The sequence below is a fragment of the Crinia signifera genome, chromosome 1 (genome assembly GCF_055691185.1).
Source record: "Crinia signifera chromosome 1, ASM5569118v1, whole genome shotgun sequence".
Taxonomy (NCBI): Eukaryota; Metazoa; Chordata; class Amphibia; order Anura; family Myobatrachidae; genus Crinia; species Crinia signifera.
Genome location: NC_139217.1, coordinates 391,198,099 through 391,486,456, shown reverse-complemented (window position 1 = coordinate 391,486,456; position 288,358 = coordinate 391,198,099). Strand labels below are relative to the sequence as shown.

Genomic DNA, 288,358 nt, shown 5'->3' with positions numbered 1-288,358 from the left:
ACAACAAGAATGTTTAGTTGGGCGCAACCTTCTTAAATGATGTTCAAGGCAATATTAAAAATTATATGTATTTATTTAAAGCATTCAAAAGCATATACATAGAACAAATTTAATTTGGACCACATGTCCTATCCTGAGTACATACAATAAGAACTGCTTCAATGGAATGTCTCACTATATTGGTGCTGCGGTGGGCTATACTTCATTGCAAGTCTGCGGCACCACCGCAGATGACCAAGGATAAAGTGCACATGCGTCCAATAAAGTGTCCAGATGCCTTTCGGAAAACCAATAGTCTTCTTTCTCAAGCTGGTTACAAAAGCTTCTGGCTCGGGGACTCCTTTTTAAACCCGCTTCCTGGGTCTAGATCCCTTACTGGGCCTATCAAAACTCAGCAATTTTCGCGGTCCGGAGGTGTCGCGTATTCCACGCAGCACTTCCGGTTGCGTTCCACCTCCCGATACCTCACTACTGCTTCCATTTTTTTACATATCGGCGGTTATCACTTTTATTTCTCCTATTTCATTTAGGTTTAGGCATTCTTTCATATATTCAATCTACTGCAAACTTTATAATTCAATTTGTTTCCATCCTTCATCTTTGCTTCCTGACTCACCGAATCCACATCAACCATCTTGGTTTTGGGCAAAGAGAGTGTTTATGTGAGATGGCTCCTCCTCTGAATGCCCTTCTGTGCCGTACTTCGTATTCCGGCATAGTCCATCCCTATTTACTGGGAGAGTCTCCCCCAATAACACTAATAACATGATTTTTAGTTAGTAGTGTCCCATAAACATATGTGCAGAGAATAAAGAAATAAGATAAATGAGAATTATTAAAAAATCTTAAAACAGAATTAAACTTCTAAAAACCACTGTAACTCGAAATCAGCATTATGACCATTAGAAAAAAGTGTGGCCAACATAAAAATCCATTTCATCTCATTTTTAGCCAATCTGTTTTCCAGATCTCTATTTTCCAGTTCGTATTTATCTGCTGGATACCCAGAAATCTTTTTATGGCTCCCTCACATTTTTGAAGAGGTTTAACAAAATTATCTGAAAGAGGGTGTGTCATGAGTCCCTTGCGGATGTTGTACACATGCTCTGCCAGTCTCAATTTAAGATTCCTAGTGGTCTTACCTATATCTAACATGTTAAATTCACATTCTAACAAATAAATCAGGTTGTTAGGACTCTCAGGGGATTCAAAACAAGAGTTTACTAGGAAGGACAGGCCACGACTCCAACCCTAACTCTGTTAATCCCTGCAGAAGTTATAGGAACCTGCAGCTATAATGGCCACGTTTGAAGGGGTAAATTAGTTTCACCCCAACCCCGGTGCCACCAGGACTTTGCAAGGAAACAAGGTGCCCAACACCTCCAGAGCGGACAAGAGGGAAACTAACAAAAACCCATAGAAATGGGAAACAAAGCAAAATGAAAGGGATCCAGCAGACCAACGTATCATTCACCACAAGTGACCCCTACGTAGATCAATCTGCGTAGATCAATTACCAAAAGGTAGTGAGGTGGAAAATAGGGGCACAATCTTCCACCAAAATACTGTGAATGCAACAATGCAAGAAGATGTTATACATAGAAATAATACTTCCCAGCTAAACTTATGAGTGCAGAAATGCAGGAAGGTGTTAAACATTATATGTCCTGGCTGACCTCATACATGCATGAAGGTGTTAATAATATACCAAACAACCCATGTGGAGCTGGATGACACAAACAGTAAAGTAAGAGACCATATAACTCGACACAGATATATGCTATTAGTGGACAGCAATGAGCATTTATCTCTGTCCTTGCAGGATCTGGGAAAAAAGCAGAGAACTCAAAGGCCACCGGACACAGGCTGGATCTGGGAGGCTTAATACAAGGCAGATAACAGGCAAACAGACTAAGACAGGCTGCAATAAGAATCACCGGCACCTTGGTGAAAGGCAGCATGGGAGATAAAGGAAACACTCCCAATCAGAATAGCCAAGGCTGACAAACTTCCTGAATGAGGAGACTTACTACAGGTGAACAGCCTGAAACACAAGAGCTAATGTTTTAATTAAACAACAGCTGCACTGCACCTGGAGGACACAGGAGTCAGGCTGCATCTCCACAGTGCAAAAACCATACACCAGAAAACATGGTATGCAAACAGACAGAATTACATAACATGAATGAGCCACTGCTGGCTCATGACATACGATGTTATAAATTGGTTCATTTTATGTTTTACTCATGTCACCTTGAATGAAGTAGCCTTTCTTTCATAGTGTTTTATATTGGTTGCTTTACACATGAGTGAAAGCCCTTATTGCGTTCCCTGCCTCCTGATTTCTCGGTTAAAGCACTTTATACTAAAAGATTTTTTAGGGACGGCGCTCTCCTATATATGAATCTAGGCAGGGGCGTAACTAGAACTTTGTGAGCCCCATAGCAACATTTTTAAGGGGCCCCCTAAATAAGGCTTCCACTTCAGTGGATATGAAGCAGTGACAATACCCTCCACAGTGCTGCCCTGGCGGTGGGGGGGGAAAGGGAATATCAAAATGCAGTAAAAACTCGGATAATGGGGTTTTTACCACATTTTCACATTAGTGCATCCTGCCAAGAGAGAGGCGGTGGGGAACTAGAGCTAGAGAGAGGCATGGGGGACATAGTGGCAGGCAGGAGAGACATGGAGACAGAGGCAAAAAGGGCATAAAGACAAAGAGACAGATATCAGGGGCAAATAGACAAAGGCAGAGGGGACACAGAGGCAGAGGAGGCATGGAGTCAAAGAGGGCATGGGGACAAGGGAAGAGGGGGCTTGAAGTCAGAGGCAGAAGGGGCATAGAGACAGAGGGGGCATAAAGGCAGAGGGTGGCATGGAGATGGAGTTTTGTCTCCCTGTATTGTTCTATTGTATGCCCTTTGTACGGTGCTGCGAAACGCGTGTAGAATCTTATGAATAAAATGTAATAATAATAATCCAGACCATTTTTGTCAAGCATCTGTAGCCTTTGTGCCACCAAAATAAACTGAGGTACTGTCTTGCTACTATACTCACTATAACTTTAAACATACAGTAATCATGCAATTGGAGCTTCTGAAAAAGTGAATTCGGTCCAGTAACAGTTTCCTCATGCAATCTTACCAAACATGAATGAGGTACACCACCTCCTATAGCCAAATCATGTACTCCAAGAATGTTTAGTTGGGGCGCAACCTTCTTAAATGATGTTCAAGGCTATAACAAAAATTACATGAATTAATTTAAAGCATTCAAAAGCATATACATAGAACAACTTTCATTTGGACCACATGTCCTATCCTGGGTACATACAATAACAACTGCTTCTATGGAATATCTCAGAATATATTGGTGCTGCGGTGAGCTATGCTTCAATGCAAGTCTGCGGCACCACCACAGATGGCTTTATATGGCGAAGTCCCAGGATAAAGCGTAAGTGCATCCAATAAAGTGTCCAGATGCCTTAAGGTTCTCAATTTACAAAGTGCATGGGCTGGAAAGAGGGTACCAATAGTCTCCTTTCTCAAGATGGATACAAAAGCTTCAGGCCTGGGGACTCCTTTTTAAACCCAGCTCCTGGGTCTAGATCCCTTACTGGGCCAATCAAAACTCCACGATTTTCGCAGTCCGGAAGTGCCATGGAGGTGGGGATGCCAATATATCTTATAGCTCTTTTGATATTCTTAATGGACCCAAAATTCAGATTGGGTGTATAACCTAGCAGAGCCCAAGGTGCACACTAGGAAGAAGAATAGTGCTTCTGGGGCTCCATGTAAATAACGAAAATTATTTTGTATCCTCCCCCTTAGGATACAAGCTCTCATGAGCAGAGACCTCTTGTTCTTTCCTAGCACAATCAGTGCCCTGAATGCTCTGCACCATTGTCAGTTTATTCCCCTATTTGTCACAGCCTAGCCATATCCTAAAACTGTCGACGTTTCACATGGCAACATTTCAGATGTGAACATTTGAAGAATTTAAAGATGTTGACTACTGGGCCTGTTGACAGTTGTAATTAGGTCGATGTTCTGATGTTGACATTGTGGTCTCGACTGTCATGATTCAGGGATGGATTGGAGGATACTGACCCATACTTCAGGATTGTCTAGGACTCAGAACAGAGGAGCAGGGTCTAACATGCAAGGGTTTTCACCATGGACCACAACAAGAAAATTTGGGCTTCACTATGCTCAACATGCAGGTCGTGGCCCTCTGGGTTACTAAGTACTGGTACTGGTACCTACTGTATTGAAGCAAGAACTTGGTATTAGCCATTAGGCGTGCACTGATATAGTAAAATACAGTACGTGTCAGACTGGGATGGGACTGAATTAGAAATGATTACAGGAACAAGTTCTTGATTGATAGGAAACAGGCAAGGAATGGAACACAGAACTAGGAATCAAGAACCCAGCACACCGGCGGCCAATTAAAATGCTGCACCCACCTTTGAGCCAATCAGAGCTTGCGTACCGGCAGCCAATCAGAGCGGATGCCGGTATGCAAGCTCTGATAGGCTCACCAGCTGGTGCTGCATTTGAATTGGCCGCCGGTATCCTGAGTTGCAAAAACCTGCAATCCGGGACCTCCGGGTTGCAGCTCAGTGGAAGAGGAGATGGGGGAGCAGGAGCCGGATTACGGTAAATCAAGTGAGATGGGGGGGGGGGCGGACTGGAAATGAGTCAATGAGTCCTGGGCCCCAAAATTCCTGATAGCAGCCCTGTCTGAGACACATGAAGATTGTTAGTTAGACTACTAACAATATAATTGCTTGTTCTAAGTCTTACTGGGGCACCCATCAATATTACTTTCCTTTAGATTAAGCTAAATTGATCATATGCCAACATAACTAGACAAGCTATTAGTACAAATTTAAAAAAGACAATTTGGTTTTCACATTGATTTATCATTTTAAAATTGAATTACAATTAACAAAGGAAACATTGCTCACTTGTATCACACCTGAAATTAAATTATGTTTTACTTGAGCCAATGCTAGTGATTTTTTTAAATAAAGGAGGAAAGATATGTATTTGATGAGAGTTAAAGTTGCTTTTAGGGCTGTATCTAAAAGTACCAGGGACGGGAAGGTACAGCAGTTCAAGCATTTCTTTTACAGAAACAAGGACCACTAAAGTCACGCTGTATGAAAACTTGATACTTATACACATAAGTAAGGTTAAGGGAGAGAAAACAAAGGGATTGGAAGAAATATATTTAATTAGCTGAATGTCATCCAAGGTAATCAGTGTCTCACAAAGGCAACAAAGGTATTTAACCTAAGAGAACAATTCCTTCCAGCGCCAACATTTTATTAAACCCAACCTTCACAGGCATTAACAACTGGCACCTAGGATTTCCACCACACTTATATCAGGTATATCACTGATTTCTACAGTACAGGTCTTTTGCTGATGCCAGATTAGTAGCTGTTATGTAGAAGAGATAGAATGCCAGATGAAAGGGGAACGGTGCAATATTTGAATTTCTGTGTTGTGCTCTATATAGCATACTTGCCTACTTTCTTGCTGCCCTCTTTGGGAGAGGGTAGCCAGCTCAGCAAGGAGGTAAAAAGGCAGGGTGTGGGTGGAGCCACAGGGAGCTTCTTGCTTGGGTGTGGTCCAAGCGACCGCGATGCTTTAGCTACACCCTCCACCATACAATGCTGTTATTTCAGGCATTGCATTGGGGTGGGTGGGGCTAAAATGACTCGATTTGTGTCATTTGACCCACGGACCCTCCCCCCCTCTCAGGAGCTGGACAGCTCTCCAGGAAGGTTGCCCCCCTTTCCAGGAGGGGAACCCGATTTCTGGGACCCTCCCAGCCATTCCAGGAGAGTAGGCAACCCTGCTACATAGCGATGCCGGTGCACGACACTTGAATTTCCCCCATTGAGGCAATCAGTGGCATTAATATTTTATATACTATATGATAACGCTGGACAATAGCTGCTTAGTTGTACAAGTGCCAGCATGTTCTGGTAGCCATAAGTAAACAGGCAATTATAATTTAATACTACAAGCCGGTGAGCGCTTCTAAGAAAAGTCTGACCCCCTCCCAGGCTGCATGTAAGAACATGTTATTCCCATTGGTCTATTGGATTAAATTGTTACTCCTAAATTGTATGCATATACTATGGGAAAAGGTGGACGCCCATTGCCAGTCACTGTCAGATTTAGACATTTTCTCTTTCAACCACCTGAAGGAATGTTCGTTGCAATTTTCTATGGTCCATTACAGGGGCTGGCTGGCTACTTTTAGCCAGGGGGGGGGGGGGCAAGTCCAGAACACTGGCCCATAAGTAGCAGTCACAGACTGTGACGTCAGCTCCGGCCCCGTTCCTGTTTCTATCGCAGCACCAGAGTAAGTCCTGGGCTACGCACAGACTGCACACACTAGGAAAATTTGATGATAAATGATTGCAAATGGATTTGCAGATAATCGCAGGCCTGTGAAATTTTCACAGGTTTATTGCCCATTTTACTCTGGCAGTACACCGTAATGCCTATTACACATTATGCTACAAACCGTGATGCCCATTACATCCTACGACACACCGTGATGCACGTTACACACTATGCCACACACTGTGATGCCCAGTACATGCTACGCCACACACCGTGATGCCCATTACATGCTACGCCACATCAGTGATGCCCATTACAGGTTAAGCCAGACACTGTGATACTCATTACACGTTATGCCAGGGTTGTACAAATTTTTTAATTAATGTAGGAGCCAGGAAAAAAGTTTAGGAGCTAGGCAAACCAAAAATAGGGAGAGTGCGAAAATTTACACCATAATGCCTATTGCACATCGCAATACATATTACACCACGTGCCATAATGCCCATTATTCATCATACCAAACCACATAATGCCGATTACATTATACCAAACACCGAAATGCCCATTACACATTATGCCACACTGTAATGCCCATAGCATATAATACCACACGCCATGATGCCTATTACATTTTATGCCACATAAGTGCCGCTTACCTACATGCTTGTTGCTACAGGTTTCTTGTTGGATGCCAGGGGTTGCATGCTAGAACACCTGCTCCTGGGGCCGCCTGGGTGCAAATGAGGGCACAGAATGACTTTGACTGTCCCTTTTCAATGCCTCCTGGAGTCTGGGAACCTGGGCACCACTGGACAGGGCACAAAGTGGGGGGTGTGGGACTGTCGGCTGCTCTGTATCCTGAAGTTCTGGGGAGACTGGCCATGGCCTGGGCCAGTCACTGGGGCCTGGGCACATGGTGGGGGGGGTGAGCCGGTGAGGGACTTAACTGCACCTGCTGCCACCTGTGAGACCACTAGTCACGAGTGCCCGCAATTCATGTTACAGCACCGTGGGGCAGGAATCAGGCAGCTTTTGAGAATTAAAAATGTACTGAGAAACCCTCCCTATGGACCAGCCAGATCTTACAGACAATACAATATGAAAAAGAATCCACTAACAACCATTTAAGCCCATACACATGGGGCAATTTAAATTTCTAAGAGATATGACTAGATTGCTTCCAAATTAAGCATAGAATGCTCCGTGTGTATGCTCCCGAACCATGGTGATGCGTGCTCCCACGCCTCAACATTGTCTGACTAGATCTTGACTGTAAAATGTAGTCAGATCGACAGTGTTCTTACCAGAGAACACTAACCAGCACACATTGCTCAGCACACATCGCTGGTGCATAGCATGTGTGTCAGCAATATGCGATGAGTGATCTGTGCTAAACTAAGTCAATCAGCATAGGTCTGAAGTTGCCTCGTGTGTATGGGCCTTTACCCTTATACAGACAAATGACACAGAACAACAACTGAAGCAAAACAACACAATGACCAATAAATATTTAAAAAACAAAAGAAGAACAAGACCAAACACAGGCATAAGATTAATCTCTGTTTACAATAAACCATTAATCTCTCCTCTCATTCTACGCAATACATTTTGGTACCCCTAATAACTAAAAGAATGCCAAAGGAAGCCTGATATAGTGCAGGTGAGGTATAAGTTGTGCATGTTTCAGTCATTAGATAACCAGAAAAAGTTACTTTTTAGTCATGGCAGATAGCGGGAACATTTAATATGTAATTACAATACAATCTTGTTACAGCACTATTACAGAAAACCAGGGGCGGAACTGTAATGGGAGGTGGGTTATGTGCTCTAATAGCATGGGGTTGCTGTAATTGGTGAGGGGTGCTGTTCTGAGCTGTGATGGAAAGGGGTATTGTGCTGTGAGGGGAGAATGGGGGCTGCTATGCTGAGAGGATCAGAGAGGGATGACAGTAGACCTTTCAAACAAAAGAAGGAAGAACTGGCCACACACTGGCACAGAGCACTTAAGCTGGACAAAGACTGGACCAAGACTGCAGCAGGACAGGACTTCCACAGGAGCAGGACACGGCAGGACCAGAACAACTGAGTGCAGCTGACACTCTGTTTGGAACAATGACCTGACAGGTGACCAACAGGAAGTCGAAAGACTGCAGCTCCCTGCAACAGGAACAGGAAACTGCAAACAGGAAACTAGAAGCTATCACTGGCAGGGCAGAGCTAGAGAGAATCCCCTATGAACGGCTCAAGTGATTAATCAGCTGAGAGAGACCCAGAAAGCTCACAAGCTGTAATAACGAGCTCATTACCTCGCAGACTTGTGAATGAATTAAGCTCACAGAATATAGAGCTGTAATGGCACAGACCTACCACTGGAGGCTGCCAGAGAGTCAAATGCCAAACACAAACTGAACAGAACACAAAACAGAACTGAACCATTAATCATGGTTCCTAACAGCAAGTAAACAATAACATGAGGCTTTAATAAAATACATATACAACAATAAAACAAGGGCAGCCTCGTACCATAGATAAGGGATCACAGTAGGTATAGATGGAACCCGGGTACTCCTACTAGTTGATTTCGCCCAATCACTGGTGCGGGGACAGCCTCCTTTCAAAAAGCCCACTCCTCCAACATGTTTCGACGCACTAGGCGTCTTTTTTCAAGGTGGAGTGCCAAAAGTATTTGTGTGCATATTTATACCTCCTTCTGGCCGGAAATTAACTTGACCGGAAGTGACGCAAAAATGAGTGAATTTAATATAATATAAAAAATCTTCAACATTTACAAACGATAAATAGAAGATCATCCATGTGCCATGTGCCTCTTTAAGCTATATATGCGGTGCGGACGCCCCCCGTGGAACCGGGGTCGCGCTGCACCATTCGTCCCGACACATGGTCACGTGTCCTTTTCAGTATGTCATTTACCTCCCCCTTGTGCTTGCGTCTTGTAATCATGTGATGTAAACAAAACATCACGTGTTTAGCATCTGTAAACTGCGCATGCGCTTCCTGTGGACCCAGGATTGTGCTGCGCTGTCGTCTGGCATTCAAATAACATGACTTTATTGACAAAACTACTCTCCCTGATTGACGGTCATGTGACGTGGATAAACTCCCCACACTTACCGGAATAAGGATGACTATTCTATATCTAATAATGTAATTATAATATAATCTATTGACAGCGTTATTTTATTTCAAAATACCTACAAAAATATATCAAAAATATATAAACAGGGGGAGAACCTATAGTATCTTCCTAAAAAGGTTAAAAAATAAACCTCTTATATAAAAAAATAAGACTTTTTGATATAATGTACCCGGTTTCCATTAACAATATACACATATAATACACAAAAATGAAGCTATATAAACAACGATATATAAACAACTTATGGAGACCATAATACATTCTCATCACTGTCATATTATCACAAAAACCACTTGACCTCAAACTCTGAGTTGAGGCCAAATGGTTTATGCGAATTCAAGTCATAAATACATTGCATTTCTCTACAGGCCAATCTGGTATCCCTATTATTATTCCTCCAATCATCCTTTACTAGGGAAATCCCACAGAAATTCTTTATCCCATTAATGGACTGTTTGCGTTTTTCTTTAAAATGGGCTGAAAAGGGGTATTTTTCTAATCCATTCGTAATGTTTCTCACATGTTCAGCCCACCTCATTTTTAGTTGTCTCTTTGTTTTCCTTACATACAGTATAGGAGATTACAGGTGCATTCAATAACGTAGATTGCATATCGTGTATTGCACGTAATGAAATCTTTAATTTTATATGTGCCATTTTGATGTTCAAACTCTGTAATTTAGTATTTTGGACTATAACAACTTTTGCACATTATACAGTCCACACATATATAAAAGCCCTTATATCTAGGCAGCAATCTATTACCATCCATGGGTAGTGCACTAGTTACCAACCTATCCTTTATTGTATTGGCCCTTCTATAAATGAACTTAGGTTTGGTTGGTGACATTTTTTTAAGAGTTTAATCTCTCAATAAAATGTCCCAATTTTTGTAAAAAATTGATTCAATCCCTTTATTCTGTCTACTATATTGAGTGCAAAAAGCCATATTGAAATTCTCTAGATTCGATTTAATTGAACTCTTATTTCCCTCTAAGAGGCTAGGTCTTCTAAAAGGCCTACCTCATTGGCCATTTTTTCTAAGGAATTTTTATCATACCCTTTATAAGTAAATTTGTGTATCATCTTTTTTGCTTGTATTTCATAAGTCTCTTTTTTTTTCTTTCTGAGGCGCAATAATGGGCCCTTAGGGACATTGTCTAACCATTTAGATAAATGATTGCTCTCTTTCTCTATATAAGTATTTGAGCCAGTAGGTTAAGTGTAATTATACGTGATGATACTATTTTCTTTTGCTTCCATAGTAAGGTCCAAAAAATTAACTTGGCTTGTACTTATGTTGAAAGTAAACTTAATATTTAAATTGTTATTATTCAAATAATTACAAAAATCATCTAGGGATGTCCTGTCACCTTTACAGATGAACAGTATGTCGTCAATATAACGCCACCACTGCACCAGATTCGCGCTCCAGGTATGCTCACTGAAAACCTGAATTTCCTCCCACCTAGCCATAAACAGGTTTGCATACCCGAGCGCAAATCTGGTGCCCATAGCGGTTCCAACCCGCTGTATGTAAAACTGATCATTGAAGTTAAAATAATTATTATTAAATGTAAACTCTATACCTTCTAAGAGCAGTGCTCATACATTTTTTATCATAATTGTTTTTCTCCAAATTATCTCTAACTGCCTTCAAACCATCTTTATGTGAGATTATAGTAGAAAGTGATGTAACATCACCTGTAATTATTAACATATCTTCCCATTGTATGGGTTTGATTTTTATTAACACATCTCTTGTATCTTTGAGATAGGATTTTTCACTACATACCAAAGGTTGTAAATGGTGGTCAATATAGGCCGATATATTTGCAGTAATGGCATTGGTACCTGCCACTATTGGTCATCCTGGGGGATTGGAACTGTCCTTGTGGACCTTAGGTAATAAGTATAATAAGGGTATTGTATATTCATCATTTATTAAAAATGCAGCAGTTTCTTTAGTAAGGGTCCCTAAATTAACATATCTCTGAACTAAGGATTTTAATGTGGATATTATTTTATGAGAAGGGCCCCCACGTAACTTTTCCCATATTTTAATTGTCTGAGGCCTTCACTTATGTAGTTCATTTTGTCCATAAGAACAATTCCTCCCCCCCCCCCTTGTCTGTTTGTTTTATAATAAGATCCTTATTGGCCTGCAATTGTTGAAGTGCCTGGTTCTCCAAAAAGTCAAATCATTTTTATATTTATGCTTTGAATCTCTATTTTTCATTTTTTTCTATATCCTGCAATACACTTTTATGAACATCCTTTTGAAAAGGTAGGGTTGAATTTAGATCTTTTCTTAAATTTATTCACATTCAACTGACCAGAATCTTCATTGTTTACATTCTCTTTATCTCCCAAAATTTTTTATAAAGATCATTTTCTAATACATTTTTGCATATCAATGAAGAGATCGAAATGATTGATATCACTAGATGGAGAGAATTTTAATCTTTTCCTTAAAACAGAGATTTCAATATGTCTAAAGGAGCCCATACACGCTCCGATTCCCGGCGGTGCGATGTGTGCTTTGAGGTGCGCACTCCCGTGGCACCTCATCGCACAGTACAAAAAGTATATGCTGCACATACTTTTTGTACTTGCTTTTCATCACATCGCATTGCATGCACAAGGCATGCAATGCGATGTGATGGATGCTATTGTAGCCCAGAAAGCATGCCGGGATCGGAGTGTGGATGGGCTCCTTTAGTGTATGTGAACTCAAATGAAAGATTTTTATAAATCCCTCATCTTTAATTGTCTCCATTGAGTTTGTTTCTGTGGAATTAATAATATTATCGTCTGCAGGAAGATTGATAACTTCATAAGGCACATCTACAATCTCAGTGAATCTATTTTTGGGTAAATGGGTATGTAACCCTGCTCTTTTTTCACGTCTTACTCCTAAAAAATCATTCCCATCATTTAGTTTTTCAAAATGGTTGAAAGTTGGTAACCTCCAATCATCATTTGTATATGAATCCCTTTGTCTCCCCCTATCCTTATACTCATCCCTTCTCCAAGGTCTACTTAATTTCCATTGTTCTTCCCTCGAATCTGCTCCTCGGTTTTTAATTATTTGATCTCTATATCTCACATATAAAGACATTTTTGGGACTGATCCACAGGTTATTTAAGATTAATGGGCAGTTTTCGCTATAATTTCTTACACATTTCTGGACGGGACTGTTGGGAGGTATGCATAGGGGGGGGGGGGGTATTTTGTGCCTAGGGGCGGCCTGAACCCTAAATTCGCCCCTGCTCCCCTCCCCCATGTCCCTGGTGATAGCTATCACAGGGACCCCCCGGACAAGACACCCCCCCGAACCGGACCCTACAAGCTCCCGCCTGCAGATTTTGATGTCCTGTCCGGCGGTCCGGAGTGTAATCCGGGTCCGGTTTTTACATAGTCCCGTTCCTGGACTTCTCTGGTAATGTAGGATTGCCATCAACTGTGGTGAAACACCTTTGTTATCAATTACCTAGCTCACCGCGGATGATAGCAATCATACATTACCAGGGAAGTCCAGGAACAGAGCATTTTCTCCCTGAAGAAGAAGGTCAGGTAGGCAACCCTGGAGTTTATTCCCAGTACTATAGGCACACTGTGGAGGCATTATCGGGATGATTAAAAAGTAGAGAGCAAAATGATAAAGGACAGCTCGGCACCTGCCGCGACTACTACTACTACTTCTTCAACTGGCACTGCAGTTATATCGGAATTTCTTCTGATCCTGGCTCCTTTACCACATCAAACATGGCCGATTCCGCCGTGCGGCGTCCGATCTTATTGGTATGCCTGACTTCCTGGTGAAGGCGAGCGCGCACACAGGGAAGTCACGGGACTGCACGTGACGGCGCAGGCGCATACGAGCGCAGGAAGGGAGGAGGCGGAGCGCAGGCCCCAGGCTGCTGTCACAGAGTAGTAAGCAAGATGGCAACGGAACGGGAGCCGCCTCCTCTGGGAGAGGGGAAACAGACCGACTTTGAAGAATTAGAAGAGGGCGAAGACCTCTTTACCAGCACAGTGTCCACCATGGAGGTAAGGGCGCTGCCATTTCTAGTCTCTAGGGAATGCATGTGAGGGGGAGGCGGCCTGGGGTGGGCTGCAGTGTCACCCCTCGCTGTGTCATGTCACAGGGCATTAGCCTCTGTACGCCCCACTCTGAGGCCAGCTCCGTCCCCCAGTGCCTGACGTCCCCACCTGCCCATCACATGCCATAGTCTTTCCTGTCTGCACCAAACAGAGACTAACCCAGCCTGCCCATCACATGCCATAGTCCTCACTGTCTGTACCCAGCAGAGACTAACCCAGCCTGCCCATCACATGCCATCGTCCTCACTGTCCCAATAAGGGACTAACCCAGCCTACCCATCACATGCCACAGTCCTCCTTGTCTGCACCCAGCAGAAACTAACCCAGCCTGCCCATCACATGCCATAGTCCTGTCTGTACCCAGCAGAGACTAACCCAGCCTGCCCATCATATGCCATCATCCTCACTATCTGTACCAAGAAGGGACTAACCCAGCCTGCCCATCACATGCCACAGTCCTCCTTGTCTGCACCCAGCAGAAACTAACCCAGCCTGCCCATCACATGCCATAGTCCTGTCTGTACCCAGCAGAGACTAACCCAGCCTGCCCATCATATGCCATCATCCTCACTATCTGTACCAAGAAGGGACTAACCCAGCCTGCCCATCACATGCCATCATTCTCACTGTCTGCACCAAGCAGGGACTAACCCAGCCTACCCATCACATGCCATAGTCCTGTCTGTACCCAGCAGAGACTAACCCAGCCTGCCCATCACATGCCATAGTCCTCACTGTCTGTACCCAGCAGAGACTAACTCAGCCTGCCCATCACATGCCATTGTCCTCACTGTACCAAGAAGGGACTAACCCAGCCTACCCATCACATGCCATAGTAGTCACTGTCTGCACCCAGCAGAGACTAACCCAGCCTGTGCATCACATGCCATTATCCTCACTATCTGTACCAAGAAGGGTCTAACCCATGCCATAGTCCTCACTGTGTGCCCCCAGCAGAGACTAACCCAGCCTGCCCATCACATGCCATAGTCCTCACTGTAAGCATAGACTAGCTCAGCCTACCCATCATATGCCATAGTCCCCACTGTCTGTACCAACAAGGGACTAACCCAGCCTACCCATCACATGCCATAGTCCTTAATGTCTCTAACTAGAAGGGACTATCCCAGCATATCACATGCCATATTCCTCACTGTCTGCACCCAGCAGAGACTAACCCAGCCTGTCCATCACATGCCATAGTCCAGTCTGTACCCAGCAGAGACTTACCCAGCCTGCCAATCACATGCCATCATCCTCACTATCTGTACCAAGAAGGGACTAACCCAGCCTGCCCATCACATGCCATAAGGCCCATACACACTAGAAGATAAAGTGAAAGATATCCTTCAGAAAGACCTTTCTGGAAGATATCTTACAATTTAACTTCTAGAATATACACTGAATGTTTTTAATGATGCACTTTCGCGCATCATCAACGACCCCCTCCCAGCATGTCCTGGTGAGGGAGGTCCTTGTTAACTACAGCAATGCTGCAGTGGCCATAGGACTTGCTATCTACTGTCATGGACTGACCCAGCCCATCACATGCCATTCATCAGAGAGTCACTGAATTTGCTTGCTCACCACATGACACAGTCCTTACTAGTCCGAACACTCAACCTCCCATTACATGTTATATGCCTTCACTGTCTGCACCCAGGGATTGACCCTGAACCCAGCCTGCCCATCACATGCCACAGGCTTCTCGGTCTCCCCACACACGTGACTGACATCCCAGCCTGTACGTAACATGTCTTAAGCCCCGTACACACGGGGGAGATATATTGCTCAGCCATATATTGCTAGCAATATATTACTGAGCAGAGTAATGGTCGCTGATGAAAAGGAACCTCAACCGGTGGTGCCGTAGAGGTAATCAGCTGGTCGCAGGAGCAAGCTCCAGCAAATAGAATGGGGCAGAAAACGGGAGGGCGCACCCGGCGATTTAATGCTGGGGCACACTCCCATCACTGGCAATATGGTCGCCTGCGACCATATTTCCAGTGATTTCAGCCCCTATCGCCCCCATGTGTACACAGCTTTAGTCCTCACTATCTCATATCCCCAGCCTATGACACTCATTCAGCCTGCCCATCACATGTGCTAGTTCTCCCAGTCTCCATCCAGGGGCTGATTCAGCCTGCCTATGCCTTAAGGTGCGTACACATGGATAGATTTGGGAAAAGATCTGGGCGTTCCCGACCGATTTGAAACGACCAATCGCTCAAATCCTTATGCGGCGTACACACCAGGACGACCCTCTCACAATGCACATTGTGAGCGAGTCATCAGTGTCTCGTCTGACCCGCTCACGATGTGCACCGTGAGCAGGTAGGATCTGAATAACGACCGTCCGACACGCGGGACCGCGCATCCGACCGGAACAGGACAGAAAAGGGCCCATCACCACACAATCTACATCCAATCGGTCGGAATTGGATCTAGATTGATGGGATCGGACCCTTGTCGTCCTGGTGTGTACCCAGCATTAGTCCTCATTGCCTACACCCTGCAGATACTAGCAAAGCTTGCCCATCACATGCCATGGTTCTCAATGTCTGCACCCAGAGACTGAGCATAACCCAGCCATCCTATCACATTTCCTAGTCCTAAATGTGTGCAGCCAAGCACTGGCACTAACTGAAAATATATTGCATTCCTGTTAAAGACCAGTACATAACATATCACTTTGCAATATTTACCCTTTTTTTTTAGGTCATGTCAGTAGATAACCTAATCATCCCTCTATGTCTCTTCTCTGCTACAACTAATATGCTGATGAAGAACTTAGTATTGACCATCTATTATTATTATTATTATTATTATTATTATTATTATGCTTTATTTATATGGCGCCACAAGGAATCTGCAGCGCCCAATAACAGAGTACATAAACAAATAGGCAAAACAGTGACTTACAGTTAAATACAATAGAGGACAATTACAGGGATATAAACATATTTGCATAAGCAGACTACACTGAAATAAGTATTAGCTGGCAGAAAACTGCCGGATTTGCGCTATCAAAGATGGGCCCTGCTGATGAGAGCTTACATTCTTAAGCAGACAGACAGGGGTGACCGAGATTGGGTAGACAGTGGGCATGGAACACAGGGTTATGGTGCCAATTTTATGTTTTGTGGAAAGAGGTAGAGAATTCCAGAGAAAGGGAGCAACACGTAAGAAGTCTTGGAGTTAGGAATGGGAGGAAGTCAGGAGAGGCGGCCTGCATTAGTGGACATGCAGAAATCTAAAGTGAGATGAAGTCACAGATGTAAATGGGGGAGGATTGGGTGAGGGCTTTGTAAATATAATTTCATCATAATACATGTTAATATTCTTTTTACATCCTTAAAATCTATCATTATTTTTACTGTTTACTTCTATAATGTTTGTATATATATATATATAAAAAAAGGTTTTATGTGCACTTAATTCTGTGGTTCTAAAGACCCATACCCATGGGGCGAATCTGCTTAGCAATGTTTGCTAAGCAATGTAGTTCAGGCGATTTCCCGGTTAGCCAGATTGCCTATACACACATAGCGATCTGTGTTAACCACTGTGTTCTTAATGCACATACAGGCATCTGTCTAGATCTTGACTGCATGTTCTAAAGATCTGAACAGGTGATTGCAATGCACCAGAGCGCACATCGCCATCGCTATGGAGCATACACATGGGGCTATGTGTGCTTAATTTCTAACTGATCTAGACAGATCACTTAGACTAGTGTTCCCACTAGGCTGTTTTAGCGGGATGCTTCGCCCTGCCCGATTTTTAAAGGGCAAAATGCGCCCTGCCCCTCTGGCAGTGCCCCACTAAACAGCCTACCTCCGACCCCTCTGGTGTGACCGGGGAAGCCAGGTGCTGCTGCAGATAGCGATGCCCGGTCCTTTCCTGGCAGTGTAGAGCCCTCGGGGTGGCTGCCCCCCCCTTCAGCGACGCCCTTTTCTTGACGGCCCAGGCACGCCCCTTTTATGACGTTGAAAAAACAAATAGAAAAGTAAAGCAGCGCTGTATTTACAATGAAAAATTTATTGTACACAATATTAAAAACATAAATTATATATTAAGAAATGAACCAATGGCATGTGCAGATATATATGAATATATTGGTGGACCCAATAATTATAATCACCGGTGTAGATATGGTGTTTAGACCTGCTCTGATCCTGGAGGAGAGTGGAAAGTCCTTATTTGCCACTTGGTGGTTTCCTGAAGCTGTTATCATAGACTACAACTGATGGCATCGATGGAATTAGCCTATCAGGAGTCACACTACTGCGAGTGGTCAGGAGTCCAATGAATTTTGATGTGGCTTGAGACTTCCAAGGTGGTAAACATCCGATCAGGTGATTGGGCAGGATGGGAACAGTCCTTTAGCAAGGGGTTAAAGTCCTTAGGTGATTGGGGTCCAAATGGAGTGGTCACCAACGCGTTTCGCAGTGCCTACTGACTGCTTTGTCAAGGTGTGCACTCTGGTCTGTGGATGCCATTTTTATACCTGGCTTCCCTTGGGTTCATTTGCATACCAAATTGGTTCAGTGTTACACAGAATATAAGAAACATAAAAAAACTTAGAATAAACCTACTCGGAGACAGTAGAATTAATCCTTTATCTAAATCATATAATTATAACAAAACTCGATTGTTACAAAGTTTAAAAAAACGAGAATAAAATATATTGACAGTATTAACACTTCCGGGTCAGTGCCCTGCTTTCGACAGATCTAATCACTTCCGGGTCGAGAATTTATAATATCAACAGTTGTATATTCCCAGTGTGCTGAAGTCTCGTTTAGGCGCTCGTTTCAGAGGATAGGTAAGGGCAATGATACCGCTGGTTATCATTAATCCCGATCGCACATATAATATATGTTGCGGGGATGTTGTTTACCTTTGTCCGGAAGTGACACTGCGTCAGGCATCCTTGTTGCCATGGATGCGGAGGCCTGAAGTCGGAAGTGACGTCGCGCTCAGAGACCAGTAGCGCGCACGTCACATCCGGCTCATGTTAAGTCCTGACACTTATTAAGTCCGGACAAAGAAAAACTCCGGCAGAGGATACCGGAAGTAACTCTTCATTGTTAGGGGGTTGTGTCTCCGTCATATCCTGCGTGTGACACGCAAACGGGATAACAACTTCCTGATATTTGGAGCGCAAATAGGATTACATATCGACCTATTATTTAGGGTAGAGTTTTTTAGACATTATGGTACAGATCAATATTCAATTTTATTAGACATATTATTCATAAAAAAAAAGGTATTCGATCAGATTATTCTTTTTGTTTCACAATTGATAAAGACAATAATATATACACATTATAGGCAGAAAAAAGAGAGAATGATAAGTTATATTGTTTGTTCCCATTTCATTTGAATATTTAGGAAAGGGTAAAAGAAAACATAATACACTACAAATTCGTGTGAATTATATAGTTCGTATATTCTTTGTTGTTTATTGACTTCCTTATATTTCTAACATTTTTAATCATATTTAATTGCATGATGTTATTTTTACATAAAATAAAAATAAAAATATATATATATAATAAGGGAAGGGGAGGGGGAGGGGAAAAAGGGTGGGTGCAATGGAAGGAGGGGGAGCCATAAAGAAGGAAGCAAAGGACCAATATATTTTTAGAGGGGTAATATTTTTCATAAAACGACATTTAGCTCCAATGAGTCATTCAATCCTTTCGGATAAAGGGAATTGAATTTAAATATCCAATATATCTCTTGGTTGCATAGTATCTTAAATCTATTTCCGCCCCGTTTTGAAATATCAACCTGTTCTATACCTACAATACTCAAATCTTTAGGATCACTCCTATGACATTCGGCAAAATGGCGGGACACACTGTGTAATAAATTCTTATTTATGATATTTCTACGATGTTCGAGAAATCTTACCCTCATGGGTCTTGTGGTTCTACCCACATAGTGTAACCCGCATGTGCAGGTCAATAAATAAATGACGTAGTCACTATTACAGTTAATAAAGTTTTTAATGGTATAAGGATTTTTTTCTTTTTTTTTTCTCCTTCTATTGAAATCAGTTTTATTTTATTTTGAATATATCCACATGTAATACACGAATTCCTCCCACATTTGTAGCAACCTTGGATTTTGTTTGGCAACCACATATCTGGGACCGTTGGTATTGTTATTAGTTCTTTATTGTTATATTTAAGTTCTTTTAACTCACTGGGGGCCAGCATAGTTTTTAATGTTCTGTTTCTTTTGAAAATAAATGATGGTTTTGAGGGTAAGATTTCTCGTAATGTCTGATCTTGTTTTAAAATATCATAGTTTTTTTGGACAATATTTTTTATCTCCTTGTATTGTGTGTTAAAGATCGAGATAAAGGAGATCCCTTTATCTATTGGGGTTATGGTGGTTTTCTTTTTTGGTACTAGTAGACTGTCTCTATCGTATTTTTTAACCTCTTCAATTGCGTTCTTAACTACATATTCAGGATAACCTCTTGCTTTAAATGAGTTGGCTAGTTCAGTGGCCTGTTGTTCAAATATTTTTACATCTGAGCAATTCCGTCTAAGGCGGAGCATCTGCCCCTTGGGAATGTTCTTTTTCCAGGAAGGGTGATGAGCACTCTGATAGTGCAAATAAGAGTTTGTATTTACTGTTTTTTTGTAATTTGAAGTATAGATCTTACCTTCTTTAATTTCCAAGCTGATGTCCAAGAAATCCATTTTATTAGGGTGAAAAGAATACGTGAATTTAAGATTAAATAAATTAGAATTAAGGTGTGTGACAAAAGTGAGTGCAGAAGATAGATCCCCATCCCAAATAATAAAAAGATCATCTATGTAGCGGCCATAGAGGACCAGGTTCGCCTCCCAGCCGCCTCCCCATACGAGGAGGTCCTCCACCTCCCCCATATAGAGGTTGGCATAGCTGGGCGCGAACCTGGTCCCCATGGCCGTCCCCATAGTCTGAAGGTAGTGGGTATTGAGAAAAGTAAAATAATTGTGGTTAAGAATGAACGTAATAGAATCAAGAAGGAACTGAATATGTTCCACACTGAGGTCCCCATCTTGGTAGAGTCTTTTTTTCTACCGCTTTGACTCCCAGTTGGTGGGGAATGTTGGAATAAAGACTCTGTACATCAAGAGTCATAAAAGCATACGAGTCTTTCCATTTGACCTGATTAATCAAGTTCAGGAAGTGGGTCGTATCCTTGATGTGAGACCTCAGTGTGGACACCCGTGGTTGTAAATACGTGTCTACATAATGTGAAAGATTAGAAGTAAGGGACCCTACACCTGAAATAATAGGACGACCAGGAGGTGCAGTGAGGGATTTGTGTATCTTGGGGAGGTGATAATAAACTGGAGTTATTGGATGATCAGTTAAGAGAAAGCGAAACTCATCTTTTGTGATGACATTCGCTTCGAATGCTGATTCCAGCAAAAATTTAAGAGATTTGATAAATTTTGGGGTTGGGTCTGAGGGTAGTTTTTCATATGTCCCCTCATCCTCCAGCTGTCTCAAAGCTTCACAAATATAATCTTCTCGATTTTGAATTATTATCCCCCCCCCCCTTGTCCGCCTGTTTTATTGTGATAGAGGTGTCTTTTATCAATTTATTAAGAGTGTTTTTCTCATGTCTTGTGAGGTTATCCTTTAGTGTCTTACTTTTGGAGTTCTGTGTCAAACACAAATTCTTGAAATCTTCAAGGGTCAGTCTATAGAAACTTTCTATAAAGGTCCCCTTAGATTTTATCGGGAAAAAATCCGATTTTTTGTGGATTGAGCTTTTATCTATATTAAATAATTTTTTCTCAATAGAAGTATCTTGGGAATTATTTTCATCTAAGAGCATCATTAAAGAGTGTAGTGCTTCATCATCTTCGCTATCAAGTAAGATGGGTATTGAGGGTTCATTGATTTTATCCAATTTTTTATTTGCAAAATATTTCTGCCTACACAATGTTCGTACGAATCTGTTCAATTCGACGAACAGGTTAAATATATTTGCCGGGGTGGAGGGTGAGAATTTCAAACCCTTATTAAGTAGTCTAGTCTCTTCTGTGGATAAGGGTTTAGAGGATAAGTTGAAGACAACGTTTGGTTCGTCTTCAATCATTTTAGATTTTAGTCGTTTTAATTGGATTTTCTTGCCCCCCCTTCTCCCTCTATGCTTGAGAACCTTCTCCTTTTCGGGGTTCCTTCCCTTGACTCCTTCTCTAATCTGTAATTTCTTTTCTGGCGTACCTCTAAAAAATCTTGGTCCCTTCTGATTTCACTGTGATTTCCTCTTGTATTAGGGTCTTTTGGTCTGGCTCCCTGTGTCCTATATGAATTTTTCCTATACGGACGATCTCTATTGTAGGGACGATCTCTACTGGGGTAATCTTTCGTGGGATCTGGCCTTGGACTTGAGTCGTAAACTCTTATATTTTTTACTTTTTCTGATTGTTTTTGGTACAGAAAATCTCCATTGGAGGTTCTCTGTCTGTGTTTGTCTCTAAAGGCTCTAATATTCCCTGAATTATAATCGTCTAAGTCCCGTTGGAATTTTTTACATTTATTGTCGATAATGTTTTGTTCAAATTTGGTTATCTTTTCTGTTGTTAATATATCCCTCTCTTTATATTCCTTTGTATTGCTAAAAGTTTCTAGCTTATTTTTTAGGGTCTCTATTTGTGCTTCGAATGATTTGGTCTTTTGTATTCTAAATTCAATTACCAATTCTAGTAACATAAACGAACACTTATCAAGTACAGCATCCCATTTTTCTTGGTAATTACTGTCATCATTAAAAATTGATGGCTTAAACAGCCTTAGACCTCTAGGGATCATTTTTTTGTCTAAATACTTCTGGAGGTTTGTGGCATCCAACCAATTTTTTGTTTCGGATTTTAACAAATCCTCCAGAAGGTTAAAATCATCTTTAAGATTATCAACATTCCTTGTAATACATTCTGTGGGTTTATCCCACTTAGAAAAGTAAGTTTGTCTCCGAGTAAGTCTATCATTGTAATTGAGAAAACAACTCATGGTGGCTGCTCCGTTAGACTATAGAAAAATCTGAACAAAGGGACCAAACTGGGTTGGTATGGAGCGCCTGCCAAGAGTGGTTTAATCAAACCAGCAGCTGCTTTGGGGAGTAGTCAGCTCCCGAATGCACAAGAAAAAACAAATAGAAAAGTAAAGCAGCGCTGTATTTACAATGAAAAATTTATTGTACACAATATTAAAAACATAAATTATATATTAAGAAATGAACCAATGGCATGTGCAGATATATATGAATATATTGGTGGACCCAATAATTATAATCACCGGTGTAGATATGGTGTTTAAACCTGCTCTGATCCTGGAGGAGAGTGGAAAGTCCTTATTTGCCACTTGGTGGTTTCCTGAAGCTGTTATCATAGACTACAACTGATGGCATCGATGGAATTAGCCTATCAGGAGTCACACTACTGCGAGTGGTCAGGAGTCCAATGAATGAATTCCCCCTTTTATGACGTTGGCTGCCCAGGACTGCTCAAAACAGTGACATCAGCGGGACCGGTCAACCTTCCTTACGCTGCACCGGCGCCCTGCCCACCCTAGTTCCTAGAAGGAACACTATAGACAATAAGGAAAAATCACCCCGTTTGTATCTAACCTGTTTATTGTTACTTTTCGGGAAGCCTGGTGCTGGGTACACACCAGCACGATGCAGCCGACGACCCACTCAGAAAATGCACCTGATGTGATTGCGATCCGATCGCGACCCGCACCCACTTCAATGGTCGTTTCTCAGATCCTACCTGCTGCAGGTAGGATCTCAGAAAAGACCTAATGACCCGCGGGGCCGCGCATCGGATCGGGATCGCATCAGAACGGCAGTCGAGCTTGTGTCTAAATTGGCTCGTTTTTGGCCAAATCGTCCTGGTGTGTACCCCACATAAGGGAAGAATTCATATAATAAAACAATTGTCTTCTGAAAATAAGAAGTGTACTGGTATGAGGTGTGTTTGTGTGTTTTACCTTACCAGCAGTTTCCACTTCTGCTTATATTTCACCTGGTTTAGTTTTGTGTACTTCTAGTATTATTATCTCACTGCTCTGGTAGTTACATGTTGCAATAGAATAACTGCCCATTGTTGTTATTAGAATGCAATCTATAAAATGTAAGAGTAGATATGAATGTTCTCTCCTCTTGAAAAGTATCAGTATTTCATTTGTTACACTTATACTTTTTTTTTTTTGAGGCTATGCCGCATCTATTTCAATGTTAAGTGTATAAACTAGATCTGTGCGGGTTCGTATTTACCCGGTTCTTATTGCAAAATTATACTCCTTTCACACCAGCCAAACAACCCCAGACTGGTGCTGGTGTTAAAGGGTCCAGGGCCAATATCCAGGGACCAATGCCCTTCTATGTCAACTCTGCTAGCTACCAGTGTTGGTCCAGGGACCTTCCAGGATTACTAGCTGGTATACGAGAGGTGCAAAGGTGTCTCTTCTTCCTGTGTTGCCTCTGCTGATGCTGATTGGCTATGCAGGGCAACTTCCTGTTGTGGTGGATTTCCAGAGACTCTTATGCAGCCCACACACGCACCGATTCCAGCGTGCGTTGTGGTCTTAACTAGCACACACAGCATCGCATCGTATGCCTTGTGCATACGATGTGCATGCGATGCGATGCTGTGCTAGAAAAAGCTAGTACAAAAAGTATGTGCAGCACATACTTTTTGTACTGTACGATGAGGTGCCGCGGGAGCGCGCACCCCATCGTACAGCATCGCACCGCCGGCATCGGCGCGTGTGTGGGCTGCATTAGAGGCATCACACAGCGTGCAGAAAGACACTGTGCAACACAACACACCGGGCACAACAGACCCCAGCAGTTATATTTAACCCCTGAAAGCCTGCAATGTCTGCAAAGACCCGTCCTCCCTCTTTCCCTCCCTCTCTCGAATGACCTCATCTATGAGGGCCTAAAAAAGTCACTTTCTAATGACATTCTCATAGAAATTCAGGGTTATCTCAGGTTCATTAAGAAATGTGCCAACGTGGGATGTCTCGAAAAGCAATGTGTAAACGGGGCCCAAAACGGGAATGCATACCTCCCAACATGACCCTCTCCAGGAGGGACACAATGCTCTGCTTCTGGACTTTTCTCTTATGCCCCTTTCAGACCGCACTTTAAAAACGGTATATTGCCGTTTTTTTACCGTTTTAAAACAGTAATGTGTGCGGTCTGAAAGGTGCAGGACCACTTAACCGGTTAGAAAAAAACGTTTTTTCTAACCGGTTAAAATGCAGGGTCCTACCCGTTTCAGAACCGGTATTTTAGGTTCAAAATCGGTTCTGAAACGGTATTTAGGACCCAGCCAATGAGCTGGGTCCTAAATTCAGCACAGTGAATACTTAATGAGCGCTCATTAAGTATTCACAGCACTGGAGCCCCCCGCGCGCGTGTCGACACCCCCCGCGCACGTGTCGACGCCCCCCGCGTGTCGGCGCCCCGTGTCGACTTACCCCGTGCCGGTATCTCCGTTGTGGTTCCCGGCACTGCAGCTCAGTATGCTCGGAAAGCACTTATGAAAAAAGTGTCTTTCAGAAAATGGCTGCCCCCATACGAAAGACAGTTTTTTTAAACTGGGTTTCCTATGGGGCAGCCATTTTCTGGAAGACACTTTTTTCATAAGTGCTTTCCGAGCATACTGAGCTGCAGTGCCGGGATCCACAACGGAGATACCGGCACGGGGTAAGTCGACACGGGGGGGTCGACATGCGCGGGGGGCGTCGACATGCGCAGGGGGCGTCGACACGCTCTCGGCCGACACGCGCGAGGGGGGGGGGAGCTGCACGGAGGGGAGGGCTGAAGGCTGCACTGGCTTTGACCCTGTATTTGGAAAGTTTCCAAAAACGGGTCTGCCAGTGTCAAAAAATCGGCACTTAAACGGTAATATACCGTTTAAGTGCTGCGGTGTGAAAGGGGTTTTATCTGGCAGACCCGTTTTTGGAAACGTTTCCAAATACAGGGTCAAAGCCAGAGATGCGGTCTGAAAGCAGCATTAATGTATGATTACCATCACCTGTGGTGAAGCACCTTTCTTCTTAGTTAACCTGTTCAAAAACACTGTAATCATACATTAAGAGGAAAGTCCAGAAGCAGAGCATTTTGTCCCTCCTGGCATGGGTCATGTTGGGAGGTATGGCCTGTGCAATTTAATTCTTGGGTTGGTCTCTGCATTTCTGGTGTGAAAGGGGTATTAGTGCAAGTTTGCATTTAACCAAACTTTTTTTTATTGGCCACCCAAAAACATTTTTTACTTTTTTTTTTTTTTGGTACAGTAGATTCAAAATTAGTGTTATCTATGACATGAAGTTTATTTCTTGTCTGGTAGTTGGGGAGGCGTTCCAATAACCAGCAACGAGAACCTGGTGGTAGAACCCAAACTTCTGTATAGGCTTCATAAAATAGGTGACGGCAGTCTTGCTTAGAGCCAAATAAACAATGATTTCAAAACAAATACTTACAATTTTCACAATGATACTTTCTCATCTGCTGGAGCTTGATAGATAGGTAGGTGTTTGTCAAGTACATAGGGGGAGGGGCCTGTTTGTCAAAGCCTGCACTACAATAAGTAAATCATAGCATCCTAAATTCTTATAATCTAGGTTTGGTTACCTTGTATTATTAGAAGGATGGGCGAACATGGGGTTTATGTAATAACCTGCGTGTTGCAGTCTGTGCGGGATTCCAGCGAATACTGTATGCCCATATTTTAAAACTGCAGTAAATACGGGCAACCAGGTTTGCCTTGTAATTGATTGCCACTTTAAAAATACTGGCATACTTGCCAGACTCCCGCACAGCGTGCATTTTGCTGGCTATTATATTACATGGGTGCGGATTATTAGATAGACAGTGTTTATACAGTCAATAGGTCTACTCCAAAAGGTAGACATGACTTTTTCTGATGTGAATATACAACATATGACAACACATGACATGGACCCCAATTAGTGTAGCACTTGGCTCGGTGCGCTCACCATGCCTCGGTGCCTCGCTACACTTGGCACACTATTAAATTCTCCCTCTATGCTGACTTTGGATGGTAAGAACAAGGTGGATAAAAAAAAAATCATGGAAAACTCATGTTGACCTTGTGTCATGTGTCTGCCTTTTAAATGGCGATCTTTTGGGGTAGACCTATTCACTATCTACAGTATCTTGACACTGTAGATCTATCAGCCGGAACCTATATTACAAAGCCCCCCTAGTCTTTCTTGAAGTGCCATCAACTGCTATTTCAGGTATCCGGATGGCGCACAGACCATGTCAAGTTTGACGCATGGAAATGTTAACATGAGTTTTTCACAATTTAAAAAATATATAAATGTTTGGCTTTGTCATGCTTTACCATCCACATACTGTAGACTCAGATTGGGAATGGTAAAGTGTGCCGAGCTGTAGCAGAAGGGGGCAACTGGCCTGGAGCATGGTGAGCCATTTGATTGTACGCGCTGCACTAATTGGGGGTCCACATGCTCAAGTGTCGATACTGAACCTGAATAAACCTGAAGAACTCATGTTGACATTTGTCACTGTTGACCTAGTGTACTGTATGTCGACCTTGTGTAAATGTGAGCCTAGTGCTTGTTGACGTTTTGACTGTATACCTAGACGTGATCTGTGAGCTAATCCAAACTCGCTATTTCACTGGTCTGGGGGATAATATACACAATTGCAGATTTTTACCCACTGTTGCTATGTGATATTTCCATTCTACATCCATTCCCTCTCTCTGTATTCCCTACCAGGTATATTTACATTTTTACCCTGGTCTTTGTCGGAGAGGTAATTCCCTCTGGGCGTGGTCCATAAAATATCTGGCATAATACTTTTGAAAGAAGTGACCGCTTTCACTTAAAGTTAGGCTATGCTTCTTGATCGATCATGTTAAGACCTTGTTGCCTTTAAACATATCAGATGTGTGTTAGAAGGGGGGGGGGGGGTGGTATTACCATGATGTGAGACTTTTAGTTCCACACAGAAAAGAAAGATCGAAAATACAGGTACATACGCCAAAAACGAACTAAACTCTGCAATTTAACATGGAGAAAAATTGAGGTTCTTGGCGTAATTTGTGGCAAAAAAATATAGGCCCACCTAAAAAGGCCACGTAAGGGTCCCTAGCTTTCTTAAGGTTAAGAAAACAGGAACATTTGTAGCGTTTGGTTTATTTGATAGTTAAATGGATGTTTAAAAACTATGAGACTTGGGGCCATAGGATAATAGCTGCTGATTTGACAAAAGTGGCAACTTTTTGGAGAGTTTGCTGCTGGATGTGCATTTTTTTCTTTGTTAATTTACTGCTTTAAACAGTATGAAATATTGTTGCTTTCACCAAATCCAACGATATTACATTTTGCCCTTCTAACAGCTGTAGATTGCGCAATTAATGCAGACCACCTGTTGGACAAGGGGAGTAGTGTGGCTAGGTGCGATGAAATATCAGGAACGAAAAATGGCAGTTTTTCCCATTGTTTCACAGATAAAAAATTTTTTACGGGCATCCAATTAGATCTTTCATTTAAAAAAAAAAAAAAAACTTTTTTTTTATTTTTGCGTAAACACACAGGTTCAAGGAAACCTGTGCGTTTTTGCCACGACAGCTCCGTAAAGAACTTCAGCCAATCAAATCATGGATTTTGATTGGCCTACCTGAGGCAGGTGAAACAAAATTCCCTAATAAGCTATGGCTCGTGTAGGATAGCCCATGGCAATAACATTATCCGTGATCACAGATAATTGGATAACCACTAAAGCTCCCTACATGCTATACCACCTGCACCGCGGCTGATATTAATGATATTGGCCACGCGAGGACGATATTGTGCATACATAGTGTTCATTCTAGCACCTGCCATCTTTGAAAACCCATGCAGTTCCTCTTCCCTGCCTGGGATGTCGCTGTCTGCTGCAGTGCTTCTAGTACAGTGATCTGTATATCAGCACTGATATGCAAACCAGACCTGTGCTAGAAACACCACAGCAGACAACGACACCCCAGGCAGGGAACAGGAACTGCATGGGTTTTCAAAGATAGCGGGTGCTAGAATGAACACTACATACACATCCGCGGCTGCTGGGCAGGCAAGGAAGGGGTGGTCATTAATGATGCGTAGGAGCACGCCTCATTAACTATATGGAGTGTATATACTAGGGCCCTTCTGAACAATATATTTTAAGAAACAGTGTAGTGTGTATAGCAGCTTTAAAGAGGGCTTCCTACTTTTTTTTTTTTTTTTTTTTATTAAGTACATTTTGGGACCTGTCACCAGCTGTTCCCAAATATATGTGTTTGAAATAGAAACATTTTTCAGGAGGAAGAAGCAGCTGGAGACAGGTCCTGTATGCCGGGGTTTGTACAGAATAAATGGTTTTCATTGAATACATTTCTAAAAGGAAAATAAATAAATGAACTCTACTATTAGCAATTGAATTCCTGAAATGCCAGCAATATGCTGTTCCAGAATAGTACATAAAGAGATGCGAGGGCAAACTTGCGATGTCCCTGCCATGGCAATTGGCTGGTATACCTTGCTTAAATATATGAAATAGTCATCATTCCGATCCTGGAAGTAATGAATGCTCTGATTTACTACTGTTAAATAGCCAGACTGTTTGGTGAATGTATGTGTCCTAAACATGGTTGCCTGTACGTACTTCTGCTGAGCACTATGTTTGTCTGTAGTTTACAATGGGATATGGCCCAACACTGGAAGGGTGTTCGATTTCTGAATAATGTATTGCACAGTCCTAACTTGATTACTCACTTTCATGGGAATGGTTGGAGGAAAATGTATGCGTGTTGAGAAACACATGATGCAAATAACTCATATTTTACATTTTCTCGTTTCCCACACATGGGCGTAATATTGCCCATAGTTTGCTGTGTAATGTGTTTTGACCCTAGTTGTGGTCAGTTTATGGGATTCCAGTTAAAAGTGTTATAGAAACAATGAATTAATTGGCTGTGCAGATGGAGTGTTGGTTTGAGAACACATCTTTCTGAATTAAGGCTAGGGTACTTGTGTATTATAGTTGCGCCCCCGATGTACATCGTACGATGAACGCATCGCATGCCATGTACCCGATGGCATGCGACGCGATTTTGACCCCCTATACGATGAAAAATCGTATAAGCACCATAAAGGGTGCTTTTGAGCACCCTAATGGGTGCTTACAATGTTAAATGCACCCCCACGCCACCCCCCCACTATAAACGTGAACCCGAAGCGTAGCGAGCCCACGAGGGGCGGCGGTACGCGTCCTACGACCTTTTCATACCCCCACTATCCACGTCGGGGTGGAGTTGAGAATAGAATAGTGTGGCGAGCCACCGAGCCCGAAGCGTGGCGAGCGGATGCGGATACCTTCACAGGTAAATGCGTCCCTTCGCGTGCTTCACAGGTATACGCGTCCCCTCGCGGGGCTCTCTGCGCTCGTCACGCTTCGGGCTCGCTGCGCTCGCCACACTATTCTATTCTCAACTCCACGCCAACGTGGATAGTGGGGGTATGAAAATGTCGTAGGACGCGTACCGCCACCCCTCGCGGGCTCGCTGCGCTCGCCACGCTTCGGGTTCACGTTTATAGTGGGGGGGTGGCGTGGGGGTGCATTTAACATTGTAAGCACCCATTAGGGTGCTTAACATTGTATAAGCACCCATTAGGGTGCTTATACAATGTTTAATCGCATCGCATCACATCGTATGGCATTGTATGCCATGTACAATGGCATACAATTTGAAAATTGTATGCCATCGTACACTATCGAAAGAGATCGCGTCGCATCGCATACCATTGTATGCGTTATGGTACGCGATGCGATGGGCGCCGCCAAAATACACAAGTACCAAGGCTAGTTAAGGGTTGGTAATGTACAGTAAATTACGATCTCCATTTTTATGATGGGTATTATAGAAACTGCCACAGCATTTAGTGTTCTTTATAGCACCCTGCACCTTTCATAACCCGTGCAGTTCCTCTTCCTTGCCTTGGGTGTCTTGCTCTCTGCTGTGGTGTTTCTAGCACAGTCTAATGTACTGTAGATCTAAATACAGACCAGACTGTACTAGAAGCGCCAAAGCAGACAGGGACACCCCAGGCAGGAAAGGGGAACAGCATGGGTTTTGAAGGGTGCAGGGAGCTAGAATGAACACTATTTGTACAAGACATTGCAGTTTTGTTATGCTGTAGGTTGTCAATGACCTCCTTTACTACCATGAAATGATCGGATGGACCCAGTGGTCTGAGATGTAATACTTCTATTTTTCCATGTTACAGTGATTTGTTACTTTGTAAGCTCCCATGCACTAAATGATCTCCCTTCATAATAATGGTATATTGGTGGGGGTCTGTCTCCTGTGTGCAGTGGCAACCACATGCTTGTCTAGATTATGCCCATCATCCTAATGTTGCAGAACTGTACAAAGAGGTGTGCTGGTATTGGTAACATAAAACTGAATGCAGATCCTCTGGAGATCTGTACCCAGAACCCAGTTTATATAGTAACACTGTTCTTCGGTGGTCATTTCTAAAGGCATTGTCGTGGTGACAAAGGAGGGAAAAAGCAGTCTAGTTGTACGAAATTACTTATTGTGAAAATCCTAATACCTGTGTTTTGAAGATTGTAACAAGTAGCCAAGTTGAAGTGGGACCATCATTTTTATTGTTACTTTGCTTAAAAAAACATTAGGGGCCCCGCACACAGGTCCGATTTGACTTGGTTTCATGTGATCTGACAGATCAGATGGAAACTGGCCACATTGGATGTGTTTTGACATCCGATCCAATGCACGGCCCTGTGCTCAGTGGATCCAGAGATCATATGTGCTACACATATAATCTTCGGATTCAGCCCCCTCCCAGCGTTGGGCAGCCGGGTCGCATGTGAAGGTCCCAAGCAGCTCATAGGGTCACATGTTGCTGCAGGAAGTCTCAGCAGTGTATGGCCACCTTAAAAGTATATTTAACCTACAGTATTGGTTCCTTTTTCTGGCTAACCATAGTCTTCTAAAATCTTGATGTTTCTCTGTAAGTTACACAACTATTTGGTGTCAATCCTGTTCCTGCTACAGGGGAGCAAGTCAATGCACCCTATGGAAATTGCAGGGCTTTGTGATGCATGAAATCCAAATGAATTCTGACAGACCAGTTTTCCACTTATATGCGGCCGTGAATCCAACACGCGTGACCTGATAAGTTGCTGATGGAATGTTTCCTTGTTTATTGTTATGCTGTCATGATTAGGAAATGGAAAGTGCTGACACGTTATGCTGTTTCCTTTTTTGTTTTCACTGTCAGAAATGGCAACTTTTACTGCAGAATTGTGTATGCTGATGTCTGTTTTCTTGTTTTTAGTCCAGCCCGTCTTCTCCTGAGCCTGCCAGTCTTCCCACAGAAGATATCAGTACAAATTCTAATGGCCCTAAACCCACTGAAGTGGATCTCAGTGATGACAGAGAAGATCTTTTTGCTGGTAATGATTATTGCAGGGTTTGGCATTTGTTTCACCTAAAATGTTTTCTTCTTCTAAACTCTAATAATAAAGAGAATCTGAGGTAATAATTGGAATGTAACCAGAGTCCTTTGTGTACCTTTAATAGTTTTAGCCAACATGAGTGATTCCATGTAGGGGAAATAAAGTGAACCTCTTGAATAATGAAGTCATATGCAGGGGATAGTTTCAGTAAGATGATTGATATTTAATCTGGTGAATGTATGGCTCCCTTTCAGCCTGAACATAATGGGGGGGATTTCAGTATATGCAGGGGATAGTTTCAGTAAGATGATTGATATTTAATCTGGTGAATGTATGGCTCCCTTTCAGCCTGAACATAATGGGGGGGATTTCAGTATGAAGGAATGGATGCAATTTGTCATTCCGGGACAGCACATTATGGGACAGATGTATTAAGCCTGGAGAACAGAGAAACCGGAGATAAAGCACCAGCCAATGAACTGTTGCCGGGTGAGCGCAGGAGCCGGACGGAGTCTGGATGGGGTGGGAGGGTGCGGACAGTTCCGTATAAGCTGCTGCTGCTGCTCACCTGGCGCCGTCCTCCCTGCCTCAATCCAGCATCTTTTCAAATCTGATTGAGATTGCCGGAAACATGGCCAAAACCTTTCGGATTTAGCTGTGTTTCCTTCATAAGCAGGTGGATTACTGTCAATCCACCTGGTTTTCGGCAGGTCGGAAAAAAAAAAAAAACCTGCTAGCATTGAATAGATCGGAACACCTTCCAATCTATTCATGCCGTCTTTTCGGCAAGATGGCAGTTTGACATGCATTGAATATACACCTTTATCTCCCGTTTCTCTTTTCTCCAGGCTTACTACATCTGCCCCCTTGTCTGCTGGCATCTCAAGTTTTTCCCAATCTTGTGGCAAACCATTTAGAAATCAAGTTCTGGAGGATGTGTAACACTCCATATTGGATTGTCAGTGCTTTCTGAGGTCTCAAAGAACTCGGGGTTTCTATCATTTTCAGATATCTTTTGCATGATCTAATGCAGTGGTACTCAAAGTTGTCCCTTAGGACCCCAGGCAGTTCATGTTTTCCAAGTCCTCTCTAAGCTATTAAAACCTGACAGTTGGTACCTTACCTGTACACCTGGCAATGACTTTATAAAGAAGCTAATATATAAATATTGTCTAATTCTGTTGTTCCAAACCTACATTGAATTTTGGTTTAATATAAACTAAGCTGTTTATATAAAACAGTACAAAAACGCCATTAAATTGAAGTTGCTGTATAGAATTGGCCCACAGATACTATAAAGCCATTGTAAGGCAAGACCATGGAGTAAAACCATTTGGATGTACAATTTACTGCGTAAAGAAAAAAACTAACTTTTGGGTATAATGACTTATTTGAAGGTAAGTTCATTTGAGGGGTGTTTTACACTTAAATATAAAAAATAGGCAAATTTGTTTGACAATGCAAAATTACTTGCAATAAGGAACACTAATGAAGAGAAACAATCCGGGAGTTGTTGGGGGGTTGTTTGTCCTTATATAAAAGTTTCCTCTTTATTGGATTTGTATCTTCGATCCAACGGTCTTTGTTCTTCATGCAATATCCACCAACATTTCCCTGGTGTCTTAGCTGCAACTTCCCTTTAACAAAAGCAGAGCAAGCTGTGGATGCTCTCTATCCCTGGGTTACATAGTAATCCTCAGCGATTATTGGAAAGAGGTGTTTAAATTTTCACTTACATGCCAAAGTGCATTCTGTGAAGTTTGGACCCCAGCCATGTCCCATCATGTGTAGCTGAGCATTGTGTGTGAGAGATTATGTAGTTGTGTAGTGTTTATTTTATTTTTTTTGTCATTATGACCTTTTTTTGTGCATCGTAAATTGCCATTTCTGGATGTGGGAGTGAATAAGCGGCTGTTAGATCTAATTCTGCTGTCTTTATGCAGTACTGAATATACTACGTATTACATGTCCCAAATCTCAATTTGTTATTAGTATTATATAGTGGTTCTGTTTGTTTGTTGTTGAGTACAGTTTTTGTTGATTACTATCCTTATTATATTTACTCAATACAGAAATATTGTAACTATGGCTGTAAACCGCACTTTTTAAGGGGCATACACCCGATTTGAATGTATTTATTTAGGTGTATTAACCCCTTCACGACATTTGACGTATATATACGTCATGGTCGGGAAGTACTTCCCGACCGTTGACGTATATATACGTCATGACTTCTAACTGTCACTGCGTCTAGAGACGCAGTGACAGTTAGGTGATGTCTGCTGTCCCTGACAGCAGACATCCCCCCTCGTCGCCCAGGGGGGGCAGGGGTGCCCCCCCCGGTCGGCGATCGCTGTGATTGGCTGTTCAAATCTGAACAGTCAATCACAGCGTTTCCTGTGTTACCGGCGGCTAAGCCGCTCGGTAACACAGAAAACGGTGGTGATCGGTGCAGCACCGATCACCACCGAGCGGCAGCACCCCCCTCCCACCCGCCGGGCACTCACCCGGCAGCAGCAGCAGCTCCAGCGGCTCCACCGCTACGTCCGGAGCGCACGCTGCGCTCCCCTCCTCCCCCCTCCCCCCCGCAGCAGCAGCAGCAGCAGCTGGAAAAGTTAAAAATAAATTAAAATTAAAAAATGTGCAAATGTGTGTGTATATATATATATATATATATATATATATATATATATATATATATATATATATATATATATATATATATATATATATATATATATATATATATATATATATATATATATATATATATATATATATATATATATATACACACATATATATATATATATATATATATATATGTGTGTGTATATATATGTGTGTATATATATATATATATATATATATATACACACACATATATATATATATATATATATATATGTGTGTGTGTGTGCGTATACCGCACCGATCACCAACGATCGCCAGCCCCCCCCCCCCTCCCACCCGGCAGCCCCCCTCCCTCCCACCCACCCGGCTGCCGCAGCGCCAGCACCCCTCCCACCCCCCCGCCAGCCGCAGCGCCAGCCCCCCTCCCAAAGCTGGTGACCAAAATGGGGTCACTTGTGGGGGGGTTCCACTGTATTGGTGCTTCGGGGGTCTTGCTAATGCGACATAGCACCCGCCATTCATTCCACCACCAAAAATCACTCCTTCCCTTCTGAGTCCTGCCATGCACCCAACTGGTATTTTTTGGTCACATGTGAGGCATTGCCGTACCCGGGAGAAATTGGGGCACAGATTTTGGGGTGCTTTGTCTCCTTCATTCCTTGTGAAAATTAAAAATTTTGAGCCAGAACTGCATTTTTGTGTAAAAAATTACATTTTTTTACACAAAAATGCAGATCTGGCTCAAAATTTTTCATTTTCACAAGGAATGAAGGAGACAAAGCACCCCAAAATCTGTGCCCCAATTTCTCCCGGGTACGGCAATGCCTCACATGTGACCAAAAAATACCAGTTGGGTGCATGGCAGGACTCAGAAGGGAAGGAGTGATTTTTGGATTTTGCAGCACAGATTCTGGTTGAATGACCCCCGAAACACCCATACAGTGGAACCCCCCCACAAGTGACCCCATTTTGCAAACTACACCCCTCAGGGAATTCATCTAGGGGTATAGAGTACATTTCAAACCCCCCGGGGTTTCACCAATTTTGATACAACTGAGCTGTGAAAATGAAAAATTATTTTTTTTCATTTTCACTGCCCAGTTGTACCACAATTGGTGAAACCCCTGGGGGTTTGAAATGTACACTATACCCCTAGATGAATTCCCTGAAGGGTGTAGTTTGCAAAATGGGGTCACTTGTGGGGGGGTACCTAACTTTTAGCATCTTATGGTGCCTAGAAACCTACATGGTGCCTAAAAAATAATCTCATAAAAAGGAGGCTCCAAAATCAAGTAGGTGCTCCTTCTATTATGAAGCCTGTGGTTTGGTCACCGTGCACACTAGGGCCACATATAGGATATTTATGAAAACCAAAGAATTGGGGGAATCAATTTTTAGTCACATTTCTCTAGTAAAATCTACTGTGTTCCTTAGAAAAATGTATTAAAATTGCAAATCTGCAAAAAAAATGAAATTTGGAAATTTCACCTACACTTTCTTTTAATTCCTGTGAAACACCTAAAGGGTTAACAAACTTCCAAAATGCTGTTTTGAATACTGTGAGGGGTGCAGTTTTTGAAATGGCATCATTTATGGGGGTGTCTCACATACAAGTCACTCAAAGTCACATCATAACTGACCTGGTCCCTAAAAAAATCAGAGTTTGAAATTTTCTTGAAAATTTGAGAATTTGCTATTCATATTTTAAGCCTCCTAGTGTCCAAAAAAATGAAAATGAGGTTGAAATAATGATGGCAACATAAAGTAGACATATGGTCTATGTTAGTTATTCACTATTTTGAGTGGTAAGATTATTTGTCTCACAAGCAGAAAATTTAACATTTTGCAAATCGCAAAATTTTCCATTTTTTTACGACATTTTGGTATTTTTCACAAAAAAACACAGACTGTATCGACGAAAATTTACCACTAACTTGAAGTACAATGTGTCACGAGAAAACAATCTCAAAATCACTGGGATAAGTAAAAGCAAAAAAAAGTTATCCCCACTTAAGTGATACATGCCAGATTTGAAAAAAAGGGCTCTGTCAGGAAGGCAAAAACTGGCTCTGTCATGAAGGGGTTAAGACACATTTACATGCTCTGTTTCTGTCTGTCATTCTGATGGTCGGAGAGAGTTAGATTTGGGTGAGTTATTTTGTTTATGTGCAGGCTAAATAGTGTCCATTTTATTTTTACACTGCAATTCAGATTTCAGATTGAAAACACCCCACCCATACACACTGGGCGATTTTAAACTGAAAGGCGCTCAAAACACCAAGTTTGAATGGCTTTCAGCTCAGAGCTGCCCAGTATGTATGGCCCAGCGATGAGCGGTGATGTGCGCTCTCCTCCCCCAGCAGTGACAGCGGTCATTGCTGTGCATACACGCTGGGAATAATTGGCCAGTGTGTATGGGCCTTATCACTCTCTGCATATGTGACATTTGCGCCACTTGTAGTGCACATGGTTTTGTCCATTTGCAAACAATATTTGCCCTGCGATCAGGTCTGAATTAGGCCCATGTGCTGGCAGGAGCATATGCATTTGCTTTATGTGAACTGTAGGAAGTCTGCACGTTAAGAAAGATGCATTCTGGTAGGCTCTGAATGGTCACATGACCTCTTACTGCAGCTAATTAGCATTTTGGTATAAGATAAATTCAAGGCTATATAAAACAGTACAGTTTTGCTAAAAATGTGTTAACTTATTTGTATATATATTTACAGCATAGTGTAGTGTGTGTGTGTATATATACATTGTGATAAGATATGTATGAGTGATCTGGTCACTAAATACTGTAAATAACTGGAGAAGTCACTTTTTTATACTATCTAATTGGTTTTGTGTTGTAGAAGCTACAGATGAAGTCTCCCTGGATAGTCCTGAGAGGGAGCTTATACTGTCCTCAGAACCCAGCCCTGCTATCACTCCTGTAACACCCACATCACTCATTACTCCACGTATGGAAGCTATTAATATTTCTGCACCTGTTATTTATGATCGCTCAAGAGATGAGGTATGTTCAGTGCTCACAGTAAATCTTGGTTATACATTTTGGTGGTCTTGTGGTGAAAGTCTAATGTATGTTAAACCATTCTATGTAATGTCAAAATCCCATCATTGGTGAGTTAAAACTAATGTCCAACTTGTCATTTTAATAGCAAAGCATCTAGTATGACATATGTATGCTATAACTCTAGAGTCTAGACTGTAGAATGGGTTCAAATAATTCAATAACCAATCATAAGTTAAATATCAAAATGCTGTTACTCATTAAACTGGTATGCTTAGTCTAATCATCGTATAATGTCAAAGTATTTTGTCCTATTCCCAGGCACCAGGATTTATGGTCATATTGGCCTCGCACGTGGGTGGGGACAGTGCAGGGGGTTCGTGGTTGAGAAATGACTGTGCAATAGCTGATAGCAAGCATTTACATTAGTCTTCTAAGGGTATATGCCCATGAAGCCGATAATCAGATTATTATTGCGGTGTGCAGTAAGCTGCAGGCCACATATGCTGCGATGGCAGCTAATCAGTTTGTGGCTGAAATACGGTTTTGTGGTCCGTAATAACTTTGAAGTGCTTCTTACTGTAACCAAATTTGTTTACACAGATTGAAGAGGAAGCAAATGGAGATTTCTTTGATGTTGAAATTGGTGTTTCAGACCCAGAAAAAGTTGGTAAGTACTTAGTGAAATGAAAGCATTTGAATATGCTGCCATTAGCACATGTTTCTCCGGAAAACAGATGTGACCTGCCTTGTATATTCAACTGAAATGATGGATCTGTCCATTTTCTTTTACATGGTTAAGACTTCTGTAGTATTGCCGTGATTGCTCTCCCATTTAGATATATTTTTAGGTTTATTAGGCTTCTTGTGATAGAATAGAATTGATCTAGCAACCTACATATTGAACAGTAGAAGTGGGTGCTTTCTCTATAAATGTGTTCCATTTTTTATTTTAGGGGATGGAATGAATGCTTACATGGCATACAGAGTAACCACCAAGGTTCGTCCCAATGTTATTTTCCATCTTTAACTGTAGATATCCTAAATGATTACTGTATGGATTACCTTGTATAAGATTCTAAAACTTGGCACCATAATATGCAATCATTCTTTATCCATTTGTAAACGAAGACTGCCACACTAATGCTATAAACTGTTAAACCTTGTTTTACTGGCTTACCCATATGGGTTACACCGCATTCTGTAGGGGCAGGGAGACCTGGTCACACTCCTCTGCAGTTCCAGTGCATGCACTGAGAGGTATAAGTACAAAATAAGGGTGTGCCACTTTCCCCAGCATCCAATGCTAGGCAGTCCTGTTTGCTTGATGGTAACTGCTAATATCGCAAAACTTTTTTTTTATATATTGATAATTTTTTAGCTTTGTAGGAAACTACCATGTATCAAATCACACTTCCCCATGTACATCTTATTACACAGTATTAGAACAAAGGGTTGTCATACGCATTTAGGGATGTTACATTTTCAATACATGAGAGAATCTTGCTGTCTAGTTTGTCTGACCAGCACGGTGATCCCAACCCAATTTTGTATTCGCAACTCTAATCAGCGAGCCTGTGGAATTTTGTTAATTAGTCATTTTGGCTGCTCATTGATATAATGGTGATAATCTAGGTGCACAGATGATTAACATGTAATGGTGAATTATTAATGTTTATATAACCATTATCTTGGAGGCACTGCTTTTATTATATGGAGGGTTTGATGACAATTTATATGTGTATGTATTTTTTTCTCCTGTAGACCTCTCTGTCTATGTTCAGCAACAATGAATTCTCTGTGAAGAGAAGGTTTAGTGACTTCCTTGGCCTTCATAGTAAACTAGCAGCAAAATACATGCACATTGGATATATTGTTCCTCCAGCTCCAGAGAAAAGTATTGTAGGTAAGATTTGACCTTTGTGGAATCCCAGAACATTCCTCCAAGTTTCTTGTGAACAGTAACCCTGCAGAAATTCACTTTTTACATTCATAGTTCATGGGTAGAATTTTTTTTTTTTTTTTCAAAAATACTGTGTTTTTCTTCAGGCAGGAAACTGTTGGATTGTCATGGGAAGTAGATAAGCCACTCAAACAATGTAGAGGATAAAAAAGGAGCTAACAGACCTGTATTACACAATAAAGTCACTTGAAAGGAAAAGGAAGACGCTGCAGGAAATTGAGATTGCTGTATTTACAGAATAATACTAGTACACAGAAGTGACTCCAACACACTGATGTGGGGGACGGGATTTTGCTTGCAGTATATTAGAGCCCAGTGGAAGGCTGCCAGTTTAAGATTTTAAAAAAGTTGCATTTTTGAAACTATTACTAAAAGGTATTGGGGGAAATTTGCTAAGATGGGATTTCTATTTCACATGGGATGTTGCAATGGGCAACCAATCAGGTACTACCGGTATCTATTATCTTCTAAAAGGTACTAAATAAAGAAGTGGATTCTAATTGGTTGCCTAAAGCAACATCCCATGTAAAACAGAATTCCCATCTTAGTAAATTTCCCCCATTGTGTTCCATTCTGCACATCTGATTTATTATTAATATAAAATAATATATTACACAGAACATTTCATGACTCTTGTCTTATGCCTATAATAAAAATGTATTTTAAGGACATAGGTTTGTCCCTTGAGGCTAATAAATTGTCCCATTGAAAAAACATTTTTTCAGTTAATATACCGCAAAGTGTTGAATTTCAACATAGTTAAAAAAGAGACACTTTTGTAGAGATTCATTACCAAATCTAAATATTTGCACTGAATTTTCAGTTATTCAAGCTATAAGTATTGCCTAAAATGATTATTTGTAATATTTTAATTAAAGGTATGACTAAAGTCAAGGTAGGAAAAGAAGACTCTTCGTCTAATGAATTTGTACCAAATCTAGATATTTGCACTGAATTTTCAGTTATTCAAGCTATAAGTATTGCCTAAAATGATTATTTGTAATATTTTTATTAAAGGTATGACTAAAGTCAAGGTAGGAAAAGAAGACTCTTCGTCTAATGAATTTGTTGAAAAGAGAAGAGCTGCATTAGAAAGGTAAAGGTTTTCCTTCATTGTCTTCTCAGAAATGTAAATGTGTTTGTCCTTGCAATACAGATGTTGTGCAGATAAAATTGCCTTTGTGATTTGCTGCCATTATGTATCTAATGCAGTTATGATTATTTAGGCATACCATCATTTCTGCAAACCCCGTTTCCATTTTTGCTGCTTGGGTGTTTTTTTCTTTCTTTTTTTCTTCAATTTGAAGGTAATCGCTCTCCTCTTTCACTCTCCCCTATCCCCTCTGTCACCCTCCCTCCTCAGCCGCCTCATCTTTCTCTCTGCACAGACTTTGTGCTGTGCTATGGGATACCCACAGGAGCGCGCATCTCATCGCACTGACCTGTGGCACCGTGTATGGGCACCTTTGCTCTTGCTTAAAAGGGTGTGGTATAGCGCGGCAACTTCTCATTAGTCCAACGTCGAAATCCCATCTCCTGGGACTCAGACAGAGGTGTGAGCACAACAAAGCCCCTTGCTCGCCACCTATTCTACTCTCCCTCTATGGGGGTCGGGCCACTGTCAGTCGGGATCTCGACTGTCTGAGTTTTAACTGTTGGGATTTCGACATAGGTGAAATGACTGTCAGAATCCCGACTGTCAGGAGACCATCCAGCGCCTGCTTGTAACCCAATCCCTTTACTTTGCTCTTCCCTCTTTCTCTGACACCCTACCTCTTGCATCTCCTTCTCTCAATCCCTCTTTTTCCAAGAAGCCCTTGCTCCTCTTTTTCTCTGACTGTTTCCCCAACACCTCTTTGACTCTCACTCCAGTCACTCTTTCTTCTGGACGACCGTACCCCCCCAGGAGGCATTGTAGTTGGACATGGGGGTAGCTCATAAGCATAATATGCGATGGGACCCAGAAACAGTGGAGTAGGACCTCAAGTTAATAAAGTGAGGGGTCCCTGGGACCCACACATTTTTTTTCACTGAGCGCTATCACTGGAAGACTATAGCTTGTTAAATGCTAATTATGCACCCTTTTATGGGCTATCGACTATCACTCTAAAATCTAACATTTGGAAACCCCAATGCAGAAATCCTGCATTTACCACCATGCACCACTCTACTAACTTTTTACTTAACCGCTTAAGGGGGTTATCCAACTAGCCCCAATGGTTTTTCTACTGAAAAAAACAAAAAACGGTTCATGATTATTATCAGGCTATACAATTAGAGCCCATTTTTCCAGACAAAAAAGGTTGATTTTAATTAGTGACAATTTCAGTAAGTGAATGGTAGTGATCTACGTTGCACACAGTGGCCAAAGACGGTACTGCAGTAGCTGTGTTGTCAAAGAGGGGATATCATTTGTTTATTACCCACTGATTTCCCATCTAAAATGACAGGAGATTGCAGGGGGATATTCATTTGTTGCCTTTTATTGTGCTTATTCTGGTTTGGTAAAGCTGGCCAAAGTACTAGGTGCAAAGCGAAAAGTTCCATTTGAACGCTCCAGCAGGTGACTCTTCCCTCATTTCAGTTTGCCACCCATGGGGTGCGAGCTAAAGTGTAGGCTCTGGTAGCTAGCTGATCAATGGAATAACTCCACTGTTCCCCACCTGCTGGCGATAAATTTAATTGCCCCCATCCTAATAGAAGGCTTCAGGAAAGCATTGCAGCTGATTCTTCACATATGTCCTTGTCCCCATCTCATCCTTAATGTTCCTCTTCACCTGCTTCCATTAATCATTGGTATTCTGGGCAAGTTTTTCCCCCATGAGTGCCTCTGCTCCTTGCTTCGCCATGTTAATCGATCATCTCCCCTCCTCAAATGTACCTCTGCCTCCTTCCTCCCTATGTGCACCTTCATCTCCCCTCCCCATATGCACCTCTGCCGCTTGCCTCACCATGCATCCCTGACTCCTCTCCCCATTAGTGCCACTGCCTTATACCTCCCCATGTTCACAGATCATCTCCACTCCCCATATGTGCCCCAGATCTCTGCCTCCCTATGTGTACCTCTGGCCTCTTCCTCCCTGTGTGCACCTTCATCTCCCCTCCCCATATGCACCGCTGCCGCTTGCCTCACCATGCATCCCTGACTCCTCTCCCCATTAGTGCCACTGCCTTATACCTCCCCATGTTCACAGATCATCTCCACTCCCCATATGTGCCCCAGATCTCTGCCTCCCTATGTGTACCTCTGGCCTCTTCCTCCCTGTGTGTTCCTGTAACCCACTTTCCCCATGTGGTTCTTTGACCCCCTCCCCATCTGTAACTTTGCCTCGACCATCATCCCTTCTGTGCCTTTTGCTCTCTCTCCAATGCTGGTAGCTGCTGTAGCATGGAGATTAATCTGTCAATAGGGAGCCTGAGCAGTGCTGATTTTAGTGAAGCATGTAATAAAAAAATAAAAAAAACACAATCTAAGAGCTGGGAAGATCAAAGGCGCATGCTTTGTCAGCCGGTATGAGAGTAAAACTACAGATAGAGCCATCCTCATCTAGCCCTTAAATAGGATTAAGTGAGCCAGAGCTGTCAGACTTAATGCTATGCTAATCCCCTATTGTATTGTATCGCAGCTGAGAACAGTAGGCCTTGGTGAGCCATGGCTATTCAGAGATGGCTAGCTGAAGAAGACTCTATCAGTAGGCTTGCCTATAGTAAATGCATCTGTTGTGGAGTCTACACGTCTGTGTTTTTTTTTTTTTTTTTTGAGGCGCTGTTTAATTAAAATGTAAATATTGTATTACCGTTCTGCCTAGATGGAAAGCGAATATGGGATGTACCATAAGGGATGCATCCCATGTCGCTCTATTGCACCATGCATCAGCAAGTGTGTATGCTTTCGCCAATGCAGGGTCCCCTCGCCCTTGGATTGGCCGAGTACATACTTTGTCTAGTCTGTGCCTAGCATCATCTTAGCGATGTCCGTTTGAAAGAGATGCAATACAGGGATCCCCCATTATTTTATATATAGCGAGCGAGATATGGTTCCTGTGTTGCCATGAAAGGGACATCTAGGCACAGCATTTGGGTAAATGCTGATGTGATCTGTTTTGGGGCTGGTGTAAACTTTTTTTTTTTTTTTCTAGTTTCAAAATGAATCTAGTCAATACTGGGCGGATACAGGAATAAATGACAGGGGGGGCACCATGACAGGAAAAAAGGAGGGGGTGGGGGGTTGCACGCAGAAGGCAAGCATGACATTAGGAAATTGGGCTTGGTCTTGCAACAAAGGTGTGGCTTCTCAACAAGGGGCATGACCCCAAAGAGAATGTAGTATCTGTATTAAGGAAAGAGGATGATGCCTTGGAGAGGCAGAGGGTGACAGTACAGAGGATCAAGGGAGGATAGTGACACAGGGGAAAGGCAGAGGGTGAGGCAATGGGTGATAGGGAGATGCAATGGATGAAACCTGGGAATAGGCGACAGTGCGAGAAAGTGGGTGATGCCAGGGGAAGAAATGTGTGATGTAGGGGATGATGGGAAGAAGCAGAGGGAGTCAGGTAGATATAGTGGGAAATGGAGAGGAAAAGGGTGATGGTAGAGGATGACAGGCAGATAGTGAGTGACTAGGGAGGCAGCCAGTGATGTGGTTGGTAGAGAGGCCGAGGTGACAGAAAGGAGAAGAGATTGTCTGAGAGATAGTGGGTGACATGGAAGTAGTGGGTGACAGAGAGAAGCAATGGGTAACTGGCATATAGTGGGTGACTGGGGAGGCAGCAGGTGACGTGGGTCGAAGAGAGGAAGGGATGACACTGAAGGGAATAGGGTGACTGAGGTAGTTGATAACATGGAGGCAGTGGGTGCCATGGAGATAGTAGGTGACAGGGAGAGCGTGGGTGACACAGAAAGGGAAAGGGTGATAAGAAAGATAGGTGACAGGGAGGGGGAAGGCTAACACGGAGATAGGGAGATAGTGGATGAAATGGAAAGGGTGACCGTGAGATAGTGGGTGACATGGAGAGAAGGGTGACAGGAAAATATTGGAAGACAGTGAGTGACATGAAAAGGGTGACGGGGAAATGAAAGCAGTGGGTGGCACGGAGAGGGAAAGGGTGACGAAGACAGGGAGGAAGATAAAGGGACAGATAGAGATAGCAGCAGTCTTCTAACTCACCTTCTGGTCCTTCTGTATTGAATAATTCTCGTATCATGCCTCTGTTCCTAACTGCACCACCTCCCCTCACAGCGACAACGCCACTATATCCCCTCCCCCACCCACTCCAGACTCCACTTCACCCCCCCTCCCCTCAGCAGCAACGTCTATCTCTGCCCTCACCCGCTCCAGTAATCAATAAAATAAAAATCTTAATGACATATCCGCCACTGGTCAATAAAATAGTAACTTGTAAAGAGTTAGGGTGCAGAGGTTGGGTTGAAAAAAAAAAAAAAAGCGCTGGACATACACTAGTGCGATTTGGGCACTCTTCACCTCATTCCGACAGATCGGGCCGAGATATCGGGTGAACAGTGTCTAACCTCAGATTCTGATATGATGCGCGGCCCCTTGCGCATCAGATCGGATCCGGAGACTGCAAGTGCTGCATGAAAGATGTACTTGCCCGGGGTTGCATACGATACATCATATGGTAAAGGTCCGCACATAATGTATCGTGTAGGGCCCAGCCACCGCAGAGCACAGTGGCATTTGCTGAGGTATAGTATGCGAGGCTGTGTGCGATACCTTGGATAAATGTGTGACCAGCTCTTGAGTAAAAGAGTAACATGGAGTCAAATGGCAGAATGGACTATGAAGCACAGCTATGGACTATGAAGCACAGCTTTTATTTGCTTCTTCTGAGGTTGGGGGGGGGGGGGGGGGGGGGGGGGGGAGGTGGTTGTTCATATTTAATTTATTTTAGTACCTCTGTACTAGCCTATGAACCTTAATAGCATTGGACCACATTTTATTATGTATTGTGGTGTTATATTAAATGTATCTACTTATCTTTAGATATCTACAACGAACAGTCAAACATCCCACTCTGTTGCAAGATCCTGATGTCAGGCAGTTCTTGGAAAGCTCTGAGGTACTTTTTTAAATGTAATTTGTGCATACCATAAATGTGTTTTACCTGTGTATTTTTAATTAGAACTCCGCTGGTCTGTGTTAGGGTTCTTCAACCAGTTTTAGAATGTACTGCTTGCGGTTGGTTAAACTTTTTTTTACCAGCTACTTTTTTCTTTATAAATATTAATCTGTACATCCTATGTTTAGCAGTCACCTGAGCCTGTGTGATGTATATGTGTACAATCAAACAAACCTACCTGGTCAGTCTAGCATTTATAACAATCTCGCAGGATACATTCACTAGGTCGACATGACTGAAGGTCAACATGGGGTTTTTCACTTTCTTTTTGCCGACATGTGCCAACAGGCTGTATTTCTTCCCCACCATCCACTAGCTCATGGTAGGAGAATAAAATAATGTGCCGAGTGTAGCAAGGAACCGTGCCCGATCCTAGCAAGCGCAGCGAGGCAACTGGGACTGAAATGTCAATTGTTTCTTGTTCTACTCGTGCCATGCACTGTGCCTGAAGCATGGGGAGCGCAGTGACATTTTGATTAAAAAAAAGGACCTTTTTGACTGGCAACCTTCCTCATGTCGACCTAATGTTTGTGTTGACCGAATGACCCTGTCTACCTTCAGTCACTATTACTTAAAAATGTCTGCTACCACCAAGATTTGTTTCAAGAGCAGAGACTTTTATCCAACGATCCATTGGTTTCTCTCAGCCTTATCTTAACTAAGCTCTCACAACTACAGTGGGGATCGAAACTTTGGGCACCCCAGGCAAAAATTCATTTTAATGTGCAAAAATAAGCCAAGGAAAGATGGAAAAATCTCCAAAAGGCATCAAATTACAGATTAGACATTCTTATAACATGTCAAAAAAAGTTTGATTTTATTTCCATCATTTACACTTTCAAAATAACAGAAAACAAAAAATGGCGTCTGCAAAAGTTTGGGCACCCTGCAGAGTTCATACCTTGTACTGCCCCCTTTGGCAAGTATCACAGCTTGTAAACACTTTTTGTAGCCAGCCAAGAGTTTCAATTCTTGTTTGAGGCCCATTCTTCCTTACAAAAGTTCCTTGAGATTCCTGGGCTGTCTGTGGCGCACTGTTTTTTTAAGGTCTATCCATAGATTTTCAATTATGTTTACGTCAGGAGATTGTGAAGGCCATGTCAAAACCTTCAGTCTACGCCTCTTGATGTAATCCACGTGGATTTTGAGGTGTGTTTAGGATCATTATCCATTTGTAGAAGCCAGCCTCTCTTTAACTTCAGCTTTTTCACAGATGGCATCAAGTAAGTGTCCAAAATTTGCTGGAATCTTATTGAATCCATTTTTCCTTCTACTCATGAAATGTTCACTGCACCACTGGCTGCAATACAACCCCAAAGCATGATTGATCCACTCCCATGCTTAACAGTTGGACAGAGGTTCTTTTCATTAAATTTGGTGCCCTTCCTTCTCCAAACGTACCTTTGCTCATTCCGGCCAAAAAGTCCTATTTTAACCTCATCGGTCCACAGAACTTGATTCCAAAATGTATCAGGCTAGTCTATATGTTCATTTGCAAACTTCAAACGCTGATTTTTGTGGTGAGGATTTAGAAGAGGTTTTCTTCTGATGACTCTTCCATGAAGACCATATTTGTACAAGTATCTCTTTACAGTGGAATAGTGTATCATATCTCCAGTGTCTGCCAGATCTTCCTGGAGGGATTATGCAGTCAAACGTGGATTTTGACTTGCTTTTCTCACAATCCTGCGAGCTGTTCTGTCTGATATTTTTCTTGGTCTTCCAGATCTTGCTTTAACTTCCACTGTTCCTGATGACTGCCATTTCTTAATTACATTCCAAACAGAGGATATGGGCATCTGATAACGCTTTGCTATCTTCTTATAGCCTTCTCCTGCTTTGTGAGCGTTAACTTTTCTCAGTTTCAGTGTTCTACACAACTGCTTAGAGGAACCCATGGTGCTGATAGTGGGGCAAGGTCAGATGAGTCTGGGCTTTTAAAACCTATGAGATTGACATCACCTGGTCTTTCCAGAGGATGATTGAGAACAATCCATGACGCTGCCAGGTCTCAGCTGTCCAAAAGGGGCGGTGTATGCTATAAACTCTGCAGGGTGCCCAAAATTTTGCAGACGCCATTTTTGTTTTCTGTTATTTTTGAAAGTGTAAATGATGGAAATAAAATCAAACTTTTTTTTGACATGTTATAAGAATGTCTAATCTGTCATTTGATGCCTTTTGGAGATTTTTCCATCTTTTCTTGGCTTCTTTTTGCACATTAAATTTTTTTGCCTGGGGTGCCCAAACTTTCGCTCCCCACTGTATTTGATGGAATTATCATAGGCCAAAATGTGTATCCTTTCTAACACCAAGCTGCTTCTTTCACATGAAGTCGTCCTAGAACAGACAAACTTATATGATGTTTGATATGTGGGAAGGAAGCTTTAGTATATATTATACAATAACAATGAATGAAATGGCATGCAAATATAGTGTGCCGTAGCTCCTTATCAAGTACATTAATAACGGAACATTATGGGCTACTAACGTTTGACCAGATGACGTCACTCAGCCTGGTGATATCAGATTTTTTACACTGATAGAAAAAAGGCTGGTTACTCATCCCTGAGTAACCGCACTGTTTATTCTCCTCTCACTGGTTTACATACCCCAAAAATATTTTTAAATGCAATTTATTTTAGATAGTATTTTTACACAGGGATGTATTATAACCGTAGTTCCAGCACTAGGACTTTTAACTATTTCAGTATTGGGGATACTGGGAACTACCCGGCACACTTCAGCGCATACACTGCCATAGTGCTCAGTGACTGTTCCCCATCCTGAACTCTGAGACTCTGCAGTGATTCAGCAAGCTAACTGCATACTGCAGTCACAGGACTCTCTCCAGGCTTCAGTGCTCCTCATTGCACATCGGAGCCGGTTTTTATGGTCCCCCAGTCTTAGGCAATTTACAGCTCTGCAGCCTAGTTAGTGCTGTGGTGTTGGGGTCTAGGCTTCCATTCCCCAGCATGCTGCAGTCCAGAACAGTGTTCTAGCTGCAAGACTCTTAATTTACACTGCACCAGGGATGACTGCATACAGCTAGACTAGGTCCGAGCTGTGGTATACCTAGTCTCAGCAATGTTAGTTTGTGTGCCAGGACTTTGCTGTCTGTACTTGCTGAGTGTGACAGTTGGCATACTTTGGACAGAGTTGAGGTAAGCAGGTAAGACTATTTTAAGTATTTTTAAACACATGGACCTGGCGCCAGTAATTAGCGCTGATTGGTCTTTTTGAAAATGGCACTGCCGCTACTTGAACCGCAGGAATGAGGCTCACCGCAACAAGCATGCATTCTGTTCTACTCCTTTAAGGCCAGCTTGAAAAGTGATAACATTGAGAGTGATAAACCATCCATTACGCTTCTAACTGCCATGTCACAGGCTGTGTTTGAAAAATGACATAACTGTGTTAATACTTAGTGCTACACCTATTGATTGTACAGTTTATGACGATGTGATGAGTGAATCTCAATTGAATAATAAAGACAGAAATCTGTTGTAAGGTACAAGTATGTGTGTGTTTTTATTGAGCTTAGAATGTATGGAGTCCTGGTTAGCTACACAGGAATAGGCCAGCGGGGTAACACTCTAGTATGGCCCCGAACCGGGGATTTAGGGTGTCTTTTTGGGGACCCCTATGTAAGCATAGGTCCCTCACCTGGGACTTATGTCCACAGTAGGTGACCGCAGCGGTCTCTGGTGGGGCAGGGGTGGGGGATAGGGAATAGGAACGCTAAGTAGCGTTATGATGTAGTAATAAAATTGGGGGGTTTTCAATATAGGGGGAAAAAAGGAAAGAAAAAATGTAAGTGTATTAAAAGAAATGTCACTAATTACATTAATTTGGAAGTGTCTATGGTACAATCACAATGTCTCCCTAGACCAATATTCAATTAATTTGAGCGCTGTTGTCCACATCTATCACGTATGAAAAATGACAGGAAGGAGCTGATTGGTGGGTGGTTTATCATTCTCCATTTTATCACTTTTCAAGCTTAGTACATCTCGCCCTGTGTATGAAGATTGACTTCCAAGACATGAACATTGGCCCTTATTCAGATCTGATTGCAGTACAAATTTGTTTGGAAAATGGGCAAAACCATGTGCACATGGAGAATGATAAACCACCCACCAATCAGCTCCTTCCTGTCATTTTTCATACGTGATAGATGTGGACAACAGCGCTCAAATTAATTGAATATTGGTCTAGGGAGACATTGTGATTGTACCATAGACATTTCCAAATTGATGAACTCTTTATTTTTTAGGAGACATCAGTGACATTTCTTTTGATACTTGCATTTTTTTCTTTCCTTTTTTTCCCCCTACATTGAAAACCCCCCAATTTTATTACTACATCATAACGCTACTTATCTGAATAAGGGCCATTGTGCGTTAGCCATACATGACATTTTAAGGTGACGCGGATACCTGTGAAGCCCGCGAAGGGACGCGTTTACCTGTGAAGGTATCCGCGTCCCCTCGCGGGGCTCGCCACGCTTCGGGCTCGGTGGCTCGCTGCGCTCGCCACACTATTCTGTTCTCAACTCCACGCCGACGTGGATAGTGGGGTATGAAAAGGTCGTAGGACGCGTACCGCCGCCCCTCGCGGGCTCTCTGTGCTCGCCACGCTTCGGGTTGACGTTGATCGTGGGGTGGCGTTAACAATTGTGGGGGCCATTTCACACTTCAGGGTGGCTATTTGGCCTCTGTGGGCCATTTAACATTGTTTCCTATGGAAAAATCGGGTCAATTGAGGCATTGAACATGAAAATCGGGTCAATTGAGACATTTAACATTGTTCCCTATGCGATGCCCACGATCAAAATCGTGGGCGCCGTGCTAGGTAAAGAGTACCAAATCAAGTACTAGTGCTCAGAGGAGAAATCTGCTTCCCCTCTTTGCACCAAATTGTAATTTGCTGTAAAACGCCATTGCTGTGAAAATAGCGTTCTAGAGAGTATGCAACACAATGCGACTAGGATGCACTTTCATATCTGTTTGCGCCTGCATTTCTAGCAGATGCAGCTTTTTTATCCCAGTGAAAAAGAGAACCCCTATAATACTGAATTGTACATTACAACTTAAATCAGTGTCACTTGTGAAACCTGTGTCATTTTATTTGTGGGTAACTGAATATGTCTATAATGCTCCTGATATTTCCATACTCCCATTTCACAGCACTAAACCACAGATTTTGCTCATGTCGCCATTGGCGATACCCACCTCAGTGTGGCAGCCAGGCTGACCATGCTCCTCTGCGGCATTTTGAATTTGGCACCTAGCCAATAACCACTCACGATCTGGCAGCCAATCAGAATCTGCAAGCAGTGACTGGCTCATGTCAGGCACCAAATAAAAAATGCAGGCAGCTGCCCCTGATTGGCTGCAGGTCTGTGATCCTTGGTTAACTCATGACCAGCACCTAATTTAAATCTATGCCTCAGCTGCTTTTTACCAGTGTTGAGAGCATTTAAGATGTGTACACAAGGTGAGATTTTGTGTTACTATAAATATATAGTCAAAATCGAATGGACATTGAACGGTTTTCAGCCTTATTCAATGCCTATTCGATCCTGATGCACGCTCCAGTTTAGTGTAAATTGAAAAGTAAAATAGACTCTATAAGCACAACTGTCTAAATCGAATGCGTTTTGCTTGCCGGCTCATGTGTACACGCTTTTACACAACACAATGCTGCAATGCAATGTAATGATACATTGTATCCACCGTACTCTCTCCTGGGACCATAGTCTTCCACATTGTTAAGATGATGCAATTGTGTGCTATAGTGTGTCTCCCTGGTGACTTAAGTTCTTCTTTGTTTCAGCCATGTGTTATCTATTATATGAATTCTGAAAATAGCATTTTATAATTTATTTATTAGGTTTCTTATATAGTGCACACCTATTCCGCAGCGCTTTACAGATAATATTTGAACATTCACATCAGTCCCTGCCCCAGTGGAGCTTACAATCTATGATGCAATTAGTACTGTTAGTCAGCCTCCAGAACAACAGATATATTCTGAAGAAATCCGATGGGTGCGGGTTAATCGTTGTCTACATTACCTATGTTCTCCTGCATTACCTATGTTCTACATTACCTATGTTCTCCTGCATATATATATCTATATATCCCCAATTCATAAATGGAAATCATTCACTGTAGAAATGTAGTTTCCCCATTATCAGAGTTCTAGATTTTTAATGGTGGTCTTATTGCAAGAAGATAATTCTCCCAACAGTTGTATGCCATTTTTTTCTGCTGGAATAGAGCCCAGGCAGTTGTTTCCTTGATTCAGAGACATTGTGGTGGTAGTTATTGCCTTGTGGTGGTAGCTACTTCCTGTAAGGCCATGGTGATACCATCAAGTGATGCAAACAGGATTGAGTTGGGTGAATAGCCTTTTATATCGATAGGGCATACCTTCAAGCATGTCCAACTAGTAATGCACCAAATCCAAAACATTCTGTGATGTGACATTATCACTGTGCTCCTTTCAACTTCAGCAGCTGATCCCTTTTAGATGCAAAAATCTGATCACACTGCGCTCCTCAATGTTTGACCCATGTTTCTACCAACCCTGCCATCATACAACTGATGTTGGGACAGTATAAATGATATGAGAAGCAGTCTAATGGCTGTGAGGGAAAGCTGTGGTCTGCCTACTCTGGCCTGGCGGTAAAATCGAGAACATTACACATGGGAGAAGTCCTTACATATTGAACTACTCTCGTACATATGGTCTAGTAATGTAGACTGTAGTTAAAAGAAGGGAAAGATTTTTTACTAAAGCTATATTCCTAGGCCTTTTTTTTTTTTTTAAGAGTTACTGTAAGTGTAAAAATGGGAGTAGTTTGCTTGATATTGTCGGTGGATGAGTTCATTAGACCATTTACTTTACGCAATAATTACTCGAAAGAGTTAGATTTCATATCATGTGGGTGTTTTATGTTGGGCAGTTTAGATTGATCGTAGTTAGGCATTTGTAAAAGCAGCGTTTTGGAGGCCAAGCAAACTTTCTGCTAAGGTGTGGGAAAGACATAAGAATTCTGCCTGGGTCAATCACATTATGGTATGTTATGGTATGTTAAATTATGGTATGTTAAATTTAGAGTCGAAACTGCCGACGGCAGTTTCCGACTGATTTAGGTCGTAAGGGGTTCCGACCTATTCAATATTGGCTGTTCCAGGTGGATTGCGGAATAGCCGTGGATCCAACTACTTTTGATGGAAATGTGGGCAAACCCAACAGGTTTTGACCCCCGTTTCTGGCAATCTCAATCAGACATAAAATAATACGGATTGAGGCAGGGAGGATGAAGTTGGGTGAGCAGCAGCTCACCCGGCGCCTTCCTCACACCCGCCTCCTGCTCCCTCCTCACCGTTCCACCTCTAACCATCGCTCACTCATCGCCCGCTGTCTGATTTGGCTCCGTTTCCGACCTGTCGGTAAAAAAAGCAGCCAGAAATGAATAGGTCGGAACCCTTTCTTTTTGTCAAGACAGCAGTTCCGACTGTAATTGAATACACCCACATATGTTTAGAAGGTAAAGGGGAAAGTCAGGGTTACCACAAACAGGTATATAGAGGATTGACGTACTTGTGAAAGTCCTTTATTTGGCTATTGCTCTGCAGGCATAAATACACATATTTTTTATATAAATCAACAGTATTTGTTATGGTCATAGAAACACTTGATTTGGAGAGAAAATGTCCATTATTTGTTTTATAATGTATCCCCAATAATATTACTATTTTCTAGAGATCCAATGATTGCATGGCTACAGTGGCTACTTTATTTACTTTCCTTAAGCTCTGGGACTCTCTCTATTGACCTTTGGCAAACACCACGTTTGTTCATCTATATGTAAAAGCAGCAAATGAAAATTCTATTTTTTTATGTTTTCCTCTGGGATAACTGTGAAGGCAGTAAATCAGAAAAAATGGGTTTACTCTGTATTGAAATGTAATATAGTGGAGAAAACGGGACATCCTTTTTTATTTGCACTTAGGTACCCTGTTAAGACTCCAACCTTTTAACTGGTTTGTTTGCCCTTATTTGTCATTCAATTGCAGCTGCCGAGAGCAGTTAGCACCCAGGCATTGAGTGGAGCAGGATTATTGAGGATGGTAAACAAGGCTGCGGATGCTGTCAACAAAATGACAATCAAGATGAATGAATCGGATGCAGTAAGAGCTGATTTTTTTTGAACTGTATAATGATGGCCTTACGAGGTTAAACAATTTCATTTTAAGCTTGTAGAAGTAGAAAATAAGATAATTTACCTATTGACTCTATTCTCTTTGGTCCATTGACCTACACAGTTGAATGTAAGCTTGTCAAACACTAGTAAATCTAATATAACATAGTTTTTGTTCCTTGATAAATTGGCCTTTTTCATTTTTTTTTCCCCATACTGTCAGTGGTTTGAAGAAAAGCAGCAGCAATTTGAAAATCTAGATCAACAACTTAGGAAACTGCATGCAAATGTTGAAGCCTTGGTGTGCCACCGCAAAGGTTTGTGCATTCTCTTTCAAGTGTGCGTCTGCACAATAGTTATAACACTAATAAAATGTTTTGATACATTTTTTCAAAAAAGGTCTAATATATTAATGTACCATAAGGAATTAATTAGGTCCCTAATATAAAATGTATTCGGTACTTATGTATTATCTGGGCTGCCGATTTTTTTATTGTATGCCTTAAGTTAAGGCATACATTCAGATGCGATGCGATGCGATATCGCATCGCATACGACCATATCGCATATATTGCACCCGATTTTTCCATAGGATTCAATGTTAAAATGGACTGAGTCCATTTTAACATGGAATTCAATGGGAAAAAGGGGTCCTTTTCATACCCCTACTATCCAAGTGGGCATGGAGTTGGATATAAACCTGTGGCGAGCGTAGCGAGCCACCGAGCCCGAAGCGTGGCGAGCGAAGTGACGGTATTCTGTGTCCCCTCGCGGGGCTCGCCACGCTTCAGGCTCTGTGGCTCGCTACGCTCGCCACAGGTTTATATCCAACTCCATGCCCACTCAGTCCATTTTAACATTGAATCCTATGGAAAAATCGGGTGCATCGCATGCGATATGGTCGGATGCGATGCGATAGACCCGATTTCAAAATCGGCAGCCCAGTTCGTACATAAGTACCATGTATTCTTTATAAGGATAACACTTATAAACACATCTTGGCATTTGGAGCAAAGTGTACGAGGTGCGTGTGTTTGTGTATTTTATGTATAAAACACACACTCACCCTAAGGGTTAAAAGTGCCCATACATGGTACAATTTCGGGGTGCGATGATATGCACACTCCCGCACACATTCCATCGCACAGCTCAAAAAGTGTTGCACATACTTTTTTGGACTAGATTGCATCTCATTGCATTGCAAAACGTATGCAAATTGCATACAATTATTTTACTGTTTATGGGCACCTTAAGTAAATTGCTGCAATTTTGTAGACTGTGCTGCTATAAGTGGTTCTAAAGGTGCCCATACATGGTGCATTTGCACTGTGCGATGTGATGTGCACTCCTGCGGGCATCTCATCGGACAGTACAAAAAGTCTGTGCTGCACATACTTTTTGTACTGCCTTCTGAACGCATCGCACGCAAATCGCATGCAAAAGTCATACGTTGAGATGCGATCCAGCCCATAACAGGTGCGATCATCACACCATGTATGGGCACCTTGACGCTATTGAAATCCATGTGGTATATTTACTTTTTTTTTTTAAATGTATTTAGAAAATAATGACAACATGCAATCTCTTAAGCCCTGTATACACATTATCGCTGGCTAAATGGTCGCTTAGTGACTATATCACCAGTGTGTTTTTTTGTGTCGTGAGAGATAAATCTCTAGAAGCGTGCCGCCGCAGCCAGCCCTTAATGGCGCTGATCGCGGGAGCATGCTCCTGTAATTATGGCTAAAAATTGCTGTTTGCTGGTGCATTATGCAATTTGCACCAGCAATTAGACAGAATAGCTTGCAATTTTCAGCCAAATTCGCTGGTCGCTGATGGTACACGGTGCAATATGGTGATATTAAGCCAAAATTGCTCAATGTCTACACACCTTTATTTTTCACAGTATTTTTGTTTTCATTTATTAAAAATGTTACTGTGTGTGTGTGTGTGTTTATATATTTCCTATAAAACACCCTTCCAGAAAACAACATTCTGGTAGGATGTTCTATGTGGTCCCCACAAAGGACTAATACATTGCTAGGGCCGGGCAGCGGCTGACATAGTGCTCAATGGCATTGCCCGGCCCGAGGACACAGAGTGGTGTTTTTTTTTAGGTAGCGCTCCCCCTAAAAAAGGCCACAACTGAAGGGGTTGAAATTGCTCCCGTGCGAAGTCAGCTTGCTAGTATTTGTTATAATTTAGATGTAATTAATTAGGGATTGGGGGAGGGGGGGGAGAGAGTAACCCTGTGTGTGCACTTGTGTATATTAGTGTCCGATGTATTATGTCAGTATGATGTAGATATATTCAGACAATTTTTTCCTTACTAGTTTGAAAGAAAATCCCATCACTATTGTGTAATGTTAATGTTTAAGATAATCCTGGTCTAGCTATTTCCTTTGTTACTGCTTGTGTACCTACTGGTAATGCCAGTAATGCAGAGCCTGCAGGCTATTGCTGCCAGCCCAGACCCTCTGCAGTTTGTCTCTCTGGAAAATGAGGACCATAGGTTCATAAACCATAGTGGAACACTCCTAAATTGAGAGCTGTAATTGATTTATATGGGCCACAGCACCTCCATTATTTGCTCTACAGTTTTATCAATGTCTTGGTATATTTTACCTGTAATAATTAATGCGTGTCAATTTTGATGTTGCATGCTGTATTGACTGTACTCTAATAACAATAAATGGTTTGCATCTTACTTGCTCTCCTTTATAGAGCTGTCCCTTAATACGGCTGCATTTGCAAAGAGTGCTGCCATGCTGGGAAACTCTGAGGATCACACCGCTTTGTCCCGAGCATTGTCCCAGCTTGCTGAGGTAGAAGAGAAGATTGACCAGCTACACCAAGAGCAGGCATTTGCTGACTTTTACGTGTTTTCAGAACTTTTATGTGACTATATTCGACTTATTGCTGCTGTTAAGGTAAGTTTACTGTAATAGGTGCAGTGTACCTGTTTCTTCACGTTGTCCGACACCCAGCATGATAAAGCTTCTATGAGGGTTAACAAGGGGTGCCATGGGGATAACATGCTCATTGCTGTGGGGAATTATCCCTCCTCCTCCCTGCCGTAACCATCCGTGGTAACGGTAACAGCCAGGCAGATAAGTTCACCGGGCTGTATGAGAGCAGGTCCACTGCGCAGTGGCGTATCTATAAATTTTGCTCCCCCGCACATGGCAACAGTGAAATTTAAATGAATTATATGTATCCCTTTCCCCTGACACATCTCTCCCGCTGAGGCCATAACCCTGAGGCAACTCTCCTCCTGGCACCATACTCCTGGTGCAGCTCTCCCCATGATGCCATACTAGCATAGCTCTGCTCCTGTGCCATATCCCTGACCCAGCTCTCCCGCTGATGCCATTCTCCCCCTGGCGCCATTCCCAATGCCCCTGATGCAGCTCTCCCCCCCCCTGACGCCATACTGGACGCAGCTCTGACCCTCATCTCCCCCAGGCCCTCACAGCTCAAACACTTCTTAACTCAATTAATGCAGCTCTCTCCTCACACACTTGACTCAGGAGTGGGCAGCTCTGTTGCTCGGCAGTGGGGCGGCTCTCGTGCTCAGCGGTGCAGTGGCTCGATTCACGGCAGTGGGGCGGCTCGGTTCGCGGCAGAGCTGCCAGGGCAGGCAGAGCAGCTACAGCATTAGTTACCCCACTGGCTATTTCGAAACTCGCGCTAGATCTGAGCTAACGGCGGTCTGACAGACAATCAGGAGCCACCGCTGCCACTCCTGATTGGCTGCCAAACCGCAAGCTGTGATTGGCACCAAATGCTGTGGTGGACCTGCTCTTTAGGAATGGACATCGGTGCTCTCATACTGCAGTGCCGGGTAGATTAATGGCCTCATTGCCTGGCTGTTACGTGCACCCGACCATGACCAGATTCTGCTTCCTCTCAAGAAATTCTGGTCGCCAGGAAGCAGAATCTGGCCCCCGGGGTTTGTCGAGCCCTGATGTATGCTGTTTCAGTCTCAGGGTGGTGTTCTGACAACGGAAATAGCGCCCGCCACCTACCGCATTGAAGGTGGATTTCAACAAAACAGATCGAATTTTGATACCAGTATGATCTGTTTTGTTGGAAACTCCCCACTTTTTCGGCAATAAGCAGGCGGAACATTGAATTCTGCCTGTCGAGTTGCAGGCGAGCGGACCGGAAACCGCCCGGGATTCAGACTGTCGGGACGTTCCGACAGTCAGAATCCCACATTGAATAACCCCCGTAAGATGTCACATCAAGTTAATCAGTACAATCCTAGTTAATTTGTTTAGTTGCTTTCAGTTTTATTTGTATGAATAAGATGCACATTTTGAGTAGAAAAAAACATTTGGGTCAAATTCATCCAGGCTGGCACACTGCGGCTGAAGCCCAAGTGTATTAGAACCCATCTTATATCTTTCTTGAATTTGTGTGTGTGTGTGTGTGTGTGTGTGTACATGTGGTAGGGAATATAGATTGTAAGCTCCACTGGGGCAGGGACTGATGTGAATGTTCAAATATTCTCTGTAAACCACTGCAGAATATGTATGCACTATGTAAGAAGTAAAGCTGTCTATAAATAGGCTTTTCGCTCAAGTTTAGCAGACCTTTGTTTTTAATACTACACAGTATATATTTACTCACATCTATTATTCCCAATCTAATAAGTGAGTCTTTTTACTCTTGCAGGGTGTTTTTGACCAACGAATGAAGTGCTGGCAAAAATGGCAAGATGCCCAAATGAATCTACAGAAGAAGCGTGAGGCAGAAGCCAAGCTTCAGATTGCCAACAAGCCTGACAAACTCCAGCAGGCAAAAGATGAAATCAAAGAGGTATATTTTATGTTTCAGAACATTGTTGAGACTGTACGTTTGTATTTGTGTGTGTGTGTGTGTGTGTGTATGCGCTCAGGCTGTCCTTACTCTGAGAGACTTAGTGTGGAGCCTATTATGTGCAAGAGTAGCCAGCAGCACCTAACCAAGGGCACTAAAGCTGCTGCCAGCGTAACACTATTTGATCTTACATGTAATGGCAACAACAGAAATTGATAAAATGCACTTAGGTTTTTATTTTTTTTAATACTGTTTATATTAATTGCTAAAGTGGTCTGGATATTTAATCTCCAATGAAATCTGCATCTACAGTGACCTGTGTGGCCCCTAGTTAATGTTTAGAACTTGAACTAGTGGGTGTTCTGCTGCAGGATGATCTTCAGGCAAGCCTTTTGATTTGTGGATGTGACATGTCATGTGCTTGTCAGTGACCCGTGTCTTTGTGAAGCAAAATGTTTGAAACAATGAATTTTTGATCATTTCTTTCCTATGCTTCATTAAGGAGATTGAAGAGGTAGGATACACTTCATCATAATAATCATTAACTTTGCTCACTAGAGAACTGTGTTTGGAGTTGGTGTTTTTGGTACTTGCATCTATAGGAATACATACAGTTCACGGGCAGACAGGATGCCGGTGATCAAAACCCTAACCCACCCCCTCCCCGAAGCCTAACCCTAACATTTCCACCCCTTGAGATCAGGATGCCGGCAGATGGGATTCCGGCATTGGCATCCTCATGGATGTTGAGATGCCGGCACCTTGGGTTGGGTTGCCCACGTCTGTATTCTGACTGCCACTTTGCCGGGATGTTGACCACCTCCCCATCACTGCTATCTATCTTTACCACGATATCTTGAGTGTAAATCATTTGTGACCTTCTGTGTGTCCTACTTGTTACATTTTAGGGTGGTTATTAGGCTGCTGCTTTTTTATTACTGTGAGTATTTTAATAAAGCATTTTATAATAGATTTTTTTTCCTATACTGGGTTTTTTGGCATGGGATATGTTAAACTATTTTTTTTACATTTAGCTTTTTGAAACACCGTTCCTGTCAGAAGTCGGTCTCAACAGTGTACAAAATACACAGGAAATGATAGTTTTAAGGTTTTTTTTTTTTTTTACTACATGAAAATAGATGGACATGTGTTAAAAAAAAGAGGTGCTGCTGGTTCCTCTTTAAGCTATGGGTGAAAGACCTAGGTATACACCTATTTACAAAATAAAATACACACCTGAGCTTGTTCAACTGGTTCCCCAAATTGCCATGTATACAATCTTTAGGAGCGTTTCTTATGTGCTGTATACGCTGTTTATACACTTTTCATTGATTAACTAATTTAAGAAAGTTATTTAGAATGGTTTATCATAGACTCCTTTTCACCACTACGATAAAATCCTAACATGAATTGTTTTCACATTATTTCAAGTACAAAATATTATGTTAGAGGGTACATTGTTCCTAGGCTGTGAGTGTGTGTAGCGTGACAGTCATTTACTACAACATAATGAAAGCAGTATGTTTGGGCCTGAACATTTAGACTTGTGACATCTGTCTCCTGGTAGTCTAGCAGTCGACCATATCATGTAATCCTAAATTCCCGGCGGTGACCTATCTACTTATATTGGGTACACACTGGAGCGACGGGCATTCATTCCAACATCAGAACTAATGCCCTGGAGTCCATCGTCTGTGTACACTTCAGAACAATTTTTATGAAGGAGGGAACAATCATGTTCTGTCCTTTATAAGGACGCTAGTGATATTGCTAGGTTTGACGTGCACCAACAATCACTTGTACACACTGAGCGATGTAACCGTTTTGTTATAAAAGGACAGATCAGCCTGACATCGCTCCAGTGTGTACCCAGCTTTTGAAGTGTGTACCCAGTTAGTTCTATATAATATATACTACTTATAGGTGGACCCAAATAATTCACATTTTTTTGTTAAATGAAGAGCAATAACAAAGAAATACAGGCTAGGTTGACTTTCACATTTCATCTTATCTCATACTATGGGGAGGGGGGTGAGAGATTTCCCAAACCTCGGAGCAAGATAGAGTCAGTAGTTGAATATAGCAAACAGCTTCTGACATTTTTCTAGCACAATCTGTAAAATTACAGTTACAGGCTGATAGCTTGGTACTTTATCTCTCTCCATCACTTTATAAATCTTCCCCTCAGAGAAGTCGGCGGTGATTTGCTCTCCACCCCCCTTCAGCCGCTCGGGACCCGATCCCAGAAAAGCCTACTCTCCCCAGAAGCAATCAAAGAGATTGCTTGTGCATCATAGGCTCCGGTGATGTGCACTGGACCGTGCATCTTATCAGATCAGCTGTCATTCACCTGCAATTTGGGCTCTTCCTGCTATTGATCACTGCAACTGTTGGAAAACAGCCCAAATTGCATAGTGTATGGGGGCCTTCAGATTGGAGAACTGGCAGTCTGTTAGATTTCAGGTGTTTTGCCCCTCTGTTCTCCTCCAGAAGGCTGCCCAATACAGGCAGCCAGTAGTAGCAATGACCATTAAATTGTTAATATGCCAACAGTAATTATACTACCTAATAAGCCACCAACCATGGTAATACACACTAAAATAGTAGCATTTGTTGTATTGCACTATAACTACATTTCCGTGTGTTTTCCAAAGTTATTAGCCACATATGAGAGAAGCCCACATTACAGGTATACACTTGAATTGCCATTATAATATTGGCAGTGGTAGGTAGTATCCAGCAGTAAGGATCATGTTCTATCAGTGGTAGTGTCTAACAACATAGTAATAGTGCTTAGTGCAGTAGAAGTACTTCTGAACAGGCCAGCTGAAAGCGCCAAACCCATGAATAAGCTGTAGTATACTGAAGTAATATGCAAACTGTAATCTGGTTTCCCACAATTGTCACCAGAATCAGTAATGCCAGATAATGTGGCTGTCATTGTACTACTGAACTGCTGCTTTCTTCTTTAAATACCCTGATGCCTTTCCAGTACTAGCTTTACTCCAGCAAATGTTGCGTACATGAATACATTCAGTAGAAGCTACTGGTGCTACTATTTGCTTGAAAAAAAAAATGTCATTTCTTTCCCCCTCATATGAACTATGCGTCCCCAGTGCCTAAATTTAACCCCCCCTCCTTACACACACTCACACACTCTTCCCCATGTTCTGCAAGTGCTCCCTGCATACTTACCTTTTGGCACCTCGGCAGATTCTGATGCAGCCTTCCTAATTGACCCTAGGATTTCAGCGCCAATACCCTGGCGGTAGTTGGGAATCCGGCATCCGGTTAGTGGCCCACACACATCACGGAGGATACTACAAAGACAAAAGATTTGGACTAATATATCATGCGCTTAAATAGCAGCCCCAAAACCACAACCAAAAAATTGGAGAACCACTCCAGAGGTTAGTTACATACAATACCGTGTGGAATTTGGTAGGTTATCAAGGCGCTTTGCAAACATTCAAGGTGAAACCCAAAAAACAAAAGAAAAAAAACACAATAGTGTAATATGGTTTTAACAGTACATAACAGTTCAATTAAAACTGGAGTCGACTCGTACCGAATTAAATGGTCTACATATGAGGTAGACAATAAGGCGTAGGGAGGGACATATGCTTGTCACAATGGAACCAAGAACTCCTCTCACTTTCTTTAGATGCTGATGAATCTCAAACGGATAAGAGAAACTTCATGGTGCAGTATAACATACTTTTATTCACACACAATTAAAACATCACACAATGTAAGGGATCTCAGGACTCTCACCATTCAATTATGTCCACAAGTGATTGTAGACACAAAAGCATAAGATGTAAAACCACCACAGGCGTCCCTGGATACTGGCTGTAAGGTGAAGTCCGTCCGGTCCCCTTCCAGAGTGTTTTCAAACGACCAGGCAGCCAGTATCCAGGGACGCCTGTGGTGGTTTTACATCTTATGCTTTTGTGTCTACAATCACTTGTGGACATAATTGAATGGTGAGAGTCCTGAGATCCCTTACATTGTGTGATGTTTTAATTGTGTGTGAATAAAAGTATGTTATACTGCACCATGAAGTTTCTCTTATCCGTTTGAGATTCATCAGCATCTAAAGAAAGTGAGAGGAGTTCTTGGTTCCATTGTGACAAGCATATGTCCCTCCCTACGCCTTATTGTCTACCTCATATGTAGACCATTTAATTCGGTACGAGTCGACTCCAGTTTTAATTGAACTGTTATGTACTGTTAAAACCATATTACACTATTGTGGTTTTTTTCTTTTGTTTTTTGGGTTTCACCTTGAATGTTTGCAAAGCGCCTTGATTACCTACCAAATTCCACACGGTATTGTACATCACGGAGGATGTCATCTCAAACAAAAGGTGCTATAATCAATAGCAACTCATGAGATGTGCAGGCACAAAATGGCAGAATTCCTTCTACTTTAGGTACACCACTTCCATTAATGTCACAGGTTTCATTTAATATTGAGGCTGTTAATGAATGCAGTAATTTAGAGTCTGTATGAAGGTTTTTGCAACTCGGGCCAAAGTGTGCGAAGAAACGCACTTTCCCACAGAAAATCAAGAAGCGTGCCACTTGAAGTATAGGGAAGAGGCTTATGGACAGAATTGTACATAATGTACACAGAGTAAGGAGTGTCCTTGATTCACCCATCTCCTCTCATTGGCCAAAGAAAACATTATGCCCCAGAAAAAACATTGTTCTGCAGAAGTAAGCATGTCGTTACAAAAGAGCTTTGTGATATTTCAATGTAACATGGTGAGTTCATTTATTTCTTTTTCGATGTTGCTAGGAAGAGAACGAATGAGGTTGAATGTTTAAAGTACTTAGTATACAACATAGAGACTAATGGAAAACTGAAATATAGGTTTGTACATACACCAGTGTATTACACTAAACTGCTTTTATGTTCTCAGTGGGAAGCAAAAGTTCAACAAGGAGAACGAGATTTTGAACAGATCTCTAAAACAATTCGCAAGGAAGTAGGAAGATTTGAGGTACACCTTTTATTTTACATGCTACAATTTATTTTAACACTCACCGTCTGTTTTGTATCAATATCTACTAGCGAATCTTATTTGGTAAAGAAATTCTAAAATTAAAACCACTGTTCAATTTCTATTTTGTTTTTCTTCCATTTTCTAGAAAGATCGTGTGAAAGACTTTAAAACCGTTATCATCAAGTACTTAGAATCATTAGTACAAACACAACAACAGGTAAATTTAAATGTTATTTTATTAATTTTCATGTTTTAAAAAAAATGCAGTGACTACTATATAAAAGCGAAAATATGGGGAATTTGCTTATGGGACGTCAGCTGCCCGTCTGCCATAGAGGTGTCTCAGTCCTGAGAGTGCTGAAGAAATCATTCGATGGTCACCGACCATCGAGTGATTTCCTCCCCCGCATCCAAGGCTGCGAATGGATGATTATGCAAATCAACCATTGGCTTGCCTGCGGAAGTTGGGAGGGGGCTTCCGGCCGTGCAGATGGTGTCTGGGGGACTCGCAAGGCTGCAAAATTCGCAGTCTTGCCATTCAACCAGAATGAGGACCTATCAGGACATGCATGATATGTCATTGATGACGGCTGCATGTGACAGGGACCGTGACATGAAGTGAGGAGGGGAATGGAGTTAGCATGAACCCACACACTGAGCGTTATATAGTGGCAGTAGCAGGGTCCCCCAGAAGCACAGAGTATATCAGGAGATGCATAATGTGCTGGGCTTTAACGTAAATTAAAGAAACAACTAATGTTATTTATACTGTGTGTTTAATATTTAAATGTATTTATTGTAAACAAGCATTCTTAAAATCCCAGCCAACGCTGGGTGCTCCAGCTAGTTAATAAACATAAAATGTAGTTGTAATTTTATTAATTTAGATCAGTGGTCCCCAAATTTTTTTTAACCCCCGTGGTTCCATAAAATCATTCCCACTGTCCAATCTGGGAAGCAATTAGAAAACAGCAACTAGAGTACCACTGCTTAAGATGCATGTGATTTGAATGGATTTTAGAAGATTATTCTGTTATTATTGAAATAATAATGAGCTATGTTCAAAAGTTATGAGTTGATATTTTGAGTAGAGAGCCAAAAGAGTTTTGGTTTGTGAAATGAGAGTGGCGACATCATTTTTAGCGGATATTTTGAGCATTTCTCACAGATGTTGGCACACAAATGGTTAAGCACAAAAAATAGGCTTCATTATTTGTTGGCATAATTGTACTGGATTTTTTTTTTTGCAGTTTGAATCAAATGCTAAAGTGTAATGATATGTATAGTAATTGCATACTATAATTGGAGGAGTGGGGACTGAACAAAAAATATTTTCCAATTGATTTTCTCATAGTTTATTTAATGCAACTGAAGCAGCTTCAACATACTCCAAATTGAATTGATCTCTTGATGAGTTCTCCTTTTGTGGGTACAAACTGCACATTACACAAGTTCTAGCCTTCAGACACACTTCTTTAACATTTAAATTCCGAGCATTTGTCTCCTTTTTTTCTATTATTATTTTAATACTTCTCTAGTTCCAGGTTTGTGTGATCTGATAGTGCTGATGTGCAGGGAAAGACTGCATGTTGTGGGATGTGGTTTGATTAATGAACTTACAGGTACATTTTAAGGGTATTTGTGCAGCAGATCCTAGCACTAGATCAGTGGTCGCCAACCCGTCGCTCGCGAGCTACCGGTAGCTCGCCTGAGCGAAACGGGTGGCTCGACCACTGCTGCCTGCCCTGCCCGGTCCGCCCGCCCGCCCGTTGTTGAAGCTGGCTTGCGGCGCTATAGCCGCCGCCTTGCCCCGCTGTAGTACGCGGGGACCAGAGGAGACAGCACACAGGCGCTAGAAGTCATATTTGACCTCTAGCGTCTGACAGGGAGCACCGCGCTAAGCGCTCCCGGCACTTCCGGATAACGCTGCAGCAGCGCAGCTCTGTGTTCCCGATCATAGGCTAGAAGTCAAATATGACTTCTAGCATGGTGTGGGGCTGTGGGGGGAGGAACGGCAATTGCCAGCAGGGTGATGATGGAGCTGAGCTCCGAACGCACCAGCAGCCAGCAGCAATGACTAATTTATTATGCCCATGTGAAGACGGGCATAGTGGAGGGGGCAAGCAGTGACCCCCTTGTCAATGAGCATTAACCCCTGGCAACAAAAATGAACCCCTGACAGCAAGCAGGTAATTTTACATTTTTTTATTAGAAGCCTTACTGTGGGACATTGTGTGCAATATGTGTAATGGGCATCATTTGTGTGGCACATGTTTAATGAGCATCAAGGTGTGGGGCATATGTATAAAGGAGCTTCACGTTGTGGGTCATAGGCATAATCGGCATCACGGTGTGTGGCATATGTATAATGGTGCATCACGGTGTGTGTCATATGTATAATGGTGCATCACGGTGTGTGGCATATATATAATGGTGCATCACGGTGTGTGGCATATGTATAATGGTGCATCACGGTGTGTGGCATATGTATAATGGAGTATCGGTGTGTGGCATATGTATAATGGAGTATCGCGGTGTGGCATATGTATAATGGAGTATCACGGTGTGTGGCATATGTATAATGGAGCATCACGGTGTGTGGCATATGTATAATGGTGCATCACGGTGTGTGTCATATGTATAATGGTGCATCACGGTGTGTGGCATATGTATAATGGTGCATCACGGTGTGTGGCATATGTATAATGGTGCATCACGGTGTGTGGCATATGTATAATGGAGTATCGGTGTGTGGCATATGTATAATGGAGTATCGCGGTGTGGCATATGTATAATGGAGTATCACGGTGTGTGGCATATGTATAATGGAGCATCACGGTGTGTGGCATATGTATAATGGAGTATCGGTGTGTGGCATATGTATAATGGAGTATCGCGGTGTGGCATATGTATAATGGAGTATCACGGTGTGTGGCATATGTATAATGGGCATCACGGTGTGTGGCATATGTATAATGGAGCGTCACGGTGTGTGGCATATGTATAATGGAGTATCACGGTGTGGGACATATGTATAATGGAGTATCACGGTGTGGGACATATGTATAATGGAGTATCACTGTGGGATATGTATAATGGTGCATCACGGTGTGGGGCATTTGTATAACGGAGTATCACGTTGTTGGGCATATGTATAATGGGCATCGTGTGTGTGTGTGGAAAAAATGGGGGATGTAGCCTCGCAGGAGTTCCACGGTAGTAGCTGAACCTTCTAATTTTTGGCGCGTGCCCTCGGCACGCGCAGATGACTCTTCTCCTCTGCCTCCAGTGTTGGGAGGTATGTTTTGGGGCATTGCAGTGTGTGGCATAATGTGTCAGGGGCATTACAGTTTGTGGCATTATGTGTAAAGGGCATTTTTTGGGATATTATGCAGATTTTTTTTTTTCTTTTTACTTTAGTAGCTCTTCGGGCGGTTTATTTTGTCGCGAGTAGCTCCCGACCCAAAAAAGGTTGGAGACCACTGCACTAGATGCATCATGTCCTTAAATGATCTGAGCAGAGTGGAAACCAGGGAAACTACACTGACTGACTTGTATCCAAGACAAATAAAGATATATAGAATGCCAGGGAAAGTTTATTTCATACCAAATTCCAATATAAAAACATAATTGAGCCACAGTCTTTAAGGAAAACATGTACCTGCTTACATTTGGTTGATAGTGAAACGATACAGCCTAAATACAGGATCACTGCACTGATTTTCAAGAACAGTCTCCTTTGTATCTGTGTGGTCTGACGTTTCTCTTTCTCCTATTGTAGGGGCTTGGTTTTAGTTTCATGATTTGATAATAATTATGATGGTTTATGGTCGTTTCTACTTATGGAGGTGTATGGCAACAGCCAAATCTCAGACTTGCTACCGATCAGATTTAAGGACCTGTATACAGCGTTGGGCACTATATTTGTTTTTAACCAATGGCCAAGAATGTTTCAACTCCTTGAATGCAATAGACAGTTTACACGTTTAATGTTCATCTGTTCTTTTTTTTCTTCTTTCCCCTTAGCTCATAAAGTATTGGGAAGCATTTCTACCTGAAGCCAAAGCCATAGCCTAGAATGAAGAATATTCCACGCTCCACTCATCAATCGATATTCACCGCATTCCACAATAAAATTGTGTTTAAAATCAAAGAAAATATCCAAATAAACCACTCTATATTTTATTAACATGTGGCTTCTTTTTATATACTACTGCATTTTAATATGAGTGCTGCATGTCCTGACCCATTCCAATGGACTGTGGCATGATATTCTGCAATGTTCTGCTGAATTGAACACTAATGTGTCTTACTATTTTGCATTTAAAAAGTGCAGATTAAGGCAAGAAAGTTTTACTTTGAAGTATTTTCTTTGAAAAATCAGTTCTGTCAAATGATATTTACCTTATCTTTATGAAGCAAATTGTTGCATTTATAAATGTTCACTTACACATTCCTGTACAGATATTATGATTTTGTGATTATTATAATAAAGGTATATTCCTTGTGATGTGTTGCGTGCAATCTAGTAAATGGACATGGGGAGAATGACGTTTAATGCATAAAGATATTCAGACATTACGGTCATGTTGTGGTGACGTCTGCGATTCCCCAGCACCGCACTCTATACCCTGCAAAATCCTGTAGCCAGCGCTGTATGCTTGTTCAGCTGGCTGAGGATTTAGGTGGAATTAGATTATTATTATTATTATTATTGTTGTTGTTGTTGTTGCTTAGATAACGTATCAATTTTGTTAGCTTTTTTTTTTTTTTTTCAAGCGATTTACAGTTACCACAATGCAAGACGCAGAGAAGATGCAGTTTTATGATATAAGGAATTATACATATTTGGAAGAAGATACCTGTCTGTTTTGGGTCTTATTAATATATTTAAAGTGTCCGTTCAGCCCAAGTATCTGTACATAGTAATTTTGGTTTAATTCCTAGAGCAGTGATATTCAAACTCTGTCGTCAGGAAACAAATAGTTCATCTTTTCCATGTCTCTTCACAGAATCACAACTGAGATAAATACCTCTACTGGCAGGTATTTTAAAATGTGCCATACCCATTTCACATGGAGCAGAAAACCTGGGCAACCCGGGTCATGGCTCATTGCAAAAATATTGGTGCATCATGGTTTGAGACCAGGGTCAATCCAAGGCCCAAATCGTGCAGCCTGCAGTGTGAAAGGCTCACCTGGGTTATATTTAAAATGAGCTTATTGACAGGCTCAGAACTGCTTGATGATGTCATCTTCAAGTGTCCAGTTTTAAACGGTGATGACCCAGACCATCCGTTGGTGTGAAAAGATGTAAGTGCATTTGAAAACCAGCTTCAAACCATGTTCAGTATCCTGGGTCGGACATGAATTTGAAGGTAAGTTTCAGGGTGTCGGTGAGTAATGAACACATCTGTTCACCTGCTAGTTGACCTGGAAAATGTGAACTGTTGAGGACCGAGTCTGAAAACCACTGCACTAGCGTATGGGCAAAACCAAGTTCTGTTTGTTTTTTGAAAAGGCCATCAGGAAAATGATTTTCCAGATATATCAATTTTGGTTTTGGGCTGTGGGAAATGCACTTCATCATCATTATTACCAGTTATTTATAAAGCGCACACTTATTCCGCAGCGCTTTACAGACAATATTTGAACATTCACATCAGTCCCTGCCCCAAAGGAGCTTACAATCTATATTCCCTACCCCACACACACATTTTCTTGCTAGGGTTTCATTCATGTAGAGCCAGTGCTCTGGTAAATGATGTATAGTGGTTTGTTACAGTTCATCCTGCAGGGCTTCTCACTTGAGGACATGCACTTTTCAACTGACCGGTTCCTTTACACTTAGGGAAAATAACAAAATTATGAATTATTTTAAACCTGGTGTATGCCTGAAGAGTTACAACAAGCATAAAGTCCAAATAACAAATTAGATGGGGCTTTGGCATGCTAATGGAGGAAAAAAAGAAAACTGCGTTATGACAGATTATAAATATGCTTTGTATAAACAGTTCTGGGAGATTGTGTACTATTTTAGGCTATTAAAGAGAAAGTCACTATGGAAAGGAATTTGGCTGACTAAACAATAATGAGAAACGTTAAGTTTTTTTTTTCCGTTTACTTCTGCTGAAATAAACAGATAAAAAAACAACTCAGGAGACATTGAGCCTCCTCCTTTTCTAACTGATTACAGGTATTGTGAGATATTAGCTGCTTCTGCTCAGCTAGTGTGCAAGGGGCTCTGTGGAGGGGTTTTCTTTCCCCTCCACTTTTTTTTTTTCCAAGTGTGTGTGTGTGTATAATGAAACTGCAATAGAAGCAGTTAGGCAGCAGCAGCAACTGTTAACCCATTCAGTTGTATGCCTGGAAATGTTCTGGGCCAGCTGCACTACCAACACTGGCCTTACAGGAAGATTTCCCTGCTTAACTACTAAAACCAAGTGTGCGCCGGTGGTGCATTGTCCACAGCGCATCTGCACAGTGGGCATACCATCTGGCAGCACCACTAGCACAGCTCCTTCCTGCCGATCGCTTGCCTTTCCCTGCCACTCCCATTGCTGGCCAAATGCCTGATGCTCAAATTTTCAAATATGGGGTTGGCTTGTGATTGCAATAGGCTGCCAGACCACAAGCTCCAATTGGCTCATGACCCAGGCGTCGTATTTGAAATGGGCACTGGATTAAGCTTGTTAGCATTACTGCCTTACAGCATTGAGGTCATGGGTTCAATTGCTGCCATGTCCCTAACAGTGTGGGATTTCTATATTCCCCCTGTGCTTGCGTGGATTTCCTCCGGTTTCTGCCTACAATCCAAAATACTGGTAGGTTAATTGGCTCCCAACAAAAGAATCAATGTGTGTGTGTGTGTGTGTGTGTGTGTGTGTGTGTACATGTACATGTGGTAGGGAATATAGTTTTTGAACAAACAGAAAGGAAAAGTACTCTTTTCTGGGGGCACTGCTTGAACATGTTTTTATTTAAGACTTAATTTTTTATATTAATTAGTAGCAAGAATAAAATGGACATACTGTAACACTCAACACAAAAATGATGTGTAGCACTAAAAAAGTGCCCTACACACTCAATCAAATTTAGAGTTGAATAATGCACAATTATTGATGTAATGTTCTGAAAATCAGAGGGTGCACAACAAAAAAAAGGGGGCACTGATCTATGTTACTTTTAGCAACAATGTATTTTATATTTTAATGGGTGTTCATAATTATTCTTTCAATATTTATCTGTTAACCACAATTAATCAGAAAGCAAGCAATAAATATAATTTTTGATACAAATAATCAGGGTGATCATTCAGTATAACCACTTTGCTTCTGGTCAAACAACAGTTTACAGATCATGAGCCTATGATTAGAACAGTAAAACAATAAACTGCAACTGTGTATCTTATTCTGCTAACTGCTTGTGAACAATATAACAGATTTTCCTTGTAGGTCACTTATACCACTTTCACACTGCCTAAACGTTTAAAAGAAACAGTATTTAGAACGGGTCTGAGCCTTCACATTGCAGTAGATTACCGATTTAAATGCCATTCACATCAGTCAACCCGTTTAATCCCCTGAACATGTTTCAAGGCAGCCAGCCAGCCTATCACAGGTCTGTAGTCTGTTGTTTTTACTAAATACCGTTTCAGAGACATTCTCACTGCATAAAAAACGGCTCTGAAACGTTTTGAAATACCGGTTATCTTTAACCGGTAAATGAACTCTGGTGCTTTCCCACTGCAGCCTTAAACGTTTTAAATTGGAAAAAAAATGGCAATATACCGTTTAACAAGTGCAGTGTGAAAGGGGTATTAGGATGATTGCTCTCTGTAATTGTATTGTTAGACAGATATTTCTTTTTAAAGAACAAAACAGAAAAACAAACTTTTTTTTTTTTTTTTATGTGTGTAGGTATTGAACTTGGTACAATTACCATTCTGCAGCTATACCTCATTCCTAGAATATAATATATCTAGATAATATGACCAACACAATGTTCATTGGTTTTATTAAGGTAATACTCATACTGTATGTAAGGGAGCCAGAGAAAGAGAGATGACGAAATGGTGAGCAAGATACCCTCTCTGATTCCAGGACCGCTGCTTCTTGTTGGATTTCGAGGCAAAGTAGCTGCAAGTGAGCGGGTCCGTGGATCTCTGTATGGGGGTGAGCGGGAGGATATTGCTACTGTCCTGAGGAGAGTTGTGGCATGGACCCCTGTTGGTTGGTGCCAGTGCAGGATGTTCAGCCTCACACTCAGGATGACATAAAACACAAATCACGCACAAGGCATGTGAGGAGCACTAATAAATGATGACAATAGTTGGAACAAAGTATTCATTTTTACTGTCAAAATATTTAAAAAACATATATAGAAACAATTACAATATATATGCACAATGAAATACAATAATCAGTTGATACAAATCACAACACAGGAAGAAAAATGGGGTGTGGAACTGGCCCAAGAATTGGGGAAAAGGAGGGGGGGTGGGTTTCAGTTGGTCACAGGTAAGTGCACTTTACCTATTTTTTGTTGGTGACTTTTGAGTCCACTGGGATCCACTTTGTAAAGGTAATCCTCACTAGGATCGACGATGCAGGTCTGCACATGTGTATCGCTGAGAATATGCATGTGTAGAACCACTGTATAAACGCCTTCGACTATCACATTCGCTAAGGCGTTCTCAGAGCAGGGCGGGCAGGTGGCTGACCCATGGGAACACCCAGTGTTTCCTGGGCGTGCATACAAAAATGCTGGGCGTCCCTTTGAGAACACAGGCATGTGGAAGCCGGGTGGGAGGCTAACGCAGGGCTGGGCAACACTGGCCCTCCAGATGTTGATGAACTACACATCCCAGCATGCCTTGCATCAGTTTCAGCATGGCCACATAGCAAAACTAATGCAAAGCATCCTGGGATGTGTAGTTCATTAACATCTGGAGGGCCGGTGTTGCCCAGCCCTGGGCTAACGTCACATGACATAAAAGTACGTCTACATTGACTTTTTATTCAGTGTTTACCCACTCGCTAAGCAGCGAAAGAACACTAGTCTGAATCAGGCCCTATGTGTGCGCTGTATAACAAAACTGTTAATAAATAAATAAAAGCTGTTTCATGGACAAGTCCGAGCTAGAGTAGATTCCAAGTGTTCCATTTACATTTGAAAGCAAAGGATTTCTCAATGCATGTGAAAAAGCTGTAGTCATTACTAACTGTCACATTCCCCAGATCGCAGATGCAAATAGATGCTTAACTACTGTACCTTAGGTGCAGGTGGGGGAGCTGCTATGGTACCCACAGCTGAGATAGGCCCATCTTCATTGCTAAAGTCCTACAATTAAATTATTGCAGGGTTGCCTACCCACCCAGAATGGCCTGGAGGGTCCGGAAATCCCCCTCCTGGCCCCCCTGGAATGTGGCCAGCTTCTCGCGCCCCCCCCCCCCCCCACCTCAGAAGGGGGTCCTTGGAAGCAAATGACGCAAACTATGTCTTTGTAGCCCTGCTCCCGCTGTGCAATGCCTGAAGTACCGTCATTGTGCGCCAGGGGGCATGAGGACGCGATGGTGCTGACCATGCCCCCACCCCAGATGATCCACCGGCCACCTCCCCCCTCCCCCCACCTCATTGAACTGGCTGCCCTCTCCGGGAAGGGGCAGCCAGAAAGTAGGCAACCCTGCATTATTGGTCAGTACATATATGGGTCCCAAAAATGCCTAGTTTCACCCCTAGTAAGAGGATTTTGCTAAAATACAATATTGAACACCAGTGCTGGACATGGGCATGAAGGGCCTACTGCATACCTGCCAACATGACCCTCTTCTGGAGGGACACAATGCTCTGTTTCTGGACTTTCCTCTTAATGTATGATTGCCATCACCTGTTTCAAACAGGTTAATGGGTAGGAAAGGTGTTTTCACACAGGTGATAGCAATGATGAATTAAAAGGGAAGTCCAGAAACAGCATTGTGTCCCTCCTGGAGAGGGTCATATTGATAGGTATGCTACTGGGGGAATGTAGTGATAGGGCCCATGTTTATTGGTGTGGCCAGTCAGTGGAGGGGGTGTGACCAGCTGCCACAAAGGCTTAACCATTAGAGAGTGCAAAGTCTTGATCCCTTGGTAAATACACAAATGCTGCTAGTGCATGCATGATAGTAGTAGTAGTACGTTTATTTATAAGGCGCCACAAAGTGTCCGCATCGCCGTACATAGCAAACAAAAAAATTACGAGGTAACGTACAGGGTGTGTTGAAAAATACAGTATAAATAGGGGTATAGCTGGTAGAACTAAAATCAGCATCAGTTCAGAAGTAGGTGTCAAAATTGTCGAGGAGACTGAAGATGAAGTAGAGGAACGGAAGAACAGGACAGGAGCACAGGTGAGGTAAAGAGGTAGGGTGAGTACGTGAGGAAGGAGGGCCCTACTCATAAGAGTTAACATACTAAAAATAGGTGGGTGGACGAACGAAAAACAATAGGATAAGTAGGAACGGAGGCAGGATAGGAGGATCAAAAGAGGTTAGGAGGAGGGATAGGCTAGTCGAAAAAAGTGTGTTTTAAGGGAGCGCTTGAAGGAGGTAAGGGAATCAGAAAGCCTGATGGGTGGCGGGAGGTTGTTCCAGTGCAGGGGGGCAGCGCGAGAGAAGTCTTGGACACGGGAGTGGGAGGAGGTGATTAGGTGAGAGGTCAGTCGGCGGTCAGTGATGGAGCGAGTGAGGAGTTTAAAGAGAACTCGGAAAGGAATGGGGAGCCAGTGAAGAGATAGACAGAGGGGGGAGGCGGCGGGAGAGGAAGATGAGCCTAGCAGCAGCGTTAAGAATGGATTGGAGAGGTGCGAGGCGGGTGAGAGGTAGCCCAGAGAGAAGGATGTTGCAGTAGTCAAGGCGGGAGATGACAAGAGAGTGAATGAGAATTTTGGTCGCGTCAGTGGAGAGGAATGGTCTGATGCGTGAGATGTTGCGTAGGTGAAAGCGGCAAGACTGTGAGAGAGCACGAATGTGGGGGGTGAAAGAGAGGGAGGAGTCAATGATGACACCGAGGCAGCGCGTTTGGTCAGTGGAGGTGATCTCGGTTTCACCAATACTGATGGAGATAGTGGGAGAAGAGGGGATGTTCGGGGGATGGAAGATTAGAAGTTCAGTTTTAGCCATGTTTAGCTTCAGGAAGCGTTGGGTCATCCAGGCTGAGATGGCCGTGAGGCATTCGGAGACCTTGGACAGGAGTGATGGGGATAGGTCGGGGGAATAGAGATAGATTAGGGTATCATCAGCATAAAGGTGGTAATGAAAACCATAGGAGCTGATGAGGGTGCCCAGAGAGGTGGTGTAGAGAGAGAAGAGGAGAGGGCCAAGGACAGACCCTTGGGGAACACCTACTGGCTGCGGGGTAGTAGGAGAGGAGGAGCTCGGAGTGGAGACGGAGAAGGAGCGATCGGAGAGGTATGAGGTGAACCAGGAGAATACTGATACTTAGGGTTACCACCCGTCCGGGATTACTCCGGACAGTCCGGTAATTAAGCCCGGTGTCCGGAGTCCAGACGGGTGGTGTGTGAGAAGTTGGAACTTGAAGCTGTAGCGCGGGAGTCGACTCGGGACCTCCCTGTCAGACCTGGTAATAGAAATCTTGCGCCAATCCTATGCGGTCCGGGGAAGGAGAGACGCTGCCACACCACCACTGCTGGTCCTGATTGGTTGCCCGGACCACGAGCCAATAGGAGCTTGCGGTCCAGGCAACCAATCAAGACCAGCAGTGGTGGTGTGGCAGCGTCTCTCCCTCCCCGAACCGCAGGCGGCGCGAGATTTGAAATGCCAGGACTCAGGGGCGGAACTACTGCCCGGGCCCCGGCATGACAAAGTATTGTATGCCGGGACACTTCTGAGCCCTGTGCCGGACATGAGGCGTCGCCTGCTGGGCTAGGCTGGAGGTGGCTCTGTGGCGCGCATCCAATGCGCCTGGGAGCAGCAGTGGCGCAGAGCGCACCGAGGCTGGTGGCTGCGCTGGACTCTCCGGCCACCTGGGGACTGGTGCTGCTGGCCGGGCTGGGCTCGCCGCTCGCTATGGCATTTACTTTAGCTGCCTCTGCTACATATTGTCTCTGGTCCTCTGCGCTGCCCTCATCTTCTTCGCCATATGGCATGTGAGTAACTGGGGGGCAGTGGGGGCTGGTGGCTTCTCACCTGGGCTGCCAGGCAGGGGTAGATAATGCTATTGATATTGATGATTAATTGCTCTTATGACTGCTTACTGACACAGCTGGCAGCGACTGGGAGACAGATCAGGGACTTCGGGACTTGTGTCTTGTTCCACTTAGGAGTCTGACGCTCTTATTTATTTACAATAATAGTTATTTAAAAACTGTATTTTTTTTTATAGTGTTTAGCTATTTATAGTAGTTTTCTTTATTTACAGTATATATTAAAGTGTGTGTGTGTGTGATGTAATGGGGATCATGTGAGGCATAACATGTAATGGGCATCACGGTGGCGTAATGTGCAGTGGGCATTACAGTGTTTGGGATAACGTTTAATGGACATTACGGCGTGGCATGTGGTGTAATATGTAATGGTTGTGTGACGTGTAATAGGCATTACGGTGTAAAAAATTTTGCCACGCGCCACCGGCGCACTAGTCCCTGTTGTCCCTATTTAGAAAACTAAATTGTCAAGCCCTGGCATAACGCGTAATGGACATTATGGCAAGTGGTATAATATGTAATGGGCATGTGACGTGTAATAGGCATTATGGTGTACATTTTTGGCGCGCGCCTCCGGCGCGCACTGTCCATATTGCCCTATTTAGAGAAACATTGTTGAGTCCTGGCATAATGTGTAATGCCCATCCTGGTGTATGGCATAATGTGTAATGGGCATCACGGTATATGGCATAATGTGTAATAGGCATCACAGTGTATCGCGTAACATGTTGTGGGCATCGGGGTGGCTGGCATAACATGTAATGGGTATCATGTGTGGCATAACGTGTAATGGTCACTACAGTGTGTAATGTAACGTGTAAGTGGCATTACGGTGTGCAAAATTAAGAATAGAATTGAAGCAAAGGTTAAGAAAAAGCCACGATAAGGTGGATCAAGGGGCGGGGCTGGTCAATGGGTGGGCTGGAGGTGTGTCAAGGGGTGGGGCATTGTGCGGGAATCTCACAACACAAAGGTGGTAACCCTAATGATACTATAATGATTAATAACAGCAATGCACTGTAGAGAATATACCATAACCATGTATAGTGCAAGGTGACATATGTAGAATGTTTAATTTAAGTTCACAGTACAGAACCTGATCCCTAGAGAAGGTGTTGCCCACTTGGGGTTTCCCCTGTGTACCAGTGCAACCTTGTTGGCTATACCCCCTCCCCCACCGTAATTCCCCTGAGCAGAAGGTAAACAACTGCCCCCAGTACATAACACGTATGATTGGAGCATCCCCTGGCAGGACAAACAGCCAGGAGAGGAGCTCTGGAGTATTGGCAGAGAACATGCTGTGCTTGCACACTATGCTCAGGATGTAGCTTATGAGCTCCCGAATCCTGACAGCAATATCGCTTCCGGCTCCACTGTGCAGGGTCACATGACAACCAGGTCATGTGACAGCATCTCCCATAAGGCGGCTCAGTCAGCCCGGCCGCCTACTCTCCCTGCTCTGCTGCTGGCCGGTGCTGTGGGCTCATAGAACACGAAGACACCACACACTCTGACGTCAGAGAGACACATTCCACTGCCCGCCCCTGTGCCGCCTGGTCCTGTGCGGCTGCCCGCTGTGCCAGGAGGTGGGCGCGATGGAGGTCTACATCCCATCGTTTCGCTATGAAGAGAGCGATCTCGAGAGGGGATACACGGTAGGGTACAGCACACATTCCCCCGTATACAGTGTGAAGTGATGCAGCTGCCATTATAAGGCATCAGCCTGGAGTAGCAGTCACTGCTGATGGCATGTCTGTATTGCAGCATTACATATACAGTATTACTATGAGTATTCTATAAGCTCAGGCACCCCACATGTATGTTAGTGCCATCCAGTGACGTGACGTGACGTGACTTATTCCGTGGAGAGTTTAAGGTTTTCCATTCCCAATGTTTGCAAACAGGAATTAATAAAGCAAAAACACAAAGGAAACTATAATAGTGCACTAAGTGAGTAACCAGTGTGACCTGATCCCGGTGACCCAATGTAGGATGCAGGTGTGTGATTACATCAGGCCGGCGGTGGTACGTTGTACGCTGTGATGTGTGATAGTAGCGCAATGCGATTATGACACTTGGAACTTTGTTTTTGTTGCCTGTAATCTTTCTAAGCAATCAGATTTCCTGCATGACACCTGTAAAAGATACACCTGTCCTAGGCGATATACCAGATCTCTCCAAGGAGACAGGCTTCACTAAATGTATGTAATGGGGATAGTATGTATGTTATATGTGCGATCTAATTACCAAACAAAGTCAGTGAAAACTAATTATTTTAAACTCCAGGAGCTGGTGTCTGTGATGTGATGTGAGTGATTGTGTGTGTGTGTATGTATAATTTTGTGTATTTGTATGTATATATAATTCTTTGAGAGGTCATATAAAGTGGAACTTGAATGTTAAATAAACGTGGCCATGAAATTGCATAAAGCAATCGATAAAACCGTTGCACTCCTCCCTGCACAACAAGTGGTTATAAAAAACCTAAAACCACACAAGAGAAACATGGATCATAGGGTCGACAACAAAAGTTGATTTCAAAAAGCTCAACATGGGGTTTACACATTGTTGTATTTTATGTCCATGTCGACACCAAAGCACGAAAGCCCTCATTAGTGTACTGTGCCCTCTGCTCTGCGCCAGGTGCCTTGCTTCTGATGTGCTCGGTACACTTTACTGTTCCCTGTTGTAGTCCACATAGATGGCAAAGTGTTTTTTTCATTAAAATTTTTTTTAGAAAAACTCATGTCGACCTTGTGAATGTCAACCTATTCCGACAACATGGAATGTAAGATGCTGAATTGTACCAGATAGAATAATTTCTTACAAAAAAAATCACATATAAAGTCATAAAGCTGCAATAAAACAAATGCAGCCAACACTGACATTGGAAAATCACTTCTATCTTGTACCTACATTGGGCTAATTAGCAGTCACTTGTGTGCACTGTAATTAAATGCTCTCATGCAAAATGACACGAATAGGAATCGGTAATTAAACTTTCAGTACACATTCATTTAAAAAGTGTGTCACGACATGCAGAGAAATGCGTCAAGTTTTCCAGAGACCTCTATTCCACCAGACGATAACCGCTCAGTAGCGCCTTTCCTGCAGTCACCTAGCAAATATCGCTAGCCAAGAGCATTTGGCTGCTTACAGGGTTGTGATCCTATTAAATTAGGGACCCTGCTACACCTAAACAGAGGCCTATCTAGCCTGGAGTTCCATAAAACCCTTTACTAAAGCTTCTAGTTTATTTTCCACTATTATGTATTCAATGCCGGTGCGAGCGGCCGGCGAGGGGGTTAAACTGCGAGGATCACAGAAAACCAGCGATCCTCGCAGTTTAACCCCCGCGCCAGCCGCTGGCACTATGCAACGTTCAGGGGGAATCCTCGCCGTCACAGAACGGCAAGGATTCCCCTAAACTGCGAGAGCCGAGGCTAGTGCAGCAAACTCGCTGTAATTAGCCTCGAGTCTCGCAGCTTTTGGAGGCACATCCGCCAATTCTCCCTCGCTCAAAAAACGGAGCGAGGGGGAATTTGCGTATGAGGGGGGTCAGTTGAATACTGACAGGGTGAGCGGTGACTGCGAGCTAAAAGTCCTGCTCGCAGTCACCGCTCGCCCACGGCATTGAATATGTGCTGTGTTCCCCAAATGAAACTTTGTGTATTTATGATATTGCTGCTTTACAACAGTCACATATCAGAGACTTCAGAATGGATTTCCTATGCACAAAAGTGACTGCTAATGAATCAACTGCTGATCCAAGGTATAAGCGCATATCCACCAGTCCATATCAGTTGCAGTTTTAGGACTTCATGTATATGGGATTTCTTGGTACTTCCTCATCACTGCTGCCACCGCTTACGCCAGTTACGTTAGCCGCTACGTGAATCACGATTGTCCCCTCGCGGGTTTGCTTTGGTCGCCACGCTTCGGGCTCGCTTTGCTTGCCACAACTTTACTAAAGGTAATAGATGGTGGCCTGGACCTTGAAAATAACCCTAGCGGCTCGCTGTACGCTACATAAGTTCCATAGCGTAAACGGTGGCCGCAAAGATGAGGAAGTACTGATTTCTTTTTAATTGTTAGAAGTGGTACTGTACATTTCAGCATCTTACATTATATTGAAAATGCAGGTTTGTAATTCTATCACTTTGGATGACAAGATGCCTGCCGTATGAAAGATGAAGTGTAAATACGAGGGTTGCACTTTCTGTTCAGCGTTATTACCATACTTCTTACTCAGCACAGGGAGAAATTGTGGAACTGGTGCAAGTCCGGATGAATGCGCTACAAACCAGTTTCAGGGTTTGTTTTTGTTTAACTTGTGCTTTGGTTAGTAGACTCCTGTGGGGAAAAAGTGACTCTTCTGCTGGAATGTGTGTGGCTGTCATTATTACACAATATTGTAAACCACAGCACTTCCTTTTCTTAATGTATCTTTTTTATTTTTTATCTTGACAGTCTATTCATTTCCCAAAGACTGTGCAATGCTCAATCACAGGTGACTAGAGCTTAAATGGTCCTCAAAGGAAAAAATAGCCGTGGAGGCCTACTTCTCTGCCAGGGTTGCTATATTAAATATAGAAAACATATTTTTAAAAATGGCATTCACTATAGATATTTTTGGTATACAGTTTGTGTGTGGGGGAGGTAGGATTACATTAAAATAACTTTGTTTTGTGCAGTGGTTTCCTTTCTATAAGACATGCCTGTGAGCCTATCTAGGCATGAAGTGCTTGGCTAGATGCCCTTATAACTTAAATGTGTAGCTTGGGCTGTATCCATGTCAAGTGTACATTAGTATGCTGTTTCTAAAGTTATTAGAGCAGATGCCCAGGTCATTATAAAGAAAAAGAAAGCATAGCCAAGCTTGAACTATGAGAGTAAGCCATGTTATACATAAACATAAATTTAGCACAAGGTATCAACAGAATACATACGCAGGGCAGAGCCCGCGGCAATACCAATCCTCCCTCCAGCAGAACTGTAGGTCTCCCCCCTGTCTAATGCTAACAATCCCCAAAATACTTATGATTGGGATGCTAGCTGTTGAGATTCTGGCATCTTCATTTCTAGGGATGTCCGGATTCTGGTGCCGGCATTTCGGCTGCCGATATCCTGAATGTATCCCACTTTAACAATGTAAAAAAAAAAAATTACACTTTTCAAGTAGTGTTGTGGGAAGTAGGGTTGCCAATCCCGGAGCATTTTTTCAATCCCCGAATTTGGGATTGAAAAATGCCCAATCCCGGGATTGGCTTCCCTAATTAAAAAAACCCACCCCGGTCGCCCCGCATATTTATTTACATCACTGATGCCGGGAGGAGGGCGCGTGAGTGGCCACATAGTGAAGCCGCCGGTAGGCAGGCAGGGGGGGGGGCATTATGTCATGCTGCGCGCCCAGGATGGTTCTGTGCAGCTGCTTGGCCTGCGCAGTGTGACCTCTGTCCTCGTCAAGCTGTGCAGAGCCACACTGCCGGGGAAGGGAGAAGGCAGGCAGCGTCTGAGCACACGCTCAGACACTGCCCGGCATTAGACTGCACTGTCTAATCCCGAAATCCCGGGATTGGAAGCTCCAATCCCCTGATTGAAATCCCGGCGTTTTAGGGGCCAAATCCCGGGATCCCGCTGATTCTGATCCCAGGATTGGCCACCCTAGTGGGAAGTCATATCATATCCATTTTTATCACTGTACCAAAACTTTTGGGGTGCTGGATGACTCACCAACAGTTGGGATTCCGACGGTCGTTTCTCTGAAATCGGATTCCTGACTGTCAGGAGCCCGACAGTTGAAATCCCGACTTACATGGTCTATTTTCCCTCCACGACCCCCATAGATGGCAAATAGAATAGGTGGCAGGCACAGCTTGCCAATGAGCCTGCAAGGAGCTTGAATGCACTCGCCCCTCTGTCGGGCTCAATCAGGATTTTGGTGTAGGAGAAACGACCACCGAATTCCGACGGTTTGTTTGTTATACTACACCCAACTTTTGCATGTATGGCACAGCTTCAGGAATATCAAAAACACATACTGTCAGTCAGGAGACAGTATGCAAGTAATGCTGCAGCTGGTCTCATCTGTTTGTCCAACCAGACATGGTTTGCTCTACAATGGAGTAGATCTCCATTCATGTAATGCATTAATGCTCTAAGACACAGATACTACTTTATAGTGGGACAGAAATACACAGTGAACTAATATAACACACACACATTTACAATATAGTAAGTTCCTTACCCATGTCTGTGCTCTCCAGACTAGCTGTAAGACATAAGCTGTAAAATGAGTTACTATTGGTATTTCTCCCCATACATTAACCTTGTAAAATGAAAATACTAGTTACCAAAATGACAGAGTTACTAGAACCCAGGGCTCTGTCATGCTGAAGGGTGTTGGGGTGTGTTTGTGCGTGCTAGCATTCCATTGCATGAGGAGCAATGTTAGGACTTTATTATATATTCTGTTCTCCATTATATGCACTATGGTGGATAGAGTTCTGTCAGATAATGCAGTACCTTCTCTTTATTAAACCAACTTAAATACTAAATACATTTGTATCTATATTCCCTGTAAACCATTGAAATGTTATGGTTTGCTTTTACCCTATTCCAGGTCACTTTCTCACCTGCTTGTTAATTGCCGTGCTATGGACCTGGTTACTCTTACTAGTTCATTATGTTGGAGTGTCTATATTCCATAATTGTTCTTTTTAAATTGGTATTTTACTGAAAATGGCTGCTGTCAGTGAGGCTGTGGTATGCTGCTGTCAGTAAGGCTGTGGTGTGCTGCGGTACAGTTGTGGAATGCTACAGCTATGGCTCTGTGATGGGGTTTTGGTGACAGAAATACAGTTGTGTCCAATTACATCATGCTACAAGTCGCGTTACACAGCACGTGGCCGCTGCCGCGGTTGCACATAGAATATAGGTGTTCTGCATAAAATTTTAATTGGCATAAACTGCTTATGCATACTTTTCACATTGCTTTGTGAGTAAGATAAATCTTAATGGAAAAAGTTACACAAAAATAGATGTCCGACACTACAGAGTGATGCAGGAGCATGGCGTGCCTACAAGGGCTTTCTGTGTGTGATCATTGGGGGAAAATGTATGGTCATGTGATGTGATCTGGTGTGTCCACTCGTGGGATTTTTATTGTTTTAACACACCTTTTATATTCAGCCAGTGCCCACGGGTGTGGTATAGGATCCCGACAGTCATTAGCCCGACATCGGGATCCCGACTGCCCGGACTCAGACATAGGGGGGAGTGCCACGAAGCCCCTTGCAGGCTCGTCACGCTACGGGCACAGTGGCTCGCTATGCTCGCCAATTATTCTATTCTCCCTCTATGGGGATCTTGGACCCCCACGAGGGAGAATAGCTGAGGCCGTTGGGATCCCGAGTGTCGTGGTTTTAACAATCGGTATTCCGACATCGGTGTAATGACTGCCGGAATCCCGACTGTCTGTCAGCCATCCAGCACCCTTTCCCACTGCCCCCTGATAATACTTAGCCTAAAACCTGCCTGGGAAAATTACTAACACAATGGTGAAATTTGCATAGCAATCGCTTCAGTGGTTTCAGAGTTTGACAGACAGACAGACTTTCCTGTTATAAGATGGATGTATAGATAGATATAGGTATAACTTGGTGCTGCTAATTAAGGAGAGACCCCTTTTCCAGTGTAGCTGAACAGGTGTACAGCAATATCACTAGTAATATTGATACTACTAGTACAGTAAGTGGACTGAATCCATTAGGTTACATTATTTTTGAAGGGAACAAAAAAATAATTTCTTGGCCTACAGAGTGTTACGTGGTGTTTTTCGTGCTGTATCCAGGCAGCGATGTGACATAAAGTCATAATATAGCAGGTTTGATGGTGTCTGTGTTCATCTGGAGGATTTGGGCTCTCAAAGGACACAGCCGGCTCTGAGGAAGTGATTCAGTTGTCTGTTGATTTACCTGAGCAGACAGGTGGAAAACCAGTTACACTTGTCCAGGGGGCATGTGTAATGTATTGCAAATAATTCAACAATGTTTAAGACATCAATTTGTTCACTTGGAAGACAGGCGCTCTCATCACAGTATTTGTAAGTTCTTCCAGCTGTTTTACAAAGAAAAACTTATTTCAGTTGCGGAATATACTGTGCAGTTTTGTCTTTTTACTATTTCATAGCTGTCTTGTTATACCACCTCATTTAAACGCCATACTTGCTTACAACAATAAATATTGATACACATGTCTATGAACTCTCCCCATGTACAGTGGCAGGAGACATGTGATGCAGTGGCTGCTCGTACAGTCAGCAGCTGGCTTCACACTCACAGCTGTAATAAAGACACTGATACAGCAACAGAAGTTGGTGTCAGCAGTCCCAGCTATGGGCAATGGGAGGATGGTGGGATATTATACATTTAAACAATATTCTTCATTTATTAGCGATTTTGTAATACAGCTTTTCTCTGTATTCTTATCCACTGGCAATGGTGTAACTATTAAATCTTCCATAGGCAGACAACGGCATTTTTGTGAAACATTTTGTGGACTGTCCGTTTCAGATATTTAACGGTGTACTATATTAGTTTTTTATGTTATATGCAAATTGCACATCTCTCAGCACCAAGGTCTAAAGGTGCCCACAGACGCATCAATTATCGAATGCGTTTTGTACTTTTTAAGCACAAATTGCATCTTATGTACAATTATTGGATGGTGTTTATGGGCTTGTGCGATGCGATGCGCGTTCCCGGGAGCCTGATATTGTATGTATAAAAAAGTACGTGCTGCACGTACTTTTTAGACTACATCTGAAATTTAACATTACAAACATGGGTTCATCACATGCATCCAATTGCACATCTCATAGCAAGCTGGAAGAAAAATTGTATAGAACCATTGTACAGTCAAAAACGCATAGCACAGAACAATTGTAGTGTCTGTGGGCACCTTTATGATATCTACACAAAATCTACTACAGATTGACAAGGGGAGAATGGAGTGGGAGTGGGGGGGGCTGCACGCGTGGCAAGGGGACAATGGAGTTGGGGGTGCACGCTTGGCAAGGGAAGAATGGAGGGATAAGGAATCCACATGGTTTTACATTTACAATGTCATTGATTTATTTGATGAATCTGTAAAAATAATAAATGCATGAAATATGTAAGAATAGTCACTGGTAGCATTCCCACCATATAAAATTCTAGTAGATTAATATCTGTTAGTAAAATAGTAATCACACATTAATGTTACAATTTGCATTAACATTGTGAAACAATAATATGTAAACATTGTTCTGTTCTGCACTGTAGTATAAATGGCTTTTTGTTGTATGTAACAGCACAACTTTGACAAGAAAGAAAGGGATGCGGGCATTTGGTCTACAGCATGATGGTCGACAGTCATTAGGCGACTTGGGTCTAGGTCGACATGGTTCTAGGTCGAAAGGTCATTAGTTTGACAATGTCTATGTCGACAGTCAAAAGGTCGACATGGGGTTTTTCACTGTTTTTTTTGCGCTGACGTACCGATAGGTGGATTTCATGCTCTACCATCCACTAGGGCGTGGTGAGAGAATAAAATAGTGTGCCCGATGCATAGCAAGGGAATGCGGTGCACTTGAAACTGTGTCCATGTCGACTGTGTTGACATTCAGGTAAAAAAACAGTGAAAAACACCATTTCGACCTAGACCTTGTCGAACTAACGACCTTTTTGACCTAGAACCATGTCGACCTTTTCCCATGTCGAACTAATGGTGTCGACCATCATGCTGTAGACCAAATGATCCCAACCCGAAAGAAAGATGCAGGGTTTTGTATAGTGAACAAAATATTTGACATTAACAAGACTGGGTTTTTCGAACAGGACATGTTGCTAATGGCAACCAATCTGATTCTAATTCTCATTTATCTAACAGAAAATAACAGCTACAACCTGGTTGGTTGCCATGGGCTACATCTCCATTTCTAAAATCCAACACTTTAGTAGGTATACCAATAAGTCTCCTCATTTTGAATTCAGAAAGAAAAAACAACCTTTGGCCTGGCTACATATAATTAGTACAATTACAATTGGTTTAAGCAACAGTAATTTGCCACTTACAATTCCCATTCAGGATTTCCCTGATAGGTGTTGTTGTATGTTCCTTCTTGCAAAATGGAGCACATCTAATGCTGCTGTCTGGGTGTGACATGATCTTCTGTAGATCAGTGTGTTGCGGTGTCTAAACAAAACACATCCAGCATTGTATTATATTTATATTTTTGTAATTTAAAAATCAATAAATTAAAAATGGTCTTATAAAAAAAATCACAATTGTTTAGTAAAAAAACACTCCATTCCACTAATTAGTGCATACGTTTTGTGGATTTTTTTTCTATTGTCCTTAATTGTACACTCCTAAAATTTGATTCATGATCTATGTAATCTCTTCCCCCATCACCATGCGTGATAAAATTAGCAGATGCTGACTAAAAAATATACAATTGTATATGATTCGCCTGTGGTTGACCTTTTAAATGTAGGCTCTCACTGAAATTGACCATTAGGGACAATTCAACTTCAAAGTGACACTAGTGTGCACTTGTTATAATTTAAATGTGCTTCCTATGTCAATACCAGAATTACAAATACCTCTCTGATTGCTTCTGGTGATTGAGATACCATGCAGCACTGAATAATTAGTTGTCATTTGATTTCTATTGACCCATTTGCCATCTATTGGTTTTGCAGGTCAAGGTAACATACATTTAATATTTAAAGGTCACCAATGACATATTATATGCTTTTAGCATTTGTAATTACTTTTAACATGTCTATTACTTTTAGAAGTAGAACTGCTTTAAATGTGAATGACCTTATATTGGACAATACTGAATGGGTGAGATTTAATAGGATGAGAGATTCAGAAAGTGAGAGATTTTGGAAAAAATCTCCAGTTTTTTTAAAGCGGCAATCATTTACACTGCAAAACCAGTATATGTATGTATGTAATAAAAATTTCTATATATATCCCCCTACGTTATACAGTTTGAGTCTCCCTTATCCGTATATCCCCAAAAAAAAAATGTATTCTGAAAACTTTTTTTTCTTCATCAGTTTGATTTTGCAGTGTAAATGATTGCCGCTTTAAAAAAATCTGGAGATTTCTCACCAAATCTCTCATTTTCTGAATCTCTCATTCTATTAAATATCACCCTTGATTTCAGAATTGGAATGGAGGAAACATCTTATAGATTTTATTGAAGTCCGTGCTATATTATGGTCGTGTAGAATAATGATACTTTGTTTTTTTGTCGTTATTCACTAAAATGTTTTCTTCTGAAAGAGAAAAAAAAAATCTTCCATAAACCATTTAATTACAAGGCATGGCCGAAAGTATGAGGGCACCACCAGTTCTGCCTAAGATGTTTGTATATTAACCACAGCAGTGCTAATGGCTACATACTGTTGGCATACAGGTCAATGCTGTACTGTTCTAGGATTCCACCTTTCCAACAAGTGCATTCAACAAGTGCATTCACCAAATGTCCGTCATTCTATTCGTCATTGTTCTGTCCTATATATATCACTGCACTTGCACTTTATTCTGTGTTAAACCTTGTCTGCAATTTGTCCTGACGACGGGGGTCCGGCCCTCGAAACGTTGACGCTTGTGAGACCACTGATGGAATAAATTTTGGTCCCTGTTTTCACCAGCATTATTGGAGTCCCTGAGTGGCCGTTCATTTCCTGGTTGTATACTGTGGGCAGTACCACGCTGCTGCCTTCTGTTAGCTGGCACAGGGGCAAGATATTGACAACAGCAGTTCACCTCAGTCCTGAGTGACGGCCCTTCCTGCTTTATTTATTTATATATATATATATATATAATTATAATCGTTTATTCATATATCGCACACATTCTGCAGCGCTTAACAGAAAATATTTAAATATTCACATCAGTCCCCACGTGTACATGCACACACACACTCATTCTAGGATTATTTTGATGGGAGCCAATTAACCTTCCGATATATTTTTGGATTATGGAAGGAAACCGAAACCCACGCATGCATGTGGAGAATATACCAACTCTGCATAGTTAGGGCCATGGTGGGAATCAAACCCATGACCTCACTGCTGTGAGGCATTAAAGCTAACCATTACACTGGCCGATATATTTCATTTATTTAATGAAAGTTGCATTTTGTTTTCTTTTTAAAAAGAAGTATGTGAATTTTGTTTTGATGGGTAATGGAAAAGTACTAAAGTACCACCTAATTGTTTAAAAACATTGAAAACCATTTGGCCTAAAGTAGCATTTTTTTATGGTTGATACATTTCCTGAGTAATAGAATGGGCCATTTTAAAGTCCGCTTGATGAGCAGAAGACATGTTCTGAGTGAGGCAGATGCTGGCGAAAGAGTAAGAATAACTCTAACAGAGGAGAAAAACTAATGGACGATTAAGCAAAGCATTGTGAATGTTCAAGATTGCTGATCTCTAATATAGCTTGTGTCTGTACTCGTTAACTGCCATTGGCAAGGTGTCCGCATAGAGCTTTAGCAAAAGCAAGGTCAGCCATAGAGCTGGGGAAGATCACGGTGTGTCAATATCTGTCCTAAGTCCACTTGCTTAATCACGAACATTAACATGTCTTCTTGTTAGTTTGAATTAAAGGCAATATTGACCCCTGACCCCGTTGTCTCAACAGAAAAGAATTCATTTTGCAAATAACATTGGTCATCTGTTTAGCTTGCATTTATTGTGTAATGAGCAGTCTGAGTGTGTGGAAGGCCTAGTGGTTGTCAGAACAGAAACAACATTTTACTTAAATTGCAAGTAAAATCCAGCATAGTAATGTTAAAACTTGTTGTTTCACGTTTATGTATCCTAATGATCTGTGAAATTGTTCAACATTTTTATAGAATGTGATCAGGATTTTCACAGTGATGAGTTAGTCTACAGGGCTACTATAGGAGAAATATAAAAACAAAATACGTTTTATATAAACCTAGGCATTGATATAGTCAAAATACTTACATGGATATGTAGTATGTCTGTAAGTTTCTATGACTAAGTTACAAATGTTCGTTCCCTTCAGAGGCTGTGATGCGTGGTTTCAGACTGCTTACATTTACACCCATTCGCAAGCACAATTCGCACGCAGGCATGCAAATGGATCTTACAAAAGATGTAGAAAGTGCACGAATATGTAAGCTTGCTCTGAGCAACCTTACATATGCGTGTTCGCTGGGAAGGAAATGAGCGGGCAGTTGACATCCGGTGATGTCAGCGGGCCGCCCCCCGCACCAACGTCATGGCCTCATTAGCATGAACACGCCCAGCATTCTCATTGGGAATGCCTATGAAATGCTAGGCGTTCCCATATGCTAATGGTACTGCCCGCTGCCCCACACCCCTCTCCGCCACCCGCCTGCTGTCCTGGGTGCGTGCACCCAATAAACAATCCACGACCCCATAGAGGGAGAATAGAATAGCCACCGTGCCCGCAGAGTGGCGAGCCCAGCGAAGCCCGCAAGGGGATTTTTTGTGCTCGCCATGCTGTCTGAGTCCGGGCAGTCGGGATCCTGACGTCGGGCTAATGACTGTCGGGATCACGACGGTCGGAGCCCCATACCACACCCGCTGGAACATGGGCACTTTCAGTGCACTTGCTGCCTCTCTGTATTGTACAGTTAGGGAACTGCCGCCCATAGGTAGAGTCCTAGGTGTTGCCAAAAATAATCTTGCATGCTACCTGCCAGCAGTTGCACAACAATGATCTAGTGTTATTTTGTGGTTTGCCAAGAAAAAATTGTCTATTAATTTACTAATGGTTATTATTTAGTTTCCAACATTCTTTTCCTCCCAAAGTGCAGGATACAATTTTCACTACCATCAGTTACAATGACATAAGAACATGTTTCAGGTCATTGTAAACCGACAACTTTTCTGCACCATTTTTCATATGAGTTTTTGGCAATAATTCCAGGACGCTTGCTTGCGTAGGAAAGATCACGAACTTGCCCTCACAATTTTTTCCATCCTGAAAATCCACAGGGCTTGGCTCCTAGATCCTGCTTCTTACTCCTCTGTTAAAGTACAGCATGAACTACGGAACACCTGATAAAATAGTTGTTCGCTCCACAAGGCCTCTTATTTATGATATCAGGGAAAGAGCAATGTTTTGTTGCTGCGGTGGTCAGAATGCAAGCGACCCTGCTTGTTCACAAGTGCCCAAAGCCTGCAGATAAGGGGTACAAAATAATAGAGTACAATAGAAAGAGTGTGCTGTAATTATTTGTGGCTTGTCAAATGAAGCCCTTTTAAGCCCCCAGTGATTCAAATCTTGGAAGTCTGCACAATACAGTACACAAACCCAAGCCACCATCAGAGGAATCTAAGCAGCCTGCTCCGACAAACTGAAATTGCTTCAGTTTGTCATGCGCTGGGCATGCCAGGTCCACACAATATAATTTATTTGCAAATGGGCCTGGCTCGTGCGCCCTCTGGTATCTGACTCCTGGCCTGCAATTTGTCATGTTGGTGGCATTATCACCGTACAGTTATTTTAATACACTGATTGTTTGTGGAAGCAAAAAAGATGTCCACCAGGCAGAGATTGCACAAAATAGACCTGAAAAGAACATCTAGTGACCACTCAAAAATAAGTCAGCAGGTGATCATTGATATATACCAGAGAGATATTTCATTCTGTTTAAGTTACGTTGTCAGCGGTCTGCGCTGTGTTTTGCCTTTCTGCTAGAACACATTTTTACCTCTAGCTCCCTGTCTGAAATGATGATCAGCTGTTGAGGTCTTATGCCAGATTTTAGTTACAAGCTATAAGTAAAAGGCAACTATTTTATGGGCTGAACATTCCTAAGAAATATAGCAAGGTACAGAAGTAACAAAACCCATTTAAGTGAACACCCAGCGTAGGCAGTTTGTCTGCTATGGTCCAAGGTGATGCGTCACTATCCCTGCAGTCAGAATACTGACAGCAGAATCCCATTGCTTTTAATTCTGGGGTTGGAGCTGGATTAGGCTTGGGGGAGGGGGTGGTTAGTTAGGATTATGCTAGAGGAGACCGGTTTAGGCTGTGGAAGGGGTTAGTTAGTTAGAAATAGGTGTAGAGTTAAAATACTTATCGGGATCTGTTACAAAGTCTGACCACTAGGAACCAAATGGTAAATATGGAATGGCACTGAAATAGTGAGTAGCTCTATCTATTAATTAATTTACATAATTTTTTTTAGCTCAGGCAAAAATTCAAGGTACTGTAGTGTTTTTTTTTTTTCCTACATATCTTTACTGGAAACCATGAGAGATCGGGAAAATCAGCTGCTGCATCAACTAGACATTCATACTATGTTTATTAGTATAAGATGATTTTACTTTTAAGAGGAAGCATTATGTGAAAAGTAGTAAGACGCTTTACATTTTCTTTGGCCGATATAGTTAACCATATTGTCCATACACACTGAACAATATCGACCGCCGATATCCTTCAGTTACATCACCTGGACCCGCTAAACATGAAGGTCGCTTGGCTATATTGCCAGGTTGACCTGCATGTTTGTAAGACGTTAATCATTGTTAATGACAGGCGGGAGCGTGCATCGTAACACGCGTAGTGTGTATGGGTTTTTAAGCTGTGTACAAACATAAATATGTATCTGTCCACTCTGTCTGGTAATGTATGTGAACAAACGAAAATCAAAAATTTGCCCTGGAAAACAGACAAAGTGGTTAAATCAATGTGATTTAGCAAATTTACACAAACAATAGTTCATTGTCCATTTTACAGCATTTGGGAACAAATGGTTGATTGTCATTTGCTGATACATTTCCAGGTGTTCCCACCAGACAGATTAGACAGATAATTATTCAGGCGTGTACCCTGCTTAACTCTTAATTCCAAGGATGTAATATGTAATATTTTGTTGGTCAACCATGACAAAAGTTTTGGAAATTTTTCTGATTTGATTTTCTTTTTATATAGCTATGTGCTAAAATATTGTGTGTAAATTTTTGAATGTTTTTATTTCATAAACATTATAGCTCCCTGCAAGGAAAGGCAGCGTTCAGCGTGATCCTGTCGCCCATTTAGGTAATGGACAACATAACTACTAGTTGTGATGTGCTGTACAGTGGAACGTGTAAGAAAAGAAAAAAATAAGACAGACTCATATGGGGGAACTCTTAACATGAATGAACTTTTCCTGTTGTCAGCAGTTGGGAATGTGGAATCCATGCATTCATTTTCAGAGACTGAACTGTAGAAGATGTATTCTCCACAAATGAACTATCTTCTTCTTCGCTGTGAATGTCAGAGCTCATATTATTTTACAATTGACAAAGCCAGATTTTTTTTTTTCCTCTTGAAATCCATAATTGATTGCTTGCATAAAGAGCCGGGGCCTCCAGTGCCGCTTCCAGAATACGGCTGACATCAATCGATTACCATGGAGGTGTTAATGTTAGTCATTTCATTCAGAGAACATTTAAAATGTCAGTAATCTGTTGCTAAAATCTGTCAGATCATGGGTTCTTGTTATTTCGTACATGCTGTCTCTGATTAACCAACTATTCTCACTGGATTTAGTGCAAACCTTTTCACGCTTGCAGTCATGTGAAGGAGGGAGGGTAGCTCGCCGTCAGCTTGCTGTGCAGTAGCTTGGAAGGGATGTGGACTTTTTAATATTTAATTTTTGTTTTGCTATTTGTCCATCCTCAATGGGATTCACCTAGGCAGAGAGATCCAGCGCACACCAAGGATTTAACTTCCTCTGATGTTGTTGGGTAGGATAAAGGTGCCAAGTTAGTGACCAGGAGGTTCCCCGAAGCTAGCTCAGACATTCTCATGCCAATGTCATTCTTTCTTGGCAAATACTGTTCGCTAGATCAGAGCTTTAACAATCTATTCAGCTATATTGAAACATTTTATTAACATTATTTACTTATCTTAAGAAATTATAAATGCTACATGCCATTGGAAATATAAAATATAGATTATTTTCTTCTAGAATTACACACCTTGCCCGGAAAAGCCAAATACACAATGTGTATACAATTTCTAGCCTAGAATAGTCTACATGCCGTGATGACTAAAAATATGTATTGTCTGCTTATTTCCTCATTATGGGTCAGATGCACTAAGCCTGGGAAAGTCGAGAGAGATAAAGTGCCAGACAGCCAGCTCTGCTGTTTTACAGGTTATGGGCCAGATTCTCTAAGCTTCAAAAGTGATAAAATAGAGAGTGATAAACAGCCAGCCAATCAGCTCCTGTCTGACATTTTTCAAACAGTCTGTGACATGGCAGGTAAGAGCTGATTGGCTGGATGTTTATCACTCTCCATTTTATCACTTTAGATGCATAGAGCATCTGGCCCTATGTTTGAGAAATGACAGGAGCTTTTTGGCTGGTAGTTTATCTCTCAACACTGTATCACTCTCCAAGGCTTAGTAAATGGGATCCAGTCCTCTGGCCACAGGAAGAAAAGAAAAAGTGGAACCTAAACCATATCCACCGATTTAGAGAAAAAATATCATGTATTAACCTACGACAAGTATACTAGAAACAAGACAAAGTGCTGCTTGGCCATGTATATATATGAACACACACACATACACACACACACATATGGCCCTGTCATCATATGAACTGAACAACTAATAAGAGCTGTATTCATTGTTCATCACATGTATCTGTATATTACAGGTTTTTTTTATATATCTTTTTTTAAAAAAGCGATAAAAAACACCCCGAAGTGGTGTATATTTAGAAGAAAAAAGAAAAAGATTCAGGAAAGTCAGGTGGTGATAAGAAGGTGCTGAACTAATTATAAGTGATAGAATATCATGAAAGATACTAATATAGGGTAAATCTACCTTTTGAAATAGAAATTGTTAATGTGGAGACACTTACTCCAGGAAATGTTAATATGGGCTCCTAGACCAGAGAGGTGTCCTATTAGTGTTGATCTTAGTTGGCGTGCACTTAAATGAGAATCACGGTAAGTTGAATACATACCGATCTCCTTTATTAACTTTGAGAGCTGGTACTGTTAATGAAGTGCTGGTAATATACAATAAAATGTGTGCAAAAAACCTATAAATAAGAGGTGATTTAATTTTCATATGTTTACTTACCCACTTAGGGCTAAGTATATTTAAAATAATAAAAGGAAGGCACTGTGAGTGCTCTAATTAAATACCTCCTAGGGGATTATAAAAACATTTTGATTCTACTATCATATTGATGTGGGAACGTGTTTTCAAAAGTTTATTGGTAATATGGTTGAAATTGAAATAAATATTAAAAGCACCTACCTATATCAAGGCAGAATATAAGTACATCCAAAAACTTGAACAGATGAGTAAGATTGGGTCTATTCACAAAAAATTCAAAATCAGTAACTGATACATGGATTGACAATAGTCCAACAAGTAACAAGCCATTGAGTTTTCTCACCTTATTTAGAGACATCCAACACCTACAGGGAAGGTATACCACAATGAATGTGTGAGGCCCTGATCTCTATTTATAGGGGATATGTGATTACCTCACTTCCTGTGGGTCAACTCACTTCCTGTGGGTTCTTCATTGGTCCGTTTAATTTATAAAAAATATAGATTTAAGTTTTAATTTGAGCGTGAACTTAATTAGAGAATGTTAATCCCTTAAACATCGGAAGCGAGTGGGTTAGAGTATACAAAAGTATGTTTAAGGCTGGTAACTGAAACCGTGTATACAATCACCCACAATCCTTTGCGCTACCAATAACGCCCCATTTCGGATGGGCGTATGTTCCAACCTTTGAATGCGATATATCGGGCGCCCAGATAATACACCAAGGGGTGAATTTATGAAGCTTGGAGAAGTGTTATCTATCCCCATAAAGAACGTTATGAGCAAGGTGATAATGGTTCAGCCAATCAGCTACAATATGTAAATTGACAGGTAAGAGCTGATTGGCTGAACCATTATCACCTTGCTCATAACGTTCTTTATGGGGATAGATAACACTTCTCCAAGCTTCATAAATTCACCCCCAAGTACCAAATCAACTTTTCCACATTTTAGGAAATAGCCTGCTATGCTTATCGCTCACAAGGTTCATGGAGGTGCTTAACACGCATTTTATTTAGATTTTTTTAAATTATTTTTACACAATGGGACTTACTGCGCTTACCGTAATAGTGGCACACTGGTATCTATTTAATATTATGACAACATAGCTGCAAGTATCAACCGCACCTACAGCCGCTATGAGTCTATGTACCATGGTCAGTCTTTACTGGACTCCTGGATATAGTATCTCCATATGCCAGATGGATACATTGCGGTGAGCCTAAACAAGCAACCCGTGTAACCACCTCCTGTCCACACAGTGTACAGGTCACCCACACAATCCACTCAAGACACCCAGACAGGTGAGCGGGATGCCGCCCATAGGTCTGTCCCACTCTGTCATTGCCCACCACAATAAGGAGCCGGTGAACAATACATATTGGACTGAATTGGACTTTGATTAATGGACTTTGTGTGAACATTCTTGCACACTTTCTGCACTAGATGGAGCCCAGTTTCACCACATCATATGTTCACACCCTTTGTTTTCTACTGACATCTTTCATGTATGTTGTCTACTTGTATTTAACTGTGTTCACTTGTACACTGACCAGCATTGTGTCAGGATTTTTCAGGAAAATTGTCAAAACACGCTACTTGATTGGTTTATTGTCATTACACCGTAACATCACCACATTAGCCTCTAAAGGCCCTCATACTTTATGCAATTTATCACATGTAAGCCTGGGGAGATGGAATTGAATTGAAAAATCCTATTCTATTCTAAAGCTTACTCAGCCAATCAGCGGCCGCCCAGTCTTTTGGATAGGATTTTTGAATTCTCCCCGCCGGCCCCCGCTCCCTGTTCACCCCACCATATCAGATGAGATATATTATTGGTGCTTAGCACCAGCGATGTGCCACTGACGGCTGCACATAAGATTTATCTTATGCGCAGCCCGTCCAACCTACGACTTTGATCTGTTGCGCACGGGACCACGCATTGGATTAGATCGGATGTCATACACTTGTGATTTGGGCCGATTTCTCAACCTGATCCGTAGGTTTTTATCGGGCCCAAATTGCATGTATGGGGGCCTTTTAGCTATAGTAATTAAGCCCTGCACCATCCAGATCTCTTTTTAAACAGTGCTGCTATATACTGCGCTTATAGTAATGGTGATTGGAGAGGACGTACCTCTGACTGTCTGTCTGCGGTTGGCATGAGGCGAGTGCTGTACAGGGTGCAGCTATCTTCCTGTGCTGGCCTATGCTGTGTGTAGAAGGGGTGTTGTGCTATACACGGTGCTGCTGTACTCCTGTGCTGTAAAGGGGTGCTGCCCTGTTCACTGTAATAATAAAGGGGTGCTATAAATTAAAGGGTGCTGTATAATTAAAGGGCCGCTGTCCAGGTTGCTGTGAAGGGGTGCTACACTGTGTGCTTTAAAAATAGAGGCATGGCAGTGTGTGCTGTAAAAATTAAGGAGCACTGTCTTGAAATAGAAATAATAATACAGGGTTGCTGCCCTGTGTGCTGTTGCTGTAAAGGGGTGCTGCTGTCCTGTGCTTTTAAAGGGGTGCTGCTGTCCTGTGCTTTTAGGTGTGCTGTATATAAGTCCAGCGGTCCTGCCCTGTGCTGCTGTATAAGTGTAGCGGTGGTGCACGTTCATACAGAAATGGAGGAGGAGGACACACAATTCAAAGACCAGGAACCACTTCCTTGTGCTGATGCTTCTGCCACCGGTCATGACATTGATGATGCAATTCCATCTACGTCATATGTTAAGGCTGATGCCCAATGTCATAGAGGGCATGTAAAATCCAAGAAGCTAAAATTAATAACACCCCCCCCCCCCCCAAAAAAAAAATAATTATCTGATGAGAAATTGAAAATTGGCAATAAGTAATTCATGACATGATGGCAAGGAAAGTCTAAGGCCTTGGCCTATGTTTGGCTAGTGGTTCAGCTCCTAGTGCAGATGGAAGCCCTCCTCCCTCACAAAAAAATTAAGGAAATTAAGGTAGCAAAAGCAGAGGAAACAACTGCGTTCTACAGAGATATCCTAAATCCCCAATGAGTCCAAGTGTGACAGCGGTTGCGATGTCAAGGCCTGACCTTCCCAACACTGGATGGGAAGAGAAGGCTCCGTCCACCATGCTCCTGCCAGCACTTGCACCACCAGTGCAGTTGCTGATATTGACATTAAGGATGTCACTGCAGAAGTACAGTACACAGGAGGTGGTGATGTGGTTTGCTTAAATAAGGCACAGGTGGAGACAGTTGTTGGCCATGGGACGTTAAAGCCCATTGTCATGCCTGGCCAGAAGACAAAAAAAAATTCACCTTTTCGGTCTGGAATTATTTCTAACCAAATCCGGATGATGACAACGGTCTCGCCACATGTAGTCTTTGTAAAAGCATAATAAGTAGGGGTAAGACGCTAAGCCCTGTCAATTTCCTCTTCAATCAGGATTGGGAGCAGTCCTGCAGGCCATGTCATAGGCATGACTGACTCCTCTCTCATTTTGGATTCCTCCGGAGGATCATTGAGTGCTACACCTACTGCTGCTGCTGATGTTGTAGCTGCTGGGAGTCGATCCAGACTGTAATACACAAAAAAGCACAAATTACCTTGTGAGATATTCAGAAAACAACCTTCTTTCATGTGAAAGTCAAAAAAAGTTTAACAAACAAAAAGGACAAGTGACATCCAAAACAGGCCAAATAAGGTCAGCATCAGGTCCCTGGTATAAATAAAGCAAGTCTCTCGCCAATTGTAGTGGCTGTGGTGGGTTTTGCTGTGTAAGCTGGGTCCCGGCGTGGAAATGCTTGGCACCACTGTAGAGAGCTTATGAAGGTGGAGTATCGTGAACTTCAGAAGCTGTTTTTTAGGGAAGTGCCTGATGCCATCCAAGAGTGCTGGAACAGAAAGTGTCAAGTGCTGAATCCAGTAGGTCTGAAATCCATCAATCTGGGAGTCGATCGTCATCCCATTTGGGGAGCCGGAAGACCGTTTCTACTATATTAACTAAGCAATTGACTGTCCAACAGTCCTTTTACTAGGAAGATGAAATATGACAACAGTCACCCTGTTGCAAACCTGATTACAGAGGCCATAACAGTTACGCTGGTGTTAGATGTGCGGCCGGTATCCATCTTTAGTGCAGTGAGAATTAGGCCGTTGATGGAGGTACTGTGTTTCCGGTACCAAATACCATCTAGATTCCACTTCACTAGGCAAGCAATTACCACATAGTATAGCGACACTAAGAAAAGTGTCCTGAAAAATATCATTGTACCCACTCTCTACTTAACCACAGACAAGTGAAAAAGAGCAAATTAAGGACTACATGACTGTGACAGCCCACTGGGTCGAAGTATTGCCTTCCGCAGTGGCGTCTCGCAAACACCAACTCGTTCCTAGACAGGCTATGCTGTCTATCACTAGTTTTTGTAAGAGGCACACTGCTGAGAACCTCTTTGAGAAACTACAGCACATCATTGCACAATGGCTTACCCCACTTACTCTCTTGGGTAATTGTGATATCTCTGGGCATGACATCTTGTGTGAGAGCATTACATCTTGGCAGCTTCCAGCACATTCCATGTTTTGCTCACACAATAAATTTGGGGCGTGCAGGATATGCTTAGGTAGCTTGAAAAATTTCGGGCCACTTTTGACATTCAGCCACTGCTTGCCCAAAGACTGGAGTGCCAGCAAACCATCCTGTACTTGCTCTGCCATCACCTGAAGCAAGAGGTGGTAACGAGGTGGAATTCAACCGTATATATGCTTCAGAGGATGGAGGAGCAGCAAAAGACCAATGAAGCTTCTACATTCATCTCGACATAGGCAAAGGAGGGGGAATGACCGGACTCAAGCACAGTGGAGAATGATTTCAGTGTTGTGCAAGGTTCCCCAACCCTTCGAATGTGCCACACGTGAAGTCAGTTCAGGCACTGTCAGCTTGAGTCAGGTAATTCCCATCATCAGGCTGCTGCAGAAGCAGTTGGAGAAATTGAAGGAGGAGCTAAAATGGAGCGATTCCACCAAGTATGTGGAAATTGTTGATTATTCTCTTTGCTAAGATTTACGGTTGGTCAATCTGTTGAAATCAGAGCACTACATTTTGGCCACCGTGCTTGATCACAGATCTAAAGCTTTAGTTGTATCTCTGTTTCTGGCGGACACAATTCTGCAGAGGTGCAAAGGCCTTCTGGCAAGAAAATTGTCAGCTGAAGTGGATCGTGACACAGAAAACAGCTCCTCCTTCATTTTCTCCTGCAACAAGGAAAACACTTTACATTTCCTAGACAACCCGCTGGTGGTGACCTGAATTAGGCCCCCGCAAGTTATGGAAGGAAGGAAGGATTTACAAATTTGCAAAAATCTCCCCCAATTTTCTTTTCACGTCATTATGGGTTATTGTGTGTAGAATTTTGAGGGAATTATGAATTTATTCCACTGTAACATATCAAAATGTGGAAAAAGTGAAGCGCTGTGAATACTTTCTGGGTGCACTTTATGTCAAAGATGGAGTACTCTTGTTACTGTAAACCTACATGAATAGCTTATAGACCACATAACGTCTTTAGTTCTTGCTATAAAAATAGTGGCATGGAATATCTTGTGGCTACATATTTGGAACTGTTTTTCATTAAACTATTTCTGGAAGTCCTTTAACATGTACATAGGAATGGTCAAACAAAATGCTGGAGGTAGGGAGGCTGTCTCCAATAATGTGTTCATAGTGCTACAGGCATGCTGTAAGCAACAGTGCAGGCTTCTCCCCAGTCCCTGTATCCCTGTCATAAAGAGTCAGTTTCTGTCTGTCTCCAGTGATCTGGTCTTTAGACGAGGCATGTGAAAAAGTCTACATGTCACCTTTCAATTGAAAAGGGTTTTAAATCTCTATTGAACTTAAGGTAAAAAAAAAAAAGGAGAAGATCAGATGAAGTTTTATAAAATAATATAATGGCCTACTTACTTAAAAGGGGGAATTGTAGTATTTGTGGAGAAACAGAAAGTACAGATGTGCCCAGACATGTCTTTGTTTGCTGCGTATAGCAGAGTTTCTCAGCGCTGCAGGAGGAGTACCCATCACTGCATGCTGCACTCACCGCATGTGCGTATTGCACCCTCCCGCTATGCAATAAGAGCCTGATTCTGGTCAGCAGTTTGCTGCTTTGCGAGCCAAATAATGCTGCCCTCCAGGTGTGCGAATGCCCACCCCCCTGCTAAACGCCAATTATCCCGCAGCGCTGCAAATAGATGTTTAGCATACACATCCGTTCTCAGGCTTGCATGTGGGCCAGAATGGTTACCGACCATTGAAGGATTTCTATCTATCAGCTGCCTGATCCCGGAAGGCAGATGGCCACCCCCGTTCGCATGGGGGACGCCCAGTGTTTTCCTGGGTGCACCCAGTGTTTTTCCGGGGTACAGCCAGAAATACCAGCGCGTTTATATGCACTTGCAATGCCCCCAGTACGCCTCCTCCATGCCTCCTGCTGCGAGCACCTCGGAGTCTATGCAAGTCCCTGAATCGAAGGCACCCGCAGAGAAGACCTGCACATGTGCATGTTGGCATATGCGCATGCCAGATCTTCAACATTGAACTCTCCGTACAAACGTACGAGGGAGTTTGTTAACCAGAATCACCCCCTAAGTCTTGTGCATTGCAGCAACTACTTAAGAGTGGATTAGGTGCTACAGGTGTCTTCTTAACTATCATTTTTTCAAACAACAGCCAATCAGTTATGAGCTGATTGGCTGACACTTTGGGGTCTACTTACTAAGCCTGGGAGATGAACAATAACTATATTGTTAACCATATATCATTCATTTGTCTAGTGTGTTTCCTCAATATAGTAAACTATGCGCAATCCTGCACATCGTTAAGGCCCCGTCATCTGTGCTGCATGCACAATGTTGAATATCGTCAATGAGGCATGCTAGCAGTGGAGGCGGGAAACATCACTTAACGATATCGCTAATTATAGTGTTCATTGTGTATATGCTATATCGTGCACCCTGGAACTCCGACAATATCATATACCGCTCTCAGTGTGGATTGGGTAGTGTGTATGGGGCTTAACTAAAAGTTTTCAAACACACTAACTAAACTAAATGTGACAGTTAGTAGCTCATTGGCTGGTACTTTATCTCCCACTTTATCTCTATCCAAGGCTTATTAAATAGACCCCGCTGTCTCTTTCCACATTATCTCTCTCCAAGGCTTAGTAAATGTGCCCCAGTGGTGGGGCGATTTCAGCCCATTTTCTAAGCGATCTGACTAGATTGCTTCGAAAATTACCCTACATTGCTTCGTATGTAGGAGCAACAGTGATACGCAGACCCAAGCATCTATATCGCCGGGCAATTAAGATCCTGCATGCAGGATAAATCTAGTCAGATCGCCAGTCAGGGCCATTGCTCTCACCGGCCCTGAATGATCACTCAGCACACATCGCTGACACATAGCTGTGCAGCACTGTGTGTTGAGCGACCTTGCACCGCCCCTTGTGTAGGCCCCATAAACCTATATAGATTTTCAGATTCCGTTGCTGTAATGTTAGGGATGCAATATCTGTAATCGTAGTGTGAAATAAAATAATTCTTTGTTATGTATATTTGAATAAAGACCAAATCAATCTTAAAATTTACTTTATTTCTTGCTATAGTATTAGATCTTTAACCCTTTGAGTGCCAATATCTCTGTGAGAGATGTGCAAAATATCCACAAAAATTGCCAGCGCCACTCACATTTGTTATATAAATTGAAATAAAAAATATTTTGTTTAAAAAGATTCAATTTCCCGTATAGAGCAAACATTACAGGGCATGTAAAAATTTTGCTTCCCAATTTTCACACCTATTTTGACAAATTCACTTTGCACTCAAGCGGTTAAATCTAGTTCTGTTTCATATATTCATATGTTGATCTGAAATCATTGTAATTTGCCTATCACTAAATCTAAAGGTGGGTACACACGGAACGATGTCGGAAGCGTTCCGACATCGTTAACGAGTGTATCAAATCGTTCATCGTGCTTACACACGGAACGATTGGATACACTTGACAAAAGATTTGTCTATGATCTTCCTGCATGCAGGAAAGATCATAGACCATCGTTAACGATTCACGGGTACGCGCATCGTTAACGATGCACGGAACGATTTGAACGATTGGTCGTTCCCATCGATCGGGAACGCCCACATCGGGCTTCAAATCTATCCGTGTATACCCAGCTTTAGGCTTGGCTATATTTCATTTAGTGCAGTGGATCCTAGGCAGCAATGGCAGAGAAGTTTAAAGAGTACACAAATATTCTCCATTCATCTGTGCTGAGCCACCTGAAGGTCTCCAAAGCGCTCACTGAATTTTTCTGGACATCTCACCAACTAGTTTGCAAGTTTTCCCGAGAAAATCACTTGAGCGATAATTAATTTTGGTGCCGGTAACTTGTATTCATTGCCTCACAGACCAGGAGGGATTTGTGATATGATAAATGCTTCTGGCATGATCTAATGAAGTCATATAGCACTTAGCACGAGCGTAGAGGCACGCAGCAATGTCTGCCCACTAGAGCACCTGCTGTCCTACTGAACAGCCTCATCTATTTCATCAAATTGTTTTGTACTGATCAATAAGCAGTTTTGTGTGGCCTTTCACTACTGTCAGTTGTCATTGAGTGATGTAAATACACGTCAGAAGCAAGAAACTTCATTGCTTTCTGTGGCTGTCACTGGGCTCCGAGACAGTTGGAAGCTTGTTTTGTCTGGCTCACTGTCACAAGATGTCAGGCGCATAAATGTATCCTTTTTTTTACTTCTCTTTTTATTAGTGAAAAGAGTGATGTATATTATTTTGTGTGTATTATTAAAATTGTTTACTTATTCCCAAGGTGCATCTTCATATAAATTAGATTATAATTGTATACTTTTTAATATCAATATCTGATGCAATAACCCCAAAAATTATTATTACTGTGTAAAAACTGTTAAGGTCCATACACACTGGGTGATTATGCCCAGCGTGTATGGACAGCGATGATCGCTATCATCATTGGGGGGGAAAGCCGCTCAATGCATACATCACTGAGCGACTTTCCCCCTGCCCGGTGCCGTCAGCGGAGGGAAGGACGGCTTTGCATTGTGCAGTGCTATGCAAAGCCATCCTTAAAGCCGCTGATCTGCTGGTAATACCAGCAGATGAGTAGGTTTCCCGGCGATGATGTTGAAGCACGCAGCACCGCTCACCGCCGGGCCATACACACTGGGTGGCTTTGAGCTGAAAGCCACTCAAACCTGCTGTTTTGAGCGGCTTTCAGCTCAAAGTCTCCCAGTGTGTATGGGCCTTTAGGCTCACTAGCACAATTCAGTGGTGCACATAGCTCTGAGTCGTTCCCAAATGGCTGATGTTTTGTGGTCTGAGCTGCACTGTGCCGCAATGGTCTTGCAGCGCTGATTGCAGTGTGGTTTTATACACAGCTTGAATGACAGACTGCGATTGTTTGGAAGAGTTGATGAAACTCAGAAGTTTCTTGACCTTTTGGGGCATGTTGCAGCCATCAACGGTCCCTTTAGAGGCAGTTTCAGAGACCCAGGAGGCTTATTTGTGATAGAAATTCTGGGTGCATAGAGTTACTTAGACGCTGCATTATCTTACACAAGTAGCAGATCAAAGAAGCTGGTGGTGGACATCTTATTCTAAAAGACTACTCCTGCTGCATATGTATATCTCCTCTGCTGTGACAAGATGCAACAATGACTTGATCATTATTAGAAATGTTGGGAAGTAGGATTGGCAGATGAAGCTATTTGTCTGGAATGCGGTTAACATCGCGAATAGCATCCAGCAGTCAGAGTACCATCGCCAGCATCCTGACTTGCAGCCATAAGACCGACGCAGCAATCCCGACATCAGTGAGGACGCCAGTGATGGAATCCTGAATGCCAGCATTCTGAACGTAAGTCACGCATCGCTGCAAATGAGTTTTTCGCCAAGCACAATGTGACAATGCTGCCTCAACCAACCTACAGTCTGAAACTGGTCCAAGCTGACTTCATTCTGTTCCCCGGTTCAAACGTTTTGAACATTGACCGTCATTCTAGTGTTAGTATGGTAACAGAAAGGTTGGGACTTCCAAAAACTACTGTGCAAGAGATTGTGACAAATTAATTAGCGATGGGAAAGGTGTGTGCCCGATTGGTTCCCAAGGTTTTGATTTAAAACAGGCAGCGAAACTTGGATATTTGAGTATGGTCTGAAAACAAAAAGGCAAAATGCAGAGTGGTACACACCATTGTCAGCTCAAGGGTCATACTTTGAAAATTATTGACCTTGTGTATCTGAAAGTTCAATAAATAGTTTTTCTCTACCGTCCAATGGGATACTGGGCTTCACTACTATGGGGATTGAGACCTCCGCAGGAGAGACAGGCACATAAAAGAACTTTCCGTGTGGGTGCACTGGCTCCTCCCCTCAATCTCCCTCCACTAGTCAGTTTTGAAAAATGTGCCTCAGGAGAGGCAGTGCTTCTGGATGCTCCAGAGTTTTTTCCACATTTATTTTCAAGCCAGGAAGATCAGGTGCTCCTTCAGGGGGCCATTACCAGGCTGCTTCAGTCTCAGGTAATTGTACCGGTGCCAGACACGGAGCAGGGCCAGGGATATTATTCCAACTTATTCCTGGTACCGAAGCCAGACGGCTCAGTAAGACCCATCCTGAATCTAAAGTCACTGAACCCCTTCCTGCGCGTGTTCAAGTTCAGGATGGAGTCCTTGCGCTCTGTGATCGCCAGCCTAGAAAGAGGGGAGTTCCTGGCCTCTATAGACGTCAAAGACGCCTACCTACACATCCCTATCTGGCCCCCACACCAAATCTATCTCAGGTTTGCCTTGGGGAATGACCATTACCAATTCCGGGCGTTGCCTTTCGGCCTGTCGACAGCCCCGCGGGTTTTCACAAAGGTAATGGCGGAAATGATGTCACTACTCAGGCTCCGGAGGGTGAATGTAGTGCCATACCTGGACGACCTGCTAATAAAAGCAGGGTCGGCGGAGGCTTTAAGCAGTGCTCTCAATCTGTCCATACAGGTTCTAAGAGACCACGGGTGGATCCTGAACATGCCCAAATCATCGCTGGTTCCAACCCAGAGGATGGTTTTCTTGGGCATGATCCTGGATACGTCGGAACAAAAAGTCTTTCTGCCGATGGAAAAGGTCACTGCAATACAACAGCTGGTCAGGGAGGTCCTACAGTCACCTCTGGTACAGATCCATCTTTGCCTCCGGCTTCTAGGCAAGATGGTGGCTTCATTCGAAGCAATACAATTTGGCCGCTTCCATTCCAGGACTTTTCAATTGGATATTCTGACAAAATGGTCCGGCTCCCCCCTGCAGATGCGCAGAAGGATTGGCCTTGCAACAAGAACCAGGATCTCGCTACAGTGGTGGCTAGATTCATCCAATTTGTTGGCAGGCAGACGGTTCCAGATCCAGGACTGGATTCTGGTAACCACGGACGCCAGCCTGAGGGGCTGGGGAGCTGTGACACAGGGAGTCCGCCTACAGGGTCGATGGTCTCCACTGGAGTCAGGCCTTCATATCAACAAGCTGGAGTTGAGGGCGGTCTACTATGCCCTGTTACAGGCAGCTCCATTGTTACAGGGAAAGGCGATCCAGGTCCAGTCGGACAATGCCACCACTGTGGCCTATATAAATCGGCAGGGTGGTACCAAGAGCATGCCTTGCATGAGAGAAGCGTCAAAAATTCTGTCCTGGGCGGAACAGAATGTCCAGGCCCTGTCTGCCATTTTTATCCCGGGGGTCGACAATTGGGAGGCGGACTTCCTGAGTCGTCACGATCTTCACCCGGGAGAGTGGGGCCTTCACACTCAGGTGTTCAATGCCATAGTGGATCTGTGGGGGCTCCCTCAGATCGACCTGATGGCTTCACGATTGAACCACAAGGTAGCAATGTACTGTGCACGGACCAGAGACCCAGGGGCGATAGCGGTGGACGCTCTCACCTGGACCTGGGATTTCCAATTGGTGTACCTCTTCCCACCTCTCCCATTGTTGGCTCGGGTGCTAAAGCGGCTCCGGCATCAGGGGACGGAGGCCATACTGGTGGCACCAGACTGGCCAAGAAGGGCCTGGTACGGGGACATTCAGGCCATGCTAGTGGAAGACCCGTGGCGTCTGCCCCTAAGAGAAGACCTGCTCCTCCAGGGCCCGTTCGTCTTCCAGGACTTACAGCGGCTACGTTTAACGGCCTGGAGGTTGAGCGGCAGATCTTAGTCCACAAGGGTCTCCATCCCTCTGTCGTCACTACAATGATAAAAGCCAGGAAGCCGGTGACGGCGTCTCATTATCATGTAATATGGCGCAGATATATTGCCTGGTGTGAGAAGAATGACTTGCCTCCGGCCAGTTTTCGATTAAACAGTCTGCTACGTTTCCTTCAGGCTGGCCTGGATAAGGGACTCAGATTGGGTTCCTTAAAGGTCCAAATTTCCGCACTATCTGTGTTTTTTCAGAAAAAGATTGCGGCCTTGCCGGAAGTGCAAACCTTCTTACAGGGGGTGCTGAGGATTCAGCCCCCCTTTGTGCCTCCCACTGCACCATGGGATTTGGAAGTAGTTCTTACTTTCTTAAAATCAGCCCGGTTTGTTCCACTGGAGGAGTCTGAGCTGCGACACCTCACTTGGAAGACTGTTGTTCTGCTGGCTCTAGCTTCGGCCAGGAGGGTGTCCGAGCTCGGGGCCTTATCTTGTCGGAGCCCTTACCTTGTGTTCCACAACGATAGGGCGGAACTCAGGACTAGACCACAATTCCTTCCAAAGGTGGTGTCAGGGTTCCACCTAAACCAACCTATTGTGGTTCCTTCTAGCGCGACACACCCGGATATACCAGATACCTTGGATGTGGTCCTCACCCTTAAGGGGTATGTCAAGCGCACAGCTAGGATCCGTAAGACGGACAGCCTGTTTGTGCTTTATGATGCGCAGAAGAAGGGTTTACCTGCTTCAACGCGTACCATTGCCAGGTGGATAAGATGTACTATCCAGCAGGCTTATGCATCAGCTGGTTTGTCGCTTCCTTTTTCAGTAAAGGCTCATTCAACCAGGTCTGTAGGTACCTCTTGGGCGGCTGCTCGAGGGGTGTCGGCAATGCAGCTATGCAGGGCCGCAACTTGGTCAGGGCAACACACATTTGTGAAGTTCTACAAGTTTGACACCCTGGCCAGGGAGGATTCCCAGTTCGGGAATGCGGTTCTACAGCAGAATCCGCACGTTCCCACCCGTTCTGGTAGCTTTGGGACCTCCCCATAGTAGTGAAGCCCAGTATCCCATTGGACGGTAGAGAAAATAGGATTTTGGGTACCTACCGGTAAATCCTTTTCTCGTAGTCCATATGGGATACTGGGAGCCCGCCTCAGTGCGGCTTTTTCTGCTGTCAGACCTACTTTATTGTTAGGCTTATTGCCTTGTTTTCTATAGGATAAATATGACTATAGATTTGTTCTAGTTACAGGTGTCCTCTTAAGTTGTTAGGATTCACCTCTTTTATATGTTTTTTGTTCGTTTGGGTGTGCTGGATGAATCTCACCACAATACATTATCACATACTCCTCACATGCTCACCTTCGGCACAGTTTTTGCATTAACTGACTAGTGGAGGGAGATTGAGGGGAGGAGCCAGTGCACCCACACTGAAAGTTCTTTTATGTGCCTGTCTCTCCTGCGGAGGTCTCAATCCCCATAGTAGTGAAGCCCAGTATCCCATATGGACTACGAGAAAAGGATTTACCGGTAGGTACCCAAAATCCTATTTTCCCGGATTTAGTCTCTAATTTCCAGACAGACCCTGTATTTAACAATGATCCTGTTACTGGACTATGGCTACTGTTACATTCTCACTTCTACCACCTGTGTCACAGTCTCTCTGCCCCTCCCCGATTTGTGTGTGTGTATATATATATATATATATATATATATATATATATATATATATATATATATATATATATATCTCTTTCCAATGCACTCGCAGTAAATCCTTGTAATTATTGCTGGGGTGCTTCGTGTAGATGCCAGAACAGCTAGTATGTAAGTCCAAGAACAAGGCACTCACCAGACTTTTCAAATGCAAATGTACTTTTTATTCCTTAAAATGACTGCATATTTCCAACGTTTCGGACCTCCTCAGGGCCCTTAGTCAGAGACCCAGGTAGCAGATGGCTGTCTGCCCATGTGGACCAGCATATATAGGTACATAATTAACTACATAATCATCAGGTGTCAGCTACACCTGTCTGCCAATTGCAGCATAATCAACCGGTCACATGACCACTCCAATTTGTAAACACTACACCACATATTTAAGTCCCACAAACTCAGCATCTGTTTATAATACCCTATAGATGGTATTAATTAAAGTGCAAAATAGCCACAATCGCAATATAGACAATAAGGTTAAACTGATTTTACGTATTCCAGGTACTTACCCGGGTCTTATGTATAGCCCATGTACCTTTCGGATATCGATCAATATCTCCCGTGCTCAGTCATTTAGGTTTGTTTTAAATGACTGAGCACGGGAGTTTAGATATTGATCGATATCCGGAAGGTACATGGGCTATACATAAGACCCGGGTAAGTACCTGGAATACGTAAAATCAGTACTTAAACCTTATTGTCTATATTGCGATTGTGGCTATTTTGCACTTTAATTAATACCATCTATAGGGTATTATAAACAGATGCTGAGTTTGTGGGACTTAAATATGTGGTGTAGTGTTTACAAATTGGAGTGGTCATGTGACCACTCCAATTTGATTGGCTCGCGGGCCAGCGCCAGAATTGAAATAGCTGCAGACCTGCTCTGAATACAGCCGGGTTTCCCACCTCTCTGTACCCAGCTGTCACTCACCACGAGTACCTGTTTCCCACCTCTCTGTACCTGCTGTCACTCACCAAAAGATGATGAGCATCTCACTCCCCCCATGGCAACGAGCATTACACTCCCGTGTGGCAACGAGCATTTCACTACTGTGTGGTATAATGTGAACTGATACTATTATCTGGCCACATGTTGTCCCAATTTTTATTTATTTGCTGGGTTTTATTGCTGGTCCCAGTCAGCTTCCCTTGCATTTAGAAAAGCAAATTATTGGATCAAGAATTTCTATTTGCTTTTCTGTATGAAAGGTAATATTTGAATGCTTGGGTTTAATTATCATAAGTGGTTTAAAGACTAAGATAATGCTAGAATCACACCCTTATTGGTTCTAGAGTGTGTATTGGAGGCTGCACTTTGGAGTCTAAAAGATTTAAAACTGTCTTTTTATAGTGTGTGTGTGTGTGTGTGTGTGTGTGTGTGGTGTTCTGGTATTATGTGGGTAGGCCAATTAATACTCCACCCACATTGTAGCTCCACCCACAATATCCACAGTGCGGGGCACTAAAAGCTATGTTTTCTTACCAAGGGCCAGGTCTGGGTTAAATATAATATGCATACACTGTAAGCTATTCTGCAGTAATGTATACGCCTTCTGGTTCCCTGTTCATGAATGGCAGTACATGAGGCACTATTCAGTTGGATTTATGTTGCATATTGAGCACGGTTTACACATGGCCCCCTGTGAGTTTAGCACAGACGTTAATTGACAACGCATATTGAGTGTTCAGTCAAATAATTAACATGGTTTCTTGGCTTCTTCACTGTTAGTCAATTTATCTACTAGATCTGAAACAAAATGTGGACTCTGGATGAAGTAAGCTGCATTAACATCACTGCTGTGACTTTCTGCTTTGTCAGGTCTATGTGGACCATAGCATGGCATATGGGTTCCGGAGGATAGATCAACAGACATTAGGTCGATCATATGGCCCAACAGGTTGTCCGTCTCTTCCCCCCCCCCCACATTATTTATCATCAACACTATTGGGATAAGTAACTTTGCCTGAAGCGTGGCTAGTGAAGCGTGGCTACACATTTTCACTGATTTAGCTTACTTGTGGTTAAACATACAAAATAACAAATGCACAAAAAGGTGTGTTGACCATTCTGTGGTGTGTGCTTTTTTATATTGATCCGGTCAACCTGTTCACCCAGTTGACCTATTGCATGTCGGCTATATGGGGTTAATACATTGATCTACACCATTTCTTATACACTTATTTTTGTATTTTTCACATTTTGTTTTAATTTAATGCTTTTTACGAAGTAGAAATTGAATTCTTACTGTTCAAAAGGTATAGTTGAGGCAGCTGCATGATACTTAGAGTCTGTGAAATTGTAGCATCTGGGTGGCTTACTGACTGTCTAGGTCGTCATACATATTGTCAACATGTTCAAAATGTCGATACATCTATTGTCTACACATGAAAAAGGCAACATGAGTATTTGGTGATTTTTTTTATTTTTCTATACTTTACCAACCAAATGGACTCTGAGCAATCCTTAGATTCAGGACAGTGCGCAGGGGCACGGGGTGGCATGAGTGCATCGCGATGGGGTCCTGCCTATGACATCAAAGTGGGCGGGGCTTGGCATCTACTCAGGAGGAAGCAGGGATGGACAGGATGGCTGATTTAGCAGGGTGCTACTTAAGGAGCAGGGTGCATTTTGCCCTATAAAAATCGGTCAGGGCATGGCGTTCTGCTAAAACAGCCGATTGGTAACACTGTGGTGTCTTTACACACCAATACTATTTAGAGAATAATATTAATAACAAGAGAGCGCTGATAAATCAAATACTGTAGATATACAGTATATTCAATTTATAAAAAATTACACATACAAAATGCGGTACTTGTGTATTTTGGCGGCGCCCAGTACGCTATTTGAGTACAGGGCTATTCTGCGTAAGTAAATCGCATCGCATCGAATGCCGTATACAATGCTGTGCGATGTGTACAATGCGACGCGCCGAAACATCGCGTCGCATATTACACATGGCGTCGCATTGTGCACCATTGTATACGGTATTCAATGCGATGCGATGAGAGCAAAAATTGTACAAGCACCCATCACATTTGTTGTCATGGGTGCTTGTACAATGACACCCCAGCATCTGCCCAAAAAGCGATGACATCAATAATTGTACAAGCACCCATCACATTTATTGGTACTTGTGTATTTTGGCGGCGCCCGATTTCAACATCGTGCGATGAACGCATCGCATGCCATGTACCCGATGGCATGCGATGCAACGCGATTTTGACCCCCTATGCGATGAAAAATCGTATAAGCACCCTAAAGGGTTCTTTTGAGCACCCTAATGGGTGCTTACAATGTTAAATGCACCCCCACGCCACCCCCCCACTATAAACGTGAACTCGAAGCGTGGCAAGCGCAGCGAGCCCGCATGGGGCGGCGGTACGCGTCCTACGACCTTTTCAAACCCCCACGTCGGCGTGGAGTTGAGAATAGATTAGTGTGGCGAGCGCAGTGAGGGGACGCGGATACCTTCACAGGTATCCGCGTCCCCTGGCGGGCTTCACAGGTGTCCGCGTCCCCTCGCGTGGCTCGCCACGTGGACACCTGTGAAGCCCGCCCGGGGACGCGGATACCTGTGAAGGTATCCGCGTCCCCTCGCGTGGCTCTCTGCGCTTGCCGCGCTTCGGGCTCGGTGGCTCGCTGCGCTCGCCACACTAATCTATTCTCAACTCCACGCCGACGTGGATAGTGGGGGTATGAAAAGGTCGTAGGATGCGTACCGCCGCCCCTCGCGGGCTCGCTGCGCTCACCACGCTTCGGGTTCACGTTTATAGTGGGGGGGTGACGTGGGGGTGCATTTAACATTGTAAGCACCCATTAGGGTGCTTAACATTGTATAAGCACCCATTAGGGTGCTTATACAATGTTTAATCGCATCGTATGGCATTGTATGCCATGTACAATGGCATACAATTTGAAAATTGTATGCCATCGCACACTATCCAACGAAATCGCGTCGCATCGCAAGCGTTATGGTAAGCAATGCGATGGGCGCCGCCAAAATACACAAGTACCCATTTGTTTTGAAAAGTGTGAGTTTGGCCCAAAGTGTGCCCGAAAGTGTGGGTTTTTTTGCGTGCAGCGCCCAAAGTGTGGCGAGCTCTGCACGCAAACAGATGTGCAAACAGATGAATTGTACAAGCACCCATCGTAATTACTGTGATGGGTGCTTGTACAATGACACCCTATCTTTTGAGTTTTGCGTGCAGCGCCCAAAGTGTGGCGAGCGCTGCACCCAAACAGATGTGCAAACAGATGAAAACTTGTGGAAGCATCCATCACATATGCTGTGATTAAAACTTGTGGAAGCACCCATCACATATGCTGTGATGGGTGCTTCTACAATGACACCGCAGCATCTGGTCGTGATGGGTGCTTGTACAATGACACTGCAGCATCTGCTCCAAAGTGTGGGGAGCGCATTGCGGTCACGGCAAAACGTGTCCGCCCCACTTTTTCCATCCACCTGGCATAAACTACACGCCAAGGTGCACAGTGGGGGTATGAAAACATTGGAGGATCCGTTCTGCCACCCCTCTCTTACCCATAGTACCTGAGGGAATAAATAATACAATTAGAGACATCAATTCTTACAACAACAATTAATAACACTACAATTCTAAAATAAGTAGACACGACTCGTTTCTTTATATTTAACCTTTTTTTTTTTTTAAAGGGGATGATTTCGACTTTAGGGGGGGACCTGGGATCAATCATTGAAATGTACAAAGAGAACAGCTGCCTTTGCGGAAGGGAATACCGTAACCAGTGGCATCTCAATCAGGCATACCAGGATTGGCTGATATAGTAGGGCGTCACCGTGCTGCAAACTTCTCCTGGTTTCGGAAGAAGTTGCAAATCTGCAAAACAGTGGTGGTCAAAGGAGCACAACAAGTCCGGGCATCAGAATGTTCAGAAGTCCCGGACTGTGACCATAACAAACCGAAATTGTGATACCAACGAGCATCAAACTTTATCGTCTAACAATTCAGGGAGAAGAACAAGGGCATTGTTGTCAGTACTTAAACTATAATGAAAACAAATTCAGTGACAATTTACCAGGAACAATTGTTATCTGGTGCCGGGGACTGTGTACACATCAAAGATGTGTACATGACACCAGGTAATGACGATGGATCATGAGAGGTGGTGGCTGCAGGGGGTCCCGGCGCATAAAAAGTAGGGTGAGGCGGCGGGTTAACCGGTGCAGAGTGCATACGGGGGTGATGTGGGCAGTGGGGGCAATTGTGTGGGGGCTGACGGTGCTTCCAGTATGGTACTCGCAGCAGTCAAGTTTCCTTGTGATGCGCGTAACAAACCAAGATGCACCACACGCTTGAAGAAGCAGAACTGGTCGGGAGCCATGTTCCTCATCTCCCCGCCAATGTGGGTTCCAAATTGAGAAAAATAATCAGGAGGATTCCTGAGTGCATCCGCCGCGTATGGACAGCAATACCCCTGGCTCGTCTGAAGAGAGCTGGTCGGCTGGGAGACAGGTCTCCTCCTCAGCCTCCTTGGCGGAGCAGCAGATGTTGCCGGTGCCTCAGGACGAGGCACTGCTTCCACCTGTTGACCAGCTCCTCCTTCCGGCTCAGGGGAAAATCCCTAGAAAAAAAAATGGTACTTCTGTAGTTTCACGGTGCCGGAAGTAACAGTAACTTGGCAGCCTGCCAGAGGCTCGCGTGCCGCTCTAGCTACAGTGTTATTAACAGAAACTTGGCAGCCTGCCAGAGGCTCGCGTGCCGCTCTAGCTACAGTGTTATAGTGTAACGTAATGTAGTTGAAATCTAATGAAGTGTAAAAAGGAGACAAAAGGGGCTAAACAGGGCTTTATAATCGCACACCCCGGCACACCGCTACCACAGGGGGTGTCCCCAATGTAGACGCTAACTTATTTTGCGGTTTTAGCGTGTCAATTCACACTCCCGGCACTTCAGGCTTAGACGCGCGCTACGCTGTTTACGTAGTCAGTCAGTCAGTCAGCTGTAGCCCTGTACGAGACGCTGAGGTGAATAATGGCAGTGGCAAGTCTCTGTATGGCAATGGAGCGTCTGACGTTATTTAACCTGCCATAGAGAGGAGGAGGAGGCTGTGGCTTTCTTGCAGGCCCGCCAGTTCCTGCCACAGACCATGACCTGCCCCAATGGCCACCCCATGAAGCTCAGCATAAAGGAGCGCATGTGGCGCTGCCACATTAGGAGCTGCAGAAAAAAAGTCAGCGTCAGGTCAGCTCAATGGTTCAGGGGATCTCACCTCACCTTCGTGACCCTGATCAGATTTGTATATTGCTGGGCAGAAGAGCTGACCAGCATGAAATTTTGTGACAAGCAGCTTAACATCTGCCAAAAAACTGCTGTCCTATACAGCAATCTAATGAGGGAGGCCTGCACGCTGGACCTGCTGGCACAGCCTCATCGGCGAATCGGAGGCCCGGGGCAGATCGTCGAGGTAGATGAAAGCCTCTACGTAAAAAGAAAGAGCAACGTCGGACAGCTCCTGCCCCAGCAGTGGGTATTCGGGGGAATATCTAGGGAGTCTGGCCAGTGCTTTATCACTGCGGTGGAGCGGCGGGATACGGCCACCCTGATGGCCGCCATCGAGGCCCATGTGGAACCGGGCACTACTGTCTTCACAGACTGCTGGAGGGCGTACAATACCCAGCAACTCCAGCAGGCCGGTTATGTTCACGGAAAGGTGAAACACAAATACCACTTCGTCGACCCGGACACTGGGGTGCACACCCAGAATGTGGAGCGACTCTGGGGCAGCTGTAAGTGGCGTAATAAACGCCAGAGGGGTACCGCACGCCATTACCTCGATTCATACCTCCAGGAATTTATGTGGAGGCAGAGTTTAGGCGCCCAGGACCCCTTCCATCGTATTTGGCACGCTCTGACCCTGCTCCCCCTGGTCGAGAAGGAGAATGCTGGCGGTAATGTTGACACAGTAGGTGCTTCCGGCGGTGATGTCGACACAGCAGGTCCGTCCTCTGAAAATGCTGGCGGTGACGTAGACGCCGAAGTTCCTTCCTGCTCCACTGATTAAATCATGACTTTTAAATTATTGTTGGACTTTTTATTGTTTATGATTATTTCATGTCATTGAATCATTTATATTCTACAGTTATGTTGAATTTCAACAAAAAAAAAAGTTAAATTTCACTTGAATTTCAACTTGACAAAGTGAACAGTTGCCGAAAATGTCGTCTTCACTGTCTCAGGTGTGTGAGTGTGCAGGTGTGAATGTGTTCCTGAATCAGCCCCACTATCCACGCCCACCCGAAGCGTGGCGAGCGGCGGCGGTACGCGTCCTACGACCTTTTCATACCCCCACTATCCACGTCGGCGTGGAGTTGAGAATAGATTAGTGTGGCGAGCGGACGCTGACACCTGTAAAGCCCGCGAGGGGACGCGGATACCTTCACAGCTATCCGCGTCCCCTCGCGGGCTTCACAGGTGTCAGCGTCCCCTCGCGGGGCTCGCTGCGTTTGCCACGCTTCGGGCTCGGTGGCTCGCTGCACTCGCCACACTAATCTATTCTCAACTCCACGCCGACGTGGATAGTGGGGGTATGAAAAGGTCGTAGGACGCGTACCACCGCCCCTCGCGGGGCTCGCTGCGCTCGCCACGCTTCGGATGGGCGTGGATAGTGGGATTTACACGGTCGACAGCTGTTGCATAGACTTGTGCCACTGTGGACGGGTTTTAATAGTGTACCCCTAAACCCAGCTAAATTTTGATGCTTTTGCGTCTAAATTTAGATGTACCACCACCTTTGCCGCTCCCAGGGAGCCTGGCTTTTGCGCCTAAATCCAGGCGCCCCCCTCCTTCTTAGCGGCTTGCAAGGCGCCTGGATTCATAGGGTTTTGCGCCTAAATCCAGGCGCCCCCCTCCTTCTTAGCGGCTTGCAGGGAGTGTGAATCCAGGCGCATTAGCGCCTAGATCTAGTCTGCAAGCCATTGAATTTAGCGTGTACATGGGGGACACACATTGAAATTAGCGTGTACATGGGGGACACAGCGGTGTGCCGGGGTGTGTACTTACAAGCCCCGGCACGTCAGCGTTGTGCCCAGGGTGTGTCCACTTGCCCCCGTTGTTGTCAGCGGTGCCCAGGCGCTGCCTATTTCACTGTGGAACTACAATTACCACAGTGACCTGCCAGCGCCTGGGCAGCGCGCTGCTGCTGCTGCCCGGCCGCCACGCTGTTTACGTAGCTGTCAGTACAGCTAGAGCGGTACGCGCACTCTGGCTCAGAATCTGCCAAGTTACTGAGCCAGAGTGTGTGCGCGGCGGTGCCGTGAAACTACAGAAGTACCAAAAAAATATATATATATATTTTAATTATAATGTCTATCAATGTTAGACTTGGTTACATACAAGACATGTCATATCCAAAACTCACAACGTCAGCACTCTCAGATTGTGTGGACTGAGAGCCTTCCTCCGTTGAACTTCCCTCTGTTCTTCTCCCTGAGTCTTGCTCGACGATAAATTTCATTTGCTCGTAGTACCACAATTTCGGTCTGTATTGGTCATCAGTCTCGGCTCCTGAAAATACCACATTACTGACCGTAGCATAAAACTGCAGTCTGCTACTACAGTACAATAATGGTGTGCCCAGACGGTGAGATATGGCTTCCGATGTTGGCGATATAGTCGGAAGCCTTTTCACATGCACTTCACATTTTATTTTTAGGCCTTGCGACCCAAATGTTCCACCAATGTGCACAAATTGTTAACTGCCACCGTGTGTACACACCTTATAAATAACATAACACAGCAAACACAATATGAACTAGACAACAAAGTCGGTACTTGTGTATTTTGGCGGCGCCCATCGCATCGCATACCATAAGGCATGCGATGGGATATCGCGCGATACTGTACAATATCATACAATTTTACAATTGTATGACATTGTATATGGCATACAATACCATGCGATGCGATTAAACATTGTATAAGCACCCTAATGGGTGCTTACAATGTGAAATGCACCCCCACACCACCCACCCCCCCACTATAAACGTGAACCCGAAGCGTGGCGAGCGCAGCGAGCCCGCGAGGGGCGGCGTTACGCGTCCTCCGACCTTTTCATACCCCCACTATCCACGTCGGCGTGGAGTTGAGAATAGAAAGTGTGGCAAGCGCAGCGAGCCACCGAGCCCGAAGCGTGGCGAGCGGACGCGGATACCTTCACAGGTATCGGAGTCCCCTTGCAGGCTTCACAGGTATCCGCTGCGCTCGCCACGCTTCGGGCTCGGTGGCTCACTGCGCTTGCTACACTTTCTATTCTCAACTCCACGCCGACGTGGATAGTGGGGGTATGAAAAGGTCGGAGGACGCGTACCGCCGCCCCTTGCGGGCTCTCTGCGCTCGCCACGCTTCGGGTTCACGTTTATAGTGTGAGGTGGGGGGGTGGCGTGGGGGTGCGTTTCACATTGTAAGCACTCATAAGAGTGCTTATGCAATGTTTCATGGCATAGTGGCAAAAAATTGCGCCGCATCGCATGCCATGGGGTGCATGCCATGCAATGCGATGCAATGAAAACATCACGCGATGCACATCGGGGGCGCCGCTATAATACACAAGTACAACAAAGTCACCTGCCACAGTACAATACCATGACACACCAACTTGTACCTTAATAACAACACATCACAGCACATCACAGCACATCAATAGCACCCCTACACATTCTGACCATTATACACACCCTGCACATATCTCCCTGGACATCATCAGCACCCCTGCACTTCCTCACCATTAAACATACCCTGCACACAATCATCATTAAAGACACAGTGCACACAATCATCATTAAGCACACGCTGCACACAATCATCATTAAGCACACGCTGCACACAATCATCATTAAGCACACACTGCACATGAAACCTGATTACAAAACCCCCACCCTGCACTTGATCCCCCCACCCCACCTGCACATCAACCCCCCTTCCCCCACCCCACCTGCACATGATCCCCCCTTCCACCCCCCTGCACATGATCCCCCCCCCCTGCACATGATCCCCTCTCACCCCTGCACATGATCCCCCCCCCCCTCCCTCGGCCCCCACCCCCTCCCCTTCATATTATGGACTGGGCTCCACTTACTATTTTTAGCAGCTGCAGGGAGCCCAGTGACCAGCGTGTGTTCTGACAATAAAATGGCTGCTGTTGATCTCATTTGCACGCTGGAGGCCGGACGTCTCGTTGCGTCGCGTATAAGTGTATGCAATACGTTTGCGACGCGACGAGATGATCGCATGCTATGTTTGTAATGTATTAAATGGGTGTTCCCATGTAATACATTACATACAATCATCTCGTCGCGTCTCACGGCATTGCATGCCACAAGATGCGATGGTGTACGATGTTACATCGCACCCGAGGTTTGCCATGGCCTATACCCCTAAATGGCACCAGAAATGCCCCCCCACTCTCCACGCCCACCCCCACTATCTACGCCATCCCGAAGCGTGGCGAGCGGCGGCGGAACACGTCCTCCGACTTTTTTCATACCCCCACTATCCACGTCGGCGTGGAGTTGAGAATAGAAAGTGTGGGTGCTCGCCACGCTTCGGGCTCGCTGTGCTCGCCACACTTTCTATTCTCAACTCCACACCGACGTGGATAGTGGGGTTATGAAAAAAGTCGGAGGACGCGTTACGCCGCGCCTCGCGGGACTCGCCACGCTTCGGGATGGCGTGGAGAGTGGGGGGGACACCCTAAATGGCATTTCTGGTGCCATTTAGGGGTATAGGCCATGGCAAACCTCGGGTGCGATGTAACATCGTACACCATCGCATCTTGTGGCATGCAATGCCGTGAGACGCGACGAGATGATTGTATGTAATGTATTACATGGGAACACCCATTTAATACATTACAAACATAGCATGCGATCATCTCATCGCGTCGCAAACGTATGGCATACAATTGGCATGGGACGCGACGAGATGATCGCGTGCTATGTCTGTAATGTATTACATGGGTGTTCCCATGTAATACATTACATACAATCATCTCGTCGCGTCTCACGGCATTGCATGCCACAAGATGCGATGGTGTACGATGTTACATCGCACCCGAGGTTTGCCATGGCCTATACCCCTAAATGGCACCAGAATTTTTACAAACCCCCACTATCCACGTCAACTCCACATTCACACCTTAAATATCATTCTTCTGACACAGTAACCACAAAAATTTGGAATGATAAACAGTATAAATTTAGTAAAATTGGAATAAACATAATGATTAAAGAACGTTTGAATGACAAGAAATAACTGATTTGAAAACATTCATGAATGTTGAATAACTAGAAAGTCTATATTAAATTAAAGTCAGTGCCTGCAGAATGCGCTCAAACGGCTTGTCTCTCGCCAAACACTTCCTCCACATGAACTCTTCTAAATACGACTGCAGATGTTGGCGTGCAGTCCCCCTGTGGCGCTTGTTATGCCATTTAGCAGCTCCCCAAAGACGTTCAATCGTCTGTGTATGTGCGCCTGTTTCAGGGTCCACAAAATTAAAGTGATGATTCACACGGGCATGTGTGTACCCAGCCTGCTCAAGTTGTACCATGCTGTACCCTCTCCAGCAGTCCGACATTGTGGTTGTGCCTGGCTCCACATTGTCTCTAATTACAGCCATTAGAGTCACTGCATCACGGGTAGCCACTTGTGCAAGAAAGCACATTCCACTTTCGCGGCATATACCTCCGAAGACCCATTGTTGGGGAAGTACACGGCCAACATTGTATTTACGTTTTACGTAAAGTGTCTCGTCAACCTCGACTATGAGTCCAGGGAAACCAATGCGCCACTGCGGCTGGGCTAACAAGTCTGCAGTACAGGCCTCTCTCATCCACCTGTTGTACTGCACAACAGTCTTGTTGGATAGCTTCAGTTCCTTGTCAGAAAATGCTATGGAGGTCAGCTCCTGCGACCAGAAGTAGGTGAACCTGACAATGGTGAACAAAGGGAGTCGGCAGCCAGAGAAGAATGTCCCATCTCTGACACTCACCTTTGTTCTGCAGTACTTGATACTGTATGGCACCGCCACATTCCCTCCTTCACCGCATAGGGTGTCCATTCTTGCATGTCCGCGTCTGCGGCAGAAGGTTATGCACCTGCAGGAATCCAATAGCCTCCTCATCATCCTTAGGGAGGTTATAGATGCTTGGGGGGGAAGGTACAGCCGATTCTGCCATCTTGTAGAAGTATCAGCAGTCTTGTACCAGTATCAGCAGTCTTGTACCAGTATCAGCAGTCTTGTACCAGTATCAGCAAGTCAGCAAACCAGTGTTAGCAAATCAGGAAACAGCAGCAAATATAGAAACAGCAGCAAATGCAGAAACAGCAGCAAATGTAATCCAAAATTCAATCCAGCTCTCCGTAACTCTCAAACAACACCTCTGTCAACAACTAACCCACAAAGAAATTGCAGGACAGATGTGAGAAGGGGCTGGGTTGCCACAGAAAAAATATAAATATTGACACATATCTGTGGGCAAATCAAAAGTCTGTTACTGTGCACACTTGATATGGCCACATTATCTGTGGCCATATCAAAACTCAGTTACTGTGCAGATATTTTGTTATGTGGGTAAATATAGCCCATTTGTACAGATGGGCCTACTTGCGGGGGACATAGAGAGCGGGAATGGGGAAAATGGGAAATCGCGTCGCATGGCACAGATACGATTGTGCGCGACGCGACGCGATTTCACTACGCTTGCGTACGTAGCAAATGTGGGCGCCGCCAAAATACACAAGTACCCAAAATGCAATAAATAAAACTGTGTGGCCACAATATTATTATCGATCTGCAGAAAGTCCTGTAACTGCAGGCTTAAAATTAGCCTGAATTTAATTAATTATAAAAAGTTCCAGGAAAATGAATTTATAATTTTCTCATAGAGAAATATTCCTAGATCGTTCACCTAACAGGCACTATGCTCTACCGCCAGAAATATGCTCACGCAGGGCTGTATAATGCGGATAATATCCTGAATGGCGATATTGATGCCAATTATTTGTAGAGCTGATATATTCTGATACCATTTCTTATTATCCGTCTCAGGTTAGAACAATGCCCATTGTGATGCAGTGATGGCACACTGCTTACTTAGTCTAGACTAGAGCTTTTATATCGCAGGTAAGATAACGGCAAAACTCACCGCTTCAGAGTGCTGACACGGACTAACCTTGTGTCCCTGGTATGTCGGCAGATGGATGGAGCCAAAAGGTGTAAAAATGTGGTACAGCTAGCAGTAATGCTCGTTGCGGGCTTACACCTAAACCTGGTTTCCATAAGCTGCTTATATATCCACTGCTTGAATGTCGGTGTATAGATGAAGCTGAGAGGTGTTAAACCTGCAGCACAGCTAGAAGTAGTTCCTATGCTGAATCGTCATGAGCTGCTTATCGGTCCGCTGCTTGAATGTAAAGGTGGGACATGCAGGGAGGGCGCCTAGCTGACAAAAGGTGATGTATTAATGGCTTCAATTCCAGGTACAGGTCTGCTGTAATATAGAGAGCACCTACGTTTTTCTACACTCTAGTGTAACGGCGGTTTCTTCAGGACCTTCCTTATAATTACTTAGGTACTTGTGTATTATCACGGCGCCCATCGCATCGCATGATGTTCTACAATGTCATACAATTTTAAAATTGTATGGCATTGTATATGGCATACAATGCCATACAATGCGATGGGATGTGATTATAAGTTGTATAAGCACCCTAATGGGTGCTTACAATGTTAAATGCACCCTAATGGGTGCTTACAAAGTTAAATACACCCCCACGCCACCCCCCACTATAAACGTGAACCCGAAGCGTGGCGAGCGCAGTGGTACACGTCCTACGACCTTTTCATACCCCCACTATCCACGTCGGCGTGGAGATGATTTTATAAAGTGTGGCGAGCGCAGCGAGCCACCGAGCCCGAAGCGTGGCGAGCGGACGCGCAGAACTTCAGGTATACGCGTCCCCTTGGGGGGCTCGCTGCGCTCGCCACGCTTTTAGGCTCGGTGGTTCGCTGCGCTCGCCACACTTTATAAGATCAACTCCACGCCGACGTGGATAGTGGGGGTATGAAAAGGTCGTAGGACGCGTACCGCCGCCCCTCGTGGGCTCGTTGCGCTTGCCACGCTTCGGGTTCACGTTTATACTTGGGGGTTGGCGTGGGGGTGCATTTAACATTGTAAGCACCCATTAGGGTGCTTAAAAGCAATTTAACATCGTATATGAGGCAAAATCGCATCGCATGCCATCGGGTGTATGGCATGCGATGCGATACGATCAAAAATCGGGTGACTAATTATCGTGGGCGCCGTGCTAGTACACAAGTACCATTACTTAAATTCAGGCTAATTTTAAGCCGGCGGTTATAGGACTTTCTGCAGATCGATAATATTGTGGCCACAATATTAATATTTAATAAATTAAATATATATCTGTTTGATTTATCAACGCTATCTTGTTATTAATATTGTCTTAATCTAGTTCCCCAGTAAGCTAAGTGGGAGCAGCTTGATAGCAAACCACATAAGTGGGTTTCTGAGCTAGGTATTCTAATGCTGAGTACACACCAGGGCGACAAGGGTCCGATCCCATCAATCTAGATCCAATTCCGACCGATTGGATGTAGATTGTGTGGTGATTGGGCCCTTTTCTGTCCTGTTCTGATCCGATTCAGATCGGATGCTCGGCCCCGCGGGTCGGACGGTCATTATTCAGATCCTACCCGCAGCAGGTAGGAACTGGAAACGACCATACACCCGGGTGCGGGTCGCCATCGGATCGGAACCCGCTCAGTGCACATCGTGAGCGGGTCGTGCGCTCCGCGTGAGCGGGTCGGATGACACACTGACAAGGTGGTCCTGGTGTGTACCCCGCATTAACCCATTAGAGGAAATTTGATAAGTGACAAAGGATTGTTAGGGGTTTGCACCCTATTCTCTATTGTTGTTGTATTTAGAGAATAAGGGGCAGATTTATTAAGCTTGGAGAAGAGATAAACTGGAGATGATAAAGCAGAGAAAATGTAACCGAAGATAAAGCACAGCCAATCAGCTGTGTTTGAAAAAGACAGTTGGGAGCTGATTGGCTGGTGCTTTATCTCCGTTTACCTTTTCCCCACTTATCTCCAGTTTATCTCTTCTCCAAGTTTAGTAAATCTGCCGCTAAATATGTACGGGATCGCTGCTTTAAGTATTAAAGCTTGTACTGGTAAATAATATACCTCTTCTAACTTATGTTAAAACTAAACTTTATTTCTTCAGCATTATAGCATGATTTTTATTCTGTTCTTTAGATAAAGTAGCCAACTATGGCTGGGTTTCTGACTTACATCACTCTGCTGTAGTGCAATTTTTTGTTTAGTCAGTTTCCTAGGTAACAGAATTGCTGTGTACAAGGCTGTAAATCAGCGTCTTCCTAGAAACATCTGGGAAAGCAAAACTGTCAGGTACTGCTTTGCAATTTTAGCTTTTTGACATTGGCAGCATAGAAATGTGTTTTAAAGCTCTGCAGATGGCTAGAATTGTTTATGGTTGTGGTAAGCTTGAACAAGTTTTTTCTCATATTCCTAATGAAAAATGTAATTTTTAAACTGTTCTTATTATAGTGACAACATATTACCTTGCACTTTACATTGTCTCAATGCGTCTAACTGTGCATGTGCTTGGTAAAGCTGAAGGTCACTAAAGCTGCTTGAATATACACATGTAATTAGAATCCATTCTACATCCACAAGGCTGTCCTTTCACTTTTCATTGCGTAACCTTAGCCATGATCTTTCCTTTACAGATGATCGAAGCAGCAGTTATAGAGTTATTGGCACTTTGCATAATCTTTATACAGTATATGCCATTAATGCTGCAAATAACTTCATTCAGGTTTCTGCATCTCCATCAGACATATAGATAGTGGCAAGTGCTTCTCAGTCAGTGAGGCGGAAGAATTGTATGTCTTATCTGCCAGACACTGCACATATATTGCTTGTTCCTATAGTTTACATTGCTTATTTGATTCCAGCTATTCAAAGTGAATAGTATAATTTGGTCTGGTTGGGACCTGCTCACCACAGAGGGTTACCTGGATTGTGATTGTTAGCCAGATGTACCAAGCTTCAAAAAGTGATCCAACGGAGACTGATCAACAGCCAGCCAATCAGCTCCTTCCTGTCATGTTACAGGCTGGGTTTGAAAAATAACAGGTTGGAGCTGATTGGCTGGTTGTTTATCACTCCACTTTATCACTTTTTGAAGCTTAATACATCTGGCCCTGTTTATTTATTGCTTTTTTCCACAATCCCCAGACTGTGAGTGCATCTGATTGCTATCTTCCATATCTACTACCTTTTATGTCACACATCGATTGGTAGGTTCTAACCTGTCTTCTGCACATGTACGTGTGTATATGGTATGTCTGGCTTTGTGACATTAGCGTCCTACTAATGTATGATATTACATACTGAATAAAACCCAATATCTGTTGACATTGTACATGAGCAGAGAACCCTGGTGTTATCCGTTCTCCTCTGCACCCAGTTCTGTGAATTTATCTCCGTTTATCTCCTGGTCACAGATAGCAAAACCATTATAACACCTCAAACTTCTCTTTATCTAAAAAATGTTTCCATATCATGCATGCAACAAAATTCCTACTGATTAAGCTCTGACCTTTTTCACACAGACCCATGTACAAATGGCAATGCTAGAACAACACCATTATACCAATGCGTTTAACCTCCACAGCCCATTACATGTAACATGGCTAAATGCCTTCTACTGTAAAAATAGAATATATAGTCCAAGTCTTGGTTTATTTTGTCTCCATCTCAACACCCTTCATTGATGATTGTGACAGAAGAAACCAGTACACTATACAGCTCCCCCCTGTTTCTAATTATCCAGTCCCAATTCAATCATTATGTTTCTTATCAAGTAACTTATACAGTGTCTAAAATAAATGAATGGAATTTTTTTTTTTTTTTTTATAATATAATAGATGGCTATGTTCGTCCTGTCACTGTCTCCGTAGTTGTCAACTCTCAGGTAATGACAACACTGGTGGCAGAGAGGGTCAGAGTCAGATCAACTGCAGTGTAGGTGTTACATTTGTTTGAGTGTACAGTAATGGGTAAAATGTCTGCCAGACTGACAGACTTGCTAGTATAACAGACACGGACAGTGGAGGCTCCAGAGGTGGGGCTGCGGCACAGTATACAATTTAAATAGGGGAGGCACAAATAATGCCCCACAAAACAATGCTGGCTGGGACTTACTGGCCATTTCTGTGGCCCCCATATGAGTTTTAGACTGCGCTGCAGCCCCATATCTGAAGTTGCTACTGGGCCTGGCATATGCTGAACACCTCAGTCTAGCACTCCAACACTCCAACAAGGGATGGCATGAAACCTCTAGCAACAAGCAGATAATTTAAAAATTGGTTTGGTCTTACTGTGCGGCACAATTTGTTAGGGGTATTACTGTGATAACATGAAAAAAGACATTAGTGCACGGGTGTCAAACACAAGGCCCGCGGGCCAAATCCGGCCCGCCAGACCTCGTCATGTGGCCCGCGCGAGGAGATAGCACGCAGGGGCAGTGTGTCCCAGCTCCTGCCTAGGCCACCTCCTCTCACCCACCCCGCGTGCTCGCCGGAGCTGCGGGGTTGGTTGCTGGGACTGGGACGTCACGCAGCTGGCGATCCGTGCTTGACTGCTGGTAGTAGCGGTAACCGTGTGTGCGAGGCGGCTGACTGAAATAGGTTAGTAGTGTATAGCTCGGGCTGGTCGCTGTACGTGGGGATCTCTGTCACTGAGGGTGAGATTTACACACCAGGCCATGCTCTCCTCTAGTCACTGCGTGTCTATCTTGCTAGCCCACATTAAAATGTCTTTCCCAAAATGGTGTCACCTCCTCTAGCATCCCTAAGGCAGCTCTGTACCTTCTGTCCCTGTCTACCACTGAACCCTGCACCTCAATATAATTAGTACTGGATGTGGAATTACATTTCTGCAGCATAGCTCTGTGTTTAATGGCCCACCATTTTTGTTATCGCATTATTGTAATATGCATGTCCTGTTTCATACTGCTTTAAAGTACACCTTGTACAAGTTTTCTGTCATTTGTACTTTTAGGGGGACCGGCCCTTTGAGGGTGACCAAACTGCTGATGCGGCCCCCGATGAATTTGAGTTTGACACCCCTGCATTAGTCCATCGAGGTCAACCTATTTGAACATCACGTTCAACCTATCCAACTTGTAACTAGTGACTTGAGTATGTCATATCTATAGTTTTTCCTTAGTGGCCAAAAATGTATCCAATTTTGATTTAAATTCATTAACAGTAGTTGCTGTAACCACCCCCACCGGCAATGAGTTCCAGAAGTTTACTGCTCTAATGGTGAATCCTCTTATTAATTCAGTATGGAATTTTTTTTTCCTCGAGCCTCAGTACATGCCGCGTGTCCTAAGACCTGTTAATGAACAAATCATCTCCCAGTTCCATATGATTTCCAATCCTGTAATTGAACATACTAGTCATATCACCTCTCAACCTCCGTTTCTCCTGTGAAAACATATTCAGTCTGGTTAACTTATCTTTGTATTATAGTGATTTGAGACCTTTTACTAGCTTAGTCTCTGTACCTGTTCCAATTCATTTATGTCCTTTTTTAAGGTGTGGTGCCCAGAAATGAGCACAGTATTCCAAGTGTGGTCTCGCCAATGCCTTGTAAAGAAGCACTATCACATTGGTATCCCTTGAATCCATTCCCCTTTGACTACATGCCAGTGTCCGGTTTGCTTTTGCTGCCGCACTGCCGAGCAGCGTGCACTATTACCCAATTTTTAATCTGTGATGACCCCCTAGTCCTTCTCTACAACAGAATTCCCTATAATAACTCCATTTAGCCTATAAGCTTGTTAATTTTTGTTCCCATAATGAATTACTTTACTAAATTTTGTTTCATCCGCAAACATTGCAATTTTATTCACTATGTCACTTCCTATATCATTAATGAATATATTAAACAAGGTGGGTCCTAATATTGACTCTTGTGGCACTCCACCCTAGCTCAAATGTATGCCATTTACCACCACTCTTTCCCTGATTGTGCAACCAGTTTTGAATCCAATTACAAATTTTATCTCCCAATCCTAAATAACCTAGTTTTATTAATATGAAGCACTGTGTCAAAACCTTTAGCGAAATCAAGAAGTATTACATCAACAGATTTCAACCCCCCTACTGACTTCCTCATAGGCAGGTATTCAATACTTTAATTCCCCTTGTGCAGCGAATCCTGTTTTGGATTCGCTGCACAATCGCCGGGTTCCGGAGGGCTGCAGCATTTGCTGCCAGCCCTCCCTCACCCCCTATTCAACGCCTCAGGGGCTTGCTGCCCCTGGCGGCAAATTTTAACCCCCACCGGCGAATGCCGCAGGGAGCCGTAGGACGGCTGCAGGCAGGGAGATGGAAGCCTCCCTGCCTGCGCCGGAAACTGTGGAGGTGAAGGAGGGCTGTCGGGGACACAGGGAGAGCCCCCCAGAGCTGGTAGGGGGCTGTGTTAGGGAGCCGCTACACACTGGTCCCGATCGTGCATATGTAATGATCGGGATCAGTGTGCAGTGAATATATGAATATTAATGAGCAGCTCCCGGCTTGGCCCCCTGCTGGTGAATGTGTAAAAAAAAAAAAAAACATTGTTAAAAAAATAAAAAATAAATTAAAATATATTCATGTGCTGCAAGGACATGAATAAAAATAGCATGCCCCGTCACAGAAAAAAAAATCAGATTTTTTGACACCAAAATAAAAATAAAAAACGCTTTATTTTCAAAGATCACATTCCAGTTCACCTAAAAAAGATGACGAATGTAAAATGGAGAATCCTGGCGAAAATCACTGGAGAAAGCAGTTCTCCACTTCAGCATTGAATACACTCTCGGCGAATTCCACTGAAAACCCCATTGAAAACCACCGGCGAATCGCGGTGAATCACAAACGGCGAATCGCCAGCTATTCGCTCTTCATTTGCAGCGAATTGCCAGATTCGCTGAAAAAAATGGCGAATCAGAGGCATTGAATACTGGCCATAGAAGCTAATTAAATTAGTATGACATAATCTTTTTTTGACAAACCCATGCTGAACCTTACTTATCTCTTATTATTCCTTCCAATATTTTCCCTACAATGGATGTAAGGCTGACCAGTCTATAATTTTCAGGGTTATTTTTGCTAACTTTCTTCCATATTGGTACTACTGTACGTTAGCCATGCGCCAGTCCCTTGGTACCGTCCCAGAGTTTATCGATTCCTTGAATATCAGATATAATGGTAGTGCTATGAGGAACTCAAATCTTTTAGTATCCTAGGGTGTATTTGGTCCAGGCCCGGAGATTTGTTACTATTGCTACTACTAGGTTCTGTAATCTATTTTTTACTAATTCCTCAATCAAACATAGAGTTCTGCAGCAATCAAAAGCCGAGCATTTAATCTGTGGGAGATCCTCAGACGATTCTTCCCTTGTAAATACTGAAGCAAAAAATTAATTGAATAATTAAGCTTTATCTTTTCCTTCTATTACCCGGGTACCCTGCTTATTTTCTAGTGGGCCAGTATTTTACTTCCTTAACCGTTTACCGTTTTTATAACTATAGAATATTTTGGGATTAGATTTGCTATCTGCGGCTTTTTTTCATTCAGTCTCTAATTTAGCCATCTTAATTGTATTTTTACAATTCTTATTACATTCTTTATGTGCGGCAAATGATTTGGGTGTCCCATCTTGTTTAAACACTTTGAATACCCTCCTTTTCTTTAGCTTTTTCAAATTTAACTTTGCTGTTAAATCACATTGGTTTCCTTTTGACATTTGTTCTTTTATTTACCTATTAAGACTCTCCTCTAGCCTCCAAACATTCAAGCATTCCCTGAAAACTCACCTCTTCAGGCTTGCTTATCATATTCAGGAACCCCTACACAACCTCCAGTAGCAGTCATATCTACTTGCATCCCATCAAGACTGTCTTGTAATCTGGTGGGACTGCCATGCTATGGAATTCTATCCTTATGTATCCCTCCTATTATCCCTATAGATTGTAAGCTTGTGAGCATGGCCCTAGTACGTCTGTCGGCTTGTTTCTACCCAGTTTATTTATTCATGGTTTCCAATTGTAAAGCGCAATGGAATATGCTGCACTAAATGAGAAACTGTATATAAATAAATAATAACTAAATACATTTGAATGTGCACATGAAGTAATTTACAGATGTGTCCAAGTACATCTAGCCGCCTTGAATCTTAAACATCCCTTCTAGTCACATTCACACAGCAGTAGTGCAGAGCGTATTTTTGTGCATCTTTTTCCATCAGGACGATGTAAATAAGCATCTTCTGTTGATTTAAAATGATATGCAGCATGCTTATATTATACAACAGAGCTATAGCTGCATACAAAATGTTATGCCGCCGTAGATTCCTAGAAAAAATGTAGCATTTTGCTTGCAGATACAGGTACAGTCACTCACCAAATATAGGTACATCGTATGTAATTTAAGCAGAGTTTGCTTGTGCACATTATTCACATAGTGATGCGTTTTCAGCAAGAAAAGATGCGCAACGCTAACTGAATTGCATGGGATCTGTCAGCTCGCTCATCTCCCACTGATTGGTGTATTGAAGCAAGATGTAGTAGGACACCATTATATCTATGGAATAGATCAGTTAGGTGCGAGGTGACATCACAGCAGTAGTGCTCCGCATAATAGCCTTTTACAGTAGCTCACCTATGGTCACACCTCCATAGGCTGCTAAAGGGAAATCTGCAATGCAAATCTTTCAGCTGCTCATGGAAAATTCCCCTGGCCGATATATTATTTATCAATTCATTTTTATCGTAGCACCATATTAAGCATTGCATACAGGGACTAAGCTAATTATACTGCTAGTATGCTTTGGCAGTGTGGGAAAAACTGGAGCACCGAAGTTAATCCACTACAACATTGGGATTGATTTTGAGTCGCTTGCAAAAGCACACATAGCAGCGTGTATATATATGTTTCGGCAAATGGCCTAGAACCTCCTTTCCTTATGTGCATCCATGCAGCTGAATGAACAACGAACGAGATTCTCACTTTTAGCACCTGTGCACACAGTAATACAGATTGGTGTGCCCATATATACCACTACTTGCCCCACCATCCTCTATGGCAGGTGCAATTTTTCTATCAGTCCACTACCTTATAGGATCGTGTCTGTGCAGGCAGCCACTCGCATTGACACCATGCAATATACCTATGTTTGCGTGCACCAGTAGCCTCCTCCAAGGAACAGCCATAAATTTCCCCAACACTTTCTCATACTGCCTGAATTAGTCAACTTTGTGCCTGCACTCTGTGTAACACAGGCATCAGGGGTTTTCCGAAATGTTGCAAGCGATCACTTGACTATGTGACCGTTCGCGTTGCATGCGGCTATGAATCAGGCCCAAGATATTTATGGTCCACCTCATAATTTCAATCTCTCAAATTTATGACTGCTACCAGTGCATTAGACATTATTTACGCTGCACATATTGCCCACACATTTGATTGTTCCCGTATATTACCACTAGCACAAAACATTACTATTGAGCGCATCTCCAAATATCTATTTTAAATGCATTTTCTTACATTAAATGAAGAGCTTGGCTTTCCATATAGATAAAGTTAAGAGCACACTACGTAAGTGAATCCTCTCTATTGCCCCCAGGTCCTGGTTGTGTAGAATATAGATTAAGGCATCCCATTTCACCATGCAGAATTTCCTTTCCGCACCTGTGGACTCGTTCACACTTCTCCCTATGTATTAAGACTTCAGAGATACAAACCAGTAGCTCTGTAATTGCTTTCTTGAATCTGCCCTTAATAATTACATTTAGTAAACCTGTATCGAAAATTAGAAAGGCAGAGACTAATAGAAAACTAGATTTTTCACTGAATTAGAAAGCAAGACAATCTATATATTGACAAGACTTCAGGTTGGGAGGGATCAAGAAAACTGTTTTGGACTGTCAGTGCAAAGAGTCAGGGTCTGCCCTGATACACCGTGGCATCTGCATTTTATCAGCTTGGAGATGCCTTGATGTGATCTCATGTAAATAGGTGTCAGGGCTGCAGAAGAACGGATTTAGATAGAAATCATTTGATAATTCTTTGTAAATCAAGTAAGAAATAGCCACTTGTCAGTAGGTTCTTGTAGGGGCATGGATTTGTTCATTAAATGAAAGATTGGGGAAAAGAAAAACTATTGTAGTTGATTATCTGAACTGAAATTGGTTTGGGGAATTAGCAAATGAAGTGAGCTTATTACTCTTTATTAAATAACTTTGATGTTTTTATTGAACTTAGGGGTAATTCAGTTAGCCCCAAACATATAATAGGTGCAAAAAAGGGAGGTTCAAGGACTCTGGAGGTTATTTGGGTCCAGGGCTTAAAGTGGTCATGCAGAGGTGAGGGAACTCCTTTCTCTATGCCACCTAATTAACACACCTCCCCTACCCCCATTAGGCAGAGACTGGGCCAGTTGTAGGGGTTTTTGCTCCCCCCCCCCCCTGCAAACTATAATGCTTTTCTGTGGGAATTACTGTTCATGGCCAGTGTGGAGATTAAAATGTTCCACCTCACTATTGGTGGTGGAACTTAGTTCCACCCCGTTCCCCCTTGCTTTAACCCCTGTTCGGGTCCACGCGCAAGGCTGCAAATTTTGCTGCAGTGCGTGTGGATTAAACGGCGCTCGCTTATATATTTATATATTTTTATATATATATATATATCTGTAGTGCATTGGCAGGTGTGTGTACAGAAATATCAGGTACAGATGGAGCGGGACTTGATGAGCGGGGGGCTGGTGAAAGAATCGCTAGCCCCCACCATCCGCCAGAAGTGTGCACACGAGATGCTCACGTGCCCCGTTCCGACAGAGCTCCTGCTGGTCCGCGTACCCCCCACCCCCTTTACTGCCCGTCTCACTGAAGTGGATATGGGCATGGTTTCTGCTCACCGCCACCGAGTGACTGGGATGCGCATGCATGTGAGACGCACGTGCATCCCAGTCAGATGGAGCGCCTCTCTGTCTGCGATCGACAGCAGGGGTATTCTGGCGATTTTCACACACTGTATGAGAGGCGACTGCCTCTGTATAGGCGACACGCCGACTGCTCATACACTGGCTACAGGGACTTACGACACAGTTCGATGGGTAAATTCAAATGCCCGCCCAATGCACGGTGCCCTTCATCATGACAATGCACCTGCCCGCGAGACCAGGAAAGTGGTGTATTTTCTGGCCCACGAATGCATCCAGGAACTTGGTCATCTACTGTACATTCCAGACCTGGCCCGCTGCAAGATGCATGGAATTAGTTTTTAGTCACCGGAAGTTGCAGTAGAGACCTTCATTCAAACTGGTCAGCTGCTTCACCAAGTGGTTTGAGGACATTAAACTGTGCATAGACTACTCTGTGAACATTACATATGTTCACCATGATTGTAAATACAGGTTGAGTATTCGTTATCCAAATACCCATTATCCAAATTATTCCGAAAACAATAGTGTCCAGAATATACCTTTTGGGGGGGGGTGGGGCTGGGGGGGCTGGGCTGGGCTATCTCATTAAAATATTCCAAAATACGGAATAATCCGTTATCCAAAATGTTTCTGGTCCTGAGCCTTTTGGATAAGGGATACTCAACCTGTATAATGCTTTTTGCGCATCTTGAAACTTATTGCATACCTTTTTGTATTTTAATTATTCGGTGGGAAATGTGAGTTTTTTTCAACATTATTCACAGTATCTTTACAGGAAACAAATAAATAAATTACATTTGGCCAAGTGATCATGCCCAATAGATGTATTCTGATCTGTTTTTTAAGTATATAGTTTAGCTGGATTATCCTAGACAGTGCTTCCAGTTTCTCCAGTTCTGCTATGTGGCTGGAAGGAACAGCTGGTAGAAAACGTAGACTGCTTTTGCAAGCCAACATATTTTCTTTAAGTCATTGTTCCAAAAACTAAGCCAAGATACAAATCGCCTGATTATGATAGATCATGTAACTGGGAAGGGTCTTTGTTTGGGGGTGAAAAATCAATGCCAGATCTCTTGGAACTGATCCTCTTTATCATACACAATGAATCGAGGCAAGGAATATGCTGAATCTAGATTCTGGGTGACAGAGATATATAGAAAAGAGGATGCCCGTGGTGGTCAGGATTTTACTTTTTTTATTTGTTTTGTACTATTTGTTTAGTTTGTTCATTACACTTATTATGTTGCATTGGTTTTAAAAATAAAAGTCTAGTATTACATCTTTATGTTTTTTGTTTAACCATTTAATTCTATATGATATAAGCTTTTTAGGCATTGATTAAACAATGGTTGCCCAAACACAGACCTTGGATATTGTTCAAATGTAGTCTATTCATAACTACAGGATATGGGAAGCTGTTAAGCAACTCCTTTTATTTGAGTTTTTCTTTCTTTTTTTTACTTGTATTAAATTAAGGGGGAAAAATTAAGTTGCCAGTAATTATTCTTGCCTATCATCCATGGGCAGGGTTGTGCTTCTGTTTGTCAAAACACACATTCTGATTGGCAGCCACTAGCACTGGTCAATTTACACATTGAAGCTGATTGGCTGGTGCATTATCCCCTTGCACATAACGTTCTTTATGGGCATAGATACCACTTCTCCAAGCTTCATTCATTTACAGTGATCACTAAAACCTAAAAAAAAGTGGGTCCCTGGACCTCTCACTTAAAAAAAAATCAGGGTCATACCTTACCTCATCTGGGTCCCAACGGATGCTCTCTCCTTCCCCCCCAGCATGGCACATACAAAAGCCTCCTCATTAACCTGGCATATAACCTGAGCTAAGGGCGGGCCCAAGCCTATTTTTATTCTGGTAAGCAAACCTAGATTTGGGCGCCTCTCACTGGTGGCTATTGTGGGTCGGGGGAAGAGTATAAATTGGCCCACTCACATAAAGCAAGATAGACATATAGTAGAAAAGACTTAATGTGTAAATAGGGACAGTGCGCTGAAGGCGCACACCATAAATTTAGGGCATGGCTTTGTGGGGAAAGGGCATGGCCACATAATAGTACTAATTCACATTACACCACACATTAGTGCCACTTATACACACTGTGCCAGCTGGAGCCACTTGGACACACTGCACCAGGATTACGCACACTATATTGCCCATTAGGCATTATGCTACACACAGTTATGCCCATTGCACGTTATGCAACACAACGTTATGCCAATTGCGCATTATGCCACACACTGTTGTACCCATTACGCCACAAACCGTTATGCCCATTATGCATTATGCTACACACCGTTATGCTCATTCCAAAACATGCCACACACCATAATGCCCAGTACATATTGTGCCACACACTGTAATGCCCCAGTACTCCTGCTTTTACATACTGTAATATACATTGCACCACCTCTGAAAGGGGGCACCCAGCCTCCCCCTGGGACTTTTAGTTATGAAAACACAAGTGCTGCATATACTACAGCAGCCAGGAGTGCAGACTCACTCACCCAGTCTGGCCAGCAGGTTCTCCTCTGTGTAGTTGCTCCAGGCTTCTCTTTACACTTGGAGGAGTTGTTGCCTCCAGCGAGCATTGAGTAGTTGAGGTATGCCAGCAGAGCGGGGTGTGGCAGGTGGTGTGCAGCGGCGGGCACAGGATGACTATAGTACTGCTAGCCTCCCATGCTGCAATCTGTGGGTCACTCTGCTGCTGTTTATCTCCGTCATCGGGCATTAATCCGGAAGAAGCACGTCCCGGGTGACCCACCCCTTTTTTTAAAAGTGAGCCCCTGGTCTTTGATATGGTGTAAAATACATGCCACAGCTTGTATTTGTTAACCCTGCATTTACCCCATTGTGACTAATGCACTATGGGGTAGATGTATGAAGCCGTGATAAGGGAGGAGAAGTAATAAGGTGCCTGGTACTTTATCACCGGCCAATCAGCTCCTGACTGTCCCTTTTTAAACCGGCTTGTAACTTAACAGTCAGGAGCTGATTGGTCAGTGATGAAGTAGCAGTCACTTTATCACTTCTCCCTCTTATCACTGTTTCATACATCTACCCCTATGTCCCATCAGCTTAAGATGTTCGGGGACATACAAGAGAGATTTTTGAACACCTATAGATAGTGCTGCTTGGACATATGACGTCTTTGGCCTTTTACAGGGTGTGTTTGCTTATGTTGTGTTGAGCAATTTCTGACTGCTAAATATATTTTTAATGATCTGTTAGGAGATTGTATTGTTGCTGTTTCCGAATCGCAATGTTTATTTTTCAGTTTGTAATTCTTCATTCTTTACTTTGGCTTTTTATGTTACATGAACCAATTTCCTCACATTGTTAACAAGAGATTGTCTGCACTTTCTCAATTCAGATAGCTATACAATTACGTTTATATCCCCAACAAAGTATATTATTAGTAACAGAAATAGTTTATTGGAACAACATGCTTTTCAATTGGCATCATGCAAAATGTTCCATGCAGTATCACTCTTTTTGTTGTACATTCTAAGTCTAGTCTTTCTTTTATCAACATTAATAGTGTAGCACAGTGTATTTAAGCAGTTGGCAAGTCCCTACACTGACTTTAAAAACAAAGTTCTAATGTTTACTTTGATTTCATTGCCACAAAAATAACGTTTTAAAATTCAATTTTTCATATGTCAGTGTAATAAAAGTTTGGTCAGTATATGGATGCCAGCTTTATCTAATTAAGCTGAAATTATAATATAATGTGTGAAACTAATTTATTAACAAATTCAATTTATATTTCATAAAAATTGATGGCAGAACAATGTACAGGAAGGATAATATTTTTATTTGAATTTTCCAAGAAGCTTTTTTCCAATTTAAGTATCATTCATGCCAAGCACAAGTTTCTGCTGAAACTTGCCCTAAAACATCCTCAGATTTTCACACAAGTCCTAAAAGTATATAGAGAACCAAATCAAACAAATAGAACAAAATTATACATGCTCTTTTTTTTTACTGCGGAAAATGACCCAATTTCACATATCTGTGAAAGGCAAAAGTATGTGGACTTTTGCTTTCATATCTAGTATGATCCCCTTGTGCAGTAATTTATTTATTTATTTATTAACAGTTTCTTATATAGCGCATACATATTCCGCAGCGCTTTACAGAGCATAGTTATTAGCAAAAACACATAACGAATTACAGCACAAGACAGTTTAGGACAAGTACATGGTTAATATGGATAGTTGCTTCAGGGGACAGGACACCGAAGCAAGCATCAGGGTGGCAGAGGTTTATATATTCTAAGAAAGGCACATGAGGAGAGAGGGCCCTGCTCGTGAGAGCTTACATTCTAAAAGGGGAGGGTTAGACAGACAGGGGTAACACAGAAGGGGTAGAAGTGGGCATAAACAGGTTAGTATGAGAGATGGTCGGGTTTTATGCTGGAGGGTGGGAAGGGGTCAGCTTAGTCCTTGATATTTTAAGTCTAAAAAAGAGCTGGGTCATCCAAGAGTAGACAGCAGAGAGACAGTTGGAGATATGAGTGAGGATAGAGGGAGAGCGATTAGGAAAGGAGAGGTAGATTTCAGTGTTATCAGCATAGATGTGATAGTGGAAGTCGAGTGAGCAAATGAGCTCACCCAGAGAGGACGTATAGAGATAGAGAAGAAGAGGGCCAAGAATAAAATTTTGGGGGACACCTAAAATCAATGGAAGAGCAGGAGAGGTGAGGTCATTAGAGGTACAGCTTGGCATTTTCAAAACAGACAGTGCAAGTACAAGCTTTAACAGTGATAGTAAAAGTTGGTTGCAGATGTAAGAATGGTGATATTATGGTTGAATTGCCAGATTAAGCAGCCACAGGTAGTATGTTGTGAGAATAAATTAAACTCACTCAAAGCAGTCTTTGGTTTTCTCAGTTGTTGCTTCTGTCCTTCTGTTTCACTTCAGTGTAACGCCAGTATAACGCCACAGTTATATTTAAATTATGCCGCACTTTAAAAATGATGCACTTCAAAACTATTATGCACACAGCTAAACCATGCACACAGCCTATTCGGCCACAGCCTATGTAATGACCATTAAATGCATGTGCACTCATTAATTGGACTTTCCCCACCCAATCCCAACCCCCCTACTACAATGAATGGTAATAAAAGGAGCTTACATAAACATCCATGCATTCCAAGATAGCATGTGTCATTAAGAGTTATAAGATATTCCTCCCTTCACATAGGCAACAGAGATTTGCTTTTTAACTTGCAAAATTAAGTTCGTCAAAAACACATTTCTGATATCTAAAGCAGTGTGCAGAATGATCAATTACCAAAGCATTTAAATACATCCAGCACCTGAGGTGTAATAATCTGCAGCCCAGCCAGACCAAGTATGTAGAATGCTGGTTACCTATGACAATATCAATCAATCTAGGACAGAGGGTAGAATCATCTGCAGCCAAGCTGGTTACCTATGACGATATCAATCAATCTAGGACAGAGGGTAGAATCATCTGCAGCCAAGCTGGTTACCTATGACAATATCAATCAATCTAGGACAGAGGGTAGAATCATCTGCAGCCAAGCTGGTTACCTATGACAATATCAATCAATCTAGGACAGAGGGTAGAATCATCTGCAGCCAAGCTGGTTACCTATGACAATATCAATCAATCTAGGACAGAGGGTAGAATCATCTGCAGCCAAGCTGGTTACCTATGACAATATCAATCAATCTAATGACTGCATCTAATAATTTCTGGTAATTGTTGATTAGTCTTGAACATCAGCATGGATGAATTTCACCCCATTCATCTATACAAAAATGCTTCTACTCTTTGTGGGTTTCCTCTCATGAACTGCTTGCTTCAGGTCTTTTCACAACATTTCAATAGGATTACGGTGAAGACTTGACTTGGCCATTCCAAATCTTTACATTTTATTCTTCAACAACCATTATTTGGTCAAATTACTAGTGTGCTAGGCCCAAATCATGATACCACCTCCGTGAGGTTTTTAGGCTGGAATACAGTGTTCTTCTTTCTCCAAACATAACACTTCTAATTTTAACCAAAAAGCTATATCTTGGTCTCACCTCTCCACAAAATATTGTTCCAATAGCCTCCTGACTTGTCTGGACTTGTCCTTAGCAATCGTCAGATGGGCAGCAATGTTCTTTTTGGAGAGCAGTGGCTTTCTCCTTGCAATTCTGCCATGCATACCATTGTTCAGTGTCCTTATGAACATTAGCATTACCTAATGTTAAAAAGGCCTTCAGTTGCTTAGATTACATTGGGTTCCTTTTTGACCTTGCGAACTATTAGCACAGATGTGCAGTTTTGGATTTACTCTCTTATCGCCAAATTATTAAACGTTCAGATTTCAGCTGTCACGTGTTTTGGATAACCAATAAGATCCTGCTTTGAGATCCAAGTAAAAACGAACCAACAAATCTCAAACTATTAAACACCTTGCTCTTGGTGTGATCTTTGTTGGTCAGCCACTGCTGGAGAGGGTACTAAATGGTTTGTAATTTTCTCCATTTGTACATAATCTGTCTGACTGTTGATTGGTAGAGCCCAAACTCTTTGGTGATGGTTTTGTAACCTTTTCCAGCTTGATTAGTAACAACAACTCTTCTTCTGAGGTCTTCCAAAATCTCCTTTGAATGGGACATGATGCACTTCCACAAACATGTTTTGTGAACATTCGACTGATCCAGTGAACAAATTCAAGCACATATTCTAAGTTTTCAGTGTAAAGCACAGCATTGTTGTAGACCAGTGGTTCTTAACTTGGTCCTCAGACCCACAGTTCATGTTTCCAGGTCACCCGGCAGGAACCCTGTGTATACCCAACTGTCACATTTTGAAAATCCACAGGTGACTTGGAAAACAGGAACTGTGTGGGGTCCTGAGGACAGAGTTTGATTAACTTGTGTTGTAGACAAACTTGTTCATAAACATAGAGCAAAGGCTTTCTTTCAACATCTGAATAAATCTCCACCAGATTCAGAAATTAACTTTGATCAAATGCAGAATCAGCCCCTTCCCAAATCTCAGATCGGCCAAGGAAAATATTCTAGTAAGTAAGTTTAATTTATATAGCGCACTTTCTCCAACAGGACTTAAGGCGCTTTACAGACATTAAAAAACAATGCACATAATACAGAGGATATAGATAGTACAGTCACAAACAAAAGAAACCCTTGAGGACACAGTAAGCATAATGCAGGATTGGTGCAGCATTTTGGATAAAAACTTCCATGGGTTGTGTACTCCACCCTGACAAGCCAGGTGTGGCAGCCCTTTTAGGCGCTCTGCATAGGATTACCCTGGGTGGAATAGATTACCCTTAAAAGAAATTACCCAAACTGGGTGATTTCAATGTATACTCATGTCCATGTATTTTTCATCCCATCCAGAAGTGTACTAGATAAGGGAGCCATGGTGTGTGCACTACGAAGGTTACACTGTGGTAGGCGAGCCATAGAAGGACCCAATGCATATATTGGAAGGCAAATACTTGTGTAGTAGTAGTATGATGAACCCTGCACAGAAACAGCCACGTGACCCACATCCTGCCCGCAGAGATACCATCTGAGGCAACCAGCTTGGTGCACTGCATAGGTCAGAGCTAGCAGGGTGTACAATCTGCGGAGGTACACATTATAGGAAAAGCACATGGTGAGGTAGATGTATGCTTCAGGCGGGGGGGTGGGGGTGGGGGGAGAAAAAACATGCACACTGATGGGGGAAGTCCTGGTGTTCTCAGCCGTAGGGGTGGTGGGCCTGGTCCAGGTGTTCTCATGGCAAAGGTGAGTTGAGGCCACATGATGATCCTGAGTTTTGGGGTTTTAATGCAGACCTTCAGAAGTGATGTTGGAAGATAAAGGATGGCTGAGATTGTTACACCGTGAATGCAGGCTATAGGGGAGGGAAAAGGAGTGTCTCACAGCATTACGTGTTCAGTGTCCAGGCTGTGCAGACTGTTGGTGTTGCTGGACTCTAGGCAACTATGTTACTACACTTTGGGTAAGAGAACAAAAAGGTAAGTCCTGAAACCACTCAATTTTATAGGTGGTTTCAGAGTGTAGGGAGTAGAGGTCCTTGAGGAAATAGTTCTTGTTTATGGCATTTCCTCAGTACCTATCGGAAACCATACTGTGATGTAAATTAGAGTGTTTTGTGATAGTTGTGCCTCTCAGAATAATGGGCCCCACACACAGCACAATTTTCAGGCATTTTCTGAGCGATTTTAACAAATCACTCAGAAAATCCCTGAAAACGCATGTAAATCGCTGTGTGTATAGCCCACACAGCGATTTACATGCGCGCCCCCGCCGTTCTGAATCTGCCCAGGATTCAGAATGGAACCGTCCGTCAATTCAGAGCATTCGCTCAAAAGCTCCTGCTCATCTCCCATGTGTGTGGCCTCGGGCAGATGAGCAGGGCCTTCTGAGCGAAGCTGGATGCCGCCCTGATGTCCCACGACGCCGCCCCGTTGACCCGCTGGACAACGCCCCCAATGACCCACCACCCGTCTCTCACCGCAATGCCTAGGGGTGACTCAGCGGCGCTGCATTGGGAGGCTTTGCACCCACTCCCACGACCCTTGCTGATGCAGCCTCAGTCAGGTCAGCTCGGCCGCACTTCCAGCAGCCACCCCGCTCCGAACGACACATGTTTATTACTGCCAGCAAGTGGAACCTCAGATCAGCACAGCTGCACTTACAGCGGGCACACCGCTCGGAGTGACGCGCATTTATTACTGGCAGCGAACGGAGCCTCTGCACTAGCTAGAGTAGAGACTCTGCTTGCTGCCAGTAATGAATATGTCGCTCTAAGCAGGGTGCCCACTTGAGTGCGGCTGAGCTGTCTGAGGCTGCAGGTTTCACTTGCTGACACTGTGTGGGCTTTATTCCCTATTGGAGCTCTGCCTCGGCGGGAGGAAGCGGCCAGGACTGAAGTGCCTCGGCGGGAGGGAGAGCAGGGAAGCGGCCAGGACTGAAGTGCCTCGGCGGGAGGGAGAGTGGGGGAAGCCGCAGAAGTACGTTGCTTCTCAGAGGATCCATCTACATCAGTGTTAAGCGAGCACACAGCTCTCTAGCTGTTGCAGGACTACAGGTGTCATTGTGCTCGGACACCTAACAGCTGTCCTGGTGAGCTGGGACTAGTAGTGCCACAGCTGCCTACCAGCCCGGTCCCTTTAATTCAGAAGTGACAATAAAGCAGTGTGCTCGGACACCTAACAGGAACATAAGTGCACATCTCTGGCAAACTTCACTTATTTTACACCATAACTCCAAAGTTTAAAGAATATCCTGTCCCACACTGGCAGGGGTAAGGGGGGGGGGGGGGGGAGGGTGCCTGCCCAGCAAGCCATGTGAGGAGGAGGAGGACACCAGTGGTAAGGTCAGCTGCTACTGAGGGCTGCTGTAGAATGCAGGGGAGGATGGGGTTACAGCCACTGAGGGATGGAGAGGGGGGTACGGTCACTGAGGGCAGTGACAGTACTATGGCTATGAATCGCTGAAAAAATGCCCAAATTGCATGTGAATGACAGCAGGTCTGGTGCAATGCGCCATCCTGTGCGCATTGCACTAGAGCCCGCAAGTGGCACAAGCACTGTGCCCATTGTGCCACCAACGAATGTAATATTCCCCATTGTGGGGGTCCCATACCAGTTTGCCACCAATGACAGGTGACACTCCCCCAGGCTTTATTCCAACCCCTTATTTACATTTGAATACTATTTTTTATTCCCCTGAAGTTTCTGTGAGAGATTTGAAATCTCTCATGCTGAATCTGCCATTATGAATCTCTGGCACAAATCTGTGTGTTTGTGGCTCATTATCTGAAAAATTCAGTTTAAGAGAAATCTCTCATGCTGAATCTCCCGTTATGAATCTCTGGCACAAATCTCTGTGTATGTAGGGCCCTTAAGAACTACTATGGGTGAAATTTAATAGGATGAGAGATTCAGAAAGTGAGATAGTTAGTAAGAAATCTTCAGTCTTTTTTAAGCGGCAATCATTTAAGGGGCCTAAACACATGGCGATTTCTGCCAACGACTTAAGCAATGCTAAGTCAGGCAGTTCTACGCCTCTGTCGCTCAGCACACAGAGCGAGCTGGACACTGCTCATCAATCTCAGCCAGCGATAGCGACGCGCATCGCTGTCGCTATAACCCCTACACACCGATGTAGGGGCGTTTTCTCAGCGACTTTGCCAAACTAAGCAAAGTCGCTTAGAAAATGCTTTAATATCGGCATGTGTGTAGGCCCCTTTACACTGCAATACAAGTTTGATTTTGAAGTACAAATTATTGCTGGAGATTTCTTACCAAATCTTTCACTTTCTGAATCTCTCATCCTATTAAATTTCACCCTATTTATTCACTCCTGTCTATGTTTTGTGTATTTGCATCTCATTATGGTTTTAAAATTGAGAGGACGTTCTTTTTTTCTCCCCAGTCCATGGACATTCCAATATGCCTGCAGACAGATCATCTGGCATTGTGGACAAATTTTACTTAGAAAAATAATTTCCCAAAAATTAGAATGCAGTATTTGCAAATATTGGGACAGTTCACATTCTAGAATTAGATTTTAAATGGCAAGAAGTAGCACAATATTCAGTACCAACAACAAAAAGATTAAAAATTAGTGAGGCAATTCAGACAAAGTCAGGTTTGGTTGGAGTATTTTGTGCATAGGAGAGTGATGTTTACCGCCTGCACATAAACTTTTATGCGCATGTGCAGCCGCTTTGTGTGAGCGGGCACGGCAAATTGATTATACACCGGCCGCTTGCACACAGCAGTGCGGGTGGGGGGAGGAGGGCCGTGGTCATTCCCATGGAAATTTGCCCGTGGTGGGGGGGGCGGGCAGCTGATGTCAGCGGATGTCAGTTGCCCACCCTCTTCCCGTACAGGGAGCCCGCATCTCTGACACCAGAGAGGTGTCTTAGATCTGTGAGCACACATCCCCTTAGATCCCCACACACAGGGCTGGGAATCGATGTTTATGCTAAACATTCATTTGCATGCTTGCGGGGATATTTGGCATGCGAGCGGGCCGGATGGCGTTTTTAGAGGACTGGCAAAGCTGCAAAATTTGCAGCTTTGTGAGTCTACTAGAATAACCTCCATAGTTTGGAACCTGTCTGCCCTTCTGCTCCACCGGAGGCTTCTGTCCGCACTGAGCTTATCTTGGGTCACCGGAGTTAGTTTGACAGGTGCGATAAACAGAGAAGAAAATAAATTGTGTTAGGAAAAGGCTACAGCTGCTACATTCTAGAAATTCTTCCACAGATTCAGAGACTCAGTTGCAGACTATGGGCGGGATGTATTAATATACATCTCCGCCCTTCGCCTGACAGCCGCCACGATGCTGCCGCATATGTACTAACACATGCGGCCAGCATCGGGTTGCGGTGACGGAGACTTCCCGGCGGCTGCCAGTGTCCCCCTGCGTCTCCTCCTCCCCTTGCTGCCAGATGTCCTGCCGGCTGTGACACCTACTGGGGGCGGAGGCGATCAGGAGGACGGGGGGGGGCGCGCGGACGTTGGGCGGCGATAGAAGCCCATAGGGTATCGCCACCCTCTGGGTGGTGATACCCTGCCAAGCAAAAACGGGGCGGACAGGTTAAGGGTAAATAGGAAAATGTGGAAAAACCCCCGTTTTACCGCATTTTCCCTTTAGTACATCCCGCCCTATGGCCCTTATTTACTTTAAGTTCATCTAGTTCACTCGCAGAGGCAAATTCCTTCTTAAATGGGCAGAACCATGTGCACTGCTGGTGGGGCAGATGTAACTTGTGCATTGTTAATCTAGCAGCAAAAACGTACTTCTGATTCTTCACTTTTCTGGATGAGTTATCTCTCCATCCCATTGCTGTACCAGGACCTATTACTGATTCGCCTCTGGTTGTATGGCCAGTAGTTTCTCCAGTTCCAGGCTTCCATTTGCTAACTTACACCCTCACGGTTTTAATCATTCTATTCCACTAACCTAAATCAGATTCTCCTCTCAGTGGAAGGTAAATGTCTTCTCAATTTCATGCCCCCATGCCAACTCTCCCCTGTCCAGCTTGTAGTGATTGCATGCATGCCTTCGTACACTAAAAAGTGCTTTTTGTCTTCTCTGATCAATTTAATCTGTTTCTGTACAATGTGAGCAAAATCCTTTCCATTGAGGTGAGAGGGAAGCATAGGCCACCGGGCATAGGAATATAATTGCAGAAACTGTTTGCTGTGACTTGCTGGATTTAATAGGGAAATTTAGGACAGCTCACTGTGGCTAGGGTTACAGACGATTGACGGCTTGTTATGTGAGGGATGCTGAAATACTTGTCACTTTTTTATAGGGTTATTATATCATAGGTTTCCAACATTCTAGCTTTCCTTTTATTCATTTTTTTGTAAGACCCCTTCTGTGTAACTTGTCATCTGTTGTTATCCCTCACCTCCTGACCTGCATGTCAGTGACATCCTATATTGTGGCCTACTAATTAGAGAGCCTGGAGTGCCCGCTTTTCTGGCCCTTTAACCTTGCAGTGGTTACCGGAATCAGCACATTCTGTCATACATGTCACATATAGAAAAGACATTTTAGCACATTATAAGTGTACATTATAAACAGTAGGTAGTTCCCTCAGATTGCTGGAGAGGAATATGCAAGTTACAGTGAAATTTAACCTGTCACATACATTGTGCATTTTTTTTATACAAGTGAACTTTGGATTTGAAATATTTGCCTTACCATCTACATCACGATTAAAACACCAGCTGACTCCACACAATGGAGGCAGATATTTTTTTTGTGGTCTGGACTTGAACTTGAATCCCATAACTTTTATGTTAAAATTACTGTTTAAAGGTCCCTAATTTATTAAAAAATACTTAAAATGTTAACTCCTAAAGCTGAATGGAAAAAGTAACTTATTAAAGTATTATTAATAAGTCTTTTTGATAGTAATTAATGGATTGCCACTGGCTACCTTGCTATATGGATAGATATAGACAGATCCTACCTTTAAGTGTGTAAATACCCAGTATCATTGTTTCCAGTTGTAAAGCGCAACGGAATTTGCTGCACTATATAAGAAACTGTAGATAAATATAGATAGGTGTGTGTGTAAGTGTAATATATATCCATTAAATGCTATGACATTTTATAATACTGTGTTAAAACGCACACAGACACAAACTGTATAATATATTGACATCTAATGTAAATTAGATATTTAATTGACTTTTTTATTTTCAGGTATTTAGAATAGAAGTGTTAGTGAATGGAAGAAGACATTTTGTTGAGAAGCGGTACAGTGAATTCCATGCACTCCATAAAAAGGTAATGCCTAATTCTTGTCCAGCAGCGATGCATGCCTTTGCTTGTTTTACTATACCGATGTCATCTCGTGTGTCTACATTGGCAGTACAAAAGTTGCTTGTCATTTGGTTGCTGTAGTTTTGTGTGACACAGCTGAGACCCTAATCAAATGTTCCCAAGCACATTGGGTGCCGGACGGGGTCCCAACAGTCGGTATTCCGACAGGCATTTTCCCGACTGTCAAAACACTGACAGCCGGGTTCCTGACGGCCACCTGCTATTTTCCCTCGTGGGGGTCCACGTAGATGGCGAGCGTAGCGAGCCACCGTGCCTGCAGTGTGTCGAGCGCAGCTAGCCTGCAAGAGGCTTAGTTGCACTCACCATGCTGTCTGAGTCCGGACAGTCAGGATCCCGACATCAGGCTAATGGCTGTCGGGATCCCAACTGTTGGACCCCTGTACCACACCCAGCACATCAGGTACACCACAGAGCTGTCATTGATGGGCTGACTCTTGTGACAATAACAGCTTGATTGCCCCTACATATTAATATGCCATAAAAAAGCTGTACTTTGCATTTGGTAGTAAGTTGCAGAACATTTAATTTTTATTTTAAAATTAAAATAAAATTTCAGTGTCCAGGAGTATGATAAAAATCATGAATCCACTGGGAAAACTGCAGCATGGCTCCACCTGGGGCTCTAGTGACTGGCACCCTGAATAAGGTTCTTTTTTTTAACCATTCTGAGTGTAGACTTAAAAGGACATGTATAGACTAAGCTGTAGTATGCAATGTAAAGGAGCAGCAGCTAAGGCCAATAAGGTATTAGCATGCATAAAAAGGGGCATAGAGGCAAAGGAAGACAGTGTAATATTGCCACTGTATGAATCATTGGTGCAGCCTAATCTAGAATACAGTGTTCAGTATTGTACTCCAGAAAAAAAGATATCTTGGAACTGGAAATGGTTCAGAGAAGCAACAAAATTGATTCACCGCACACTACTCCTCCACTATTCCTTACTATAAGGACATGCATAGCGCTCACTTCCAATCCACTCGGAAGTGCTGCGGATATTTCGAATTGAGAGGAGGGGTACTCATAAATGAAAAGACTAATCAAGGGTCACGGGAGAGAAAAAAGGTTGGGAACGGCTGCTCTAAGGTTAGAGGAGAGAACGTTTCATACCTTGCGAAGGAAAGGAATCTATACAGTAAGGGCAGTGTAGATATGGAATATTCTGCCAGAAAAGGGTGCGATGGGAGACTCAATGGATGTATTTATGAAAGGGTTAGACAGATATTTGGTAGAAATAACTAACAACGTCTCCTGGGTGTATTTAAAAAAAAAAAATTAGAAGATCAGGAAATGAAATATACTGTAGGTTGAACCTGAAGGACTCAAGCAGCCCATACACGCTGCTATGAGAGCTGACCCGATGTGTGCTTTGAGGTGCGCGCTCCCGCGCACCTCATCGCACAGTACAAAAAGTATGTGCTTGCACATATGTTTTGTACCTAGTTCTCATCAAATCGCATCGCATTGCATGCACAACGTGTGCACATGCAATGCAATGCGATTTGATCCGTGCTAGTACAGCACGGAAAGCACGCCCACGAAGCAGTGTGTATGGGCTGCTTCATGTCTTTTTTTTTCCTCATCAACTGTTACTTTGGGTATGGATCTTGGGTATTGGTTCTACACTATTAAGGTCGACTGGCCTGTAGTCGACACCTGAAAAAGGTTGACAGGGTCAAAAGGTCGACACATACGGTCGGCAGTCAAGAGGTCAACATTGGTTTTTCGCGTAATTCCCCCCCCCCCCTTAATGTCAACACAGTCGACGTGGACACAGAAAAGTGCACCACGTGCGCTTGCCATGCTTCGGTCTATTCTCCCTCCATGTCCCAATGGATGATAGGGCATTAAATACTGCCTGTCTGCACATGTCACTAAGCAAAACACATGAAAAAGCAATGTCGACCTGACTGTTGACCTTTGCAATGTTGACCATTTCACCATGTGGACCTAGCGGCCATATTTCGTTCCTACACATGGCACAAAACACAATTGTGCTGATTACAGGTGGCCTTTCCCTAAAATAACTTGCTGAAATGCCACTTTAGGTAAATGTTTACATAAAAATGGTACTTGTGTATTATCACGGCGCCCACGATATTAGGTCGCACGACATATAATCGCATGCCATCGCATGGCATACACCAGATGCACAGCGATGCGCTTTTAAATTGTATAAGCCCCCTAAATGATGTTTAATTGTATAAGCACCCTAATGGGGGCTTAAAATGTTAAATGCACCCCCACGCCACCCCCACTATGAACGCCAACCCGAAGCCTGGTGATCGTACCGAGCCCGCGAGGGGCAATGGTACGCGCCTATGACCTTTTCATACCTCCACTATCCACATCGGCGTGGAGTTGATCTTATATAGTGTGGCGAGCCCGAAGCGTGGCGACCACAGCGAGCCCCGCGAGGGGACGCGTATAATTTTACATGTATTCCGCGTCCCCTTTGTGGGTCTCGCTGCGCTCGCCACACTATATAACATCAACTCCACGCCGACGTGGATAGTGGGGTTATAAAAAAGTTCATAGGGAGCGTACCGCCGCCCCTCGCGGGCTCGCTGCGCTCGCCACGCTTCGGGTTGGCGTTGATAGTGGGGGTGTCGTTGGGGGTGCTTTTAACATACTAAGCACTCATCACGTTTAATTATGTTATAGGGGCCACTTTTAACATGGAAAAACCCATTAGGGTGCTTATACAATTATATGCGATATAATGGCATACAATGCGATGGTATACAATTTAAAATTGTATAACATCGCCTGCTATCGCCTAACATCGCATCCCATCGCATGCCTTATGGTCTGCGATGCGATGGGCGCCGTTTTAGTACACAAGTACCATAAAAATAAGTTACCCCTTACCTTTGGTGTATTTATTTTGGTCTTTATATGTAATAGAAAACATGACATTTAGGCCCTTATTCTGATTGAGTCGGATGGCTCCGAGTGCGGACGGACGGCCAATGGTTGGTGTTTGCGCATGTGCAGAGGCGTATCTGCGCATGTGCGAACGCCTCACACGTATGAACACGGCGTGAGTTCCGTGCAGAAAATGATCATACGGAACCATCCGAGCAGGGGGTGGAGAGAGGGGCGTGAAGGGCTGTTTGGGCTCATTACCATATGCGTACGCCAGCGTTTCATGGGCGTTCCCATGAAAACGCTGGGCGTACGTATGGTAATGCGGCCGTGACACACGTGTGGGGGGCAGACAGCTGACATAGCCGGATGTCAGCTGGCCGCCCATATCCCTGCTTTCATACTGAAAATTGTCCGAGTAGTCTTGAGCACTCGGTTTTGCCTGACCACTCAGTCCATCATTCCGATGGTCAGCGACCATCGGAGGATGGGGGAGGTTCCCACAGATGGAGGAGGTGGTCACATGAAACATCCACTCGCGGTCTGTTCGGTCTGCGTCTTACCGCATATGGACGGTGTGAGCGATCCGTACGGTAGGCGGGGCTAAGAACGCTCTGTTCCTGTCAGAAATACGCATCCAGCCGATTCAACTAGAATAAGGGCCATAGAGTGGATCATAAGACAAATAATATTTATTTCAATAGGTTGTCTTTGAGGTTGATTTATAACTAACCTGTTCTCATTATAAGATCTACATGTCACATTATTCCTTGAGTTCACCTATTGAGGAAAGTAATGGCAAATCCAGATGGTTCATTCTAGTCAATAGCTGTGAGATGTTATATGCACTCAAATGCTGGGAACCATTGTAATGACAGCAGAAAGTTTGGCCAGATGCACTAAGCTTCAAAAGTGATAAAATGGAGAGTGATAAACAGCCAGCCAATCAGCTCCTACCTGCCATGTCACAGACTGTGTTTGAAAAATGTCAAGCAGGAGCTGATTGGTTGGCTGTTTATCACTCTCCATTTTATCACTTTTGAAGCTTAGTGCATCTGGCTCAGTATGTTGTTTTTTTTTTTTTAATTGGTGCAACAGAATTTGTGATGAAAGTAGACTGAATGCATTGAATGCCCTTGCTTGTGATACTGGATCCAGAAAACAATACAATAAAGGGACAGGTTGATAGCTTCAGATAGATTTGTCAGTCAATCACATGGTAAGGAGCTTCTTCCAGATTTGGCAGTAAGAAATACACTGTAAATAGGGATGTGGACTGGACACGCACAGTGTTAATACAAAGCAACCTAACATACTTCATTGGCATATGTAAAATGATTGTGTATTATTGTGTATAGCTGAGTTCCAGTACCGTAGAGTCCCACATCCAAGTGCATTTTAGTAGTAGTATGTTGTACAGTAGTTGGGCAGCCACTGGTTAAACCATAGTGGTAACAAATAAAGAAAGTAAGAAATCAAATAGAGATTAAAGTGTAGACATAATTAATCAATGGCAGAGAATCATCCGTGGAGAATTTATCTTCTAGCCTTCCTGGTCCTGCAGGACACCTGTATTTTTTTCAGGATTCATGTTCTTCGTCCAGTGTAATTCATCACTCACCCACATGGTCAGAGACTCCAGCAGCTGTGATGATGGCCCCTTGAAAGGTTCAGACATTTATAAAGTGGAGAAAAAAGGGCTTGTGTTTTGCCATGGTATTGATAACTAAGGGAAAAGATTGTGTCCTTTCAGTTACATAGGGGACCCAACATCTGGTGAGTTAAAGCAGTCATGCATTAGGATATCTGAACTATAATGTAGATAGACCTAACCAAGTACACATTAATGACGCAAAAAGGTCATTTATTCATGAATGTTTTTGGTCTCTCAAACTGTTTTTGTACATTTCTGACTTGATATGGATTCTGGTTGCATAAGTGAAGACTAATACAAGCAGTATTATATAGATTCCCATAACTACGTACAGTAACTACCTTTTACAGCTCAATTATATTATAGAGAAGACAAAGTGGAGATGGCTTACAGCCCAAATGGGGTAAAAAATGAAATTCCTGGGGGTGATGGACGGTCGCGCTGCCGAGCCACAGCCGGGCATGCATATGAATCTATATGCATGCCCGGCTATATCTCTCCATTACCCCCATTTAATTTCATTGCATAAAGAATCTATATGTAGATTCTATATGCATGCCCGGCTTTATGTGTTACAGTACTGTAATGTACAAGGATCTGACGCAGTGCGTCAGACCCTTGTTTATGACACGCTTCCCTGCGTGATGCCCGGGCTCTACCTCCAAGTCTGTCTGCTTCTTCAGTAGAGTCGACTAGTTGCTGCACCATCTTGGCAGCACACAGTCTGTACTGCTGCTGCGGTGCCAAGTTTCTTTGCCTGGTTATAGGCTCCTGTCAATGTATACCCATCTCTAGTCTAGGGGGAAAACATTGCACAGAGGGTCTCTATATCATCTTGAAATACTGACACTAATAGTTGCCTGGATGTCACATTATCAATTGGTATACAACACACTGTGGGCCAGATTCTCTAAGCTTCAAAAGTGAAACAAATGGATAGTGATAAACAGCCAGCCAATCCGCTCCTGTCTGACATTTTTCAGACACAGTCTGTGACATGGCAGGTAGGAGCTGATTGGCTGGCTGTTTATCACTCTCCATTTGATCACTTTTGAAGCTAGATAATCTGGCCCACAACCTGGCAGCCGATGATGATGATGATGATGGTTACCATGTATGGCTGTGTGTGGTACAAATTTTGTACTACACACAGCCATACATGGTAATCATCATCATCATCATCAATGGCTGCCAGGTTGCGTAACATACTATCAGGATATATCATCAATTGCTGGGGGTACAGTGTGTATTACAATTATGATATTTCCTTCCTCTCAAATCAAGGGGGTAACATCGGCGTGTCTAAATATATTTTGGGGTAAAGGGTAAGGTTCCCTGATTCCTGCTGTAGGGGATGTGGGTGGATACAATGGGAGTAAATACAACACTTGGGGAAGATTTCTCAAATCTTGGAGAGGGATAAAATGGAGAAGTTTTTCATGCCAACCAATCGGCTTGTAACAAACGCTCTACAGGCTGTGCTAGGACAAACTGACGTTGCTATGGGCAACTGCTCCACTTTATCTCTATCCAAGGGGGCGATTCAATTGCTTTTAAAACAATTAGCGCCCACATAAACGGGCCTGGAGCTAATTCACATGCTGCATGCACCCCTCTCCTGAGTGAGAAGAAATTTGCACAAAGATGGGCAGTACGGCTAATTGCATAATCTTCTTTATTTTCAGTTATTACATAATGGGACATGGGATAACAGTGTTACCGCTATTAGATACTCTTCAGGAACAAATAGAACATAACGAAATTCACTAGCAATATGATTGTATTGTGAGTTACTAAATTGATGTATCTTTTACATTTTGTATGTAACAAATGAAATGCCTGTAGTCCAGGGTTCTGAATGTGTTTCTCATGACTAGAATACATTTCAGAAAGAGACCCCATGCTATTTGTGGAATGCAGGCTGAACTATGCCCTGCTTATCTATTGGTTGAGCATAAGCTGTTGTACTCTGCACTTAACCCCATTTCGACTGGTAGACTCTCAGCCTGGGTGGTGGTTTGTATTAATTTTTTTAATAATAGTATTAAATATTTGAATGTATAAATTGAGTTACAACATGTGATATAATTTATACACATTATTTATTCTCCAGCTAAAGAAAAGCATTAAAACCCCAGAGATGCCCTCAAAACATGTGAGGAACTGGATCCCTAAAGTGCTGGCGCAGAGGCGGCAAGGCCTGGAATCCTACTTACAGGTACAAGAACTTACTGTTTTGATAATTTCTTACAATCATTTATCTTCACTTCCTTGGCCTGAGGATCCTAAAAGATTTTAGTGTTCATTCTAGCACCCTCCCTCTATCTTTGACAACCCATACAGTTCCTGTTCCTTGCCTGGGGGGGTGTCACTGTCTGCTGTGGTGTTTCTAGCACAGGTCTGCTTTGCCTTTGCATATCAGTGCTGATATACAGACCATACTGTGCTAGAAGCACTACAGCAGACAGTGACACCCTAGGGAGGGAAGAGGAACTGCATGGGTTTTCAAAGATAGCGGGTGCTAGAATGAACACTAGATTTATCTAAGGTGTTTAGCAATCCAATGTTTACACTTTTACAATATTTCTCACATTCTAACCTGTTCTATTTAAGGAACTTATGGTGTCTACACACGGTGAGATTCCTTTGCTATTCGACTTGCTATACAATCTTTGCTAACTCATGTGCTACAGTATTTACAATTACAATTCCTGCTATCTGCATTCGATTTGCACTATATAGTCATTGCTGCCCTGTCTATCTGGGTTTCAATTTGTGCTGTCCTGGGATCGAATGGTAAAAAAAACCTGTGCGATCTGCATGCGACTTTTGACTATATACTCAAAATCTCATGCTGGATTGTACCGTGTGTACAACCCATTACTCTTTATGGCTATCTAGCGCTTACACTATGGCTTCACATATCCTCATCAAACTGAGTAATAAGGGCTGTGTGATATGGCAAAAGAAGTGCATTGTACGACAAACCCTAGATGCTACCCTCTGTGTCTTAATCACAGCAAGTATCAAATGTAGCCAGTAACTCTCTACCTGCTCTGCAGTTTGTTTGAATCGTTTTTTAATTATAAAGATTTTCATTTGTATTACCTTTTCTTCTTTTCAACTTTACTCTAGTGCTTTTTGGGACTTCCTCACTAGGGTTGCCAATTTGGCCCCAAAATTGCCGGGCAGCATCTGAGCACCTGCTCAGATGCTGCCTGGCTTCTCCTGTCCTCGGCTATGCAGCTCTGAGCAGAGCGACATGATCAGAGGTCACGCTGAACAGGCCTCATTACCTGCATCGCTGTCCTGGCTTGGCTTCCAGCCGCCCTCCTGGCTCCCAACTGCGCCTCCCGCCCGCAGCTGCACTGCATCGCTCTCCCGGCCCAGCTTCCGCCTGCACCCGGCCATGTAAATATGCAGGGTGGCTGGGGCATTTTTTTTTATTAGGGAAGCCAATCCCGGGATGGAGCATTATACAATCCCGAATTCCGGGATTTAAAAAATGCCCCGGGACTAGCAATCCCTATTCTGCACTTTTGGTTTTCTACAGAGTATTGTTCTATGCATCTGTGCATCACTGTGTGCCTTTTTTCCTTTCTTGTATATTATTTTATACATTTTTGGTTGTGTATAAAGTTGTAATGTTGGGAGGAGTCAGATCTTATTAGTTTTGCAATAAATTTGCAGCTTTAATATCAAAGACAATTGTTGTCGATCATTCTGGCATGAGAAGGGCTGGTGTGTCTGACTATATGGGGCTGTGCCTGGACTCTCAAACATTTAGTAAATTGAGCTACTGTATTCAGCTTCCAAGGCCTTCTTTTTAAAGTTTTAAAACATGGCAGCTGCTTTTACACTAGTCTGCAACAGCTATATTAAACTTTTAGTGGCGCCAGTTAGATACATATAACAATATTATTTTTAGAGCCAGTTTTGTACAAGAATGTTAGATCTGGTTTGTCAGGTTAAACCTACTCTAGGATGGAGCTTTGTCAAACATTAGGGCAGATGTATTTTGCCTGGAGAAGAGTTAAATTGGAGATAACGTGGAGATAAAGTTAAAGCCCCAGTCGATCAACTCCCAACTGTCATCATTGGCTGGTGCTTTATCTCCAGCTTATCTCTTCTGCAGGTTTAATACATCTTCCCCATTGTTCTAAAAATGTGGAATGCTGCACTAACTAGTAGTAACAGCACTTGGGCATAGCCTCCTCACTGGGTACTTTTTCCCAATTTGTATATTTTGTAGAGATGTGCTTTTGGATTTATTTGGTTCTCTTCACCAGATTAGCGGAAGCTCAGAGTTATCCTCTTGGCGATCTAACACACCTAAGAGCCGATGTCCAATAAGATGCCATTTTGCATAAATCGAAACTTGCACATTTTGAATTTTTTGGCCTTCTCATGACACACACACAAGCACTCGCCCTTTTTTTAATTGACCATGTCATTTACGATCTTCAAATGTCTATATACAAGTATTTCCAGTCCAAAGAAGTTTTTTTTTTTTTTGGCAGTCAATTTTACTAACTAATGTATCTTACCATTAAATATATTTTTGAAGGCATCGCCGTCATGGGCCACTACATTTGCTGTATTTAGTCTTTTCAGATTTTATGTATATCCAGGATCTCTTTTATTATTTGCCTCACAGCGCTGAGGTCATGGGTTTGATTCCCACCATGGCTCTAACTGTGCGGAGTTTGTATATTCTCCCCGTGTTTGCGTGGGTTTCCTCCCACAATCCAAAAATATACTGATAGGCTAATTGGCTCCCAACAAAATTAACCCTAGAATGTCTGTGTGTGTCTGTCTGTGTGTGTGTGTGTGTGTGTGTGTGTGGTGTGTGTGTGTGTGTACATGTGGTTAGGGAATATAGAGTGTAAGCTCCACTAGGGCAGGGACTGAATGTTCAAATATTCTCTCTGTAAAGCGCTGCGTAATATGTATGCGCTATATAAGAAACTGCTAATAAATAAATAAAATAAAATTATTAGGTGCTGATCAGCTCACTTCATAGTCACATGTAGAGTAACTGATTATAACCCTACTAATAAACTAAATAAAGGCAGTCAATCTGGATGTCGTAGCCTACATTGGAAATTAATATCAATTATATTTACAAGAGGCAGTATTGCAAGTTCTAGGTCTGCAGAACATCCAACATGATCCCTTCCACCAGGTACAAAACTGCCTGCTCCTGTACTTCCACTTAATTTGTTTTTGCAGTCACCTGTGTTAAAAACCCTATTCTCATCCAGATTCTATGCATTAATTAGGGCTGATTCTGAATTGGATGCACAGCAAAAGAAGCAATTGACTTTGCACCTTCATAAAACCATGTTGTGCACAGAATTGGCCCCCTGGACCTCTCCCTCAGCAGGGGATGGTGTAAGACCGGGGTAGCCAACTCCAGTCCTCGAGAGCTACCAACAGTTCATGTTTTCCAGCTCACCTCACAGGTGCACTCCTTACTGACGAACATATTTTCAAAGATCCACAGGTGGAACTAATTACTTCACTTGTGATTCTGTGAGGAGATATGGAAAACGTTAACTGTTGGCAGCTCTCAATGACTGGAGTTGGCTACCCCTGGTGTAAGGCTTCTTGGCATCCTAGGAAAAACTTCAACCTACTGCCCCAACCAATCCCACACTTGCACCAATACCAATTTTCCAGCCCCTCAAGTGGAAGTGGCATCTTAGAAGATCCACAGCTTCAACCTGCTTTAAGAGAAGAATCTTCATTTTGTGTGGCAGACTAGGTGGCACACCTCAGATCCTGGTGCTCTGGGCAGCTTTCTTATGGTATAGCTGGCGGGACATAGTTGTCTGTTTGGTCATGGATGTTCTGCATCCCAGCTGTAGTCACATTTGCATACTTGCCCTACAGAATGGGGCATACTATGCCGGTTTCGCCCTAAGCTTGCACTCTAAGCAAAATATATTAAACCACATCGAATTGGTTAATGTATCTATTTTCATTTGTATGTTAGTCTTAGTTTTGTATATTTTAAACGTCCCATAACGTCTTAAAATAATCCATTCAAACAACATTTTAAATTCACGGCGAGGTTACAGGGTGCACACTGACTCAATTACCGCAGTTCCGTACCATTTTTGTTTCTCTTCTTTGATAAATTTGAAAAATTGCCTGATCCACTTTTTCTTGCAATTATCTGTATTGATTGCCCTTGTAATGCTGTTTAAATAGAAAAATAGAAGACAAAATTGGAATCTGTTCTCCCCATAGAGCAGTCTCTCTTGTTTTTTTCTGTGGTAATGGAGGCTAAAAGCACATCACCGTGAGGAGGATACATCGAAGCTGAAATGTTTCTATATAGTGGTATCTGATCCAGGCAGAAAACCCAAGCCTTTTCTTGATTCTTATTAAAAACTTTGAACGTTGTGTTAAATAATATTAATGGCCTCGGTTGTAAGTACTTAACAGTCCTTTTCCCGTACAAGTGAATGTATTGATTGATTTAGGCTCAATGCTACGGCTCAGATTATAAGGCTGATACTATCGGAACCTTAACTGCTCTTGTTAAGTGCATGGCCTATCTTTAAATGAATCAAGATGATGATGTAGATTTAGGGAGAGCAGAAGACCATCCATCTCTTTTTGATCAGTTAATAACTTGAATCCATCATCGTGTATATCAGCTGGATGGAGTTTATAGGATGAATTCATGTCTTCAGGAGCCGCGAGAAACCCACTGCCTGAGTTCAGATTAGATAGGGCTTAAAACAAAGAAATAACAGATTCTGTCTCCTCGGTGGCAGCAATATATATTTCCCATACTATTAATGAGTTGTCTGTTCAGCACTGTTGACTTAAGTTTTAAGAAAAACCACATAAGGAAATCTAAATGTTGCTGTATTATAGCTTCTTAGATTATTATTCAACTGACTTTATATATCAATTGTACCTTTAAAATGTAAGCCCATTTGGCCAGGGCAGGGAGAGGGTGTTAGTCTTATAGTGCTGTGGAGTGCTGCATCTTCTTTGCATTGCAGATGCAGCAAAACCCCACTCGCAGTTTGCAGGGCTGTGATTAGTGCAATGGTGTTTGAGGACCCCGATATCCCAGGAGATCACATAATGGGCGAGCACCTTAATGCCCCCAGCACCCGAATCCCTTCGCAAGCATGCGAACACATCCCCTCGCATCAGGCCGAACCGAGGAGAAATCATTTGGGGTCGTTCACATTGAATGATTTCTTCTGCCTTAGGTAGTAAAAGTCACTCTAAACCGACTTTTATTACAGCCACTATCCGCCGAAAAGGGGGCGGGCACTGATGTCCTGTGACATCATCCGCCCACCCCACGCAGACCTCGGGCCGCCTGCATCACATAAAATGCTGGGTGTTCCCCTGCAGCCACCCCGGACCCTCCACTTATTGTGTTAACGTCTCGGCAAGTGTGATACTCTCCAAAGGCGTTCACACAAGGGGTCTGCACATTCGCATATACGTGCATGCACAGACCCCCCACCATTGGACATGGGGCTGATTCTAACCTAGTCAAATGGATCTGAATCGACCCTAATGAGTGGGGGTGGGGGGGCAGCAGTGTAGGCAAATCTAGTGATAACTGGGTAACTTTGAACACCCTACATCTGGGTGACTGTAAACACATCTTGAATACTTACCTAAATGTCTGTTATTACCCAAGTCTTATAATACTGCTTTTTGTTCCCAATTTTAAAGCTGAGCAGAATACGTGGTCGCTATATACGTAAATGTTGATAATAACCATGTTTTCATAGCATCCCAAAGGATAACCTTACTAATAAATTGCCCAAGAAGCATACAACTGGCAGCCAAAGCTAGTGGGGATAGCCAGGTTCCAGCCTGGCAGGAAACCTAGCTACATTTACTAACCACCTCCAATATTTCTTACATTCCTTTAGCAAGCCCTCACCCAGTCACCAGATCCCCTGCACCTGGGCTCTTCCATGATCGCATGGCTTCAATAGTAGCTCTGTGCATAGGAATGTGCTACCACCGTTTATTCACTGCTGCTTGTCTTCATTGCCAAGCTTGAAGCAGTCTCTCGATAACGTCTCATTATACTGAAGATAGGCCAGATTGGTGTTTAGGAAAGTTACTAAAGAAAAAAAAAAGAATCACCTGTTTTTAACTTTTTATTTCATCTCAGGAGTGATGAATGGCTTATTATGCTGCATAGGTCTTTCACGTACGGTGACCTCGTCGTAATGTTGGTTTTGATATGTCTCCAGCTAGGAAATTTCCGGGCAGAAATATAAATCCACCAGCAGCTAATCTGGCCTCGGTCTTTGCTCTGAGCTTTTGACACATTCCCTACGTTCTATATTTATCAAACACTGGAGTAGTCTCCATCACAGGTTATTGGTTTAAAGCCACGGATTGATGTTCTAACTTCTATATCATCACGTGATTAGAAGGTTGCTTAAGATTAAAGACTGGATTCTTCGTTGGACACATCTGCATGGACTTTCCGTTTGTAGGTAGCCTGAGATGTAACTAGACTTTTTGGTGCCATGTTCCAGTAAGAGATTTGGTGTCCCCCCCCCCCCCCCTCCCCCCACGTTTATCCAAAAGGGACATTTGAGCATGACCAAACTGATCCCTTCCCAAAAATTATACACACATTTATAGAACACTGCAGGAAAACAGATTTTGACACAATCCGCTTTACACAACATTCATGCACTAAACTAGATATTTTGGTGCCCTGTGCCAGAAATCTATTTGTTGGCCCCATAGCAAAAACAGGAAGTTTTAGGGGTGTGGCTTTATAGGAAAGGTGCATGGCTACATAATGCCCATTACACACTATGCCACACACTATAATGCCTATTACACACTATGCCACACACTGTAATGCACATTACACACTATGCCACACATCGTAATGCCCATTGCACACTATGCCTCTATGCCTCACACTGTAATGCCCATTGTACACTATGCTGCACACCATAATGCCAATGGTACAATATGCCGCAGATCGTAATGGCGTTGCACACTATGCCGCATACAGTCATGCCCATTACACACCAGGCCTGGAACACCCGCCGCTACCCCGACTCCCACAGGTCAGTTTTCCCCCATCATAGCTATACCATTTGCACATGGGTAATGGTTCCTCCGGCTCTGAGGAGGGTGGACCCCCGCTGCCGCAGTCCCTGTATACAGGGGTGGCCAGGCAGCACACACACCTTGGGCACAACATTACTGTGAGCGGGCCCACCTATGGAGGTGCTGAGCTTCCTTCCCCCAAGCTCTCCCTTGCCCTGTATGGGCCCAGGTCGGCTATTTTAGCAGGGCACTGCTAAAAGGGCAGGGCGCAATTTGACCCTTAAAAACTGGGCAGGGTGCAGCTAAAACATCCTAGCGTGAAAACTAGTAGAGTGGCCAGACTGAACCTGATCTTTAGTAAAAGGCACATGGCAGCCCACCTGGTGTTTGCAAAAATGCACCTAAAGGACTCTCAGACCATGAGAAACAAAATACTCTGGCCTGATGAGACAATAGTTTGAAGTCTTTGACGTGAATGCCAGGCGTCATGTTTGGAGGAAACCAGGCACCACTCATCACTAGGCCAACGCCATCCCCACAGTAAAGAATGGTGGTGGCAGCATCAGTCTGTAGGGATGTTTTTAAGCTGCAGGAACTCAGAGACTAGCCAGGATAGAGTGAAAGATGAATGCAGCAATGTACATCAAGGATGAAAACTTGCTCCAGAGTGCTCTTGATCTCAGACTGGGGTGACGGTTCATCTTTCAGCAGGACAACGACCCTAAGCACACAGCCAAGATATCAAAGGAGTGGTTTCAGTACAACTCTTTGAATGTCCTTGAGTGGCCCAGCCTGAGCTCAGATTTGAATCCGATTGAATATCTATGGAGAGATCTGAAAATGGCTGTGCGACGATGCTTCCCATAAATGCCCAAAGATAGGTGTGCCAAGCTTGTGGCATCATATTCGAAAAGACTTGAGGATGTAATTGCTGCCAAAGGGGCATCAACAAAGTATTGAGCAAAGGCTGTAAATACTTATGTGCATGCAATTTCTTTGTTTTTATTTTTAATAAATATCTCCAAAAACCTGTCATGTTGTCATTATGGGGTTTTGTTTGTAGAATGTCAAAGGGGGGAAATTATTTATTCCATTTTGAAATAAGGTTGTAATATAACGAAATGTGGAAAAAGTGATGTGCTGTGAATACTTTATGGATGCACTGTCATTAATATAATATACATTTTTGTTTCATGTTCTACAGGTAGTGGAAAGTTTTCGGCACTGAAACTGTAGACTAAGCAGGAATGTGCAGCTCGTTTTCATTAATGCTCTGTAACTAGTAAAGATTAATGTATATTTCTCTTGCTAATTCTTTCCAATTACTTAGATGATATTAATTCCCCGGCTTTGTTAATTATACCGGAGCACGGTGGGTAATTTTTAGCCATATTTTCACAGCAGGGGATTTGAACTGTATAACCTTGGCCTCCAGGCAGGTGTCTCAGCAGACCAGGCTCTCTGACTTGCGTCCATTCATTTTCAGATCAAGCCTAATTGCTGCAGACTGCCTGCCACAGGTACACTGGCGATCCTGCATACACGTCATGTACATTCTTCTCAGAACAAATAAGAAAAGATTAATTGTTTGTTTTCTTTCCATCCCCAGAGAAATGCAGCTGCTTAATCAAGAAAAATAATTTATTTTTTTAAGTGTTTTTTTTTTTCTTTTCTTTTTTTTTTCCCTCTCCTCTCCTTGTAACAAATGGTGATATTTCTGTAGGAAATAAGGCTAGATGGATTTGCTCACAGAGAAATATTCCTAGTTTAGTTTTCTATAACTTCAGTGAAATAAATCCCGGCAGTGAGATTAATTGCTGCTGTTCACATTTCTCATAGTAACTAATTTGGGATCAGGTTTTTTTTTTTTTTTTTCGTTATTCCGAGTAATACTGTTGTGTTGTATCCCCATTTGTATAGTCTGTAGCAGGAGAAATCCAATCAAGCAGACATTAGTAAAAAGGTTTAAAAGAAGAAAAAAAAAGATAAACACCACACACACACTTATTGCAAATTGCTCTTAATTGTTGTAGCACAACGTGTAGCAAACATGGTTTCCAATTCTAGTTCTACCTGCAAACAAACACCATCAATTCTGTCTTCCCCAACTGATAAGTAAGCTATCAGAGTGGAACTGTTTCATTGGAAGCTATTAGTTCCATACTGTGATTTACAACAAGGAATTCTGGGTAATGTGTGCAAGAATTGTGTGTAGGGAAAGTGTTGTGTCGGTTCACCCCGTACAAGAACACTGAGACCAGTTTGTGTCACTTAAAATCCGTGATTGATATAGGTAGGAGATAGATTTCTGCTGATCCATGCATGGTATACTAGATCAGCCATGTCTGTGTCGACCCCAAAAATCCCGACTGTTAAAATACTGACAGATGGGTTCCCGACGGCCACCGGCTATTTTCCCTCGTGGGGGTCCACGACCCCCATAGAGGGAGAATAGAATAGGTGGCGAGCGTAGCTGTGCCCGCAAGGGGATTTGATGTGCTTGCCATGCTGTCTGAGTCCGGCCAGTCGGGATCTGACGTCGGGCTAATGACTATACCACACCCATCTGGATACCCAGGATGAGAATGACTTTTCATAGTTGCTTCATTGGTATCTCTGTCACGTGTGTGTGGTGCTTGGCAGGGGAGCCTTGCAGCACCGGCAACACAGAAAACATTTATTTATTACCAGTTCTTTATATAGCGCTCACATCTGTCCCTGCCCCAGTGGAGCTTACAATCTATATTCCCTACCACATGTACACGCACACAGACATACTAGGGTTAATTTTTGTTGGCAGCCAATTGACCTACCAGTATATTTTTAGATTGTGGGAGGAGTCCCTATAGGAAACCCACGCAATTACGGGGAGACTATACAAACTCTGGGCAGTAAGGGGCATGATTCAGACCTGTTATCAAGGCTGCAATTTTTGCAGATTGCCAAAACCATGCATCACTGCAGGAGGGTAACATAATACACATGTGCAGAGAGAGTTAGATTTGGGTGGGGTATGTTCAAACTGAAATCTAATTGCAGTGTAAGAATAATGCAGCCAATATTTACCCTGCACAGAAACAAAATAACTCCCCCAAATCTAACACTCCCTGGACATGCTAAGGGGTATACACGCGAAGTGCTGTTTTCTAAGCAATCTGTGCAGAACGCTTATAAAGTAAGCACAGATCGCTCCGTGTGTATACCCTTTAGCGATGGTGATGCTCAGTCCCGCATGTCACCATCGCAAGCTCAGACACTGTCTATCTCACTAAGATCGCCTATAAGTATAGGCAAAACACTGTTCAGCACTGATCACTCGGCACACATCGCAGGTGCCTCGCATGAGTGCACTGATGTTTGCCGAGTTATCTGAAGGGGGTTCCCGTCACCCCATGTGTACAGGGTTTAACATTTGCCCCACCTGCAGTGCAGCATGGAATCATCCATCTGCAAAAATTGCAGCCTTGCTATTGGGTCTGAATCAGGCCAATGGTGGGACTCGAGCTCATGACCTCCTGGCTGTGAGGCAGTAATGCTAACCATTACTCTGTCTGTGCAGTTTGTTTTAAACTAGTATTCCTAGGTGTTTCCCGATCAAAGCTAGCAAACACATTTTTTTTTATTCACCTTAAAGGGTGCGATTACCAGGTGCTGTCTAAAAAGCTTTCACTCCAATTTTATCCCAAAAGTTATTATAAAAGTTCAAATAGAACTTGGATTTGGATTTTGTGGTAAACTTTTTTAATTCCTTTCTATAAAACTAAATTTTCCTCCATCACATACATTTCAAACTGGTAGATATGGCTAAGTTTTTACATAGTTAAAGAATAAGCAGTCTTCTCTTCATTTCGGCACACCTCTTTATTTCCAGGTTGAGTTTCTTTATGGTCATGATCACATGATCACACTGACCACATGATAGTGGTCAGTGTGCTCCAGAGAAGGAAATGTAAAGTACTTCTAGCAATGTAGCGTCGCTCTCCGCCTTGAAGCGTAACTGTACACTGGCAAGTAACGGCACTGGTCTAATCAGTAATTGCATGCTTCTGCTTTTCACCTGTTCTCCCACTCCCTGAAGAGCTGCGCAGGGAACAAATGTCAGGAAGTAAAAAATGAAGAATCCTTTTGACAAAGTATTGGTAACATTACTAAGTTCATTTTGTGAAAATGTGTCAAGTTTGGCCGCCAAAATAAATGCCTTGAGAGCGTAAAACAGGGAGCGCTGTGACACCTAAGAGGAAAATCAATAGCAATTCATATTTCATATGTCTGTAATTGCTTGTGAGAGCATAGGAGCTGTGTGCTAGAGAAAGTCTTTTGAAAACGTTTTTTTCACCCAACAACGACATTCTCCTATTTGTCATAAAATCTGCAACAGGAAATAATTCTGTGGCCATATCCGCTCTATAAATGTTATTTGCAATGACCTAGAGCTACCATGGTACATCTTTGCTGAATATTTTTGTGTTCTCCACATACTATAGAATAGGCAGAATGCAGCAAGCATCGCAACAACTTGTGATGCTTGCCTCCGGTCTCCGCATGCATATCAGTGTCTAGTAACGTCGTATGCATGAAGAATTTGGCAAAGGATGGATTTTGCCGTAAAAGCCATCTTTTGCAATGATAGAACTTCCAGGTTTTGGACCTGGAGTCCTGTATTCGTATGTGTCCAGTGATGCACAGGCCACCAGGGATGATGGGAGGGATCCAGTAAAAATCTTCACAGCAGTAATGCGCGATAGAAGCCTATAGTCGGCAATGCCGATTTAGAAATGGCGTTGCTTACTGCATCCAAGCTTTGGGATGGATCACATTCTGGGCTTGGTTCATATGCTGATCGCTGCCAAACCACCAAAAACTGCATTTTCTAAGGTTTGGCCACATTAATAAACTTTCATCCATCTCACCGAATAACATTATTGAATGGAACCATTAAAGAATCAGAAATTATTTCAAGATCATGATCATTTGTGAAAAATCTAAATGGCAGTGTTTCATATAATAAAGGGTTAATCTATCACTACCCCTAGTTCATTAATTACCATTCAAAGCGATGCGACTCAGTAACTCTGGGGGGAATTCGTGTTGTGGATTGGGAGAAATACCAGAACACCTGGGAATCAAGGTCTGACCTGATGGTCACATGACCGCTGGGACCACAAATGAGCTACTGAAGGCACCAGAAGGCGGTCACTGCTGTGACACCCAAAAAAAAATACGATCCGCATGATGAATGTTGACACAATCAACGTCAATATTATGACCATGTCGATGATATTAATGTTAACATATGGTCCTGATACCTTTTTATTAATCCTGGTCATTCCTAACAAATAGTGTCTACTCCTAAAATGTATCCAATCAGCCAAATGTGTAAAAACTGCAAAAACAATTTACTTTGTAATTTGGCTCAATAAAGACTTCTACCAGTGGCAGCACTTGGGACTCCTCCACTCCAACCCAAGTTCACAATACACCACAAAGCAGTTGGTGGCAGCAGTGGGCCCCTTAGTCCTCAGGCTTCGATGCAATGCACCTGCTGCATCAATGTTTGTTCCGTCTCTGACTCCTACAAAAAAAGTGTGTATAGACTTGTCTAAAAGTCTGCTCTTCACCACAGTGTATACCTAAAAGCACTAATGGAACTGCAATTAAAGACAACTTTGACCATGGCTAACCTTTAACCACAGTTGGGCTGTATCTCGCAGTTACACAACCAGTACCAGCATGGCCTGCCTTATATATATGGAAAACCATTTGTTTGGAATTGTTGCAGCATTGCTGGTGTTATACCAAGTTGTTTATGAATTAGGAAACCTCTTGAGTGTTTGAGCTTCTGGAGGTACATGAGGAGGAAAGAAAAGAAACACTGTGGATTTTCAAGGGTTTTTGATTGGTGCCAGATGACTGCCCGACCGTGGGGATTCTGACAGTCAGTACTCAGACATCAGAATCCCGACTGATTAAATGCCCGACAGTCGCGATCCCGATTGACAGGAACTATTATCCCTTGTGGGGGTCCATGACCCACATAGAGGGTGAATAGAACCTGTGGCGAGCCCACAGTGGTGCAAGGGGCTTCTTTGCACTCGTCCCCCTGTCAAAGCACCGGCAGTCGGGATTCCATTGTCTGTATACTGACTGTTGGTATCCCAATTGTTGGACATCCAATTTTGATAGTTGCTGAAATTTTAGGTCATTCTCCCCAGATATGGCGGCATTAGGGGTTCCTCCAGTAAAGCCAATGACCAAACTAAAACATTTATTAGCAGTAAGCTGTTTGTTTACACAGCAGAACAATCCACTCAGTCTTAGTCAATAGTACAGAATTGAATTCACATCTATTTAATCAGATTGAGACCTTCTTCAATGTGAACCACATCACTTGCCTTCTGAAGAGTGGTGTAGTCTCAGGAGAGAGACAGTCTCCTATTTCCTACATAAATGAGATATCCCATAAAGAAAGGATTTCCCCATAGAACTTGACAAAGGAGTACAAAGCAGAGTCACAAATGTTCCCTAGCTAAAACAGAAGAGCAATTGATTAGATCTAGAACTGTTTTATGATTATGGGTTCGCCATCTTGCACAAGACACCAGTCCCTAGTAATCTGCCAGGTCATATGTGACTCTGTAATTCCATGGAGTCTTTTAAAGCTTCTACAGGTTTTCAGGTGAGACAAAATAATGCTTATAGGCTCACACAGGAATTGGTGCTCTGTGAGGGGCTGTTTGGCGCAACTGCAGTAAAAGTGTATGAAGACACATCTGTATAACCCATGTTGCATTGGTGGGTGTAGTTGTTCAGATACAATACCTTGCTATTAATTGTATTTTCCCCTTTGTGTTGACCACATTATTGTAGGATTCCTGAAATGTTTAATTTATTGTAATATTTGATCTTTTTTTTTTCTTCTTTTCTCTGTTTGATATCATGGTTTAAGAAACTACAAGTGGTAAAGCAGTCCTATTATAAGTAAACTAAGATGTCATCTGAATAGAGAAAATGTCGCTCACGTTATAGATTTCAGTTAGATTAAAAACCAACAACTTGGGCAGCATTGATTAGCCTGACAGTGAGTACAGCAGTGCATTTATCACTTATGGCCGTGCTGTGGAAAATCTAATAAGAACAAAATCCTTCTCTTGTAGGCCAGTAACGGGATCATTGTGGCTAACTGGTCTTTCGCTAGTTAGCTTTTCCCTGATGACCAGATCATGTGCCGTCTGGATCATGGGAATCATCAGCTTGTTCGTTTCACTGCTAAATAATCTTCTTTCAATCTCATAAATTAGTGGTGCATAGTTTGAAATAATTAACATACCAGAGGTTATGTAACAGGTGCTAAAATCATGGAACCGGTGTCATTTTTCGCACTAATTTTTCGATAACTTAAAAAGCGCCAATTACTTAGATGGCTTATATTATATTGCCTTCTTAACCATGTAGAACAATTTTCTAGAGAATAAGTAGTGATAATGGGGGAAATTTACTAAAATGTGTATTCTACTTCACATGTGATGTTCCTATGGGCAACCAATCAGAATCTACTTATTTATTTACCACCCTCTAGAAGATAGAAGACAGGATCTGATTGGTTGCCCATAGCAACATCACATGTGAAGTAGAATACACATCTTAGTAAAATTCCCCAAATGAGCGTTGTGGGCATTGTAGAACTACAGAGGCGTTTCACTGTGCTACTCAGCTGCAGAGCTTAGCAATCATAATATTTCTATGGACTCCTTTTTAAAACAGAGTTATTATTATACTATATTTTATATGGCGCAACAAGGGATTACAGAGTATAAACAATAAGGAACAAGTACAGGGTACATACACATAGCTGCATCAGTAGATGACACTGAGATAAATATCAGGGTGGAAGAAAACCGCAAGATTTGATGCCATTGACGATGGTTTAAGTCGAAGCGGGAAAAGTACATTAGGCGAGAGATCCCTGCTCCTGAGCGCTGATATTCTTATCCTAGCAGTGAGGAACAAACAGTGACTTTGAATATGTCCAGAGCATCATTTATAAGTGACTACGGCAGTGGTTCCCAAACTGTGCGCCTAGGCTCCCTGGGGTGCCTCGGGACACTTACAGGGGTGCCTCGGGTTGGTCGTCCAGGACCAATTTAAATTATTTATGATCAATTAGTTCTGGACAAAACCAGTGCTGGTGACTGCCAATCATAAAATGTGTACAATCAGAAGCAAATCATGCCCTTTACCACATAACTGACCCTAAGAATCACATATAAACAAATCACATATAAACACAATCTACTGTACTTAATTTGATATATATTTTTTGGGGCCTAGGGGTGCCTTGGAAAAATTCTGATACTCTAGAGTGCCGTGATTATAAAAAGATTGGGAACCCCTGGACTACGGTATTGCAGGGCATGATATAGGCCTACTCGTGTTATTAGCTTTCTTTCTTTATAATCTTATAATGATTTTTTTTATGAATAAACATTTAGCTGGATAACAGTGAATAAAATAGTTGACATTTTAGTCAGAAATGTGTATGTGTGTCAGTGAGGCAGCAATGCAGGATACATATAGACGGTTGAGATGCCATCATTTAGAAGACAGACCGTGGCATCCTGACAGGGACTGGGTAAGTATTCTTCCCCCTACCCTCCTAATCCTTCCTACCTGATGCTTTACCCTCCTGGTTAGTGCCTAACCATAACCTTCCCCCCTTAGTGCCTAATCCTAACCCTCCCCATTAGTGCCTTACCTTAACACCTACTTTGCAGTGCCTAAACCTCCCTCACCACAGCCTAACCCTAATTTCCCCTAGTACCGTAAACTAACACCCATAACCCCCCTTCTCCCGAGGCCTAACACTAATAGTCTGGCTGGCGGTCAGGATTCCGGCTTTGGCATTTCCAGTGATGTCAAGATTTTGGCACCGGTGATATTGCGGCCGGTCGGGATACTGGTGCTGGGATTTTGTCCCCTGGCATCCCGACCCTCCGTTATGCTAAACACATTCCAGGCGCAGTCAGTGAGGTGGAGGATGCGCTGCTTAATGTGAGTAGATCCTGTGACGGATGGTGTTTACAGATGTAGTGTGACAGTTGGATGTAGTTCAAGGGTGCGGTTACGATGAAAAGTGTGCAGTGGTTGAAAAAATAGTACACAACCATGTGAGCTAATGCGTCCAATCATGTTAGTTAGTTTTCTGTCTACCATGCCACAGTAAGGAATGATAAAAATTCCACGCAGGATTAGATCAATGTTTATTGTGCCAACAGCAACTTTTCAAATCAGTTTGAGGAGACTATACAAACTCCCGCAGCCATCTCCCAATGGGGGAGATGGCTGCGGGGCCCTATTCCCTGACAGCATTGCACGGGGGATCTCAGCAGAACGAGCCCGACTGCACAAGAATGGCCGAGAATGGCCAGGAATTGACGAGCTCCCGGCCGCAACATCTGGCCACGCCCCCTTCTTGTCCAGCTACAGGCAAGACATTCAATCCTGCCTGCAAATTCTCGGACGAGCAGACCAAGAACAGGTCAGGGTCATGACTGTCGGGCCAGCTCGACAGCCGTGACCCAAGATTGAATACCCCCTAATTCTTTTTCACACGCAATAAACATATTGGTTTATTCCATCTAATACTGAGTGTTGTTCTTTCGGATTCAGTATTGAATCCCGGCGGTCGGGATCCTGGCGTTCAGAATCCCGACGCCGGAATCCCGACAGCCGAAATGCCGACAAGGGGGGACGTGGATCGCCCCCCCCTTGCAGGCTCGCTGCGCTCGCCACGCAGCGGGCCCGGTGCCTCGCTACGCTCGGCACACTAATTTATTCTCCCTCCAGGGGTGTCGTGGACACCCCAGGAGGGAGAAAGTGTCGGCATTTCGGCGGTCGGGATTCCGGCGTCGGGATTCTGAACGCCGGGATCCCGACCGCCGGGATCTTAACTGCATCCCGTTCTTTCATCCCTTACTAGCATTCATTTCGTTTTTAACAATAATTTGTGCATTTTGATTTGTAGTAAGTGGGCAAATTGTACATTTATAGTATCCATGTATTTTTTTCTAGTTCATAAATGATCTTTAGAGATATTTTCCCATAAGGTATGCGAGCTGTGTATGACAAAAATATGCTGCCGTGAGTGACTTGCTTGTAATTTGTGGTCGCATTTGAGAAAAACTGCTCGGAAGACATTTAAATCACTAAAGAATAATTTAAATGGAGCTTAATAAGCGAAGTAATTGCATTTTAAATAAATGTAAGTTCAATAATAGAATCTTTATTTGCCAATGCAATTTATCATTGTACGCTGTTCTAGAAGAAAAGAACACGCTCCAGCAAGAGTGGAATGGCAGCCACTTGCAGAACGCCAGGTAAAACCTGGTGGATAATCCTGGACACCAATTGCCTGTGTATTTCATCTGATAAAATCTAGATCTAAGACTATTGCGTTGAACGTGTCCTTCTAATATAGAGCTTGCACCCGTCCTATTTTTAGTTGGCCATAATTGTTGCTAATTTGAGTAAGTTTAGGTCTTTAGGAAAGTATTACGTTTAAATGGACCCGGACAAAGAAGCAGGGACACACAGTTCTAACAAATGGTAACCCCACGATTTGCCCTACTGAGCAGGCCTGCAATTGATTACCTTTCACCCTGGCATCACAACTACTCTTAGGATTCAATTTTTTTTTGTTGTTTTGCATATTTTATTGATCAAAAGTGGTAAATGAGCATCAAGCGTGCAAGGAGACGATGAATTGTTTACTTGCATAAAAATAACCTTTCAATAAAGGAAGATGCATGGGTTACACTTTTGGTGCTGTTTTGCTGTCCGAAGCAGATGGCATTCAGCTGCTATTGATCTGCTCCCCCTCTCCCAGAGCAGCAGGCAATACGCCTGCTCGCCCTGCTTGCAAAGTCCTCAGATTGGGGAGCCGATCCGTGTTCTTATAGAAACACATGAGAATGAGGTTGTTCTTTAGTAGGTTATTTGCATTCTGTTTGATAACTCCCCCCCCCCCCCCCCCATGATAGATTTTGTGTTGTCATGGACATGCTTTAAGATGTCTGTCATGTTGAACATTATTTTCTCCTTCTTTCATTAGTGTTGTTTTTACATTTTTATTTAATCGCAGATCAGTGGTGTTATGTGTATTCAATGCAATATACTATTAGGGGGGTATTAGGGGGGTATTCAATCACTGTCGTGCTCCCACAGCCATCTCCCGATTTCCGCCCTCAACTCGTGGCCATGCCCCTTTCTCGCCTCGGGACATTGAATCACGACCGCCGAGCTCCAGTCGAGCAAAGCGAGAACGGGACATTGAATACCCCCCTTAGAATCTACCTGTGCCATCTCTGACCAATGTCAAACCACCACTTGCGGGTCTCACCCTAAAAAAAAAAATTAACTACTACTGTTCTAGATAAGCTGCGGATGCAGACTTTTTTTCTGCCAACCAGGCAAGTGGGAACCTTACATTTTACCATATTTTAAAAGCTTAACAAATCTAAGTTGTGCGCTACCTTTTCATGAGTCCGAAATAACATGTACACTAATGCAGTAATATTATTATTTCTATTATCTTGAAACCAGGACACACTATATTTTCTTTTATAGAATTAGAGCTTGAGGGCTGAGTACAGGACTAGAGGACATCCCCGTAGACCCGAGGAGAGGTAATTTTGTATACTCCAAAGGAAGGGGTTCTTTACGGTACGGGCAGTGAAAGTTTGGAACTCGCTGCCAGAGGAGGTAGTGCTGGCAGACACTATGAACATGCGGTATTTAAGAAGGGCCAGATACATTTTGAGTGTCAAACAACATATTGGATTACAACACTGTTGTTAGAGTTTAGCAGAGGGATGAGTGCACAAAGCATAATATAATTAACATCAAATTATTAAAACTTAGTCTGGAAAATCATATTCTCAGACAAGTTGATAGAGGAACGTCCTTATTCAACTTTACTAACTAATTAACTAGGTAATCTTGCAGCAGGGCTCTCCTACCTCCAAGTCTGTCTGTTGTTACCCAGTTTGTTTTATCACTGTCTACTATTGTAAAGCGCAACGGAATCTGCTGCCCTATATAAGAAACTGTAAATAAATAAATTAACCCAAGAGTGAATGTGTGTGCATGTGGTAGGGAATATAGATTGTAGCTCCACTGGGGCAGGGACTGATGTTAATGTTCAATTATTCACTGTAAAGTGCTGCGGAATATGTGTGCGCTATATAAGAAACTGTTAATAAATAAATAAATCTTGATGCTATAGATGATTATCTTTAAAAATGCATTTCTGCGGCATTAATTGGGTTTTGTCACAAAACAGCCAGAATGGAATATGTGTATGGCCCCCATGTCTTGTGCTTTATCCTAAACCAGGCATGTCCAAACTATGACCCTTTAGCTGTTGTGAAACTACAAGTCCCATCATTCTTTGTCACAGTTTTGTTATTAAGGAATGCTAAAGCTATGGCAAGGCATGCTGGGATGTGTAGTTTCACAACAGCTGGAGGGCCATAGTCTGGACGTGCCTATCCTAAATCCTTGTAAATACCTGTATGCCTCACTGTATATTACCTTGGACGAATATGTAAATGTGATAAATGCATGGGGATCAGTATGCCCTCTTTGCGGTCTGTAGGTACCCCTCACACGTCCAGTAAGATTCAAGGTCATTTTACTAAGATGGGAGTTCTATTTAAGATGGGATGTTGCCCATTGCAACCAATCAGATTCAATTTCTTATTTATTTAGCGCCTTCTAGAAGATAATAGATAGAATCTGATTGGTTGCTATGGGCAACATCCCATCTGCAATAGAACTCCCATCTTCAATTGAACTGCCATCTTACTAAATGTACAGGTCTATTATTGTAATATTTTAGAAACCTCTTGGCCTGTTATCTTACAGCAGAAGCTGAGCGGGTCGCACACACGGGGCCTGATTCCGAGTCACACACAGTGCCAGTATTCATGCAGTTGATCACTTGTTCGCTACTGCACAGAAATTCTCCTACAGCACAAGTGTTAGTGAATGTGTATACTGTGGTGATGGAGATGTATCAAGTTTCAAAAGTAGAGTGATAAACAACCCGCCAATCTTCTCCTAACTTCCATGTTACAGGCTGGGTTTGAAAAATGACAGGTGGTAGCTGACTGGCTGGTTGTTTATTGCTCTCCACTTTATCTCTTTTCAAAGCTTGATACATCTGGCCCATGGTATCAGCAGTGTCTTGGGTGGTGTCTTTATCACATGCACACAGATAGTCCTTCTTTACAACTTTTGATAGAAGTGGCTGGGTGCTCAGCTGATACAGGAGGCAATCACCTACCATAGATGTGGCATAAATGTACAACATTAGTGTGTGGTGGCAATTGCACATGGGAGACCACCAATAGGCTCAACTACTTCTGTGTCCACCTCTTAATAAAGCCCATACAGTGTATACTTCTATGCTCCTATTTAGTTGTGTTTTTGAAAACAATGTAACTTTATGTGAGATTGTGGCATAACACTTGGAGGTACTCTATGTGGAAGTGAAGAGTGTAAAATAGTAAATGTCCAGTCATGTGTTTGTTGTCCGCAGAAACCTAGAAGCACAATCTGAGCACATACTGTATTTGATAATCGGTCTCATTATCGGGTTTCCAGAAAATGTTTGGCTTACAGTTACCACTTTCCTTCCATGTTGGGAGGGAAATTATCCTGTATTCACTGGCTTTGTGGTTTTTAATCATAAGTTTTATCTTTTCAATAACCTGATAGAAATGAAGCGGCGCTTATTTTTTGTAATGACTGATTCTGATTGACAGGAGGAAGCCCAAAAATGGCCATTGTGCAGCATACATGGTTCCCAATAATTGATTATTTCCAAACAATCCCTTCCATTGCTACAGTATTTATCTCACTGGTATAGTATCTCTGTATACTGTCATATAATTGTGCTTGGCTGGACTGAACAGACAGTACAGTAAGAGGAAGAACTGTATTCGCCAATGCATTACAGTATTGCTATTGAGTAAATGCCAGTTATATACTCAGCTGCTGCACTCTAGGGGTGGTGGGCCCCCACGAGAGATAATAGCCCCTGTAAGTCAGGATCCCGACTGTTGGGATTTAAACAGTCAAGATTCCAACACCTATGGTGGCTACAGAGAGATTCCTGCAGGCAATGAAAGAGAAGAGAGAGATAAAGGCCCTTATTCATAGGAGCTGCTGGACAAGCAGGCCGATTCAGACCTGATCGCACAGCCACGAATTCACAGCAGCCAGTGTTTAGGTAGATGCCCCCACCCCTGCCTTGCAAATGAATGTGATTGCTATGAATTTGTTCAAAACCATTCATAAGCCACTCACCATCTAATGATTTCTACACTGGGCACCAGAAATCACAGGCTCAGAGTAGCCAGATACCTAAGTTGGATACACACCTAAATATTTATCTGTCCAATCTATCTGGTGGGAACAAAAATCTGGTAAAGTCTGGGAGCAAACGGCAATACTTTGCTCTCAAATGCTGCAAAATGGACATTTATTAATTGGAGTAAGTTTGTTAAATCATAGTAACATAGTAACATAGTAGGTAAGGCTGAAAAAAGACTTGCGTCCATCTAGTTCAACCTGGTATAGATATCCATTGCTGATTTGGTAGGTTCTGATATTTTATAGACAAATTATATTTCTTATTTGTATCCATGGATGTTTTTCTCCAGTAAATGTTTGTCCAACTTTGCCTTGAACGCATTTAATGAGCCAGCCATTACCACCTCTCTGGGAAGAGAGTTCCAGAGTTTGACTGTTCTGACCGTAAAGAAATTCTTTCTACTAGCTGAATGAAATCTTTTTTTCTTCTAATCTATACTCATGCCCTCGCGTCCTAGATTCCTTTCTAGTAGAAAATAGGGTGTGTGACAGTTCCTTATATTGGCCCTTGATATACTTGTACATGTTGAGCATGTCCCCCCTTAAACGTCTCTTTTCTAATGTAAATAGTCCCAAATTGCTTAATCTCTCCCCGTAGCTTAAATTCTCCATTCCCCTAATAAGCTTTGTTGCTCGCCTTTGGACTTTTTCTAATTCTATGATGTCCTTTTTATAGTGTGGGGCCCAGAACTGTACTCCGTACTCTAGGTGAGGTCTCACCAATGCTTTATATAGTGGCATAATTACCCTTGAGTCCCTAGTTTCCATTCCCCTCTTAATACATGCCAGAATTTTGTTGGCCTTTTTTGTAGCTACATTACAATGGGCACTACATCCTAGATTGCTGTCTATTTGGACTCCTAGATCCTTTTCAAGTATGGAATTACCCAGTTCCTCTCCGCTAAGGTTGTAACTTGCACACTGGTTGTGTCTCCCAAGGTGCATAACCTTACATTTATCTACATTGAACCTCATCTTCCATTTTTTTGCCCACTCATCTAGAATTGCAAGATCATTTTGAAGCATGGTGACATCTTCTGGTGATTTGATGACTTTGCTAAGTTTTGTATCGTCCGCAAAGATGGATACATTGCTGAGTAACCCTATCCCAATATCGTTAATAAAAATGTTAAACAAAATGGGCCCCAAAACCGAACCCTGGGGCACTCCACTTAGTACCGGTATCATATCTGATACGGCACTATTCACAACCACTCTTTGTTCTCTATTACATAGCCAATTCCCTACCCATCTGCAGATATTTTCACCCAATCCTAGGTTCTCCATTTTATTAATCAATCTCTTGTGTGGGACAGTATCAAATGCTTTAGCGAAATCTAGGAAAATCACATCTACAGCATTTCCATTATCGAGGTTTTTGCATGAACGATTTTTCACGAACCCATGTTGGTTAGTACTGAGTAGACGGTGATGATCTAAATATTCCTGGATACCATCCCTTAAAAATCCTTCAAATAGTTTACCCACAATTGATGTTAAACTAACGGGTCTGTAATTAGCGGGATCTTCCTTTTTTCCTTTTTTGAATATTGGCACTACCTCTGCTATTCTCCAATCTTTTGGTACTATACCTGACGATAGTGACTTGCTAAAGATATAATGTAGGGGGGTAGCTAGTTCATCCCTTAATTCCATTAATACCCTCGGATGAATCCCATCTGGCCCTGGTGACTTATTTGTTTTGAGTTTGCTTAGCCTCAGTATTATTTCCTTCGGCGTGAAATCCACAATGAGATCTGGCTTATTTGTCCCGTTTGTGGTAAATGTTCGTTCCACAGTCTGCTCTCCCTTAGTAAATACTGATGAGAAGAACTCATTTAACAGTTTTGCTTTTCCCTTGTCCTCAGTAACACTTTTTCCACTAGTATCAGTTAGTGGGCCTATGTTTTCCTTAATTAAACGTTTACTGTTTATGTATTTAAAAAACTTCTTTGGGTTGGTTTTGTTTTCAGTGGCTATGCACTCTTCATATAATATTTTAGCTGCTTTGATTACCCCTTTACAAGTTTTGTTTGATTCTTTGTATTTTGCGAACGCCTCCTCATTCAAGTTAAATCTTTGGGTTGGTTTTGCTTTCAGTGGCTATGCACTCTTCATATAATATTTTAGCTGCTTTGATTACCCCTTTACAAGTTTTGTTTGATTCTTTGTATTTTCAAGTACCCCCAACAGTACATTTTTTCCAGGCAACTCACCAGGTTCACAGGTTTACACATTATTTACTAACACATTTTAAATAATTTTCAGGTGGAGCTTATTATTTTATTTGGGATTCTGTGTGGAGATCTGGAAAACATGAACTTTTGGGGTTACTTGAAGAACGAGGTTGAGAACCAATGATCTAGGTCAGTGGTTCCCAAACTGTGTGCTGTGGCTCCCTGGGGTGCCTCGGGACACATGCAGGGGTGCCGCGGCTTGGTGGTCTAGGACCAACTCAAATTATTAATGGTTAATTATTTATGAGCAAAACCAGTGCTGGTAGCTGGCAATCATAGAATGTGTACCAACAGAAGCAAATCCTGCCCTTTACCACATAACTGCCACTAAGAATCGCATATAAACCTAAATCTAAATAAAAAAAATTGACCTAGGGGTGCCGTGAAAAAAAGTCTGATTCTCTAGGGTGCCGTGAATCAAAAAAGATTGGGAACCCCTGATCTAGGTCATCAAAATTTTTAGATGAACATCTCATTCCCACACTCCTTTCCATGGCCATCAAGCTAAGGGATGGCCAATGCGCCTCTTGGTACACTGTGAAGGTGAGCAGGTTGTAGTACTAAAGACATGATACATTATTTACCGCATCTGCCCTGATCCAAACTCTACCGCATCTTCCCATATCCACTCTCTGCACATGTTAAATCTGCCCCACCTGCAGTGCACATGGTTTTGCCCATTTTGAGAACAAATGTGTACTGCGATCAGATCTAAATAAGGGCCATTTCCCTAATACATTTCAGATGTATGGGTACCATTAGGGCAACTCCAGATCTTTTATAAATGAGCACCACAACCCTTCGACAAAATGAACTGTTTGACCATAGTTGTATGCTTATTTGTCTCCTCCGGCAGTCTTGCTACATTGATTCTTGTTTCAAATGTAATGTTCGGTATAAGAAGAGATCTGTTGAACATAAAAGTAATGTGGTGTGCCAAAAATGCCTTCTGAACATAGACTGGTACTGCATTGATAGTGATCCAGAATGCAGATGACCCAAAATCCCAGAATATTGCACCTAACCGGTTTGTTACTTTTTTAATTCTACATCTCTCATTCCTCTCCAAGATGCTAATATCTCTACAGATTGTGTTGTGGTGTGAAGATAAAAATGCAAGCAAAGTTTCGCACAAGGGTCAATCTGTTATCACTGATATTACATTATAATTCTATTATCCTTATTCACACCAGTTCAAAGGTTTTTTTTTTCCTGTGTTGTTTTTTTCTTTATGTCCTTTCAGAAACATGTTTTGCGTAATGTGGCATGAAAGAAGATATTCCTGGGATGTTCTGTAATTTTCTCCTGTAGAATGTCTTGTATTTTCCTTTTTGGGGCAGTTGTACCAGTAAAACACATTGGCACACCTATTACTTACTGTATGTGCAGCGATAGGGTTTTGGAATGCAGAAGCGCTCCCTTCCTTTATGTAATGAGTATGCTTCATCTATAATAACAACCGACTATATACATTTTGAGCCATCCACTTTGCAGTCAATGTCGGTGTTCTATGACTAAAGATAACTTGCTACCGCTCCAACGTACAGATGTGTGCAGAAGCCACTAAAGGAGCCCGTTAACCACACTGCATTTTGAACCTCATTTTACAGTGAACAGCTGCTTTGCCTTGTGATTGTGATGTTTAAATGATCCCCACGGTGCTTGAAAGACGGATGCTGATAGAAGCAGCAATTCATACCAGTTAGCCTTTATCAGAGACTAGCCCTGTTAACAGCATTCAGGGGGACACAAAAGAAACAGATCCATCATACTGAGAACATTGCCGTGCTCATTTAGAGTGAAAAGTGCATTGTAGAGAGCTATCCATTTACCGTACAAGGGGATTGCAGAGAGAGCGCTATAATGGTGACAAATTGCTACAATTCTAAAGGGCAGAAACAGATGTAAATATCCAAGTGTGCAGTGTTAGAGTAACCTACAGCTCGCATCTTTTTCTAGGCTTCATCTCTTATGAGCATTAAAGAAATGTTTGTTGCATCCTTTGATGTGCGGTGCGTTCCTTTCTCTGTATAGTTCTTTATATCGTTGTTATACTTTTTTCAATTGGTAGTAATTTAAGAAATTAGCTCCTTAGACGGATTGTAATAATGTGGAGGGGTAGTTTACTTCGGAGCTGGAGTTCCAAATTTCCTCATAAATGTAACCTTAATGGGGAAACGTATCAAACCTAGGAGAAAGATAAGGTGGAGAGAGATAAAGTACTGATTGTTTTTTACTTTCTCTTTCCACTAGATCTCTCTCCAAGCATTGATCAATCTCCCCCTAAGTGTACTCAGATCTTCATCTACCAATGTTCTCACACATGAGCATCAATAATGCCCCTTTCAGACCGCACTTTTAAAACGGTAAATTGCCGTTTTTTTACCGTTTTAAAACGGTAATGTGTGCGGTCTGAAAGGTCCAGTCCCACTTAACCGGTTAGAAAATGCCGTTTTTTCTAACCGGTTAAAATGCAGGGTCCTACCCGTTTCTGAACCGGTATTTTAGCGCAAAAATCAGCTCAGAAACGGTATTTAGGACCCAGCCAATGAGCTGGGTCCTAAATTCAGCACAGTGAATACTTAATGAGCGCTCATTAAGTATTCACAGCACTGGAGCCCCCCGCGCGCGTGTCGACACCCCCCGCGCGCGTGTCGACGCCCCCCGCGCGTGTCGACGGCCCCCCGCGTGTCGACCCCCCGCGCGTGTCGGCGCCCCCCCCCCCCCCCCCCGTGTCGACTTACCCCGTGCCGGTATCTCCGTTGTGGTTCCCGGCACTGCAGCTCAGTATGCTCGGAAAGCACTTATGAAAAAAGTGTCTTTCAGAAAATGGCTGCCCCCCATACGGAAGACAGTTTTTTTAAACAGGGTTTCCTATGGGGCAGCCATTTTCTGGAAGACACTTTTTTCATAAGTGCTTTCCGAGCATACTGAGCTGCAGTCCACAACGGAGGTACCGGCACGGGGTAAGTCGACACGGGGGGGGGGGGGGGCGACACGCGGGGTGGGGTGGGCGTCGACACGCGCGGGGGGCGTCGACATGCTCTCGGTCGACACGCGAGGGGGGGGGGAGCTGCACGGAGGGGAGGGCTGAAGGCTGCACTGGCTTTGACCCTGTATTTGGAAAGTTTCCAAAAACGGGTCTGCCAGTGTCAAAAAATCGGCACTTAAACGGTAATATACCGTTTAAGTGCTGCGGTGTGAAAGGGGTTTTATCTGGCAGACCCGTTTTTGGAAACGTTTCCAAATACAGGGTCAAAGCCAGTTATGCGGTCTGAAAGCAGCATTAGTAACAGTGGGAGATCCCTGGTGTAAGTGAGCTGAGGGCTACTGTGCATCGGGCATTTTCTACCATGTGACTAGGGTGTACCAGGAGACTGCACTTATTAACTGGTATACACCACTTGTATATTTGTGTGCCACTGAGTCTGTATATAAAGAACAGAGGAACTTGACATGTAAAATAAACCATGCATCATAGTATTTCATATATAGATTGAGACTCGATCACATACAAAAATTTACAAGTGTCACATATCCTGGTACGTTCTAGTCGCTTTGCAACGAAGATGCAATCTCCACAAAAAGATGCCCAACTCTAGCAAAGTGCAACAGGACCTGGGGGGAGTTTTCACCGGCAAAATCTGGTCTTTATCACACAAATTTGTGAATGTTGAATTCAGAGGACCTCAAAAAGAATTGATTGATGAAAAATGTAAAAAAATAAAATAAAAAAAATTCGAAAGATTTTCACCAGTAAACTGTCCGATAATGTGCTAATGGGAGCAATTGTTAGTAGCAATGAGTAGTACAATGAAGATCACTTGGCATATAATAATCCAGGAGGCCATTGCTTGCCTTTAGGCAAACACTCAATATGAATAGTGTGCATGGGAAGAACACACAGAATATGGGCCTGATTCAGTATGAATCGTATATTCTAAGATGCTTGCGAGAATTGCTGCTATAGACTACCTGAAATAGCTAGAAGCCTACCGGAAGAATGTTCTGTGGAGGTATGAGTGTAAAAGTCCTCAAAGCCAATGTGCTGGTTTCCATTAATAATGTTTGATAATGGGGAGGAATAAAAACATGACCATTACAAAAATGACAGAGATGAGGAACCATGCATAAGGTTAAACAACTATACAATCAGATGATTGAGCCGGTCTTGGTTTCCGAAATACTGGAGAGAGTGATCGGGGCTCCCCATTATTTAAGAAACCAGCATCGCTCTCTAGGACCAGTTCTGGTTTCAAAGATATGGTGGATAAAAAGAGTAGGCTCCCTGTATTTTGGAACCAGCACAGGCACCAACAGCCAGCAGAATCATGACACAACCCCAGAACACTTTTTATACAAGGTCCCCCGGCCGAATCATGAACACCTTGGCTGGTCATCCCTGGAAGGGTAATTGGGGGTTTGGGGATCCCTCCCAGGCTTAACCCTTCCAGCCTGCGGGGAACATATATGCACACACCCATTCACACATACATACCTACCTCCCCACACGCTCCCCCGCAGGTCTGTCCTCTTCTCCATTAGGGCTCCGGTGCGATAGTTCCCTTATTGATGACTAAGGATATGACCTAACAAATACCGAACGTGTTTGGATAAATCTGAGGAATAAACATAAAGTAGGTAGGTGACAAAGGGTCTAGAATCAGTGAAAAGAAACACAGGCATGACCAATGCAGTGATACAAGAGTGCGTTACAATTTCCACTAAATGTACAATTTCTTTGTGTCTGAAATGAATGCTTACTCTATTGCAAGAGGTGGATGTCTTCACAAGACCACAGATGGAGCATAGACTTGAGTCCTTGCCCTCTTTCTAAACTTACTCACCATTTATAAGGTAACACTTCATGAATGACTTTAAAAAGACTAAGTGGAAAGAATTGTTTCATCTTGATCAGATGTTACTGCGTGTGCTGCAGAAACCTTGTTCAGAAATCTCAAAAGGTTAGCGAAGTGGTCTTGTTGAAGTTTTCAGCAAGATGTTCCGTTACAGTTATAATTGGCTGATGAGGAGGCTTGGCCCTAACTAGAATGCCATTGTTCGATTTCCCAGCATTCCCACAGAAGACTTGTCACCGTTTCTGCTGGCTCTGTTGACAATTTTCTAAAAAGCAAACTCAAGGGAAATCATTATGCTCTTTACACGTCTTCTTCTGCAGCACAGAGTGATCCTGTGATATTTTAACACTGTTTTCCACTGCATGATGGCAGCTAGCTAAGGTTAAAGCAGAACAAGTCCCTCTGTTATTTTGTGACTGTATTTCAGCCACTGAAGAAGAAGAGATAACTGACAATTAAATGCCTGGGTTGTCAAAGTTGAAACATATGCAGCCAATCATTTTTGTCTGTAGGGAGCACAGTTTTGTGAGAATTATAAGGCAGAAAAAAAACCATAGGACGCAGTGGAATTTGTGCAATACAAGTAGAATAGTTGTCCTTTTGTAGAACTGTGTTCGTGGAATACAAATTATATTTCTATCTATGCCTTTAACTTTACATATAGTGGCATGATTCTTGTCTGAATGTTCATAACCTATATTTATCTGAGTGCATCTATATTAGAACTTGGTTCCGCGATTCACCAAGCATTTTACACTACTGGTTTATATTTATATACAGTAGTTGAATAACTCATAGCTGCTGACTGTGCCTTATTTAGAGGCAGTTGCAATGCCAATGATTTTGCAATTTTTTTGCTACTGCGTATACGGGGAAAAATCAATAGACATCAGAGGAGACATCAGAAAACTCTACATGTACGCAGGTGAGAACTTTTAAGTATCACCCATGCATTATATTTGATGTCTGATATCACAATGGAGATATAGATACTTTTATGTGAACGCGGGTTCAAATTTTAAAGTAAGTTCTGATTGTATTGTGCACCCTGCTGAGTCAGAGTTACCTAAGATATAAAGAAACCATTATGTGCACGTGCGGGTGAACCTATAAGTAAGTGTGGTACCGAGAGGTTTAACCGCTTATTTGATCACCTACAATCAAAAAGAAAATTATTCCAAGCGTTGGTTTTTCCTACTCCCTTTTTTTTAGCCATATCGTTTACCAGAGTATTGATGGTCTCTGCAGGAATACTCCAGCTGCATGTTATTTAATTAACTCCACAGGCACTAGTCTTGAAGTACTTTGTTTGCTGTATCTTTATGGTGCATGCATACCACAGTGTCCGCAGAGGCAGCTGTTGCATATGGAGTCGCTTGTAGTAGACATGGTGGTGGTGCACAATCATTGACGTTCTTGGACGGTGACTGGGAGGTGTCCAGCAGTGTTTTCTGGATAAAAAGACCTTCAGATCCACAGCCACAGAGGTCGCGTTTAGAGGAATTTCAGAAAGAAACATCCGATGGTGGATTATTCAGAACAAGCAGCTTCCAAAGAAGAAGTGAAGGATCGCTAATGTGATCCTTTTACTTTCTATACACAGGCTCCTTTTGGTGCACCTGTTTCTGTGTGTGTGTGTGTGTGTGTGTGTGTTTTAATACATTCAGGCGATCATTAATTTGTTATTGCCATCAATTGTAGCAATCAGAAATGATCATGATGGGGACTTGGACCCGATAATTAATAAATGTGCATCCATCTCTATAACTAGGCTGCAAAAGATATGTGAACACATTGTAAAGACAATAGTCTTGCGTTCACAGAGTGCAGAAAGTGAAACGCTGTACACTGCAAAATAACGCAACATACTGTATATATGAAAACTTGCACCTGGTGCCGTAAATTCCAGTTCTATGTCTAAGGGCAGTATTCAATGAGAAAAATTCTCCGTGTTTTATGGAGAATTTTTGCTTTTTTCGCCTTGGACGGAGCATTTTGCTCTCCAAAAGTGAACCACCCTATTCAATGTGAAATATTCGCCGTCTTTCTAAGTGATTTTCGCCGTCTCTCTCAGTGTAGAAAATAGGAATTTGGTACTTACCGATAATTCCCTTTCTCCGAATCCGAAGGGGACACTGAAGTACTACGCTGGGGATAGTGTGGTGTTATGGAGGAGTTGGCACTTTAAGAACTTGAAGTGTGGTGTGGCTCCTCCCCCTCTATCCCCCCCTCAGACTCCAGTCTTAGTTACTGTGCCCGAGAGGAGAAAAGAGACCAGGAAACCTCTGACAGAGAGAGAGAGAGAGTGAAAACAAGACACCGAATTAAACATAAGTCACATACAGACCATCGCATGCAACACATCCTGGCCACATGCGACCTGTAAAAACCCCTCCCTTACCAGAAGACCAGTGCCGGGAGGGCGTTCAGTGTCCCCTTCGGATTCGGAGAAAGGGAATTATCGGTAAGTACCAAATTCCTATTTTCTCCTTCATCCTCTGGGGACACTGAAGTACTACGCTGGGGACGTCCCAAAGCCATCCCCACGGGCGGGAAGGCGCTGGGCATCCTGAAGCACCGCGCGGCCAAACCTAGTAGAGGAGGCCGCGAAGGTGTCAAACCTATAAAACTTAATAAAGGTATTGGGCCCAGACCAAGTGGCTGCCCTACATACCTGAGAAAGAGACACCCCTCTGGCCGCCGCCCAAGAAGGTCCCACCGAACTGGTGGAATGAGCCGAAACTCTAGTAGGCGGAGGCCGGGAGGCCTGAACATAAGCTTGTTTAATGGTTAGGCAAATCCACCTGGCCAAAGTTTGCTTGGTAGCCGGCCAACCACGCTTCGCAGAACAGTATAGGACAAACAGAGAATCCGACTTCCTGAGATCCCTGGTTCTGTCCACATAAACCTGCAAAGTTCGGACCACATCCAATGACGCGAACTCTCCTGTCAAGGCCGGAACCACGATTGGCTGGTTAAGATGATAAGCAGTCACCACCTTTGGCAGGTAATCTAACCGAGTCCGGAGTTCCGCCCTATCTGAGTGGAAAACTAAATACGGTGAACGACATGAGAGCGCACTGAGGTCAGACACTCGTCGAGCCGATGCCAAGGCCAGCAGGAGCACCGTCTTCCAGGTGAGCAAACGTAAATCAATAGATTCCAAAGGTTCAAACACCTCAGACCTGAGATAATCCAGCACCAAGGGAAGATCCCAAGGTTCCTCCGGAGGTCTTACCGGAGGCTGCAGCCTGAGAACCCCATTTAAGAAGGTTTGTATTTCCGGCATCAAAGCTATGCGTCGATGAAAAAATACCGACAAGGCGGACACCTGAACCTTAAGGGACCCTAAACGAAGGCCCGCCTCAAATCCTGATTGCAGAAACCTCAACAATCGGGACAAACAAAAAACAGCTGTAGGACACTTGTGTCGTTCACACCACGACACATAAGCCTTCCAAATTCTATAATAATGCCGGGAAGTAACCTCCTTCCTGGCTCTCATCATTGTGGGAATGACCTCCTTAGGTACCCCACGTCTACTCAGCAGCTCGGCCTCAACAGCCACGCCGTCAAACGCAGCTGCCGTAACCCTTGGTAGACGAATGGTCCCTGCTGCAACAGATCTTCTCTTTGAGGCAGTTGCCAGGGTTGATCTATCAGGAGCCCCTGAAGATCGGCAAACCAAGGCCGACGAGGCCAATTTGGAGCTATGAGAATCACAGTCGCCTTCTCGCGCTTGATCCGTTTGAGTACCAACTGAATCAAGGGTAACGGAGGAAATACATAGATTAGATGGTAATCCCACTCTGCGGTCAGAGCATCCGTCGCCACCGCCTCCGGATCTCGTGACCTGGAACAATACTGAGCCACTTTGCAATTCCGCTTGGATGCCATCATGTCTATTTGGGGTAACCCCCAACGAAGGACAATCTGGCCAAACACATCCGGATGCAGGGCCCACTCCCCTGGGTGCACATCCTGGCGACTTAAGTAGTCCACTTCCCAATTGTCCACCCCTGGAATGAACACCGCAGAGAAAGCCAGAGAATTCCTCTCCGCCCACTGTAGGATCGGGCGTACCTCCTGCATAGCCGCCCGACTGCGTGTTCCACCCTGTCTGTTGATATATGCCACAGCGGTGGCATTGTCCGACTGAATTCGGATCGGCTTCCCTCTGATGAACCAATCCGCATTGAGTAGCGCCAGGCGGATCGCTCGAATCTCCAGAATATTTATTGGAAGACTTGATTCCTGCGGGGACCAACGGCCCTGAAAGTGACGTCCCATCACAACCGCCCCCCAGCCCCTTAGGCTGGCATCCGTCGTGATGATAGTCCACTCCCAGACTCCGAACCGACGCCCCTCCAAAAGATTGGCAGTCTGGAGCCACCACTGAAGAGACAGACGACTGCAGGGTGATAGAATTACCGTCCTGTGCATGTGGACATGCGACCCCGACCACTGCCTCAGCAGATCGAGTTGAAACGTCCTGGAATGGAAACGGCCGAAAGGCAGAGCCTCGAAGGAGGCGACCATCTTGCCTAGCAACCGAATGCAAAGGTGCACTGACACCCTCTGAGGACGAAGAACTTGCTTCACCAAGTCCTGGAGCGAGGCAATTTTCTCCAGAGGAAGGAACACCCTCTGTACTTCTGTGTCCAGAATCAATCCAAGAAATAAAATCCTTTGGGAAGGAACCATCTGGGATTTCCCATAATTTAGAATCCAGCCATGCTGAATCAAAGTTTGACAAGTCACGTGAAGCGCCTGTTCCAGCTGACTTTTGGAACCGGCTTTGATCAATAGATCGTCCAGGTACGGAACAATCTTGACTCCTAGTGTGTGGAGAAAAGCAACCATGACCGCCATTACTTTGGTGAACAGGTGAGGCGCCGATGACAGGCCAAAGGGCAGTGCCCGAAATTGAAAATGCTGGTCTTTGATTGCGAATCGAAGGAACCTCTGGTGCAAGTCGTAAATGGGAACATGCAGATAGGCATCCTTGATGTCCAAGGATGCCAAGTATTCCCCCGGTTCCAGACCTGCCACTACCGAGCGTAGCGACTCCATTTTGAACCTGTGGTACATAATGTACTCGTTCAACTTCTTTAAATTTAAGATCGGCCTTACCGACCCGTCTGGTTTTGGAACCAGGAAAAGACGGGAATAAAACCCTTCCTTGCGTTGATCGGTCGGGACGGGCATTACCACCCCGGCTGATAGCAGCCGCTGAACTGCTTGAAGCAGTAACTGAGAATCTTTTTCCCCATGCGGAAGACCCATCGTGAAAAACTGTTGAGGAGGAGAACCGGCAAATTCTAGTTTGTATCCCCGAGACACCACTGAGAGAACCCACTTGTCCTTGCAGGACTTTTCCCAGGCCTGCCGGAAATCCAGAAGCCGCGCTCCTACTCTGGGATCCCCCAGGTAGGAGGGAAAGGCGTCATGCCGCGGGTTTCTCTGGCTGCTTGGCGTCTGCACGACGGGAGCCAGGGTTTGCGGAGGAGGTGGCGCCGCCAAAGCCTCTACCTCTACCACGGGACGAGGTAAAGGAACCTCTAGATTTACCTCTAAATTTTGGTGCACCTCGAAAGGAGCGAAAAGCCGGTCCTTGGTAAGGCTTTTTAGGAGGAGGTGCCGAGGAAGGGAGGAAGGTAGATTTCCCCCCTGTCGCCTGAGCAATTAACCTATCCAGCTCTGGCCCAAAGAGAACATCCCCCGTAAAGGGAAGAGCCTCCACTGCTTTCTTAATGTCCGCCTCCGCCAGCCAGGACTTAAGCCACAAGGACCGTCTGGCTGTAATTGACAGAGCCGAAATTCTCGCCACCAGCGCAGCCGAATCCCTGGCAGCCTCTCCTATGTACGCCGCGGATTCCCGCATTTGATCAGCCAACTGAGCGAACTCCTCAGGAGGCCTCTGCTCCTCCAAGCCCTTGGACAAATCCTCTGCCCATTTCTCCATGGCCCTACTGACCCAGGAGATAACAAAAATAGGACGCAAAGAGACACCTGCCGTTGAAAAGATATGCTTAAGCCCCGCCTCCAAACGCCTATCTGGAGCCTCCTTCAGGGCCACCGCTCCCGGGATGGGAAGAGCTGCTTTCTTTGAAAGCTTAGAGACAGAAGCGTCCGCTAACGGCGGGTTCTCCCATTTCGCCCTGGCTTCAGGAGCAAAGGGGTACGACGCCTTAAAGCGCCTGGACAACTGAAACTTTTTCTCCGGTGCCTTCCAAATGTCCAACAGAGGCTTCTCCAACTCTATGGACTCAGGAAAAGTTACCGCAGCCTTAACTGGACGGCCAAAAATAGAAACCGGAGCAGGTGATTCTTCCTCAGCCACATTAAGGGTCACCTTAATAGCCTGAATCAAGGCCTCTAAGCCTTGAGCCTCATCCTGAACACCTTGCTCCTCATCCACCGGAGCAAAGGTATCATCCAGCACCTGACACTCCCCCTCCTCTAAAGGATTAACCTCTTCCTCATCTGAAGTGTCAATCCTCAAAAGCAAAGGGACACCCCTTTTTTTAGGTGGAGGAGGAACGCTGGCCTGTGGAGGCATAACGGTGGATTGTACCAGCGAATCCACTGACCTAATCAAATCTCTGGCCCAAGAAGGCTCAGCAGAAGCCATAGTAGACAGATGAGAGTGCAAAATCTCCCTGTCCCTACGAGACGCTGCCAGCTCAGAAGCTAAGGTAGCTAACACACTTGTAACTCCTTCAGCATTAAAGAGAGCAGCTGGCTGTTGAACAGCCCCTCCTTTATAGCAATCCTTACACAGTGACACACCTTTCACATGCTGTGTAAATTGCTGGTTACACTGAGTGCAAGTGAACAGCTTCTGAGAAGCCTTAGAGCTAGAAGCTTTTGCTGCCATAATGCAAAACAGTACAAACACTTCCCACTCAGCACACGCTAACACACCCACACAGGTAGCAGTGTAAACCCAGCAGGTAAAAGGAGGAAATACAATAGGGGGAGAGTAGCTCACCTTCCCCGAATTAGGCCCACCTGAACACTCCAAGCGGGGACTCCTAAAAGGAGAACCCCTTCACTCACCCAGCGCAGTGACACAGTCTGTCCAGTCTGGGTGAAACGCCTTGCTGTCCTGTAGCAGAAGAATCCGATGAGACACAGCAAGCAGAGGAAGGCAGCGTGGGCAGAGAGGCAGCGTTTGCCGCGCTGAGGATCTTTAAGGCGGAGGAGACGCCCATGACACGCCTCCTCCTTCCTCCGTCCCAGCGCGCGCTGAGACACAATCTGCCCCTCAGCTGGACCAGCGCGCGACTCTGGTCCAGCAGTCACCCGGCGCACAGCGCCTTGCGTCCTGATCCCTCCGGCGGGTGACATAGCCGACGGAGCGGTAACACAAGCCGCGAGCAGCTGTGGCGGCTCCCCCGCATCTAACATGCAGGCGGCTGAGGTCAGCAGCGTGCGCCGCACGCAGAGCCGCTCTGACCTCCCGGAGAGCTTGTATACACTGCAGGCAGCCAGTTTCTAACACCCAGGCTGCCTGCACACTTCATAATAAACAAAAAATAAATAAATAAGGACAAACAGAGACTCCTGCGGGAGCCTCTTGCCCAGGGATCCTACTCCTCCGGGCACTAAACTAAGACTGGAGTCTGAGGGGGGGATAGAGGGGGAGGAGCCACACCACACTTCAAGTTCTTAAAGTGCCAACTCCTCCATAACACCACACTATCCCCAGCGTAGTACTTCAGTGTCCCCAGAGGATGAATGAGAAATTCTCCATCTTTTGATGGAGAGCTGGAATGTGAACTTTTAATCTAAAAGGGTTTTTTTTTTTAATTTTGGTGTCAAAAAATCAGGTTTTTTTTTCTGTGAAGGGGCATGTTATTTTTATTCATGTGCTTATAGCACATGAATATATATTTAATTAAAAAATATATATTTTTTTTAATTTATTTTTTTTTTTTTACACAGTGCAGCCAGCAGGGGGCCGGAGCGCTCGAGCCGCTCATTAGATATTCATATATTCACTGCACCCGATCGTTAATATGCACGAACGGGTGCAGTGAATACTGGGTCCCCCGCTGGCTATAGGGGGGGCAGCCTGTGCTGCCTGGGTCCCGGGGGGGCCCCCTACCCTCCACATATGTTCTGGGGCATCCAGGGAGACTTTAATCTCCCTGGATGCCACCGTCCCACGGCTCCCTGTCAGCTCCCTGCCGCGGACGCTCGTCCGCTGCAGGGGTTAAGACTCGCCGCGAGTCTTAAATACGTTGAATAGTGGGAGCAGGAGGCTCCGGAACACGGAGAGTGCATGGCGAGAGAAAAAATCTCTCGCCATGCACAGAGAATTTTCTTCATTGAATACTGCCCTAACACAGGGCAACTGTCTTAGAAACACCCGACTATAGTTATGAAATATAGTAAGAATTATACAACACTCTTTAAAAATCATCTTAATAAATAATACATTTCATTCAAAACAAATTAATAATGAAATATATTTTTACTTCATATCTTATAAACTCTTGTTATTACCGATCTTGAAGTACAGCAGTTGCGTATTCGGTTAACTTGGCCTCTGTCGTATGCCTTTTTCCTATTTTTGGGTGGGGAGGGTGTTTATTTTCTGTCTCTAAGTTACAGCCACCATCATAAGGTATCCGGTCCCAATACAGATGGAGCCCCTCTCAACTATCTTCCTTAGGTCTTGGCTCTCCATGGCTATCCTATTGTTCTCAGCAGCAACACAATACATAGAACAATACAGTAGGGGATTTGCAGAGTAATCCTATTACTTAATCCTATTAAAGGGCTAGATGAGGACGGCTCCATCTGTATGTCAAAATGCACAAGGTTGACATAGACAAAGGCTGGGCATAAGCAAAAAGTCAACGGTTAACGTATTTGGACTCCATGATAAAATCTACAAATTGACGCCAAAAAACGAATTTTTTCATGTCTCGTCCATTTGGCGTTGACCTATTGACTGTCAGCCGAAACACTGTCGGCACTTTATACAATAACCCTTAATAATATCACATAAAGCGCCTTCATGTTAATTTAGGGAAATATCAGTCCTTCGCTCTCTATGACCTGACAATGAGATTGGTGGCCTGTCCTTTGTCATTATCAAATATACTATAGATGTGAGCAGTGCATCGTAGCCTGATCTGTCAAACTAAACAAACAACTCACATTGTTAACATTTCCTAAATCTTGCATTAATAAAACCAGAGTAAGTCTCTGAAACCACAGGAGATTTCCTCTTTCTCAGAGCAATGATGGATTAGATTCCTTCAAGGCTGAGTAATGAAATAGCCTCAACTATTGAAATGGAAAATGTTCTCTTTATTTTTGCTTTCACTTAAATAGAAACATGATATAATCTATTCAGTGACACCAAAATGGCTAAAATTTGGGCTTATACTTTATTCTAATAATTTTTTATAATAATAATCTATATAATAAATTGAAGAGTGTGTGTGTGTGTGTGTGTGCGTGTCTGTTGCATTGCGGACACACCGTGGCACTCAGAGCCACCAAATTCATCAATAAGATAAATCTGGACCCGGTCCGGGTAGCGTCACGTGGCCCGGCCCCTGACATGCTCTCACACTCAGGGGCTGCCCCACTGTTTGGTAGAGATGCCCTGTGCATGCACTTTACAGATCTCCAGACATAAGAGACTGCTGCAGCAACTCTGTGGCGGAAGTGGTGGGGAGAGCGGCAGTTGCAGTGAGCGATTAATATTTAATTAATTATGGCGCTGTAAGTAAGGCCCACCTAGGTCTCCACGCACTCAGCGCCTGTAATTACATACCCTAGAAACTGTGCCATTGAAATACAGAATGGAGATGTGACCATGCCCCTTTCTGATTTTTTACCGATTTCTGACCCTCCGATGTTGGAAATACCTTCCAACATTGGAGGGTCAGAAATCGGTAAAAAATCAGAAAGGGGCATGGTCACATCTCCATTCTGTATTTCAATGGCACAGTTTCTAGGGTATGTAATTACAGGCGCTGAGTAATAGGTGCTAAATCTCAGGAGTGGATGTGGTATTCATCAACACACACAAGCTATCAAGTCAGGAGCTGTGTATTTCAAACAACAACACCATACCTGATTTCATTGCTGTCATTGAGTATCAATGCTGTCATTGAGTATCAATGCTGTCATTGAGTATCAATGCAAACACATTCTAGCATTATGGTGGAAGCTTTAACAAATTACAATCTTAGGTCTTTGGCACAGCATTAGATGAAATTTTACAGCTATTTTGGAAATGAAAAAAAAAAACCAAGGTTTTCACGGGCAATTCCGGGTGGGTCAGCTTGTAGTTCATATTTTTGTTTTATGTCGTAAAGAAAGAAAGCTATGAGAAGTAAAAAATTATTTAACTTTATATACAGGTTGAATATCCCTTATCCGAATATCCGTTATTCGAATTATTCCGAAAACCATACATTCCAGAAAGTGGGGAAAAAAATGGGTACTTGTGTAGTTTCATGGCGCCGTGCTACTTCCGGGTTCTACGCTCGCCACAAACTATGTTAAAAAAAAGTAACTTAACTCCATGCCAACATGGATAGTTCATACCTCCACTATCCATGTTGGCATGGAGTTGATTTTAAATAGCGTGGCGAGTGTAACGAGCCACCGAGCCCGCAGCATGGGCGAGCGAAGCGAGCCCCGCAAGGGGACTCAGACGCACGTGAAACTACACAAGTACCAAAACAATGTACCATATGTAGTGGCATGCGATGCGATTTTACCATGTTTTTATGCATTTTTGATAAAAATCACATGCGATCGCATGCGATCTCATGCAATGCGATGTCATTTTTCACTGAAATTATGGACATGAGTTGAAATCATGTAAAATGCACCCCAAATGTCATTTTTCACACTGTACCACCCCCACTATCAACACCAACCCGAAGCGTGGGAGCGCAGCGGTACGCGTCCTACGACCTTTTCATACCCCCACTATCCACGTCGGTGTGGAGTTGAGAATAGAAAGTGTGGCGAGCGGACGCGGATACCTTCACAGGTATCCGTGTCCCCTCGCGGGCTTCACAGGTATCCGTGTCCGTGATTTCAACTCATGTCCATAATTTTAGTGATAAATGACATTGCATCGCATGCGATCACATGCGATGTGATTTTTCCCTGTACGAAACCCATCGTGGGAGCTGTGATACTACACAAGTACCATGTTTTTTTGCTAAAAACTTACTGGGGACATTTGTAACAGCACTACTGAGGACATGATATGTAACTGGCACTATATATGTACAAGAAAATTATTGCTTGGCATTTAAATTCAGTATCTGAGATAGGACACAAAGTTTGTTTCATGTTTTGAAACCTTGTTTTTTGAACAAATAAAATATATTTGTGTGTATTGCATGTGTCTGATGGGTTTATACAGCATAAATGCAAGATACTTCAAAATACATCATTGGAATATTAAAATATTCTGAAATACGGAATAATCTGTTATCCAAAATTATCCTGGTCCCGAGCATACTCAACCTGTATTAACTTTATAGATTATATTTAATTTAACTGAGATTTGTTTTTAACCATAATAGACAAATTGATTTTAAGTTTTAAAATATGTTTATTTCAGACTGTAATATATGAAAATGAAGAACTCCCAAAAATATTTCTTGATTTTCTAAATGTTCGCCATTTACCATCACTGCCAAAGGCTGAGAGTTGTGGGTAAGTAACTAAAATGTTCTTATTGTTACACTTTTATTGTTTGCAATAGTTATTCATTGATTTGATTTAATTTATTCACCTGTTATTATACTAATCATTCAACTGACAGGGAAAACCTTTTTTTTCCACTCTAACTGTGAAAGTGAAATGATATAAAAAGAAAGAAAGAAAAAAAACAGATTTACTGCCATTTGCCATATTTGTCTAGATTCACTGTGGGTCTAATAGTTCCATTGCACACTTCAGTCCCCTTTTTCCCATTTGACCTGTGCGAAAAAATATATATTTTGGTACTTGTGTCGGCCACTGTAGTCAGCGTCCCTATCAGATATGTGTTCCTGAAACGGATTCAGTATTGAATCCCGGCGGTCGGGATCCCGGCGTTCAGAATCCCGACGCCGGAATCCCGACAGCCGAAATGCCGACAAGGGGGGGACGTGGATCGCCCCCCCTTGCGGGCTCGCTGCGCTCGCCACGCAGCGGGCCCGGTGCCTCGCTACGCTCGGCACACTAATTTATTCTCCCTCCAGGGGTGTCGTGGACACCCCAGGAGGGAGAAAGTGTCGGCATTTCGGCGGTCGGGATTCCGGCGTCGGGATTCTGAACGCCGGGATCCCGACCGCCGGGATCTTAACTGCATCCCCCTGAAACACTGCCACTAACCACGGCAGCCCGAAGCGTGGCGAGCGGACGCATTACGCGTCCCCCCGACCTGTTCATACCCCCACTATCCACATTGGCGTGGAGTTGATTTTATAAAGTGTGGCGAGGGGACGAAGAATACATGTAAAGTAATCCGCGTCCCCTCGCGGGGCTCTCTGCACTCGCCACACTTTATAAAATCAACTCCACACCGAAGTAAATAGTGGGGGTATGAACAGGTCGGGGGGATGCGTAACACGTCCTCTCACGGAGCTGGTTGCGCTCGCCACTCTTCGGGCTGGCGTGGATAGTGGGGGTTTGAAAAGGAGGCTCTCCCTGAAGCGGACACGAGCAGGGTTGCCGTACCCTGCTGCAATAATTACTGAGACGCAGGAGCATCTGAGACTCACCTGCATCTCAGACAGCTGGAGCGCCTCTTCGCCGGCGCCCACATGATCCGCTCTCCACCGGTGTCAGCCAGCGGAGAGGATCTGGCGGTTACCAGTGCTGTGTGAGAGGCGCTCACTAGGCTTGCCATGGACGCCGGGGACAGCGTAGCTTAGCCTACGCTGAAAACGTACCATAGCTGGGCACCGTGCTATTACACAAGTACCTATATTTTTGTCAAAGTAATACATTGATATTCGATTGGATTTAAATTTACTGTATATAGGAAGTTAAGATAACAAGACCTCTCACTTGTAATGTTCTTGTCTAATTTCCTGCCAGGCCATAGCAGGCAGACGACCGCTTCCTCTCACTTAGACCGTATCGCATATCAGTTCCTACATTACTTGTAAGATGGCGAGGCTGATAGATACATGGTTAAACATCTAGATGCATTCTCTCGCTATATGAGGAAAATACGTAAGGATATTGCTGATATTAAATGGAAATATATGAAATCAAATGTAAATACGTATGCATTGAATATCACTGTTTTGAAAAGGAAGTGAAAATTATTCTCTCTGGTATATTGAGAGTGTAAATGTCATGGGAAGTATTTCCAAATGTAAATGTAATTATGTAAATGAAGTATGAAAGAAATGGAAAAAAAAAAAAGAGAAAAGAAATAATAAAGAATAAAAAAAAAAAAACAACATCTAGATGCATAGTGCCATCAGATTTCTGCATCTTAAGGGCACATCAGCGGCTGAAATTCATCACCAGCTTGTCAAAATGCAGTGTTAATATCATTTTGGGTTTGGTTCTCTGTCTTTGATGACAGCAGGACATTTTTTTCCCCATCCAAGGTCCCCCACCCCTCCTCAATGTCTCTACCACTGTTGACAACACTATCATCTCCCCTGTTCCCCAACTCCACTGCTTGGGCATCACTCTTGATTACTCCCTCTCCTTCTGGTTCAATCCAGTCAGTTTTTGCTATGCTACATCAGTCATATCAAGCCGTTCCACTCCCAAGGTGCGACTAAATTTATTATTTACCCGCTGGTCATCTCATGGCAACAATATTCTCACTGGCTTCCATCTCACTCCCCTCTGATCTGTTCTCAACTCTGCAGCTAGGCTTAAATTCTTCTCCTGCCACTTCATCAAAATCTGCACTGGCTCCTATTGCCCTAAAGAATCCTCTTCAAACTCCTCACTTTAATATACAAGGCCCTCTAAAAAAAATAATCTCCCTGCATACTACCTCCTGCCCTCTCTGGTCAACACTGTTCACTGCATGCCATTCCAAGATTTAGACCATGTTGCCCCTCTTTGCAAGCACCCATGCTCTATTAGACTCGCTCCCTGACCTTGCAAAGCTTCAACCAGGCAATGAAAACCCACCCGTTCATGTAGATGATGCAAAGATGGAAAAACACAAGGTTCAGGCATAGTTGCTAGTTTTCTGGCTTCCTCTGCCAGGTTGGCACAGAGGTGACCAAGGAAAATCCAAATGGCAAAGACGTAAAGGATTTGGGAAGCTGGGACTGAGGGGTAGTAGATCATGCATCAAATCAGTAGAGTGTGAATGGTGTTTTAGGGTACAGCCAATATACACCCAATATATTGTGAGTGGATCTTCAAGTGGGTACACCCTATATGTCTGTGTACTACACTGTTCACAGCCATAAAGCAACAACCCTGCAGCACAGCCGAAGGCTGACATATCTGCTGATATATTGGCACATTTGGCTGTGTGTTTGGACTACCTGTACACTTGCTGCAGGGACTGTCGTCAAAGTTGGACAGGCGAATACAAATGCTTGCTGGTTCAGCTGTGATGTGAAACTGTGTCAAGCTTCCGATTGGGAAGTGTATCTGCTTACCTGAATTGTTGCGTTGGAGGTTCCGCCGTCAAGTAAGCCTGGTGTGTACACTGCTTTAGATTTCAAATGTTTTTTAATGTATAAACTATTATTAACTTACGCTCTTGACTTTTGTTTGATGTAACAAAATGTTCCCATATTTTCTATGAGATGTTTAGTGTATGAGATGTATATTTGTATAAATAAATCATAATGGCAGTAGATTTTTAGAGAGAAAGCAGTTATTAGGCCTTGATGTGTCAGCACTCTGTGAGTCATACTGTTAATATGTTAGTTATTCATAAGGCCAAGTATGGCATGGTACAGCAAAACGTATAGGATACATGTGCCTATGCTTTTTCAAATTTGTAGTTTTTTGTTAAGCGTTCCGATCTATTACAACATATAAAACATCTTCGAGATATAGAGTATATCCAAGAAAAAACACGTGGAACTTTATAATAAAAAATAGTGAAATCTTAATCTTATTCAGCTTTAGCTAATGCTCCAAATTTGATTGTGTATCACTCATGAATAAACTCTCTTTCAGCTCCATTGATGACATTGAATCAGAAGAAAATAGGTAAGAGTCTATTCGAATTTTACAGTTTAGTCATTTTTGAAGCTTTCCTATTGCGGTCTCATTGGTTAGTTAATTTCCACTGTACGGAAATGATATCATCTTACAAACAGGCATGTTAACCAATTTAAATACTACATGCATTCATTTGGGTTGGATGAAAGCTTGATGTGGTAGATTTAGATCTTTGAGGGTGATTCTTTTATGGATCATTCCCATAACTATTGTCTTCCAAATTTGTTAAGCTTTCAAGTATGGATTGGCTATCGAGAGTGATGTCTATGTTTTGGGATGATGACAAAAACAATGGAAATGGGAACTTTAATGATCTGGGATGATGACAAAAACAATGGAAATGGGAACTTTAATGATCTATTTAAAATGTGAATTCCAATTAAAAAAATATCTTAATGCAAATTACTCTTGTCTGCTCTCTGTCTAACTCTTCCATCGGTTTAACCAATGAAAGCTAAATTATTCTACTGTTAAGTTGACACAGTTGAGTGGGCACATGGCAATAGCCATTCAATCAGCTTCATAGACAGATCCGGTGAGACGCACAAGAACTGGCAGATGTGAGAATTATGTAAAGCCTAAGGTCAAGAACTTGTCCTGGTCCTCTATTCTGCTAGCTGCTGAGACCCTTATTTGTTGTAGCAGTACATGCCAATGTCAGTACTGGGAAATACCATTGTAAAGGGGTGTATACATGATGGTTGGCTAGAGTAGATACTTACAGTATATGGCATAGACATTAAACGAGCATAACACAGGGATTCCCAAATGCTTTGGTCAAGGCACCCCAACAGTCCAATTTTTTAGGCTAAGCATGCTTAGAAACAGATGACTTCATTAGCACCTCAGTTTGATTATACCATCTGTGCACAAGCAGAGATATCCCTCAAACTAAAGAGAACAGAGTGTGCCAGTGCTGGCTGAAATAGTACAAGACGGTTCAATAAAAAAATAACATTTATTAAAACATAGAATGGAATATTTAGCTCCAAATATGAGATCTTTTTGCTGTAAAAACTTCAGGATAATTCACACTTTCCAACTTTATCAATTTTGATGCTATGTAAATATTACCAAACCATATAGATGTAGTGGCTGTTAGAATCCATGGATAATTTAGGGAGGATGTTTATACCATCCCACGTGCACAGACGGGACTCCAACCGGTCCCTTGATAGTGCTCTATAATTGCAAGAGCTCAAGAATCCTAGAGATTACTCCCATTTGCAAAGCTGACATTAAGAACAAGGCAATCGTCCCACATGCAAAGTCCAGATCTTTAATGGAGGGGTGAACTCACAGGAAAGTCAGCCAATGGTTGGGAGGAAGTGTAGTTGGAAGTGTGAAGAAATGGTTGCTCTTTGCAGTTGCTGTGCCTTGAGGACGTGCAATTGGAAACCACTGGCATAGCAGTTTGAAAGAAGATAGTTGGTTAAGTGTGGATGGGAAGGAAAATGATAGGTGGATTAATTAGTTTTATAATAAAACATATATTTTTATTTATATTCACACACCTGTATGATGGACATAAAAATTAATGCATACATTTAAAAAGCATACAATGAACTGCACATACATCAATGGAAATCAATAAAAAAAAAGTGATTAGATTGGAGAATATACAGTTCTATGCTGAAATCGGTAAAATAGAAATATCCTGATTTTTGTATATGCACATCAAGATTACTGGAGATTATTTTCTTATTTGATAACCATCCAAGTGAGATGTGAATGTCACTGCACTAGCGTCTATACTTATCACCTTATTGAAAGTAGTTTGTTGTATTTTCTGTTTACCATTCCTGATGCTGACGCTTGTGTTTTTGACCTTTCCAGCAAACTGTCCCACCAGCCTGTACTGCTGTTCCTAAGGGATCCATACGTCTTGCCTAAAGCCAACGGTAATCAAACCTGTCATCTGTTAACTTCTGTTTACTGATCTGACCGAACACCTCTATGCCACATTGTTATTATAACTAAACGTTTTATGTCACATGTTATAATGCATTGTAACTGCAGGATACAAAATATGTTCATACATTATATTACATTGCATATTGTTATTGCATATACATATGATTCATTTATTGTGTTAAGAAGCTTAAAGTAATATGCAGCAATGTACTGGAACTCCGCTTAAAGGAAAAATACAATAATATAGCTATACAGGTCAGGTCTCCCATATCTGTGTATTCCAAAAACAAATATATTCAGGAAACCATGGTTTTTCAGAATATTTCAGGTTTTGTTTGTTTGTTTCACCCCCCGCCCCTTTTTTTCATACTTGCCTCATCCCCCGATATCCACGGCAGCCTCCGGAATCCTCTTCAGCGGCAGCTCCAGTCCCAGGGGTGCAATGCAATGCACCCCTGGGACCGGAGATGCCGCTGAAGAGGATCTTGAAGGACGCAGGGGACACCGTGGACATCGGGGGACCATCGGGGCACCACCAGGGGACCAGGTAAGTATGAAAAAAAATATTCCAAAATCCCCAAAAAATCTCTTATCCAAAATGCTTGTGGTCCCGAGCATTTCGGATAAGGGATACTCAACCTGTATTATGAATTGTAGGGTGTATGTGCTGTATGTCTCTCTTCCAGTAATCAATCTAGGATCGCGGCTGTCGATCCCTCCCGACAGCCGCGATCCTGGCCCGTTTGCAGTCAGCCCGACAGCTGAACGACAGACGGGATTCAATGTCCCGCCTGCCGATGCAAAGGGGACGTGGCCACAAAAACGGCCATGGATTGTCGATCTGCAGCCGGGATCGCGACAATAAATGGCCGTTATGGGCAGAACCGGCCCGACATGTTCTAAAGTCGGGCCCTTTCTACCGTGATCCCGCTTCAATGCTGTCGCTAAAGGGGAAATAACGGCAGCAAATTGAATACCCCCCTATGTTTGGGATAATAGGGCAGATGTATTAAGCCTGGTAAAGTAGAAGGTGATAAATGCACCAGCCAATCAACTTCTGTCATTTTTCAAGCACAGCTGATTGGCTTATGCGTTATCACCTAACGCTTTATCACTGTTGTATCACTTTACCAGGCTTAAAAAAAAAAAAGTATCAAAAGCAATCAAAACTATTTTCTGAGCTGAATTTAAATTGCAATATAATGTCTTCTGAATATTTAGCTATTTTATATTCTAAATATTGCTCTCTAAAGAACAGTCTTTTTGTGGTCGCTCCATTTGAGTCCTATTGGTTAGTTTAAGATTAAGCCTCAAATCTGCATAATGGCAGAATCATTATCCTTAAGGTGCGATGGTGCTTTTTATATCAAAATGCATTGTATCTTGTTCACATCACACCAAGTTTATTTTGGTTCCCGCGAATCATGTATCGCAAAGTACAAAAATGATGTGCAGGCAGTAGTTTTTGTACTAGATCGCTTGCATAAAGTTCAAATTGCATGCTGTTTTAGCATATCGCATGTGATTTGAACTAGATGTGATTTGATCTAGTACAAAGAGCACATCGCACAGTGTATGGGCACCTTTCTAATGATGTCAAACAGTTTTGATTCATATGAGCTTGTAGCTATAATCTTCTTTTATAGGATAAATACTAAATGGTCAAATACTTTACAAAATGTCTTGATACATTTAGACCGCTCTTTTTTACTTTTGGGCTACTAAAGTATATGGGGGAGGAACTAGTATGAACGTTCCTACAAATGTCTCAAAATGTTTTGAATATATTCGTAATCAATTGGAAATGAACATATATATATATTGAAATGATACTTCCTTCTCTTTGCTCCCACCTACTGTATTAAACCAGTTACCTTAGTAGCTAGAATTGCAATCCCCCCCCCCCCCCCCCCCCCCCGCGGACTCACTACGCTTGCAACGCTTCAGGCTCGGTGGCTCGCTTTGCTCGACACAACTTTACTAAAGGTAATAGATGGTGGTGTGGACCCCAAATATAACCCTTGCGGCTCGCCGTACGCTATGTAAGTTCCATAGCATGAGCGGTGGACGCAAAGATGAGGAAGTTCCACTGAATGAAACCATTCACCTGTGCAAGTGGTGAGGAGCGTTTAATATATACACCACTTTGTCTTCTGGAAAATAGATTTATATGTTAATATGGTAGACGATGTATGATACTTTTATACTGTAACACTTCATAAGGATATTTCACAAAATAATATACAGTAATTTATGCAAATTAGTGTGTTTGTGCTATGTGGCAATTGTGTGAGTAATCATTGGTCATTGTGGATTGCGTATGTTCCATGGCATAGTCATAAAGTTATTACCTTGGGTGCAAGGCAAAGATCTGTAAAAAAAAATGTAATGGTTCTGTGATGAGTTATGGTGATTTAAAAAAAAAATCTGGTCTAGTTTAATTACTTGACTGCATTCCAGGCACTTTGATTATGGATCATAATTGTCATTGTTGTATTGCAGCAGTCTGAACTATTTATTTTTTTATTTATTTCATGGGTCCTCAAACTGCGGCCCTCCAGATGTTGTGAAACTACAAACCCCAGCATGCCTTGCCACCGTTTTAACACTCCCTTCTAGCAAAACTGTGGCAAGGCATGCTGGGATTTGTAGTTTCACAACATCTGGAGGGCCGTAGTTTGAGGACCCATGAATTTTATTTAATTAAGTAGATGTTAAAAGCAGCAGTTCCCACAAACTTGTTCCTCAAAGTATGCTAACAGTCCAGGTTTTAAGTATATCCGTGGCTCAGCACAGATGGAATTGATCATGGTACTAATTAAGTCACCTGTGGCCAAGCATGGATATACTTAGAAACTTGTTGGGGTGCCTTGAGGGCCACATTTGCGAACCTCTGGTTTAATGCGGTATTCATAAATCTAAAATAAAAAACTAGCATTTAACGAGTTTCCCAAAATTTTAAATAATCTCAGAACTATGAAAAAAAGACATTCATCTATAATCCTTTTACAATCTTCTTTGCACTTTCCCTTCTTTCAGTAGGGCTGCTCCTCTCGCATTTAATACTCTTACATTTTTCGATCCATTCTGGACATTTAAGGGTAATTTTACTAAGATGGGGAGTTCTATTGAAGATGGAATGTTGCCCATAGCAACCAATCAGATTCTATGATCTTCTAAAGGTGCTAAAAAAAAAAGTAGAATCTGATTGCTATGGGCAACATCCATCTTCAACAGATCCAATCTTAGTAAAAGTGGCCGCACATCAGAAAAATATCATGTCCAAATGCACAATTTTGCGGTAAGGTATATCGATATGATGCGTGATCCTGCAGGTCGAGAGGTCGATCCTCAGATCCTACATGCTGCACATATGATCTCTTGGCTTTGTTTGTGGTCGTAAGCAGATCATATGTGCTTTTAAGAGCACATACGATCACTCGTTTGATCGCTCTTACGACCTGCATATTATCAGGCCATATACAGGTCATTCTAGTGTACGGCCAGCTTAAATGTATCCCATAAGGGGTGTACACACAGTGGAATTTTGCAGACATGTTGAGTATATAGTAGTTAGCTGAAATTGCAGCGCGTTTCCCCTGTGGACGAGAGCGATGCGTGGCGCTGCCATCGCCCAGTAACATAGACAGTGCAGGCAAGGCAATGTTGACTAAGCTGCACACTGTGTGTATTTGCGCGATTTGGCCTATGGCCATAGTCAAAATTGCTTGTGCACACAGCCAAAATCGACTTAGTCAAAATTGTCCATAGGCCAATATCTCCCTGTGTGTACACCCCTTTTAGTGTGTTACTGTTATTTTATTAAGAGGATAATGTTCTTCAGTTGCTGCACATAAAGTAAGAGAGAGAACACAAGTTAATCTCTAAATCTGGAGATTGTTTGACAACCAATAGTAACCAATAAGCTTTATTAACCATCCTTCTTTTCCCCCATTCAGATCGTGCCGCAAATGTGGTGATTGAGGGAGTTCTCAATGGTATATTCTACCCACATCTACAGACCAGCTAAAGCTGTAACGCCATCTCTACCATCCGGTAACCAGTGGAGCCATTGAGGAAAAAAGCAGTGTTCTACAATGTGTAGCTATATGCAAGCAAGCCTGCAAAGGAGCGTACTAAATTATTTATTTTTACTAAGGAACCTAATAATGGGTACAAAGGGAACACAAAAAGCGCATGGTCAGAAATGACTGTCTTAGATGATCAAACCTTGTGAGCAATAGTCGTGCCAAACTGGTTACTATTGTACTGTACATTTTCGTACAGTATTGATGTATAAAATGGTGGAATAAAGTATTCACCAGCCCTATTCAGTAACTTAATATGTAATGAAACTAAAGACTGATCATGTTCTGGCCTTGAAATTCTTGTTCTTATACACAACATAACTATGAAACGTTTACTTAAGTAAAACGGACAGTGGAATATTGTTGCTTTAAAATAATAATTAGTGCGATCGTGTTTGTAGATCTCATTTCAATTATTGATTCTCTGCTCAGTTAGGTATGAAAGGGAATTTGTATTTTCTATACTGACACTACTAATTGCACAGATCCTGCTATTAGTAGTATAAAGTGATTTTAAAACTGCAATCCCAGGACAAAATGTGGTCATTTATATCACTCTGGTTTACTTTAAGAAAACACATTTGTATTGTTTTATTAGCTGCTATGAATGATTTTAGTTTGTGGAGTGTCATGTGATCACTACAGTCACATGACACTTTTAGTAAGCAGTCTTTTTGGAATGCCCATCTTCTCAGCACACTCATTCGCAGGACACGTGCATTGGTGAAGGGTGGTGACCAGGTTGCATTGTCTCGTGCTTGAGTGCTGAAACTAAAAAAATCCGTTTTGGCGTTAGAGAGGCAGCCTTCTAAGCCTCTCCCTCCAGTTTTTGGGAAGGGAAGACTGTTATGGGGGCACAGCATAGAAAAATTACAGATCTGAGTTATGTTACAAAGGTACAGAAGCTGCAATTGAAATAAATATATTTGGCATTGCAGCTTTAACGTACTCTCTTTTGCACACCAGTCTATAGTAAGGTATTTTTATTCAACTTGCTGCTATTTATATAAATATATATTAATGTTTTGATTAGACACTCTATTTAACTGTAATAAAGGGAAACAATTTAGCAGTAGATCACCTAGGGACATATTCAGACTCATAGTATTACCAAGTCGTTGATTAAATAACTGCGCTGCATTCTAGTAATAAAGGAAGCAAGGTACAGTAAAAGCAAGCTTGTGTTAAGGAATGTCTAGGTTCCGGCTGGCTTGGATGTGTCATACACATAGTTTATCATCTTAGGATGACTTTAATGAAATGACAACTTCATGCTGTACGTTTTCTGATATTTCTTGATATAATCCAACGTTGTCTGATGTCCTTTTGGGCTATATCACACGCTCCGGCTCCTACCGGGTGGCGAAACCCCGCACGGCCAGGAAGCCGTGACGCACACAGCAGTTTACAATGGTAGGGATTGCCACAGCCCGGCAGCCCTCCCTTCTAGTGGTGGGATCCGGCTGTAACCAGGCGGCCGGGCCGTGGTCGTTCCGTGTGAATGGACACAATCGTGTCCATTTTTAACTACTGTGTGCGGCACGGCATTTGGCCGTGCAGGGTTTTGCCACCTGGCATGAGCCGGAGCATGTGAAATAGCCCTTAGAGGTCAAAAGTAACATTTGGGTGGAGTTTGGTAGCTATCTATAGAGGCAGCTCAGTCATTGTCATTTGCTGACGGAAACTCTTGATTTAAGAAATACTTTTTGAAAGTGTTATGGTGTATACACACGGTGCAATACCCTTGCTATTCGATCCTTAATTGATCTGGATCGAATCACACAGCAAGCCAAACACATGCATTACATTTGACTATAAAGTACAGACCTGTATTATACTGTATAGTCATTGCTGCACTGTCTATTTGGCTATTTGATTTAGGCTGAACGGGAGAGCGCATCGGCATCGAAAGTTTAAAACCACGTCCGATCTCCATTAGATGTCTATCCGATACCAATTCGATTTTGACTATATAGTCAAAATCAAAAGGGAAATTGTACCGTGTGTACCCAATGTTAGTATTTTGTTTTTTAACTTTTATTTTTTTACAGCACTAGAGACGCATGTGGTTTCAATTTTTGTTACACCCAGAAAAAACTGGTCTTATTGTTTGTTTACAATTTATAGCACTGCATTAATTACCCAATTCTGTTTTAAATGTCCCTTTGAGTTCTAAAACTGCCTTTGCAATCCACAGTCACAGAACCTCTCCAGCCTTCAGTATTGGTAGTAACACTACTGACATGGCATGCTAGTATTTTTTTTACCACATTCGTTATCTGACATATTTATTGTACATTATGTAATAGGGCAGTTATTGTTCAGTATAGCTGTTTACTAACACTAACAGATTAATGTATGCAGACATGAAGCTGTAACTCTATGTGCTTGAAAATGCAGCTAGATTTCAATATGTATATACTTTAATAAAAGATTATTAACTACTCTTGTCATTGTCTGTACTGTTTGACAACCATGATATACCGTTTTATAAAAAAACCTTTATATAGCAAATTAGGGGATATCCTCCCCTATTACATTCATTTGGGGGCGGTGTGGTGTTATAAGCATGCAGTTGCAGTTTAAGGCAGTCTGTCCTAATAAGCGGGTGCCTTCATAAATACATCTGCTTCTTTACAATCATCTGAGTCATTTAGGGATGGTGGTCAAAGGGTGTATAAAGTTTAGGCAGAGTTATGGGCACTGCTCTTGATGTTAAGCTGCCTCACTTTCACCGAAAAGAGGACTAGTCCTTTAAGTCCCCCCAAAAATTGGTCAAAATAGCATAGAAGAGTGTGATGGCGCTACACCAGTTTAAACAGGGTTTGAATACTTATCTCAAACTGTGGTCGTGGTTCTTCTTTTCTTGCTATGTTTTTCCTCAGTGTGTTCCCATTCAATATGTGGAAACAAAAAGGGGAAAAGGAAAATACATGTTTTAGAGAAGATTCTCCAAACAAAAAAGTATCATTTGTCCCAGAGAAAACGATGTTCCTACCTCACTTACATGACATTGTAGTGAGGTAAAACCTATCTGGGTTTCTTTAATTTTAATTTGACATGTGAGTAAGGTACACCAATAACGGAGAATAATAATCGCCTGTCAAATTAAAATTAAAGAAACCCAGATAGGTTTTACCTCACTACAATGTCATGTAAGTGAGGTAGGCACATTATTTTCTCTGGGACAAACGATACTTTTTTGTTTGGAGAATCTTCTCTAAAAAACATATATTCTCCGGTCCCCCCTTTTTGTCTCCACATATTGAACAAGAACACATTGAGGAAAGACATAGCAAGAAAAAAAGAACTACGACCACTGTTTGAGATAAGTATTCAAACCCTCCATGTTTAAACTGGTGTAGCGCCATCACACTCACCTATCGTCTCTGATATGGTGATAAAACGATCAGGGCCATCGATGGCTGACAAGGTCTCTGAAACTTAGGGGTTTCCCCAAGGTTATTAACATTACTCAAAAATGCATGACTAAATTAAAAATGAACCAACCAATCTGCAATGAGCTGTCTAATGCAAGTCAGAAAATGTGATTAGTTGCCAATGTGATTATTGCAGACTTAAAGCTGGGTAAACACTGGAGTGTAGGGCATTAGTTCTGACACTGGAAAGAATGCCCTTGGGTAGGGACTGCCCATACACATCAGAACAATTTTAATGAAAGACCGATCGTGTTCTGTCCTTCATTAGCATAAACAAGGTCACCAGCATTATGGTTATGTTTGATGTGCAGGACATCAACCCTAGTGTCCGTCTCATGCAATCACCTGTACACACTGGACCTTATTCAGGTCTGTTCGCCGGCTGCACGCACCCAACATAGCGGGAGAGGGGCGTGGGGCACCGAGCGGCCCCATTACCATATGGTAACGCCTAGCGTTTCATGGGGGATGCTGGGCGTTCTCATGGTAATGAGGCCGTGACTCGGGTGCGGGGGGCAGGCAGCTGACATCACCGGATGTCAGCTGCCCGCCCATTTCCATCCCAGCGTGCATGCATATGCAAGTCAATTTTATAAGCGTGCACCTTCCACATCTTTCGATGGTCGGAGACCATCGAAAGATATGGGTGTTCCCCACAGCATGCGAATGGATGTTTGTTAAACATCCATTCGCAGCCTGTGCTTTGGAACACACGCTGCGTGGGGGCAGCATTTGCTGGGTGGGGCTTGGTGGACTTGAAAGGCTGCAAATTCACAGCCTTGTGAATCAACCCCCACTGAGTGATGTCGGTGATTGTTCCGAAATGGCAGATCAGCCAACAGAACATGGAGCACTGAAGTACTTTAATGCAGGTGTGGACTATACTAATTGTAATAATTTGATAATTAGTATAGTAATATATTTTTATAATTCTCCAACAGGACTCAGGGCACTCTCAACAGTCAACTTACTTAACTAGGATCTACTGATGTTGAAGAGCTGTTGAATATAATTGATCTTGATTAATATATGTTTTCTATTACCTTATTTTCTGCCACTGAAAATTGATTTGCCGTTCAGACATTCCTATTGCTTCGTTGTGCATTTATCACTGCACTCACCACAGCCAACCCATACACTCCAATTTAAGTCTGTGCATCTGTCTTTTGACTTTTTTTATATTGATGTACAAGTAACAAGGTCTGATCAACATATTTACATTTATTGACAATTCACTAAAAAAATAGTATATGAATAATTATCTTCTAATTTTGCCAATCATCCACTTCAACCACAAATGGTTCCTTTACAATTTTCTGTCCACTGTTTACTATAACGCAGTCTTGCCGTGGCCGATCTTTGTCATCTGTCTCTTGGAGCTCTATGGAGTGCACCACAGCCTATTGAATGAAAGGAAGATAAAATATACAGATTATCACTAGAAATAAATTACGGTACTTGTTTCCTAGCACGGCGCCCATCTTGTTGATTGTATGCCTTAAGTTTAAGGCACTTAAGGCATACAATCAACGCGATGGACCCGATTTTGTGTCAATCACCAGCTAATTTGCCGGTGAAAGACAAAATCGGGTTGATCGCGTCCATCGCGGCCCCTAAATAAGGGGCCGTGAGGGGATGCGGATACCTGTGAAGGTGTCCGCGGGGCTCGCTGCGCTCGCCACGCTTCGGGCGCGGTGGCTCGCTGCGCTCCCCACACTGTATACAATCAACTCCACGCCAACGTGGATAGTAGGGGTATGAAAAAGGTCGGAGGACGCGTACCGCTGCGCTCGCCACGCTTCGGGTTGGCGTCAATAGTGGGGTGGCGTTAACAATGGAGGGGGGCATTTGAAACATGAGGGGGGTTTAGTATTAAAATGGGGGGTTTTGGGGCTTTTTACATTGAAATCAATGTAAAATCGGGTCTCAGGGACCATTTTACATTGATTCCAATGTAAAAATCGGGTCGACCGCGTCGATCGCATCGCATGCGATTTGGTTGGCATGCGATGCGATTGACCCGATTTTTCCGACCCGATGGATACAATCAAAATCGGTGGCGACGTGCTAGGAAACAAGTACCTAAATTACAAATACATATACATTTTTTGGTACTTGTGTATTATCACGGAGCCTGTCTGTTCATACCCCCACTATCCACATCGGCGTGGAGTTGATTTTATGAAGTGTGATGAGCGCAGCAAGTCCCGCGAGGGGACGCGGAATACACGTCAAGTTTTCCGCGACCCCTCAATGCGATTCTACTATGCTGAATAGAATACTACGTTAACTACTTAACGGGAGCCGTGATAATACACAAGTACCTCATTTTTTCATGCATGAATTATGATAATCAAATGCAAGGTTTTGTTAGGGGTTTTTTTTTTTCTTCAAAGTTTATTAAAAAAACAAGTTTAAGGTTTTTTGTGAACTACTGTGTAAGACTAAAGAAGGTACTGTATATATGTGGCCACCTGAGTAGACAACATGCATCTGCAACTTAAAACATTGGCCTATTACCATGAAACAGTATTCTAGTTCTGAAAGTTTTTTTGTTTTGTTTTTTCATTACGCAAAGTCGGTTAAAATAAAAAAAAATCTCTGGTATAGTTCTTATGTTGCTCACTGTATTTTATTCTACAGAAATAAAAAATGTCTAAGTTGAAAATACTCACCACTGAAGGGGCAGCCGGTGCCTTCTGCACCAGCCCCTAATCCCCTGGAGCTGCTGCCGGCTTCAGCTGTTTGCGGCCGCGTGTAGAAGTTCGGAGCCGCTTGGGGGAGGGGGGGTTGCATGTAAGGGCATTTGTGTGTTTGGGTGACCAACCTCCCCAATCGGCGAAGAGGAGGATCAGGAATGGGGGAGGATCGTCAACCGGGGGGGGGGGGGTGGCGGTGCGCCAGTGGTTCATTACTGGAGTCACCACTGGCGCACCTTTTCATTACAGTGGCCTGCCCGGAAGCACCAAAGTTGTTAAGCAAAGCTAGGATTAACTGTCTATGATTTTCCCACCAACCCATCACAAATGGCTTGTAAATAAATATTAGTGAATACTGATTTTTAGTCATCTCACAGCCACCATTTGCAGGTTTTTTTTATACATATTTTTTTCCTATGATGCAATTGAGCCAGTAATACTGACCTAGGGCTTTGTGTGTGATCATGTCGGGACTAGCCCCCACGATTTTCAATATGTCCTGCACTAGTCAGACAGAAAGGTAAAGGGTGGACCAGATATGATTAAGAAAATAGGACCATTAACCTGTTCAGAGTTTTTTTTCCCTTTGGTTGTGGAACCTTAACAATATTCCATATCATGATTAGCGATACAGTATATATTTTTACTTTTTCATTTACTTGGCGGAAACCATTAGAAAAATGAGTGCCTAAAGAGAAGTAATTTGGAATGTAAGGTGTTTATGAATTCTCTATGAAACGTGTTTCTAACAGTGAAACGCTGAACTACCATCTGACCTGTATAGGCAGATAGGTTAAATAGTGTTTCAACAGAAGGTGGTCTCCATCACAGAGGAAACAACCCAGACCGAGTACTGGCTGATGAGTTGTGTAGAGGCACTTGCGTCTCAGTAGCGCAGTACTGATTAAGCCTGCAGGGTAACCTAAATTTCAAATTCAGTTATTTTATTCTGTAATTCAGTATAAACAGTGGTCTTCAACAGCAACTCATGCAGCCAGCCACAGTGCCACAAGCAAAGCTCATCAATGGTTAGACATGGACATTATACACTTATGAAGGATGGACTGTGTGCTGCAAGACAATTCTCCTGTTCTATAAATATATTATAGTCTACTTATTGACTTATAATTTACAGTACAGGGTATAATATATATATATATATATTTCCCTTTTTTAACATGTCTAGATGCTACAATAATCCTTAGGAGAGTAGTGGTATCATGTCTGTGAAATATATTCTCATTGTAGGAAATGTAGCAGCTTTCAGTTGAATGTATGCAGTCCCAGTTACATAGGCCACTTGTCTGGTGTGTTCTTATTCTCTTCTTAGTCCCCAGCAGCTGGCTTTAGTAACACCATCAAGCCACAACAATCCGTAAATTTGAGGCAGCTACAATTGTGAAACTATCCCAGGTTCAGAGTAAGATGGCAGCAAGATGGAATAAACATAGAGGACGAGTCTCTAGGTAAAGTATGAAATAACTTCTGCTCCTTCTCCCTCACTGGCTTCACTACAGAAGATATTCACTCCGTGAGTGGAATTCATTACTGGACACCCTGGGGGGAATGAGTTGACGAGGTGTTCTCAGATCTCCCACTTATTAGCCATGGCATGCAACACCTGAGGAAGCACGTGTCAGAGGTGGGACACCTGCAGGATAAAATACCCATGAAAGCCTAAGTGATAAATAACTTCACAGTAGATGGTAAGGAAATGTTCTGTGTTGGGGAAAAAAACTATGGTAAAACAAAATGTATGTGATTTGTAATTAAGTGATGGTTACATATATAATTAGCATGAGTAAACAACTGTCTAATAAAACAAGAAACTGTATGGGAGATTTACTAAACTGACAGCTAGTCAGGTCTTCTTTTACGTAGTCTGTAAAATGGAAGAAGCTGATTGGTTGGTACAGTACTTTCTCTTTCTGAGCTGTAATACTTGCCTCATTACAGTCATGAATTCTAACTTTCAGGGCCTTCATGCAGAAAGAGTTTCTCGAAATGCGTTTGCAGCAGATGACAGGAATACGATCAGCGATTGCAATGGAAAGACTGTCAGAACCTTGCAATCTCTGGGCCCAGCAAGAGGTTCTGGAGCCTTCATCTTTATAGACCTACAGTAGGAGCAAGTTTCATCTTTGCTCCTTTGGTCATGGCTAGCCATGGCTATTCTATTGTTCTCAGCTGCAATACAATACGTATTGCAGCTGAGAACAATAGAATAGCCATGGCTAGCCATGGCCAAAGGAGCAAAGATGACACTTGCTCCTACTGTACATGCCTTTTTGTCAAGACATCTGGCAATCATCTATTTTACCTTGCAAATTATTTGTGGATGTTGTTGTAATTTAATCATTTTTTGTGAGGCATATCACACAATGGGGCAGTGTGCATTATTTTAAAGCTATAGCTGAGCATCATGTATTTTCATTGACATGTTTTGGACCTTTTGACGTGTACTTTGTAAGCCTCTTTGCTTAAGGTGCACATACACGGTACGACAGGGCAGTGCGGTGAGATGCGTGCTCCTGTGCACATCCCATCGTACAGCACATAAAGTATGTGCGGCCCGTGCTTTTAGTACTAAATTGCATTGTATTTAGTACAAAAAGCGCGGTGCTGTAGCACAGTGTATGCTTTTTGTACTAGATGCTATGCAATCGAGTACTAAAAGCAGAGTTCATCACATCGCGCATAGTTGGGTGTGTTTATAGGGTTCCGACAGACAATAGACTGACTGCCCAGACTCAGACAGCATGGTGAGTGCAACAAAGCCCCTTGCGGGCACGAGGGAAAATAGCGGGTGGCCGTCGGGCACCCGTCTGTCGCGTTTTGACAGTTGGGATCCCGACGTTGGGTAAATGACTGTCGGGACCGCGTCCGGAACCCTTACTAGTTATAAATGACTTCTCCTGCAGTTGGAAGGAGGATGTGTATGCAGATATATTAGCCATGCTGCAGTGCAGTTGGTATGATCTAAATTTCCCCATAAATTCCACTTTCCACTTTTTAGTGATATCCAGGCTTTAGCACAGGTGACTTAATTAGTTCCTGAGTTATTTTGATTTAACCATCTGTGCTGAAGCCAGGATATCACTAAAACCAGCACCGTTGGTGTGCCTTGAGGACTGTTGTCAGGGATGCCTGCCTTAAACCCTCATGCTTAGCAGATGTTTATGTATGTGACTATGCAATGACTTGAAGATTTTTCTGTATAAATGATTTTACATAATGAGTAATGATGTTGCTTTTGTCACATGACTTGTGAGATTGTTACCCCTGTGTGTGAACACGTACAAGCAATTGTTTTCAGTATATTACATAAGTATTGCATGAAATAATATAATACCCTTCTAAAAAAAGTCATGAGAATTCAGCAGGGGCAGATTAGCAAAATCTAGGTAAAGGTCATAGCTCAGTTCTAGAGCGCCAACGGAAGCCTCTCTTCTATACTGTGCAGATGCATGTCTGGCCAATAGATCTCAGCTTTCATTGTGCATGTGCGGGACCCATGCTCTAATACAGATTCTTCCTACGGTGTGCTGCTAGGCAAATATAGGAATGCTGCTGTCAGTACTTACCATGCCCTCCAGCACTTTTCCAAACACAACATGCTTTCCATTTAGCCATAAGGGGCGAGTTGTGGAGATGAAGAACTGTGACCCGTTAGTATCCGGTCCTGAGTTTGCCATGCTCACCCAACCAATGCCATAGTGCTTGATTTTAAAGTTCTCATCAGGAAACTGTTCTCCATAGATACTCTTACCTGCAACACAAATAGCAACTATCATCATCCTCATAATACATTCACATTGGGGGAAATTTACCAAGATGTGAGTTCTATTTCAGAAGGGATGTTGCTATCGGCAACTAATCAGATACTGTATATTATCTTCTAGAATGTGCTAAATAAATAAGTAGATTTTCATTGGTTGCCCATAGCAACATCCCATGTGAAATAGAACTCCCATCTTAGTAAATTTCCCCCATTGTACCAGTCTCCAACAGACATCATTATGAATGCTGTGATAGTCTCCTGAGAGTGAAGGATACCGGCCTACTGGGTAATAAATATGTTCCTGATTAGAAAAGGTTGGATACTGTTGACTATAGCTTAATACAGGTCAGATGTAGATATGTGCTGAAAAAGGGAATATCATGTGACGTCTGTATTACCACCAATAGGATCACATTTACCTCCTGTCCCATCTCCAGCTGTGAAATCTCCTCCTTGGATCATAAAGTCTTTGATAACTCTGTGAAACTTGCTGCCTTTATAGCCAAAACCTTTCTGAATTGAAAGGAAACAAAGTGTAAACATTGTATATAGGGGGCCCTATAATTACATGTATGGCTGGCTAATTAGTGATGTGATTCATTAACATTCTTTCTCATTTCCCATGGGTCAAACATTTACTGACATAATCTACTATGCGGCTTATATTCACCAGTACTTGCTGCAAGCTTACAATCTATAGGGGCACACTCTGAGGACACACACTGCGCTAGCTGCTTTACCATGTAGAACACATATTTTAAGAATTACATGTAGGGGTGAGCTAGGATGCGCCCCTCTCCTAAATCTGCCTCCTGCAGTGCTACACTGTTGTGCTAAAGTGTAAAATGACACCACCTAGATGGATTTACACCCAGGTCCTTATTGTGATGCAGCTTACAGATGTGTTCTCATACATCTTTTCAGCAGTCACGCCAAACAGCCCCTTTTGGCACGCCAGGTCATGTGAGAATATTCTAGTGTCGGACATTTTTGGGGTATATTTATTGCTGCAAATGGTTCCTAGTTGCAACGCAGTCTCGCACACACGAGAAGACTCTGCTGATTATGATTGATATGTAACACTTGTATATTGTGTGTGAATGAGTCTCTGAACCAATTTAAGAAGTAATAGAATGTAGCACTTATTTACACAGAATACAAGTTCTGTTCTGCTCCGTGTACAGACTCAGGGGCAGATTTATTAAGCCTGGTGAAGTGATTATACACCAGCCAATCAGCACCTAACAGTCAAGTTACATGCTGGGTCTGAACAATTACAGTTAGGGGCTGACTGGCTGCTGCGTTATCACCAGACACCTTATCTCTTCACCAGGCTTAATTTATCTGCCCTCGGTCACACGCAATGCGGGTAATTTAGACCTGATCGCACAGCAGCGTATTCGCAGCAGCCATCGTTTGGGTACACGCCCCACCAGAGTAAAATCCACCTTGCAAATTTATAGACCCTGTATGTAAAAAGAAAATACAATGTTGTCTGGGTATTGCCCCAACAATGGGTCTTTGGAGGGATCTGTCGTGAAAGTGGCCTGTGCTTCCTTGCCCAAGTAGCAACCCGGGATGCAGCAACTCTGATGGATGTGATTACAGAGAATATTGAGCCGGGCACAACAATTATGTCTGACTGTTGGCGAGGGTATAGTTCGGCCCAATTGGAGCAGGCTGGTTATACGCATGCCCGCGTCAACCACCATTACAACTTTGTTGACCCGGATACCGGCGCACACACCCAGACAATTGAACGCCTTTGGGGCGACTGCAAATGGCGAAACAAGCGCCAATGGGGGGCTGCACGGCACCATCTCCAGTCCTACTTGGAGGGATTTCTCTGGAGAAAGTGCTTGGCAGGAGAGAAGCCATTTGAAAGGATCCTCCATGCACTGACACTCATTTAATGTGCATTTTCTTTGTATTATCTAGGTTTTAATGTTTTTTTTAATCATACATTTGTTCTTATTCTTGTAAATTAATTTGTCATCACTTTAATCATTATGCTTATTCAGAATTTTCATATTACAAAATTTCTACAGTTAATCTTTAAAATGCGTTGTCGTTACTGTGTCAGGAGAATGATATTGAAGGTGTGAATGTGTCCTAAAAACCGCATCACTATCCACGTCAGCCCGAAGCGTGGCGAGTGCAGCGAGCCCCGCAAGTGGTGGCGGAACGCGTCCTCCAACCTTTTCATACCCTCACTATCCACGTTGGCGTGGAGTTGATTTTCTATAGTGTGGCGAACGCAGCGAGCCACCGAGCCCAAAGCGTGGCAAGCGCACGCGTATAATGTATTACGCGTCCCCTCGCGGGGCTCGCCACGCTCGCCACACTGTATAAAATCAACTCCTCGCCGCGCTTCGGGATGACGTGGATAGTGGGCGGGAGGGGGGTGACGTGGATAGTAGGGGGGAGGGGAGCCAAACTAAATGACATTATATGTCATTTAGTGGTATAGACCATTAAAAATATAGGGTGCGCTAAAAAAATCGCATCGCATGCCATACTATAATGGCATGCGATGCGATGAGATTATTGTATGTAATGTATTGACTGTGAATACTCAGTGAATACATTAAAAAGATAAGATGCAATAAAAAATCGCATCGCATGCCATACAATTATGGCATGCGAAGCGATGGGATGTGATTTTTTTTTATTGCATCCTATCTTTTTAATGTATTCACTGAGTATTCACAGTCAATACATTACATACAATAATCTCATCGCATGCCATACAATAATGGCATGCGATGCGATTCACTACCCTGAATAGCCCACTACACAAATGCCGTAGTGGGCGCTGTGATAATACACAAGTACCCAAAACTGTGGCAAGACATGATGGGACTTGTAGTTTCATAACAGCTGGAGGGCCATAGTTTGGACATGCCTGTTCTAGAAGGTGCTAAATAAATAAGTAGAATCCGAATGTTTGCTATGGGCAACATCCCATCTTCAACAGATCTCCCATCTTAGTAAATTCACCCCATAGTTTTGCCATGAGTATGGATCATAACGTGTGCCATTGAGCACCTATTACATGTTGTATGGATTGGACTATTCGCAGAGGTTCTTATTGCTTCAGCTGAAATGCATTCTATGTAAAATTATCCTGAATCCACCCCTGTAAAACACACCGTAGGTCAGTGGGTGTGGTATAATACCCCGACAGTCGGAATCCCGACTGCACAGCGTGGGGAGCGCAATGAAGCCTGTAGCCAACTTCAGTCCTCGAGAGCTACCAACAGTTCACGTTTTCCCTCTCAACTCGCAGGTACACAGGTGCACTCATTACTGACTAACACATTTTAAATGATCCACAGGTGGAGCTAATTACTTCACTTGTGAATCTGTGAGGAGACCTGGAAAACGTTAACTGTTGGTAGCTCTCGAGGACTGGAGTTGGCTCCCCTGTCATAGGTCAATGCTTCAGCCCAGTCCCCCTGTAAGATGATGGAGCAGGATGCATGGGGCAAGGGGAGGGAAAGGCTAACAAATGTCTCAGTAGCCTGCTGTAGTGGTCAGCAGTGACTGCACAAGTGCCCTATGTTCTGCTGCGCTTGCGCTGGACAGACATTCCTCAGGATTATATAATAAAATATTTCTTTAACCCCTTCACGACATTTGACGTACATGTACGTCATGGTCGGGAAGTACTTCCCGACATTTGACGTACATGTACGTCATGGATTCTAACTGTCACTGCGTCTATAGACGCGGTGACAGTTAGGAGATGTCTGCTGTCCCTGACAGCAGACATCCCCCCTCGTCGCCCAGGGGGGGCAGGGGTGCCCCCCCCGGTCGGCGATCGCTGTGATTGGCTGTTCAAATCTGAACAGTCAATCACAGCGTTTCCTGTGTTACCGGCGGCTAAGCCGCTCGGTAACACAGAAAACGGTGGTGATCGGTGCAGCACCGATCACCACCGAGCGGCAGCACCCCCCTCCCACCCGCCGGGCACTCACCCGGCAGCAGCAGCAGCTCCAGCGGCTCCACCGCTACGTCCGGAGCGCACGCTGCGCTCCCCTCCTCCCCCCTCCCCCCCGCAGCAGCAGCAGCAGCATCATGCTGCTGCTGGAAAAGTGAAAAATAAAATAAAATAAAAAATAATGTGCAAATGTGTGTATATATATATATACACACACATATATATATATATATATATATATATATATATATATGTGTGTGTATATATATGTATATATATATATATATATATATATACACACATATATATATATATGTGTGTGTGTGTGTGTGTGCGTATACCGCACCGATCACCAACGATCGCCAGCCCCCCCCCCCTCCCACCCGGCTGCCGCAGCGCCAGCACCCCTCCCACCCCCCCGCCAGCCGCAGCGCCAGCCCCCCTCCCAAAGCTGGTGACCAAAATGGGGTCACTTGTGGGGGGGTTCCACTGTATTGGTGCTTCGGGGGTCTTGCTAATGCGACATAGCACCCGCCATTCATTCCACCACCAAAAATCACTCCTTCCCTTCTGAGTCCTGCCATGCACCCAACTGGTATTTTTTGGTCACATGTGAGGCATTGCCGTACCCGGGAGAAATTGGGGCACAGATTTTGGGGTGCTTTGTCTCCTTCATTCCTTGTGAAAATTAAAAATTTTGAGCCAGAACTGCATTTTTGTGTAAAAAATTAAATTTTTTTACACAAAAATGCAGATCTGGCTCAAAATTTTTCATTTTCACAAGGAATGAAGGAGACAAAGCACCCCAAAATCTGTGCCCCAATTTCTCCCGGGTACGGCAATGCCTCACATGTGACCAAAAAATACCAGTTGGGTGCATGGCAGGACTCAGAAGGGAAGGAGTGATTTTTGGATTTTGCAGCACAGATTCTGGTTGAATGACCCCCGAAACACCCATACAGTGGAACCCCCCCACAAGTGACCCCATTTTGCAAACTACACCCCTCAGGGAATTCATCTAGGGGTATAGAGTACATTTCAAACCCCCCGGGGTTTCACCAATTTTGATACAACTGAGCTGTGAAAATGAAAAATTATTTTTTTTCATTTTCACTGCCCAGTTGTACCACAATTGGTGAAACCCCTGGGGGTTTGAAATGTACACTATACCCCTAGATGAATTCCCTGAGGGGTGTAGTTTGCAAAATGGGGTCACTTGTGGGGGGGTTCCTAACTTTTAGCATCTTATGGTGCCTAGAAACCTACATGGTGCCTAAAAAATAATCTCATAAAAAGGAGTCTCCAAAATCAAGTAGGTGCTCCTTCTATTATGAAGCCTGTGGTTTGGTCACCGTGCACACTAGGGCCACATATAGGATATTTATGAAAACCAAAGAATTGGGGGAATCAATTTTTAGTCACATTTCTCTAGTAAAATGTACTGTGTTCCTTAGAAAAATGTATTTCTCTTTCAATGGTCCTGGTGACACAGCTTCACATTGGGATGTAGGAGGGTCCGCAGGAGCCAGGCACCTATCCTAAAGCTTTTGGAGGGTAGGCTCCTCCCCTACTGCATCCCAGATTCCTCAGTTCGTGTTAGGTGCCCACTGGAGTGGGTGCTATTCTAAAGGGCTGCCGGAGCAGCCGAAGGAGTAGAGCTAGTTAGGGTTTTTATTATTTTATTAACTTTTACACTAGCTAGGTAGGCACAGTGTGAGGATTCTCATTAGTGAATCTTCACACTGCTAGCGCAGCAGGAGCTGACAGAAGCGCGTCCTGTCAGCTCACTGTGCACATGGGAGACGCTGTCTGGCCTCCCTGTGCAGCGCTTACAGCTTCTTTTAAGAAGCTGCCTGGGCTCCGGAGCGCTCTGAAACCGGCTTCACGCTAGGTGGGGATCATGGGGGACAGGCGCTCCGTGATGGCGGCGGCCATTTTATGCGGAGCTTACACACTGAGCTCCTGACACGAGAGGACAGCAGTGTTGTTACAGGCATGTTCCGAGTGGTCCCCAGCTGAGGGGGAGATACTGGAACAAGGAGATCCTACAATGGGAGCGGCTGTCTGGGGGTAGTTGGCGCCAAAAGTCACAGACCCCGCAGCAGCAGGGACTTGATCCCTTCCCTCACTCTGTTTTGGCGCCATTCAGAACGCTTGCAGCGGAGCTGAGCTGGCTTACAGATCCTGACAGAGTGATTGGATTTCCTGGGCATCGCTTTCCCCATTCTGAAGACTACAGAAAGCTAAGTGAACTGAGTATATTGGTTCTGTATATAATGTTTGTACATTTAATGCTGGGACTGTGTTAATTGAGAACATCAGGTCTGAGCAACAGCCTGTGGTCTTGGGGGAGGGAGCCTTAAATGCATTGAGCGCTTGCAGTGGTTGTACACTGAGAATTGTCCCTGAGGGGGGCTTATGTATTTATATGCGCTGCTGTGAAACCCATGGGGAGTGAACTCCAGAGGGTAGTACATCGGAACTTGCATGGGCCAAGCCCTAGGCAGGTCTGAAAATGCTTTGGTGCATTACTGGACAGGCAGAGTGATGGCTGGTAACTTCCATAGACCATTGCCATTCTCTCAGCAGTCCCTAGCTCTGTGCCTCGGACCCAGACAGATCCTGATTTATTACTGAATCATGCAGGATACTGCTATGGGAATCAGCAGGTTTAAATTACTTGTTGCACAAGTTTTATGGTTATTCTGTGGGGACACCTAAAAGGTCTTATTCAGGGCCATTATTAGCTGCTGATGAGGTAGGAGACTACACAGAACCAAACCAGGGTGATATTTCTGAAGAGTCCTCAGCCTCAGGGGTAGAGGATTTTATTACTGCTGTTAAACAGGCATTAAATTTGTCTGTGAAGGATAAACTCCTGCAAAGGTTGTTTTTTATGAGACAGCATAAAGATTCTGATATCTCCCTGCAAAGGGGCCTAAAAAACCCCTGATAAAAGGCTTCAGATACTTAAAAGATTTCTAAGCCTGTACCCCATGCCTGAGGCGCATGCTGACCTCTGGAAAAAAGTCCCAGTGGTAGATGCTTCTGTGACACGTGTATCAAGACCTCAGGTGGAGCCACTGTGCTACCAGTACTAGGGGTAGCAGCGTTTAAGGACCCCGCAGACTAAAAGCTGGAGGGTAACCTCAAAGCATTATTTTAAGGGGTGGGATACAACCTACGCCCTCTGATGATTTCAGCCTGGGTCTCTAAGGCCAGGATCGTGTGGGCCAGAAATTTGTGCACTATTTTACACGTTGACCCTTGTGTGTTATTGCTTGCAGAGAAGCTTAAAAACGGCTGCAGAGCATGTATTGAAGTCTGAGAGGAAGCTCTCAAAATGGCTGCCAGAGTTTCCACAGTGTCTGTAAATGACAGGAGAGTCCTCTGGCTTAAGGCTTGGGAGGCAGATAATGTGTCTAAGAAAGCCTTAGAGACAATAGCTTTTAAAGGAAAGCTGTTATTTGCTTCTGAACTGGAAGAGGTTATTAAGCAGGCCACAGGTGGCAAAAGTAGTTTCCTGCCAGTCCCTGCAGCCAAGCAGACATCAAGGTTTCTGCTTTCAGGCCAGCCTTGCGGCCCTCCCTTAGAGGAGGTGCGTCTTTCTGAGGGCAGCCCTTCAGGGGAAAGGTCCTAATGTCTAAATTTGGTTCCTTTCAAAAATAAGAAACCAAAACACAAAGAAGAGGACAAACCATCTGCATGACTGCCAAGGGTTTTGCCCGGCGGTGGTCTAGATGGGGGGACATCTGACACTGTTCAAAGACGCATGGGCATTGTTAGACCGGGATTCTTGGGTGTTAGAAATTACAACCCAGGGTTACAGAACTCCCTTCAAGGGTCTTCTTCCAAGAAGATTCATTCCCACGCCAATACCAAAAGGGGCTCGGCTCCGTACAGCTCCCTTGGGAGCGGCTCATTCTTTTTTAGAGAAGGGTGTGGTAATCCCGGTCCCCAGAGCGGAATGGAAAGAAGGCTTTTATTCCACTGTGTCGGGTGTCCAAACCAGACGGGTCTTTCAGACCGATTCTCAATTTAAAGTCGTTAATTATCCATTTGTGGGTAGACCATTTAAAAATGGAGTCTCTATGGTCAGTGCTGTGAAGCCTGGACCAGGGAGAATTTTTGGCGTTCATGGATGTCCAGGACGCGTACCTTCATGTTCCTGTTCACCCAGGACATCAGGCCCTATTGAGATAGGAGACCATACACTTGCAATTCCAGGCGTTGCACTTCGGCCTGGCCTCAGCGCCAAGGGTATTCACCAAGATAATGTCTGTAATGGCGGCTGTGCTTCGACTGAGGGGAAACACCGTGATCCCATATTTGGACGACCTGCTGTTCAGAGCGGAGTCAGCAGACATGTTGAAGAGTCACTTGGCAAAAGCCATTGGGTTTTTGGCAGGCTCACGGCTTGTTTTTAAACTTACAAAAGTCTCAGTTGGTGCCGTCACAGAGACTCCAATTCTTGGGGGTCATTCGGGTTACCCATCTACATCGGGTATTTTTACTGGAGGCAAAGGCCAGGGATCTGGTTGCCTTAGTCCAGGAGATTCTCAGCTCTCGGAGCACATCAGTATGGAGGTGCCTCAAGCTGCTGGGGAAGATGGTGGCGTCTTTCGAGACGCGGCAGTTTGCCAGGTTCCACTCTCGGGTGTTCCAGTGAAAATATTTTGAAGGCTTGGTCAGGAATCACACAGACCATGAAATCTGAACAGATAGTGCTGTCTTCGGAAACTCGAGCCTCCCTGAAATGGTGGACAGACGTGGACTCCCTTCAGTGGGGTTGGTCACTGCAGTCCTGGAGCTGGCTGGTAGTCACTACCGACGCCAGTCTCAGGGGCTGGGGGGGCAGTAGTCTTGGACCTGCGTCTGCAGAGTTTGTGGACTCCATAGGAATCTGCCTTACCGATCAGTATCTTGAAACTGAGAGCTGTGTGGAAAGTGTTTTCTCTAGCGGGAGACAGGTTGCAGAGGCTCCCTTTAAGGATTCAGACTGACAACGCCACAGCTGTGGCTTATCTGAACCACTAGGGAGGCATACGCAGCAAGCTGGCTATGTGGGAGGTGTCCCGAATCTTCTTGTGGGCGGAACAGAATGTTCCAGCATTATCAGCAATATTTATACCAGGAATGGAGAATATAGAGGCCGACTTCCTGAGCAGGAAGGAGCTGATGGAAGGGAAATGGAGCCTGAACCCACAAGTATTCCACCAGATTACATGGAGGTGGGGAACCTTGGAGGGGGACCTGATGGCATCCAGATTCATCCATCAGGTACCCAGGTTTTATGCCAGGATGAGGGATCCACTGGCAGAAGCGGTGGATGCCATGTCTATCCCCTGGGAGGGGAATTCTCTTTATGTTTTTCCACCAGTTCCAATGCTGGCAAGAGTGTTGAAAAAGATACAGGCCCTGACAATTCCAGTAATTTTAGTGGCCCCAGATTGGCCAAGGAGGTCCTAGTACTCGAGGCTTCAGAAATTCTCTGTGGACTCATGGCGTCTACCTCTGAGGTCAGACCGTCTAAGACAAGGACCGTTTAACTATCTGGATTCAGCTTGATTAATTTTGATGGCCTGGCAGTTGAAACCGCCATTTTGAGGAATATAGGATTCTCAGAGGTGGTGGTTAACACGATCATTAAAGCCAGAGAGTCTTCTGAAAATTATTATAGGGTCTGGAAGACCTATATTCGATGGTGTGAAAGATAGAAATCACACACATCCCGATTTAAAGTGGCTAAAATTGTTGGAGTTTTTTACAGAATGGACTTTCCTCTGGGTTAAGCCTTCAGTAACTCAAAGTACATATCTCGGCCTTGTCAATTTCTTTCCGAAGAAGGGTTGCATTAATACTGGAAGTCAGACCTTCCTGCAGGGGGTTTTCTCTATTGAACCCTCCCTACAAGCAACCAGTAGCGCCAGGGGAATTATCTCTGGTTCTGGAGTACCTTAAAAAGGCGCCTTTTGAGCCGTTAAGGTTGGCTGACCTTAGTTTCCTTACAGGGAAGCTGGTATTTTGTTGGCGGTGGCGTCAGCAAAAAGAGTATTGGAGTTGGGAGCTTTGTTCTACAAGTCTACCTCCCTTATATGTCATGATGATAGGGCTGTCTTTCGGACAGTACCCCAAGATTTTTACCAAAAGTAGTCTCTGCTTTTCATCTAAATCAGGAGATGGTTCTGCCTGTGTTTCAACCCCCAGAGGGTTCTAGGAAAAGGGACAAATTGAGGAATTTGGATGTTGTGCGCGTCTTGCGCGTTTAGGTGGACAGAGTTAAGAGTGTCAGAAGGACTGATACTTTACTGGTTTTGTATGACATACACAAAATTGGTTGGGCTGCTTCTAAGCAGACCATTGCTAGGTGGTTGCGCTCTGGTATTGCGTTTGCATATGCTAAAGTTGGTAGGCCTGTACCGGCCAGGATTAATGCGCATACCACCAGGTCGGTTACCACCTCTTGGGCGGTTCGACTTGGGGCAACAGCTGAGCAGGTTTGCAGGGCTGCCATTTGGTCATCTGTTCATACTTTTGCCAAATTCAATAGGTTCCATGAGTTCGCGTCGGTGGACGCATCATTCGGGCGAGCAGTGATGAGAACTGCAGACCTGAGCGTACCCACCCAAAAGGACCGGCTCTGGAACGTCCCAATGTGAAGCTGTGTCACCAGGACCATTGAAAGAGAAAAAGGGATTTTTGTAAGAACTTACCGTTCGAATCCCTTTCTCTGATATGGTCCTGGTGACACAGCGATCCCTCCCTTACGCTCAGTAAGTATGCCAGTGTTCATGATGTTTCATGTTATAATTGGTTGAAAAGTTAAATTTAAAATTGTGCATATGATATGTGCAGGCGTTGTACTGAGTTAATGTATTCCAGTGGCTTTGAAAGATTGAACTGAGGAATCTGGGATGCAGTAGGGGAGGAGCCTACCCTCCAAAAGCTTTAGGATAGGTGCCTGGCTCCTGCGGACCCTCCTACATCCCAATGTGAAGCTGTGTCACCAGGACCATATCAGAGAAAGGGATTCGAACGGTAAGTTCTTACAAAAATCCCTTTTAAAATTGAAAATCCGAAAAAAAAATGAAATTTTGAAATTTCACCTACACTTTGTTTTAATTCCTGTGAAACACCTAAAGGGTTAACAAACTTCCAAAATGCTGTTTTGAATACTGTGAGGGGTGCAGTTTTTGAAATGGCATCATTTATGGGGGTGTCTCACATACAAGTCCCTCAAAGTCACATCAGAACTGAACTGGTCCCTAAAAAAATCAGTGTTTGAAATTTTCTTGAAAATTTGAGAATTTGCTAGTCATATTTGAAGCCTCCTAGTGTCCAAAAAAATTAAAAGGAAGTTGAAATAATGATTGCAACATAAAGTAGACATATGGTCTTTGTTAGTTATTAACTATTTTGAGTGGTATGATTATTTGTCTCACAAGCAGAAAATGTGACATTTTGCATATTGCTAAATTTTCCATTTTTTCACGATATTTTGGTATTTTTCACAAAAAAACACAGACTGTATCGACCCAAATTTACCACTAACTTGAAGTACAATGTGTCACGAGAAAACAATCTCAAAATCACTGGGATAAGTAAAAGCAAAAAAAAGTTATCCCCACTTAAGTGAGACATGTCAGATTTGAAAAAAAGGGCTCTGTCATGAAGGCACAAACTGGCTCTGTCATGAAGGGGTTAAATACTAATGTCTCACTGCAGAACACATTTCTTAACTATGGGAATAAAATGTTTGACTTTAAATTTCTGCAACCCTGGCTGCTTATCTGGTGAGAGAAGAACTACTCTCCTAACATCTCTATAAAGAGAACACTGAGCAACAGACTAATACATAGCCTTGCTTATACTAATCTCAAATAGAGTACTTTAGAATGTAAGATGATAGAAATAAATGCCTAATAATAATTAGAGTTATTTGATTGGGATAGCCTTTGATTGGGATAGCCTCGGCCTCACTTTGGGTGCCCTGCATCTGGCCTACTTTGCGATAAGGCTACTTAACTCACAGCCTAAAAGTTACAAAGATAGAAATGATGGGAAATCATAATGGTAAACCACAATAAGGAGGTATACATTGCAAATACAGTGGAAGAAAAATGGAAGACATTATTAGTTGGAGCTCTTATTCCCCATACACAGAATATGTCACTTCTCTTCATGGGATCGACAGGTTCATTAACAAAATTCCTTTCAGTAGTTCACACAAGGGTATATGGGGAGCTCCTCAGGGCGAGATAACATGGACAAGTCCGTACAGAGGAGAAGGACCCTGGTAAATATCATTGCCCTTCCCCCTCCTTTCTTACTTTCTGCTTGGAGTTCATGTACTGCATCGCACAGCATAAGTAATGTTGTAACTTAGAAGAGAATCATTTATTGAATCTTAATCCTTACGTTTTTTGTTCAGGAAACATTAACATCTTTTGTTCAAGATAAATCTACTAGGCAGGCCATGATATCCTTAGATCCTGAGAGGCCGCTCTGGTTAGGGGTATGGGCATGTAAATTAATCTATTCTGCAAGTTGTTGTACACCCGCTCAGAGGAAAGATCATTTGATGTGAACTTACCATCAAATGATTTCTCCTCTTCTCCCTACTACCCACAGCTGCCGATGAGCCCAGGACTTACTCAGCGGCAGTGAGGCAAATAGGGGATTCCAGGCGGGCACCGATATCATGCGCCCGCCCTTAACAGGCATAAGCATGCTTGCATTGTGTTGTGCACTCCTAACTTTTTATTGGACACGTCGGCTGTTTTTGCGGGCACGCCAAAGAAACACCGGGGATCCACCCCGATACGCCAACCCCGTCACTCAGGCTCTGAGCGCTTTGCAAACACAGAAATTTCCCTAAGGGGCTCGCAGCTGTGCATTGTGGACAATGTGCATGCCCATTACTAATAACATAAGACAGTGGGCAATTTCGGTCCTGTAGGAATCGGTCTGAATGGGTCCAATTGTTCAGTCGTCTCTACAGTTTGCTAGAATGGGATATTATTAATATAGAGCAGGCTGACAATTTACTGCACCTGAGATAACCTAGGTCAGGCATGTCCGACTATGGCCCTCCAGCTGTTGTGAAACTACACATCCCAGCATGCATTGTTTCACAACAGCTGGAGGGCCATAGTTTGGACATGCCTGATCTAGGTGCACTTATCTTTAAAGAAGAACGAATTGCAGGTTAACTTCTTTCTAGTTTCTGGCACCAATCCAATTAATATTATGGATACATTGGTGCAAAGCACTTTGTATATTAAGTTTTCCAAGGTTTAGACCCCTGGACTCCAGACAGCAACCTCTATACCCGGATAAGTTTCTCAGGAGTAGCTCCCAGCATGGTGCTGCCTTAGTCTGAGGGGATTTCAAATTTACTTCTTCAATATGAAGGCATGCATCCAATGGAAATGGCCTACTTCACACCTACATTTTCAGAAGATTCTGGTAACAAAAATGTTCTAAGTAAAACACTTTGCTAACTAATGTTGAAATCTAGTAGCAATTTGTCAGACTAGTGCCTCCAAGGAACAAAGGTATGACTGAAAGCCGTGTAACTAAGGAATCTTTAGCCCCCTTCCCCCCTGAATACACCTTCGGCTGTATAACATACTTACTTCTCCAGTTGCCAGTGCAATAAAATTTTTCACAGTTTTTGGAACAATTTTTCCAAACAAACCAATAACAATGCGCCCAGCATTTCTTTCTCCAATCTTTATATCGAAAAAAACCTGCAAAACAGAAGAATAATGTAACATAGTACTGACACAGCCACAGTCTATGAAGAAATGTTTCACACAAACATGAGTACTGAAGCATTCCTCACGTCTACATGAAAAGCCGATGAAGTTGTGTTCTTACGATGTTAGTGAATGTGACACCATGTACATAATGAGCAGAGGTCTAACAAGAAATACTGTAAAGGTCAGCCTATGTGCAGTCCTTGCGGTGTGACCCACAGAGTGCACGATTAGCACTGACAGTACATGAATGAAAGCAGCTCAGGGTGACTGATTAAGGTGGATTTACTGAAATATAGACACTCTCTCTTTATCCAAATCATATTTAACATTATGAACAAGAATATACATACATTTAATTTTAAGCTTGTTAGATATTTATCCTTATAGTCATTCAAAAATCTCTCTCTTAGGGGACTTTTCATTCCATTTTTGCAGCTTATCATCTATACAGTATATGTATGTGTATACTGTATATATATATATAATCTTGGTGTTAGCAATCCACACACTTCTGAGGTCTTTTTAAAAAAGGCAGGTGCACAGTCCATTTAATAAATGTTATATTGAGTAATTAGAGGCTGGCACACCATTGCAAAAATAGAAAAATATTTTTATAGTGAAAAACTGAAGAAGGTATCCAACAACTTGCAGTGGAGCTTTACAGAATACAAGCAATACTTATCAGCCATTAGAAAGCAGGAGCACTGACGACGACGGCAACACCCCCACGCCGAAACAGCTGTTGAGCATGGCTGACTTACAGCGGATTCGTTTTCTCTGATGCTTTCTAATGGCTGATAAGTATTGCTTGTATTCTGTAAAGCTCCACTGCAAGTTGTTGGATACCTTCTTCAGTTTTTCACTATAAAAATATTTTTCTATTTTTGCAATGGTGTGCCAGCCTCTAATTACTCAATATATATATATATATATATATATATACGGTGATGGGCGGCACTCCAACTGTGGCAACTGCAAATGCTGGCAAAGCTTGTTGAAGGAAAGAACTGGGTGCCCTCCGATATGCAGCACAATGGCTGCTGTATATATGTTTCTGGGGGATGGCGGCACTCCAAATCACGAATGTCCACACACTGGTAGAATACCGACGTTTCTGGGCTGTAGCAGCCCCTTTATCAAGGTGCAAGGAAGAACAATGTGTACACAAAAATACAAAACATTTATACATTACCGCTCCGTCCGTGCTGCCCGCCGTCTCCCGCGCTGGCGTCTGATGCTGACGTCACCCGCTGGTTGACGCTACGGATCGCACGGAGGGAAGCGCCGTGCTGTAGCGTTGCCCAGCAACCACCCAAACAACTGAATGTACGGCTGCCGGCTGGGCTATCCGCAAGCTGAAAAGGACAATTGCAAAGTTAAGACAATAATAAGTGACAATTAAAAGACAATAATACACCATAAAAAAATTTTTTTAAACTAAGTGCTATGTCATATAGGAGCCGTGTTCAAACTCAAAACTACAGTGTTTGTATAACACTGTTAATTGGCGGACTTAGGTGTCTCCCTTGTTGTCACGCTGTGACTTTATTACTGTGTTACAGGTAGGTACTCTAGACTGTGAACTGGGAGGGAGTATCAAAATTGTTTGATTAATGACACAATCAAGGTTATAAAAAGCAGGACAGACCCAGGTTTTCATTCAGGCCCCTAGGGCTCAGGGTGTCTAAGGTGAAGATCCACCTGCTTTCTAGTTGAAGTAGTCTAAGGGACCTATTACCCCCTCTTTTCAATGGGGGCACATGGTCGATAATGCGGTAGCGAAGCGTGGCTAGATTGTGCCTGGCTTCAACAAAATGTCTCGCCACCGGTTGTTCGCTAACACCTGTAGCAAGGGCTGTTTTTATGGACCAACGATGGGCTGCCGCTCTTTCCTTGAACATTCTCTCAGTTTTGCCCACATAGTGATTACCACATGGGCAACTGATCAAATATACAACGAATTTAGTTTCGCAGCTTACCCTATGATGCATTTTGTACTTTTTCCCCGAATATGGGTGAAAAAATGTATCTCCCTGTACCATGTAGTTACATGTGATGCACCCACTGCACCTATAGCAGCCCATTTTGGCCGCACCCCAAAATGTGATGTTTTGTTTGGGGGGAGGAAAGCAGATGTCATTTTTTACCACATAATCACGGATGCTTTTTCCTCTGGTGTACGAGTGCATGAGGGATTTATTTTTAAACACAGGTAATGCAGGATCGGTGGTAAGAAGTGGCCAATGTTTTTTGGCTATTTTACTCATTGAGGGGCTGTTCGGTTGAAATGAGTTAACCCAGATGATTTTGTCATCTGTGTTTTTAGCTGACTGTTTGGGAATGAAGGCCTCTTCTCTGGAAGTATTTAGAATTTTATTCCTGGTATCTCTGAGGAGGGCCTCATCGTATCCTCTTTCCGCAAATTTGATAGACATGTTGATTAGACAGTCTTCTAATTCCCTTTGATTACTAATGATTCTCCGGGCCCGGAGCATCTGGGAATATGGGAGTCCCATTTTCAATGAGGTAGGATGGAAACTAGAAAATGATAAGATGTTGTTTCTATCGGTTGGTTTACTATATAATGAGGTCACAATATTGCCCATAGACAAACTGATGTTCACATCCAGATAGTGTATGGATTGCTTGTCCATGCTGTATGTAAACTTGATGGGCGAATTGGTCTTATTGTGATCTTCAATCAATGATGACAGTACAGCACTGTCTCCTGTCCAAAATATCAGGAGGTCGTCTATATACCGTGTGTACAGCAATAGAGACCCCCTGGTAGCTGGATTTTTGGTGAACAAGGATTGTTCAATGATGAACATATATGAATTAGCAAACGACGGGGCCACTGAGGACCCCATCGCGCATCCACGCTGTTGTAGGAAAAATTTTCCATTAAATTTGAAATAATTTCTTTTGAGTGTTAGCTCAAGTAAACATAAAAATAACTTTACATCAGGGCCAGTATAAAGTGGGTTATCCACTATTAAAGCTTTAACTGCCTCCAAGCCCGCATCGTGCGGAATGCACGTGTATAAGCTTGTGACATCTATAGTGCTAAGGGTGCAATCATTAGGTACTTCGCCCAAATCTTTGAGTTTGAGTAGCAGATGTGTGGTATCTTGTAAATAATTCACATCACCTTTAACACATGGCTGTAAAAAATGATCCAAAAAAATAGAAATGGCCTGGTAGAGAGAGCCCCGGGCAGAGATGATAGGTCTGCCCGGGGGTTTCACTGGGTTTTTATGGAGCTTTGGGATAGAGTATAAAACAGGGGTGATAGGAAACTCAACTTCTAGTGCTTTTCTAGTAGGAACATCAATAAGTCCATCTACCACAGCTTGATCTAAAATGCGGTCTAATTCTGTTTTATAGCTTGTTGTGGGATCTCCTGGTAAAGGGCGGTAAGTGTCAGTGTCCGATAATTGTTGGTTGATTTCAGCCACATATTCTGAGGTGTTTAATACAGCTATGCCTCCACCTTTGTCTGCTCCACGAATCGTGATAGATGTATCTTCTTGCAGACTTTTAAGGGCTGACCATTCGTCCTTGGTAAGGTTGGATCTCACTGGCGTGGTAGTTTTCAACAATCTGGTAGTGTCCTGCTCTATTAATCTTGAAAATGTCTTAATCGACGGATTAAACGAGGGGGGATCGAACTTGGATTTCTTTTTTAGTGCTTTAGGGTATTTATCGATTGGGCTGGATGTATTAGCCTTATCGTTTTTGTCTTGAAAGAATTCGCGGATCTTGAGTTGTCTCTGTAACTTAAATTGTTCCACTTTAATATTAAATGGGTCCGTTCTTGTAGTCGGAACATAATTTAACCCTTTAGATAATACAGATGTTTCTATGTCCGTCAATTTTCTGGAAGACAAATTAAATATTATTTCTTTGGATGTCTGGATGGCTGGGTTCTGGTTTTGACTCTTGGTTCTCTTGTTTTGGCCCCCCCTCCTCGTGTACTCACGGTACCGTGGGCTGCTGTGTGCTTGGGGCGAGCACCTAAAGGGGGACGACCAGAGTCAGTTCCCTGGCCTTCTGCTTCACTGGTGGATGAAAACTCATCTCTTGATGAGTCTGTGTCCCATATCTTGCGATTAAATCTGGGACCTTGACGTCTCTTGCCAAATCGGGTTGGGGGATCACCACCTGTTAACCAGGGGTACACCTGGTGTTTCTCGTAGTCCAGATTTACTCTCTCTTTTTTATTGAGTTTAAACATCTGTAGATCTTTCTTATATTTATCCATTTGTGTGGACAATCTTTCCAACCAATTAGGTGTTTGAACAGCTGACAGAGACTCTTTATGGAGATTTTCAAATTCCACCAGTTTCACCCGTACACAATCAAGTTCCCTTTTCGCCTCCTCTATGACTGCGACCATGAGATCGAAAGAACATTTGTTCAATATTGACGTCCATGTTTTGCAAAAAGCAATATTGTAGCGGCCGATCGTAGGCACATTTTTCACACGAAATCCCCGCGGGATTTTCTTTTCGCGTATGTAATCAGAAAGAGTAATGCCATGAAAATAATAGTCAGTTTCTCTGCGCTTTAAATTAAGCCATTGGTGATAAAGTTGTAAATGATCTGGCGCTGCAGTTGTCGACACGGCGTCTTCTTTGAACAAAAGCCTGTCGTAGTCTGAATCCGAATAACTAAAAATAGAGCCCAGGGTCAACTCTACTCGTGACTGCGAGGAAGACTCTGCTGATGGCTCCACTGGACAAGGCTCCATATTGCACACAGTATCCGAATGCCTGTTTATGACAAATAAGTCGACTCGCTGCTCCTGTCGACGTACACACCACTGTTTGTGCAGACAAAACAAAAAATGACCCAATCACCGTGCACGGTCGCTTCCTCTGGACTCCGGCAAGTCCAATAATATAGCCTCTGGGTGCCCGACCTGACTTGAGAACCAAGGATGTCCACAAATCTTTATGCATACGGTGATGGGCGGCACTCCAACTGTGGCAACTGCAAATGCTGGCAAAGCTTGTTGAAGGAAAGAACTGGGTGCCCTCCGATATGCAGCACAATGGCTGCTGTATATATGTTTCTGGGGGATGGCGGCACTCCAAATCACGAATGTCCACACACTGGTAGAATACCGACGTTTCTGGGCTGTAGCAGCCCCTTTATCAAGGTGCAAGGAAGAACAATGTGTACACAAAAATACAAAACATTTATACATTACCGCTCCGTCCGTGCTGTCAGCTAAAAACACAGATGACAAAATCATCTGGGTTAACTCATTTCAACCGAACAGCCCCTCAATGAGTAAAATAGCCAAAAAACATTGGCCACTTCTTACCACCGATCCTGCATTACCTGTGTTTAAAAATAAATCCCTCATGCACTCGTACACCAGAGGAAAAAGCATCCGTGATTATGTGGTAAAAAATGACATCTGCTTTCCTCCCCCCAAACAAAACATCACATTTTGGGGTGCGGCCAAAATGGGCTGCTATAGGTGCAGTGGGTGCATCACATGTAACTACATGGTACAGGGAGATACATTTTTTCACCCATATTCGGGGAAAAAGTACAAAATGCATCATAGGGTAAGCTGCGAAACTAAATTCGTTGTATATTTGATCAGTTGCCCATGTGGTAATCACTATGTGGGCAAAACTGAGAGAATGTTCAAGGAAAGAGCGGCAGCCCATCGTTGGTCCATAAAAACAGCCCTTGCTACAGGTGTTAGCGAACAACCGGTGGCGAGACATTTTGTTGAAGCCAGGCACAATCTAGCCACGCTTCGCTACCGCATTATCGACCATGTGCCCCCATTGAAAAGAGGGGGTAATAGGTCCCTTAGACTACTTCAACTAGAAAGCAGGTGGATCTTCACCTTAGACACCCTGAGCCCTAGGGGCCTGAATGAAAACCTGGGTCTGTCCTGCTTTTTATAACCTTGATTGTGTCATTAATCAAACAATTTTGATACTCCCTCCCAGTTCACAGTCTAGAGTACCTACCTGTAACACAGTAATAAAGTCACAGCGTGACAACAAGGGAGACACCTAAGTCCGCCAATTAACAGTGTTATACAAACACTGTAGTTTTGAGTTTGAACACGGCTCCTATATGACATAGCACTTAGTTTAAAAAAATTTTTTTATGGTGTATTATTGTCTTTTAATTGTCACTTATTATTGTCTTAACTTTGCAATTGTCCTTTTCAGCTTGCGGATAGCCCAGCCGGCAGCCGTACATTCAGTTGTTTGGGTGGTTGCTGGGCAACGCTACAGCACGGCGCTTCCCTCCGTGCGATCCGTAGCGTCAACCAGCGGGTGACGTCAGCATCAGACGCCAGCGCGGGAGACGGCGGGCAGCACGGACGGAGCGGTAATGTATAAATGTTTTGTATTTTTGTGTACACATTGTTCTTCCTTGCACCTTGATAAAGGGGCTGCTACAGCCCAGAAACGTCGGTATTCTACCAGTGTGTGGACATTCGTGATTTGGAGTGCCGCCATCCCCCAGAAACATATATACAGCAGCCATTGTGCTGCATATCGGAGGGCACCCAGTTCTTTCCTTCAACAAGCTTTGCCAGCATTTGCAGTTGCCACAGTTGGAGTGCCGCCCATCACCGTATGCATAAAGATTTGTGGACATCCTTGGTTCTCAAGTCAGGTCGGGCACCCAGAGGCTATATTATTGGACTTGCCGGAGTCCAGAGGAAGCGACCGTGCACGGTGATTGGGTCATTTTTTGTTTTGTCTGCACAAACAGTGGTGTGTACGTCGACAGGAGCAGCGAGTCGACTTATTTGTCATAAACAGGCATTCGGATACTGTGTGCAATATGGAGCCTTGTCCAGTGGAGCCATCAGCAGAGTCTTCCTCGCAGTCACGAGTAGAGTTGACCCTGGGCTCTATTTTTAGTTATTCGGATTCAGACTACGACAGGCTTTTGTTCAAAGAAGACGCCGTGTCGACAACTGCAGCGCCAGATCATTTACAACTTTATCACCAATGGCTTAATTTAAAGCGCAGAGAAACTGACTATTATTTTCATGGCATTACTCTTTCTGATTACATACGCGAAAAGAAAATCCCGCGGGGATTTCGTGTGAAAAATGTGCCTACGATCGGCCGCTACAATATTGCTTTTTGCAAAACATGGACGTCAATATTGAACAAATGTTCTTTCGATCTCATGGTCGCAGTCATAGAGGAGGCGAAAAGGGAACTTGATTGTGTACGGGTGAAACTGGTGGAATTTGAAAATCTCCATAAAGAGTCTCTGTCAGCTGTTCAAACACCTAATTGGTTGGAAAGATTGTCCACACAAATGGATAAATATAAGAAAGATCTACAGATGTTTAAACTCAATAAAAAAGAGAGAGTAAATCTGGACTACGAGAAACACCAGGTGTACCCCTGGTTAACAGGTGGTGATCCCCCAACCCGATTTGGCAAGAGACGTCAAGGTCCCAGATTTAATCGCAAGATATGGGACACAGACTCATCAAGAGATGAGTTTTCATCCACCAGTGAAGCAGAAGGCCAGGGAACTGACTCTGGTCGTCCCCCTTTAGGTGCTCGCCCCAAGCACACAGCAGCCCACGGTACCGTGAGTACACGAGGAGGGGGGGCCAAAACAAGAGAACCAAGAGTCAAAACCAGAACCCAGCCATCCAGACATCCAAAGAAATAATATTTAATTTGTCTTCCAGAAAATTGACGGACATAGAAACATCTGTATTATCTAAAGGGTTAAATTATGTTCCGACTACAAGAACGGACCCATTTAATATTAAAGTGGAACAATTTAAGTTACAGAGACAACTCAAGATCCGCGAATTCTTTCAAGACAAAAACGATAAGGCTAATACATCCAGCCCAATCGATAAATACCCTAAAGCACTAAAAAAGAAATCCAAGTTCGATCCCCCCTCGTTTAATCCGTCGATTAAGACATTTTCAAGATTAATAGAGCAGGACACTACCAGATTGTTGAAAACTACCACGCCAGTGAGATCCAACCTTACCAAGGACGAATGGTCAGCCCTTAAAAGTCTGCAAGAAGATACATCTATCACGATTCGTGGAGCAGACAAAGGTGGAGGCATAGCTGTATTAAACACCTCAGAATATGTGGCTGAAATCAACCAACAATTATCGGACACTGACACTTACCGCCCTTTACCAGGAGATCCCACAACAAGCTATAAAACAGAATTAGACCGCATTTTAGATCAAGCTGTGGTAGATGGACTTATTGATGTTCCTACTAGAAAAGCACTAGAAGTTGAGTTTCCTATCACCCCTGTTTTATACTCTATCCCAAAGCTCCATAAAAACCCAGTGAAACCCCCGGGCAGACCTATCATCTCTGCCCGGGGCTCTCTCTACCAGGCCATTTCTATTTTTTTGGATCATTTTTTACAGCCATGTGTTAAAGGTGATGTGAATTATTTACAAGATACCACACATCTGCTACTCAAACTCAAAGATTTGGGCGAAGTACCTAATGATTGCACCCTTAGCACTATAGATGTCACAAGCTTATACACGTGCATTCCGCACGATGCGGGCTTGGAGGCAGTTAAAGCTTTAATAGTGGATAACCCACTTTATACTGGCCCTGATGTAAAGTTATTTTTATGTTTACTTGAGCTAACACTCAAAAGAAATTATTTCAAATTTAATGGAAAATTTTTCCTACAACAGCGTGGATGCGCGATGGGGTCCTCAGTGGCCCCGTCGTTTGCTAATTCATATATGTTCATCATTGAACAATCCTTGTTCACCAAAAATCCAGCTACCAGGGGGTCTCTATTGCTGTACACACGGTATATAGACGACCTCCTGATATTTTGGACAGGAGACAGTGCTGTACTGTCATCATTGATTGAAGATCACAATAAGACCAATTCGCCCATCAAGTTTACATACAGCATGGACAAGCAATCCATACACTATCTGGATGTGAACATCAGTTTGTCTATGGGCAATATTGTGACCTCATTATATAGTAAACCAACCGATAGAAACAACATCTTATCATTTTCTAGTTTCCATCCTACCTCATTGAAAATGGGACTCCCATATTCCCAGATGCTCCGGGCCCGGAGAATCATTAGTAATCAAAGGGAATTAGAAGACTGTCTAATCAACATGTCTATCAAATTTGCGGAAAGAGGATACGATGAGGCCCTCCTCAGAGATACCAGGAATAAAATTCTAAATACTTCCAGAGAAGAGGCCTTCATTCCCAAACAGTCAGCTAAAAACACAGATGACAAAATCATCTGGGTTAACTCATTTCAACCGAACAGCCCCTCAATGAGTAAAATAGCCAAAAAACATTGGCCACTTCTTACCACCGATCCTGCATTACCTGTGTTTAAAAATAAATCCCTCATGCACTCGTACACCAGAGGAAAAAGCATCCGTGATTATGTGGTAAAAAATGACATCTGCTTTCCTCCCCCCAAACAAAACATCACATTTTGGGGTGCGGCCAAAATGGGCTGCTATAGGTGCAGTGGGTGCATCACATGTAACTACATGGTACAGGGAGATACATTTTTTCACCCATATTCGGGGAAAAAGTACAAAATGCATCATAGGGTAAGCTGCGAAACTAAATTCGTTGTATATTTGATCAGTTGCCCATGTGGTAATCACTATGTGGGCAAAACTGAGAGAATGTTCAAGGAAAGAGCGGCAGCCCATCGTTGGTCCATAAAAACAGCCCTTGCTACAGGTGTTAGCGAACAACCGGTGGCGAGACATTTTGTTGAAGCCAGGCACAATCTAGCCACGCTTCGCTACCGCATTATCGACCATGTGCCCCCATTGAAAAGAGGGGGTAATAGGTCCCTTAGACTACTTCAACTAGAAAGCAGGTGGATCTTCACCTTAGACACCCTGAGCCCTAGGGGCCTGAATGAAAACCTGGGTCTGTCCTGCTTTTTATAACCTTGATTGTGTCATTAATCAAACAATTTTGATACTCCCTCCCAGTTCACAGTCTAGAGTACCTACCTGTAACACAGTAATAAAGTCACAGCGTGACAACAAGGGAGACACCTAAGTCCGCCAATTAACAGTGTTATACAAACACTGTAGTTTTGAGTTTGAACACGGCTCCTATATGACATAGCACTTAGTTTAAAAAAATTTTTTTATGGTGTATTATTGTCTTTTAATTGTCACTTATTATTGTCTTAACTTTGCAATTGTCCTTTTCAGCTTGCGGATAGCCCAGCCGGCAGCCGTACATTCAGTTGTTTGGGTGGTTGCTGGGCAACGCTACAGCACGGCGCTTCCCTCCGTGCGATCCGTAGCGTCAACCAGCGGGTGACGTCAGCATCAGACGCCAGCGCGGGAGACGGCGGGCAGCACGGACGGAGCGGTAATGTATAAATGTTTTGTATTTTTGTGTACACATTGTTCTTCCTTGCACCTTGATAAAGGGGCTGCTACAGCCCAGAAACGTCGGTATTCTACCAGTGTGTGGACATTCGTGATTTGGAGTGCCGCCATCCCCCAGAAACATATATATATATATATATATATATATATACGGTTTGTAGCGGCCCGGCACTCTCCTTGGTATTGCAGCAGGCCCCGGTGCCTTCCCGAATGAAGGTAGATAAATGGGCAGTGATGGGCGGCACTCGGAGGTAACTTTCAAAAGGTTTTAATCAGGTGCGGCAAACGACCAACGTTTCGGGGTGCGGTAACCCCTTTGTCAAGGTGCTCAAACGGAAAACAAGTGTGAAATAAAACATCTTACCTTTAAAGGTGAACATGGACAGTCCTCCCCGTCCTCCCCCGTGCGTGCGCGCCAAGCAGAGCCTTCCGGTACGGAAGTTCAGAAGGCGGAAATCGTCAGAGACTGTATGCTGCTGACACGCTGGTGACCCGCATGTTGTGGGTAGTCATAGCAACCTTCCGGATACAGCAGTGTCTGCACCGCCGGCTCTGTCTGACGCGGACAACACTAAAGGGGCAACAAAGAGAAATGTTTACAAATGCATCATGGTGACTTAATAGGATAAAAACATGCATATCAATAATACAATTAAAAAGAGTGTTATGGTGCCCTGTGTATAAACGCATCAAAGTGCGTGTGTCAATAAGACGCTCCTGTCATTCAATAAGGAGCGACCGCTGTGCATTGTAATAAAGGGGCTGATGGAAAGTGACATGTGCATATAGTAAACTACATTAAAAAGCGTTTCCAGTGTCCCTTAAGGGGGCGGGGTTGGTAATCGGATTATCAGTTACAGTGGAACATAGGACATATAAAGTACTTGAGGAGCGTCCCTCTTTAGGCACTTGTTGGGTGGCAGAAACCCTTGTTAGGGGGGGGAAAGAATTCCCAGATACTTGGGAGAGAGTCGCGGCCACCGTGGTGGTATTGTAATGTTATGACTACTATTTAGCATATCTTTTGGGGGGGTTCTTTCTCATAGAAATATGGACAAAGGCAGTCTGTCATTAAGTCCCTCAGGCTTGGTGGTACTTAGACGATGGATCCATCTCGCTTCTAGTCTCAATAATTTTAGATCTCTGTCACCTCCTCGGATGGAAAGTGGGACGTGGTCAACTAACATGTGCTTAAGATCCGACAATTTGTGTCCGTGTTCACCAAAGTGCTTGGCCACCGGTTGTTCCTGGCTGTTATTCTTCTTCTTAGGATGTAAGACTTGGCTGATGGCCGATCTATGGAGGGCCATCCTTTCCCTGGCTGTTCGGATAGTTTTACCCACATATAGCAGGTTGCATGGGCACTTGATGACATATATCACATGTGTAGACAGACAGTTGAGGACATATTTTATGGGGAAGGACCTGCCATTACGAGGATGTACAAAGGTTGGACCTGTTAGCATGTCCTGGCAGGTGGTGCACTTGATGCACTTGTAGCACCCGTTAGCCCTGGATAAAAAATTCTGTGCAGGCTGACCGGATCTCCCAAAGTCCGTGATGTCATTATGGACTATGGTGTCCTTGATACTGCGGCCTTTTTTATAGCACAACATGGGCACCTGGCTGTTGAGACCTGGTAGGCTCTTGTCAGTCTTAATTATTGGCCACAAGGCCTTGGTTGCCCTAGGGAGTATACTACTGGATGTGCTTAGTTTGACCACAAATGGTAGGCGGTTTGTGTTATGGATCCCGGTTTTGGTTTCAGCTGACATCAGGGTATTCCGATCTAGTGTTAGAATCGCCTTTTGCTGTTGCGCCAGTTGGTGGGGGTCATAGCCTCTGACTTCAAACTTGGCACTGATGTCCTCCAGGACCCCTGGTAAAGAATCTCTATCACTAATGATTCTGGCCGCTCTGATCATTTGTGATCTCGGTAGGGCTTTCTTTAACGCCAATGGATGGAAGCTGTTGGCTTTTAGGGCTACATTGCGGTCCGTTGGCTTTGTGTATAAGCTCGTGGACAGTGTGCCGTGCTCTAATTTGACCAGGACGTCCAGGTAGTTTATCTCTCTCTCAGACCATTGACAGGTGACTTTAATAGGTGACTGTCTGCTGTTAATGCTATGTACTAGGGCCTCCACCTCGTTGGAGTTGCCCGTCCATACCAGGAAGAGATCATCAATATACCTGGTTAGTGCCAGGATCTTGCCTCTGGCTAAGGGGTTTTCATCAAACATCTGTTTTTCTTGTCGGAACATATAGATGTTGGCAAAAGATGGAGAGATCGGACTTCCCATTGCACAACCCGATTTTTGTCTATAAAAGACACCATTGAATAGGAAATAGTTCCTCGTCAGGGTGAGTCTCATGAGGTCCATGAACAAGTCCAAGTTCAGATCGGTCATGTCATTGCTGCTTAGGAACTCTCTCATCACCTCCAGACCTTCCTCCTGGGGGATACTAGTGTATAAGCTAGTTATGTCCATAGTGACCAATAAGGCCTTGTCTGGTATAGATGGTAATTGGGCCAAGACATTTAAAAAGTCTGTGGTGTCACGTATGTGTGACGGCTGCCGTATGATTATCGGTTGTACGATCCCATCCAAGAGTTGAGAGATTTGCTGAAAGATGGAATTGTGGGCACTAATGATCGGACGGCCAGGTGGATCCTGTAGTGCCTTATGAATTTTAGGAACCGTAAACAGAATGGGTACCACAGGGTGTTCTTGTTTCAGAGCTGTGTAGAGTTTCTCTGTGATGAATCGACAGTTTAAGGCTTCCTTGAGGGTAGTATCCACCTCCCGGTTGTATTTGTCAGTGGGGTCTTGGGACAGCTTCTCATACACTGACGTGTCACTGAGTTGCCGGTTGATCTCAGATGTGTACGTGGTCAAGTTCTGTACAACCAAACCCCCGCCCTTATCTGCTGGCCTGAATACCACATCCCGGTACGACCCCAGTGCTTTGAGTGCTTCTTGCTCCTGTCCGGTCAGGTTGCTGTGGGTCGGGTGCGGGGCTTGTAGATATCTCGTTACCGAGTCATCTATGAGGCGCAGGTAGGACGAAATGGAGGAATTGTTGGACTGTGGATCAAATTTGGATAATTTTCTTTGACTAATAAATTGGTGGTGAGGGGAGGAATCAATCATTCTTGGTTGCGCCTGGAAATGTTCTTTTAATCTCAGGCTGCGGCCAAACCGATGCAGATCAGTCTTCCACGTTAAATCGTCGTGTTTGGTAGTTGGTATAAAGGATAGGCCGTAATTGAGAACTCTCATCTCCACCTCACTGAACTGTCGATCAGACAGATTATACACTATGGATTCGGGCGTGCAGCGGCTTTTGCGTATCCGCGTGCTCTGGCCCCCCCTACGGGTGGTCGGTCTGTGGTTTGGTAAGCCCCTTTGGCCCTTCGTGGCCTTCCGGCCGGTTCGTCTAAAGGGACAGCTTGGTTGGGTGTATCATGTTCCACCTGAAAATCACTGTCCGCATCTGATGACTGTGCCGGTGCCCTGGGGGTTGCACTCCTAGCCCTTCTTTGTGAACGGGATCTTTGATAGGGAGGCCTGCGTTGTCCTGGTTCTGAACCACCCGTTAGCCACAGTTCCTAAGCAGCAATGACATGACCGATCTGAACTTGGACTTGTTCATGGACCTCATGAGACTCACCCTGACGAGGAACTATTTCCTATTCAATGGTGTCTTTTATAGACAAAAATCGGGTTGTGCAATGGGAAGTCCGATCTCTCCATCTTTTGCCAACATCTATATGTTCCGACAAGAAAAACAGATGTTTGATGAAAACCCCTTAGCCAGAGGCAAGATCCTGGCACTAACCAGGTATATTGATGATCTCTTCCTGGTATGGACGGGCAACTCCAACGAGGTGGAGGCCCTAGTACATAGCATTAACAGCAGACAGTCACCTATTAAAGTCACCTGTCAATGGTCTGAGAGAGAGATAAACTACCTGGACATCCTGGTCAAATTAGAGCACGGCACACTGTCCACGAGCTTATACACAAAGCCAACGGACCGCAATGTAGCCCTAAAAGCCAACAGCTTCCATCCATTGGCGTTAAAGAAAGCCCTACCGAGATCACAAATGATCAGAGCGGCCAGAATCATTAGTGATAGAGATTCTTTACCAGGGGTCCTGGAGGACATCAGTGCCAAGTTTGAAGTTAGAGGCTATGACCCCCACCAACTGGCGCAACAGCAAAAGGTGATTCTAACACTAGATCGGAATACCCTGATGTCAGCTGAAACCAAAACCGGGATCCATAACACAAACCGCCTACCATTTGTGGTCAAACTAAGCACATCCAGTAGTATACTCCCTAGGGCAACCAAGGCCTTGTGGCCAATAATTAAGACTGACAAGAGCCTACCAGGTCTCAACAGCCAGGTGCCCATGTTGTGCTATAAAAAAGGCCGCAGTATCAAGGACACCATAGTCCATAATGACATCACGGACTTTGGGAGATCCGGTCAGCCTGCACAGAATTTTTTATCCAGGGCTAACGGGTGCTACAAGTGCATCAAGTGCACCACCTGCCAGGACATGCTAACAGGTCCAACCTTTGTACATCCTCGTAATGGCAGGTCCTTCCCCATAAAATATGTCCTCAACTGTCTGTCTACACATGTGATATATGTCATCAAGTGCCCATGCAACCTGCTATATGTGGGTAAAACTATCCGAACAGCCAGGGAAAGGATGGCCCTCCATAGATCGGCCATCAGCCAAGTCTTACATCCTAAGAAGAAGAATAACAGCCAGGAACAACCGGTGGCCAAGCACTTTGGTGAACACGGACACAAATTGTCGGATCTTAAGCACATGTTAGTTGACCACGTCCCACTTTCCATCCGAGGAGGTGACAGAGATCTAAAATTATTGAGACTAGAAGCGAGATGGATCCATCGTCTAAGTACCACCAAGCCTGAGGGACTTAATGACAGACTGCCTTTGTCCATATTTCTATGAGAAAGAACCCCCCCAAAAGATATGCTAAATAGTAGTCATAACATTACAATACCACCACGGTGGCCGCGACTCTCTCCCAAGTATCTGGGAATTCTTTCCCCCCCCTAACAAGGGTTTCTGCCACCCAACAAGTGCCTAAAGAGGGACGCTCCTCAAGTACTTTATATGTCCTATGTTCCACTGTAACTGATAATCCGATTACCAACCCCGCCCCCTTAAGGGACACTGGAAACGCTTTTTAATGTAGTTTACTATATGCACATGTCACTTTCCATCAGCCCCTTTATTACAATGCACAGCGGTCGCTCCTTATTGAATGACAGGAGCGTCTTATTGACACACGCACTTTGATGCGTTTATACACAGGGCACCATAACACTCTTTTTAATTGTATTATTGATATGCATGTTTTTATCCTATTAAGTCACCATGATGCATTTGTAAACATTTCTCTTTGTTGCCCCTTTAGTGTTGTCCGCGTCAGACAGAGCCGGCGGTGCAGACACTGCTGTATCCGGAAGGTTGCTATGACTACCCACAACATGCGGGTCACCAGCGTGTCAGCAGCATACAGTCTCTGACGATTTCCGCCTTCTGAACTTCCGTACCGGAAGGCTCTGCTTGGCGCGCACGCACGGGGGAGGACAGGGAGGACTGTCCATGTTCACCTTTAAAGGTAAGATGTTTTATTTCACACTTGTTTTCCGTTTGAGCACCTTGACAAAGGGGTTACCGCACCCCGAAACGTTGGTCGTTTGCCGCACCTGATTAAAACCTTTTGAAAGTTACCTCCGAGTGCCGCCCATCACTGCCCATTATATATATATATATATATATATATATATATATATATATATATATAATGTTTCTTTCTACCCAGTTTGTTTTATCACTGTTGTTTCCAATTGTAAAGCGCAATGGAATATGCTGCGCTATATAACAAACTGTAAATAAATAAAATATATATGTCTAGTGTCCATTTGTGTGACTCCAAAACACTGCTATCTGTTGGCAGTGAGTGAAACTACATGTCTTTCTCTCTCACACATGCACAAACACAGAGGTAATCACAAGGCAGCAGACTAGCTTTCGAAGCATTTGGTCCGAGCAAGCTTGCTAGTTATCTATAAACACCCTTTTTTGGGTGGTTTGTGTGTATGTATGTGGGGGGGGGGGGGGGGGGAGAGGGGGTAATGCTGTGAGCTCTCCATTCACGACAGCAGCTGCAGCCTCCATAGGTTTCTATCGGGGATGCGATGCTGTCAGATTTACTGAGCTCTGAAACAGCTGATGGAACAGCTAATGCTATCTGAAGATGTCTTTAGCCAATTGTAGCTTAACAAGTACAGATCGCAAACTGAGCCAGAAGTGTGTTTTTCCCCCAGATCCCTTGCTGGTAATGTACGCCACTAATGCCCAAGATGTGCCATAGAGGGATCATAGTAGATTGCAGTAAACATTTACACTTCGGACCAGAAATTCTATGTAGTTGGATTTACCAAGCACCATAACTTGGGCTCAAAAGTTAACGCAATCTTAAGATGGCATTGGCCTATAGTAGCCTACTGGCTACTGTGTAGGGCAGGGGTTCCCAATCTTTTTTTAATCACGGCACCCTAGAGTATAAGAATTTTTTTTGCGGCACCCCTAGGCCAAAATTATTTTAATTAGATTGGATTTATATGCGATTCTTAGGGTCAGTTATAGGGAAAAGGGCAGGAATTGCTTCTGTTTGTACACATTTTATGATTGGCAGCCACCAGCACTGGTTTTGCTTATAAATAATTAACCATTAATAATTTGAGTTGGTCCTGGTCTACCAACCCAGGGCACCCCTGCATGTGTCCCGAGGCACCCCAGGGAGCCACGGCGCACAGTTTGGGAACCCCTGGTGTAGGGAATTTATATGGATGCATTCTTTTTCTGCTTCACCGGGCCGGTTTTTCCCAGGCCCTTGCTTCCAGCAAGAGCTTCCTAGAGAATTAGCATGAAAATTAACATTTTAATTATATCACATACTTTGGAGTAAGATATTTATTACATCCACATTTAAAATGCAGACTCTCTCTCTCTCTCTATATTATGATATGGCCGACAAGACAATGTCTTAGGGTACCCACGGGAGTGTGCAACTGTGTACGCGCACTAGGTGATGTAGATGATTAGTTTTTCTCTTACGTCAAATCATCCCAATATTTTTCTAGCATGTACCCACCCTAAAGCTGGGTAAACATTGGGGCGATGAAGGGCAATATGCAATTTCTTAAGGACATATAGCCTACATTGTTCAGTGTAAAGGCTAGTGAATATTGCTAGTTGTCAATGCTGCACATCAAACCTAGGGCCTTATTTTGGTTCATTCTTTCTGACAAAATCCTTCTTAGATGGGCAAAACCATGTGCACTGCAGGGGGGCAGATGTAACATGTGCAGAGAGAATTAGATTTGGGTGAGTAATTTTGTTTCTGTGCAGGGTAAATATTGGCTGCTTTATTTTTACACTGCAATATAGATCTCACGTTGAAGTAAAACCCCACCCAAATCTAATTCTCTCTGCACAAGTAACATCTGCCCCCCTGCAGTGCACATGGTTTTGCCCATCTAAGAAGGATTTTGTCAGAAAGAATGAACCAAAATAAGGCCCCTAGTGATACTGGGGCAGATGTATTAAGCTTTAAAAAGAGATAGATGCAAGGGTGAGAAGGAGAGATAAACGTCCAGCCAATCACCTGCTAACTGCCATGTTACAGGCTGTGTTTAAAAAAAGTTAGTAAGGCGCTGATTGGCTAGACATTTATCTCTCCTTATCACCCTTGCATTTATCTCTTGTTAAGGCTTAATACATCTGCCCAAATGTGCCTATTGTCCAGTGTGTACAGCTGGGTTGGCCAAACCTGACCTCAAGATCTACCAATGGTTTTTAGGCAACCTGTGAATCTATAATAGGAATGAATGGAGCAGTTTGCAAATGTGACAGTTAGTTATGACTACAGCTGTGCACCAGCTATTTGATTTGGAAAACGTGGACCGTTGGTAGATCTCAAGGGGCCGTTTGGCCACCCCTGGTGTACAGCGAACCAGATGACAAAAGATATGTAGGAACGATTTGACATTAGCTTCATTCCACTCCCTAAAATGGAGTGGCATGAAGGTTGTTCTAGAGCACGGCTGGGCAATAAGTGGTCCTTCAGCTATTGTTGGGGTTCTACATCTGGAGGGCCACTTATTGCCCACCCCTGTTCTTGAGTGTACCGAAGCAATGATAAATCACTAGCGACCAAACAATCAAATATATTGTTTGGTTGTTACCAAAATTCTAGTTTGAGTATGCTCAACATTGCTCATTCTGGGCTCAAGGAAAATTGTCAGTAAAGTTGGAACCAATGCCGGATTAGTCACTGTAGAGGTCCAAGTAATGCTGGCCACACATCAGACCAACTTTCCTCCAACCATCCAACTAGTTGGTTGGATGGAATAAAAATCTGGTACTGGATTAGAAGCAAATGTAATTTTAAATTAAGTCATTTGTTTCCCAAATCTGAAAATGGACAACAACTGTCACAGACAATGTACTGTAGTTGGACTATTTGATTTAAACAATTTCACTGAATGTTTTTGTCCATTCTCCTGAGTTTGTGAGCAAATTGCTTATTGGCATTTGCCCCAAATACAGTACTAGATTTTCGGTCCAACCAACCAACTAGTTGTATGGTTGGAGGAAAGTTGGTCTAATGTGTGGTCAGCATTAGTCCTAATTTAAGGCCACCCTCGCCAATTATCTCCTAATACATTTTTCATTTTACCAACCAACAGTCTACAACCTGGAAACTGTGAATCTGATGTCCGTGGTTTATGCACTTTACGTTATGAATACAATACTTTCTCTTTGATGTACAGTTTTAATTTCTATTGAGTTGATTCATTTTTTTCTGTCTTTTGGGAACAGTTTAAGAAAAATTGATTGTAATTTTCTTTCAAGATCAAATCAATAAGATTTTGGTTGTGGTGAGGCCCCTAAAAAGTGTGGGCCCATAGGCTGGTGCCCACCCTGTGGTAATTCAGTACTGGTCAGAACATTTGCTGGTCATCCCAGTGTATACCCAGTAACCCAGCAACTATGGCTGGGCCTTGTCAAGTAGTTAAATGAACTTTCTACCCCCAGGATAGATAGATAGATAGATAGATAGATAGATAGATAGATAGATATGACACATATATCGCCACCTAGACGGCCCCCACACCTTATGCCCCCGTACACTGGCACAGCCCCTGTTAGTGGGCAGCAGGCTACATGAAGGAGTGGGTGCCCGGTGCCACCCCTGTACACAGCAGGAGCCCGGTACCTTATGAGTGACGCTGGGTCCCCTCTTCCTGTAGCCCTCCGACCCCGGCAGTGTGCACAGCGTCAGGCACCCCAGCAGCAGCAGCGCCCGAACCATCGCAGCATCTGTACTGCGGTCTGTGCACACAGGCGGCTACGTCAGCAGCAGCAGCAGGACTCTGTGCCGGGGGCCGGGATCTCCCTCCTCCCCCTCCCGCCCCCTGCACTGAGTGACAGCAGCCCCCTCACACAGCACACAGTAATGACATGTTTTCGGGATCAGGTTAGAAAACGGAATACTCTGGAGGTCGGAATGCCGGAATGGCTCGGCCCCGTGCGGGAGGAGCGTATGTGACAGAAGTCATGCCCGGGTGTAAGTGACAGCCTCCTGCTAACGGACCTTGGGAGGGAGAGGAGAAAGCCCCTGGCACCAGCCAGCTGCCCTGCAGCAGCACTGCTACTCCGCAGGTGGCCGCCAGGGGGAGTGGGGACGCACAGCATTCTCCTTGCCTGCTGCTGGGGATGCCATTGCTCAGTACTCTGTACTACTGGGGTAGACACAGGACAGGACAGAACTGGGAAACTTCTGTTCTAAGCTTGTCATGCAGTATAGAACCAGTTGTGTTTCAATGAAGAGCTAGCCTGGCCATAACCATGGGCACCAAGAGGGGTTAGAAGGGTACAGATCAACAGAGCCCAGGCTTGCCTGTGGTGCCTGGAGGTGGCGTTGGCCACCCATGTACAGTAGGAGATGGAATGCCCCCTTTATAGGAGCATGCCACACTGTAATGAAGTCAAAGTCTTAACCAATTAAATTGGCCACACCGGCGTAGTGTTATCAATACTGGCCAACATGTAATTTCTCCTCTTTGGGAAATGCTTCACTATACAGCATATTTTTGTATGTTTATAAACTCAGGGCCTGACGATCACACAACGAGTGATAAGCTGGTAGATTGCACATGCACCATGATTGCAATGCACATGCACAAAGGTGCTTTTGCGATTCAGTGAGTGATTGACAGGAAGGGACTGTTCCAGGGAGGTAACGGAGTTGCACTGCAAAGGGGATAACACCGATATCCAGCAAAGAAATTGTCTGACACAGTGCGGTAACCAAGGGTGCCAGGTTATTGGTGATGTACCTGTAGTACAATAATAGTGCTTTTATACTACTATAGTTAGAATAACAATTGATCTATGAAATACTACAGTATATTGACCCCTCAGTTAGCTACACAATAGTGCCCCACACACACATTATCAGCATACTAAAATAATAAGTCAGAATATCGTATAGTACTATAGTTAGAATAACAGTTGATATAAAGAAAAACTATTACCAATGAACAAATATCCTTATACACAAAACGATTATCAAAACAATGTCTCAGCATTTATGTAACCCTATCACAATTACATGAGACCCCTAGAAGCATGAGTGATAGTCTTTAGGCTTTGATCAATTCGTGTTTTATACACACATTGGGGCAGATGTATTAAGCCTGGTGAAGAGATAAAATGGAGATAAAGTGGAAGAAGTTAACGCACCAGCCAATCAGATCCCAACTGTCATATTTCAAACACAGCTGATTGGCTGGTACGTTAACTCTTCCAAGTTATCTCCACTTTATCTCCAGTTTATCTCTTCTCCAGGCTTAATACATCTGCCCCATTGGTACTAAGGATGCTGCCAGGTCTTAAACCTCAAGCAGTGGGGGCTTAGATAACACTAGATAATTGGCTGAAGTAAGATGAAGCAGAATTTTTCAATCCTTTATCAACCCCTTTCCCACCACCATCAAAAATGCAGGGGATAGCCCCAGGCTTAAGCCCAGGTCTGGGGTATACCTGTACTTGGGAGGGTGAAGCCCACATCTCCAAGAATCCACAGCCTGGGCTGACTATATGGGGCAGGTCAATGTTTAAACCAAAGGACATGTAAAGTATGCCCCCCTGATACGGTATGGTTGAGCCTGGTTCTGGTTACTGGAAATACGGGGGACGCCCATGCTTTTCCCCCCCATTTATCTAGGACCAGAACATGCTTATAGGTCCACAGCTAGTTATACTTTTGGAGGAAACTCCACAGGGTAATTTCAATACACTGCAACACACAGAATACTGCACAGATTGGTATCCGATGGCTCACAGACAATGTCTAGGTAGACAGCCAATTGGTTGACACCAAAAGGTCAACATGCACTAGGTCAGTGGTCGGGAAACAGGGGTAAATTACCTCAAATGGGGTAAAAATTTAATTCCTGGGGGTAATGGACGGTTGCGCATCTGAGACACAGCTGGGCATGCATTACCCCCAGGATTTTAATTTCATTGCATTTAGAATCTATATATAGATTCTATATGCATGCCCGGCTGTGTGTGTGTTACAGTACTGTAGCATACAAGGACCTGACGCAGTGCAGTGTGTCAGGCCGTTGTGTATGACACGCTTCCCTGTGTGATGCCCCGGGCCCTGCCTCCAAGTCCACCCGCTTCTTCAGTAGAGTTGAATAATTGCGGCAGCCAGCAGTCTGTGCTGCTGATGCTGCTGCGGTGCCGAGTTTCTTTGCCTGGTTATAGGCTCCTGTCAATGTATACCCATCTCTAGTCTAGGGAAAAAATCTGCACAGACTGTCACTATATCATCTTGAAATACTGACACTAATAGTTGCCTGGACATCACATTATCAATGGCTATACCACACACAGCCTGGCAGCCATTGATGATGATTACCATGTATGGCTGTGTGTGGTACAAATTTTGTACCACACACAGCCATACATGGTAAACATCATCATCAATGGCTGCCAGGCTGTGTACCATACTAGCAGGATATACCATCAATTTCTGGGGGTTCAGTGTGTATTACTATTATATGATTTTCTTCCTTTCAAATCAAAGGGGTATCATCGGTGTATCTAAATATATTTTGCACAAGGTCAACATTGACAAAAGCAGCTAAACTTGCACTAGGTTGACTTTGACAAAAGGTTAACACACAACAGCAGAAGACCCGGTACTCGGGATATATAATGTAAAACATGCTTGCTTCGGTGCCCCCTCCACATAAAGCCAGAAAACAGCTGCAATGTGAAAAGTAGTGCTTTAATCCTCACTTAATGATTACAGTAACAGTTTGCACGTTACAGAGAACAAGATGTACTAAAACTTGAATAGTGATAAAATGGAGAGTGATTACCTATCAACCAATCAGCTCCTGTCATTTTTCAAACCCAGCTTGTAACATGGCAGTTAAGAACTGATTGGCTGGCACTTTATCGCTCTCTATGTTATCACTTTTCAAGCTTAGTACATCTGGCCCGTAGTCTCAGAGATTTATTTGTATTACACCTGGATGACTTTGTTGCACTGCCTTGATAAAGGACTATCATCCACCGTTGCTCCCCACTCAATTGGAGTGATTCAATTGCTGCCACAACCAACCTTGGTTTTAAACATCGGCACCCCTCTTCGCTGGAAATCCTCCGGTGGCCTAATCCACCTGCAGCCACCCTTGAGAGAGGACGCCTGGTTCCAGTATTGGATCCACCAGGACATTTTCCCTCCAGTGGTTTTCGAATTGGACACCGTACAACTAGAGAGGACTCTGGTACCAACCACGGGGGCCTTAACTACAATCTCCATAGCAGTGAAGCAACACAGCAATTTATGGTAAAGTGCACTTACCTTGGTCATCTGAATAATTTCATATACAACTTGGATGCTCCACCATCATTATACATGCGAGTGAGGCTTTCCAATTATCTTTATTCATTATTTTTTCTAGCTATTTTTAGTATTCTATACTAATTTAAAGTGGCACATTCATGTATACTCAGTAAAATTTTGCATTTATAACATTTACCCTGCTTTTTATGGTCTTTTTATTGTATCAGCAGCGCTGCTATTTCTTTATTTTTCTTTTTTGCTAAATTCCTGTAGGGACTGACTAGTCCTACTCCCTAGCAGCTGCTCATTGGGAATCAGCTCACATCATAGGCACCCAAATTTGTTCTTAATTGAATTAAAACCTTTTCTTCTATACAGCAGTAAGAAAGCGGTACTTATATGTTAGTTGGGAGCCCACTAAGCTATAACATATAAGTACCAAGAAAGCTTTTAAAGAGTGAGGTTAGCATAAGTCACTACTTACTGGGCCCCAGCTGAGATCTGGCTATATTTACAATTGAAGCACTTCGCACAAGTACGGGAGCTCTGTGAGGCCTGTGCCAGACATTTGACTCCCTTTGAGGATATATACTGTACTGTCCCCTTTGCAACCGGCTCATTATTTATTTATTTATTTACAGTTTCTTATATAGCGCATACATATTCCACAGCGCTTTACAGAGTATAGTTGAACAGTCACATCAGTCCCTGCCCCAGTGGAGCTTACAATCTATATTCCCTACCACATATAAACGCACACACAGACATTCTAGGGTTCATTTTGTTTGGAGCCAATTAGCCTACCAGTATATTTTTGGGATTATCTCTCTCAGGGATACAAACTTCAGATTGAACACACATACTCAGCCTCCCCTTAATATGCTAGAGACTGGGAGAATGATCTCCAGCTTGATCTGGGGGAAGCTGATTGAAATAGTATTTTTGAAGCACATTTCTTAATTATATAAGGCAGGCATGTCCAAAGTCCGGCCTGGGGGCCAATTGCGGCCCGTGCTGTGATTTCAAGTGGCCCGCAGCCTCCAACCAGAAGCGGGTATAGCATCAGATGCATACCCTCCAACATGACCCATTGCATTTGGTACACAATGCTCTACTCCTGGACTTACCTGGTAATGTATGATTGCCAGCACCTGTGGTGAGCTAGGTAATTGACTAGAAGGGTGTTTCAACACAGGTGATGACAATCATACATTACCAGGGACGTCCAGGAACAGAGCATTGTGTAACGAATGCAATGGGTCATTTTGGAGGGTATGCAGATGCGGGACACACAGCACTAAAGGTGGGGCCCCGGCGAGAGCGTGCCTTTACCTTGCTGTCTGCAGCAGTGAGGAGGTGCCGGCCGCCACAGTGAGAAGTGTTTGACGTCTTTCAGGTGAGTATGCATCCAACCCCTGCTGCTGCAATTATATATCATCCTCCTCAATCACAGTGACAGCAGTGTGTGGGGAGGGGGTGCAGCAAGGGGGAAGCTTGCTCCCGTAACATGCAGAGTGGAGGAGGGCGGCAGTGGGAGCCCAAGCATCTCCTGTCCTTGCAGTTCCTGCTTTGCCTCTCCGTCCTCTTGCTCACACAAGGGTCTGGGAAATGGTGTGGGGACATACAGTGAAGGAGGGTCAGGCTTTGGGACATACAGTGAATGGAGGCAGTGATGGACATTCAGAGAAGGGGGGGCAGGCTGGGGGACAGAGTGATTGGGTGCAGAGTGGGGAACATACAGTGAATGGTGGACACACAGTGAAGGAGGAGCAGGCTGGGGGACATACAGAGAAAGATGGTCAGGCAGGGGAATATACAGTGAAGGGGGCAGGGTGGGGGACATACAGTGAATGGGGGCAGGCTGGAGGAAATACAAAGAAGGGGGGCAGTCTGGGGGACATAAAGTGAATGGGGGCAGAGTGGGGGACCATTCTGATGTGATTAATGATTCAAAGGCTGAATGGTCGGCCCCACACATTTTCACCTCACCAAAACTAGCCCTCGTCGCAAAAAGTTTGGACAACCCTGATATAAGGTATTCTGTGATTGAGACACAATTCAATGTTTTGTCACGTTGATGGTATGCAGTCATTAGGTTCACAGTGCCCATGTCGACCTGTGTTAATACAGAAACCGAAAAGTGAAAAACTCATCTTGACCTTTTCCCATGTCAACGTTGACCATGTTGATCTTTTTACCAAGTCAACCTTTTTCATGTGTAGACCTATTGACTGTTGACCAATAGTGGTCAACCTTTTGACTGTTGACCTAACAACCCATACCCCACGTTGATACAGATGCCCCCTTACTTTTTGTTAAGATGTTGCTTGGGGTTCCAGATAGTTGCTTGGTGGGACTGCACACTCCTTTGCCTTTTCTGGGACCAGGTGATAGCTATCTCTAAATTGCCCCCACACTTAAGGAATTGTTTGCCAGAATAGACTTGTATATGTCTGGGTCTGGAGAAGAATTCTCCATCTGCTATCCATGGTTGGACTTTGAAATCATCTAGGACTTATTTAGGGTGTGTTAGCTGAGTTTCAGTAGTTTCCTCTGTTAGGACTCTTATGGTTGTGTTTATTGATGTCTGCCTCAATTCCCATACCCTCCAACATCTGAAGGGCAGAAATTGGTACAAATTCGGAAAGTGGGCATGTTCACACCCCTTTCCTACACTTTCAATGAACAGTTGGAGACCCAGAAATCCTGTACACAGACCCTTAAAATACAGTACTGTGCCAGCCAAAAAGGTACAGTTAGAGGGTATGCATTATGAATTGTCCAAAGTGTGGTTTGGAATTTGTGCACACCATACTGTACGTTCATGTAGTTTTGTTCACACCCATTTCACATTATTTTAGTATCACCTAAATGTATTAAGGGGCTTTTGGTGCAGTTTTCATGAAAACTGCTCCAAACCCTTTAATTCACATATTTTTGTAACCAGATCACATTTCCTGTACTTATAATGGGAAATGTGATCTATAAAAAATAAATAAAACAATGAACCCTCTGATAATTATGCCATCCTGAGATATCGTAACACAAGTCTCATTGCTAAATGCTAACCCTGCACAGCTTTCTCTGTCTGACCACTGTGGGTTAAAAATTTTTTTTATATATATACTTAACTAGAGCGGTGAAGGCTGCTAGTTACGCGCAGTTCACTTTACAGCACTGGGGAAACACAACAGAAGAGGATCCGATGGCTGCCAGCAATCCTTGAGCACCAACCACCGGTCACAAAGAAATAGTTAACCCATGCCCAAAACTCAATTGTCAACAATGATGGAAGTATTTCAGTATACAATCCTCAATATAAAGAATCATCCACCAAATGCATTATGTCCTGTGCCAAACAATGAAATACATCCTGTTGCTTGTTAAATTCTAACAATACACTAAATACAGTTTTTCATTTTCAATTTATTTAAATTTAAGAATATGTTTAATTCTTTTTTTTCGTTTGAAAACCAAAAAGTAATTGTATATCTGTTTTGTTGTCTTAACTTCATTACAGATCAATTTTTTTTTTTTCATTTTCAGATTCATTAAATTATTAAACAATATAATTGATGTGAGTTACTAGTATTGCAGTGACATTATACAAATGTGTTCCTAATAAAGGGTTTATAGTAAATGTCAAAAGTGTTTAATACTTAAAAATAGTGTAACAATAACATTCTCAAAGAACTATACATTAAGATAATCAATACATGAAAAAGTAATGTAGTAAATAAGGCAATATAAATATTAATTGTTAATGTTAAATTGTTGTATTTGTAGAGAATACAGAATGTTATAAGAAGTCTTTTTTAATTGCCAGGTTTTAATTTAATTCAATTAATCAATGTGTTTATGACATATGCTGAATTCTACATTCCCTAGTGGGTATACCTTATCATAAATGTACCTAGCTCAACATGTACATAACTATGTACGCTTTTTTAGTGTGTGTGCTAGTGCCTAATGTCATTTTTTAAGCATATCTGTCCAAATCTGTTTCTGCCATATTGACTTTTTTCTTTATCTAGTGTCCCTAAATACCTTTTAGGAACATTTTTAAAAAAATTCATGTAAAAGAACGATCATGTTTGTATAAAAAAGCATCCAGACCTTCAAAATAATATTAGAGAGTTTATTTAATAACAGTAATTTTACAAATTGGCAATGTTCTGCGATCTTGACACGGCAATGTTTTAAAGGAAATTCTTAAAAAAACATGGCATGACAAACTTGATGCACTTTAAATATGTCACAATTTAAATTTGCATCACAAATATGCAAATAAATTTAGATTGAATTATACCACAATCTGAAGATATTAAAATAAATATATATAGTATCAGCAATTTCTAAAAATGCAGTTTCATACATTTTCCCAGATGTCATGTAGAATGTGCCTTTAGAATGTATGCTCTCACAAGCAGGGCCCACTTTCCTCCATAGTTATTTCAATGGTGTCTGCTGATGCAGTTATTTTTATATACCCTGTACTTGTCCTTTACTGTATTCAAATGTCACTGTTTCCTGTTTTTCTTTTTAATTTTTGTACTCTGTATAGGGTTACAACCCTTCCGGGATTACTCCGGACAGTCCGGTAATTCAGACTGGCGTCCGGAGTCCGGAAGGGTGGCTACCCCGGTAATTGATCCCCCCGTGGCGGCCGCCCGCTATCGGTCACGGTGACAACTCAAGTTGACAAGTCAGCAACATAATTTACAGACCCGGCCGCCGTAACCCACACGAGGAAGCTGGGGGGGGGGGGCACGGGACAGTGATGACCGTCCTCCTACTCCTCCTTTAGTGTCACTGTCTCTGTTTTTGCTGAGTGACACACACTCCGCTGCAGCGCTGCGCTGGCTGGCTGGGAGGAGGAGGAAGGAGGAGGTGGGACACAGAGTCAGAGTGACAGTTTTACTCGTCCTCCGGGCTCCGGCTCCTCCTGTGGGCTACGGCCATGTGACCTGTTGTGAGCTGTCACTGTGCTCAGCAGCTGCCTCTGGTCGGTCGGCGCGCGGTGTGAGTTTGTGTGGCGCAGTTCAAGTTGTCTTAAAATTGTCAGGACAGTGACCCAGTGTGACAGTCGACCTACACAGCCAGTCAGCACTGCACAGTGAGTTGTGCTGTGCTGCCACTGGCACGGGGGGGGGGCATATCTGCCACTGTGGGGGGCATACCTTGCACTGTGGGGGCATATCTCCCACTGTGGGGGCCTATCTGGCACTGTGGGGGCATATCACGCACTGTGGAGGCATATCTGGCACTGTGGGGGGCATACCTAGCACTGTGGGGGGCATATCTGGTACTGGGGGCATATCTGGTACTGTCTGGCACTGTAGGGGCATATGTGGCACTGTGGGGGCATATCTGGTACTGTGGGGGCATATTTGGTACTGTCTGGCACTATGGGGGCATATGTGTGGCACTGTGGGGGCATACCTAGCACTGTGGGGCATACCTATCAATGTGGGGGCATATCTGGCACTGCGGGCATATTAGTAATATGCATCAGTTGTGCGGCAGCGGCACAATGGGCATTATGGTGTGGGGCACAATGTGTAATGGACATGTAGTATACTTATGTAATGGTTGTGTGGGACTTATAATAGGCATTCTGGTGGGTTTTTGGCGAGCGCCTTCGGCGCGCACTGTCCCTGTTGTCCTTAGTTTAAAAAAAAATTGAGCCCTGGCATAACTCGTAATGGGCATTATAGCCTCTTGCACGCACTGTCACTGTTGTCCTTTCAAGAAAAATTGTTGAGCCCTGGCATAACGTGTAATAGGGACTATGGCATGTGGTATAATATGGATGTGTGCAGGGGCGGATTGGGGACTAAAAGTGGCCCTGGAAAATTTCTGAAAGTGGCCTCATGTGGGCGGCAACAAATCTATAAAGGGCGGGATTATTACATCATTATACTTAGATACATTGGTGACAAGCAAAACTAATGCCACACATCGTAATGCACATTACACATCATGTCAGGGCTTTACAAATTTTCATAAAACAGGGACAAAGGGGATAGTGTACTCCTCCCAGTATACTCCGAAAATCCACACCGTAATGCCTATTACAGGTCACACACCCATTACATAGTTTTCCACATGCAACGATGGCCTGCCAGGCTTGTTGGAGCCGGGCCCCTGGCCCCCCAAACTAACGACTACACTACGTTGTATATAAGTCATTTTACAAGATTCCTTTCAGATGTAGCAGTACACACCCACGCTTCTAGGTGCCACGTTCACAATCTCTCCATATATGGAACTAGACACGCCCTCTGGGTGGAGAATAACACGCCCCCTCAATGGGACGCTGTGCAAAATTCTATTACCAACTATAATCTCCCTGAAACTAGATTCCAAAAGTAGGCAAGTATGTGTTACTTACAGTTAGTTGATGCCACAGCCACTGGACTGCTGAGATTAGTCTTCTGCTGCTGTGAGCGGACTCTGAGCAGGACAGCAGGAGCCACGACTGAGGACTCCAACTGCTGCGCAACACAGGCTTCTCCCGTTCTCCACCTCCCACCCTGCGCCAGCACAGTTTGCACCTCTTGTAATGTGCGCAGTGACGTCATGATGTCCCGATGCACATGCAATCACAGACTCATAGTGAGACTGTCACTCCAGAGTCTGCTGCCCCACCTCCCAGTACACTCCCCGGCAAACAGTGCCCTGCCTGCTACTGGATGCGGCCTCTCTCCAAGCGGCTACTGTCCCGCTTGGAGGCCATGTATGTTATATAAAATAAAAATAAATCCCCAGCCGTTGCCGATCAGCGGCCGCCCACTTTGCACGCAGCAGCGCTATCCACTGCACTGCCCCCTCCAGAGGCAGAACAAGTGAGTTGTGGGCCCAGGTTCAAAAATATGGTTTGGGCCCCCCAAACACACACACACAAAAAAACCACACATTATGGCTTGTTTTGTTTACTTCAAATTTAAATCCCATTACACACTGTAGTGCCAGATGCACATTCACTGTAATACCCATTACATATTCACACACCGTGATGCCCATTACACATTATACCGCACACCGTAGTGCCCATTCCATATTATGCCGCACACCATATTGCCTATGACATTATGCCGCACACAGTAATGCCCATTACACATTGTTACACAACGTAATGTAAATTAAACATTATACCGCACACCATAGTGCCCATTCCATTATTATGCAGCACATCATAATGCCTATGACATATTATGCTATACACTGTAATACCCATTATACCACACACTGTAGCGTCCATTACAAAGACACACACTGTAATGCAAATTACACATACCGCACTGCCCATTACATATTATGCAGCACACCATAATGCCCATGACATTATGCCACACACCGTAATGCCCATTACAGATCATAGTAACCATTCCATATTATGTTGCACACCATAATCCCCATGACCTATTATGCCACACATTGTAATGCCCATTACGCTGCACATTGTAATGTCCATTACACATTATACTGCACACCGTAATGCCCATTTCCTGTACATCCTTTCACCAAGATCAGCCCCCCTCCACCCCCCACCTGCTTACCAGCGTGTCCTCTCTTCCCTATAACATCATATAATACCCCTTTCAGACCTGCGACCCAGCAATTACCCATCATCATTTTGCCTGGTGCATTCTGACCCCCTTTCATACCGAACAGCGGTAATTTGCTGAATAACACGGGTATTTCTTCAATGTGCAAGGGTCAACCCAGGTCTTAAATCCCAGGTCGCTGACCCTGGAGAAGACCAGGGTTGGCGATCTGAGATTTAAGACCCAGGTTGACCCTTTTGCACCGAAAAAATACCTGTGCCTACACACGTAGCGATGTTGAAGCATTCTAAATGATGCTAGATCACTCAGAATGCTTGAGCATGATCGCTCAGCACAATGTGTCAGCGCTGTGTGCTGAGCGACCTGTCAGGGCCAGTGTTCTCTGGTGAGGACACTGGCCCTGACAGATGAATATACAGCAGATATTGTCGGGCGATAGTGACACATGGGGCCTCATATCGCGATGGCCCCTACACACACAGCGATGAAGGGCCATTTTCTGTAATTAAATTAAGTAACGTCACTCAGAAAAATGGTCTGACATCTCTAAGTCTGTAGGCCCCATTAGTCTCAAGGAATGTATTGCTCGAATGTTTGTTTGTATTGTGTACACACAGAGCAATATGATCGCTGGCAATATATTGGTCGCTGATGAAAATGTCACACTGCCGGGAGAAGAGGCAGGGGAAGTCGCTGGACGGAGGAGCATGCTCCTCCGACCAGCGACCATTAGGGGGCTGAAAACAGGAGCGCGCACCCGGCGATTTATCGCCAGTGCACACTCCAATCGCTGGCAATATGGTCGCTCAGCGACCATATTGCCAGCGATTTATGCCCGTGTGTACGCACCTGTACAGTATTAATACTGAAGAACCATTCATCCTCAAATTCTAATAATATGGGGGCCAGAGTAGCCAGAATACAGAGGACAGCGGAGCTAACAGGCTCTTCACAGTAAGTGGCCATTAAAAAACAACAGAGGGTGAAGAGAGGGGACATAGGCTACTAGAGTGGGGACATAGAGGAGCTTACAGTGTGATGTGAAGTTGCAGTGATCTCCTCTCATCTCCATACAGTACAACCCAATAAAGAGGGCTGCTGGGGGGAGCCTGGCTTGAGCATCAGTGACTGCCCCACTGCAACCCTCCCCCCCCCCCCCTCGGGTGATCGCCCCCCCGGCCCCAGAGCCGGCCCTAGCTAATTTAGTGCCCTAGGCAAAATTTTGGATGGAGCCCCCAGGAAAACACAAAAACATATTAGCCACAACAGGAAAAAAATACTGACTTACTGACCACCAACAGGGGAAAAAGAAATCATTGGACCCCACAAAAAAATAAAAAAAAATAAAAGACATTGGCCCAAAAAACTATTTTACACATTAGTGGCTCCAATAGGGAAAAAAGCCCATTAAACATTGCCCCCCACATAAGCCGGCGGTGACCCGGGGGAAGCGCTGGAAGCGCCGTCGGAAGGGGATGCGTGCGCCTCTCGTGCGCGCGCGTCCCCATCTCGCTATACAGATGGCGCTTGCGGGGGATGGCGGCTGGCGTCGCCATCGCCTGCAAAGATGGGACCTGCCCCATCTGTATGTGTGTGTGTGTGTGTAGAGCGAGAGAGAGAGGGAGCCAGGGAGAGTGTGAGAGGAAGGGATAGAGTGTGAGACAGAGGGAGAGAGTGGATGTGAGGGAGAGAGTGAGTGTGAGAGGGAGAAAGTCTTGAGAGAGAAAGTGCGAGATTAGGAGAGAGCGTGTGTCTCACATACACTACCTCACTAACAAGGAGTGTGTGTGTGAGAGAGAGGGAGACTGTGAGAGAGAGTGTGGGTGTGAGATAGAGGGAGAGAGTGTGAGAGGGATAGAGGAGAATCTGAGAGCGAGAGTGTTGGTGTGAAATATAGGGAAACAGTGGGTGTGAGAGAGTGAGAGGATTAGAGGAGAGTGGGTGTGAGATAGAGGGAGAGTGTGAGAGGGTTACAGGCAGGGCTATTTTTCAGCAGGCTCCAGCAGGAACTGAGGCCCTTATTCTAGTTCACTCTTTCTGACAAAATATTTCTTAGATGGACAAAACCATGTGCACTGCAGGTGAGGCAGGTGTTACTTGTGCTCAGATAATTAGATTTGGGTGGGGTTTTACACCTGCCTCACCTGCAGTGCACATGGTTTTGTCCATCTAAGAAATATTTTGTCAGAAAGAGTGAACTAGAACAAGGGCCTCAGTTCCTGCTGGAGCCTGCTGAAAAATAGCCCTGGTTACAGGAGAGTGTGTGAGAGAGAGTGTGGGTGTGAGATAGACAGAGAGTGTGAGAGGGATACAGGAGAGTGTGTGTGAGAGAAAGAGGGAGGAACCTAGACAGCTGCTGTATTAGTAAGATGGATGCTCACCTCTGAGGGACCAGTCTCACCCTGCACACACCAATAACCATGGAGGATCCAGGAGACCTGTGCTGCACCAATTTGAATTCTTCAGCTGATTTTTTACACCTAAATTAAATTAGAAAGGTGGAACAGTTGGCAAAGCTGGGTTGAGAAGGAAAGCTCATGGGCACGGAACCCCCACTCTGAGAGGCCCCCACCCATTGCTGCAGTTTGAGGAACTGCTACAGGCACAGTGCCAGAGTAAGGGTACGGCTTCCAGGCACGGCCACCACTACCCCTAACTCTGCAGTGCCCAGCCTCTTTCTATCTGGCCGGGGCAATGGGGACTCTGGAACATTCAGATGACAAATATTTGCAATGACAGTGGGGTAATCCAGTAGAATTATGTGGCTTTCTGGGCAGCGGAAGACTCTGCATTCGCCTGGGAGTCTCTCCACAGGATGCAAGAGGATATTACAGTACACACTGCCATTACATACCGCACATCCCCCCATATTACACCCCGTATACACACACCACTATGATACATTACACACATCCACCCCCATATTACATTCAATACTCACATTATTATATTACATTATATACACATCCCCCCAGCCAGTTGGATACACGCATCAATGTATTACATTACACAGAGAGCCCCCCACACACATTATATAAAGCCCCAAGCACACACATCACTGTATTACATCACAGTCCCCCCCCCCACACACACACATTATATACAGCCCCAAGCACACACATCACTGCATTACATCACAGAGTCCACCCACACACACACACATTATATACAGCAGGGCCGTAACTGGGGGGGGGCTGGGGGGTCACGCGTACCGGGTGCTGGAGGGGGGCGCTGTCAGGTCCGGGGACAGCCAGCGGAGGTCCGGTGACAGGCAGCGGGGTTCCTGGTAGCCGCTGTAGCGGCAGCTTGACTCTGTCCGTCTCTCCTACTAGCGCGGCGGCGGGAAGCGCTGATGAGCTGATTGGCTGAATTTAGCCAATCAGCGTCCGGCAAGTCTTTTCAAAGTCATCAGCGCTACCCGCCGCCGCGCTAGTAGGAGAGACGGACGGAGTCAAGCTGCCGCTACAGCGACTACACCAGTCCCCGGAACCCCGCTGCCTGTCCCCGGACCCCCGCTGGCTGCACACAGGAGGTATGCATGTTGTCAGCGGGGAGGGGGGTCTCCAGCGATGTTGTCAACGGGGAGGGGGGGGGGGTCTCCGGCAATGTTGTCAGTGGGGAGGGGGGGGGGGGTCTCAGCCCCAAGCACACACATCACTGTATTACATCACAGAGTCCCCCCACACACACATTATATACAGCCCCAAGCACACACATCACTGTATTACATCACAGAGTCGTCGTCCCCACACACACACACATTATATACAGACCCAGCACACACACCACTGCATTACATTACAGAGTCCCCCCACATATTATATACAGCCCCCAGCACATGCATCAGTGTATTACATTACAGAGCCCCCCCACACACACACATAATGTACAGCCCCAGCACACACATCACTGTATTATATTACACAAATTATATACAGCCCCTGACTCCCCCAGGATACACAGCACAGCACTCACCACAGGAAGAAGAGCTGCAGAGCAGTTGCTGGCCTCACGGAGCTGTCAGTGGTGGGCGGGGCTTGCTTCCAGGAAGTAGCAGACAGAGCCCTGACCCCTGGCTGACAGCTCTAGTCTCTGCTCTGCTCTCCCGATGTACAGCCACAGACTGACTTCCTGTCAGCACGGAGCAGCTCGGGCTGCCCTCTGGAAGTGCGACTGAGGCTGACTTAACTAAACTGAGACTCCCCCCTGCCCCGCGCTGGCTACCTCTCTCTCTACACACTGCCCAGCTAGGCAGCATGTTGCGGAGGAGGAGGGGCCCTGCAGTGGACAGCGCCGCACGAACTAAGTCGGAGAGAGCCGCCCTCAGATAGTGTAGAGGGCGGGAGGAGGCGGGGCCACTAGCTCTGAATGCCGCCACCCACCTCCAGTGACGCCGTCTGCCGCTGAGCGGCTGAGCATCCTGTCACTATAGTTGAGGTCAGTGTGCGCAAACTGCGCATGCGCAATTTTGCGGAGGCGGCCTCACTACTGTCGGCCTCCCGGGAAAGTTCCCGGTAGATTATATGGCCAATCCGCCCCTGGATGTGTGATATGTAATAGGCATTATGGTGTAATGCTCGCACTGTCTATTTTGTCGCTGTTTTTTTTTCATTGTCATGGCATAACATTTAATGGGCATCACGGTGTGTGCCATAATGTATAATGGGCATCAGTGTGTGGCATAACGTGTCATGGGCATTACAGTGTGTAACGTAATGTGTATGTGGCATTACTATGTGCAAAATCAAAAATAGATTTGAAGCAAATGTAAAAAATGTAAAATGTAAAAAAAAATCAACAACCATAACTTGGGTCAAGGGGCGGGGCTGGGGTCAGGTCAATGGGTGTGCTGTGGGTGTGTCAAGGGGTGGGTCACTGTCCGGGAATCGCTCAACACAAAGGTGGTAACCCTAACTCTGTAATCGGTCACTGCAAATACAAACAAATAAATAATAATAGTCTATATGCAATTCATCTGTTTGGGACTTCCTAAGGCGATTAGAAAGTGATAAAAAAAAATTTTTTACTACCACTACTGCTATACTGATATTGAATTATAGTATAATATATGCATTTTACTCCAGTGATTAAAAAAACAGCTAATGTTCTTATGATCTAGTCCAGTGGTAGCCAAACACGGTCCTCGAGAGCTACCAACAGTTCACATTTTCCAGACAACCTAGCTGCTGCACAGCTGCACTCATTACTAGCTGAAACATTTTCAAAGATCCACAGGTGGAGCTAATTACTTCACTTGTGAGGAGATCTGGAAAACATTAACTGTTGGTAGCTCTCAAGGACTGGAGTTGGTTACCCCATGTCTAGTCAATAGGACAAGACTATGTTTCTTAAGTCTAATATATTTATATGAATCCACCATAAACTCAGTTACATTTCAACTGTAATCTAGTACAACGTTTATTACTTCTACAGCCATCTACTCATATTAAACACTGTTTAAGTATACATTCATGTCATGCTTATTTTTTCTTACAGGTGGAAAAAATATTTCCAGCTTTATGCTTCTCCAAAAAGTACTTTGCATTCAATAGCACATAAATCTTTACACTGAGCCATTGGAAAGTTGTTTGGGCTTTGCGCAGTAACCAAGTCAGCTATGTTTAAGATTGTGCTTATTATAGTTAAAATATGCAGCACGCCTGACCTGAAAGTAAATAGGAGTTACTCCAACAACTGTTGGCAGCTGACTACACGTTTACAGATATACTTTTTCACGTTTTATTGTGCCGAAGGACTCTGAAGGATGTGTTCATCTGTAAAACAAAGGGTAATCTGGCATAAATCACTTGTGCAGTTATAGGAAGAGCTAAACAGTTGTAAATTATTAATCCATTTTTTATCCTCAATCATGACAATGGGGTCATCCATACTTTTACTACAAATATAGCTCTATGTAAGAGTTTCCTAATTTAAGGAAGAGTTAAGCCTGGATATTAGATTTCAGCTATATACTATGTATCTATTCTAGACTATTACAATCTAATGCTAAATATAATTGTGTACTCAGTAGGTTAGAAAAAATAGGCACATTTTTAGTTAAACTTTTAGCATCTTGTTTTCCAATGGACATGAATGTATTTGTATGTATGTGATTGCTCCAAGGTTTTCACCATGGAACTGTAGCTGATGGTCCATTATATTGGTAAAGGCGGTACAAAATGGTCCGGCTAAGGTTGGGTCAGAAACCAGGAGAGGCAGTGGCAGGCAGCAATGGTTTCATAGTACAATTATACAACAATAGCATAAAAGAGAAATAACGCCGTTAAGCTGGTATACAAAACCCATACGGTTACTTACATGCAGGGCCGGATTGGCCATCTGGTACTTCCAGAATTTATCACATTAACTGGAGACTAGACAACTCCACTGAGCAGCCCCTACATACTCTTAACTTTAGCCCTGGAACCAACCCCCCTTTTCTCCTTCTGGTAAATGCCAGAGGGGCCGATGGCCAGGTGGACCAGAGGGGCCGATAGCCAGGTTTACCATTGGAGCGTGCACAAATGCCAGGGCCGATTCAGCGGCCCAGTCCGTCCTTATTTACATGTGATCCTACGTATGAACTTTTATTAAAGCTAAGCACCAAATGAGGAGCATTATGTATGGGCATGCCTCTTCAGAACGAATAGGTTGCAGAGAATGTAAGTGCAGAGCCGTAGCATGTTAGAGCCATGGCACCCACAGCCTATAATGAAGTGCACATGGAGAGGGGAAGGCATGGCCAGAATGTGGGAGTAGATTCAAGTGAAAGGAAAAACCATCAAGAGCAGTGGCCCTTATTCTGATTGACGCGGACTTTACCGCGTACTTTCGGATCGCGTCTTTACGGCGTCTGCACATGCGTGGAGAACGCTACGCGCATGTGCCGCGCATTGACTCGGTACCAGTTCGGCCAAATCCCGTCCAGAACTGTTCACCGCTATCATTCGGGAAATAGGGGCGTATTATGGGCGTCATGCGGAATGACACATGGGCGTAGTTTCAAAGTGGGCAAAACGGGGCGGAAACATGGGCGGACACGGGGGAGTACATTTATGTTGGGGGGCGTACATTCGGAAACCACTCCGAATGCACGCGATCAAAAAGGGCAGAAATGTGCGGTGTCCACAAGTGTACTATTGCTTTGCGGACACCACTCGTTCATGCGGTAGGCGAACGTACGCCTAATGACTACAACCATTAACACCTGAACCCAATAGAATCTACTCCTTTACTCATTACTCACTAATAGGCCGCTTGTCAGTGCTTTAATTGAAACCATTGCTGCTTCAAGGAAACCTTACTAGTCCCCCACATATGGCTGTACTTGTCAGACCTTTCAAACTGCTAACAATGGACATGACAGAATATTAATACTATCAATACACATGTGTATTCGACATGTACTCATGAAACCACACATTTTGGGTAAAGTAAACACATTTATTTATATTCATGTCACACTCAATGCCAGTGTGATGCAAAGACCATAAAATAATACATACAAACAATAAACAACATGGCAGGAATGCTGCAAAATAAATAATAATACAAAAGATATATAATTGCACACAGATGGACTCCAGCACCTCCTATGTGCCACTGCACATGCAGCCATTGGGAAATGAGGAGGCTGCTGGCCCTTGTACAGCAGGGCAAGCTGCACCTGACCATTCAACAGCAGGGCACCCTACACCTGGCCCTTCTGCAGCAGGCCAACCTGCAGCTGGCTCATATGCACCATCAGCAGAATCATTTGGAACACAACCGGGGACTTCACAAGATAGTACCATGGCCATCACTTCAAGTACAGCTGACAGTAATGGCAGGCAAAAGAGGGCAACAGGGGAACCACTAAGGACATATGAAGCAAGGGCTCATCTGGTTACCCTGAGCACGTGATTGGACACAAGAAGCTGACACACACAGCACAATGGAAGATTTGGGAACACATAACGGCGGAGATTAATGCAGCCACAAGTTCATTTCCGACCACGTTTGGCCTTGGTAGGCTCCTTGGCCTGTGCAGCAGCTCTTCGGGGACGGCCAGATGCTGGGGCAGGTGGAGCAGATGATGTGGAGGGGTTGGCTGGTCTACCCCTCCTGCCAGCAGGGAGTGTTTCCGGTGGTAATGCACCAGAAACGGATGACATTAGGACCCTGTTGCTGGTAATCAGCTCCACCATAAGCTCATTATGGTGGAGGAGGAGATCATTTTGGCGGGTGGCTTGCTCGGCCAGCACCTGAGCACTTGCAGCCATGGCCTGCATGCTCGCAGCCATGGACTGCTGGGTGCTGACCAAGCTCGCCAGGATCTCCTCGGTCCTACGCACCCGTTCTGATGCCAAGTCTCCCTGCTGGTTGATGTCCCCAAGCACCTGGGCCAAGGCGGCCAAATCGGCTTGGGCCGATGCCTGCTGCTGCACAGGCCTACCTCTGGGGCCAGGTGGCACGGACTCCTCCACCTCCTGAGCAGAGTCCTCACCAAGCGGTGGGGTGTCTGTGGGAAAAGATAAACACAATTAGGAGACATTCTACGATAATTACTTGCACAAGTTTATGGCATGACCAATATTTACCTTCCAGAAAAGACGCAAACACTTCAGCTGGGGCCTCGCTATCCATCGTGCTCACCCCCCTGATCTCCTCAACTGCTATACAGCTCTCGGCCATCACCTCCAGGGGGGTGAGCTCTAGCCCTGATGGCATGGGCCCGGCCCCAGATGTCTGGCTGTGTTCCCACCGCTTGGTCATCTTCCTCTTCAGGTTGGTTTTGAAGTCCTGCCACCTGCAATGTAAGTTGACATATTAATACATGTCACTCCCAATGTTAGCTGTTGCAGCCATTGCTCTGTGCTACATATTACAACATGTGATTAATGTCCCATATATAATATTACATGCAACTATGATATCAACCGTTACAATACACATTCACAATCACCCTACTCTAACTCTCAACCAAATAACATGGCAATAATGTATGTGTATCGTAACAACCTCACGGCCCATTTGCTAAATGCATCTAAGCATCAATTCAATCATTACTTGGCTATTACTGGCCACATGTATCACAAAACAACTTGCCTCTTCTTCACATGGTCCGTCTCACGAACTTGTGGCGCTACTTCATTAATCTCTGCCGTTATCTGTTCCCAAATCTTCCATCTGCGTGTGTGTGTCAGCTTCTCCGATGGACACTCAATCCAATCACGTGCTCGGGGAACCAGGATGGCAAGCTCCTGTGCTTCATATGCCTTATTTCTTGTAGTTGGTTCCTCTGTTGCCCTGGCTCGCCCCTTGCCACGTCCCTGGCCACGCCCCCTGGCACCAGTCGCTGCACTTGAAGTGCTGGCCATGGTACTACCTTGTGAAGTCCCCGGTTGTGTTCCAACCAATTCTGCTGATGGTGCATATGAGCCAGCTGCAGGTTGGGCTGCTGCAGAAGGGCCAGGTGTAGGTTGCCCTGCTGTAGAATGGTCAGGTGCAGCTTGCCCTGCTGTAGAAGGCCCAGCAGCCTCCTCATTACCCACTGCCCGCATGTGCAGTGGCACATAGGTGGTGCTGGAGTCCATCTGGTGAAAAAGTTGCTGCAGCTCTGGGTCCAGCTCTGGTTGGGATCCAGACATGTTAGCAACAACATTGTCAGCTTCTAATAGACCTTTATATACTGTTTGTGTATCCTGTTTGGCGGACATCAGCGGCAGCTGCGTTCCGTGCGTGAGCGTACGTCGCTGTTTTTTCGCGCCGCATACGGTGGCGGAAATTCCATTGTGTAAAACCTGGCGAAAGTTCTACATGAAATACTGGTCACCAATGCTAACATTGCATAGAATCTTCTGATAAACCTGTGACTATTGCACAATACACATGCTATTTGCTAGCATGACATGACATTTGAATTATGACTACTGTGGTATTGTGGCGTTTTATTGCAAGCTAAAAGTAGCCCAATCCCTTAGATAATCCAGGCCACAAATCATGCAATACTCATCTCTACTGTTATAGACCAGACATGTGAGAGCCCTATAAATAGTGAGTTGCTGCTAGAATCATTTGTCTCCAGATCTGGACTTGTCAGGGTCTAAGGTAAGCTCTTCCATGCTCCTTGTAGATATGATATCCATTAACAATGTAAGTGTATGAATGTATGCACCATTGCCTCACTGACTACAGATTGTTGGGCCAGCAAAGTGGGTGTATCATTATTGCAACATGTCACATGTTCACTATTTCACTCACAGGTCTTAAACATGTGTGGGTTCATCTATTGCAGGACAACATGTCCCAGCAATAGATGAAATGTCTCATAGTACATGATGTCGGCAAAAAATGCTGACACCTTTATATGTGTGTTTTGGACGGTGTGTATTGAGTTCATATTATTGTGTCATCATTAGAGAGTCAAATGGATCTGCGGGATTACACGGGGCGGCCATCTATTGTACGTATTGAAGGCTACAAATCAATTTGTAGTCTGATATGGCCATTATGTGCATAGGTGCATCAGTATTTATGTTCATTTCTTTATAGGTTGCAGAAGCTATTATGCGCTACATGGAGAGGAGGCTAAGGGCACTTGCGGCTCTCCCCACTCGTCGCCCAAGGAGGCCAGGACGTGCTAGAATCTATCGCACACGGGTGACTCTGTTTGCTATGCCCGATGATGAGGTACTTACTAGGTACCGGTTACCCCCACATGTAATTCTGGATCTGCTCACCCTAATTCAGAGTGATTTGGAACCTCTACACGGGATCACGACAGCAATTCCGCCTCACACACAGCTGCTGGCGGTGTTGCATTTCTGCGCCTCAGGATCATTCCAACAAGTAGTGGCAGTACTTGCTGGAATATCTCAGCCGGCCTTCTGCCGAATCCTGAGGCGTGTGACGTCGGCCATGTTCAGGCGCAAGGGGCACTTCATGGCCATGACATTTGCCACCGAGACCCTGCGCAGAAGCCAGCAGGCCTTCCATCAAATTGCTGGCTTCCCTAATGTGATAGGGGCTGTGGATGGCACCCATGTACCATTTGTGCCTCCATCTCGAAGTGAGAAGATATATAGGAACCGCAAATTGTTCCACTCACTGAACGTGATGGTGGTATGTGGCCCATCCATGGAGATTCTCGCCTTCAACTCGAAGTTTCCCGGAAGTGCCCATGACTCTCATGTCATCCGACAAACCGGGATATGGCAAAGACTCCAAGAGCTGGAAGGCCGTGATGCGTGGGTTCTGGGTGACTCCGGTTACCCATGTACGCCCTGGCTACTTACGCCGTACAGCTACCCAGCACCGGGCCCACAGGAGGCATTCAATCGGGCGCATGTTGCCACCAGGCAAGTGGTGGAGCGCTCAATTGGCCTTTTAAAAGGTCGATTTAGAGTGCTCCACCGCACTGGTGGTGACTTACAATATGCGCCTGAAATGGTGTCGAGGATCGTGGGCCTGTGTATATTTTTCCACAACATTGCTGTGCGGCGTGAGATACCCTTTGATGAGTGGGAGGTACCATCTGAGCCGCAAGATCCGCCCATGCGCCCATCCCGCGCCCCTGAATGCCGGAGGGGATACCAGCTGCGGGACTCTGTGGCGCAAAGATACTTCAGGTACATGTTATCGAGTTCACAGAACACACCAATTATTGTACAAATCACCCCTTCAAATAAGTACAGTGTGTTAGTTGTCAGTGTTACAACACGAAAATTAGCCAGCCTGCCCTCCTAATGGCAAAGAAATAGGAGATATTTATCATATGTGCTTAGTTTTGGGGGAAGTTAAATATTGGTGCCAATTATTATACCTTGTTCAAGGGATCTTATGTGTTTGTTATATCTTCATTATTGTAGTTGATACTATCCCTGATGACTGGTGAGTACATTGATTTATTCTGTAATGTGTTTGGGATTTTTTCATGTGTTGATGTCTGATTTGTTTGCATATATATATATATATATATATATATATATATATATATATATATCTATATATATGATATTACAATTTATTCACATGTTTCTACATTTCAAGGAGCAGGCAGGCAGGCAGGCAGGCAGGCAGGCAGGCAGGGCTGTTGTATAATGGTGGTCTCAGGATACCTGCAAGTGTGTGTATGTGTCTTTTACACATAAATGTACGCATACACATAGATGCATAGAGTAAATAATGCTAAGTACAGCTATGCGTTGCTAAGCTATAGCACGCGTTGCTTGGCGGAGCGAGGCGTCATTGGATTTGCTAAGTGCATACACACTGTGTTTTATATATATCAGATTTGTTCATTGCCATACATCAACACTACTGTTTGGAAGGCAAGCGAATTTGTCACCATTTGTGTTGGCGCAGAGACGCTGTTCATGTAAAGATGAACAATAAAGTTATTAACACAAATAACTGTGATCAACCAATGCCACCAGCTGATTGGTTGATAGATGCCATTGTCAACATGGCGGAGACACGAAGGGCTGAACCCTTCACACATGCGGAGCTGCGGGTTCTTGTCTCCGTCATGGAGACAAGGCTGGGCCGTGCAGGGCCCTTTATAACAAACCGGCATAAGCGGAGGGCCTATGCTGCGGCAGGGCGCCGAATTTACGCCCGCACTCGGGTGCGGAGGTCCCTCGGGCAGCTGGAGAGGCGGTGGTCGGACCTCCGCAGGCGCCAGCCCCAGCTGCTTCAGCAACTCAGGGGCGAAATTGCTGAGTGTGAGTATTTTAGCTATGAAATTTCGCACTTACAACATAGCATCTAGAAACAATAAAATGTGTCTCATGATAAGTGGGTGTCCATGGGTTTAAAAGTCCATAGACTGTTATGTGTGCTTCTTCCTGGTTAACATGCAGTCATGTGGCTTTTATATGTAATGCCATAGCATTGAGGATTATGATGCATACAATGTGCCAGATCTAATATGTGTTACACATTGATAAATGCCTGGGTTGTAATGTGTGAACAAATTACTACCAATCACATACTAATTTAAATGTCACTATTTGGAATCCATTAACAGTAAGGAGCTACTTTCCTGCATCGTTTGCCATCATTATCACCCTGCCATGTATGTCTTGTTATGGATTAATACATGTGCCCCAATGACCCCACATTGACCATGATGTTTTTTTCTAACACACAGCACGAGCCCAAGCACAACAGGCCCGGGAAGAGGCGGAGGCAGCCCTGGCACAGGAGGAGGCCCAAGACCCGGAGGAGGAGGTGCCGGCAATGGTGGAGGAGGAGGAAGTGGAGGAGGAGGAGATGGTGGTGGAGGAGGAGGAGGTGCGTGAGGAGGTGGTGGAGGAGGATGTGGAAGCGGAGTTGGTTGCGGAGGAGGAGGTGTTGGTGGCGGAGGAGGAGGTGGAGGAGGAGGTGGTGGTGGTGGAGGAGGAGGAGGAGGAGGAGGAGGAGGAGGAGGAGGTGGAGGAGTTGGAGGAGGAGGTTGTTGGTGCAGAGGAGCTGGCGGAGGAGGGGTCTGAGGAGGCCACGGTTGCCCCGGAGGAGTCGGATGACGATGGGGAGGAGGCGTGCCAGGCCCCGGAATATCAGCAGATCGGTATGTTAACATAATGCATCATTCATGAAGTAGTTGTACTGGTATTTGTTATGTAGCACTGTTGATAAAAAATTTTTTTTCCATACTATTCATATAGACCCCAAAGTGGGTAGCTACAGATACAGGTACGGGTTAGATGGGGTGTCCAAGGCATCCCTTTCATCCAGGACACCTCTGAATTACACCGGTTTGTGGGATGGGTTGGAGCTCCATTTTGACTGCCACATAACCGTTGTAGTTAAACAGGATCCTGGAGTAAAGGGATGAGTGGATCATTTGTGGATTAAATTCACCTGCTGCAAGCGTTGATTATGACCCATCAAATAGTGGAATCTATATTGTTGGTGAATGTTATTTATAAACTCTAGGATGTATGCTATAAATGGAGTATGGCCCGGCCTACCTTGGAATGGAGTCAGAAGTTGCCAGTGTCCCAGGAGCCTCCTCGACCTAAACACCCCCTGTAGTTCAGATTTTTTTTTTGCCGTCACAGAATTGTAGGTTGGTTTAGACAGAATTATGATTTTGAGGATGTGTACTGTGCATTCCTGACATTTGCATAACTCCCATGCCACGAACCATCACTGAACTTAGACTGAGCAGATTGTGACAAGTTCTTATTGACGGAGGCCATGACCTGCTTGTCATTGGTTAGTCATGGGTGGGTTGTGACTGAGAAGAAACAATATGACTGTTATGTCTTCTGCAGAGTAAAGTGTATAGGCCAAAAAATACAGTATGTAGTAAATAAGTTAGCATGTATGTATATATGTATGTGTCATATCTATTTATCTATGTGTGTCTCTATCTCTCTACATCATGGGTCCTCAAACTGCGGCCCTCCAGATGTTGTGAAACTACAAATCCCGCCATGCCTTGCCACAGTTTTAACACTTCCTTATAGCAAAACTGTGGCAAGGCATGCTGGGATTTGTAGTTTCACAACATCTGGAGGGCCGCAGTTTGAGGACCCATGCTCTACATAGATATATATATATATATACACACATGTCACCTAGCATTTGTGCAATTTATGTCGCAGTATGTGAAATGTATGCAAGAATAACATGACTAATTGTTGCCCCTTTGACATGCCCACAGATGACACCACACCGGCTGATGAGGGGGTGCGTGGGGCCCTCCGGCGACTGGAGCACCATCTGCGGCTCGCTCAAGCAGACCTGCAGGACCTGAAAGACCTGCTTATTTAATTTATAATTTTATATTTTTTTTATTTATGTTAATTCTGTGGTTCATTAAATTCTTTATGCAAGTTCACAGTTGTTGGTTTTATTTGCACTTTAAATAGTATATGTGTAGATTGTTTATAATCTTTTACACAGGGTGTAATACAAAGCATTGCACTTACATTGCTGTAAGGGTTAATGTGTGCAATGCATGTGTTAGGCATGCTTGTAAGGATATATTGGCATCTAATTGATTCCAATTCCAAATAAGCAGTTTTTTATGAGGATAGGTAATTGAATAAGTGGGTCATGTGATGTATTGCAGAAGATACTTCATAGTGGGTTGTTTGGCGTAAATACTCCGCTTACGTGCGGTAGCACCGCTTGGCTCCCGTTCGGATGCGGTATTCCCGAGCATACTCTGTAATACTCTGTAATACCGTGCCGAATCGGAGTGTTTCTCCCGCACACGCATGCTTTGTATGTCGTCCGTAAACACGCCCTGTTCTTAAAGAGTGAGTCCGTCCGAATGCGGAGGACACGTGGGCGTTTCGACGGACGATGGCCGCATGCGGCAAAACGCCGTGGCGTGCGGACCGCTCCGTAAGAATGCGGGAATTTCCGCACAGATCAGAATAAGGGCCAGTGTCTGATTGGGGTGTGAAGAATCCACAGGGGAAATGCAACTGTAGAGGCCCAATAATCTGGATGGGAGAAGGGCAACCAAGTAAGAGTGTCTGCACGTCCCACAATGCACATATAAGCAGGCCGAAAAGTCATTGGGAAGTCATCACTGGCTCTTTGGGGCAAAAATTCGATTTTGCACATTTCACTTCTGATTAGGTTTCTATAGGAGCTCTTAAATATTGTTCATTTACCAAGTTCTGGAATGCAAGGTAATCGGGAGCTTGGCCTTGGTATCAAATGACCTCTTAAGGTGGCACTAGCCATTGTAGTCTGAAGAACAGATTTTACTGGGAGAGGGTGCCAAGGAAACGCACGAAGAGAGCAGTGCACATTTAGGGGAGCAGAGGGGGAGGAGCCTAGGTTACATGAGGAGGGGCAGTATGGTCATAGAGAGATCAGGTCAGCCTTTGTTAATAGGGTGTAGTGACTTATGTCATGATGCTGATCCTCCCTCCAAAGTAATAACAGCCCCATTCTGGCAGCCTAATCAGCTGCCCATGCCAGGACCACCTATGCTACGCACCTGAGAAAGATAGATTGTTAGCAAAATTGGTATATATACTGTAGTTTACCAAAAATACAACATTTCAGTTTTCCTTCTAAGCTTCTGCTTCATTGATTAATGTGAGTGATGAATTATAGTGACTGCCTGTACTGTATATGATATTTCTCAGGTGTGTAAAACTAGTCATTTGCTAAATAGAAAGAGACTGCAAGAACAACAGCCTTGAGCAGATGCAAAATGCAAGATCTTTTTGAAATGGAAATGGCCACCTTTTATCTAATTTCCATAATATTGTTCCACAACAGGAAGCCTCAGTTCTGCACTGCTCTGCTAAATGATCTGCACCAGTGGGCTACAGATTGTTAGGTCGACAATGTCTAGGTCAACAGTCAAAAGGTAGACTCATTAAAAAGGTTGACATGCCTTAGGTTGGCATGGTCAACCTAAGGCAAAAGGTCGACCTTGAAAAGTTTGACATGAGTTTTTTTACTCTTATTGGTCTCTATGTTGAGGTAGATCCACATGCTTTGGGCTATTATAATTCCACTCCATGTCCACTTGTATGGTAAATAATGAACATGTCCCTTTTTGGGGAAAAAAGTCAAAAACCCATGTTGATTTTTGTCATGTCGACATTTTGACCTTGTCTAGCTAACGCATGTCAATCTTTTTCACCTTTTGACTGTCGACCAATAGTGGTTGGCTTTTTGACTCTCGACCTAGACACTGTCGACCTAATAATCACATCCCCACCAGTGTGTACGTCTTACTTGTTCCCCTCAATGGGGACAGATGTATTAAGCCTGGAGAAGAGATAAACTGGAGATGAAATGGACATAAAGTGAAGAAGATAAAGCACCAGCCGATGAACTATGTTTGGAAATGACAGTTGAGAGTTGATTGGCTGGTGCTTTATCTCCTTTCACTTTGTCTCCACTTTATCTCCAGTTTATCTCTTCTCCAGGCTTAATACATCTGCTCCAAAGTCTACCGTGAAAAGTTCCTTCACTGCTCTGCATCATTGTGACATATGGTTGGGCAAAAGGTGTTTTTTGAACTGCACAACTGGCATTTGAGACCAAGGGAGCACTACTGTTTCCTATGGACCCCTATACACAGTAGCTCAATTATGGGCTCATGTCTTTAATGCCCTTTATCATGACAGCCTAATTTTTTGTCCCAAATTGTGACATGTATGTTTTGCTTTAAGTGTAGAAAAAAAATAATGTCAGCAGCTTTATTACATGAGGTGCGACCATATATGCAGTACAGAGTTTTCTGCAGTAATTCTCAGTTATTTTATGTGCACAGGTCTCTTGTAATGTGAACAGTAAAAGTAGTTTTGCACTTTTTTCATTTCGAGACGGATTTCTGTTTGGCAAAAAAAAGAAAGCTGGTAGCATTTCACCCCTCATTAAACCATCAGCATGATACAGTCCATACACTTTTTATGTACAAGAGTTTGTTAAACACTGGCATTCCTATCATTTTATTGGGCTGGCACAAAAATGGCTTTCAGCTCAATGGATGTCTCCATAGCATTTTCCACAACTGAAAAATACATTGCCATTAACCCTTTGAATGCCAACATCTCTGTGAGTGATGCGCAAATAGATCTACTGAAAATGGCAACATCTCTGTGATGTGCAAAATATTGGCTAAAAATGCCAGCTTCGCTCACATTTATTATATAAATTCAAATAAAAAATGTTGTGTAAAAAAAGATTATATTTGCTATATAAGGTACACATTAAAGGTCATTATGATGAATTCACAGTGATTTTGACAAATTCACTTGGCACTCAAAGGGTTAATAAACTACAAGGAACTAACGCAAATTGGTATGGTATATTAAAATCCTTAGACAACATTATAAATTGAATAGAGCACTATGTTAAATTTAATAAAGTATTCAAATTATTGTCTAAAAAGATTAATTCATAAAGTTCTCATAAAAAAGAGGTAGTGTCTGGATATTACCATTCCATTCCATGGGGAATTAAGGGTAATGGTAGGGGCTGGTGAGTCCTGTGTCCCAGGATCCTGCACCCATGGGCAGGCCCGGCGACAGGAGGGGTCAAGGGGGACAAGTGTGACGGGCCCCGGGGAACTGAAGGGCCCCAGAGTTTCTGTGTCCTGTCCCGGCCGCCTGTACAGAGCCTGTCTTAAAGGGCCCCTCTGCCGGCTGCCGCAGAACGAATATCTACTTCTGATCCTTAGTGCTGCACACCACTCTGACAGCCGCGCCAGGACCGCAAAGCAGTACTGGGACACATTAGGCGTGCGCACACGGGGTGCTGGGGGTGCACAGACAACTCCTAATAACACCCCCTTCGCTGCCTCCTTCCCCTTCTCCTCCTTTGATCCGCCGCTGGCCGGATGCTGTGCGCCGCCCCCTTCCCCCTCCGCCCGGCACCTCCATCCGACCGGCAGCGGCAGCTTCCCCCCTCCACTGTCATCAGGAGCTCTGTCTTCCCTCCGCCTGGCGCCTCCTTCTCTCCCTCACCTGATAGCCGCAGCTCTGTCCACACTCCACACCCCATGGCAGTGGCAGCTAGCTCTCCCCTCCCTCCACAGGCTCCAGGCAGCTCCATACCATATACACACCACTTTGTATATAGCTTTATCGGGCATTATATCTGTGTCAATACGGGGAGTATGTGTGTGGCACTACAGGGGCATTATGTGTGTAACACTATGGGGGGGCATTATGTATGCGGCACTATTGGGGCATTGTGTGTGGCACAAAAGGGTCAGCATTATTTGTGTGGCACTATTGGGAGCACTATGTGTGTGCCACTATGGGGGGGGGCATTATGCATGTGGCACTATGGGTGGCATTATACATTTAACACTATGGGGGGCATTATGTGTGTGGCACTAAGGGGGGCATTATGTATGTAGAACTATGGGGGGAATTATATGAGGGCAACGAGCATGTAATCCCCCTGGGCAACAAGCATGTAATCCCTCCTGGCAATGTGCATGTAACTACCACTGACAACGATGATGTAGTCCCTGTGGCAATGAGCATGGAAACCCCCCCTCCCCCAGTGTCAAGGATCATGTAACCCCCTGGCAAGGAGCATGTAAACCCTGGCATCAGACATGTAACTCCTGACAACGACTATGTAGGTAAGCACACTTATATGGCATAATATATAATTGGCATTATGGTGTGTGGCATAATGTGTAATGAGCAATATGGTGTGTGGTATAATATGTATTGTATACACCATATATGTGTGGTATAGTGTGTAATGGGCAATTTGGTGTGGGGAGTAATATGTAATGAGCATTACGCTGTGGGGCAAAATAGGTAATTGGCTTTACAGTGTGGGGCGTAATAGATAATTGGCATTATGGTGTGAGGCCTACTATGCAATTGGCATTATGGTGTAATGGGCATCACAGTGTGAGGTGCAATGTGTAATGGGCATTATGGTGTGTGGTATAACATGTAATGGGCATTAGGGCATGCGGTATACTATGTAATGGCTCTGTGACGTGTAATAGACATTATGGTGTACATTTTTGGCACATGCCTTCAGTGTGCACTGTTCCTATTGTCCCTATTTTACAAAAATTTATCAATGGGCATTATGGTGAGTGGCATTATGTGGAATAGGCATTACAGTGTGTGGCATAAAGTGTAATGGGCATTACAGTTTACATTTTTTGACGCGCACTGTCCCTGATTCTGCTATGTGTGTGGGGGGGATGATTAATTCTGAAGTGCATATACATAAATAAGTCACCTAAGGAAATGGGCTGCACACGCCTATGCTGGGACGTGAGCGTTGGGTAAAATAATCAATTGTATGCGCCTCTGCAGGTCGCAGGAGGAGAGATGCTTGGGATGCCGGCTTTGTGTAGGAGTCACTGTGACTGTGTGTGCTGTGTTCGGAGGATGGGAACGTGCAGGACAGATCTTGTGTCCTGTACTATGTGATAGCCTCTCTGCACTGACAATATAAGGTTTAAATCTGACTGACCTTCGCTGGCTCCCCACTTCCCTTGTGGGTAGTGGGAGCATGTCAAGTGCCTGTAAATGTGAATATATATATGGGCCTGATTCAGATGAGATGTAGTTTTGCAAAAAGAAGCGCTACTGCGATGCGTATGCATTTTAGCATCCCGCTGACTCCCACAGCTTCCAGATTCCCATTGTACCGTTATTAGCAGCAGGAGCTACCACCACCTCTGACTGACCTTCGCTGGCTCCCCACTCCACTTGTGGGTAGCGGAAGCATGCCCCCTCACTACTTGTGCCGGCTTCTGAGAGATGTGCCTTTTGTTCTTTCTAGTGATTGATGACGCCATGAATTTAATTTTAGACCCAGAGTGATGATGTATTAATTATTGTCATATTATACTAATTAATGTACCATGCACCATGTAGAAGAGGCTTGTGTGGGTTTGGGAGTAAGTGGGGCGGGGGCCCCAGAAATATCAGTGTACAGGGCCCCAAGATTTCTGTTGCCGGCCCTGAAAGTAGGAGCCAGCATTTTGGTGACACCCCTCAGCAGGTGACATCCACAACCCGCACCTCCCCCACACCCTCCATTTAGGAGGCCCTGGTGATACTTGAACCCCAAGTTGATATACTGAGCTAGACAAATGGATTGCCAGTCATATTTAGCACTACCAAACAAGAATATATTGTAAAATCTGCAGAATTGTCTGATATAAATATACAGCAAGATAAACCAACCTAAACATGTATCCAGTCCGCTGAAGCTTAAAATACCAAATCAGTGACCTGTATCGTTCAATTTTCTTGTCTGGGTGCTTGGCTGTTAACCTTTGTCTCATTAATCGAGTATAGACATTATATAAACTGTGTTTGTGTACTTGTTTTGTCTGTCAAAACATCACAAAGCTTATGGCTAGTTAGTTAGAGGTATTGGCAAATTAATGAATATCTTCCCTTCTTTTCTAGGCAGCTGTAGCAGATGCCACATCTCTAAAATTACCTGCAGAGCTGAGAACAGAAGAAAAGAACATTTCAGAGTTGAACGAAGGGCATGCCCCGCTAGAATAAGTCTCTTTGAACTGCGTGATACAAATAAATCAATACTTTTATTTCAGTTTAAGTGGGCCTCTGGGAAATAATTATGAAAAAATCAGATACAAGCCTATTGTGCGAGTTCAGAAATTTCTTGGCAGGGTGACTTGCTCATCATGCACGAGATTTGTACACAACAAAAAGGAAACTCAAGAAAATATCTGAAACATTACCATCATTTTGCAGATGAAGTGTCTGATGTGTGATTTATCAAGCAGTGGCAGTGGTGTATGGCTCCTGTAATTAGAAACAGGATTAGACACCAGTTGGTTTTGAGAATAGTTGTAATGTGTAATGTGCTGAGGAGAGTGTAGTAACTGATTTGGTAAGGCAGGTTTGCATGGTAGAGTTGGCACAGGAGATCAAGGGTGAGATTTAATAAGGTGCTATTTTTTTAAACAGGTCAAAACTGGGCAAATTTTACCACAATTCACAAGTCACTGCATGTGCAATTTTTGAAAAATGTGCAATTTTGGCAGATTTTTGCCTAAAAATCCCACATTACCAAATATCTAATTTGACTACATTTGATACCAATTGTCCCTATGCCTGTTCATTTTTATACCATTGTGACTAGCACAGAAATATGGGTGGATGTACATTAGAAATGCAAATGATGTGGTCATCAGTGTATACTTCCTATGCACATAACCTATATGGCTATTTATTTGTTTGCTACGCCCAATTCAGCATGTCAACAGTAATAAAGCAAATGCCAGTGCAGTATAGAGAGAGAACAGTAATAGGGGCGTATCTAATCAGATGCAAGATTGTTCTAGAAAAAATAAACACACCTATCAAGAACATTACCACGTACTGCATGCTCCTGATTCTTGTATTATCCAATCGAAAAATATTTGAGTGTGACAGTTCTTTTGACTAAAACCTATGTAACTGAAAAACATGGGGTGAACAACATCAGCGGTGTCTCTACCTGCGAGGGTGGGGTTTAAGTGTGTGTGTATGTGTGGGGGCAGGGGGATAACAACAGGGTTCAACCTCTGCCTGAGCAATGCACGGTAATTCTATTTGAAAATCCTTATCGTTTGCAGGATATATCAAAACCCTACCACTGGCCCTGGCTCTGCCTAATAGGGGGAGGGGAGAAGGAGGAATTAGGCAGCAGAGGGAAATGAGTGCCACCACCTCTCCTTGACCACTTTAAGCACTGGGCAAATGGGCCATGGCCTTGCAGCCCAAATCCACATTTTCATCATTTTGCCAGGCCAGAGCTGCTGGGCTGTCCCTGGAGACCAGCCTTTGTATACTGCTGGCTCCCACACTGAGAGGAGCCGGATGCTGCATGTAATGTTACAGTGCAGCATACGGCTCCTGTCACTGAGGAGGTGTCCTCAATTTGGTGTCAGCCCTCGGCAGTTGACACCCGGGTGCTGTCTGCTCCACCATAGTGATGCCACTGAATGGTCTGTACCTTTAAAAAAGTCTAATACACATAGGATTGATATAAAAAAGATAGAAAGATATTTAAGAAAATAAATGCTGTAGTTAAATGTTTGGGGGGGGGGGGGTATTTAAAAAAATATACCTGCAAGTTCCTTTTTTGATTAAGTTTAATCCACTTCTTTAAACACCTGTAACTTCTATCTGCGGTACAGGATTATAAGCACCTATCCCATATAGCTATCTTACTTCTTTTAACCCATTAATCTACATGTTGCACTCCAATAATGGCATGCTGTTATGGGCCTATTTAAGCTCAGTGAAAACTTTTAATTACCTAATTAATCATTATGATGTGGGGCTGCCATATCTATTTACCTTAAAATAGATATTTTCCCCAACTTTGCACCTGCCTAGAAGCTGCCAGAAAAAAATGTGTTAATACGTATTGAAATTACGGGGCTAAAATTCTTGTGGTCAGCTGAGCAGGAACAGCTTTGTGGCTGTGGGAAAAACCTTGTGCATCAGTTGGATTTGCCTCACAATCATACTGCAAGTTGCTATCCATGTTTATTCTTACTTAAAAAGCCTATTATTTGTAGGCAAGTACTTTTAGTTGTATGGTATAATTTACAATAGTTTCCAAGCACACATTGCCATACCTCCCAACTTTCTGGGCCCGAAAAGGTGACGTGGCCTATGCCAGAGGGGGCTTGGCCTCATGGCGATGCCACGGACGATTTTCATCACTATGGGGCCATGGCCAGGGCTGTGTGAGCTGTTGGCCATGCCCCTAGTCCCTCTGCTTCACTGAATAGACACTGTGCACATGTGCATAGCATCTATTTCCCACTGCACTTCTGAGCAGAGAAGTGTCAGGCAGTGGGGACTCCTAACTGAATCCAGTTGATAGATCTACAGTGTCTACGTAGTAAGTTGACTGCAAAAGGTCTACATTTTTCAAAAATTTTTTTAAAATGTTGGACTTTTTCAGGCTTCACCATCCATGTCGGCAAAGAAGGAGAATTTAATAGTGTGCCAAGCACAGCGAGGCACCACGCCCGAAGCATGGTGATCAAAGCAAGCCATGCAATGGTAAGCATTACACTAATTGAGGGTTCATGCTGACAGGTGTCGACATTGATAGACTTTGGATTTAGAAGATTTCTTGGTGCTAAAATGATTGGAGTTCGTCTATCCTGGGTAAAGGGATAAATCCCCTTATCCCTAAATGATAAATAGAAAAATTGTACAGTATACTCAGGATTTTGGCACTCTCTGGGGCTTGACAATAATGGAATGTGATATTTTGGGATTAACAAATAAAGGAATACTCCCCTCTCCAAACTGTAATGGATGATATATTAAGCTCTAAAAAATCCGTTTGCAGATATAAAATGGAAAATGAAAAGGAGGAGCCAATGTGTGAATCAATACAACAATAATAAAATACTTTTGTTGCGTCTTTGAATGGTGGTGTACTGATAGCGTACCCCGACTCACTCTTTATGCAATCAGTATAAACATATTTGGGTTTCTTTTTGAACAGGGTAGCGTACCAGTACCAGCGTAACGATGGCTGAACGCACATAAGGGTATCTTTAGACTTCTTGAAGTTCAAAGACAATTTTATTCATAGTACACTTTAAAAAAACTTTTCATAAAATCACAGAGTGAAGGTGGTGTCAACCATAGAGTCAACATTCAGGTTTCTAAGGATCCGGACCTAGAGCCTGTGTGGACATCTATTCATACACTTACCTTCTTCTCTGCAAATGAATCACTAGTACAGAAACAACATGTTTCAAGACACCAGTGTTAGACTCCCTGCGCGCAGCTCCGATGCTGGCGCAGGGAAGCCGCGGCGGGACGTCCCGGCTGTTGCTAGGCAGCCGAGACGCCGCCGCGTCACTGAGCGACACCGCGTCGGACGGGGGCGCGTCGGTGACGCGCATCCCACGTCCGACGTCACGGACGGCCGGGGAGCGCACTCCCGGCCGCTTCCGCAACGCCCGCCCAGGTTGCCTAGGCGACGGGGACGCCAGGCGCCTGGGGCGGGAAATTCAATTAACTAGCAGCCTTTATTAGCGCAGACGCCGGGACACTCAGGGCCGGTTATAGTTCAGTGCTTCGTGTCCTGAGTGTTCCCGGTCCCTGGATCTGTCTGCCTGCTGATTATCTGTCACCTCCCTGTGGGTCCAGTCTGCCTGCTTCCAGTACCAGTCCGTTGCTGCTTTTTGGTTCAGCTAAGTGCATCTATATTCGTTTATATTGCATTGCTGCTTGTATCTTATTGAGTCATCTTGTGTGTATTGTTACCCCCATTGCCCGGGGCCAGTTAGGTGCCACTCCACTGGTGGTTCCCCATTCTAGAGACCTGTCAGGGACCTCGCCTGGGAGGGTCCTTAGTTAGTTTCTCCCCTTGCTCATCTCTGGCCTTGACGTGAGAGTTGTATACCCGTAAGACCAGGTGGCATCGAGGTGGGAGCCTGACTAACGGGCTCCCACGAACGCGGCTATTAGTGGTGAAAACTTAGCCTCGCACACTCTCGTCAATTACAGCCGATAGCAACGGAGTCAGGTTGGCGAGGCTGCCCTGGTCCTGTCACTATCTCCTTCCAGCCAGTGTCACGGGGTGTCTCGCCAGACAGCGTGGCACAGGAGATCCTAACATTATAACCGGCCAGAACAAATACTCACTTAGCCGCTGTTCTGATCAGTCATGGATCCCTCTCAGCAGGCCACAGGCCATGCCCTAGTGGGCCAGATACATAACCTTACACAGAAGCTCCAGGAGCTCACACTCAGGGTTAACTCACAAGAAGAACAGGTCCATGGGGTCCTTTCCTCTTCTAGACGCCCTGAGCTTAAACTCAATCTCCCAGATCGTTTTTCTGGAGATCGTTCCCAATTTTACAACTTTAGGGAGTCCTGTAAACTCTACTTTAAGTTACGCCCCATTTCCTCTGGTTCCGAGACTCAACGGGTAGGAATAATTATTTCCCTTTTACAGGGAGACCCTCAGACCTGGGCTTTTGGACTTCCCTCTGGGGATGAAGCCCTCTCCTCCGTTAATGCCTTTTTTACGGCCATGGGGTTATTATATGACGATCCCGATAGATCCGCTTCGGCCGAGGCCAATCTTCGGGCTCTCAGGCAGGGTCAAGGAACTGCAGAAGGGTACTGTACGCAGTTTAGGAGGTGGGCTAACGATTCTGGGTGGAATGACCCCGCTTTACGCAGCCAATTTAGAATTGGGCTTTCAGATAGTCTGAAGGACGCTCTGGTCCATTACCCATCTCCCACCTCGCTGGATGAAATCATGTAGTTAGCCATCAAGGTGGACCGACGTTTTAGGGAACGTCAGAGAGAAAGGGAGTCTGGAGTCTTTCCCTCATCTTCTCCGGGAGAGTCTGCAGACCCATTAGGGGAAGAACCAATGCAGCTCGGGGCCACTCGTCTCTCCGCCTCCGAAAAGAATCGGAGAAGACTTAAGGGGTTGGGTTTGTATTGCGGTGGTTCGGGCCATCGTGCCTTGGTGTGTCCCCTTAAGGCGGGAAAAGACAGGGCCTAAGTGGTTTCGGGGGAGTTCACTTGGGCCTTACTCACTTTTCTCCCATTGACTCTATTTATATTAAGACCACGGTCTCTTTTGGAGGACAATCCCTGGAGGTCTCTGCCTTTTTGGATTGTGGGGCGGCCGGTAATTTTATCGATGCCGCTCTGGCTGACTCTTTCGGGTTTCAGCCGGTGCCTCTCGAGGGGTCATTGTCAGTTTGCGGTTTAGATGGCTCTCCACTTTCCAACGGCAGCATCTCCTTCCGCACTCCTTCCTTAGGATTAACCATTGTAGCCTTGCATTCAGAAAAGATTTCCTTTTTTTATTTTCCATTGTCCTTTTTCTCCCCTTGTCCTGGGACTTCCATGGTTAAAACAGCATAATCCCGATATTGACTGGGTTACGGGGGAGATCACCCGATGGGGGTCATCTTGTCATGATGATTGTTTGTCCTTACCTCTGCGGGCCGTTTCTCCTCTTCCTTCCTCATTGCCTTTACCTTATCAAAGTTACGCGGACGTTTTTTCCAAGAAAGAGGCTGAGACATTGCCGCCTCATCGGTCATTCGATTGCACCATAGACCTAGTTCCCAACCCTAGGTTACCCAAAGGGCGCCTGTATGCTTTATCCGCTCCTGAATCTCAAGCTATGGATAATTACATCAAGGAAAGCCTGGAAAAAGGCTTCATTCGGCCTTCCAAGTCTCCGGTAGGGGCGGGTTTTTTCTTCGTGGAGAAGAAAGACGGGTCCTTGCGGCCCTGTATTGATTATCGTGCTTTAAACCAAATTACCATCAAGAACTCTTATCCGTTACCTCTTATTTCGGTTTTATTTGATCAGATCTGGGAGGCCGTCATCTTCACTAAGATCGATTTAAGAGGGGCATATAATCTCATCAGGATCAGACAAGGAGACGAATGGAAGACTGCCTTCAATACCCACTCTGGTCACTATGAGTATCTTGTGATGCCGTTTGGCTTGGCCAACGCCCCAGCAGTCTTCCAAGATTTTATTAACGAGGTACTCCGGCCTTTTCTAGGGGCTTTTGTTGTTGTCTATCTGGACGATATTTTGATTTTTTCTCGGTCTCTGTCTGAACATAGACAACATGTCTGTATGGTTCTCCAAAAACTTCGTAAAAATCATCTGTATGCCAAACTGGAGAAATGCGAATTCGAGGTACCTCAAGTCTCGTTCCTTGGGTATATCATCTCCCCAAGGGGATTTTCCATGGATCCCAGTAAGGTCCAAGCCATTTTGTCGTGGGCTCGTCCCGCTAATCTCAAAGCAGTCCAGAGGTTCCTTGGATTCGCCAATTACTATCGCAAATTTATCCGGTCGTTCTCAGATATAGTAGCCCCGATTGTGGAGCTCACTCGCAAAGGAGCTGATCCACAAAACTGGTCCCAGCAGGCCATCACATCTTTTGAGCGGTTGAAGAAAGCTTTTTGTTCGGCTCCTATTCTTCATCACCCGGATCCTAGGATTCCCTTCTTAGTAGAAGTAGATGCCTCTGATGTCGGAGCTGGGGCGGTACTCTCCCAGACCCAGAGCTTGGACAATAAGCTCCACCCTTGTGCCTATTTCTCACGTAAATTCTCCTCCGCTGAAAGGAATTACGATGTTGGAAATAGAGAGTTACTAGCCATCAAGTGGGCCTTCGAGGAATGGCGTCAATGGCTAGAGGGAGCGCAGCATCAAGTTACCGTCATCACGGATCACAAAAATTTGGCATATATTCAGTCGGCCAAGCGACTCAACCCACGGCAGGCCAGGTGGGCCTTATTCTTTACCAGATTTCAGTTTGTCATTACCTATAGGCCCGGGCCTAAGAACACCAAGGCCGATGCCCTCTCCCGAAGTTTTCAGTCCTCTCAAAACCCGGGATCAATGGATGAACCCATCATTCCACCTGATATCATTCTGGCTGGGTTAACCCAGGATCTGGCTTCTCGGGTACTCGCCGCTCAGTCCTCTGCGCCTCAGTTGACCCCTCAGGATCGGCTTTTTGTCCCCCAGATCTTACGAGATCTTGTCCTCAAAGACTTCCATGCGAGTAAGATAGCGGGACATCCTGGCATCGTCAAGACGTTGGAAAGTATGTCTAGAACGCTTTGGTGGCCCTCCATGAAACGGGATGTCACCCGTTTTGTTTCAGCCTGTCCAGTCTGTACCCGACAGAAGACACCCAGAGTTTCTCCCACGGGCCAACTTCTTCCACTAACCATTCCAGTAAGACCTTGGTCCCATATTTCGATGGATTTTATCGTCGATCTTCCCTTGTCTTCCCATTTTTCCACCATTTGGGTTACGGTCGATCGATTCAGTAAAATGGCTCATTTTGTACCTTTACGTAAGCTTCCTTCGGCTCAAGAGTTGGCTCGGCTTTTCATCATTCATATTTTCAGATTACACGGCCTCCCCACGGATATAGTCTCAGACAGAGGATCTCAATTTATTGCCAGTTTTTGGAGGAGCTTTTGTTCTGACCTAGGTATTCAACTCAGCTTGTCCTCTGGATATCATCCTCAGTCTAACGGACAAACAGAAAGGGTCAACCAGGCCTTGGAACAATTTCTGCGCTGCTTCGTGTCCAAATGTCAGACTGATTGGGCAGATTTGGTGCCGTTAGCTGAATTTTCTTACAATAATGCTTATCATGTGTCTACCAAGTCTTCTCCTTTCCTCTGCAACTTCGGATTCCATCCTAAATGTAGTTCTTTTGATAATCCAGTACAAGCCCCTCAATCACCCTCTTCAGCAGTAACCACCCTTAGGAAGTCCTGGAAGAAGGTGCATCTTGCTTTGAATCTGTCTTCAGCCCGATCCAAGACATTCTATGACAGACATAAGAGACCTTGTTCATTTAAAGTCGGTCAGAAGGTTTTTCTTTCCACTCGTCATATCAAGTTGCGCCAGAAATGTCCTAAACTGGGTCCTAAATTTATTGGACCTTTCCTCATCACCAAACAAATCAACCCGGTAGCCTTTCAATTACTATTACCCAAATCCTTGAGGATCAACAATGTCTTCCATTGTTCTCTTCTCAAACCAGTTTCCCCTTTTTTCCGTTTAAGGAACTCCAGTAGACCTGTGATGGTCAAGGGTCACAAGGAATTCCTGGTAGAACGGATCCTCGACTCCAAACTCGTCCGAGGTCAACTTAAATTTCTTGTACATTGGAAGGGATTTGGGGACGAAGAAAGGTCATGGGTACCAGACAGATTCCTGCATGCACCCAGGTTAAGGGCAGAATTTTTCAAGAAGTCTCCGCTTAAACCTGGGAATAAGGGTTCGGTGACCCCTCCTCAAGGGGGGGGTACTGTTAGACTCCCTGCGCGCAGCTCCGATGCTGGCGCAGGGAAGCTGCGGCGGGACGTCCCGGCTGTTGCTAGGCAGCCGAGACGCCGCCGCGTCACTGAGCGACGCCGCGTCGGACGGGGGCGCGTCGGTGACGCGCATCCCACGTCCGACGTCACGGACGGCCGGGGAGCGCACTCCCGGCCGCTTCCGCAACGCCCGCCCAGGTTGCCTAGGCGACGGGGACGCCAGGCGCCTGGGGCGGGAAATTCAATTAACTAGCAGCCTTTATTAGCGCAGACGCCGGGACACTCAGGGCCGGTTATAGTTCAGTGCTTCGTGTCCTGAGTGTTCCCGGTCCCTGGATCTGTCTGCCTGCTGATTATCTGTCACCTCCCTGTGGGTCCAGTCTGCCTGCTTCCAGTACCAGTCCGTTGCTGCTTTTTGGTTCAGCTAAGTGCATCTATATTCGTTTATATTGCATTGCTGCTTGTATCTTATTGAGTCATCTTGTGTGTATTGTTACCCCCATTGCCCGGGGCCAGTTAGGTGCCACTCCACTGGTGGTTCCCCATTCTAGAGACCTGTCAGGGACCTCGCCTGGGAGGGTCCTTAGTTAGTTTCTCCCCTTGCTCATCTCTGGCCTTGACGTGAGAGTTGTATACCCGTAAGACCAGGTGGCATCGAGGTGGGAGCCTGACTAACGGGCTCCCACGAACGCGGCTATTAGTGGTGAAAACTTAGCCTCGCACACTCTCGTCAATTACAGCCGATAGCAACGGAGTCAGGTTGGCGAGGCTGCCCTGGTCCTGTCACTATCTCCTTCCAGCCAGTGTCACGTGGTGTCTCGCCAGACAGCGTGGCACAGGAGATCCTAACAACCAGTCTCTTCTTCAGGCTTCTGACACCAAAACAATGTGAACAACTCATGTCGACCTTTTCAATGACAAACTTTTTTATTGTCTACCTTTTAACAATGTCGATATTTTGATTGTTGACATATTGTCCCAGTTGACCTTTTGACCCTGTCAACCTTAGTGTTTATTCTAGCACCCTGCACCATTTAAAACCCATGCAGTTCCTCTTTCCTACCTGGGGTGTCACTGTCTGCTTTGGTGCTTCTAGTACATGGCAGCAGCTTGAAAATGTAAACTTGCCTTAGAGAATCAGCTGTCCTCTGGTATGCATGGCATTCCAGCCCTGCTGACACTGTGCGAGAGAGACGTGTCATACCATGCACTACTGCTGACACATCAGCAGAGCTTTACTGTGTAGTGCACAATCTTCCAAACATTCATGCACACATCAAAGGATGAGGGCCTGCACATGCGGAGCAGACATCCTGTGCATACGTAGTCCTCCCACCATCGGAGATGTGCACTTACCATCGGATTAGTACATCTCTGACACAGGCCCTTAATCCCATTCATATCACAAATCACTCATCTCAAGCATTACTGTATGCCAGACACCAATTCAGTAAAAGTGAGCAGCAGAGGTCACAGCTTTACCATGCTAAATTGTAGTGGGGATCCCCAAAACAATATTATTATTGGCTAGCCAATTTATCTCTGGAAGATAGTCGAGGAAGAGTTCAACAAAGGTCCCGGGTGGCTCAGCAGGGTCGGATGCCCATACACTGCAGCGATACATTGCAGTAGTGTATGGGCACCTGAAGCCTTCAATATGGTATGCGGTCCCTGGTTTGACAATGTCTAGGTCTACAGTCACTAGCTTGACCACTAATGGTCAAGTGAATAGGTTGGTACCTAAGAATGGTTGACATACCCTAGGTGGACATTGACAGAAGGTGGACACATCAGTCCCTGCCCCAGTGGAGCTTACAATCTGTATTCCCTACCACATGTACACGCACACAGAGACATTGTAGGGTTAATTTTGTTTGTAGCAAATAACCTGCTAGCATATATTTTTTGGGAATGTGGGAGGAAATTGGAGTACCCGGAGAAAACCCACGCAAGTACGGGGAGAATATACAAACTCCGCATAGTTAAGGCCATGGTGGGAATTGAACCCAAGACCTCAGTGCTGTGAGGCAGTAATGCTAACCATTATTACACCGTCCGTACTGCTCCAAGCATAGATTGGCACGGCGCTGTCCATGTCGACATAGGTTGACACAGACAGAAAATAGTGTAAAACTCATGTCTACCTTATTCATGTCGACCATGTCCAAGTTGACACAATGCTTGTGTCGATTAGTGGTCAACCTAGTGACTGTCAAACTAGAAACTGTTCATCAGCTATACCGTAACCCTTTAAAATGCGTAGGTTAAGTTCCCCATTACCATCCTGATATGTGTCATAACTCATAAGCCATCAATGGTGATGTTACATGCACAAGATATGTCGGCAATATTGAATTGAGTTCATGTCCGCCTCAGCCCCAAAATGTTACAAAAATC

The 288,358-nt window shown here is 43.8% G+C and overlaps 3 protein-coding genes and 1 long non-coding RNA gene across 4 annotated transcripts; 2 read left to right on the top strand and 2 right to left on the bottom strand.

Annotated features, from left to right (window-relative positions):
- The first annotated feature begins 13,367 nt into the window (after positions 1-13,367).
- On the top strand, positions 13,368-68,150 carry SNX2 (sorting nexin 2). The gene is made up of 15 exons (XM_083151586.1): positions 13,368-13,578; positions 32,044-32,161; positions 37,654-37,817; positions 38,418-38,484; positions 38,771-38,814; positions 39,579-39,720; positions 40,795-40,873; positions 45,782-45,857; positions 54,005-54,118; positions 54,353-54,446; positions 56,854-57,059; positions 58,810-58,953; positions 63,882-63,962; positions 64,111-64,182; positions 67,992-68,150. Exons 1-15 carry the CDS (start codon positions 13,471-13,473, stop codon positions 68,040-68,042), a joined length of 1,560 nt encoding a protein of 519 aa, XP_083007712.1. The 5' UTR covers positions 13,368-13,470; the 3' UTR covers positions 68,043-68,150.
- Positions 68,151-77,556: 9,406 nt separating this feature from the next.
- Positions 77,557-204,524, top strand: SNX24 (sorting nexin 24). The gene is made up of 7 exons (XM_083151585.1): positions 77,557-77,824; positions 145,616-145,699; positions 152,390-152,494; positions 192,492-192,586; positions 196,034-196,066; positions 197,915-197,979; positions 201,952-204,524. The coding sequence occupies exons 1-7, from the start codon at positions 77,765-77,767 to the stop codon at positions 202,020-202,022; spliced, it is 513 nt and encodes a 170-aa protein (XP_083007711.1). The 5' UTR covers positions 77,557-77,764; the 3' UTR covers positions 202,023-204,524.
- LOC146031142 (uncharacterized) lies at positions 86,333-94,677 on the bottom strand. Its single transcript, XR_014456620.1, has 3 exons — positions 94,645-94,677; positions 94,503-94,561; positions 86,333-86,405 (listed from the first exon to the last, which is right to left on the bottom strand). It is a non-coding gene; the product is annotated as an uncharacterized LOC146031142 (long non-coding RNA).
- A 2,199-nt stretch (positions 204,525-206,723) lies between the features above and the next one.
- On the bottom strand, positions 206,724-245,634 carry PPIC (peptidylprolyl isomerase C). Its single transcript, XM_083151584.1, has 5 exons — positions 245,455-245,634; positions 225,582-225,695; positions 212,420-212,513; positions 211,804-211,988; positions 206,724-206,920 (listed from the first exon to the last, which is right to left on the bottom strand). Exons 1-5 carry the CDS (start codon positions 245,548-245,550, stop codon positions 206,786-206,788), a joined length of 624 nt encoding a protein of 207 aa, XP_083007710.1. The 5' UTR covers positions 245,551-245,634; the 3' UTR covers positions 206,724-206,785.
- Positions 245,635-288,358: the final 42,724 nt, after the last annotated feature.

Coding starts and splice junctions, on each gene's coding strand:
- SNX2 (XM_083151586.1), top strand. CDS start 13,471: ATGGCAACGGAACGGGAGCCGCCTCCTCTGGGAGAGGGGAAACAGACC. Junction 39,721..40,794: donor TCCAGAGAAAAGTATTGTAG/GTAAGATTTGAC, acceptor TTTTTATTAAAG/GTATGACTAAAGTCAAGGTA. Junction 54,447..56,853: donor CTTGGTGTGCCACCGCAAAG/GTTTGTGCATTC, acceptor TCTCCTTTATAG/AGCTGTCCCTTAATACGGCT.
- SNX24 (XM_083151585.1), top strand. CDS start 77,765: ATGGAGGTCTACATCCCATCGTTTCGCTATGAAGAGAGCGATCTCGAG. Junction 152,495..192,491: donor GCCTGGAATCCTACTTACAG/GTACAAGAACTT, acceptor TGTTTATTTCAG/ACTGTAATATATGAAAATGA. Junction 197,980..201,951: donor CGTCTTGCCTAAAGCCAACG/GTAATCAAACCT, acceptor TCCCCCATTCAG/ATCGTGCCGCAAATGTGGTG.
- PPIC (XM_083151584.1), bottom strand. CDS start 245,550: ATGGTTCGGGCGCTGCTGCTGCTGGGGTGCCTGACGCTGTGCACACTG. Junction 211,989..212,419: donor AGCTGGAGATGGGACAGGAG/GTAAATGTGATC, acceptor TTTGTGTTGCAG/GTAAGAGTATCTATGGAGAA. Junction 206,921..211,803: donor GAAAAGTGCTGGAGGGCATG/GTAAGTACTGAC, acceptor TTCATTCAATAG/GCTGTGGTGCACTCCATAGA.